Genomic DNA, 288,358 nt, shown 5'->3' on the forward strand with positions numbered 1-288,358 from the left:
AATGTGTTATCAGTAGCTATAAATCTGATGTAATCCCCATCCTTGGAGATTATATACATACAGCAAAAAATGTAACACAGTATGCAAAGTTATCATAATATAGATACTGGGACTAAAACAAACACTGTTCACAGCTGGCATGATTCAAAAATCAGTAGAAAACTTCCTTTGACTTTAAAGGTCTCTGGTCAGGTCCAATATGAGGCATAAGAGCCCCTAAGGATTTATCTGTAGGTGCAATTAACAGTTTGCTTATGCAAATGCTAAGTGTTTCTGGAGTAGCGTGAATGTTTGCATTTTGTAATGCTCACCTGCTCTTCTGGAGCTTCCCATGTTTGACTTAATTATTACAACACACTGCAGAGTAGATGAGAAAAGGCAGGAGACTAAATAAAGGGAGAAGTGAGTGGAAATGAAAGAGAGAAGGGGAAGTAGAAGTCAAGAAGCAGAATCCAAAGGAAGAGAATAGAAAGGGAGAGAAGGGAGACGTGAGAAGGAAGAGAAACAATATACTGGAGATGGCCCAATATAAACTTGATTTACCTATTAGTAAACTGCAAATGAAAGTAATGAAAGCAGAACAGAAAGATTAGCACAAAGATGGCAGCTCAAGTTCTGATGTATAGATTTCCAGGTACTTATCCCATGGTGTGTGCTGGGAAGGACAAGAAGAGGGGAAGCAGGGGTAGAGAAATCCTGAAACCACCTACAGAGAAAATGTGTCTCCCCTTCTTCCCTTCAGTTCCCCTTATACTGCCCCCCACACCCAGCCTTGTACACAGCTGCTTTTGTCTCTATTAATCACTAATGCATTCGATTCGTCTGTGCTGCTTGCTTGGTCACCTGGCTTTTTGGTTGCAGCTGTTGTGTGCTCTATGCAGGTTTCCTGCCCCATCTCCGACAGTGATGTAATAAAACTAAAGGGGTATATATATGGTGTGAAAATTATGACTGGTACTGTGATTTTCTGTCGGTGCTCTGCCACAAGCCATGTGGGCCAGTCAGGGACCAAATGCTTTGGGCCGCTTGCTAGAAATAAAGAAGCTGATGGGGCCACATGTTCTGCAGCAGAAGGGGACCTTGCTGCAAGGAGTTTCTTACAGCATATTTGAACAAATCTGGCTGTTAGAGGTTTTTTTACTGTGTTAGTTTAGTGAGTTGTTTAGGGATCTGGGGCAAACCAGTAAAACAGGCTGAGGAATCCATGCGGTAGGTGCCAATCTGGGTTGCTGCCCTTTTCAGAAGTAAACAACTAGGAGCCGTTGTTCATCTTCCCAACTCTCTGCAGGACACAAGCTGTAAATTACATCTGGGAACAAAAGGTTGATGGGAGTAGAACCGGGTGCCCAACTTCCCAAGGGAGTGCTCTGCCCTCCAGCCAAAAGAGTAGCTTTTCTGGCTCAAACTAGCACAGACTCTTCTTATGCTTTCCCATCAGCAATTAGAGCCCACAAAAAGTGCGCAGGACAGGATTTGCTACACTGAAGCATTTATGACCATTTCCATTACAAAATCTGGTTTCAGGGTTGATCATGAAAATTAAATCCGGTCTGAATTATAGCAAACAAGATTGCAGTCTAGGGACACAGGAGCAAATCTGATTAAAAATACCATATCTTACTGAGATTGCAGATATATGCGTATAAAATCCTCCTCCTTTCTTGAAACTGTCTTACAATCAGTCTCAGAGATCAGCTGTAGTCTACGCAGAACGCACACTGTAACTACCAGAATTGCCTAATGAAATCTGTGCTTTGTATATTCACTGAGATTATGTTCTACAACTCCCCATGAGCAACTTGAAATTTTCAAAAAAAGAGATGTTCTGAGAAGGAATTTTTTTATCATGTTTTTGTTTCTGCTGAAAAATAGAAAGAAAAGTTTTCAAACTAGGAACTTCATTCTTCCAAGCTTTTGTTTTTGCAAAAAAAACCCAAGCAATTTTGACAGAGACAGAATTCCATTCTTCCCCCCTAAAAATTGCTTATGTTTGATAGTGAAACCATTCTCCATTGGTGTATTTTTTCATCATAATTTTAGATACATTCACTTACTGGTCTGTACACATAATAAAATCCACACAAACATACATTATAGAGAGATGCTGCAGTATTGAAGTCAATAGAATTTTGGTCTTTGACTCAGCTAATCCAGAATTTCATCCTCTAAGGAAATCCCAGCAAAAATATCTTTTTATATTGCTTTAAGCCACGTAAGTTCCTTTTCCAGGGCTCCAACATGCGCACTCCCTAATAGGATTTTTATCAAAATTAATTGGTGCTGGCTAGAGTTCACATATGTGATAAAATCACAAATGAGATATTTTGGTGCTCCTGTACTACATTACACCATCACAGATTCTGTATCTGCTGTATCAGAGGCTTCATGAAAAAGCATTTTTAAAATGCTGGGTTTTTTACATTTTAGTTGTATTATTTCATTCTATTATGAAAATTAAATTATTTTAGTTCCATTTATTAATTTACAAGTTTACATTGCCACTAATTTAACTGCTATTGCCAAGGGAGTAAGCAAATTTCAAAAGCTCTAACATTTAAATATGCAGTCTGTGTTGATAACAATAATGCCATGGGAACAAATTCACAATGGGAATGAACTGATGGGCTCAACTTAAAATGATGCTCTGTTGCCTTTTCTCAACTGAAGATTTACTTTAGGATGTGTTCTTATACCCTAAGATTATCTTAAGCTAAAAGAAAAGTTACATACTTCTCACAAAGAAAACCTATGGTACCCCTTTCCCAGAGCTGTACACATCTTTTGACTAAATTTTCTGGGTAGCATCAGGCACTACACCCACACTAAATTTGTATTGCTGTCTGTCTCAGGCCATCATATTTTAGGGGAGAAATTCCATGTTTGGGTGGGAAAAGGAAATATTTTTGTGTCAGCTTTTGTATTTGTTTTTTTAATGGCAGCTCTTTGAAGGGCTCAGTAGGTTGCGTATGTCCTCGGCTAATGAATAACCAGGCAGATGGCACATGAAATGGGCAAACTTACATGTTACATACATACAGTTCATTACTTAGGTCTGTGGCTTATCACATGAAATGACATACTATGATGAATTGCTTTTCTTGTGTGCCTCTGTCTTTCTTGCATTAGGCACTAACCCATCCATGCACCTCATCTAAACGCACCTAATCTCTGTACAGCTTTCTAGAACAGCAAGCAATAGAAATATTTTCCAACCAGTCTCCACCCCAATATGGGATCCCTCCCAAACAGAAGTAGTGAAATGTCCAAGATGCATGTTAAATAATATTCACTATTGAGAAAACACCCTGTTCATAATCTGATGTCATAAGGGCTACAATACAGGAGCTTTAGACCATAGAGAGACTAGGAATTTCCGCTCCTGGTGAAATAAGACTTTTGCCTCTGTAACACTTGCCTACCTCCTTGAAATGATCATTATTCTCCATTTACCTATGGTAAAGAAAATAGACTTCCATTTTCATTCCATTTAATTGTGAATACAGGATTTTATGTTCATCAATCTTTTGTTCATCAAAAAAACCAATACTGAAAGTTATCTAAGTTTTAATTAAATATTCCATTCTTCTGTTTCATACATAGGAGTGAATTTTAAAAGTCATTTAGCAACTGAAGAAAAAGATATGCTTAGTAAACTCACAATATGTATTAACTGTGCACCAGCTTTTTTAAATCTAGCCTCTAGGCTTTATTCATATACTTAGACACCTAAATAGCTATTGCTCTGAAAGTACAGGAATACACTGAACTATTTCTTTTGCAGTACTGTAAACAGTAAGTCATATATATAGATCATTTTTTCTTTGCTCTTAAAGCCATTTGTTTCAAAAGAAAAACTAACGTATTCACTAAATAAAACATGTTTTATCTGTAACTTCAAAGTTGTAAGCTTCTTAATAAAAAGATCCCCTGTGTTTTAAGGAAAGATTTTCGCTTTAACTTTGTCCCATCAGATATTCTAACCTATAGGAAAAGCCTGTTGGAACCTGTTGCTAAAAATGTGGCTGATTGAGGAAAGGATAGACAGCCATCTTTAAGACAAAAGTCAAAGAAAAGTCCTGAAATCCTCAATTTGTAAAGTTCTTGTGTCTGTGGCTGGGAGGACCTGTCAGTACTTTTCCATTGTTTGTGTTAAAAGAGATTAAAAATTAATGAAAAAAATCTTTAAAGTGGGAGGATTGACACAATAGTAATATGATATAGCACTTTTCATTTCAAAGTTGCTGGGTGAAACTGGAAACAGGGCATTAATGACTGTCAGTCATTGCCACGTGTTGACTGTTAAAGGTGAGATGTAAAAAGTTTGGTGATCCCTGACCAACCCCTAATTCTACCTCACACAAACCACTGTCGTAATTCCATGGATCAGAAGAGAGGCTACTGTATGGAGCAATTATGAGAAATCACCTTAGGCACACAACAGACATACCTTTCCCTTATCTACATAGGCTTTGAGGTGTTCACCAGGGATTTCGTGTGGCATCTTTTGCTAACTCTAGACTCGCACAAAACATATGAACATATGGCCTTCAGGAACTTGTCTGAAAGCCACACTATTGTACGTTCTCCTCCTGTTTCTTCATTTTGGGAAGTAGGAATAGAGGAAATAATTCCTTCTGTACCTTGCACCATAAATACAAGAAATCAGAGACCTTAGTCCTCAGTATTACTGCTGGCACTGGCATTAGCTATCACTTTCACTGGAGCAGCCTGTGCAGAGAAGTCAAGGACTGAATGAGCTGTGGAGACTGAACTACCTTGATTTACCTACTGTATGAGGAGATCCTCCAGATTCAAAAAAAAAAAAAAAAAAAAAAAAAAAAATTTAGAAAGGTTAATTGCAGAGCAATGCTTTGCCCTGAATTGTACTGAAAAAAAAATGAGAAAAAGAGTGTTATGGGACAAAATAAGCAAAATATTTTGGGGAAGCATCTAGGCAGTTGTATATGCTTTGCTGAGGTTCAGAACCTGTAGTGCTTTATGTTTGCCTGTTTTGCAATACTAAGATTTTAAAATGTGGGAGGGGGAGCTGATCAGAAATAGTCCGTTTCTGAGTCTAACTCATGAGAGATTACACAAATTTTCCAGCAAGCACTTTTGATATAACTCTTGTGTAAGTAGAAGAGGTTTAGTACCTCTTTAAAACTCGCATGTGGCTGCTCAGTCAGGAGTAGTAGCCTCCCCCTTCCTTTCTTCCACTGCTCAGTCAGTTTTGTTGCAATATGGGTGTGACTTTTGATGGAGCTCCCCCTCCCAGTTATGTCATTACTTCAGTTCCTTTGAATCAGAATAAAAAGTGCAGCAAACTTCAGACTCATTGACTGCAGGCTTAACAAGCGTCGGGGCTTCCTTCTGTAGCTTGCAAGGATCTCTGGTTTTTGCAAAAACAATTCTGAGAAAAAAAATGGCCAACTTCTCCTTATGGGCAACTTTTGGATTATGTTTGCTGAAGCTTTGCCTAACAGAGACACGTAAGTTTTGTATGAATGAAAATTCGTATGATTGCTAATAAGCTTATGCTTCAGACAGCAGCAGCTATTCAGCCAGATAGCTAACAGCTTCCTTGCGTCTATCTTTGTATAAAGTTTTATTATTTGTTAAGTTATCAGAGATGCTTTAGAACTATAACCTTAGCTGTACAGTCAAGTAAAGCTGTGTATTGCCTGTAAAGGGCAATTCCAGATCTATAAAATGTGAACTGTAGATCATTAAAGCTAGGTTTAAACTAAGAACAGAAGTACATTAGGGAATTTAGAATAGCTCTGGTAAAGCTGAATTCAACAATGTGACTGCTATTATATATGTAGTTTGCTCTCCTGGCTCTGTTTAGAGAGTAGAGAAAAAGGGGGGTGGGGAAAGCCTCCCCCCTCGCTCCAGCATACAATAACTGTATTCTTGGGTTCACATGGGCTGAACTAACAGCTAATACATACCACGTTTGGACACAGCCACACTGAACAGAAACAAAACTGCAATGATCTAAGACTGAAATTTGGAGAGCTTTTATGCCAGGCATGCCTGTTACTGGCTTCTTAAAGTTTCTTTGGGGTTGACTGATAATATTTTGGACTAAAGGGGTTAGAAGTGACCACAGAATTCAGTTGTTTATCAATTAGCTTTCTGTAGTTCAGTTATCTACTTCAAATATTTGTATTTAAAAATCAAACATGTTAATATAGGGGGAAAAATAAAACCCGTATGTCCAAAATGACAAAATGCTCTTGAAATTTTACATGGTGCAGGCTCAACAGTGTTTGAGGGAAATAGCCACGCTTTTAACAGACTCTCATTGTGACAGCAACTCCCTTGAGGCGTTTGGTGGCTAGGGGTAACAATTATCCTTCTACATTATTTTTCCACTCATCAGTTCCAGGAGTCTAACAGAATACATTTTTCATTGCTATTGTCACCCAAGGCCTCTGTGCGTGTGTGTATGTGTACAATGCATATATATCTGGTTAGCTGGAGCAGCAGCAAGTACTTCGATAATGGTGCCAGTCCTGCCGAGCTGTGAATGGGTGTGTCAGGAGCAGCCGTCCCAAGCACATCTGTGATAGCTGAAGGGCTCTCCTTGCTTTTACTGCTAAAATAGTCTTCCAGTGATACCAAAAGTCTCTCGCTAAAATCAGCTTGATGGATAAAGCACTCAAAGAAAGGGTGGGGGTACTGTAGGCACATGAAGTATATCTGGGATGTGTTAAAAACTTTGACTTAGTCCAAGTCTGTATACTATATAAGGCTTATAATGATTTGGTTACCACTTGCTCAACTGATTTTTCCTTTTTTAAGCTGCCAGGAGTGTCCTAAAAAAGCAGGGTCTACACTTACTCTGGGAATAATACATTTTTACAGTAAAACATGAAAAAAAACCATAATCTAGTCCTCAACACAGTTACAAAAAGCATGTCAAGTTTATGCCCCACAGGGAAGTTTCTTTAATGGCTTAGCAAGGTATTAGATTATAGCTACAATATATTTTAGTTGGTATGTGGTGCATTCCAACGTGACTTTGTAGTCAGTAATGACTTCAAAACAGCAGTTGATGGTGGTTTTATTTTCTTTTTTAAATGAATAACTTCATTGTGCATCACAGCATACTGACCATTTCTTTTGGAACATACTTTACTTGAAGAGCAAAATTCAGATCTGTTCCTGAATTTTGATTCCTTTATAGCAGAATTTGGCAAAATTGGAAGGTCCTGGAACTATTGTTAATGTGACTGCTAAAGGAAAGACTAGATCTAGAGAGCCGCTGAAAAAAATGATTAATTTAGACTGTCCTGAGTTCTGTGCTGCTGTAACTGTACTGTCACTGATATCTGAGTGAGGTATACTCATGGTATTGACATAACTTTTGTTGTCTAAGGAGTCTGGACCACGTTTCAGAGCCCAGGAAAATATAGATGCTGACATTTTGCTCAATTGGGATTCTGGGGGAGATTTTCCCCTGGGGCATTATATATTTGTAAAAATATTCCTCTCAAAGTTTTCCTTGATTAACACAAAGCTGCTCTAAGAATTTTGGCCCCAAAACTGGAAGTAGTTGGAATGGACCTAGAAGAAAAGGTGAAATGAAAAAAAAGAGGGAGAATGGGACCACCAGTGAGAGAGAGAAGCTTGGCTATTAGCACTGGAGAGGTGGCCAGAGTTTCAGTTCAAGGTAAGACTGTGAGAAAGGCTACTACAGCTATCAGTCAGTCACAGAGGAAGGGACTTGTCTGCCTTTTAGCTTATATATCTGTCATGTAAATTTGTAAATAAAGCAGTTTGAAGAAGCTCTTTGTGTTAGTTTATTTTCACACAGTCCTTACAGTGTGTATCTTGGCTATTTTCCCAAAGCTGTAAAGTAACTCTACTTTAATAAAGTTCAGTTGAACTGCCATCATCATTTAATGGAAAGGTTATATATCTGTCCTTGGACTGCTCTCACAGACAGAGCCAACAAACCATGGCAGAAGATTACAGTCTTTGGAGAAATGTTTCCTGCTTCTTTAGTCACTGGTGTTCACCACAGAGCAGCAGCATTACCTTGAAAACAGAAAGGCCTCGGAGGCTTAAGTGAGGAAAAACATAGAAGTGAGGAAAAACTTTTTAAACTAAGTGCTTTTAAAACCACTGGTAGTTCCAGCCAAGACTAAATGAAATGTTTCCCCATACCTCGTGTGTCTTCTTCCAGAACTACTGTTCTATGACTTTTATAGGCCAGGACTGGAAGATAGCGTTGAAACTGCAGTTGTTTATCTACCACCTATACATGCACCAGGTTCTGCTGTAGTAAGAACGTGCCAGAAGGATGAGATGACCTGAGATGCTGGTAGACAAGTATAAACAACAAGTATAATAAGGAATAAAAAGAGGTAGCAGCAGTCAAGTTAATGGATAATAGGAGTGGAGCCTATAGATATGTGAAAAGTGAGAAAAAGAAAAAACTGCATGAGCACGGTGAACATGCTGGAGGAAAAAGAAGAGGTGAGCCCTGTGGTATATGGGTAGATTAAAAAGCAGAGGGCAAACAACGCAACGTGGCGATGTTGTTACCGAAAAGGAGATGGTATTCAGAGAGAGCGGCTAGATGGTAGCGGTAATTAGGTTTGGAAATAGGTTGCTAAGAGATGTTGTTTTTATTAGATAAATACCTTTAATGGACAGTTTGGGTATTGCCGACTGGGCTACTGGGTAACAAGATGGAGTAGAAGACCTCTGGTAACTATTTTTTCTTTGATAAAAGGATAATCTTAGTTCTGAATGTAGTTGACTGGTGGTGGAATACACTACAGAGAAGCAGGGAAAAACAGATGTAGTATTTCCTAAACAGTGATATAGGAAGAAGAGATGATAACTGAGCCCAAGAACTTGAAAGTTCTTGGGAATTGTAGAGATGCTGTAACAAGGCTTCTCCATTTGCTTTCTGTTCTTCCTGCCCTGCGTTTCTATTCTGGTGCTAATGGGTAAGAGTTTGAAAGTACAGTAAGGATAGGAGAAGGCAATTCGCAACTTCATATGTATTCCATTATTTATAAAAACATAGTTTTTTTAAGAAGGGAATCATAAGTGAGAAAGCTAGAAAAGGTGTTCCACCGAACTGTCCTCTGAAATTGTTTTTCCCAAGACCAAGACTAAATGTACATAATTGCCTGTGAATTGCAATTTCACAAAGAGGATAATTATGAAACAAAGAACCAACTGCACCAATCTTGCTGGCTTTAAAAAGAATACAACGTTGTACTGGCCTAATTCATGGTGTTCAAAACACATCATATTTTAGCATCAGCTGGTAACCAAGAGCATGCTTTAATCAAATTTCACTTTTCAGCACTAAGTAGAATTGTTAGACTACAGAAGTTTAAACTTCCAATTTAAGGTCGGCAAAGCGAGGGAAGCAAGAAGAGGTTGAGGAGTTTGTCATCAATACCCCTCTACTAACTACAGGTCACGGCTGATACTGAGTAAAACTCAGATCTCCAGCCCACTCATTTATTTTTGCCTTTACCTGCAAGGGATTTTTTGTGATAAATCTAGTGGTTTGGATCATTCTGCATGGATTATCGACAACTGATAGTAGCTGCTAGCCTTTTTCCAGCCTAGGCCAGAAGTTCGCTGGCTGTTAAAACACAGTTGTCTGTCACTCCCAGGGAGGTAATAATCATTTCAAAGCCAGGCTTACAGCTGTCAGACACTGTAATTATCAATGACCATTATGGCTGCTGTTAATACTGGTGGCAGAGAAGATTGTGTCAGTTCTGAATGTTTATCAATTTCCTACCCGTCAAATCACAGGCCTCTTTACAGTGGCATCAGCAGTAATATCAGTAGCAGCTGGCTGTGATTTTTTTCCTTGATGCTGCTGCTGGAGCTGACCCCACCCAAGGCAAGAAGGAGAAGTTCAGCGTATGAATGAATTTGCAGACAAGAACGTGAAATAACACATGACATAGAGAGGGGGTTTCCTCAGAGAATCTTTTCAATCAGCCTGAAAGTTCAGCTAATTGCAATTTAAAGTTTAAACTTCTGTGATTGTTTCCTGTCTAATGAAGCCTGCAATCCTTTTTGGAGTCTGTGCATACAATTAAGAATGTAATTGAACTCTCTTTTGTATGTGCTGGCTTTGGGACTTTCCAGTTCCTCTACATGACAACACTGATTGTGTTATATAATGCAGCAATCTTATTTTTGTGCAATAGTTTCAACCCCCATATCACAAAACAGAAAAAAAGAGTGAACGAAATTGAAGAGTAGTCTATAATTTTAACAGTTACATACATGGGAACTCAAGCGACCACACCAATTCAAAGAATCACAGGGAAGACCTGAATTTTACTTACATTTACAATTGGAAAATACATTACTTCACTTTTTTTTCTTTCCTTCTATTGCTGACTGAACTAGATGCAGTAGTTGGAAGCTCTGAGACACTGTGTTGTGTCTTTGCAAAAAAAATATATATATATCAGACATGCAGCAGCTGTGGTAAAACTTCCGTCTCTGTTTCTGCTAATGATACTGTTCCAAAAGCAACGTGAGATGGTTATAAAAGAGGTTGCCAGGGTACAAGCTGACAGCTGACTAGGAAGAGAATATTAACTAGTGATCATCAACTACACAGTTAATATCTGCTTTTGTAAATAAGAAGCTGCCCTTGTCAGAACATACAGTAGTAAAAAGCTGCTGTGACATAGGTTTTGTTGATTATGTATGTCTCTGTTGCAGTGAGTTAGAGAGGCCTGCAGCAAAACAGGTTCTCAGAAGTATATTTCCCTAGGGGGCTCTTTTATTCTTATTTTTGTTAATACATAGGTGTCTGTAAAGCAGCAAGGTGTGGCATATGTGGGTAGATGTGATGAATAGTTTCTTGCAACGTTCCCATGCAGATGTGAGACGGTAATGAGAGCTCAGTATATGAGCCATCCAGCACACTGTGGGCAGAGGTGAGCAGCTCTGTCCAGACTGCAAGCAAAATGCTATCCACATCAGATTCAAGCAGCAACCTTAGGGGGCAGCCACCCTGAAAGAATATATTATCCCCTTGCTGCCAGGAAGGCTTATCAGCTGGGGATTGGTATCATGCTTGCCACAGCAACATGACTTTTGATGTTTACAGAGAGCAGGCAGAGCTCACATGCCCATTCAAAACACAGGCGAAGTAAGCTTGCATCTGCTCTTTCTACAGCATGTAATTGTAGAAGTTCAACAGTGCCTTAAGAATTACTGTAATGGTAATGAGTAGTATTTACCTATCCTTCCTCATCTGCCAATGCATATCTTATAGACAGATAAGAATCGATATCCCTATCCTGGAGTGAAGAGACTAAAGAAGTGGTAGAGTAAGTCAGTATTAAAGCTGGAGGCAGCCAGGTCTTCCTGGCTCTGGGTGAAGCTACTGTGTGAGGAATACAAGTAGTAAACTGGGCAGGTTTACGGGAAAGTGCTTTTTGCCAATTATTAATGAATCATGTTTCTTTATAATGAAGACAGTGAGGGTGAGGCCTGAATTCATCTCCAGGTTTTGCTTTCACTAACTTCCCTATTCTTCTTCCTCCTGCTTGATTAGATGTCCTCCATTAATTTTCATATCCTTTCCCTTTTCTGTCATTTACCCAGCCACATAAGTGTAGAAAAAAGCTTCTTTTGCTAATGATTATTCAGATTTATAAATGCAGTTTTTCATCCTCACTCCTGAATATTGCTTATGCCTAAATTTGACATATAGGAACATTTTAAACACAGAAATGAAATAATATATATTCTGTTGAAATCAATTTATTCAGTAACAGTCTTATAAAAAACAGATAAAACTTTTCTCTGTCTCTCTGGCAATTCCGTCCTGTTTCATTGTGTGAATGATCTCTACAAAAATACTGAAGACTGGCAGCTATTTTCCATTCAATAGCACTTGGTTCCTGTTAGACAACTGTGGATGCAAAGTATAGTTTTCTGAAGAAGTTCTTATTCAGGACTGATCTTTTTATGATTAGGGAAGCTGTTTTGCAAATGAGAACTGACCAAAATCTTTAATCCTACTGTGATACTGAACACTTCTTTTGGTTCAAGAACTTTAAAATGGATTTTATAATCAACTGTAGAATGATGTGTTCATATTAGTCAGGTTTCTTTCCTGGTTTAAGCTAGATTTCTAGTGATAACCATTGTTTATCTACTTGAGATCAGTAGCTATTGGAGGTATTTGTACATAAATGTTTGATACTTAGGGAAAACTCGGTGCTAAGAGATGTAAAATGACTTGCTCAAGGTGACCCAATAAGTTGGAGGAGCTAAGAATAGAGCCAGGGCCTCTGGTTCTAGCCTGAAGGTTGGCCACCCAGCCACGCCGCCTTCTTCGCAGCTTGAAAGCCCAGAGAAGTTTTAGGGTGTCATTATGCAGCAGCTGCGTGTATCCAGCTGGTAGCCAGGTGTATCTTTTGAATGTCCATGACTTCTCTGGAACAGCTTTTGCTATTCTTTTTAACTGATTGATCAGTGCTAAAAGGAGTTTGGTACAATGAATTTATAGTCAGCTGTTATTTTTTCCATTTCCCTCACTTTTTTTCTGTTTTCAGCATTAGTCCATGGCCATCTATCTGTGGCATGTGGCTGAAGCAGGATAATACATTTGGTAGCCTCTTATCAGCCAGTGATCCCGATAGACAGTTAAAAACCAATGCATGCAGTAAAGTTTTTGCTCAGCACCTTAGTCATCTGTAAGCGAAATGAAATATAGAGACCAAGTTCTCCCAAGAGCCAGGCCTCAGAGAAAACTGGAAAGACAAGAAAATTCTCCTGATTATGTTTTTGTGATTTCTTTTGATTTCAGCCTCCTGTGCTGGCAAGTCTGACTTGCTGTCATTGTGTTCAACATTAAGCCAATAGGGCAGGAGCATCCAGTGACTTCAGAAGAGTAGCACTATAAAATATCACTCTTCTACTGCAATAGCAAGTGTCATTTTGCCTTCTTGGGTGGAGCAAAAACATAAAACTTCTCTAGCACAGAAAACACAAGTGTTTTGCTTGAAATTTCATATTGAGCTACCAAACTCTAAAACTGATCTTTTTGAGAATGTAACAAATCCATTTGATAGCCTACAGAGAATAAATACATCTTCCAAAGTTCAAACTGGGCAAAACGCAGTGTTCCCACCTCAATATATCCTATAGCACCTTAAACATTTTAACTGGACATCAACATATGTCTGAAATGTACTCCTTCTAATTGTCATCTGCTGGATCCTTCCTGGTGCCATAGAAGAAGAACTTAAGTTCTTCTTCTTGAAAAAGAACTTGAAGTCTTATGCTCTGTCAATGTATCACTCCAGAAACAGCTTGTGTCCCTGATGAAATTTCATTCTTTGTAGTCATTCTTTTTATTGCATTACATGAGGTTCATGTAAGTGTTACAGCATTTGGTCTGGAAGGGGTAACTGTCTCATCAGCACAGTTGGAATCAGACCGAATGTGTTTAAATTACCATAGAACTTGAAATCTCAAGTTTGAGTATAGTGTTATTTAACACAATGAAGATGAGCTTAGCTAGGGAGAAACAAGTGAACTGACAAATATGCTGACAGCAGACAATAATAACTAGCTTTTTTGTAGCTCTTCAGAAGTCAGTGATTTTACTCCCAGTTCACAGATAGGGAAGCAAAGAGAAAGTGGGGGAAGTAAGTCACCCAGCAAGTTAGACACAGTTAGAAAACATTAGAACAGTTAGAACATTTTCTCCGAAGTCCCACTCTGGTGCTCCATCAACAAGATCAGTGCTTCTTTTGCTTGAATTTCAGAGAACAGTTATGATTTCACACTCAGGGCTGTTTCAGCTGAAATAAGCATTATTATTACTCATAAGAAAAAAATTCTTCCACAAACATTCTTCTCCTGGTGCAGAAGTGAACAAAACCACAGAGGACCGGGGTCTTCTCTGGGATGCTGGTCCCTTAAAAACTCAGCTTAGCACAGAATCCCAGAAACTCTCCTCCGTTACTAGCTGTTAAGTAATCTGCCTTTGAACCTGGCTGTGCAACACTTACTTCAGTTGGGCAAGCCGTGTGAGAAAATACTCTTGCATGTGTTTCTCTATGAGCAACAGCTAAATATTTCCTTAATTTTTGAAACACCTGTGCAACCCACTTTTTGCAGACCAGCAATGAATTTATTAACAGTACCAGTCAGATACTTTACCTAACTTTATTACTCATAGTCTGAGTGCTCAGGTCAATATCATTTTATCAACATAACCAGTCACAATCATATTACTGTTGATTCACAGGAAATTCAGGCACAGCAACTGAAAGACAGCATATTAACACCTTTTTTTCCACCAAGAAAACCCTCATGTGATACAAATAAATCCACAAAGAAAGATTACCATAGCAACACATTCATATCCTAATGTGAGTTTGTCTTTTGCTCTTTATCTTACTAGTTAGGTATCTTGAGTTGGTTACTATGTGCTCAATGTCTCCCATCCTTTCAGAATATATAGATTTAAGAGTCAGGTGAATCAGCCGTTTTTCAGGCATTGATATAATAAGGTGTGTCTAAGACGCTTTCAGACTGTTCAGGGAAGACAAGTGGGATCTGTTTACAATGCCTGGTTGTAGATCCCCTGGACGAGTGGTTCCATTCTGCATCAGCTACTTCTGCAGCTCCGAAGAGAGATCTCTGCTTTCTGTAAAGAACTTCCCCCTTTTACTTTTTGCAAGTATGCGATAAGATCTTGTCACTTCTGTTTTCAGGGTCTTTTACTGGCTTCCTTTCCTTTTCAGCTCTGATGTAAGCTTTCTGGTCTCAATCCATTTCTGTAGTGTATATAGCTCACTGATAATATTTATCATCAGGTGGTAATAACTGGTCATGTGAGGTCAATTGTTTTGACTACTGTATTTACTGATACCTTCAGTGAATTTTGCTTCAAGAATGTAAGCAGTTTTCCCTGGAAAAAAAAATCTCTTGGTGCTTTATCAATAAGAAGTTACTGTATTTCTAGGAATTAATCTTTATGATAATGACTTATGCCTGATTTGCTATTTGATTTGGCTCTTCCTGACTGTGAATCTGACTTCATAATGCTTTCCGTTGTCAAAAAGCTCACAGTACCTGAACTGAGGTTTGTTATTGTATCGAGTCATTTATCATTCAAACACTGATTTAATTCTACATCTTTACAAAAGGTTCAGCTATATCTAATTCAAATAAAAGATTACTAGGGACAACAAGCATCACAGCAAAATCATTTGGCTCCACAATGATTCCAGCACTTCTGTGAGACAACAGTGCTTCACTGTTTGAGGGTTCTTACATTCAAGCAATAGTGCATTGGCCTTATGTATCTTCAATTCCTAAATGTGTTCATAGTTAAAACAATCTTCCTGTGCTGTGCTGGAGAGTCTAGTGCCTACTTACCTTATAGACAAGCATTTCCATTTCAGTTCAGATGGAACTGAAACTTTGAACGTTTGAAGAGAATTATTTCCACTGTAACCGTGATGCTAGCAGAAGTCAGGTGAAAATGCTGATTTATTTCTACATGTACTGCTACTTAATCTGTTTATGTTTTAGGAGAATATAAAATATCATCTGCTGCAATATAACTATTCTGTTTTTTTTCACTTTTGGATTACTTGAGAGTCTGGATGTGCTTTTTTTAATGCTTGTGTCTTTAATATAGGGATTTGAATTCACAGAATATTAAGACCAAATCATGCAATTATTCTTGCTGTATTTGTGATAGCAACAGCATTATGTATATACTAATGTTAATTACAAAACCTAGTTGCTAAAAATACTTTATTCCTAAAACAATTTTGAAAAAGATTCAAAATTAGGATTGTAGGATTTATTAAAGAAATATAACTCACCATCTAGCTTGGGACCTGCATGTATCTTAGGGAAATTTCTTGCTAGTCAGCATTTTCAGTATAAATCTTGAGAGTCTTGAAACTGTAGTGTACAGAGGCATGAATTCACAAAGAGGCCAGAGTCTGGAAACATTTTTGCCACCAAAAATTCCAGTAGAAACTGTCTGCTGGCGTAGGCATTCTGGTCATAGGTTGTGTGATCCTTGTCCTTCTGGTGTTGGGGAAAAACAAGAGGGAGTAGTGGGTGTGATAGTGTTTTCTGTCATCCTGACAAGCTTGCATTGATTTAAGGTAGCACAAGAGCTTTCCAATTGACTTATATAGACCTGAGATAAGATTTAATTAAGTAGCTTGTGTTAATCATTGCATGTTCTTACACAAAGCAGTTGTTCCAAAAGGTGACTTTTTGGTGGACCCATATGTACTGCAGATCCCAACCCAAATCTTTCTGCTGATGAAAATCTCAAGTTTGTTTGTTTTTCACTCATTCTGTCCTTAACATTTCCAGAATTAAATTTCAAGGTCTTCAGCAAGTGACACTGAAATGTGCATTTCATGAGTTTAATTTTCTTCAATAGTACGTAGTATGCTTCCCAGTGTTCCTAAAAGTCCCATGGTTGCCATCCCTCTATTGGGAATGTACCCGTGCCTTGGTGCTTTTTGGGTTATTATGGAAAAGAACAAGCTGGTATCAACCCAGTCTCCACCTCTGAAAATGCAGTAGCTTGTACACACAGCTGGATATGCAACTTGTTTTTTCTCTGGGACCTTTCATTACTGCCTGTGAATTAAGCTCTGTTGAGGCCTCGAACTTCTTCCATGATCTGTTCCTCAGGGAATGTTGTCTTGCTTCCAAGATTGTTTCTTTATTTTCTCTTTCATATCCAGCATTTCTGATCTCTTCAAGTCATACCATTTGGAAGGCCCTGTGAATAACAATAACCATACAGCACAGTTAGCAGAACTTTATTCAAAATCCCATAATGGCAAGAGGGCAACGTTTCAGTGTATCATCACAAAATGAGTCAGCTACTTTTTCTGACCAGTGAGGCTCGTAAGTAGTTCCCTTCGGTTTTCATTCATGATTTAGTTATCATTCAGCATATTCAGCTGAAATCTGCATGCCTCAATCACGCATTTGGGGGAGTCCTTACCATTAGAAGCCAGTGTGCAAGGTCAGGCTATCGTAAACAACCTCTAAATAATGAACTATCAACAGCTACAAGTCCGTGATCCAGTAGGAAACCAACAATAACAAACCACCATGCATAATCCACTGGCTGTAAGAAACCACATGAAAATAATATGATATGTGTAAGACAATGGTCAGAAATAAGTCAACAGATGTGGCAGCCTTGATTATGCTACTTGAAAAAAACACATGGATAAAAAAGAATGTACAGAAAAAATGCGCAAGAAGGAAAGGTGTTTAAGTGCTTCGGCAAGAAACCAGTTGGCAAATTTTTATCTTAAGCTTTTAAGGAGTGAAACAGTGAGGGGAAAATATTCTAGTGTCTTCCTTTTCTCCATTTTTAGGGCATAATATCCAGATGTCCATTCTTTCTTTCTTTTTTTTCCCTAGTTGGGTTATGTAAGTGGTTGGCCAAAAACTAATCCAATTTTTTTTTAGGACTGTGCTTATTCTAATGAACACAAACAGTGTTTATTCCTTTTGCCTATTCTCCAGACTTTGAGAATGCAGATGATGCTATACCTTATTCTGCTTTTTCTGTGTGAAAATCACAAATACTCAAAAGTAGTGTTTTATCCATATTTAAAACTGCAAAGTCATAAATATACACGGATTCTAGATTTAGATACACTTGAACTTCCAAAAAATCTCGATGATCCAAATTATATCTGCTTAAGTCCAACACATGCAAAGTTACATCTATATTTTTAATCTGAGAAATTCCTGCTGAATTTAGTATGAATCATTAAATCATGCATTAAATTGGAGATTTCAGTTCTGCAGTTTGATGCTCCAGTTGTTTTTTTGCCATATACAATGGATTACTGGACAATGTTTTAATGAACATACAGCTAAGAACTATATTCCCCGACTGAAGTGTTTAAAATTGTGCTACTCTGCAATGTTCTGTAATGTACTTCCTTGTAAATTCTAATAAGGAACTTCTGTAAAAAGGGTTGCGTTTTGTCTCAATTTTCCCTGGCACTTGAACAAAATGGAGAGAAGATGCAAAAAAAAGTGTGAAGGAGTTCACCTGCACTGTGAAGAAGCTGAGCTGGAATAAGCATGGCTCTCTGCTGTTTGGGCAGCGCTCTCCATCCTGCCATCACTCGTTACTAGGAAGTCAGCACTAGTCATTTGTCCTTTGACATGTCTTACTTTGTGAGACATATTCTAGGCAGCCTTGTTGTTTTTAGTATGTCTGCTAGGCTAATGTTATCGCTGTGTTAATGACTGGCTTTCAGAGCTTTTAAAAGGTTCTTGGGGTTCCTTTTTCTGTTGTTTTACTGTGAAATGGCATTGTTAGAGTCAATAGATATTCTACTTTTTATTCAATGTCTTTTTTCTTTCTTCAATTTTGGTCATTGCTTTCTTTTGTTTAATGAACTTATCGTACAAATAAGTTTAAAATGTTGAGAATACTTATTAGAGGTTCTCATGTATAACTTGGAAGAGCAGAGGATATAGAGCAAACAGTTATTCACCTATGCTTTCTTTCTTCTTTTTTTTAACTTTAGAATTTTTGTACCAAGATATCAAAACTTTTTTTAATGTCATCTGAAAAACTGTTTCAAACAGCACCTGGTGTTATTATTGAGTAGCACACTGCAAATAATTAGAATTCAAAATCTGTCATTTAATTGGACTTGTTGATTATATGTCTGATTTTGTATGAATTTATTATCTGATTCAGGTTTCCCATGACTTGACAAAGCTTAGATAGAGGCTGAATGCAAAAGTTGCAAGAGAGTGATAAAATAACAATATAATAGTTCTTTGGTCTTATAGCTTTTTTTATCAGTAGATCTTAAATCACTTTTATTAAGGAGGTTAGTTGCAAACTGAGGTAAAGAGATGAATCTTATCGAGGTTATATCAGCAGGTCAGTAACAGAGCAGGGGATAGACATCAGGCCCTCTGAGCTCCAGGTAGGGGATCTGCCTGCTGAGCAACACTGTCTCACCTGCTTTCATCCCAAATGACTAAATAATTTACTTTCACAGTCAATCATTGAAGATCAGACTCCAACTATTATTCACCACATGTTAGTGTCATGTACATTTCTTCACCTGGATTGCGTGGAACTGATCCCAACTGATTCTTTTTGCAATCCCTGTTAGTCAGTCTTTGGGGTTAGACGACTCATTATGCAGCCTGAAGCTTTCCTAGTATCGACAATGATGATTCTGCTTTCGTCATCTCTAGGGGGGCATGTCTGATATCTGTCTAATTCCAGGACTATGATTTCACTGCCTGCAATGTTTCCATTGAAGTGCGGCACAGCTGTACCATGTTCTGATGCAGTCTGAAAGCTCCCATCCCACTCTTGGGTGAAACTCTTACAAATAGAATAATATTAATGTCAGCAGTGAGGATGTTTATTGTAAGTGATGACACTGTATAGGCTCACTCAGGATGTTTACCAGAGCAATAGTTGCCAAGCAGATAAAGCATGTTTGGAAGATGCATTAGCAGATTTTTTTCTTCCTGCAGCAACTGCTGAGGAATGAAACGTATTTCTTGTACCTCCTTGCATTTTTAGTGACACTGTGCATGCTTGACTCAGTAATAGTGCCCCCTACCCTTTTTATAAAAGTAAATTAGTAGTCAGAAAAGCTTCTAATATTTCTGCCCGTCAGCAAACACATACAGAGACATTGACTTTGGTGGCCAGTGAACAGATTTGTTAAGAAAAACAATTTATAAGAAAGTTAACTGCTTAAACTTTGTTCCACATCCCTTTTCCAGTGTGCACTTACTTACAGAAGAAGAGAGTATATAGAGTCTAAAAATAACACAGAAATGTAAGGAATACCTATCTAATTAGGTGGAGAAAGGATATCCTCCAACTACAGTGTATCGCTTTCTGGCTACTATTTATATTCCCAGCTGCATCTCTTCTTTGTTTTTCTTTCTCTTCATTTCAGAGATCCGCCTGAGTCCACTTGGCTCGCTGGGTTAGCAAGGCTACCTCATCACTTTTTATGTAGGGAAGTGATGAAGCTACTATCTCTTTTGCCTTTTCAGCCCAAATAGGGCAAATTAGGTGCCCAAATATAACTGGGATGTGGGAACAGCCTTGGCACAACTACAGAGCAAGGCAGGATTTTATACCTGTGGATCTATGGAGCAATATCTTCACTTTCTTGTCACCACACCACAGTATTAAGAAAATGTTGCCTCTGTTTTTTGCAGGCACTCCTTGCAGTATGCAGGTAAGGTCACTTTAAAATGTTTTCTGTGACTTTATGGTCTTTAAAAAGCCAGGTGTGCAGAAACTTTTTTTTCTGTTGTTGTTGTTGATCGGCAATCTTTTGTAGATGTATCTATGATTTTTCTCTCCCATGCAAATTCTCAAAGTTTAGAAACATTTTACTATGCCAAATTGAAATGAGATATGAAACATAAAAGCTTTCTACAAGGAAATTTTGGACTAGGTTCCTTAAAGCCATCTACTTTTATTGTAACCCTGTAAACATTTTAATTTAACATTTTCTTTCATGCAAACTAATTAATTAAATTTCAAAATGAAAGGCAGTTTCAAAGTGAAAAGCAAAACTTTCGTTTTGTCTAAGTATCCACAAGGGATATTAGAAAACATGGGTTATTCCCACTGAATCTGGAAGTATATTTCCTATAAATCACTTTAGCTTTCACAATTTGGCACTAGTCCAAGGAAAGTATTTCATCTGACAACTCCCAAGAATTTGTAAGTAAAGACTTTCCCTGTAAGCCAGCCATTATCTGAAGAGACCTTGTTTATTGTGTAGGTGGCTGATTTCCAGGCTTGTTAAAGTCTCAGCTTTCTGTAGAGAATGGTGACTAGCAGAGCAAGAATATCATAGTTGGCAGAAAGGAAAGCATCACCCCGCTGCACTGAGTCGCTGTACACATTGCTTGATCATTGGTACTTTTTTGTTGAGATGGTAAAGGATTGCAGCCTCATAGACACATGCTTGCTCAACCCTCTTGGAGCCTGTAGAATTTGACTTCTAAATTTTGATCAGTACGTAGTCATCCCAGTTTAGACTCCGATTTTCCCAGCACGCCTTCCTTTCCCCATCAAGCCCTGAGGGATTCACGGTTAGGTGTGTTTTAATGATATTGACACGTTTCTGCTGCTGACTGGGATTGGGACTAATGAATCATTTTACGTAATGGAGCAAACGCTATCCAGTGGTTTTCATCACTACTGACCTGGGCTTTAGTCCAGCTTCTGACATAAAGGTGGAAGCCTCTGTATCCTATTACAGTTGGCTGAGCTGTGAATTCCTCTAGTGAATGGTTTTACTAATATACTTTAAAGAAAGAGTGGAATACTCAGGGAATAATAATGCCATCCAGGTCAGTGTGTACTGTAGTGTGTTAGCTAGTGACTGAATATTATTTTTTGTATATTCCAGTTCTCCCAGATGCCAAAATGGCAGTAATTGGACTTAGTATTTCTGCTGACAAAATGTTTTGGCATCTGAAATGTTTCATGAATCCATGTCATAGGAAGTTTTGTGTTCAGAGGACATTTCCACTACTCAGGAGTGAAATATGCATTCTTACTTAGCCGTGAAGTAGTTTTTCTAAGAATTCTTGAAAAATACAAACATCCACTGGAGATAGCATTGAACTGAGAGCCAAGACCTGAAATGTCCAAACCTCAGGAAAGGCTAGGAATCATACGGCCTGATTTCTAGATTTGGCAGGGGGTGAATCAAGGTTACCAGGGACTTTTTAAAAGAAATTTTAATCTGGTTCCAAAATGTCACTTTTCTCTCATTCATCACTAGCATGCATTAAAACAGGTGATAATATTAGAAAGCTAGATATCAATGCTAAGCCAGGATTATGAGGAAGCATATTATCCATGTGTACCTGTCCAGGACTTAAAATCTGTTTAATAAATTTGGAGCAAAGCACTTACAGTAAACTAGAAGGAAAATCTAAATTCTATTAAAGCAAACAGAGAATGAAAAATATCTGCACCTTCAAGACCCTAGTTCTGTTTCTGTTTTCAGCCCTCATTCATCACATCCTGGTTACCTATCAATCATCTTGAACCACAAACCAAAAAGGAAAATCCCCATGAGAACAGCACGCTAACACTTCCTGGTTTCCATGCAATGCACAGTGTGGTTTTACCAAGAAGTCTGTTAACAACCTTGTGTCTAAGTACTCTTTTAGCAGGCTTTCTGCAAAGTGGGGCAAGTTTTTGCAAATCTTCTTCCACTTCAGTTGCTTTGATGTATCTTTGCAGTTATTAAAATAACATATTTTTTGCACATAAGACAGTATCCCCTTGAAAATTAAACCACTAGGTGTTCTATCTTGAAGACAATGAAAAGCAGAGAGCAGTACATAACACACCCATGGAGTGGACCGAAAATCTTTATGGAAAAGTGACTCCAATGGGAAGAGTTTGCATGAGTCAGCAGTACTCATTATGAGTAAGGGTGGCAGAGCCATGGGGAAAAGGGAGATTGCACCTGGCTTCTTACTGTAACAGCACCTAACAAGCCTCTGCTACTAATAATCTGAGTGTAACTCATCCTTTCATGAAATTACAATGCTCTTTAGTCTATCTCTGCCAATTATATCACACTAGTGGGCTCTGGGGAGCAAAGTGTCTGTGGAACTGGAGGTGGCGATTTTGGCTGAAGAGCTTTGATCCAGAAGCTGAGTAGGCAAAAGCCTAACAGCTGTAGGTGCAAGGTATGAAGCTGAATCAAATGCAAGTTGTCTTCACAAGACGTCACAGATGACAGACTGGTTTAGATACAGGAAGAAGGGCGATAGCAGAGGAGGGCTTGCCAAAGAAGAACATGGAGCTGCTTTCTGAATACCTACGGATGACAGAAAGTGGAAGGGCTGGGAGAGAAACAGAGCACCAGAAATCCCTGGAAAGGCAGGGAGAAATGGCCTGTGTGAAAGTTAACGCCTTCCATGCTCATTAAGCTGAATGGTGGCCCAGGGGCATTCCATGGCTTTGGTTTGAGTCACCAAAGTCTCATGGTCTGGATGAGATTAATGATGATGACAGTTCAGGCATGCTTATTACTTCTTGCCTGTTTTAAGAACTATTATTAAACAATATTGCCTTTCAGCTATAGCAAATCACATGGATATTAGGGAACCATCATGGCACTGCCAACCCCCACAGCCTGCCAGCTATGAAAAGCATGGCAGAAGGAAGCATTTGGGTGCTGACTCTGACTCCACTGTGAGTCCACTTAGAATCAGACCCTTTGAAATGTCAGGCAGATTGAAAGGATCGGTAGTAGTTTAGCACACAGTTGTATGTTGCCCTGGCTGTTGAAATGGGGAAAAATAAGTATTTTACATAACTATATTGAAGCCAGCTGAGTTACACTAATAGAAAAATAGGCTCCAAAAGTAATGGGTTTGAACCTTCCTACACTACTGGAAAAGGTGGAATCTGTGTTTAGGTTTGGATTTGGCAATCCTGTTTCTTCCTTAGCTCCAAATTAGACTACAGCCCTCAGCATGGAAGAAAGAATTAGAGGTATCAATTTAGGTTAGACCCTGTCTTTTATTTGTAGTAGATTTTATATTGATATGACTAGCAACTTTTTCATTAAGTCAGTTTTTAAGGGTCCGTATCATCTGGAGGTTAAAATATGGGACCATAAATTATGAACTCTAAGTTCTGGTTTTGGGTTCTCTGACTGACTGGATAGCTTTAGGCAATGCACACTGCATCTGTGTTTTGCCGTTTTTTAAATGTAGTAGTTATTGCCTTCACAGAAGAGATGTTTGGTTATGTAGCTTTCAGAGACTGTAGAACATATGCGAGTTTTAGGTACTGCTGCAGTCATTCTTTCACACTCCCTGCTTTCTAAAGAGAGGTATCTATACTGCAAAAGTGTTACAAACACTTTTAATAGTAGGTGTAGAAGACCGTCAAAATAAGGACAAAGTACTCTGTCTCGACATTACTTAAGGGTGAAGTGCTAAACAATTGGGTAGCCTCAAAACCAGTTTTGCATAGGGTTGCTGCATTTCTCCCTGGTGTTTCCTGATGTGATCTTATGCGCTGTACCAGTGAGGCTACCTGGGAGCTTTGGCCCTTCTGTGCGTGCACAGTGCAGATGGCCAGCATGTGTGTAGTAAGCCCATAAGTGTCCCGGTGTATGTACACGGTAGGGCAAGGCTGAGCGTTTCCTGGGAAGATGTGCACATGTGTTGCTGTAGCCCACAAGTAGTTCCAGTAAGTTTATTTGTATAAATTAGTCTATTTATTCTGACAGTTGGAGTTTAAGGAATTAGTTACTTAACAAATGGGACTCCAGCTGCAACTGGATCTCTGGGTGGTACTAGAACATATAATAGTATTTTAAAACCATAAATGGGCTTAGATTTGATGACAGCTGAATTGAATTCACTCTGGTGAACTTCACTTAATATTTCAGTGCATATGGGATGAATTGCAAAATTAAAATGCAACCCAAAGCAAGTGGATATGGTATCTGCTTGCACAGTGAAATTTCTCCAGAAATGAACCTGTTATTGGAAGAAATATTGATATTCTAAGCAGACCTAGTTCCAAAATCAATGGGCTTGTTACTTTCAGTTACTCTAATAGATCTCTGTGACGTGACTCTTGAATTTAAGACTGTCTTGATTGTTTAATTATTAAGAAATTTAGGCCTGTCTTATTGTACAGGGGAGAGAAACAAGAAGGGAGAAAATAAAGAGAAGACAGCCTTTTCCTGTCTAGCTCATTTATGCTTAATACAGCTACTGGCTAGATAACTTCCAAAATAATATTGGGCTTTGAATCTGGAACATTCAGATCCAAACAGAAGTCACCTACACGACAGATGTGAGGGAAGCTCCATTCCATAGCAACAGTAGTGGGACACATTTTTTTGTGCAGAATAAGTTATTAGTTGCTTTGTCACAAGACACCAGCTAGGATCTAAAATGATGGATCTGAACATCTGTTGACTACATTTATGACTTGTATGTGCACATTTCAATGTTCTTTCGATCATGTTGTGCTATTCAGTGAGGGGTGCGGCAGCAGAACAGCTCTACTCCATCAGCTAGCCCCAGGCCAATGGTGCAAAAATCTGTCTTGCACTTGTGGAAGCTCTACAACTATTTCTGAATTGTGTGTGAAAGGACTTTCTGAGACTGGCATTGCTCTTCAGACTGCAACTCAGTCTTATTTCTAGACATTAAGTTCTCCAGGAAAGAAAAGTGTATTTGTTAGCATCCTCTTCCTTTTGTATCATGTACAGGCTCCTTATTCTTGCTTTTAAAGCCCCTTGTGATGTGACTGTCATCAGAAAAATTTTCATAGGACTATTTTCCCTGGAAGAAAGCAGTTGTGTCAAAATAAAGGCATTTTGAGAAAACATGATAGTCTTGCCAAAATGAAAAAAGAAAATACAGCCTCTTCATATTTTGATAACAGATGATAACAAGACTATTATGAACTGTAGTCAACAAAATTTATAAATAGCTACAGCAGTGTAAATCAGTTTTAACCAAATGAAATATTTTTGTCAGCCTAATTATGGGGGAAAAGAGGTATTTTCTGGCATCCTGTTTGTAGAAATGCAATGCAAGTAAGCATAAGGATTAGTTCTGTTGTCTATGATAAGAAGTGTTTAAGATTGGTTTTGAGCTCCTTTGGACAAATATTCATTAGCACTATTGGACTACTACCTATCCTATGAATAATGATTGTGTTGTCACACACCATACAGTCTGGGTCTAGTTTACTATTTTATCTCCTTGATTGTTTCCTGTTACTTGTGAAAAGAAACATTCCTTGCAGTTTACAACTATGGTGAAGGTATAGGAGCACCAAGCAGATACACTGTAGATACAATAACCTCAGTTTACCAGTGAACAAAAGCAGTTGAAGGAGGAATACACATCTTGATTACTATCATTTGCTTTGACATTTGTGCTATAGAAGAACATTGGTTGTCAAGCAAAAATGATGTTAAGAAAGGTTGATTGCTATTCACATAGAATGTGTCAATGCAAATGTTTGTGAATTGCATTCCAGGTCTTTTAAGAAAGCCATTATTATTTGTCACTTTTTGTTTCAAATAGATGGGCTAGACACCCCAGTATAATATTTGGAGCAGGCTGGTCTGTGTTTCCTCTTCTTGCACGTGGAACTAACTTTAAGATAAATATGAGTCATGCTCCTCTCTTCACTACAAATAACAGGCTACTCCAATTAAGTGTGCTTTGCAGTTGTCATTCTAGTCTGGAGTTGCAACCACGTTTTTCTCTGGAGGGAAAGGTGGGGCAGAAGCAAAGTTAATTTGCATTGCTTTGAAGTGGCCTGAATCTTTCCCGTTTTCTGTGCCCATATTATTGTTAAGTCTTTCTTAGCTGTTCTGTTAAAAAAAAGACAGTAAGCAGATGTGCATTTTTCCCCTTGTTTTTCTCAGTCACAGATTTTCCCCTCAAATTTCCCACTGTACCTGTTGTGCTGTGTAGTCAGTATCTTTCCAACATAAAGATGAATGGATTGTGATCTCCTCAGGGCCTCTAGCCTTATGCCTTTCATTCAGTGTCTATACTGAATAGTATGAGGTGCTCCTCTCCCACAGGCTTTGCATGTGCAACTTGTTTAGAGTTCCCAGGCTGAAGGCCAGAAAATGAATTGTGCAACCCTGGTCAAGACTTCACTGAAGCTGCAGTATAACTATTGCACCAAGTTTATTTTATTTTGTTCATTATTTTTGTCCTCATATTGCTTGCCATTTAAAAGTACTTCCATATGCCAACTTTTACAGTGTTATTAAATTAAAATCCATCTAAGACATCCTTTGACATTAAAGAAATCTATTGCAGTACATATCAAAATTCTGACACTGGTTGGCAGTGACATGTGTGTGAGAGTGAATTCAGAGTGCAGTGAGAGAAAGCCTTTCAAAATGGAGCAAAATACTGTCCAAAGTAGAGAACAGGAAGTAGGAAGTTCATTCATGTGTCCTCTTATATAATGTATATTCGATGCTTCTCTATCAGTCTAGCTGGCTGAGTAAGAAGAGCTTGGAGCATATATTTCGAGGAGTATTTAGCACCGTAATGTGGTTCTAGTTCACTATATTTGTGCAGCTCGCTTAGTTTTTGTATCAGGTAGGTTATATAATATCATACAGAATCACAGACTCACAGAATGGTTGAGGTTGGAAGGGACCTCTGGAGATCATCTAGTCCAACCCCCCTGCTCAAGCAGGCTCACCTAGAGCACATTGCACAGGATTGCATCCAGGCGCGTTTTGAATATCTCCAGAGAAGGAGACTCCGCAACCTCTCGGGGCAACCTGTGCCAGTGCACTGTCACCCTCACAGTGAAGAAGTTTTTCCTCATATTCAGATGGAAGTGTCTGTGTTTCAGTTTGTGCCCATTGCCTCGTGTCCTGTCGCTGGGCACCACTGAAAAGAGTCTGGCTCCATCCTCTTGACACCCTCCCTTCAGATATTTGTATACATTGATAAGATCCCCTCTCAGTCTTCTCTTCTCCAGGTTGAACAGGCCCAGCTCTCTCAGTTTTTCCTCATAAGAGAGATGCTCCAGTCCCCTAATCATCTTTGTGGCCCTTCGCTGGACTTGCTCCAGTAGTGCCACATCCCTCTTGTACTGGGGAGCCCAGAACTGGATGCAGTACTCCAGATGTGGCCTCACCAGGGCTGAGTAGAGGGGGAGGATCACCTCCCTCGACCTGCTGGCAATACTCTTCCTGATGCACCCCAGGATACCATTGGCCTTCTTGGCCACAAGGGCACATTGCTGCCTCATGCTTAACTTGGTGTCCACCAGCACTCCCAGGTCCTTCTCCGCAGAGCTGCTTTCCAGCAGCTCAACCCCCAACCTGTACTGGTGCAGGGGGTTATTCCTCCCTAGGTGCAGGACCCTGCACTTGCCTTTGTTGAACTTCATGAGGTTCAACAAAGGCAAGTGCAGAGTCCTGCACTTTGCACATACTAATGCAAGTATTCTGCTTTTGTCTGACTAATAGCAGGAACACATTCCTTGAGCTAGTTCTGAAACTGTGGACTGGCATGTATATTCATTTAAAAGGTTGAAATTGTGAAAGGATCACAGTGTGATAGTTAAGAAACCTTATAATCATAAAGGCTATCATTTTACAGCCATTTCATCTTTAAAACATTCTGTTATGAATGAAATATTTTATTTTCAAATGTATTTGAATATTGTTAGTTTTTCAGTAATGAGGCTTCAAAGACTTGCACAAGATATTCTTCACTGTTATTGCTGATGATATGTTAAAAGTGCTAGATACCTCAAAAAACCATACTGTATTGCATTTTTTTTGGAAAGGTTGAAGATCTGTGTTGTGTCTGAGCCCAAAGAAGGGAATTATGGAGAAGGTAATTTGAAGTGCTAGCTCTCTTTCTGAATGAATTGGTACCTGCTACTTGTTGCTGTCTTGCTTTAAAAACACTATACTTGAAAATGAATCACTGCCAAGTCTTCAGTGAATCAATAAGTCCAATCCTTTATAATCATTTCTTTTTTTCTCTTTTTTAAATAACAGAATTCAGTGTAAGTTGCAGATATGCAGGAGTTTTTCACGTTGAGAAAGATGGTCGCTACAGCCTGACACGAAGTGAAGCAGTCGAACTCTGCAAAGCTCTGAATAGTACCTTGCCAACACTAGAGCAGATGAGAAGAGCTCATAAACTTGGATTTGAAACTTGCAGGTAAAGAGGTTTTAGAAAAAATAATATCTAATGACAGGTCCATCCATGCATACTATAGTGTAATAATTATAATTGCTTTCACGCAGTTGTTAGTTAGATGGCCATATTGTTCCTTAAGTAAGTTTTATTACTTAGGTGATGAGTAAGAAATCTTTCTGCATATATGTGTTTGCTCTGGATCCTGTAATAAATAGGTCCTTGACTGCATATTCTTTTTATCAATTATCTTGAAGAAAACATAATCTCTTGCAGATAAAGTTGAAAGATAGCAACAGATAGAACAATAAACTAGTAAGGAAAGTTCAGATCATACTGTATCACTGACTAATTTGTAGAGACAAGTAGGTGCAAAGTATGTATAATTTTTAATGACCTGATGTAGGGTCAAAGACTGCAGATTGTACGTACAGTATAGGGAATTCCATCTTGTCAAGCAATACTAAAAAGCAGCAAGTGGGACTGTGAGAAATGACCTGCTGACTTCCCAGTGAAAAACTGGCCAGAGTGTTAATGCATCCCTGTAATATATGAATGGAGAAGTTTCAGAAGAGGGCCATAAAAATGATACAACATACAAAATACTTTTGTCAAGTGACTTAATCACCCTCTGTAATTTATGATTTATATGGAACCCAATATGGATAATATGAACTCTTCAGTGTAGCAAAATATAACTGGAGCAATTGACTGGAAGTTGAGCATAGACAGTTTGGGACTCAAAAAATTAAGTAAGCACTAGTGCAATAAAATATGCAAGGATAATAATTATTGGTTGAAACAACTTATAAGGGTTATAGTAGATTCTTTGCCACACTAAAATTTCATCAGGATTGAATATTTTTCCAAAGAATGCACTCTAGTTCAAACAGGAATCAAGCTGGGACAGTTCTATGGTCTGTAAGCAGGTCAGAGTAGATGAGAATGGGAGTTTGCTTTACAAAATGCATAATGCACATTTTATGCAAGTCATCCTAAACATTTAGATGCAGAAGAGAGACTGAATTCAGGAGCTGTAAACATGAATGGTTTTTTAATCAAATAAGAAAGATTCATATTGGTGAAATGTTTTTGAGGTGAATAAATTTCAGTAGATTTTCAACTTTAGTAAAAGCTAAAATAAACAGCAAATACGGGAAAAATGGAATTTGTCTTATAATTCACTGGAGTAGAAAAGTTCAGTGGACATTTCTCCAAATTTTGAGACTTTGATTCTTGAATTTGCATTCCATTGAAAACAGTCCTGGTATCAATACTACTTGTAATTATTTCACGTGAGGGTGACAGTAACCACTATCAATTTAGTCAGTGGTACTTTATAAATAAATGCATGAATGTTCTTTCCCATTGGTTTGCAAACTCATGAAAACTGGATAAAAGCTTTCAAATTAATAGCTGTATTTGTACTAAGCAGTTTGTTTTGATACTGTGGAAAGATCTGTGCAGTGCAGTTGAAAATATTGTTCTTATATGTATAAGTGCCATGCACTGTTATTGATGCCAGCATACGGCACATTCATTTTCAGCAATGTTATGCCTTGCACTGTTGAGAAAGAAGCTAACCGTAAATCAGGGAACAATGGACAGAAACCCCCTGGTGATGAGTTTTAGAAGATTCTTCCATGAGAACTGGTAGCATTGTTTAAAATACTGCCAAATAAAGACTAGAGGCAATTCTTCATGGTGAGGGGAAAGTCCTGAATGAAAGAGTATGCAAGTTCTTTCTCTCACATTGGCATGTGAACATACTGAGCCTTCTGAATTGTCCAATACTGCACTATATGTGGAGACTATGCATTGAATCCTAACTAAACACCGAGCAGTAGGAATTCTAGTGCTAGCAGTTATGAGAATTCTGCAATGTGGAAAGTCTTTCCTGAAGTTAAAATGAAAGAATAATTGAAAGGAGGAGTAGAGGGAAATATATTTCACAGTGGGGAGCTGTAGTTTGTCATTAGCAATAGAACTCTCTAATTTACAACTTAGCAGAGGACAGATATGGATATATAAGCCATGTAGAAAGGGTTCCTTCCTTCCCTCCACCCTCCCACCCTCTTATTTTTATTTGTTGATCCTGTGTTAGAAGTCCTTGTCAGTAAGGCCAGGCTGTCACCAAGCTTAGAGTAGGAGAGAAAAAATATACTGCATATAATACTCAGAATACATGTGGAATGGAGAGTGAGTGAGATGAATCAACTGACTGTAACACAAGCAAGCGATTAATAGATTATACGGTGTCAACATCATAGGCTCAGTTGGAAGTGTCAGTAAAGCAATTTATTATTCCACCTACAACAGAGATTTAGAATTGCAAGTATCTGCATGGTAGACATGTAACTGGAATGGGGCTCAAGGATAAAAAACTGCAAAACTATGAAATTTACTCCTCCCTGATAAGTTCTACATCTTAAAAAGCAAAACAAAAAACAACCAGACCCCAGTTCTTTTTACCATTGTATCACCCCTCCCAGCTAAATACGTTGGAATTAATCAGGTGCTCCAAAATTGCAAAATAGTAGTAATGCATTGCGCATTATGTAGCTCTGTTAACTACAGTCTTCACTGCAGTGTGTGAACTCTGTACGCAATGGCAGCATTGCTTGATTGAAAGAAACAGTAAGAATTCATGGATGGATGAGTGTTGCATCTGACCATTTTATTAAGCCTTCTGCTTTGCAAAAAGGAGTGTGACTTGCATCATTCTCTAAATTTGCTCACGTACTATAAACTGATCCCCAAATATTTCTCTGTAAAGTAACACTGAGCAATGTGTTATGCTCAAGGTAATGAAAATGTGACTTCCTGAAGAAGAAAGAAGCCAGTCTTTAGCGTCAGGTAATACAACTTCCCACAGAATAAGAAGTGCACTTAGCCTTCCAGTCCCTTACTTTCACTACCTTGCCCTGGAATCTGTCATCTTAGCTAATAAGATACTCAAAATAGGTTTAGCTCTAGACATTACGTACAAAATGGTGTTGAGTGGATGGAGACTGATGAGATTAGCTACATGTGAGAAAGGAGCAACCTTCATATGCAAAATTATGCATAATGCATGCACATTTTTTAAAATGATGTAAGATGAAAAGAATGGCTTCTTCATAGCTTCTTCATGTTTGAGATATGTACAACATTTGTGTCATCTGCTATAATATATAATATGGTGTGTTTTTCTCTATTCTTCACAGGTATGGTTTTATAGTGGGGCATATTGTTATCCCACGAATCAATCCCTATCATCTTTGTGCAGCAAATCATACTGGCATCTACAAACTTTCATCAAACACGACTGGCCGGTATGATGCATATTGTTACAATGCCACAGGTACGTATATGCTTTTATGATGTATTTTAGATATAAATTAACTAATAGTAATATGGGTGATCTAGTTAGGATACTGGAATGAGGGCTTCTATATTAAAATATCATCTGTTTTGCAGCAGAGAAAAAATGCATTTTGCCAGTCTCTAGAATTGTATCTATAATATCAGCAAATTTGACCCATTTTGTCATTACTGTATTTGGGACTAAACAATCTTCTGCCTTTGGGACTAACTTAGTAGCTTTAGAACTGTGTAATTCGAGTAGTGAAACACCACAGCCATGAATCTAAAAGACGTAACTGTGGCAAGTAATGGCATCCAGCTCTTCTGTTCATGCGCACAGTAACTTCTATAACTGATAATAGTTATTTGTGCAAATCCGTGAAGCTCGGGAGCCTGCAAGGATCTTGGCTTTCATTTTCAGTGTATGTGATGCCTCACACAAACCTACATTCAGACATTAGGCAGTTACATAGTGATGCAGGTCAGAAGCAGACCTCTTGTTTTAAGCTTGTTGAATGTCTTAAGAGTTTGGAAATATCTTGTTAAATTATTAGGAAACTGTAGATAATCTTGTGGCAGATGCTAAACACAGTATTTGAAGATAAAAACTGTACTAACTTCCAGTGTCTTGGATTTCAGTAGATTATTGCATTCAGAGTGGATATAAACAGATCCTAGAAGTTCTAGGCAAAATTCAGTGATGATTTGAATGGCAGTGGTATTTCTGGATTTTGTTCTTGGTGGTCGTATCATTAAAAATCATAGCATTACTGAGCTGTCAGTCTGCTCCAGAGAACTCAGGCAAAAACGATCCAGAGACGGTTTCGGGAAAGCAGTAAATCTTCTGTGAAGCAGGGGCGCCTCTTCCCTTGGGTGTAGCAGGGTCTGTCCCCCCCAGAGCTTTATAGCTCCTTCTGAATCTTATTTCCTTCCTGCTCTATGAGCAGATGGCATGCACGGTAGCACCAAGCCAGAGCAAGCAGTACTCACCAACCGGGAGCGCATGCTGCCTCTGCAGTAGCCCTCAGCTGAGGGCAGGGGGTCCCCCCAGCTGGAAAGGGGTCGAGCTGCCACTGCTGCTGTGACACTGGGGCTGTCTGCATCAAAACTGAATAATAAGGCTATTTTAACTCATGTTGACTGGAATGGTTTGCCAGAAGGGTTATGGAAAAGGAAGAATCTAGTTGTTAGCTGACAGAACAATCTTGAAGTGCCCCATCAGGGGAACAGCAAAAAGGGAATGTAGGTAGATCAGCAAATGAACTTTGATTTGGAAATTTGTTTTTAATTGTCCACATTTTAAGGTATTGTTTGGTGATTATGTAAATTCTGAAAGCTTTCTGGGAAGTTTTCTGGACTGCCATATGGGGTCGAACCAAACATTATCATCTCCAACTATAGCCAGAAGTTCTAAGCTCATGCTTAGAAAAGGACAAAGTGATTTTTAGGTGTATCAGGAAAATTTTCTAGCTAAGTCATACTGATAAATCTTTGAATCTGATTAATATGGTTATATAAATGATTTTTTTCTCCATTTTATGCTATTAAATTAATATTTTCTGTTTTCCTTCCTTTTCAGAAACAAGGGATAAGGCATGTGAGCCAATTGAAAGACTAGATACTTCTTTGCTCAATAATCACAGCAAAATAGGTATTGTATTGATTAGAAAGACCTACCATTTGCTTCATTCTCAGGATCTGGTTATCTTTTTTTTACATACACAATTATTATTTTTAAAAATCAAGTCAAACATAAGAAAAACAAGTTTAGAGATGTTGTACTGCAAGTAAAGCAATTAATCACTCATCTTCCCCTAGATTTATGGGGCTGAGTTTGCCTCAAGGTGCTACTAACAAAGCAGGTTTTTTGTAAAGGTATTTGACAATTTTAAACAGCATGGGGCTGCTGATGTTTCTTTGATATATAGGACTTTGCTTAAGATGGCAACCCTGCTACATCCTGTTTAAGTTGCTGGTTAGCAGAGCAACTGGAAGTGAAAGAAGGCTCTCATAATAAATGACTTGTCCCAGTTCTGAAAGCCTTATCAATTTTACAGAGGCCAAGATTTTATGTTTAAAATCAAACTTTTAGGTCAAAATATGAAAATATTTTGATTGTAAGCCATATGTATTTGACAAATATAAACATTGGAACTACTGGAGATACTTTGATGGTGTATGATCTGGACAGATTGGATAGAATGACAAAAATTTGGATGAGCTGATATTAATCCACAACTGTTTCTCTTTACTTTTATTTATTATAGGACTTAAGCCACCTATCACAACTGAAATATATCTATGTAGCTCCTAGATATTAACAGCTGTTTAATTTCTCCTTCCAACAGTCATTGATAATGCAGATGGCTCACGTTATAATGCAGATGGCACACGTCATAGTGGAGATTCCTCAACCTCAGGTGTAGATGATGAAAATGTAGGTAGTGGCTCAACACATGACACAACTGCAATGGATGCCTCCATCAGAAGATCCCCCAGTACCTCATATTTTGAAAATACTACTCCAGTCTTACAGCTGCCAGATCATTCTTCTGGAGGGGGCGAAAAGGAATTTCCTCCAATAAGTACTGGTAAGGATAGTAGATTGCAACCCTATTCTCTTTAAAATAACTGAGTGAAGAATTATATTGCTAGGTAAATGATTTCATGAAGCAATGAGAAGCACAGTCTCTGATTTGTACCCCTGAGAATTAAAGGGAAAAGTCTGTATCTTCGGAAAAACAGAAGCATTCCAAATTTCTAAGGATTTTTTATGATTGCATGAGAGTACAGGGCAACTGAGTATCAGCATAGTTTCCCACATAAACCTTCCCAGGATGTTGATAATAATTGGTTCTAAGCATTTGCTCTTGTTCTTAAAATATTGATAGATTTCATTAGAAAGATCAAAAACATACAAAACATACAAAACTTGTAGAGAACACAGGTTAGAGAGGCAGAGGGTGGAGATATCTAGAGATAAGGATAATATATCATCCGTTTTCTGGTAAGATGGATTGATGGATTCTGCATTTAAGTAATAAAAACAAAGAGTAGTTTTCTGTACAAGTAATTTTTTCTTTGTACAAATGCAGGGGGTTTTTTTAGAATATCTTCTTACTACAGCATATTACAGAATGCAGAGATAAAAATGTCAAATAAAAATGTTATTAATAGGTTCTTCCTCCAGGTGATAAAGCCAAATTCTATTCCCATGAAGCCCTACCAAATGCAAATTCCATACTCTTTCCTAGGGCATTTTGCAGGGTGTAACCAAATGTGGTATTAGAGTACCTTACCTATATTTTGCTTTCTTGTGGAGGTGACGAATTTTTTTTCATCTTTTAGGTTGCTTTTGTAGCTGAAATTATCAAAGGCATAAAAGACTAGCTCCCACTGAACCTAAGGGATACAAATGGAATTTGCTCTCTAAATATAGTTTATTTTGTGACCTCTTACCACAGGCTTTTTATCAGATCATTCATCAATCACTTACCAGTGAAGGATACTGATAGTTTACATCATTGTAAACTGCTGCATAACCATTGAAATTTATAACCTTCTTTTGAGCCAAGGCATTAGGATTATAAAATGACTTGTCACTGCTGGTGTATTCATGGCACTTTATGCTTGTTCTTCCATGTAATGAATACCATGACAGGTAAATGCTAGCATTTTCTTCCTGAGGAATTAGTATAAGAGCCATTCCCCAAAGTGTATGCCATGTACTTCAATTGCTTGCCATGACAGTTCTTATTAACTCTGCTTACATGCATAGCCTTTTTTTGGACTAGCTCAGGGTATATCTCGGTAAAGAAAAGAGTACAAATAACTTCATTCATTGCTCTAGATTCCATGTCCAGATGGTACACAAGTGCAATAAGAGCTTGGATCACATGAACATATTGTTGCCAGAATTTTCACTATCACTATAAAATATAATTTTCTTGAAATAATCTATTTTAGTGAAATATATACTCTGTTAGTAAAGCAAGGGTATTTGAAGTTGAACTTGTATGAAGAACCTACTCTGTATCTTTCTCAGTTGGACCAGTAAATGCAGAAATGGGGGCTTGCAATATAGAATAACAGTAGTTGTGAGTATACTGAGTTGTAGCTCAGCTAATGAAATAGTAACGATTCATCCACTTTCATACAGATGATGAATTTTCTACAGCACCAACTGACATCTCTTTGGTGCCAATAACTGGTGATTTCTCTGCAAAAGGAGATGGACAGCAGCCTGCAAGTACTAGTAAGATTTATGTGTTAATATAACTAACTCAAATAAATATTGTGTTAAAGCTGCTTTCTTTTTCCAGCAGGGCGTTCTGGTAAGTGGCGAGATATATATTATCTCCAATATTGCAAAAACATTGAAGGACACTGCTTCTGGAGTGGTTGAATCAGAAATAAACTCTACTTTCTGGTGACTGTCACTTATTTAAAGGGACAAGGGGAGCCAAAACATTTACTGTTTGGTTACTTCAATGCTTATACATGAGTTAAGAAAGTATTGTTGATTTACTTATTCTGTGTTTCCCACTGTCTTTTTATCACACCTCCGTGAGGCACCACAAATTAATGCAACCAATTATCACTCAAAGTGATAACTTCTACTACTTTCAGAAGTAGAAAGGACATTTTTGTCAGTTGTGATGAACGTATGTTTGTGTTTCTAATTTGTTTGTAGTTGTGAAGGTGGATAATTCCAGGTCAAAATTGCTCACGAAAGCTGTGCTTTAAATGGCAGTTCCAATTGCCAGCCCACTTGTGCACTGCAAAAATGAACTTTGTCCTTGTTGGTGGCAAGATGCACATGAAAATTCTGGGCTTGATGGCTCTGCAGGCTTTGAGACTTCAACATAGTCTCAAATAGTTAATGGTGTTTAACTATTAACTATTTTCTCTGCTTGTCCCTAAGAAGCTGTGCTGAGTGGGAAAACTCCTTATTTTTTATTCTTATTTTTTATCCAATATCTGGTGCACAGCAGCTACATCAAATAAAAAAACCTTTTAAAATCATCTTACACTTTTCAAAGTGGAACTGTACATGTATTCATCTGAGTTCTTAGGTTTAATGTGATAAAGATTTTTGTGCCAGAAAAGAAAGTGAGGCTAAAGGGATAATATTTGAATGTGATGGAGGAGATTTACAGAGGTATGATTGACAGTTGTTTGTAGTAAAGATTGAACTGATAGAAGTAAAAGTTTCTTCCTGCCAATTCTTTTTCCCTGAAATGGAAACCAGCGATAGTGAGGAATTTACTTAAGTGTTTGTTCAGTTCTGGTAGACAGTCAAATGGTCTACATAATTTGGAGGGACATGGCCATAATTACTGTATATAGACATCAGAGGATAGAGTAAAAGTGATTATAAATCTTACAGAGATAGCAAAAGCTTTACTAAAATACAGGAATCATGCCACCAAGCATCTTGTCTCAGAAGATGTGAAGGTTGATAACACTTTACAAATATATAGATATGTCCAGATGCAACCCATAATGGCAAGTGGAAGAGGCAGATTTCCATTGAACATATTCTACTAGCACAGGCCTATATATCCTGTCATAAATGTTTGTTGAAGAGGTGTGTTGCTATGTGTTTATATGGGAAAGCAAAAGTCGCCATGGATGATTTTTAACAGGACTGGCATTGTAAAAACCCTGCATTTGTTTTGTTTTGTTTTTTTTGTGATACTGCATTGATTTTGTCTTGCACTCTTTAATATTTCAAGGTGCCTCTGTCAAATTATTTCCTCCTACAAATCTGTGAGAATGAACAGATCAGGAAAGCAAATTAGATTTACAACTTCTCCATAACTATGGATATTTTACTATTTGAGAATTTTTGTATTACATTGCTTAATTCTTCATGGTGTAAGAGGAGCTTTTTCCTGAAGGTGATTGTATGCTTTGAAAGTGTTTTTGTTTGCTGAATATCACAAAAAAAGTCTATAATACTACAGTAATTTGTTTCTACATAGAGGCAGAGGTGATGTCAGATAAGCACTGCATTAATACTAAGATACATCCATCATATTTGACTTCAGTGCTCATCATGTCTTATTTAGTCTTCTTCAATAAGAGAAATGCACAAAAGAAATGTAAAGGGAATAACTCAATGTTAGATAGCCCAACAGGCTACACTTTCAAACTATATATATGTAATGGGTGCACGTGCATGCAATAATAAACCTTCTCATTAGTTAAACTCCAGGAAGTGTTTGTGATAAACTTATATCTTTTTCTTACTGAAAACTTAAGTTTTGGCAGAAGCATTGATAGAATTTTTTATGTAATTATGTGTAATTACATATCCATAAAATACAAATGTCTGTGTGTGTGCGCAAATGAAATGATGGAATTTATTAAGTCTCTTCTACTCATAATAGTGATACTCAACCAGAGCACATCTGTATGTCAAAAATGTGCATGTCATTGATATTTCTAAGAGTTTTCTTTTTTTAATACATTATCCATCTTCCTATTTTGCTTTTTGACATACACATCCTTTATTTCTGATACCAGAGTCAGACTAGTACTAAATCTAAGGAATAATAGGTGACCATGAGAAGATAGTATGCCTATTCAGTCAGAAAGGTTTTCAGAACGTCAAGATTTGTTAGGTTTTGCTGCAAAAGGGGCCACTCTTTGAAAAAATGCAATTCTGAGTTTAACTCCATGCACTTTACAGTTTACAGATAAGGAAAACGTAAGTACTGTAGACTGAAGAAAATCAATTTGTCCTGTTTGGTTATTTGAACTTTGATTTCTAGGTCTTGCACTTTCTAATGCTTTCATTTATTACACAAAAATGATAAAAACTAGCGTCGTAGACGTCAATCTTCAGGTTTTTTTCTGAATGAATTTTTGAAGACCATTCTTCTGAATTAAGAAAGAGTACATGATATCTCTTCCTCTTCAAAATATCAAACATGTATTTAAATGCTGATAAAAATATTGCTTTTGAAGAATTGCTCAGAATACAAATATTTCCAGAGAGACATTTTGAAGTAGATTTTGTTTGCCTTTTGGTGAATATGTGTATGACTTGCAACACAGCTCTTGTTGTAAGCTCTGCTTTTTAGTGTCATTGCTTCATAAGGTTCTTAGCAAAGAGAAAGGTTAAACTATCAAGGTGGCTTGCCTGAGGGATTTCATTTTCTATGGTGTGCATGCTTCTATTAGCTTTGTGTGCTATATGTTGAAAAAAGTGGGGGATATTTCATATTTAGGAAATGCTTCGTTCTGTTGCAGCTATAAAATCTGTGCAGTATTCATTGACTTCACTGGACTTTCAGAGCTGATAACACAATCTTATACTTTAGTAGGGTGTTTCAAACTTCATGGACACTAAAACCATTGGGTTTTTGTGTTCTTTGAGGAATGTACTGATACCATAGAGTTCATACATTCGCTTTGCACTCACTTCCATCTCAGTGGCATGAGCATGTTGAGGGTGCCGGTACTGGTGGACTTGACTTTGCTGGAGGAAAAGTGCCTCTCAAGAAATAACAAGTTCTTGGTTGAATGAACCATGTCCTAACAGCTCCGGGGCCTCATCGTGACAACCTGGAGAAAGCCACCACCCAGGCTCAGTGGAATCCGTTCTTACACCACTGGTGGTGGTCAAACCCTGGAGACAAGGCACAAGAACCGACGCGGGCAACAAGGGGTAACGAATGTCATGCTAAGAGGGGCGCTTTGTTTAGGGGCTGAGTATCCTTGCTGCAGGAAAGCAGCAAGTTTCAGAACCACTAAGTGGAGGGGCTTGGGTGTGTGGTATTTGTCGCTGCTTTTTGTTTTGATTTGTTTGACGTGGGAAAAGCAAAGGATTAGGCTCTCTCTCACTGACTGCACATTTGGTAGCCATGGAGCACATCATTTAGCCTGAGTATGAAACATATCCTGAGGAGATTCTCCACCTCTGAAAAAAAGATTGAATTTCAAAAATCAGTTGTTTAGATTCCACCTGTGACAGGGATGCAGAATATCTTTCCTCTGATTTAGAAAGCAGAGAAAAGGTGCTGTACTGACTACAAAGTGGAAAATGAATGAACAGCATTTCATAAACCATTTACCGTGTTATTTGCTTAGCTTAAATCAATCAGTGAGGGAGATCTGAAAAAAAAGGAAGTAGTAAGACATATCTCTGTCTTCTTCTTTCTGTTCTTTCCACTTAAAGAAGAAAGGTGTATAGTTGTACTGGAAATAGCATTAAATGTCCCATAAAGATGAAGGCTGTGAGGAAAAAAAAAGAAGGGATTACAAAAGTTTCATTTCATTCTACGTCACCCTAGATCTCCCCTATCATTTAAGGGTATGCAAATGACTTTAATTGTTTTTCCCTCACTCTGCTCTACTGGAGCAGGGTTTGGTCAGTGCTGTGGCCATGTGTAGGGCATTGAAATGTAGGTAACAGGCACCTTGGGGCAGCTTCAGCAGGGCCATGACAGTGTGGTGAATCCGTTGTGGGACGGAAGAGCCAGGAGGAGAAATGGAGTCATGGGAAGCAAGGTTCTGTTCACTTTTTTCTGTGACTTTGGGCTGCAGGCATTGTAGGGGAGACAGGAAAGCGTAGATGCTGTCAGCAGGAGGCCTTGCAGGTTAGGGCTTCATTGCCGATTTAACATCATCACAGCAGATGTGACTTCAAGTGGCAATGGTTCAGATGACGAAGACTCTTCAGAGGAGACGGTTTACCCAACAGTGTTTCCAGGCTGGGATGTGAGTGTGGCCAAGAAAGAGTATTCTCCAAGTACTAGTAAGGAATTTCCTTTCTTTTTTGATTTTTTTTTTCCCTTGCCCTACCTGACATTCCTCCTCCTTTGCCACACCTGTATTGTGGAAAGAGCGGTGGCTGTTCTGGTTTACTGTTCCTTCGGAAAGGTCTCCTATGCCACAGGAAAATAGCCTATTTAAATCTTGTGATGTTCCTATTCTTAGAATGAACAACTTCTACTGTTGTTAGAATTGATGTCCTGGTTCCATGTACATTGTTTTGTGGGCTTCCTAAGTGGGATATTGTGCCCCAAGTAACAAATCCTTTTTGGAGGGGTTTTCTGACCTGTATACATGTGGCATGGTTAAATCTGCATGCAAATACCTATTTGGCTTGCCTAGCACAATGGAGGGAAAGGGTGTCGTTTCTTGTAACTTCTCTAGATGAAAAGCTATTTCCATCCTTAAACATCTGTGACAAGCCTATGGAGCAGTACTACTTGAATTGCAATGTTATGAGAAAATGCTGTGCAGGGGGAGGGAATATGATAGAAGCACATATGATAAAAACCTAACTCGAAAGTGTTTCTGGTGTGGATTTTGCTGACAGCATCCAGTTGGGGAGTGCATGCGTCTTTCAAGCAGAATGGCCGTTGTTCTGAGCCCAGGTCTTTGGTAGCATTGGCTTCATGGCATTGTTGGTAGAGGAGAAGGCTAAACTAATGGGTGTGCTTGTCTCTGGGTGTCCTTTCTGCCTAGCGTGGATCCTTCTTTCACCTTTTGTATATGTTTTTATATCAAGACTTGTTGGATGTTCAACATTCTGGAGGCTATTTGAGGCTACCTACTCCCCTTCTTGCTGGCACAGTCTGTGTGGAATTCATTAACCCTCCTGAACTTCAAAGTCTTGCAAAGACCCATAGGGCTTTTTGACAACTCCTCCCAATGGATGATGCTTTTCTTGGCGTGGCCACTAGTGCTTTTGTCTGGCTAAGTATTTGAGGAATGTACTGATACCATAGAGTTCATACATTCGCTTTGCACTCACTTCCATCTCAGTGGCATGAGCATGTTGAGGGTGCCGGTACTGGTGGACTTGACTTTGCTGGAGGAAAAGTGCCTCTCAAGAAATAACAAGTTCTTGGTTGAATGAACCATGTCCTAACAGCTCCGGGGCCTCATCGTGACAACCTGGAGAAAGCCACCACCCAGGCTCAGTGGAATCCGTTCTTACACCACTGGTGGTGGTCAAACCCTGGAGACAAGGCACAAGAACCGACGCGGGCAACAAGGGGTAACGAATGTCATGCTAAGAGGGGCGCTTTGTTTAGGGGCTGAGTATCCTTGCTGCAGGAAAGCAGCAAGTTTCAGAACCACTAAGTGGAGGGGCTTGGGTGTGTGGTATTTGTCGCTGCTTTTTGTTTTGATTTGTTTGACGTGGGAAAAGCAAAGGATTAGGCTCTCTCTCACTGACTGCACATTTGGTAGCCATGGAGCACTTGTCTGCGTTCTTCCGTATACTGGGGAGGTATATATAAATATATATGTGTGTACATATACAGAAGGGATGAATATATGAGTCAAGTTTGTAAACAATCTAGTTGGGTTTTTCTTTTTTCCTCTTTGGAGGCACTTTAGAAGTAGATTATCCCAATGAAAAGGAATTACGGGAAAAAAGGAGAGCACATCTTCAAGGCTGTACCCTACCTTCACCTGCTATAAAGGAGCAGGGTTTGGTCAGTGCAATGTGTAGGGCATTGAAATGTAGGTAACAGGCACCTTGGGGCAGCTTCAGCAGGGCCATGACAGTGTGGTGAATCCGTTGTGGGACGGAAGAGCCAGGAGGAGAAATGGAGTCATGGGAAGCAAGGTTCTGTTCACTTTTTTCTGTGACTTTGGGCTGCAGGCATTGTAGGGGAGACAGGAAAGCATAGATGCTGTCAGCAGGAGGCCTTGCAGGTTAGGGCTTCATTGCCGATTTAACATCATCACAGCAGATGTGACTTCAAGTGGCAATGGTTCAGATGACGAAGACTCTTCAGAGGAGACGGTTTACCCAACAGTGTTTCCAGGCTGGGATGTGAGTGTGGCCAAGAAAGAGTATTCTCCAAGTACTAGTAAGGAATTTCCTTTCTTTTTTGATTTTTTTTTTCCCTTGCCCTACCTGACATTCCTCCTCCTTTGCCACACCTGTATTGTGGAAAGAGCGGTGGCTGTTCTGGTTTACTGTTCCTTCGGAAAGGTCTCCTATGCCACAGGAAAATAGCCTATTTAAATCTTGTGATGTTCCTATTCTTAGAATGAACAACTTCTATCACTGTTAAAATTAACATTTGTTTCCTCCCTGTTTACGTACATGAAGTCACCCATGATCTTCCAAGAAATAACCATTTATCCTGCTTTCTAAGTTTTACATTGTTGGGAAAGTAGCATTAATATGATGCTAGACTATGTTACATATAGTCTATGCCTATACCATTGCTCAAATGTTATCAGGTAAAGTACTTGAATGCTATTCTTTATATGTTTTCATAAGCAATTTCTTGGTCCTGTGCAATAAAATGTCTAGGCACAATTTGGTGGAAGCCAAACCCTATGAACCCCTTTCAGTGTGAACTGTTGGCAAGGCAGTCCCATATTTGCCCTCTTTCATGCTTTTCTCATACACTCTTCTAACATTATGCCATTTGTTTTGTTCCCTCAAATATTTTGGCATGATCCAAATCCACACTCCAGAGATTTTAGCACAAAGCTTTATTTTCATGATATGAATAATTCTCACTGATGATCTGATAGGTCCTTTTCAGGTAAAAAAAACCCTCCATACTTAAAAATCCCTTTGTCTTAAAATCAGAAGATCACCACTTATGAGCCTGAAAGCCAAGCGTTTGTGCCACTGAAGCATCCGGTCTGTGCTTCTTGGCCTCACAACCAGGGAATGGCCCCAGCCCTCAAACTTTTTTTTGCATTACAGTTGTCATCATTGATGGCAATATTCCATAGTTCTCATCTGCTCGAAGATAATAATCCTTTTTGTAATTTAATTTAATTCAATTTAAGCACATCTTTAAAGTGTCTTTTGTCTGTTTACCTGTGCACTCAGAAGTGCTTATAAATGAGTTTTTATAAACTTATAATATTTTGTTTCTGAATGTAGTGGAGTGTTTGGGAAAGATTTCAGTGTTTGTTGTTTCCAGCAGTGGTCTTAATTTTTACAGGAAAAAAAAGAATGAGAAATTCTGCTTGATTTGGGATTTTTTTCTTTTACATTTGCCTAAGTTTTCGGTGTTTCTGAAGTTAGTTTATTTAGCTTTGACTCTCTGCACTGGTGACTTATTCCACATGGTGCATCAAATTTCAGCTGCCTTCTATGACCTACATGTGTCTGCATGCTCCATGAGTGTGAATCTACACAGTCTCTTATCAGAGACTTTTGTGGACTTTTTTTTTTTTTATCTATTCAATTATATTATAACTTTATTAACTAATATTGACTTTCTGGTGGCAGTCATGGTGCTTTCAGGTTTTTCCTGACTATTGCTTTTGAGCTCAGTGGTGGATATTCTAGCATGAATCTGAATACTTATTGAGTACTTAGCAAGCATGTTTTACATGTACTCAGACACCTACCATATTCTTTAGGTCCAGCATTATTCTTCAGGCTTGAGTTGTAGTGTTTTGTATCAGCTGTAACTATTTTGCACTACTTCTGCTATACACTGTTCTTCTGTTGCTTGTTTTCCTCCGTATCCTTGGGAAACTTTGCATCAGACAGTTTTTCTTCTACTGGATATAAAGGGATCTGATAAGAAAATTAGTGAGACTAAGGTCAAGCTAGGCATGCATTTTTATTATCCTTCATCTTTATGGGCACACATTAACAGTGCAGTAATAGCAGTAGAAGTAGAACATGACCACCATTGAAACCTCCATTGTCCTAACAGCTGTGGACTCTCAACGTGAAACACTTCAGGAAATCTCCAAGCAAGATCATTGGAACCCATCCTATACGGATGAAGAGGAGCAGTATTCTAGCACTGCTGGCAGGGGTAAAGCAATTTAAATATTTCAGATAATATTCAGATTTGTTACAGAATTCAGTTAAGTACAACACTGTTATGGTGAAACTGACTGTAATTCCCATACCGTTAGCCTCAGTTCAATATGATACCTTTATCTTAGTTGTGCTAGAGCCCTCAGAGGTGTCACCTATAACATTCATCTGTCATTCCAAGTCTATCTTTTGTGTGTACCCTTCATTACTTGCCACTCTTCCCCATATCACTGGGATCTTTAAACCTGCATCTCCAGTAGTCTGATATAACTGAGCAGATTGCAATAGGTAACATGTTGGTGACCCAGCTTGGTGAGGAAAAAAAAATCCCCTTTTTTTTTCTACTACAAAATGTCTATTGTAAAATCTGGAGACAGAAAAGGGAGCTGGTGATTCAAAAACAAAAAAGGTTGTATTAATCATAATTTCTCAGTTAAACTGGGCCTCTGGAACAACAAGGTCTTGTTGCTTAGGGATATGACAAAACTGAATAGTAACCTACTCTTTCCATTACTTAGTACACTTGCAAAACGATAGGTCTACTTACAGAAACATTCAGGGCAATATTTGAAAATTAGGTAGTTGGCAAATCATCAGATACAAAGTCCATATTGATTTGGGCAGATTCTTTATTGTGGGAAAGGAAGACAACAGAGTCTCAATGAGGAGAAAATATCTAGAATCACAAAAAAGTACAGTGTTTGTGGTATTTTTTAAATTCCTTCATTTGACACTTTACCTGGTAAAATCTTGTTTGTTGCTTGTGTTTCTCTGGTGTGATTTTATATGACTTGCTCTTTTCTTTTCCTGGGTCTGATTCCTATTGCTTATGCAATTGGAGACCATTGTTAACATTATTATTATTATCAGCTCTCCAAAGTTATTTTCTTCTTCTAAAATTAACAAAATGACTTTATTTCAGTGAGTCTTGTCTTATCTTCTCAAATCTTATTGAACTTGCCTTTGCATTCCTGCTTGTTATGTTTTGGGTACTTAAGGACTTCTTAGCTCTTTCTCACTAGGAATTCAGAATGGCATGTTTAATAGAAAATAGGATGCTTTTTCTGGTGCCTTATTCATTGTGAGTTAATTAGTCTATAACATCAGCTACCAATAAGCAGAATATTGTAACTTGATGATTAAGACATAAGGCCTTTATCAGACAATAAAGATAACCTTACTCCCTTTCTGCACCATATATACAATTGGTTTAACAGACTATACTACAGAGACAAAAAGTGAAGTTAGTGATAATGATGATACTAGTAATTTGGCAGATGTTAGGTTAAAATGTATCCAACTAGTGTTAAACAGTTGTCTTCAAGACACAGAAGACTCGATCTAGGATCCCTTATTGCTTGGCGTTCATTTTGAATGGAATAGTAAACAAAATCTCAACTGTGCTACGAAGGACAATATGCTACCTCCGGATGAATGTGAACATTTGAACATTTTCCTACTGGTGTTAGTGTTGATATCCCAGTGAGATGTTGAAAATGTTTTCATGTTCTTCAAGCCAAAAAGCCTTTGAAGGAAAGGACGATGCATTCACCAGCTGTTTTTGCTATGTATGTAAATAATTTCCAGATAAAATTTGGTTAAAAACATAGCTGAATATGAGCTTTTTCTCGGATGTTTTAGCTATATTGCACCACTTTACCCTGTTAAAGAGAGGGGCAAAACAGAATAGCAGGAGGCACTGCTATGTGCAGCTAGATTTGGGGCCAGTCCGTTAATTGAATAAAATTAGATTACAGTGAAAAGAAATACATTTCAGTGGGACTTAAGCAAAGCTTTCTTATCCCTCTGTGAAAAAAAAAAATCCCATGGTAGTTTCTGGACTTTACGGGCTCTGCTTCCAACAGCTTGATAACTTTTTTTCATAGTTCTGAAATGGCTGGGAGCAGTGAAGTGCTATACAACTGGCATCAGACAGGAACAATAATACTCAGCAGGAATTACATGCACTCCTATTAGCTGCACAATTCAGGAGCAAATTTTACATGGTAACCTGTATATTTTAGATTTAAATAAAAAAATAATGAATTGCATTTGTGTGAGTGCCCTCCTTATGAACATTTCAGGGTTTGAAATGCGAAGATAAATACTCCTCCATTTCTGTGCTTTTTGGGAAATAGTGTAGGATTCCCTGACTGGCTGCTTATGGCCTATTTAACAGGTCCAGCCGATTCTTTACATCCTCTGATTAAGGATCTTTATTTTACCATTAATATATTACTCATGGAAATGTTTGCTACCCAATGCAGATATGTTTTAAATTGAGTTCTGATGCTCATAGTAGTATTACAGGCATTCTTTTTTTCCTGGTGTATCTTTTCAAAGCCTTTTAATGTTCATTTGGAAATCTCTTATGGTGGTGGTATTTCAAGTGATTTCTGACTGCATCTTCTGGTATGTAAACAACAGCAAATTAAACAGTGAGCAATGAATTTATTTTATCAGTGAGAGCTTTAATTATTACTGAATATCAAAACAAGTATGCATTTCAGCTTCTGATATATGAATCTATTTATTTCATTCATCCAACCAAATATTCAACCGTTACCAGAAGCAATGGCAATTTCCTTGGAACCAGCCTTGTAATTGTGCAAAGAGATATTATTTCAAAAGGGAAAGTTCATCGTCTCTTTTTCTTTTACAAATCCAGAAGCCACAGACTAAACACCTAAATTAGTATAATAAATATAATTAGAGATGCAAGCTGTTGTTCCTGTGTGTTCTTCCACTGCTTCTCCTGTAGCCTTTTTCTGCCATTGGTAACTGGGACACTTTCTAGCAAACCTGTATCTTCTTCTGATCCTGGTAATACTTTTGTGTGATAGAGTTTCCAGAGGAGCTTTGGCTTTGGCATCTTTCATTTCACACTAAATGCAACAATTAAAAGAAAAAACAAAACAAAACACAAAACCCCAACAACCCTTGTTGTGTAGACTGCAAATATGAAGAAGAGAATAATATGTCTAGGGTCAGATATTATGATCATTATTGATTCAATCATCATCTTATCAGCACTAGTCACAAGTGAAAATGAAAAACGTGAAGGACCAACCCAGCATCCATTATTACATAGTGTTCATCCTGGATGGATCAGTCAAGATCAAAGTCCCGCAAATACCGCTGGGAGTATGGAACAACATGAATTTACTGTTCCAGGTGAAAGTGATATTGAAAAGGAATCTTCTCATACAGGTAATATTAAAGGTCATGTTTTAGTTAGAGGGTTTTTTACTAACAGATTTGCACTTTGAGGCCATAATAGAGGTTCTATGAATAAACCTGAGCAATGCAGATCTGTAACTTGTATTATACATTTTACAAATTATTCTATTCATTAGGCTCAGTCCTGGAGGTTTGTTTTTTCTCCCATTTGTATTGTGTGCCAAGACCTATAGTGCATTAATTCCGTAACCACCTCTTACATATTCTGTTCTGTGTCATGCAGCCACCAGAGTTTATCAGGCTATATACCAGGTTATATCTGTAGGAAACAGTGAACATTTGAATTTTAATTTGAAAAATAATAATGTCTTTGTATTTTTCACATATTTAGGAGCTGTGATCACACCCCTGTTACAAATAAAGTCATTACTGCACCTGTTTTCTACAGCTTTTGTTAATATGACAATTTTAAGTAAAAATAAGATTCCAAAATATCTGTTCACCCCACTTCTGAACTATAGCAAGATGGTACTGGTGAAGAAGTGAAGAGAACAAAGCATAGTGTAGAATGAAAGAGAGACTTCTCCATCAGTCAAAGAAATTGAAATGTAAAAGATCAAATTTTACTATAAAAGCAACAACTGAAGATTAATATAAATTAGTTGCTGTTCCTGTGAGTGTATTATGTTTACCTATTAGTGACTGATGTGCTTTTCTAAGTGCTGCCAACAGTGAATTTAACACAGCCATCACCAGCTCTTGCTGATTATCAAACATAGGCCACTGAAGACAAGTATATCATATATGTTATTTGGGATGGCGTATTATGTGAATCTATTCTGTCAACTAAATGCGATCTTATTAGCAAAAATATTGGATAGCTCACTGCTTTAGAAGTTCCTAAGCCCACATTCCTCTGAGGTAGCAACCCCAGATGTTTCATCAACCCTTTAAACTCTGATAATACAGTACAGTGTATTCCTGATACATATAAATACTATACTATACTACAGTAGCTAGTTGCAATTACAATTTCAATATGCGGTGGTAATTTTCTTGGTGTTTTTTTTTTTGCTTGGGTTGGTGGGGATTTTTTAATTTATACCCAGAGAAGATGAAGAAATTTTACGGTTATATTACTCACAAGATTTGGTCACCCTTTTTCTGCTGTCTACTGAAAGCTACAGAATGGTTGATATGGACAACATTTTATCTTCCTAAATAATTGCAGTATCAAATATTCTCATTGAAGCGCTGTCTCACACATTGTGTGCACTGTTCACAAATCTGATGCATGTGCTAGCCCTCCCTTCTTCCAAACATCTTTGTTTGTTTTCCTGGAGAGGCTGTATCTAATAAGGCAGTGAAATTGTGAGGGGAAAAAATTGGATATAGTCAATATACTCAAATTCTGTGATTAAAATCTTACTGACAGGGCAGATTCTTGCAGTTATTTCTACCTTTGTTCTTATGTCTGCATCAGTGAATATTGGTGTGATATTCAACCAATACAAAGTCATGAAAAACAGCATGATTTGGGGAAATGCCTTTGAAAACCAATGGGATATTTTGATTCTGAAAAGCATATGCTCAGTTTGAGGAAGAATTCAGTCCTATTGGTGACAGTACACAGCTTTTCTAAATATAAACCAGAATGAGAAGCAAATCTGCTTTACTTCTCTTTGCCATTAAATGTAGTAGACATGTGAGCAAGCCCTGTCATAGAGACAAGAACCGAAGAGGAGAATAATATGAGAAATGGATCTTTATATACTGAGTTCATAATTGCTTCACCATCATCATAACAGCTATGGCCTCCGATTACGTGGCCAAACAGAATGACTCAACACAAGACCCATTGGTGTATCCAGGTTGGGACGAGGGAGATGATAATTCTGCACGACCCACTGTAATGGATAGAATTATTTCTTCCAGAGAGAATGATCATGAAAAACAGTCTTCCAGTACAGGTACTAGTAAAAATATCAATTACATCTATTTCATGACTTAAGTCTCTCAGGTGGTCTGTTCTGGAACAATACTGCATGACTTTGCACATGAACAAGTTTATACTTCTCATCTGTGAATATTCATCTGGTGAAAGAGCATTATTTTCATAGATTTTTTCAAACCACTAGGCCGTCTGGTTCAGGATCACTGTTAGAATGGTGAAAGAGAGGAATTTACAAAATTAATGTTATACAATTCTACCACGCATCCATGATGCAGTCTGGTATAGCACGTACCATTTATGCCAATGAAGTATGTTCTAAAATCATGATATGAGAAACGCATAACTTATTTGTGCTGAAATAAGAGAAGAGGGAACTATAATCCTTTATTATAGAGCTACTGCTCAGAAGGTCTGTTTGATTTTGGGACACAGTGTGTCAAATCTCTACCACATCAAATCTCTTGTATGGTTTTCATGTATTCCTTTGATGGTCTTTCTTCTGTCTTCATTGTTCCTACCATTATACAATATTAGCCAATTATTCTGAAAAAGCAAGAAAGCTTAGGTTTCCTCCTGAAGTTGATGAGCTGTGGTCAGCCTGTGATGCAGGTCGGGGAACTCCCCTGACTGCTGTCTTACTGTCCTTTCCCTGTGTCCACTGGCCTTGGGAATCTTGTGGACTAAGCCACAAAGCGGATGAAAATAGCAAGAGAAAACAGCTGATTAAAAAGTTGAGAGGACAGAAGGTCTCCCTTCTCTTCCCCTTTGGTGGAGTGAAAAGGGTAGCAGTGGAGGGGATCCTGGTTTAAAGGCGACAGGAGACCCAAAGGTGACAGGAATGGGAGGGTGCTGGTAGCATACGCATTGAATTCACAGCTGATTCAATCATCACTGTAACAGCTGTTACCTCTCCCGATGGTGCCCATCATGAAGACCCAACTCAGCCACCTCTGCCTTCAGATAATGAACAAGGACAGGGCACTGCAGGCGTCACTCATGCCACAAACACCCCCAGGGATGAGGTGCTCCATGGGCTGAATCCTGACGGTAGGAACAAACCTGATGACAAATCTCCACTGACGGGTACCAGTAAGAATAATGGGTCATACTCATTTCACTGCGCTGTGTGGAATGAGACATTATTTCTTCTGAATTCAGCTCCTCTCGCTGTCTTTCTTGTCTTGGGGGATACAACATTCTCGCTGTGGACTTGCATTGCAAAAATCTCTGGTGGGATCTGGACTGTTGTTAAAGTGAACCTCTGGACTGGGTGAAAGGGACTCCCTGCTGATACGTTTGGCAGTTTCTGTTCTTTGCCAAAGCATGTTTCTGGGTGGCCTCCTAACTGTTCTGCAAGGCATGCACTTTGGTGATTCTGAATCCCTAGTCCCATCCTTCTTTGTTGCGCGTAAGTGTGTTCAGGCCTGGAATGCTTCAAAGTGCCATGATCGGTGTGGTGGAGGTGCTCTGGTGGGGCTTATCTGATGGCCTGTCCCCGTGACTCAGCAGCAGCACCATCACCGGTGAGTGGTGTGCAGGTGGTGAGGGAAGGGCAATCACAGAAGAATTACGCCCCATAAATTCTGTGTTTGGTTCCTTTCTCCTCCTTGCCGGTGGAAAGCCAGGCTAGATCGTCATAGATTTGGCTGTGGTGTGGCTGATCCCTCCTGAGTTACAGGGTCCGGTTTTTGCTGCTGTGATCTCTTCTTCTGAAGGTCTTCCCCCTCCGTCTGTCACTGGGATATGCGTATATTAGCCAATGTCCCTCAAACATGGCAAGCGTGTGTTGGTTAAGAGTCTCAGAAGGCAGTGACAGTGGAGGAGGAAGGGAAGGCTTTCACGTCTTCTTTCCTTCTGTGCTTTAAATCAGGAAGAAGGAGGTGCTCTCTGGCTTGCTGTGGTACAGGAAAGGGGGAAATGATGTAGGTGGTGGTTCTGTGAGGGTTAAGTTTTAAAGCTGACTGAGCCATCATCATGGTAGTCACGGAGTCCACCACGGATGTTGTCCACCAAGAAGAAGCAACCAAAGAGCCACTGGCGCCTGGCACTCAACGTGGAAGTGAAAGTGAACAAGCAACTACTACGGATGGTTCCCATGTCAATTTCATACCTGGCCTTTTTCCAGACGCTGAGGATCATCTGAACCGACTACACACCCCTCCTCCTACCAGTAAGAACAACGAATTGCAGTAATTTTCTCCTATTTGCCACCATTCACGTAGTCTTGAGTAACAAAGGGGCATTAGTGGTTGTGGAAAGGATTATATACTGTCTGTAGTGATATCTGTAAAGCAGAGCACATTATTCTGAAAAAGCAAGAAAGCTTAGGTTTCCTCCTGAAGTTGATGAGCTGTGGTCAGCCTGTGATGCAGGTCGGGGAACTCCCCTGACTGCTGTCTTACTGTCCTTTCCCTGTGTCCACTGGCCTTGGGAATCTTGTGGACTAAGCCACAAAGCGGATGAAAATAGCAAGAGAAAACAGCTGATTAAAAAGTTGAGAGGACAGAAGGTCTCCCTTCTCTTCCCCTTTGGTGGAGTGAAAAGGGTAGCAGTGGAGGGGATCCTGGTTTAAAGGCGACAGGAGACCCAAAGGTGACAGGAATGGGAGGGTGCTGGTAGCATACGCATTGAATTCACAGCTGATTCAATCATCACTGTAACAGCTGTTACCTCTCCCGATGGTGCCCATCATGAAGACCCAACTCAGCCACCTCTGCCTTCAGATAATGAACAAGGACAGGGCACTGCAGGCGTCACTCATGCCACAAACACCCCCAGGGATGAGGTGCTCCATGGGCTGAATCCTGACGGTAGGAACAAACCTGATGACAAATCTCCACTGACGGGTACCAGTAAGAATAATGGGTCATACTCATTTCACTGCGCTGTGTGGAATGAGACATTATTTCTTCTGAATTCAGCTCCTCTCGCTGTCTTTCTTGTCTTGGGGGATACAACATTCTCGCTGTGGACTTGCGTTGCAAAAATCTCTGGTGGGATCTGGACTGTTGTTAAAGTGAACCTCTGGACTGGGTGAAAGGGACTCCCTGCTGATACGTTTGGCAGTTTCTGTTCTTTGCCAAAGCATGTTTCTGGGTGGCCTCCTAACTGTTCTGCAAGGCATGCACTTTGGTGATTCTGAATCCCTAGTCCCATCCTTCTTTGTTGCGCGTAAGTGTGTTCAGGCCTGGAATGCTTCAAAGTGCCATGATCGGTGTGGTGGAGGTGCTCTGGTGGGGCTTATCTGATGGCCTGTCCCCGTGACTCAGCAGCAGCACCATCACCGGTGAGTGGTGTGCAGGTGGTGAGGGAAGGGCAATCACAGAAGAATTACGCCCCATAAATTCTGTGTTTGGTTCCTTTCTCCTCCTTGCCGGTGGAAAGCCAGGCTAGATCGTCATAGATTTGGCTGTGGTGTGGCTGATCCCTCCTGAGTTACAGGGTCCGGTTTTTGCTGCTGTGATCTCTTCTTCTGAAGGTCTTCCCCCTCCGTCTGTCACTGGGATATGCGTATATTAGCCAATGTCCCTCAAACATGGCAAGCGTGTGTTGGTTAAGAGTCTCAGAAGGCAGTGACAGTGGAGGAGGAAGGGAAGGCTTTCACGTCTTCTTTCCTTCTGTGCTTTAAATCAGGAAGAAGGAGGTGCTCTCTGGCTTGCTGTGGTACAGGAAAGGGGGAAATGATGTAGGTGGTGGTTCTGTGAGGGTTAAGTTTTAAAGCTGACTGAGCCATCATCATGGTAGTCACGGAGTCCACCACGGATGTTGTCCACCAAGAAGAAGCAACCAAAGAGCCACTGGCGCCTGGCACTCAACGTGGAAGTGAAAGTGAACAAGCAACTACTACGGATGGTTCCCATGTCAATTTCATACCTGGCCTTTTTCCAGACGCTGAGGATCATCTGAACCGACTACACACCCCTCCTCCTACCAGTAAGAACAACGAATTGCAGTAATTTTCTCCTATTTGCCACCATTCACGTAGTCTTGAGTAACAAAGGGGCATTAGTGGTTGTGGAAAGGATTATATACTGTCTGTAGTGATATCTGTAAAGCAGAGCACATTATTCTGAAAAAGCAAGAAAGCTTAGGTTTCCTCCTGAAGTTGATGAGCTGTGGTCAGCCTGTGATGCAGGTCGGGGAACTCCCCTGACTGCTGTCTTACTGTCCTTTCCCTGTGTCCACTGGCCTTGGGAATCTTGTGGACTAAGCCACAAAGCGGATGAAAATAGCAAGAGAAAACAGCTGATTAAAAAGTTGAGAGGACAGAAGGTCTCCCTTCTCTTCCCCTTTGGTGGAGTGAAAAGGGTAGCAGTGGAGGGGATCCTGGTTTAAAGGCGACAGGAGACCCAAAGGTGACAGGAATGGGAGGGTGCTGGTAGCATACGCATTGAATTCACAGCTGATTCAATCATCACTGTAACAGCTGTTACCTCTCCCGATGGTGCCCATCATGAAGACCCAACTCAGCCACCTCTGCCTTCAGATAATGAACAAGGACAGGGCACTGCAGGCGTCACTCATGCCACAAACACCCCCAGGGATGAGGTGCTCCATGGGCTGAATCCTGACGGTAGGAACAAACCTGATGACAAATCTCCACTGACGGGTACCAGTAAGAATAATGGGTCATACTCATTTCACTGCGCTGTGTGGAATGAGACATTATTTCTTCTGAATTCAGCTCCTCTCGCTGTCTTTCTTGTCTTGGGGGATACAACATTCTCGCTGTGGACTTGCATTGCAAAAATCTCTGGTGGGATCTGGACTGTTGTTAAAGTGAACCTCTGGACTGGGTGAAAGGGACTCCCTGCTGATACGTTTGGCAGTTTCTGTTCTTTGCCAAAGCATGTTTCTGGGTGGCCTCCTAACTGTTCTGCAAGGCATGCACTTTGGTGATTCTGAATCCCTAGTCCCATCCTTCTTTGTTGCGCGTAAGTGTGTTCAGGCCTGGAATGCTTCAAAGTGCCATGATCGGTGTGGTGGAGGTGCTCTGGTGGGGCTTATCTGATGGCCTGTCCCCGTGACTCAGCAGCAGCACCATCACCGGTGAGTGGTGTGCAGGTGGTGAGGGAAGGGCAATCACAGAAGAATTACGCCCCATAAATTCTGTGTTTGGTTCCTTTCTCCTCCTTGCCGGTGGAAAGCCAGGCTAGATCGTCATAGATTTGGCTGTGGTGTGGCTGATCCCTCCTGAGTTACAGGGTCCGGTTTTTGCTGCTGTGATCTCTTCTTCTGAAGGTCTTCCCCCTCCGTCTGTCACTGGGATATGCGTATATTAGCCAATGTCCCTCAAACATGGCAAGCGTGTGTTGGTTAAGAGTCTCAGAAGGCAGTGACAGTGGAGGAGGAAGGGAAGGCTTTCACGTCTTCTTTCCTTCTGTGCTTTAAATCAGGAAGAAGGAGGTGCTCTCTGGCTTGCTGTGGTACAGGAAAGGGGGAAATGATGTAGGTGGTGGTTCTGTGAGGGTTAAGTTTTAAAGCTGACTGAGCCATCATCATGGTAGTCACGGAGTCCACCACGGATGTTGTCCACCAAGAAGAAGCAACCAAAGAGCCACTGGCGCCTGGCACTCAACGTGGAAGTGAAAGTGAACAAGCAACTACTACGGATGGTTCCCATGTCAATTTCATACCTGGCCTTTTTCCAGACGCTGAGGATCATCTGAACCGACTACACACCCCTCCTCCTACCAGTAAGAACAACGAATTACAATCAGTCTTTTATTGATCAATCAGTTATTTTTTTGGACTGTGATGATACTCTAAAAATATTATCATAAATGTTTTTGTAGATTGGCTTTTCTTACTGGCATTTCTAGATATGTTTATAATTTGTTTCTAAGATGCCTTTTGAGGGAAGCTTTTTCCTGTCCAAAGAGTGAACTTTGGTCAAGAGCCTGAAAAGTAGTGTTTTGCCAATAACCTCTTCTTAGATTATCTTTATGTGATTACACTACTGGAAACCTGAACAAGTGCTTCTAAACTTTTTCCTCGTGCCCATATGGAATGTTTTAGCATTTTGTCTTCCTGTTTGATGATTACAAATACCAGCTACAAATACCTCTCTGTCACTTTTTCCCCCATCCACATTTCTTCTGTATCAGGTGAACATATATCACAAAAGGTAATTCCCTGTGTGGCCATTTTTTCTAGGTATATTTGCTGTTGGTATCTTGCCAGTGATTAATGATAGCTATTTGTACTAGTCTGTAACTGACATTTGTGAACAACTTTTTTGTGAAGAGTAGGGTTTTTCTGATAGAGTTAGTACAGTTAACAGTAACAGTGTTTATTTATCACACTACAAATATCCTTTTTCCTTGTGGTCACATGCTAATAATATGTGAAATGAAGGGACTTTTCCTTATTCCCAAATGTACTTTTTGTACAAATCACCATCCTATCAGTAATTTTTTTTCCATATACTACTTCTCATACACACTAATCCAAATAATATTTTCATGCTCTTTCCTGGAAGTTAGTGGAACCATGCCAGGGTAGATTTTGGCCAATGCTCGGTGGTTTTTCTTCACACATAGGCAAGATTATGTACCTATGTATTTATAACATAATACACCAAACACTTTAAAGAATTCTTTTATTATTAATAGTTAGGAATTACAATTTGTATCCAGTGAACACATTGCTTTTGAAAGATTTGAATAAAAAGAGGGTTTTCATGATAGCCAAGAAATGTTTCTGTGTTTGTCTACTTTCTCTTTTCACTTTTATCTTGGCACAGCTCCACTAAATTTGATGGATTCTCTTTTAATTAACATTAATTAATATTAACTCATACATCATAAGGTAGAATTTGGCCTACTTTTTTTTTCAGAATTTTATATAAAGTCAGTAAAATAAACCCAATCTGGGTTTATTTACCCAAAACTGCCTGAGTTGCAGTATTTTAACATAGGCACAGCAATATAAATGCAATATATATATATGATACAGTTTTATTGGAAAGATCAATCTGTTTTTAATAACTGTTTCCTACTGCAACAAGCTCATTTCTTGACTTTCATTCCCCTATTCACTTAATGAGTCCAAGCGGTCTCCCTAACTTACTGTGCAGACATTACACACTATGAAAAAATGTTAGTTACCTTTCTCTTTTAAGCATATAAAACCTGTAAGAACTGGTTTGAAGATCATTTTCGAGGTGACTATCTGTGTAGAATCTCTGCATTGTCAGTGCCCTGGCAAAGGTTCGTAACTCTTCCATTTTTTTCATTATCTTCTGTTGGTGTTTTTTAAAAACACAATACAAGGAAATGACTAGGACAATGCCATCATCATAGAAAGTGTTTGTTTACTGAGGGATTCTTTCATTTGTGTTGTTGCCCTATATAGTTCTAATGTAATGTAAAAGATTCATTAGTGAATTAACAGACTATAGTTAAAGGCCTTCTCTGAACAGATGAATTACTCGATGTACTACACTTCTTTCTTTTGCTAGCTTTTTCTGTACAGCAGTGCTTAAGCTGTGGTCTGACAACATACTAATGACTGATCTTTTGTCCAAGTGTCGCAGTGGAATAATGAATCGATCCACTGAAGGAACCCAAAATGTAACTGACAAAAAGAAAAAAATACAACAACATATCTTCAAAATGAAATTTAGAGAGTTTCTTAGGAACCCTTTCTGCCTCCTGCAAGCATGTCCCCTGGCTGAGAACACAAGGGGCCATAACTGCATCCCGCGTGCTGTCCGGGCGTAGGGGAGGAGAGGGGGGAGACAGCCATTCTGTTCGCACGAGGATCGTTAATCAACGTCTATGTATCTATCTAAGGGGGCTTTGCGGTTGGAGAAGCTCTGCCATTTCTCAAGGATGATGTAAAGCACCTTAAAAAATCCACTGATGTGTGGGATAGACAAGTCAGTATTTTCGTCTTGGTCAGCTTTCTTAGATGCCAGCTCAGATCCCTTAGCTGCTGAAATTAGTGGTGAGATAGCACAAAACAACTCAACAGTCAATAAGTTTCTAGTTAATAAAAAAAATGAGAACATCTGGAAGATTCATGAACTACTTGTTGGCTAACTTTAGCAGCAGGAAAAATGTGCTTCTTAGTTCTGTATTTGCCAGCTGCTATTAGGAAATGAGATCAGAGGTGCTGACTGGAGTTGCAATGCGTGTTAAAGAACAAGAACAAGAACATTACTTTTGATTGAAGTAAGCACTTAATTTGCTCTATCAGAGTCTGGAAGAATTCAGAGAGATGGAGAACTGTAATATGGTTTGTGTAGTGGCAATAAAGATAATTTTAGTAGTTTCATTTGGGACCTGGGATATCCGTATGGGAACAGAGTGGGCCAGAAATATTACTGTAATCACATTAAAGTTCAAGGGGTATGGCCATCATAGCAGATAACTGAGACTGGAAGTGTGCATTTGGATTTAAGATTTTAGAACCAAATTACACAACATATTAAAAAAGGCAGAGGGATCCACATGCAAGTTTACAGAGAGTATTTTTTGCTGTTAGGAAAAAAATTTTGATTTTCCAAAGTCCTGTTCATGTACATAGCTATCAAATTTAAAAACATCCAAAGAACTACACTTCTTTTTTATGAACACATTAAAGTTTTAGAAATTCAGCTTTCTCCTGTGTAGGAATAAAAGTAAAAGTTTAAAAAATTCTCCAAATTGATCATTTTCAGTTTTTAAAAAAGTCGGGGGTTCTTTTCTCTCTCTCCCTGTTCTTTCTGTGTTTTTTCCCATGGAACAGCCAAGACATTTGACCATGTATATCAAAAACTTCTTCAAAAAAATCTGCCAAAATTCAAATGTCCTTACATTCTCCCTAGAAAATTTCTATAGGCAGTTCTAATCACATTTTGGTTCAGAGAAGTATATCATAGTTAAAAATGAAACATATGAGAGGGAAAAACCATGAATTTTGTTATTCAAAGTGCTAAAACTAACCATAGTTCACATGAGTATGATGAGTAGTCTATGCAAAAGTTTTCAGTAAAAATACCTTTTAATGACCTCAGTGTGAACTTCCTAGAAATATTTTTTGTTATTTAATAAATATTTTAAATTGTGAAAATTATACCCTAGGTACCTCACTGTTCAATACTCACCAGACATATTGGACCTAATGGATATTTTTGTTCTTTAGGATCTACATCCAGTATATATGGTAATAAAGGACCACATATGGGAGATCATGAATCCACTCCTTTCCCTGGACATACCACACCAACAATAATTTCACAACAAAGATCGTCCCACGTACCAGGTAAGTTTTCAAATTTTTCAGTTCTTTTCCAGTTTTTCATTTCTTTTTATGATTTAAGCACAGAATTATGTTAATACAAAGCACAGAATTATGTTAATATGAACTGAAGCAAGAGATGAAAATGTAGGTCAAGTTGTTCAGATTTTGTTTGGAATCAGATAATACTGAGCATTTTCACTAGTAGTCTCAAAAATGGAGCACATTGTAACTCATAAAACTTCCCAATTATATCAAGATGAGAGAAATCATATGCATTTTGGAGAAAAGGATTAAGAATTAAATAATTTTGATAAATCGATCTGAAATCAATTAGATGAAATTCAGTATAGATATATGCGAAGTATCATATCTGTGAAAATGGTCAGTGAAAATAATAGCTGAGACACCAGTATTACAGAACAAGACCTGCAGTTTAAAATGGAATAGAAGTAAGCCAACACCATGATACTATTGCAAAAAAATGCAAGTACATTCTGGGATATGTTAACAGTAACGTCATTTGTAAGACACAGAGGGTAATTATTCCACTTTACTTAGGCCTGGCAAGTCTGGAGCTGAAGTACTGTGTTCACTTCAAAACATTGCCTTTTATTAATCAAATAGGAAAAGCAGAGAAGGCCACAAAGATAATTTTCGGAAAGGTAACTTTTGAGGCAAGTTTAGAAGAACTCATTTTTAGAGAAGAATGAAAGGAGATATGAGATGAGTATGCTACAAAAAGAATGCTTATCAGTTTTTTACCATGGAGTAGTAGTAATTAACCAATTAAAATAAGTAATTTGTTTCATGTGAAACATGGGAGACTTGTGCAATGAGACTTATTTCAAATGAAAAAGAAAAGGGGGTTAACTATTAGGAGAGGATCTCTGTCTATCATGGTAGTAAAGCATAAAGAATAGACTACTGGGAAGGTTGTGAATTCTCCATTATTCAAAATCTTAAGAGCAAATGAAACATTTCTCAAGCATATTCTCATTGATCCTGTTTCACTGGAGTGAAATGTAAGTGATGTGACCTCTTAGGATCCCTTCCAGTTTTACCTCTTTATTATGATTTTGTAGTTCCTTTTTTTCAGGATTTGCTCTCAAAATGCCTACTAAAATAAGACTTTAAAGGAAAAAAATGAAGGTAGACATTTCACTCTACATTAAAGTCACCCTACTTTTGAATCCAGAATTACAGATGTCTCAGTACTAAGCCTGTCCTAGCTCTTGGAATAAATCAGTGATACAACTCTTTTTCACCTGTGCTGACCAAAGTACAGTGCTTGCAAGTGTTAGCAGTGATCAGGTCCTTCATCTGCATTGGCCTGCCTGTAGCTGAATGCATTTTCAATAGCATATTCAATGTGACTGATGATAATGTATTTGCTATGCACAGAAGCACTTTCTAACATGAACAAACATTCATGCAAACTGGGGGAAAAAATTGGCAGTATAAATGAACATAAAAGTGTTTGTGTTCTTGCAGTTCTGCGAAATGACAAAACTGTATGAGATATATTAACAGGTTGCCTTCCCCTCCCTCAATTTTACTCACAGAGTGGTTGATTATAGTTGCTGCTCTTGTGGCACTGGCATTGATTCTTGCAGTCTGCATCGCTGTTAACAGTCGGAGAAGGTAAGGAAGTCCTTTATTTTTTCAAAACACATTGCTCTGTTACTTTCCTCCTTGAGAGGCTTCAAAGCTTCATGCAAGGCTGGAGTAGTATAACACAGGAAAGAGCTTCCACTGCACAGATCTGTAACTTGAGGCTTGAGACAGTAGCTGTGTAAAGAAATATTTTGGTTTTTATTTGTAGATGGAAACTGAATGTGTACAGATCAGAGAGAATTAATTATTCTGTGTCTATTACTTATTAATAGACAGATCCTATTCACTGAGAATGAAAAATACGTTATATGGGATGAGCTGAATATAATCCTCTACCATTAACAGACTGCTGCCCACAGGGCCAGAGGTACTGGGTGAAAGGCTGTGTCAGAGCATTGCAGACGTAGGATTAATTTGTTCCTTCCAAACCAAAGGCAGTATCACAGCCGGCAGCCACAGGGGTAAGAACTGTGGGGCTGGGCGGCTGTGGGGAGTGAATTCGCCTGCAGGTGGTAAGGGGTTTTGCTGTCAGCAGTTACTTTAGTCTGCTGGAGAGACCTGAAGAATTGGAAGTTGCAGTGATTTGTGCAAGGTTAACCAGAGTCTGCAGAGAAGTAGCCTAAAGAATAGGCTGTAAGTTCGGGGCGCTCTTTCCCCTTTCTCGTGGCTGTTCTGATGTCACTCCTTGATTGTCAGAAACAGCTTATTGCTACTTGAATGTTAAACTTGAACTTTTTACCAGAGTAAATATATACTGTGTGGATAATTTTGTTCAAGAAGCCGTGAGCAAATTTATTGCTTGTCTGCTGGCTGCAGGAAAGCACACATTAATACTTCTGTGAGAGAGGGGCAGGGTGCTCCTGAGCCTGACTTGGGTGCTGGACTAAAGCATTCACTGTAGTAAGGGAGCACCCCAGCTAGTCCCAGCCTGCAACACGAAAAGCTTTTCTGAGGCAAGGAAGTCCAAGCTGAATGCAGCCTACAGGCCAAAGTGTCAGGTGGAGTAAACCGGTACAGCCTTGCTGAAGGAGGTAGTGAGATGCCACCTGGCATGTTGTCCCTGTGATTGTATCTATAACATCTATGCTTCTCTGACAGTGTTATTAGAGACATGCTAAAGTAAGGTATCAAGCACATGGTGAGACAGAATAAACTACAGCTTGCTTTCAGTTAAGTGATTCTGGAGTTACACAGTGTGAACAGCATGGCTTATTGATTTATGTGCTGCTCTGTTATGTCTATAAAAGTAGAGACTGCCATTGTTTCTGCCCCTCAACCCGGCGTTGCCATAGAAACAGCCAAACAGGGCTGGTATGACTGAGTGTAGATAGCATCTGATGAGAAATGAAGCAATCTCAAAGCAATAAATTATATACTAGATATTGTTAATGGAAAATCCATTTTTTACTTAGCGCTTACATGCAACTGGGAGCGAGACCAAAAGAGAGAAAGTGCACGTGGGTGTATGTATGTGTACAGATTTGGGGATTAGACCCTAGTAATATGGGCCTATTACTGTGAGGAGAATTTTTTGAAGTAGGGACATAATCTGATATACTTGAAACAAGTGGATTTTTTCATTTCACTTTAACAGGATCCGAATAATAACATGGATAAGTCAAGGATTCTGTGTTCATCTATTCTGCTTAGTGCTAATATGCTGAAAATTCATAGAGAGGTAGTTGCTGTGCAGTAAGCATACTGTGTGTGAACGTCAACTAATATGAAACTAACACTACAGCTGTGCTACAACAGAATTTGAAGTTTGAAAAAGGATGATTGAGCATTTCAGTGTTAGCTGAGCAGTAAATTGAGAATATTTTAAGCATTCATTTATTTAAAAAGTGAGAATTATCAATGTCTTTGTTTTTAGAATGATGTCAGTTATGCCATTTTTCCAAATGGATGTTAACTGCAGCTTTTTCAGTTTCATTCTCATTGTGCTTGTCTGAAAGCCAAGGCAGAGCAGGCTTTAGTTTCAAGGCTCTTAAGTACTTGATTCAGAACTCAGTAGATTTAGCCTTTCTTGTTACGAGGTCAGTATGTCACAGGAGATTTAAAGAATTTCAACCAAGCAATCAGCTCTTCTCAGTGAGTAGCAAATTACTTGGCTTTAATATTTCCTTTATTTTTTTTAATAGCCGCTGTTTTAAATTATCCTATAAAAATTAAAATGGCCCAAGGCTCAGTGTGCTGTGATCTATTTATTTATTTATTTATTTATCCCTTTTGTTGCAAAGATCTCCTCTCAGTCTGGTGCCAGTTGTAAAAGTAGTTAGGATCTCCTTGCAGAGTCCAACGTAAGGTGCTGCACGGCCTGACCTGCCTGTCAGGAAAGAAAACCTGAGCCGCTTTTCGGAAAGGCGGTGGAGTTTCACTGCCACTTGCTGTTCTCTCTTTTGGCATTTCACAGTTGCAGAACAGGAAATGTTCCCAAGTGTTTGTATAATATAAGCAGGGTGAATTGAGCTACTTTGGCTAAAATAACCGTCACATGTCAGTCTGTAGACATAAGAAAAAATACTTCAGAAGGATAATAGTATAACTAAACTGCTGAATTAGTCATTCAGACAAAATCAGTACAACTTCACAAAGACAGTGTCCCTCTGAAGAGAGCTGTGCTTTATATATTCAGTTTACACCAGGCTATTCAAAGACAACAATTTAAATATTCAGCATGATATAGCCAGAGAGCCATCTTAACAGTCTGAGGCATAGCTGACAGCTATACAAATACTACTTTTTTTAAAGTACTGCTATTTAAAGACTTCTTTCATATTCATCCATAGCTAAATATAGGGTTTATTGGGTAGCACTGGAGTGAGCGCAACTTTAAAAACACAGTAGCTGTTCTCTACCTTAATGTCTTCTTAATGATCTAAGCTGTTGATAATAACAAGTGTAGTCCTGCCTTGTTCCCTGGCTGTTGGCAGGATTCTAGGCCTGACATGCTAATACAAAGAAGGAAAAAGTTGCCTTTTATAACTAGGCGAGAGCTTGGTCCCTTGACCCAAATTTCCAGCCATCTCAAAAAAAAGAGAATTTCAGAGGTCTGGTTCCAAGTCTGATTTAGCGTGCCCTTGTCCTTATAGTGGCATATATATACAAAGCTCATAAATAGGAAGATGTTCAAATATTAGCAAATAATTTCTAGCTTTCAGTAGTGCATGCTAGTCTTATTTGTAATAGAGGTAGTTGGTGATCACATCAGTGGGCTTCTGCTAAAATCATGGTGACTGTGCATATAATGGTGGCTTCATCTGGAAATGAACTACACAGCCCAGAGAAACTTTACACCTGGCGTTGCCTAAGTCTGCACTAGCAGACTCAAGCCTTGTTTCTAAGCGTCTTTTCCTCGGTATTGACTAGAATTTTCATTTTTATTTCCCTTAGTCTCCATTTGTGGTGCTTATTTTCTTTTTATTTATTACTAGATGTGGGCAGAAGAAAAAGCTAGTGATTAACAATGGCAAAGGGGCAGTGGAAGACAGGAAGACGGGTGGATTAAATGGAGAAGCCAGCAAATCACAAGAAATGGTGCACTTGGTTCATAAAGAACAATCAAATGACCGAACAGGAGCATGTGATGAATTCCTGACCCTTGATGAAACACAAAATCATCAGGAGCTTGACATGAAGAGTGGAGTGTAATGGCACCAAGTCGCCAAGTAGATCAGAGCTGGGGAAATCAAAATCGCAAGGAACTTGGACAGGAGTTCACAGATGTACTGTGCTACTGATGTCTTTTGAACATAATTAAACATAAGTTTTCTTCATTTTTAATTATTTTTAAATGATGTCCAAGTTGCAAAATTGACATGTGCTTTCTGAAATAAGCCCCCAAGAGTTGCATAAATTTATCAGTTCCCAGTTCCTACATGGAGGACACTTACTGTGTCTTTGGTGTTAGGAAGAATGCAAGTTTATATCATTGTTCCCCAGATGCAGTATCTTCGCTGTGCGGAGCTACAGGAGTATCCAGTCACTCCACCTTACAGGCACTTAAGGTACTAAACTTGCCATGGTACAAGAATAAGCGAGGAACAAATGTCAAGAGCGAAAATGAAGCTAAAAGCATAAAGGCCTCCTATACAATGTCTAAAACTTCAGAATCCTTCAGAAATGCCTTCCAGCCAGGAAGAGTGGTAGATGCATTCAAAATAGGCAAAAAGTGACAAGTGACAATTTACGACTTAATCTGTAATGAGAGAAACCCAGAAGGACGAAGTTTATTTATCTCCATTTTTAAATGTCTGTGGGCAGACAGTAAGTCTTCTTGGAAGGGGGAATAAAGACATGAAAACATGAGCTGATACATAATAAACTTCCATACTTTATTATCTTAATCTGTACAGTTATCCTTGAGTTTTTGAGGTGTTCATTGCTGTTCCCCCTCCCTCCTTCACTGGTCACCATTTGTGTATGTTTTTAATGAGCCGGTTAGTTAGGCTAATGAATAAAATAGAATGACCCCAGCTTAATCACACATGTATAAATCAAGCAATTGGAAATCATCAAATGTGATGACAGTATTTTATTTTCTGAAGAATAGGGCTCCATCTTCCCCTGCTCCCAGGCTTCCTTATGTTGAGCCTAGCAAAGCTTGTTTCCCCTACAACCATTGTGTTACCCCAGTCTGCTAATACTTTAAAACTTACCTTTATATGGTCTTGTTCACTTTCTATGAATTCTATTTCATCCACTTTTTTTTCTTTACTTTTTAAACATACCAGAAGAAATATAGCTTGCTTATTGGTACCAGAAGTTGAAATTCTACAAAAAAGATCAAAGAAAATTAAAGAAAACTCTCCCAGCAATGTAATATAGTAAAATAGCTGCAGCTGCATTGTCATATGCTTTTATTGTGTCTTTATATGTCTGTTATGAAAAGTATTTGTATTAAGCTATGATGCTGTGCATTATAATGATATGAATTACCAGAAAAAAAATTATTTGCTACCAGTAGTCTGTGCCATTTTTAAGAAAGCATATTGGAATGGAGGGAGAATGACAACTTCTAATTGGGCTGCCTCAAAAAAATGTAAGAAAAACAATTTAAGGTAATTGCAAATAGTGAGGTTTCTATTAGTTGTGGGATGGGGAATATTCTGTAACTGGGTTATTGAGATATTCCTGTCCACTGCTCATTTCACCTTCGTTTAAAATTGTTCTACTAAAGCATGCTATTTTATGTTCTCCATTTAAGCTAATTGGATGATGAGTACTCAGCTGGCAAAATACTAACATTAGCCAGAACTGATCCTTTTTGGACCATAAAGCAGAAGATTGTTGTGATTATATTTCTCAGTTACAGCCCTTCAGCAGTTTTCCATGTGTTTGAGTTGCTCTGTGCCCTGGTACCAACAGGCAGATTTCCCCGGGGCAAATTTGTGCCTGGGCAATAGGACCCAAGACAAGCTGTGATGCTAAGGGACACATAGGATGCTTTCTGATTTGCTGTATGCCAGGATGTTTAGTCTATGAACAGCTACATAGCTCATGGTCTGTAGATGTCCAAACAAGTTGAAGGCAGTGTGGGTCATAGCTATTTACATTATCAGTACATGCGGTCCACTGTCAAACTTCTCAGCCCTATCATGAGCACATATTTTAATACTGAACTGTGCTGTGGGAAGTCTGTTGACTTTGTGCATTGATTTTTATTTCATTCTTGTAATATTTTTAAGCAAGCTTTTCTATTTGTCATTATAAATCAAAATGAACTGTTGAAGTCCGTGTTAAAACGGGCCTTATATACTCATTCTGCTAAGTATAGAGATCCAGAATATGGATTATTCCTCTCTTTAAATCCTAATTTAACTCTATCAAAAGGAGTTAACTCACTGTCTTGCAGGCTAAATCTTTCTAAAAGAAGACTGCAGCATGTTATTCATCTCCCTATTCAGATGTTTAATGGAGAAAACTATCTTCCTAATTTATTTTATGTGCAGTATCTATAAAAACATGGACAATATTGGGCTTCTTTTTATATTTTTAAATAGGGAGATGCTCAATTTCTCTTTACAGAGGCAGCGCCCTTATTTTATATATGCTGATTCCTTTTTGATTATGTCATGTGATTCATCTGTAATCAAGTTGCATTATAGTTTCAAAACTACATGGCCATTTCATACATGTAATATAGTAAGTATTTGTATTAAGCTTAGTTTTATTGTTTGAGGGGTTGTTTGTTGTGTGTGTGTATTTTTTTATAGAGAGCACTTGACATATTTGCATATTTATTTAACAAATTAATCAGAATGAAAGAAAATATTATCTCTAAATTGTAACTAGAAATAGTATTGCTTAAAAAAAATTGAATTGTAAAATGAGCTTCCAAAAATAAACTTGATCCCACATTGAGGATAAAAAGCAAGATTGGCATTACTAGTGGGAGAGAAGAGCTATTCAGCAGGATAGTCCTTTCTCGTGCTGGTGAGCCAGAGATCAGGTTTTCTGACTGCGAGCTCTACACCAGGCGTAGCTGGATGCGTGTGACCTCGTACGCTATGCCAGCCTGCATAGGCTTCCCAGCCCCTGACGGGGCAGCGACAAACTCGGCTCCTCCTCCGGGAGCCGATAACCTGGTCCAAGTTAAGCTCAGCCGAGGAAGACGTTGCCTTTTCCTGACTCGCTGAAACAGCATAGTCCAGACCATCTCTGGCAAGGAAGTCCTCTCTAAAGCACTGAGTATGTTTAATAGAGAGGAGGTCCATTTTATGAGAATGGAGTATTTTCCTCAAACAATCCGGGGTGATCGTTCCACCTGTGTTTTCCTGAAGACAGAGGAAGGAGATGCAGTCTTCATGTCTATACGAGTGGATGTTTTAAACCCTTTCCACAACAGCAGTTCCAAACTGATATTTCTGCACAACACTGCACATCATAGGGGTGTCTTTTGTGTGTCATTTCTCATTTCTGCACTAAATAGGCTGAAGCATATTGGCTGGGATACCATCAGGAGGTAACTCCCCTGTGTCCTTTCAGCGCATAGCAATGGTGCTGGGCAGAGACAAAGTCATCCTGGTTCAGGCTGGGCTTAATTACTCTTTCTCTAGACAAAGGAAAGAAATTATATCCTCTGAGAATCATGTTTTGCCTTGGCATACACAGAAGCCAGGACACTTAGAAAGCCAGCAGTTATTGGGGTTATTTTACGTTATATTTGGCCCTTAGGACAAAATATTCAATATTGCAGCCAGCAGTCATTTCTTAGCCTTATTAAACCTTTCAAGGCTCTGACTGCTTTAACTAACCAAGAAGTTTCGTTAGTTAAAGAATACAGACCCTGTGGACAACACTAGGTATTGACCAGTTTTCCTCTGGGGAGAGGAAAAAGACGAAAAGGTGGCGGAGAAGTGTTGTACTGTGCTGTTCCAGCTCCACAGGATTGGGGGACCAAGCGCGTTTCTTCATGTGGGGCAGGAGTTATGGAAGGGTGTTTTGAGGGTGGGAACCCCATGGGATTTGGGGAGAAGGGAGGGCACGGTCGCTGGGAGGGGAAGTGAAGGGAGAGTGAATTTTCTGTGCTGCTCAGTAGGAAAGTCCCGTCAACATCCCCAGGACGTTGGCACTTGAAAGTTTCACAGCTCTAAGACAGAAAGAAAAAAAAAAAAGCCTTTCCCTGTGAACCCCCCGCCTCCAGGTCACCCTGCACATGCACCACCCCATTTGCAAACTGATTTTGACCAATTTCCCCCCAGCAGCTGGCTTCTCGTTATTACTCTGCCATGGGGCCTGTGGCGCTCACCAGCACAACGTGGAGAGCAACTGGCTGTGACTATGAGAAATAAGTGGCAAAGTGCAAATTTGGCACAGATGAGTAACAGTGTCTTTTATACAGCACACAGCCTGTACTTTCCGCCTCCCCGGCTCACCCGTCGGTGCCGGGTTGGCCAAATGCCTTGGCTCTGACACGGTTTCTAGAGCGTTCCTATTCTTGCTCATCTTCCTGTTTTTGAAGTGCAGGACTTACGTGGACCTTCACCCAGGTCGACTGTGCTGCAGCACAGCTTTTTGAAAAATTGAAATTAAAGAAGTGAATGCATCAGCAGGGAAGATCTCCTACCCTCAAGGGAGCTGATTATTTTTAAGGTGTAAGTAAAGCAGAGACAGTGAAAGTTTCACATATGCTTTAAGCTCAGCCTTCTTTCCATTTTGTCTGGACAGTTCCAGCAAATATAGAGGTTTTGTCTAAACTAAGCGTTCTCCAACTATTTATTAAAACCTCTTTCTCTACAGGCAAGGGCTTTTCAGATGAATGAGTGGATGGGTGAAACCCATTTTCATAAATTCTCTCCCATGGAAATCTGCACATTGAATGCTGATGTGAATGTCATTGGGTTTGTGTTGTCTTTCAGAAAAAAGAAACACGTGAAAATGATGAGGATTTGGATCAAAGCAAATGCTCAAAGACTGTCAAATAAGAAGATGAGCAATTTTTGTTTCCAGAAAAAAGCATAGTTTAAATTAGTTTTAATATCTCAGACAAGAGATGTAATTGTGTAGAATTATGTTTTTTTGAAAAATTTATCATACCTAACACATAATATGGCTTTCCCTTCAGACTAAAATAAAATGCTTAGAAGTAATATATTGCCCATGGGAGAAAATTGCCTGTGTAAATTTGCAGGAAGGTAGGGTTTGTCAATTCAAACAGGATGTGACATAAATTAAAGTGTGTTTATCAGAAAACCCTAAAACTGTTTTCACAATGTTAAAAAAAATTTCCTACTCCAGAGCGCCCGCTTAACTTGGGTTTTAGCCCAGCAGTACCTTCTTCCTGGTGAGGCAGGAGGCTCTGCCAGGGCCGATGCCAAAGCCCGGAGCGCAGGGGCTGGCCGTGGGAAACTGGCACGTGGCTCGCAGGCAGCGGAGGGAGCAGTGAACCAGACCAGCTCCAGGTCTGCCAAGGGAGCTCGAACTCCCAGAGCAGCCCAGGGTAGAGGAGGAGCCAGTAAGGTATTTTCTGCCTATTCTCCATGGGCTATAAGTTTTGTCCTCGGTGCCTGAAAGCCTTCCCTCAGGCCATCGTGTTAGCGTGGTGCAAACTTTACTACCTGTATGTCAGTCCTGTGTTGCAATACATAAATGGTTTGGTTGCAGGCAGAGTTTTAGCCTTAGAGCTAAATTTACTTGCAGTCATTAGGGTACTTCTAGCTTCTGGCACCGCTATTTTTTTTTCCTGGCTTAATTTAAAAAAAAGCTTAGATCATTTTCAATGACCACATTTTCCTTGCATGAACCAAGCCTCCAAGCTTTCATTTTACCCAGAATACACAGTAATAAACCAAATATATTTTGCCTCGTGATCAGCTATTAAATCTGAGTTTACCCCTTTTTGTCTGCCTTCTCTTTTTGATAATAAGCATCTTGTTCAGGGCTGCTGCTGCTGATTTTTACCAGTGTCCTTACTGCAGCCGCTCCAGAGAGAGAGAGTTTTGTGCAGTAGGAGGATTTCACGCCTAGCCTCTAGGCTGAGTTTTTTTCTAAAACGAAGAACTTTAGGGCAGCCTCCCTGGAGGGGAAACAAGTCTCCACAGCTCAGCATAGCTGGGCCCAGCGATCCCAGCTGACAACTGCATGACTCCTCAGCTCCTTGGCACCGGAGAGAAAATACTTTCTGCAAATGCTTTGGATGAAAACCCTAAATAATACAACCCTCACAGCACATCTCTAGAACAGTATGTTGGGTTAATTTTACTTTTCAGAGCTGCGAACAATTTTGGCTTCATTCATGGAGGGGCAAGCTATGTCTAAATGCTGCCTGTTTATATGTATTGCAGTGTGGGGTTTGTTTTATTTATAAAACTGTTTTACAATCATCAGTTACAATTTTATTGTTCTACAATACATTTAAGCCTGTTTTATTTTGTAGCAGCAGGTCATCAGATTCACTAGTAGAAGCAAATTAAATTTATAGTTATCAGGAGCTTTCTTGCAGTTCTTCTCTTGTGGTTCATTTTCTAGTTAATGGTTCTTTCATGCATCCAAAGAAAGTTTGAAATGGACTCCAGGTAAGGATGTGTGTTTGTGAAGTTAATGATATAAAAACCCCAAATTATCCTTTGTTCAAAAAAGGTGAAGTTTGCCCCTGTGAGGGGGCCAGTAGAAAGCCTGCGGGTTAGTTAAATTCCATCTGAGTGGGGAAAATAAATAGAGTCCAGACAATGTTCAGAGGGGCAGCTTTGTGCTGATTTTCTGCAAACATGTGGGTCTTACTTGGTGAGTCTTTTCTAGAGCAGTGTTCGTTCACATGCAAGAGTGCCTTCAAAATCATTGGTAAAGAAGTAAGCTAACAAAGTTTATTTAATCCTGGCAATTTAGGTAATCCAGGTAATTTAGGTAAAACAGTGGAATGAATTTCTAGATGAATTTCCTAGATTGGTCTCTCTTCTTTTTCCCTTTCAAAGAGTTCAGGAGTCACTGCTCTTTGCTTTCTCGGAAGTCTCCAGAGCAGTCTTTCTCCGGGGTGTCTAAGGACCATGAGCAAGTGATCCATGAAGTACCTGCAGGCACACAAGTAAGAAAACAACCAAGCAAAGGTAGATCAATCTTACAAATGAATATGGGAAACGCAGCCATATTTTTGGTTTAGTGCTAAGTGAAAATGATTAGCACTACTGCACTGCGAAGACAGGCCCTTGATTTCTTTTGATCCTGCATTGAAGAAGCGCCACAAGCAGTGCCAGGCATGGCTCCCGCGGTGCCCTTGGCTGCAGGGCCCTGGGGCCGCCGCTGCGGCTGCGCTTTATCTGTCTGTGCGCACGTCTTGCGTATCACTGCAGCGCCTGCCTGCCTCGGGAGCAGCCCCACAACCGCAAGACCTAATCTCTCATGCAATCTGGTTTCCGTCCGGCTGCGTCTGCAGCAGAAGTTGTTGTTGGGCATCCTGCACACGAGGCTGCTGGCCCCAGTGCCCCCGACACCTCCTGCAATTTCTGTATTGGCTCTGCGGAGCTTCTCTAGCTCAGGGGAGCTAAATCCCATTGGGACATTTGCACATTCTGGTAGTATAAATGCTCACGGCAAACAATTCTGGCTAGCCTGACATTTTCAGTGGTGTTTTCTTCCTGAAGAACGTACGTCAGGGCCACCTGCTTCTTTCATATCCTTCTCCTGTTTTACATGTATAGTCTAATACAAAAGAGAAGATTGTCTCTAAGGTTTATTGACTCTGAAATGTTATCTCTGTTTTTCTTTCCCTGCCTAAAGGGGGAGGGGATATAGAAATATCTCTTAATATGGATCAGTGATTCATGACTTGCTGTTTTCTATACCACTGTGTTTTCTCACAGTGACGGACACATTCTAGCCATAAAGACAGTCCAGAAATAATTTTTTTCTAAAGCTGAAGACTAGGAGAAAGACAGGCTTAAGAGGAGCTTACAATGTCTTACAGAATCAGTCTGTGGGACTGTATTTTTGAAAGGGACAACTTTTATAATTGTAGAAGCGGCTCCTGCATGGCTTTTTTTTAGCTCATTCTCACATAAAGAGATTGAAAAAATAATCAATCAACATAGGTGATAGTATTGTGCCTTTAGTTTCAAATGTTTTGGCATGATGTTTGAGAAAAAGGGTGACGATCTTTTATGGAAGGAGTCTGAAAGTGCGCAATGCACCAAATATAAAACATGTGAGTGATGGGGATCCTGAATACAACAAGCTTCAAGGGGAACTTAAAGTCAGCAGCATGTGTTTATTACCACTGCCTGCTGATGTGGCCAGACCAGGATGTTTTAATATCCTGCCTCCAGCAGGAAGTGTTGACATGGTATAGAAATGGCAGCAAATAACCTGGACCTCAAGTTTATCTCTTGCCCCAAAATCTTCCTAACCCCGTGTTAGGACTTTGGTTCATTAGTGACTCAGAGGGAGGGATGCCAGCTGAAGAACTGCCAAAGCCACTTCCTGCCTTGCCTGGCTTTTCTTTGGAAATGTCTCAAGTGAAGGCTGACCTTGGTTAGGCTAGTAAGAAACAAGCCCAGGGTGTTGCAGGCTGTGAAACCTGGCAGACTGGGTTCGGGTTATGTGTGCTGATCACTTCACGGTGATTCTGCTGCTTCCCTAGTGTGTCCCACTGAGATCATAAATGTTGTAGCTTCCGCTTTGTACTTAGCCACCGCCAGTCCTTTGGCCCATGGCTCATTCCATGAGCATCTCTTAATCCATGTATTAAATATAGTACATTTCTCTGCAAAGTGGTCCAGAGGCTCAGCTAAAGGCATTTTATATATATATTTTTAGACAGACTAAGAGGAAAAGATTTATTTTTTAGCAGACGGGAGCAAAGTGAGGTTTCTAAAGCAATTGCAACTATTCCATTTTATTGTCCTACTCTTCTAACATTTCTTCCTACTTCCCTAGTATTAGTATTTCAGCCTACATATGAAATAGAGCATCATGCATAGCCCTAGATCTCAATGCCAAGACCTGTGGTTTTTGCATCCTGGACTTCATGACAAATGAGCTCAGATGCAGCCAGCACCCTGCAATATTTGCAGTATTCGGAGTACACCGCTGAAGGGTGAGATTTCTAGCACTTAGCAAATTCAGATCCATCACTTATGGTTGCTGCAGTTTTTCAGGGCAGAGAGCCTCTCAGGTCATTCTGTTTTATCTGAACTCCTATCTGAAACTTTTCAGTATTGAGCCCTGGCTTGCAGTAACACTCACACATATAATACATGAAAATTATGAACCAACATTTATTGATGATATGTACATAAGAGGTACAACATTTAGTGAAATATTATATTCACGATTATTTCCAGTACAGAAAGAATCTCCAGTTTGTTTTATACATGAAAGTTACAGAAATCAGTTCACACCATAGGAAAGCATTAGAAGGGAATAGCTACAGAAAGCTGTAAGGAGGAAAGGATCTGAACTACAAAAAAATAGGCTTAGTCTGCGAGGCTTTCCAACTCGAGTATACCAGAACAGAGCCCAGAGGGGAGAAATGTTATATCATCTGCATTCATTAGTTTTTAAACAAACTGTGCTATAGATATTGTACAGTATGTCATTTCAAAATCTGCAAAACTTTTTGAATGTAAGGAAAAGATAAACCTGATCGCTCTTGTTTTTTGATTCTTTTTTTACGTGAAATAGCTTAGAAGATTCCAGCTCATGACTGGTCACATTTGGGAGGCTGCATGGGATGGCGGCGGGGAGGACCGGGTAGGCTAGGGCACTGTGGCGTGCCACTCAAATTGAAACACCGTCCCCGGTCTCACCATGCTTCCCACATCCCGCACTTTGGGGCCGGGTTTTGATCTCTTTCCACTTACAGGGAGATGCTTGAGTTGGGAGGGGAACCAGGCCCCGGGGATCTAGGAATGACTCAGCTCCTGCCGTTCATCTCGCCCAAAGTCTCCCAAAACCCTTCAGCATCGGTGACGCTTCATAACACCTCCAGCTTTCGCCCCAGAAGCTGCTTATTTTCTCACAGCTCGGAATTATAGTCCAGATTTCAGCAGAACTTTGCTACTGAGTACAGAGCTCCTATGCATGTGCTCTGAACAGACACACTTTTCGTAAACAGCAGACGTCATGGACATCAGCCACAGTAGCTCGGGGGGCATTTAGCTTTGTATTTAACTTCCGATAACTACTAATATCTTTTTTTAACAATGGAAGTATCAGGGGAACCTTTGCTTGTGAGTCTATTATTAACGTTTCTCCGAGACCCTTGCTACAGCGGGACCGAAGCAGCGGCTCCTGCCGGGAGGGCTCCTCAACCGCACGCTCCTTGAAGGAGCCTGGAGTCAGCAAGGACCTGGACGGGATTCAGGGGGATCCTGTAAGTGCTGATCCTACAAGTCCTACGGACTGCCTGAACATTGCACAGTGCACACAGAGTCAAAAGGAAATAGGGTGTCCAAAGGGAGAGTGCTGTTAAGATGGATCTTCCCTCGTTCGTTGTGCTAATTTAAACTTACTAAACTTATGGTCATTGATAGCGTTCCAACGTGTCAAGCAAACAAGAAGAAAACAAGCCATAAACTAATTATTCTCTGTGTCCATTAATTCTTAATGTAATCACTAGTGCATTCGCAAGGCAGCAAATCTATCCTGGGATCACTGCCACTCACTGCCAGGGAATCACACACATGCAGGTACTAGCACGCACCATGCTGGTTAGATAGTTGTAAACTAAAAATAACCTATTTACAATAAGCTGGCTGCATATATGATTCTGAATATTATCAGAACAAGATACTCCATAATAGACAGATAAAGCAGTTATTAAGCTATGGAACTTAGTCAGTTAAATGGCCAAAAGGAAAATAAACCCCAATAAAAACAAAAATCCAAAAAGTAGAACAAAATTTTAAAAGACATTCTGATTTTCTACTATAGCTCAATGCACAGCAATCAATTAAATTAAAGTAAAGCACCTCTATCCATACTGTATACACCATTTCACTGAAATTACACATTGATAGCTACATTATCTACACTAAGTGCAGAGAGGCACTGGACATCATGCTTCAACAAAATGTCACAATTGGTATCAGGAAGGATCTATCGCTATTAGTAACTCATGTAGCACTATTCTACCCGCAGTCCCAATTAAGATAATACCTGGTACATCTGATTTAAAATACAAGAAAGATTAAAATACAAGGGTACATCAACACACTTCCTATATCTACCAGATATTTAGTCTCCAAAACCTCAGGAGAATATAATGGCCCTGTAGATTTCTGAATAGGTGGAGAGATATCCAGTGTCAGTCACGCTGGGACAGCAATATTTGCCATTCAATATTTTCTTTGTTTTGAATCATGCTCATGGAGCTAATTGGCTATAAAAGGAATTTTCTCTGATATAACTGTTTGTTATTAATATTTTTATTCCTTTAAAAACAGTTCCTTGTTAATTAAATACAATTTATTATAGCCATGGCCTTAATGCCAAGAGGTATTTGCCTGGGAACAGATGACCATAAAAGAGAAGCAACGCTCACTCGTCTTGGTCAAAAAATATAGCGTCTGTGTTCTTTAAAATACGTAAGAAAGAAGGAGGTATTTGTACAGATGCTACCTGGTTTAATTGGTCCCATGGTTGTTCTATTGGTTGCTTTTCAAGGAGGCAAAAATGAGGCCAAGCCATGAAGTCTTTCTGCAGGCTGAACTCATGCACATTTTATCCTAGCAAGATGGACTAGGTACCTGCTAATGTGTTTTTTGCCTACCCAAATCTCCAATTTTCTTTATTCAGCATTCTGAGTCAGTCAATCATACATGATCAGATCCTAAGAAAGAGTTGCAGGATTTGGCACAGGTAACACCAGGAAAAATGAGGGACAACTGCCCAAGACGGTCAATCTAGAAGATTGTTCAGGTTATAATAACACTGTTCTATAATGAACTGCAGCATTTAAGGACATCTTGAAATTCCTATTCGCTTCCTGCATTTTGTGCTTCATTTATAATTCATCACTAAATGTATGTTCTTAGTTCATTAAACATAACACAGAAACATTCAATTGATTCTAAATGTTATAAGAAAGCTGCTTTTGTTCTAAGGTACAGATCACCTTTAAAGGATTATTTTCCTATCTTATACGGTCATATAGAAAATATTATAAGAAAATATTTGTGTGTCTGTAAATTACAGATACTAGGTAATTTAGTTCAGTCTACACTGTAGTTTCCAGAGAATAAGTAAAAACCCATAAAACCTGTATTAATAACTAAATTGGTATCGAGTATATCATATTTAACAATATAAATACATATGCAACTTTTTCTCATGCATTCTACAAACTACAGTTCACACCAGATCATGCGAAATGGGATCTATTTAAGAAAGGAGCAGGGTATGTTGGATGGAAGTGTGTGCAACCATCTTTAAGAAGGCAGGACAACCTGTAGTACACCAGAACTCACAAGCACGTACAAAACAGCAAAATGGAAATGCTACAATCTACAATTTTTACTGCAAAATCAATTTGTAAACACAGTTTGCGTACAGTCTTTGAAAAACTGTAGAAAAAAATAGAAAAGAATGATACAAAAAATCCCTGCAAACTATTCTATTTATGTACAAAGCAATATACAGACACCAGACAATCCAGGTTGCGTGATGCTGCCTACAACAGTCTCCCTTTGCGCCATGGCACTTGCCACAGAGCATCATTAAAAACACTTGCAAAATTCTTGTATTTTGGAAATCAGACTAGAAGGACTGGGTATTCCAGCATCGATCCGTAACGGGTCTGCAGCAGAATGTACTTAGAAATGAAAGGGGAAGTACATCAAAAAGTTGGGCAATGTGAGGAATCTCACAAGGCTTCCTGCCTCCCCAAGTCATTCCTCAGCTTGTGGGTTAGTTCCCTCTCAGACTATAGAGACCTACTCGGTGGCTCAGTAAAATGCTCTAGGTTTTTTTAATGTTTGGAGCCTGTGTTTTACATAAGACTCATAGATTCGAATGCACAACCACCGTATCTGCTTGGATTTGTACGACCTGGTAGCAGGAAGTTACCAGGTCTCCACTGAGGGGAAGGTATCCCTGGGACAGTGGGAAAACCTGAGGAACGGGTCTCCAGCGCCTTTTGCCAGTGAACCCATTTGCACAAGAAGTAAAGGAATTCACAGCACCTGGCCTTTAGCGGCGATTTGGCTCATTCATAGCAGCAGATTTCAATTTAATATCCAACACGATCAGGAGGAAAAAATGAGGGAGGGACCATTGCGCAGTCCAACCCAGGCACACTTGCTAGGGACATTCAAGTCCTGCCTTGGGTGGGCAGAACCGCAGCGTCTGCTTGTGCTTTGAGGATTATGGATAGACACAGCCTAGTGTCCGCAGGGGAAGAAAGATCCATGACTTTGGAAGGAATATATATTTAACACATTGTTTCAGGTAACTTGTGAGCAAGGATATGTAACACTTAAAAAAATAACATGGCGTAGTTGATCAACTTGTTTACAGCTGTATTGTCTTCTCTGACACTTCAGTATTGCGATTGCTTCCCCCCCCCCCCAATACTTGAAGTTATTCTCTCTGTATAGTTATTCAGACAATAGAAATCAGATAAATATTTTTCCCTTGAAGTCATTAGTGTGATTGGAGAAAAGAAAATGACTCTTCTTCCACAGGGTGCTTTCTGCTGGGAGCAGGAGTTTCCACATGACCTTTTGTGTTGAAGCAAACAGAGTTGTACCAGAGGCAAATGGCCCCAGGGACTATAAGCCTATTATAATAGCTAACATGAAAAATATCCTATTCATGGCCTTAGAAGTCACAGTAGTAAAATCAAGGATAGTTTTCTGGCTCATAACAGAATAAAATTACAGTACATTTTTATAAAGTGCCCTTATTTACTCTTCTGTAAATTAATTCAAATGCAGTAATAAAAATGGGAAAATGGAACTTAATGACATGAGAAACAGTTACACCTTTAAATGTCTACAAAAGGGTTTTCTGAGCCTGGTACTAAAGCTCAGAGCCTTTTTAAAGGCATTTACAGAAATGAAGGTCAGAGGTGAGGTTTAATACTGGTTATGTTTTCAGGGAATTATGTGACTGCTGCTGTGTTGCTACAACAAGCCCACAACAACACAAGCGAAGTGGAGAGAGTAAAGAAAATCCAGGCAGTTGCCAGAACAAATTTGTTCAAACCCTGTTGCTGTAGCTTCCTAGATGAACAGTCTGCTCTTCTGAATATCTACTACCAGAAAAGTAATGACCCTGGGAGTGATGGAAAACAAATCCAAAATCTGTATTACTCATGCGCTTTAAAGTGACATAAAGCTCTGAATTCCCTGTGTGCTGAGAAAGAAATGGAGATTAGCTGAATCTCGGGGAAGAAACAGATCAAAACCGTAATGACAGTGATCCTAATTTCTATGCAGAGTTTTAAACTCCTTGCTGGACTTGTGGCATAGAAGTGATTTGCTTTTACAGCATCTTGGCAAAAACATTTCGGGTGTGAGAATCACTTTCATCTTAAATACCAGACAGTGACTCTTCCCTAGGACTGGATTGTGAAACCTCTTATTACTTAAAGGAGACAGGAAGAGACTCGGCCTTTCTGGGAAGCCTGTGACTCCCACAGGTTTCAGTGGGACTTCAGGTGGTCAGAACATTGCAGGCACAGGTTCTACTACAGCAAAAAGTAGTTTTTTGAAGAAGCAAAGAGTTTCTCACTGGTTCAAATGGAAGGAGCACATACCATAAGATAGTTCAAATGGCTTAGCCCCACCTATTTGAAGCATTTCCCTGTGTCAGTCCCACACTTGTCTCCTAGAGTGCTGGTGCAGCCTTTGCTTTCTAAAGGAAGTAAGGAAGAAAATTCAGTAGCAAAGTGCTCCTTCTCTTCTTTACTTTTAACGTACAGTGCTCCTTAGTTTTAATTAATAGATAGTAAGAGAATGCTGACCCAGCTTCAGCAATAAATGCATAAAGCAAATGCGTAAATATGTACTTCATTAAGCATACTTAATTAAGCATTGAGTCTTTGCCTGGGTTAGACTTTTCCACGTGCCAGTGATGCAGCAATCCAAAGGGCAAAGGGTATCGCAGTTGCAAAGACAAGGGGAGGAACAGACAGAATAACAAACAAGATGAAAGTAGAAAGAAATATTAATTCCTTCTGGAACTACACAGAAAGCAAATCACTTTCTTCTGTACTTTAACTTTGCTACCCAAGCACTGGAAACAAATACAAAACCTTTGCCAGAAGCAAATTAATACATTTAATTAACACTTCTGGTGAAACTAAAAAGCAAGTGGTCAGTAACCAGCGTCGTCTACTCAAATGTGAACCATGTATTAGCTTGAGTGGCCGGCTCCTGGGTTATTTTGTGTTTATTTAGTTAAGTAGCAACCCAGTCTCATGTGGAATGAGCAAATCGAGAAATGCAAGCCAAGAATGAGTTACATTTTCCCAGAGAAACGGAAAGCTTTTTGATGGTTAAATACAGTGCTGTGTTGGAGTAACACTATATTAAGAATTCAGCCAGGGTAAAAGCAGAGGAGTTTACCAAAAACAACACTTCTCCTTCATCCACATCCACATTTAAGTAGAGAAATGCCATTGTAATTATCTTTTGAAACTTCCCTGAGTTACTGTATCTACAGAATTGCTATTTTAAATCACAGTCTGCTATTCTCGTCCTATCAAATGACCCAAATTTATTTTCTCTTATGTGGGTGGAGTTTCTGTAGCATCTCATTCCTTCCTCCCTTAGTCTCCATGTGAAGAATCACTCTTCAAAGGACAGTATGTCCCAAGCGGATAAGCGTAAGCATATTCTGAGCGTTTTTCAACATGTAATTTTGCGGCGCTGCCTAGTCGCATGTTGCTGGCAGTCCTATTTGCTTCCAGCTATTAAACAGCTTCAAAAGGCAGCTAGACTTATACGGACCAGTTTTCTAAAGCTACTTTCAGGACAAGCAATTGATGTAGTTGCTCCTAAGAAACTGCTAGATGAACAGGCTGGACAGTTGTGTATTAATTGACAGGCTGTGCTACAACATGGTTTGAGAAGCCAGGCTATATGCTGCAGTAAATTCTGCATGTTACTCTTGGATACAGCTGCTACTCAAGTGGCAGTAAATTTCACTTGATGTGAGCCAGCACCCTCAGAAGAGACAACATTGTAGAGTACCAATGCTCCCTCACAGGCACACTGCTGGCACATAACCCAGAAGAAAGAATTTCTTCAGATGCAGACTAGGTCCCTGATCCTGAGATGCTCTTAACACCTATGCTTTCAATTCAATACCTAACGTGCAAAAATTTGTGACATATTGTTTCCTTTTTTTCCTATTACAAATGCACTTAAAGAAGAAAATACATGGGTTTGTTCCCTTGTGTTTTGGGAGAAGAAGAAGATGGGACTTGGTTAATTCTGGATATTCTAATACCAATGATTGAAGAGAAGACCACCTGTCTATCACTTCTCCAAATATCCTACAGTTCCAGCCTTCATAAAAAATTCTTTAAGGTGAGGCCTTCACCTTGAAAAAGGTCTCCACCTCTAATGCATGTGAGAGACCTACAGAATTCACAGTGGTTCAATATTTATTAAATTATGTAGGCCATTTTGCTTAGGATGGTAGCAATGGCATGTGAGAACAAAAATAGGAAGGCAAGAAAAATATTCCATGCCAACAAATGCTTGAATGAGGAATACTCTGACAATGGACTCGATCTTGCACATCATTTATTCGTGCAAGTAACCTTCACTGGCTCAAGTCCGTGTGCATTGCTGGAGATCTTTGTATGAATGCAGATGAGCAAGAGCAGGTTATAGTTACATTTTACTAGCTTCTGCAGAGCCAAGTACCACTCTACAGTTAAACACATTATTCCTGTTTACTCCCACGACAGCTCTGAGCACAGACACTGGCTAGCCTATGTCCATAAATATTTCAGCTCTGTTTTCGGCCATTTTAAAGTTCATCATATGCTCCTATTCTAGTTCATTCTGGGAAGCTCTGAAAGCTTCCCACATGTTGCCCAGGGCTGGTTCTGTGGGTAGAGCTTCCCAAGGCCACTCGGCTCAGCTTTGCTACAGAACATTGCCAATATTATAACAGCATTCACCAGTGTCTTAGAATTGCTGAGTTTTAACAAGCACCTTTAAAAACATTTAACAGGATGATTATCGTGACTCTAATCTCTTCTGGCAGGATGAGCCAGCTATACTATGTTGACAAAACACCATCTTGTTAATTCAGATGCCATGTGCTCTAGGAATCATTTCTCTGACATTAGAGATTTTTATGAATTGTTACTCTGCAAGAGACAGAAAGAGAGATGTATATTCAATGTATTGGTCTAAATCCTGAAATTCTGGTTTATTCTTCATTCAGTCCTAACTCTGGCCCAATTCTATTAACTTTAATATGGAATTTAGCTTAGTAATGAGTTCAGATTTTAGCCATTGTTTGAAATACGACACATATTTGAAAGAGGCTTTCACTTCAAATTAAATGTTACTAATGATTACATTCAGAAACTCTCAATTATTTAGCGTAATAGGTTCAGGATTTGTTTGCAAACAATTATCATGCACCCAACCATGACATCCTTGCTCACACCTAGTAGTACCTTACTTGTGTAGTCCCTTCCACATGAGGAATCCCACTGAAATCATTGCAGCAGGGTGAATAGTAAGGTGCTACCTACTTTGATTAAGGATGGCATAACTGAGGCCATGGCATCCTGTAGTTTCTAAATCAGGCATAGATTTAGTGAGGGAACTAGCAGCCCACCCCTGCATTAATACTGCCTTGTATTGTACAATGCACTGTGGTCACAGAGCAGCACAGCCCCAGAATAAGATGAAGGCTGCATCTGCCCTGTGACAGCTGAAAAAATACAACACGTGCACTCAAACGTAAGATCTTGTCTTGATATCAAATGTTAGTTGCACTGATGCAACAAAATGTCTGGGGTAATTTATTGACTTCCGTACGTTAATCTTGCCCCTGGCTCTAAGTTCAGTTTGAAGTGCAACTAGGCACAACATTTCTGTGCTTCCCATGCCAGGTGCTTATTATTATTAAAACAAACAGAAATCTTTATAGACATTTTCAAAAGATATTTCAGCCACACAGTGCCAACTAGATCAAATGTACACCGTGGAAGTGACTCACAGGTCACAGGTATGCCACAAGAGTCACCGAAACACTTGAGGGCTGATAGGATGTTATGTTTATCTGGCACTATGTCTTTGTGACCCTGAGTCCCTGCAGAGCGCCACACTGGCACTTGGATCTTTCCGTTTTGCAGCACCTACATTCGCTGTGTCTTGAATGAGAGGGGAGGCGGGTGAGAGCACATCTCGGCACACGGAGGAGTCTCCAGCTGCATCCACTCAGACAGCAACACAAGGGAGCCAGATGGTGAGGGATTGTTATTTGGCAAAGACACTACAATGACTTTGCGAGCTCTTTGCTAAGTTTCAGTTAACAAATTAAGTAAGCACAAACTGTAGATGTTAAATAAAAAAAAAAGAGAAATCTTCTTTAATCGTGATAACTTTTACCAGAGGAGAGCTTCAGGGCTTATTAAAGATGGAGCTGGGAATCTCTTCCCTTAGTTCTCACGTTTCCAAGGCTCTTCTTCAACAACACTGAAGTCTGCGGATTTGCCATTGGTTGCCAGCGTAACCTGCAAGTAATTATCACCAATAACTGATTTAAAGGCCAAGGCACTTTGATAAGCAAGGTCATGAGTTTTATATGGAAGATCATGATATTTACAGGAATTACATACACCATGTGTTAATATCTACGTAAAAGATATTTATTCAGAATTCACAACACTCCCAAATAGTGAAATTCTGTTCATTTTTAATATTGACTAGAAAACATTAGCAGTAGAAAAAAAGTTCCATATTTATTTTCTTAGCCTTTGCTGCAGTTCTGTTTTTAATAACTATTTCAGAATTCTATTCCTATCCTATCCCCTATAGATTTCTCTGGCTTATTTCAAAACCAGATTTTTTTTTTTAATATAGAAAATCTATTTTATCAGTAGAATTCCTTGGCAAAGCAAGATAGCTGATGCCAGGACATGAAAAATGTGCAAGGTCAGAATAATATTTTATATATATATATATATTTATATACACACACTCAAAAACTTACTTGCTTTACTTACAACAGCTTTAAAGAAATAGAGGTAAAGATATGTTGCAAAAACATTGTTCATTGTATCACTAGTTCTTATCATGTAGTGAAAGATTTTGGCTATTTTCAGGCCAAAATTCATAGTAATGCTCTGTTTGTCTCACACAGAGTATAGCAACAAAATGTCACTGTTCCACATAAAAATTTGTGCTGCAATTTTTAGTTTATAAGTATGGTAGAAGACCTCTAGTGATCTACCAACCTATGGTAAATACTGGCCAGCATATTGCATCCTAAAAGTCAGTATAAATAAAGCCATGCGTCAAAGGAAATATTTCTAGCCAAATGAGTTAAATTTTTTTTAAAAAGATAAGACGTTAATTTACCTTTACAAAAATGATCTAGATCTTTATAATAGCAAGGGCACCTTTCATTTAATTCTAAAAGAATGGCTCACTTTCCTAACTTACCTTATAAGTTAACATCCTTAGCTTCAAATGAAAACTTAGAGACAGAACTGAAATTCCCCATGCTGGATAAACTGGATGCATGGAAGCATCAGGACATGGAAAAATGACAAAATGCACTGATTTTTTAAATAAAGTCAAGCTTTTTCTTGGAGAATTAAAATGGGAAAACATGCAATTACAGGAATGAACAGCTTATTTGGAAATGAAAATCACATAAAGTCATGTGAAATGTGATAATAAAAAAATACAAAAATATCATGCAGTAACAACCACTCTACCCCAATATAAAGTGAGAGTACCTATTAAAAATATACATTGACCATGCAAAATTATAAACAACTAGCCCTATACATGGAATGTATTACACAAAGTAATAGAAAGGACACGCTAGTAGATTAGCTTTTCAAAATTTTGACCAGAGTTGCAGCGAGCTTTTCACCCCACCAGTGCACTTTACAAGATGAAGAGACATCTCTTCAGATTTCACATCTAGCTATTTTAAATGTCAAAATCCTACACTGTGGTGCTACTCTAACACTTAGGAGATGACGACCACTTCGACATGATCCAAGTGCTTTGCAAATATCAGCATACACTCATGGCTTATAAGGTAGATAGACAGTAATATTACATCCTTTTGGCAGCTTGCAGACAGACAAGTCACTTGCTCAAAATCAGGCTTGTGTTCAATCCAGGTAAATCCTGGCTCCTTCTGTAAGCTCAAATGTACAAAGTGGGACCCAAAGCAGAGCAAACCGAAAACAATGAAAAAGGTCAAACACTGCTAGCTCATACATTTTTGGTCCTAAATTTTAACTAAAGGGTATGCTTAGGATGACATAATACATCATTATTCCATGTTTTTGAGGTAAACTAATGACTTAGCTGATAGGAACAACTTGAGAAACTGAAGAAAAGGAAGTACAGTAAGTATAGTATCAAAGGGCTGCTTTCTAGCTCGGCTTGGATCTCTGTGCAAGTCTGAGAGACTAGAAGGAGAGAAAATTTTGAGCATTCAGTTCCATGAACCTGACTCAGACTCATATGGAGCTGAATTTGTCCTGAACCCACTAGAATTATAACATTCCATTTCACTGAAAAATAGGTTTCCAAAAGAAGTATAAAGTTAATCAAAAAGTACGGGGGGGGGGGGGAGAGGGGTGCTCATCTTTAGTGAAAAAAATCTTCTATCAAAGGAGATATTTCTTTTCAGGGAATTTCTTTTTTCCTTACAATTTTTATCTATTTACTTTTCCTTTTTTTTAAAGAAATATAAACTAATGGCTTTTTAAAAGATTTTGTGTAAAAATGAATTCTGTTTCAATTTCCAAATGCTTGTTTCTTTCATTTTTCTCATGGAAAAAGAGTAAGTCAGAAGAGGAAGGGGAGGGCCATATCAGAACAAAATGCCTATTTTTATTTTAAAAAAGTCACTTTATCAAAAACTTGAAAGATTCAATGAAAAATTAGTAAGATGAAAGCCTTTCTTTCTCAAATTCGGCATTTTTTTCCCCTGGAAATTCAGGTCTGGCCTGACATTAGCTAGAACAAAGCATTAGAAAAAAAGATATTCTAAAGAACAGTTCCAGCCAGGTTGGGAATATGTGAAAGCAATAATATATAACTTATATTTCCAATATATGTGCTGATTTGCTAACGGAAGGAAAGTATGCATTTGGTTAGATACTACCTCATCTGCGGCAATTGAAAGGGCGAGAGAAGCTATGCTCTGTTTGGATAAATGGCTCAGGTCGGCACACTGGCAAATCCACTCTGTCAAAGGTAACATGTACAGGAGCAGATCAGAGAATTAATTTAAAAAAAAGACTCTGAAATGAAAGTTTCCAGCTGGTTGTTTCAGTCTCTCTTTCTCCTCCTTTTCAGTTAAAACTTTTCTCCTGATTTTAGACAGCCCTGTCCTAACTGTGGGTGCATAGCAAACTTTTAACCACCAACCACCCCAACTGTTTTCTCATTCAGCTGGTGGGGTTTCACAAGCTCACTTTGCTCTGATGAAGACATTATTATTACTATAAATAACTCAAGTTAGTTATAGCAAGGATTAGAGAGAAAAGACAAAGTTTGTGTCTTAACGATGCAGGAGTGACGATGGAAGCGAAGCATAAGCATGCTGTGTGAGCGCAGAAGCATTCAGATGGTAAAGTGCATTCAGCATGTGCATCTCTGAACAGCATATCATGGAAGGCAGTCAGCAAATGACAACACCAGTACGCGGTTTGCAGCTATCCTTCATCTGAGTTGTCAATTAAGTTCTCTGTTGCCAAAGAAAATTAGGTAAATGTCCACAGAAGGTGATGCCATATTCTCTGTGTCTTGGCATATTCCATAACACACTGCATCTTGCCTTTTGATATGTAAACAATGTACATGATTTTTCACATCAAATGACAACTTTTAAGAAGAGTGCAAAGAAACATCTTTTGAACTGCTCAAACTCATTCAAAATGTCTGGGGTTCATAGAGCTTGTTCTCACATTGCTATTTGTGGAACAATTTGTAAAACACATGCACGTTAAAAATAAAAATAAAACAAAACATACAGTGCTATATACACGTCTCAATATCCATAAATGTGAAAGGTACCTTGCACTCATCTATTATGACTGAATTGTGAGCTGCATAAACGCACTGGTTTGAGTTGTTTTCCCTATGATTTTTGATGTCGTCGTAGATTGACTGAGTCTTGGTCATTTCAATGTCTTCGTGCCTTTTATGATGAGAGTCGATGCTGTCGAGCTCGGCCTTGGAAAGGTGGTAGACAATGCCAGCACCGAAAGAATCCCCCACTACATTGACTGAAGTTCTCATCCGGTCCCTACAAAAGAAGCAAAAGGCAGAGGTTGAATGCCATGAGAGGAAGAAAAAGTAGCACCTGAAAGGATGATTTAGTGTTACAACTACTGCATTTATTTCAGAAAGGTTAAGGCATCTCTATAACAGAAAGGATCATAGCTTTCAAGTGAAATTGAAACAGTTTGGTTTCCCAGGGGACTTGCCCAGACAGGAAGGATGTGCAAACTCCCATGTCACAGCTGCTCATACTCATTGGTCTTGGCAAAGAACTTGCCCTAGAAACACAGCCAAACTACAGAGCTGTGCTTCACTGAGACCTCCCTGGTGCCTGCTTCTGGAGCTGGAGGTTTCATCCCAAGGTGCCAGGCCCACCTCATCTGCCCTGGGTTAATCTGAATTCATGGAGGCACTGAACTTACTTAATGCAGCCAGGGAAAATGGTTTTGGATCTGTTGAGGTGTTCTCATTCCTGAGACGGACTAACAGAGGGCCTCTCCCGTTAGTCTAAGTGAGAAAACTATGAGAAAAAAAATGCCCAAAGTGTCTCCATAAGGCTCAGGCCTTCAAAGTTCCTACTAGATTCCCCTCTGTTGGCACTATCTTTACGGATGGTCATCTGTTAGCGTGGCAGCATGCCCACTCACTTACATTATGCCAGAACTCAGCATATGAGCCTGCCAAATACAGGTCATGGCCTACAAAATGATGAGCCCATGACAACAGTTCAGTAACAAGAGCCCCCAGTTGCAAGAAGGTGCCAGCTGAGGTCCACATGCTTCCCTACAAACAAACATGCTTGTTGGCACTTCCTGGACGTGATGCCATCGGACAGACACGCTGCCTTTCACTTGCCTTGCTTTTACAGTGTGACTCAATCTGTCAGCACTCAGCTCATAGCTGTGGATTGTCCCTCATCCTGCCCCAAAACCTAGCAAAAGGGGAGATGGTCGTAGAGACAACTGCGGGACTGTGAGTTCACACCGTCTTTCCTATGGCAGATAAGCTGTATTAAATACTATGAAATCATTTGCACCTGCCAAATAGGTGTGAAGAGCTAACAGTCTCATTTGCCTCTACATATATGAGCTGAACATAAGTCTCCTGAAAAACTTCTGACTGCTAGTTGCAATTTAAAGCTACTGAGGCAACCTTGAGTTTAGCTTTGTCAAAGAGGTCAGAGAAGCGATTACAGTGATTAACTCTCTGAGGTACATCCACCTCACTTTAACTCTCTGAGGGACACCTGAGGAACATCCACAAAGACTCATTAACACCTAATGGGCAGGCCAAACAATGTGGACTTTTGCTGACTGACAGAAAAGCCAGTGTGTAGGACCTCTCTTTCCCACGATGGTGATTAATTTGAAAACACTTTTTCTAGTATTGCTGGTATTAGATTTATGTGATATCTCTGTTTCCTGTACAACACTGAGCAAAAAACAAAACAAAACAAAACAACACAACCCCCCCCCTCAAATGACAGACATTGATTATTCATGCCTATTTATGGCCATACAAACTTTTGAGCTCTTTTTAACATCTTTGCTCTAAACATCTGTAAATTTGCCTTTTCCAGCTGTGGAACTGTATTCCCTTTCAAGTTTCCGCTTTCCCTCCCTTCATTATCTTGCCTACATGTTTGGAGTTTGTAGTGCAATTTCTTTTCTGAATCAGCCCATTTCTACCATCAAAAGAACACCCAGAAGGAAAAAAAAGCCTCCAATAATCCCGCCAAAACCCAAACAAACCAGCAACCCATAGGCAAAAAAGGATCTTCCAGTTCTGCTTCACTTGAATGAAATGTTTTACATAGTTATCATCCTATGCCTACAAAGATTGTTTTAAACATGGCTAGAGCAGCACAATAGGAAAATACAACTTGCTGAGGTTAATTCTTAATGAAGACTATCAAACATACTGAACCCTGCACTATAGCTCCATAAGAACATTAAAGAACACCTGCTTAATTTTTATTTGCATAAGTAGAATTAAATTTTGAAAGGATTCATTGATGCCAGACTAGGGAGGGACAGTATATGGTGCCAAAAAAGGAGGCAGAGAGAAGAATACATAAATAAAATTCAGGCATGCTTCATATTTTGAAAGGGTCATTTGAGGAGATGCTTCAGCCCATATTCATGTACTAGTAGCCAAGAGATTCAGCGATACAAACTGCACAGTGGTGCATGGCACACTATACTGAGTGAACTGAAGTGAACAAGGAATTTCCTTAACAAAAAGGCCAAAATCTTGTCTGGGAGGAATAAAGGGAAGGAAAGTCAAAGTTCTGTCTCAAAAGCCAATTCAACATTTGGTGAGAATGTGCTTTGGAATCACTGGGAGGTAAATCCTTTAAATCCTGTTAAGATTATGCATTATTTCCTCAAACTGACATAAATCAGAAGACCTGGAAGCTTAACAATGTTGAGGAGAGGAAAAGAAAAGAGAGGAACTGAATCAGGCCCTTAGAGTCTTATTATCATCAGTATTATTATTATAACAGTACCTATAGTATGCTAGTATGCAAAAAAAGCATTCTTGCTTCCTGGGAACTTCAAAACCTGGGAAATAAGCTTACTAGATTTTAGAAAGGAGATTAAAATCTTAATATCCCATGCTAAGTCAAAAGGCAAGGGACATGTTTAACTCGCCTTACCTCATTGCCATTCTAGGAAAGATCTCCTGTTTCCTATAGTTTAATTCAAGTTATATGTAGCCCTGTCTGTAATATTCAGATGTTGCCTAGGTCTGAATGTTCTGAATTTCAATCTAAGCCAAGGAAAAGGAGTCAGAAGTCAAGCACTCTTTTTCTAACTGAGTTTCTGAATGAAGGTAGGTGCTCTAAATATTGGATCAGCTGCCCAAGCGCATTTTCTCTAATTCTTCTTTCCTTGCTGCAAAATACCACTGCACTTGAGGCTGTGCTATGATATTTGCTAAGCTTGTCAGCCTCACATTTGGAAAGCAGCCAGCTCCTGGCTAGTGCAAAAGAAGCTGGATTCACTCCAGCTGTTGGCATATAATTACTGTCCTATTAAATGTCACTGCTGTGTTGTGCTTAATTTTAAACTGAGAAACTGTGAAAGTTGTGAAAGCTTGGGAAACTTGCCTGGTGAAAGCTCAGTCTGTGTATGTGTATGGGGGTGGGGGAAAGGTCTAGCCACCTAATCTCTAGATTTTGGAGCGGCTTAAGAAGATATTGATATAGAAACCTTTTGGCTCCAGTTTGAAGGAGAGAGTGTCAAGCTCACGGCCAATAAAAACTCAGCTTTGTGTTAAACCACGTTCAAACCATGCAAAGCTGGTTTTAGTCAGAATGCAGTTCCAAATGATGATGGTATTGTAAAACCAGTTGAGGTTCCGATACTTTCTTTCATTGAGAATACTGAAAAAAGCACGGAATAGGTCATTTTTGTAAAGCTTTCATTATCTGGGATTGAAATGCCATAAAAAGAGATATTCCAGAATAATTCTACACTGCTGGTTGCACTTACACACTTGTTCCAGAAAAGTGGCTGGAATTGGCCTTAAATAGTTTGCTAACGTTCTCTTCTACGTTCTATTAGAAATACTGCTGTAATTTTGTTTGATGATCTAAAGCAATGAAAAAACCCACCAAAGTTTGTAAGTAGAGAAAATACCTTTTTATGACCTTTTGTTTCAAACCCAAAAGCTTGCTCAAAAGTTGGTTTGTGTGCCCTTTTCTAACATCAGCAACGCCAGCCACAACCTTTTGCATATCTCCTTAGACCATCACGGCTACCACAACACAACCGCAAGAAGGTAGAAAATAAAGCCATTAGCTATTGGCATAGGTTAATTAGCATGCCACCTCCATCTACAAACTTTGTCTTACTTACCAGCACTACTGGCATGACACAGAACTTGTCATCTCCTTTTTTATCATTTTCTTTCGTCTTATCCCTCTCTCTTTCAATTTTAAATCACTCTGGAATTGCACTGCTGATTGTCAGGCCAAAAGGATCCAAAGCCAACCAAGTGTGCTGAAAGGTTCTTTTGCCTGGCATTGATTTGGGAAAGATACCTTGAAATATTTCTTTCAGAAGTACTATCTCTGAATCTATCCTTTCTGTACTTACATTCATTGCTGCTACAGCTCCACAGTACAGACATTTCTATTTCTCTAAGCCTGGTTGGATGACCCAGAGGTAAAAATGCTCAAGCCGAGACTGAAATACAGCATCTACTAGTGGATTGGGACTGCTGGTAAATTTACAGCTCTGAGGTTTGCTAGTGTGGGCAGAGCTTCTCAGTCCACAGGAATATTTTTAAATGACATTTCCCTAAAAAAACAAACAAACCACAGCCTCCGTTTGCACATCCTCCTACCAGCTGCAGAAACCTACCTATTTGCCTTCACTTCGAGAGCCAGTAAAAACATATATTTAAAATGAGCGTGCACCTCCCTTCTTCTCTCCTCCTCCCAGCTGCAGATTCCTACACTGCTTTCCTGTTTTGAACCATGATTTCATAAATATAATAAACCCAGAGAATGTCATATTTTTCCCTATGCTGTACTCTGACTGCTGAACTCTGCCTTATTTCACCATTCTGAGTCATGATATGATATTCAGTTATATATAAAATATGTAAGTCATCTTTTCCTCTGCTTCCCCAAGCTGTAAATTTCTCTTTCATTTTTTCCTGAAGCAGAAATCAGAGCTGGGAGCTATTCTTCAAGACTCTTAGTGACATGACAGGTCATAACAGATACAGTATAGCAGTAGGCCCAAAGAACATGTCAGAGGATTGACCAAGATCTTGAATTCTTCTCAATAAGCCAAAAGATAAGTGACAGAAAATCATTTCCTATTTTATCTTGACATTCTTATCACTGCTATTCCTTCTTGCATAATTTTAGTAGTATATCTGGGACTGAAAGCTGCCACCAGCAGGCAGCTGAGGCCACTAGCGGCAGGAGGAAATGCACAAACAGTCCAGAGTGGCCCAACTGCCCTCACATCTCCCCTGCCAGGTGTCACAGCCAGCACAACAAAAGCACACTACGTAAAAGAATATTAGGGCAAAAGATGACGGTTGGCCAGAATACACTGTGCCACAGCAGGAAAGGACAATATAAAAGCCTGTGGAGGCCAGTGCAACTTAGAGGAGTAAGGAGGCCCCATCAGCTCCTGTGAAGGTGACAGAAAGATGTCAACACTGCCAAATGGCAACATAAGAAAGGATCTGACTTGGCATATACAATATTTTGTCTATATTCACAGCTTCTGCATCCAGGTGTTGAGGAACAAAGGCCTTGGAAAACTATCTATGAGTTTGCTGTTTCTTGTTTGTGGACACTTGCAGTGGCACTGAAGGACTTTGATCTCAAGTCCTTGAAAATGAAAGTGGGTCCTTCAGGTTTTGTCGATCTGTCACGAAAATCTGGCTAGGGAATAGCCTTCTATCTTGCAGTTTGTTTTCTCATTTTTCTTTCGTTTATATCCTGCTCTGGGACAGTCCTCCTACAGTTTGTTTCTTAAAAGCATTTTACTTCCTTATGTACAAAAAGAAACAGATTTTCCTCACTACAAGTGTAAAACATTTTATACTACAAATGCCCAAACCCCACTGTAACTGGCTGACAGCATTTTGACCCACATATTCAACATCCGTCCTTAATTTTAGACCAGAACAATAAGAAACAGAAATACGAAAGTAGAAACGAGACAAACTGCTGTTTAGCTAAGTCTGTGATGGGGAGGCATCACAGAGCAGAGCACAACTTACAAAAGCCAGTCAACAGCAACAAGCAAACTGATGTCCTGGGTGGGGAGACCCACTGCAGTCAGGATCAGGAGCATAGTGACAAGTCCCGCGCTGGGTATACTGGCAGCTCCAACACTTGCAAGGGTGGCGGTCAAACTGCAAAAACCAAAACCAAATGGGAGTAGCAGGAAGGGGAACATAATTTCATTGCATATTCATGTGATCATTTGGAAGGTCTTACTTCTAATGAGTTCTTCCCCCAAAAAACAAGGATTATATGATAAACCATGGCAAGTTCAGGCCAAGACCTTCATGCTTGTGTTCCCCCAAAGATATTTATTTAAGGGTGGCCAGATCTACAGGGTTTGTTCTGAGAGGTGTGAGACTAAGATTGGTTATAGCATTAAAATCTTTGGGCTAGTAGTGTTTTCTGAGCTCTACCAATACATTCAGGGTGTTGAATATAGAGTTTTCATCATCCAGACTTGCTGAAGTTTGGTGGCCATGGGTTGAATTTCCAGGATGGTCTATTTCTGTTTATTTATGGGACTTGAAGACTGAACTGGGAGTTAATGGTTTAGAGAAAATGGTTATTATCAAGGAGAGAAGGGTAAAAGGCTTGGTATCCAAAACTCATTGTTCAAACTGGCAGTGTACCAAGCCTAGATACAAATCACCCTAGATGCAAAACCAATATTCATCTGATTGTGTCACAAATCCAAACTTATCTTTGTTTTTGCCTCTCCTTTTTTTTGCTTAAGACCACTAGAGTGAACGTCTGTGCTCCAGATGCTGAAGTCTGTAAAAATACGCCACAGACCACAACAAACATTAGCATCACTGGGCAATCCTATGCAGAATGGAAAATAAATTTGTCCAAGAATAAGCCAAGGGAGGGGGTAAAAAAGCAAGGGAAGGGAGAGGGAGTGAACGGAGGGGGAGACAAAGCCTCTGCCTTTTTGAAGCAGAGCACAGAGTTGACTAATAAGGTTGCAATTCTGTGGGTGTAACCAACAAATCCAAAAGTGCTTCCAGCATGGAAGTAGGGGAAGGGGGAAATCCTCGGCTGTTAGCCACAGAACTAATCTGTGGGGATGTTAGCCTGATTTCGACCTGCCACATGGCAGGTTTGACCCAGACAATCCAGGCTGCCAAGTTCGCCAGGTGTCTGAGTTAGAGTGCAGCCCGGCCTCCTAAACCTCCAGCTACGTCCAGCAGGTACACGGGCAGGATGCTCGGCTCCACTGCCAGGCTCTGAGCGTTGTGCCAGTTCCTCGGGCACTTCCAGCCTGAACTGGTGAGGGATCATTTCCAAGGTCTGTGAGGAAATGATCCTGCCAGCCTTCCCACTGCAATGCTTACAGGGCTGGAGGGGAAAGAAGCTGTTCAGGTCCAAACAGAGCCTGGCTTGGCCACCATTTCCGAGATCACCCTCTCCTGAAGAAGACAGGAAATCAGTGTATCTACGTGACCAATAAGAAGTAACTAGGGCTAGTTAAAGACTAATCTTAACTAGACAAAAGTCTTTGTGAGTTCATATTTGGGTCATTTGAATATCCCCGGCGCCACAAGCTGGGTTTGGCAGACATGAAATAATATCCTTCCATTCATTTGTACTGCTACCTCAAGGGATAGCTGTCGTCATATTGTTGCAGCAAAAATGCCATATTGGATGAAGAGGAGAACCAATGGTTTTCCTACAGATAGCCTGAAGGTGCCCACTGCTTAGTAACTGCGAGTTATAAAGTTGCCTACACTGGCCTTAACATGGTGAGACCAGACAGCACTAATGAGTCAATCCCTCAGAGGGGGTGCAAGAGGAGTAACGCGGGTTCAAGCTTACCAAACCTCTTGACCAACTGCTGATCCCTGACTTGAATTTCCCTGATCTCAATTTAGTCTAAAATATGCCTTCTCTGAAATGACTGTTCTCATTTCTAGCAACAAAATTACACCACTCAGGTTCAGCATCTGTCTTCGTTAGAAGCAGCCTGAACCCTTTTCTTTTTTTTTAACTATTTTAGGGGTTAGGGCAGGAGACAAAGAAATGGAAAATGTGCTGGTAAGAAAGCTGGGCAACAAACACAGAATTAGACATTGCTATGCAGGTGTTTCTTTAGTGTTAAAAGGGTTTAATAAAAGAGAGGTGGGTGGGTGAAAACTACAGGAAGAAGGCAAACTTGGCAGCTTTCACTTGTGGTTTACATTGTAACTATTCAAAATGTTAGGCCTGGTGTCTTCATCAAGTTTTCCATTGTAAATTAACTTTAGCTGCAGCAGTCATAACTCTGTCATTCTTTTTTATTAGTCACCATATCTAATGACTCTTAAAACTGGATTACAGTAAACAGTCTTGAATTACTTTTACCCATTTTGAATGTGCACTTTCCTCTGACTTTCCAGATATTCAGCTGAGCACTAATTATGGCTACTTGATATGAAAAAAGTAGAGCTAATATTTTCTAGGTTAGAGATAAAAAGTCTGAGAATACCTAGACCATGCTGCAGGTAACCTCACCCTCAGGATGCTTTACGTACAGTCCACTGTTTTTGCTGTTAACCGTAGTCACAGAAAAAGTACAAACAAACATGAAGACACAAATACAGTTGATGGGTACATTTCTTTTTTATTCCAATGAATATAAACAGGTATATTCTACAAAGTTAATGCCCCACATACCACTTTTAGCATCCCTCTATACTCAGGAAGTGAATTATTGCATTGGACAGAGAACACTGTTGACTTTCACCTTGTATTGTTAACTACAGACCTGTAAAAAACACTACCAGCATGCACTAAAGTTGTGAATACTGATAGAAAGTACAAGTCACTAGAGAACCAGGAACAACATATATGGCATTCTTTTGCATATCATTATTAAAAATCCATGAATTTTTCAGTGGATCCCACAGCCGCTGAGAAGACATCCAACCCAAAGCCTCATATTTTACAGTCTTCAAAAACAAAGCCCAAAAATACTTTGAACTTACCTCACAGTAACTATCTGTCCTCCATCCAGCTCAATGCCATTCATTTGTGCAATGAAGATGGCAGCCACAGCTTCATAAAGGGCCGTTCCATCCATGTTAATAGTTGCTCCAACAGGAAGAACAAACCTTGTTACGCGCTTATCAATGCCTAGATTTTCTTCGAGACATCGGAACGTAACAGGTAATGTTCCAGCACTGAAGGAGAGAAAGCAAATAAGTACAAGAGACATAATTAGAATATAATATACATACATGAGGGAGAAAAGTCAGAAATTCCGCTATCATTGTTTACATTTTCTATTTCCACTTTCTGCTGTGATTCAAGCCTTTTTGGTCAATTTTTCAATTAAGACTACATTTAGCTGGAGGACGAACTGTGGCCAAGAAAAGAATATGACTTAGAATTAAGGGATAAGAGCTCAAAGGATTATAAATGAAGCTTTCAAACTCATATATGAATTATTTCTTGCAATTTTTTCAAAGCAAATATTCCAGATGTTTTCTGATTTGTTAGAACTTCAAGGAAAGGGGCATATCCTAAATTTTGATTGTGATTTGCTCTGAAGAGAGAAATCAGTGCTGCTCTATGGAATGAATAAGCCAGGGGAAAGATATATAACACATGCAATTCTCAGAGCTTGGAGGACAGAAAAGGATATGAAACATGGTTGCAGGATAGGAAAGGATGTGAAACATGGATGGAGGAAGGACTCCTTGCCCACAGTGCCTTGCATTTGTGGGAACAGTTCAGGTGATTGCATTCACTTGTTCAAAACAAAACACCTTCATCTAAAAATACAACTGATAACAGACCATACTCTTCTCCCCTGTGGATGCAAGTATCTTCTACTTCTCCGTTCCCTGGTAGGTCTGCCTGCCTCAGGCAAAGGACTTGCCGCTACAGAAACAAAACCCACACAGAAGCATGTTTTGGTTCCTTAATTTTTTGTGGTATCTCTGAGGTCAGGTCCACCACTAAATGAAGTTTATTGCTGCCTGAGAAGTTGCTCTGAAAAGAGAAAGCTGACCTGGGGAAATTCCTTTAAATCAGTGTTTCAGTACTGAATCAGCTCTAGCTTATTCGCTTTTCTCCAACTGAGCTGGCGGATATTCTCAATGACCTTGACTATTGCACCACTGCTAATGCTGGTGTCATTGCCCCCTACAAAAATACTGATTTGCTTATAATGAAAAGAGTAAAGGACTAAACTCACCAAATGTTCTCAAATAAATACTTACAGCATATTGTTTCTAGTGCCTTGCAACTTCAGAGTCTTTCCAGCTCATTCATTCATTCATTACCACAGAGACACCACTGGGTAAAAAAAAATGTAATCCTTCCATCTTACAGATAATCAAAGCAAGGAAAAGGGAGATTAAGGAATGATTGAAGTACCTAACCATTAGAATATAGTACCATATTAAATGTCCTAGGTTATCTCAGACAACCACATGAGGCTGACATTTATCACACATGATCTATGGGTAATCCAAACCCTTCCGGACTAGTTGACACCTGAGTCACTTCCTAAATGACTCCTCCGATCCCACATCTACGGAAACTTGACTTGGAAACCAGGAGCTCCTAGATCTGCACCTTGTGCTCGAATGTCCAGGCCATTCTTTTGTTCACTGAGGTGTTTTTTTTAATAGATCTCAATAAATCAGATGCATAGTACCAATCATTTGTGTTCTGGCACCTTTACAAATATATTTGCAATTACAATTTGTTTTGTTATGTTTTTAATCAAAGGTAATCAAATTTATATTATTCTGTGTTTTTAGTCAAAAGAGAGACAATTCCCACCTTGTAAAAACAATGTAGTATTCTCTCATAAGTTACTCTAGTGGTTATATTTATAGCAGGTAGCTGGAAAGATTTGGTGAGTCATTAACCAATAATTACTAGTTAGTTTTTAAGTCAATGTCTGGATCACCTTGCCTTCTATGGTAAAGATATTCCTATATCTTATTAGAAGAACAACAAAATAGAAAATGTAGTTCACTGACGCACATTGAAACCCAGTCAGATAAGGTTCTTTTTCTTTTGAACAGATAAATCCCACCTAATATTTGTTTTCACAAATCAGGTCATCAGCACAAGGTGCGTATGAGCCAGGGTGTAAGAGCATTGCAATGGATCCTGCCTGGCTCAGGAGGCAAGGGCTAGTCAAACATTTTCCGCCTTCAGTTGTGTCCCTGTGAGTAAGGACAGGTGGGCAGACGAGGTTTCTTTGTTAAAAGGGTGCAGTAAATAGATGCCTTACTCAGTTTGACCAAGCAAAGAGCCTTAAGAGGAAGCATTTGCACTGCCCAGAGGCTCCAGATTAGATTGTATGATGGTGACTATTGCAACTTGTTTATGGAGCTACAGACTAGTCCAGTTCTGTCCATCTGGTTACTCAGATCCGAAGAGCAGTCAGGTGGTAAAGGCAGAACCCATGCAAAGCTGTAAGCTGGAACCACTTAGGAATTCCCTACCTCTTTCAACTTTGATCCTCCATCAGAAAAATGTGACTTTGTGCTAAAAAAAAAACCCGGCAAATGTTGTATATGGACACTGGAAATTTTTAATTTAAAACCTAGGTGGAAACGTGAACATTTCAGTGCAGAAAAGCCTTAAGGAAATTGTGTTTTATTCAAGCTCCTGGCCAAGCTCTATCTTCCATAGTCCCCCATTATTTATCCTCTTGTTCATCAGGGGAGAAGTTGTCCAGCAGACTGGTTTTGCCCAAGAGAGGGGCATGTAAAATTTGGTTCTCTTCAGGCACTCCTGAAATCAAGAATGCTCAGTTTTCTGATGGTCAGTTTTGAATTAGGCTTTTTTGTTTTTCCTTTTTAATTAAAAAAAGGAAGACTAAATTTTCTTCAGAAATAAAGCATTTCTTGGAGAAAAACACTTATTATAAAGTACAGATTTCCACAGAAAAATAGTTTCAACCCAAATCTTCTGACTGCCCCCTGGTGAAGCATCACAACTTATTACTGAGACCTGAGTCATTCAGTCTCCTACACACTTTGCTGAGTCTGTTTTGTGCATCAGCTCCATGTCTAAAATGCTCTGCTCTATACTGAAGTCCCCTTAGTCTGCCAAATTGAATGAAAGAAGAAAAGCAAGGCTTTTTAGTAACTCTTTGCTGCTGTTTGTGAAGCAGATTGTATCTAAGTCTAATTTGCAGAGAGCTCCCTGGATACCTTTTGTGTCCTTCACAGAAGAGTAGAGAAAGGGCTTGAGTATACTGAAATCCTCAGTGAGAGCAGTGGATACGGACAAATCCCGGAGCGCTCTAGCTCTCAGTTTACAACAGCCTCCACTGCCTATTACCATCATACTTAAAGGGAGGAAGTGACTGGCAGCCACAGGAGATTTTCTTACATCTCCTTCATTTCTCTCTTGAAGCCTAGCACAATTCTTTCCTTCTGAAGCAGCAAGGTGAATACCTGTCAAGACTCTGATTAAAATTCTTATTCCTTATAGTTTGCTGTATTAATAATGACTTTAAAGTACTCATACCACTTTCTTGCTAGCATGCTTTCAAAAGGTGAGCAAATAGAATTATCACTGTTTCCTAGCTGAGGAGACAGGCCCGGAGGTAACATGGTTTGCACAAGTCACTGGGCCAATACCAGAGAGGAAAACAGGAACTGGGTCTCCCAGTTCCCTTCAGTTGGCTGTATGACCTCTCTTAAAAAATCACCAGGGCGTATGGTAATTTTTTTTTCCCGGCAAAACTAGGTAACAAAAAGCTTTTATTCAACGGCGTAAAATGATTTTGTAGTGAAGGTCCGAACAGCAGATGTATTATCTCTAAACAGCAGCTAATGATCTGCTAAAAAATAAATAAAGCTGTTATTTCTCAAGTGTACCTGGAAGCTGTGCCTAGGGCTGTGATCCATGCCTGGAAAATCCCAGCGAGGAATGAAAAGGGGCTTTTCCTCGTTATCACAAAGTAGAGCAGAGGCAAGAAGATCCCTCCATGTATGATGAGGCCCACGATCACAGTTACCATGTACATGCCAAGTTGCCTGGCAACTACTTCTAAGTCCTTGATTGCAATGATTTTTCCACAGATGAGGCAAGCGATGCCCAAAGGGGAATACCTAGAGAAAGAGAACAAGCAGAGGCAGAACTGGTCCGTAGAGCATGCAGTCACAAACTTTGCACTTAATACAATACAGACTAGTGGAAGAGGTAGGGCGCTCTCAGGATCAGCGCTGAGATGCAGATCAGGAAGTGATCATGGAAATTCAATGGAAATTCAATGGATAGCTTTCACACCTCTTTTAAAAATAAAGGCCATCTCCAGCGAATTCCACATTTACTTCATTTTATTCCATCTCACCAAATGGAATATGCATTTCCTGAATGGTCTTTAATTCTGGAATAACATCCTACAAGAATATAATAATGTTATACATGCAACTGCTTAGGATCGTTATAAAGAATAGTGTAGTATTTGTTCTTAATATGCAACTCTTACAACTCAAACAGCTCATCTGGTTTCAGGGAGTTGTATTATTTGCTTCAGGTAAATTATTTGTTGAATTAAATTGCCTTTCTTTTATCTTGAATGATGCAAATGTCTCTATTATGTTCTTCCAATAATTTGGACAAATGCTTTTTAGTCTATGGACTCCTCATTTCTGTACTTCAGTTATGTGCTTTTGTTATTTATGATAGGTTATTGGTTACCTCAGTCATGTGCTCCCCTGATGGCATAACTGGAACTTTTAACAGGAAGATAACTGTGCCACCCCATAAACAGATTTGAAATGAATGGATATTTTTAATAATCAGCAATAGTGAAAATGCCTGAATGTGCATGGATAGAAGATAATGTTTATTCCTCCACTGGTAAAGGTTAGTATATCATATCATTTTCAGTGGCATTCACTTTCTCTATATCTGTTTTATAAGACTTCAGCTGAGAGAAAGTACTGTGTGTAATGCACACAGAAGAATAGTAAGCAATAAAACGTTGCTCTGAGAAAGCATGGTTATTTAAGTTTTCAAAAATGATTAGTGATTTGGGTGCTTAATTAAAGACAATACAAAGGAAACTGAGTTCTAGAATGAAAAAGTGCTTCATGCTTTCTGGAAGACAGTCCTCATGGTCTCTCAAGCAGCGTGCCCAAAAACTGGGAAGCCCTCAGTCATCAGTCACTTAAAATGCAAGGCCAAATATTTTACCAGTTATCATAGAGTCTGTTTTTCAATAAGCATGACCAAGCATATTCCTTATAAAGAATTATATGACATCACAGTCAGATGTCAGATTTGTTTTATGTTCCTGTAGCTATGCTGTGCTCCTGAGAGTCTTCTAAACTATTGGAGCTGCCACAGGAGTTACAGCCTTCTCTGCAGAGAAATCGTAAACCAAACAGAATGTAATTCTGCATAGAGAAGAAATGCATTTGTCTTTATAAACACACACACACAAAATACTGCTCTGGCCACAACAATTCTTTAACTGTTCTAGACAGTGATGAATAAGTTGAACTCCCAGCATCACTTAATCTCCTTTCTCAAGGAAAGAGAAACAAAAAGCACATAAGTGAATATAAACATTTGCAGTGGATATGTTGAAACTGGAATGGTTTCCTGTCATTGCAACACTGACTACTAGAGAAACCTTGTAACTTCAGTCACATATTATGTCTTGGGTGAAATAAGAGTAAATTCTAGCTCTTGGAGTGTTTTGAGAGCATAGTCACTGTCTCTCTCTCTATCTATAGTCAAGAGCAGCAGATTACAATGGTGAAAACAACAGGGCTTTATGAATAAAAACAATTATGTTTTTATGTGGCAAGATCCCCTACTGAAAAGCAGAAGCATAATAGGAATGCACGGTCATTCTTTAACTTTTGTTCTATACATTTCCACATAGCTGTTGTTATCTGCATCACTCTTGCTTAACACATCTTCCTTTGAAATGCTGAGGGCTCGTGCTTCAGGCACCTTGCTCCTGTTTCTATTAAACTGTCCATCTAGAACCTCAGAGGGGAGGCAGTGTAGCCCTGTGACTCAGGAAATTGCATTTCCAGGGACATCTGGCAATCGTGGGAGCAATGGGCCATAATAGATGTGTTGCATTGGAGTGGCTATTTCTGCTCTTGGAATTCATTGCTAACAGTAGTCAGTTCATTAAAGACCTGGGACTAATCCTAATTCAAACACATGCAATGCAGACACACCAGTCTGAGACACTAAGTGTTGGCAGAAACAATGGAATACTATCAGTTTTCTTAGTTTGTGCTAGCAAAAAAAATGGCATTGCCTTTAGCTGATTGAATGAGTTGACTAGTGTAGGACCTAGGAGATACCCAAATTAGCAGCACTATGCCAAATATAGCAATGTATTTTTATGTTCTGAAAAACTGGTTTTATATGATATAGCCACGTTTGACACTGCATGCAAACAGCTCTCAGGAAGCACTCGTAAGAATCCTCTCAAAGAAAGAGCGCATCGCCTTCCAGAAGTGCAAACAAGGGCTCAGTCCTGACTGCGTGAAGTCACTCTGGTGAAGGCAAGCCAAGCCCTGGTGTTGTGAATGGGCACACTTCAAAAGCCGGTGTCTAAGCTCCAGTGCCCTGACTGTGATGAACTTCTAGGATACAGATTCTGCAGAAACTAAGTGGGGGGAAGGGTATACATCACTGATGACCACTGAAATTTTATTTAGTGGTAAGCCAATTTTGCTACAGAAGACAGTTAACAAAGTCTGCCTCCAGGCTTCTTTATAACTATGCCTCCTGGCTAATACCCTGGGATTATGCTAACCTCCCAGGAAGATTTGGATGTTCTTACGTGGGGCTTGCTAGCCTGCTTAGGTGTCCTTCTAGGTAATGAACTTCCACAATAAATGTGGCACTTAAAGGTCCTTCCTAGTAGCTGCATGTCTTGGATTTTAGTAAACAGAAAATGGAACCTATCATCTTCAGAAATATTTCAAAATTGGTCCTAAATAATCCTCACCAAATAGAAACAGTGCAGTTCTGGTTCTAACACCCCTGTTAAGGCTTTAAAAACTGAGCTACTTCATTATATAGACTACTAATAAAGCGAATTCACTATACGCAATGTTAGAGTTTTGTGAGATTTTAAAAATCTGTTTGTGTTCTAGAAGTTAGGACTTCAAACTTACCACATGATCATAGTTACTAGCTTCATCACAATCTCATTCAGGATATTGAAGAAATCCACCATCATCTTGGCCTGCTCTCCCATCTTTCCCATAGCAATGCCAAAAGCAATAAAGAATCCTATCAAACCTATTTGGAAAAAAATCACAATACAAAGAAAAGCGAGTGAAACCATGTTTTTTAGTAAGTTCTTGCACCTAGTCAACCTCTTGATATTACCTGCTTTATCCAGTTTTCAAGATGACTATACTGTATTACTCATCTCTTGGGATTTTATAACGTGAACTCACCCTCAACTTTCATAAGCATATTCAGAAGAATATTCTTTATTCTTTATTATTTTACTACATTCCAATTTCACAGTCCAACTATGTTTTTTCTTTTCTCTGAATTGATCCAATCATCAGGAAAAATACCTGTATTATAATCTTCTCAGCACCACACAATTGATAGAAACCTCCTAGCCCCTGGCAAATGGGAAAGGCAACACAGCACCATACCATGACTGCTCCTTGTTGCTAAAACGGTCACTAGAGACCAGGACTGTTTTTGGAAAGCTTCAAGAAAACCTCTTGACAGATTCAATCTACTGACTAGTCAGCCCCAGAATACAGGGAAAGACAAAAGCAGCCCCAGAAAACACCATTCGCAGGCCAGGAATATCCCAGTTAGATAAAGAACATGGGAGTGGGAGGACAAGGTGGGTATTGTCCTTTAAGCTAAAGTAGGGAACTCACATTAAACAGATTAACCTCACTGAAACTGGTTATCAGGGGATATATAGTCATAGAATTCAATACAAGTAAGACCAGACTCCTAAATTTAAATTACTAAAGTATGAACCTCTTGAGTATTGAGACTACCAGTGCGATAGACCAACTGAGTGCACCCGCTAAGTATTACTTTGGAGCTGTGTTCCCAATGCTAAGCTTTACTATCCAGTAATTTTCAGTGTCCAGAGTGGGATTATTAACTGATACTGATAGATGGTCTGAAGCAGCTCTTTGAGGTTAAACTTTGAGATGCAATATGAGTTCAGTATTTAACAAATGTGTGAACTCAGCTTGGAAATTCCCCAAGAAAAACCCATCAGGATATAAAAGCAGCAAAAGAAGGGAATTTCAGCTACCAGTACCCTGGGAAAAGACAGGCTATTCCATATCCTCACACTGAGTTCAACAACAGACATTCTTTTTATATACTCTTGGATATAAAATCATTCTATAGCACCAAGCCATCATTGTTGAGTCACTTAAATAGGGAAGGGAAGTATATGTATGTGTGCTGCAGAGCATGGAGAAATGATGAAAAGCTTTTCAGTCAAAGATCAACTTCCTGGAATTCAGACTGTGCATCAGAAAATGTTAGTAGGTGGTTTTGTTTCGTTAATTCCAAACTAGCTGCTACATTAGTCATAGCAGTCAAGTTGGTTCATATTTGCAGGAATTTGCTTGGCTTCTACAGTTTATGCAAGCTGGATGGCAATTCCCCAACATTTTCACTTCTTCATTCAAACAACATTTGAGAGTCATCGGTCAAAACACTGCAGCAATTCTCTCACCTAAACTATACTTTTAACACTGTATATTTTCTTCCTCTAGGAATTTTATCCAGTCTTCTAGCTCTTTTCTTATCCATGACAGGGCCAGCACAATACAATTCCAGCACTAAGTGTAATGCATCTCTCACATTAGAAATACTGTTTCATTTTAACACATAAGCAGAGCTCCAACTGAGAAAAAACAGGTGAGGGTAACAGTATGAGCAATAAGCTGCTGCCTCAGACAGAGTGCAAAATGCCAATTTGCACCTTTGCAAGAAAGTGGCTCCTCTGCCCACTGATGTTAAGTGGAATGAAAAGTCATCAAGTTAGGCAAAATACAGTGGCTCCCAGCTCTTGTAGAGCAAGCTGCTTCAAAGAGAAACAAATTATCTCTGATCAGCTTATTGATGGTATCTTCCCCATGCCTAGGCAGAGCAGCCACTGCCAACCGACTCACCAACACCTGGAGAAGCTCTGCAGGCACAGCAGCCACTGCATCCATGGGAGCAGCTGTAAGCAGTCTGTAAGGGGCTACTTGCCCATAAGAAGTGATGGCTTGATGATGTTCACTGAGCTAAAGCAGTGGTTTAGGTATTGCCACACACTGTCCCACTCTGAAGACAGCATCTATAAATAAACACCAGTGTGAGCCTCAGCCCTGTGTCAGAGCACGTGTGTGTCAAATGTAAGTGTGCAGATGAATGCTACAAATTGAGGGCTAATTTGTGACCAACTTCACCCACGTCCAGAAAGTGAGAAGGTGAAGGAGGAGCGTGCTTTTCTGGGCTGACAAAACTGTGATTTTAGGTTTGCAGGAGAAAATAGGAGAGGTGTGGTGGCCCTTCATTCCCCCCCTCCCAGTCTTCCCTGGTTAGAACAGGTGCTTTGGGAAGGGGTGAGAGATAGGCAAAACCTCCTTTCTACCACCCCCATGTGCTGGCTTGTACAGACAAGATGGCATGATGGTGGTTGTTCATAATTTGCAGCTGGTAAAGGTCAGCCGCCAAGATGAAACAGGGAGGGAGCTGTGACTCAGAGATGTGTCAAGCCTCTCTGGGATTTTTCTTGGGTGGTGCGGTTCACACCCCACCTATACCACTTCAGGCTGTGCCTCAAGCCAAATTCTAGTCAGCATGCCCAAGAAAACTACTGGAAACAACTGAGCTCAAATTCAACAGGGGTTGGTAAAGCACTGACTCTTGAAGTTTTACCCCCTACTGTTTTGCCAGTATGCATTAGTATTAGTCTAGGTAGGCTACTTCAAGAATGAAAGGATATTTTGGTTGCCTCCTACACGCTTCCCTATTATACTCCAAAAAATACCTGCAGAGTTGCCAATCCAAGATAATTTGCTTGATTGTTTCTCTGATCTAGTCATATTTCTTCTAAGACCATAAGGTTTTCATCTCTGAGACCAATGGGCAGCTAGTAGGTGGTAACATTTGATGATTATTTGTGGGTGCTAAACTTGCATGGAAGAGCAGGTGAGACAACACTGGCTACCCACTAGCTACCTAGTCACAGCCAAGAGCTATATCATACATATGATGTACATATTTGACAGGCAAAAAGTTTCCCTACCCAAGACATTCATGCCATCCTTAAATTCAAGTCCTTTCTTAATGATCAGCTGGGCTTCTGGTGGTGCTTCCCGCACTGTCTCATTCATCATAGCAAAAGCAGAGTCAGTGACATTAGGTGTTTCTTCAATTGGTGGTGGCACCAGCACTTTCTTGGTGACAGTTTGGATCTGAAGGCAATAGAAAGGGAGGATGAGAATGGAATCAGACCGAATGTAATCCATATGGGAGATCAGGAAATAGTAAGAATAAGTCTTCACTTGAAATTCCAGGGAAAGATCTTTTTAAAGGATTAGGCATGCATTCCACAACCTCTTATCCCCTCTTCCAAAAATAAATGTTTTTCAATAGTTCCAAGTGTCACAAAGTCCTGGGAGTCTTCCTCACAACACTGGTGTGAAAAGGATGTCAAATACTTGTTTTTTACCACTACCATGTAACATTTTAAAGATAGTTAGCCCCTTTGTCCAAATGTTTCACAAATGGTGTTTCACAGACTGTACTTTACACATAGATATCATTTATTTATCAGCAAAAGGCAGGCACTCCTAAGATCAGTCACAGCAGCAACTCTATTGCAAGGCTTGTTATTCAGGCTGGTCTGTCTGGCTCAAGCTATCATAGTTTGATGGTTAACTTCATTCAGAAACTTATGACATTTTCAATGCTTCATTCAGTGATTGTTTGTGAGAGCTCAAAATGGAAACCACATAGGTCCCTGAGCTCTCCACTTAAAATATTTTGAGTGACAGGTAACAGAAGACCTAGCTAAGCTGCCAGACACTTACTAAATCAAATTTTGCCACCTCAGTAAAGGGGAGATCAACATCTGAATAGATCTGGACCACTCCTGACACAAGAAAGGCAGGGAAAGCTGGGAAGGAATGGTAGTGGGAGAAATGGGCTTGATTTTACTGCTGGGGGGGTGGGGGGGAAAGAGGAGGGGGGAAAGAAAGAGATCTGTGACCTGCTGTTTTGAGAAGGGACCACCTCTTCCACCCACTTTGCCACCTGGAGCCTTTCCTGCCTCTTCATGACTCTGAGACAGGCAAAATAGCGGGGAAGCTATGACCGTTTCGCCACTGTGGCCCATCTGCTCCCTGCTTTCTGTGTTCCTAGAAACATGTCTGAGCAAGACATCAGAACCAGTGTGTTAACCTTTCAAAGAACATTTGCATCTCCTTCTTGTTGGGATGGCACGTTGTACTACAGTTGATTATTTATCCACATTCACACACGATTTTAAAATATCTTATTTCTCTCCTTTCAAAACCTGCTGTCTGAATCTACAGAATGAAAGGGATGTAGACAGAAAACCAGCATAGACACTGTATGAGAAACTCTTCAGTTGTCTTGAAACCAGCCAACGTTCCTGCACCTTTACATTTTCCTGAGTTAAATTTTATCTGGGGAATGTTGTCAGCACATTATTTTTTATGTGAGGTGTCCAGCCACAGCAATAAAATGTAAAGCATTAGATTCTGAGCACTCACAAACGCCGCTACAGACAGTTAAGTCAGAGGTCCCCAGCCCTTCTTTGCCTAAGGCCCATAGTCACTACAAATGCTGAGCCTAACATAAAGTCTAGATTCTGATAACAACATCTGAGGCCAGAAAAGCATCCGAATGTCGCAGTCATTATCCTGTATCACATATTTAGACATAAGAGTCTAATTCTCTTTCATGGCATAAAAGATCACAAGTCTCTGCTGGAATAGCAGTTTTTATTACATATTAAGCATTTTTTGTGCACCACAGAAAATTTCAAGAGATACTGAAACCCCATGAAGTTCTGAGTTCAGTTTCCAAATGAGCTGTATCTAACTTGCAGCTGAATCCCTTCATCGCTCTCTGCCTGATAGCAAGGGAAGGTATGTAAGCCACCCACGTAGATCGCTGCTGCACAGTACCACTGCCGGGCACACTTCAAAGTCATTCCTGGCAGGAATTCTGCAAAAATTGCCTCCTTCTAAGGCAACCTGGAAACACTTAATGCTCATGGGAGACTCTGTATGAATGTAGGAAGAGAAACTACACCATGAAAAGAAGGTAAATTTCCCTGTAAATAAAGGGAGAGATAAGTAAAACCTAACTCTTTTACTGAGGAGTAAGTGATAATAGGAGGCACAAGTTCTATTGGGAAAGGAGTATGACTTACTACACAAATGAAAGGTGGTTTTGTGGCAGAGGCTTTCTCTGGCAATTACTTTGGAATCTGATAAGATGAAATATAGGAAAGCCAAACAGCTCACTAGGGACTGTTCACACACCACTGAAATCAGAATTGTATCCACTGACTTCTATGGGCTTTGAAATAGGCCTGGGCAGATAAGTCTAAAAAGACTATCAGTGAAACTGGTGATCCATCCCTAGTGAAGTGCACTAAACATTAGTATTACACACACTGAAAAAACGGTATAAAGCTTCCGAGAAAACTATTAGACATTTGTAGCTTAATTCTTCCTTCCTCCCACGTTTTGTCTCTCTGTCTATATATTCAACCACTTTCAACAGACCAAAAATGTAATTCTTCTCGCTTCCATAATTTAAACTAGGGGAAGGAAACAAAAACAAAAGTGCCCTGTTCTCCCCCCACTCAGTTTTGTGAAAACACATTTCACATTACAAGTGGTGTTTAGCCAACCACAGTCTGACCACATGACTGCCATTCCCATGATGATTTGGAAATATTGAGAATGTTCTCTCTTTAAACCCCCAAGGACCATGTGTTTTTATGTGAAAATTTGGGGAAGAAGTGAAGCAATCCAAGTCCTTTTGGCAGCTTAGGTTGCCCTCTATTCCTCCACCCCTCATTGTACCCCCCACTTCTCTTCATCCTATTCTCCGGCCTAAACCACAGCTCCAGCTATCATGCCATTTCATTTAGGAACACTTAAGAACAGGTTTGGCAACAAACCTTGTTTGATTTAACAAAAAAAAGGCTGCATTATTGCCAAACAACTTAGTTGTTGGAAAAAGCATCTCACATACAAGAAGTAGGCTAAAACAGAGACCAGAGAACACGTATTTTTTGTTGCTTTTACCCCTCAAAGTAAAGCCATTTTGATTAAGCGTTGGTGAAAAGTGTTTAGACAAAATTATTTACCTACGCAGCAAGCAACACATGGTGTCAGCCACCTGCTCTCCCAGCAAGCCTCAAACCTGGCCTGCTGGAGCCACCTGTAGGTGGGTCAGCCACTTAACTGTATCACCCCCACGTAGTCTGGACTCTAATGCAGCAAATCGAAGTTATGAGAGGTTGGGTTTTGCGGTACATTTCCACTGGCACCCAGCCTGAATGAAGACCACTCATACATTACACACAGGGCACTGCAGAGCCATCAGCTCAGTAACCAATGACTGAGACCAAATTCAACCAACGTGAAAGATGCCATAGCTCATCCACCATTCAGCCCCAAGCCAGCACTCATGACTGTATATATTGTATACAAAGTGAGGAAGTATTTTTAAGTAATCTTAAAATACTAACTAACAGACTAAAAATAATCTTCCTTAAAAAGTCTAGTAAATAAAAAAACAACTACAACATAAACCAATTAGCTATAAACAATGTTCTTTCATTTACCTGCTCAAGACCTAAGACCAGTATTTCTCTTTTCATCATCATTTCTGTTGTTCACCTACACAAAGACATTAACTCTACGGACATCCCTAGTAAATAAAAGATGTTTGAAAAAATATTGCCATGGAATAGAAGGATTTACCTGCTGAAAGCATGCTTGGACTAAATTTTCAGGGAACAGATTTCGGATCAGATCCAAGAAAGCATCCAGACTAGATACTTCATCATTCTTCTTCCCTGGACCCAGCTGTTTCTTGAGCTTTGGATTCCCTGGGTGGATGGCTAAAACCAGAATCACACCCAGCACGGCAGCAATAATAGTGGTTGACATGTAGTAGACCATGGCTCTTGTACCCAATCGGCCACTTGCTTTAGCATCCAAACCAGACAGTCCTGCAGGTGTTTTATTTCAAGAAAAAAACAATTAAATTGAGAATCAATATCCAATCCAATGATCATCACAGAAAATCCTGTATAATTTGCCAAGTTTAATGACCACCTGCAGATATTTTTTTCTTCTATTGAAATTTTCACCACTAGATAGAGTACTGAAGCTTCACCCTCCCTCCCGTTCTTATGTGAACACTGCCTGCTGTTGCTAATCTGAGGACAAGCATTGGAGATTCCATCTAACTGCAAAGGAGACACTGAAAACAGAGAAGGTACCATACCATCTTTTGCCCTTCATTGCTGAAAATTGGTCATGTTCTGGCTGACACTGCAGCTTTAAGGAGGCTAGGCTTTCTAGTGCCATGCCATCATATTTACAAGGTCCAGTCCAGGAATTAGGTGAAACAGCATATTAAGAGAATTCTGATGTTCAAGATGGTAGTATGTGAGCATATGTTTGTAAAGAAATTCACTGGAGCATCTACACACTAAAGCAAATAAAGTTAATCAGAAATGAACCCTGAAATGTACATTGCAGCTGCAAAATCCTTGACAGGATCACACTATTCTTCTTCTTCTTCCTACGTCTCAAAAAGCAAACCAGGTGATATCTGTAGCAAGCATCTTAATGTACTTATGGCTAATAGATCTTACCTGTGATTAAACTGGAGATAATTAAAGGGAGGATCAACATTTTTAGCATCCTCATAAGTATATCCCCTGGGAAGGCTATTAACATGACTATGTCAGGGTCAATAGGTGTTGCTAGACGAAGAAGACCCCCACATAGCGCACCCAGGATGACACCTAGAAGGGGGAATAAAAGAGAACAGGTAGGCAAGGTAAATATATCTGAATGGACATTGATTACCCAGCAGAACAGCCTGGAAGAAAAACGGTTACAGAAGATAGGTGATTTTTTGGTACAGAGACAGATTTCTTTCTTCTTCATAAGGCTTAGCCTTCTGATTAATACTGGGCAGTATCATGCTTATTATATATCTCATGATTAAAGAGAAGTGGTCCTGATACCCAGTCTTCTGTCAGTTAGGCATATACCTAATGCACTATTTTGCTTCTGCATAATATTTGCTGATAATATTATTGAGATTTTCCAGTGCTGTGTAGGTCTTGTAATATGCTGAGGTGTAATCAAACATAATTCATATTGTTGCCCTAAAGCTGGCAAAATTGAAATATCAAGAGGTGATGTGGTTTATACACGGCCTTTCAGAACTGGTAGCAGAGCCAGGGTTAGGACCCAGCTCTTCAGAGTTGACACTGAGCTCTTAACAAAAGACTGGTTACCACTTGAAAACAAGGATGGCTTGAATACCTATTTTACAGCCTAGGAAAAACCCTACAGGAAAGCTAGAATAGTCTTGTGAGGAAAATAGATTCAAGTGTTGTTTGGGAGTTTTTGGAAGGGAGTGTCAGTCATTTGTTAGCAACAGGGCTATCTCTGATTTTATCACTATCAGCATACAATTGAATGAAATAAAAAATTAAACCAAAGAAGACCTAGCAGGTTGCAGCCTCAAATCCACCCACCCAACCCCCAGCTCTGATGAATCCTTTCAGGGAATTGGACACAGCTTCTCCAGTCTAACCTGAAATAACTGATACAGGGCTGTCATTCATCCCAAAGTGCCTGAACTGAAATATAGTGCATATCATTGAAAAAAAACCTGATTCTTGGTACTAATTTATTACTCTTTGCCTTCGATAGACTGCATCCTACTGTTGTCATTGGGCTAATGTTTTCATATAGTCATTACCATAAACAATCCCCTCATCACTTATTTAGATTTGTACAATGATAGTACCTAAGACTCTCTCTCAGGACTGAAGCTGTTAAAGAAAAGGCTGTGTTTACTTCTTTAAAATACTCTCTGTGAAAGGATATATAATGTTTACACCAAAGATGCCTGTCTTCTTGATCCCAAGCCCATTATAAAGTCTCAAGTGTGATAAAACTTGACAACGAAGCCTGAGTCATGCTTTGAAGCAACTATGGGATTAACTTTTTTTTTTTTTGAAGTATCAGTTTGATACAATGGAAAATATACTTGTCTTTAAAATTTCTTGTGGAACTGCATAAGCCACCTTCTAAAGATGATTCAAAGCAAACACTCTATCTAAACACTTCAGCAGCATGCATTTTAAAGGCTGAAAAATATGGAGATGAAATTCACAGCTCAAGACTAGCTGCCGTTGGTCTTTCAAACAATAACGAAATAGAGTATGTCTATGAATTTGCTGCATTTGGCTGTTAGGCTTTCAGTGAAAAAGAACCAGGCAAAGAGCCAGTGAACCACAATAAAATGTCAAACCTTTCCATATTTGGAAGCTGCTTAAGCCAGAGGCAATATTCAGGATGAGATCACTGAGCTCTGGCTTGTAGCTGTCCCCCTCCTTGTGGAGGGGGGGGACAAACCTTAAAAAGCAGTGGAGGAGAAAAGCATGAGCTGAGAGAAAAGATGAGGGAAAGGAAGTTTTGGAGAGTGTGGGTTTTGGTCCCCCCCCCTTCCCCTTACATTATTGAGAGAAAATGTGTGGTGCATTTAGTTCTACTGAATGACATCGATCTGACTAGCCTGGGGACTTGGATTGTATTTCAGTCAAAAACAGATATAATATGTAGCTAGCTCAGTGGTGCGGACTTGCTCCATGTTGCGTTGATAATATCCTGCACACCTGAACAAAAGGGACAAAGCCCGAAGGTGTCCTATTTACTCTCTGGCTGTTCAGCTAGAACAGCTGATAACCACAGAAAGACGGAAAGAGTTTGTGGTACTATATGAACAAACACAGACAGACACAGTGTCCGGACAAGCAGGATGTAGCTTACCGAATACAGTAAGAGTCAGGAGCAGATTTCTGCGGAGTGACTGGCAAAATTGCACACATATGTTCCTGGATCTGGGCTCCACTGGACTCAAATGACTTTCATGCATCCGCACTTCTACTTGCTTAGGCATATTGTTGGCACTGGAATAAAAAATGAAAATCAAGTAAAAGTTATAGCACAAGATGCCAAAAGTGAGAGGAAAGTCTGGATTACTTCCATCAAACATAAGTGGTGAATCTGATGCATATTCCAGTGCTTCCCACATCTCGCAAACCCTGTATCTTTACTGCCCTGAAATGGCAATGGTTTGTTCTGTAAAAGGTCTTATCTTTCAAACAGTGGAGATGTACCCAGAATGAATTCACTGGCCACATTATCCCAACTGTTTTATGGAGTAAATTATTTGTCTTGATCTGGAAAACTCAATTTCCCTAAAGGTCATGGTTCTCTGCTGAAATAGGAGAAATGGTTGAAGAACAAAGTTTCTACTATCAGGAAAACACAGATTTTAATACCTGATTTAATTCCAATTTGGGAAAAGTTTATAAAACAGGATTTATTTGTGAAACAAAGCATTCCAGAATATTTTGGCTTAATCTTCCCAAAATATTTCATTTCAACATTAACATTTTATTTTAATATAACCAAAACGCTGAGGTCAAAAGAATCTTTTTCAACCTGGTTCTAATGAGATTTGATCCACTGCTGGTGAAAAATAGTCAGAAAAATATACATTCCCCATAAGAACTTCTGGCTTCATTGAACTGGCAGAGTTTAGTGGAAGAAGTTTTTGACTAACTCTGTTTTAAATCCAAATAAGTGATATGCACATGAGTGCAGGACATTGAAGGCCATGCCTCCTAACTTTCTCAATGCATGAGAAATCTTTAGCAATAGACTCCTTTCTTACATACAAAGTCTTAAACTGAACTTGAAAAAATACTACTACAAATAAAGCATACAGCTTCCCTAAAGTTTAAGGGTGTCTAGTTAAAGAAAAGAATTGGCTGAAAACCAAAATTTTTATTATCAAGAAAATAAACATCTTGAAATCTGGTCTTATGCCAGCTTAGAACAAGAGTTTAGAAAAAGGAGATCAAATTTGCCTCTATAATAGTAGATTGAGGTCTACAGACCTAAAATAGGCTTAAAAGACAGATAAAACTTGACACCCATCAATCCACCCTCTGAGTACTTTCTCAGATGAGGCTATGCTGTCCCGCAGTGAGTCTGTCTGGGGCATACCATTGACTGCCACAAAACTAACAACAAGCTAAAGCATTTCTAGGAAAACAAAACATTTCTTAATTATATATATACATCTCATCATCTTTGTAACATTTCCCAAAGAGAGTTACAATTAAACCTCTAATAAGAATTCAGTCACTTTGATGCAAATAGTTTCATGATTAACTCATGATGTTCCCATTCAAAGTGAAAAGGAATTCCTTCCCAATACACCCTGCTGTGGAAAAGGTAGCATCAGCAGTAATACATCAGGGGATGCATTTAAAAAAAAGGAAGAAACCTAAGTGTTGCAATTTTGATATTATACTTACTTAAATATTTTGCAATGGTGGCTACAATAAAATGTACTGCTGATGGTGGAATAACAAACAACATTGGTGCACATTCTCACCATTTAAATGATAGGCATGCCTTTTTCTTGAATAATTATGAATGTGCATATGAGAGATAAATAAGGATTAGCGAGGGGAAAAATGTTATTAGCAGTTATTTGAGAAGCTATAAGACAGATGAGACTGTGACTGCAGTATTCACGCACATGAGCCACAAAGCCACTAAACCACAGATAGAAGTGTGCTATAAAATGAAGGAATTTGAGATCCAAACTTTGCAACTGGGGAGTCTGCCTTGTTTCACTTGCACTCTAACATCAGTGTATCATTTATTTGGATTTATGTTCACCACAGATATGTTATATATCCCTCTGAAACTGTGAAATATGGGCAGCTGAAAATAATTCAGAAGAAAAACTCAGAGGCTCTTCTATTACTAAATAATTAGGCAGAACTGGAATGGATCATTAGACAGAAGCACTTGATGTTATATGTCTTTCTAGGATTTTACTTTGGGCTAGGTTTAGTCTGGTTTCCTAGACTGAATGCTGTCCCTTTCCCATCTGACCTCACACATACAGTTTCAAACTGTCCAAAGAAAAGCCACCTTGCAAGTATCTGCTTTCTCAGCTGTGGGCTACTCTAAGAAGTGCCACACGTCCTTTTCCCTAATTTGCAGACAACAGGAGCATGTCATTCCCCTGCCACCATTGCTCAAATAAGTCCTCCCACATAGAAACAAGCCTCTGATCCTGCTCAGATTCAAGCCTTATTTCTATTCTTACTCCTCTCTAAGCGGCAGCAGGTGCTTGCTGCCCAGATGCCCTTTCTGTGCCAAGTCCACTCAGCACCCAAAGGTTCACCAAGTGAGGGGATGGTGGACCTACTCCACGGCTGCAGTGACTACTTCAGGATCATACCCCAGGTGAACTGAAGCCAGCTCTGCTTGAGGTAATCAACACAGAGCTTTTACACTGTAGCAACCACCTTCTTCAAAAGTTCAGTCATGTCAACTGTAGATATCCAAACACTCACTGAGAAGAAACTGAAAACACAGAATTCTTTAAGGGCATTCCTAAATTTCCAGAAATCTAATACCATGCTGTGTGCTTCCCTCATGTGCAAAAAATAGGCTTTATGCTCTTCAGGATTGCATGTGAACTTCCAGCATGGACTGAAATTCTGAATGGTATTTTTTTTCTTATTTTTTAAAGAGAAAAGACCAATGCTAAAAATATGTTAATTGCATCTGTTACAAACAGTGATGACAGATGAATATCATCAAATGAAAAATTGGACCACAAATGATAATTATCGGAACATTTGCACTGTTAACACTGGTATTAGCAATGAGATTTTTATCACCAGCCAGAGACAGTATTGTTCAGGCTTTTCAGTATGTTGCAAGGTATTCTGAGGAGGGGAAAAAAAACCCAAACAATACCAAAATAAAAATCTTGAGCGAGTGATAAAATAAGCTTCTTGTATAACACATGACGAGATCAATACTTGGCTCCAGAAATTTTCTATGCAATTACTAGGAGATAAAAATCTGCTTGATCTGTGAATCACAGAACCTCTATAGAAATGGGCTTGTGACTTATGAACTGAGTCATCTATCTGGTGCTCTTCCTGTGCCTCTATTTCTATCTTGTAAATGGTGTTTAGCTCCCAAAAGAATGCAAAACTTCTTTGCTTCTTAAGTCTGCTGTCACGTAATCACCTAACAGCAAGAAGTTCCTGCTGAAGTCAATGAAAGATGCAAAGGTGTAAATTAGGGCAGAATTTGGCCCATTACGGACCTCAGTCCAGCCATGTGGCAATTTTGCATGTGAGAGTATCCTATGCGTGTCCAGGCAGAAACATTCTTGTCCTCTGGCCACTGAGGCAGCAGTGTGGAGCTGAAGCTTTCTCCTGGCCAGGTGTTTGGGAAGAACACATCCCTTGCACACCACATAGCAACAGACAAAGCAAGAGGAAACTTGTGCTGCAGATTACTGTAAATTCAGTAAATATTTTTCTCTAGCAAGCCCCTGGGATCTGCCCTACCCCTCTGCTGACAGTCACCAACAACACCGCACCCCCAAATGCCCCACGTTCTCCACACCGTGAAAGCCACAGCACCATGGTAAAGCATGGCACTAAATCTATGCTGCGTGTAGTAAAGGGGCTTAAATACTTCAGATTTTCATGCCGAAGGAATGAGTTAAAGCATGACAGGGCGGAGCTCGATTGCACACAAACTCACAGGCAGTGCCAGGTCTCTAGTGCAAAGTCAGAATGTGCACCAGCAACGTAGGCCCCTGCTATGCAGCTAAACACCACTAATACGGTCTCCGCAATAATGATATTAATGGTACCTCTGTCCATCGGTGAGTATCATAAAACAGCACAGAACCCATTTTAGCAGCTGTGATCTTTCAAACATGTAAATGATTACCTTGGTTAAATAAATTACTGTTCCACTGTGTTGAGCTTCCATGGTTATTCTATTTTCAGGAAACAAGTGAAGCAGTCTAAATGCTTGTCTGAAACCCATCAGACCAAAACCTCTTTTAGTCTAACTTCACTGAAGCCAGAACACTATAATATAAATTAATTCTGCTCATTATTTTCATATGTCATTAGTGACGAGCAGCCAAACAGGCAAGCTCTGAAATAGGCCCACAAGAGAACTGTAAGGACTGAGACCTTCAAAGAAAAGAGAGTATTTTCTGTCAACTACAGGCACTTGAAAACATTGACAGGACTTGTAATTAAAAAAAAAAACAACAAACAAGTAATGGAAAGTGTGCAGTCACATGAAACAGCACATACCAAGAGCCCAGTGCCACCTATTCTCCTCTCTTTTAAGGTGGCGCTTACCCCTAGAAAAGAAGGAAAGGAACCCCTTTGAGTCCAGATTTGACTTTTACTCACCTTAAGAAAGCAGAGAAGTGTCTTAAGGTGAACACAATCTGTATTTTCGCCTACTCCACACACTCTCTACTCTGCGAGAGTGGTATATAGGTGCATTAATAGAAATGAAAATCAGAAGCAAACTATGCAATTTTCCTGGCTTTTATACTGCCTGAATAAGCAAGAGGTTAGCCATTTGCTCTTTCCAGTGTCCCTCATCTCCACAGTATGCACAAGGTATAAGAAAAATCTGTCCTGAAATACGTGTTCGATTTTAGAATCGATTTTAGGTTATCTAAATATTTACAGTTATTTTTGCCTGTGAGATATACAGTTCTACATGAGATAGAACAATCTATTTATCTGCAAATTTCAAGTTGCAGCTTGTTTCTCCTACTGGTTTTTAGACATAATGGTGACAAAATGCAGGAAAACAATTTATCAAAACACCAAGCTCCCTTGGGTTTTTTTGTTCCTATTTCCTCCAAGCTTTTTTTCCTAGATTTTATTTTACCTCCCTCTGGGAAAGTCTGCTGTTCTATTTCACTTCCACTGCCTCTTTCTTTCTTGTACTCCCATTGAAAGTCATAGACCTAAAAGCATGGAAAAGCTGTTTGGTTTTTTTCTTGGTTACCAAATATAACTCATTTTTTCATGAATGTTAAGGGTTAATAATTTCAATTTACATACTGCTTGAGTGACAATTCCCTTTTATTTTCAGTCAGTCATGGGGAAAGAACTCTGCATCACAAAACACTACCCCAGCTTGGCAGAAATCTAGGAAAGAGACTAGAAGGAAAGAATAATCTAGGATCTAAATGAAACATGTAGGCAAAGATTGTAATGAGGCTAGTGAAAACAGATGCTGAAAACAGGGTAAATTAACAGAGACCATGTTTAATCTGAATAAGGCATTTCAGTTGTGTCAATCAGGCAGGTAATTTGCACTATAAAACCCAGTTTTGGTAGCACTGCTAATTCAGTTTTTGGGGACAGGGAGGAATGGTGGGCTGTTGTGGGGGATGTTGTTGGTATGGCAAGTGGTTATTCTAGCATAAGAAAAATGAATGAGTATAGTCATGTATTAGGGGCCCGGTAAAAATAGCTCTTGGAGGTTTGGTAGGGGTTGCTTAATAGAATTACTCAAGGTTTTAGCAAAAATTTTTGGTAAACATTTAGAGAAGTATTATGCTCTTCCTGGAATACCATGAATAAAGCACTAGTCCAGGTTTTGTAGCTACCACTTCAAACAGGGCAGCTAGAGTTAGTCTTGAGAAAATGACCCTGTTCAGGCTGGCTTACATTTCGTTTCAGGCACTTGGACTGCCTCTCAAGCTGGATGTTAGCTATTAAACCAAGCACTGCTCTCCTCTGAAGCAATGAGTAAACAGCAAGCATAAATGTCAGTACTTGTTCAGTCGTGCTCCTGGTAGGACTAGCCTTTAAAAGATGAAGAGGGGAAAAAAAAAATTGGAATCAGCTTTCTTGACCCCAAAATGAAAGTAGGAGAGCTTGCAAATATTTCCTTTGCCAACTATCTACCACTCTGGCAGGTGGTTCAAAGGTGCTCATAGCCTCAAAAGTCATACTAAAAATGGTGCTATGAAGTTTGGCATATATTAATCTTGGTGAATCCTCACTGACTCAGCTCAGCCTAGCAATCAGGGGAATTGCACAGGAGTAAGTGGGAACTTAACCCGGCCTGAAGGATGCTTGTTAGCAGCATGACTTAGATCGGGTTTGTATCTCCTCCCCTCTCCCTGGAGCACAGGAGGGGAGATGCAACTGTGTCTGATGATACAGGATCATGAGCTGTACCCATGGCAGGGAGAGAGGGCACGGATCTGCTCCACCCCTTGCAGTCTGCTCACTCCTATCGCAGACGTAGGAAAGGGTCTGCTTTGGCTACTAGATAAAAGAAGCGTAACTAGAAAAGCTTGTGGAACATCACCAAGGCAAGTGATTTCACTCGCTGGATGTGAGGAGTCAAGGTCATCTTCCACAAGTCTTGTGAAACCAGGGTTCAGACATAAGCTTTGGTGAGACTTCTAGTTGAGCTGAAACAGAGCTGTCAGCTGCTTAAATGACTAATACCAAGATAACAGCTGTTCAACTTCTTTTAGGACAGATTCTGTGATTATTTATTGTTCCGCTGCCCCATGGCACGTGCTGCAATGTTTGTGTTTTTTTACATTAGATATATTTTTCAGACCGCTGTGGAGCTGGAAAATCTCTTCAGATAGAGCCACAATATAAGAGGCTGTGCAGGTGAAACGGCTGAAATACTTCTATTGCACAAAATATACCTTGGCTTTGGCATTGCTCTTGCTATGCAACAGCCAGTTGTTAAATGGTGGATTTTGCACCGCTAAAACCCTCTGGTCCTGTCTCAGCCATACAGACTCTTCACAAACATAAAAAATGCAAAAACAAACACACAAAACTACTACAAACAAAAGTAACATAAGCATTAGTCTGCATTAAGGATGGGTTTATTTTAAACATCTTGCTGTCACTAAGCCCTTCTATTGAATTTTAACAGCATTATGTAGTTTTTTCCTTGTTATCTGTAGGACAGTAATGAATTCTGAGTGGAGATGTAGCTATTTACCAGGGAGCCTGATTTGGCCTCAGGAGTGGTGTTACGAGCAATACAAAAAGCATGACTTGCTTTCCATAGTGGAGAAGAACTTTACTCCCTGGCTCATTTTGCAGACATGTTCTTTCTTCTGAGTTAGTGTTTAGCATATATTGTGCAAGTTTAACACATCACGTTTAAACAGCTGACCCACAGTGAGCCTGCAGGGAAGGCTGGTCTGCATGAAACCACTCTTGTCTCCAAATTAGTTAGCACTCTCTCTCTCTTTCTTCTGATCAGTTTTTAATATTGTTCTGGGGGGTCATACAGGAAGGCAACTCTTCATGATCTACCTGAGTTAGCAAACTTTGATCTCAAGCTCAATTTGTTTACTTTTTTAAAACCCTGTTAGAATTGGCAGGAGGTTTCTGCTGACTAATACTTCTTTTGATAGTTTCTCCACCTTTAGAATTTGGCTCAAGAAGCTTAATGCACAATGGGCAAAGAGGCCATTTGAAAGCAGGGGTAAAGGAAAATGAAGTATAACACAACTGCCTGATTGCTAGTGCAGCCTAAGCTCTTCAACCGAAGGATAGATGCACTGGGAGCCTGAAGGAGGAAACCCTCTGCCATGAGAAGAAGCCAGCAATAGGAACAAGTACCCTGCCCAGAGCGCAGTGCAGAGCCTGGCAGCTAGAAAAGCCCACAATTCATTTACAAGCATATGGTCTTGAAGTAAAGGTCATAAATCTGCCAGGCAGGAAGGAATTATCTTTTCTACTCACGAACAGTCATGCGCACTATGTTTATGTCCATGTACATGACACTGACTAATCTCTTTAGATATATGGTAGAGCACGAAGTCTCTTCTTGTTCAATATTCTTCCTATCAACTGGCACCTTAGTTTTTATATAGTATTTTATGGCACATTATATGGAAATCAAAATGAGTCCCTGTGGAGAGGTTGTGAACTACATGCACCACATGTAGTGGTGCACCACATGCACCTGCACCACAAACCACTTGACACCAACAGATCACATTGAATCAAACTGTTTTTGTTAGAAAGAAGATAATTGTATTTTACAGAAATAGTTATGTAACTGCATACCTAGAAACGCAAAGGCAAGTGAAATCCTGACTTTTGCCTTACCTTTGGGAGTGTCAGGTAGCTAAAAGAGAATGAAATCAACATAATCTCAAGGTCATTTTTTTAAAGGAAGAGAGATGGAAACTTCTCAGGAAATTGCAGAAAGGAAATTGTGACACAAGTCTCAATGCTTAGTCACAGGGTGAGTCTGAGGAGCAGGAGCCGCCACAAGCTTTACAGGTATCCTTGCACCAGGCCACCACAGGAGTCCACCAGCCACAGCCTGCAGCGCTCAGCCTCTTTGTGTGCATCCTACCTAGCCATGGGAAAACCTGCTGTTAACTCCTCAAAGAGAGTGTGGGTTGGGGTGTCTCTGCCTGTGCACATTAGAAAGTTAAGTGGCTTTCTAATTTAGTGGCATGGCAAAGCCTGATAGAATGACAGAATGTAGCAGTTCCTAAGAATTAGGCCAAGGTAGCTATTCAGAAATAATGGAAGACAGGCATCGAAAGAACTTCCAAGGGCCTTGGCAAAGAAGATCCCCCATCCTTTACTACAACACAAGTTTTAGTGACGGGAAATTCAGTTGTTGCAGGACTACCTGAGAGACCCAGAGGTGCCTGCTGTGTCTGCGCATTGACCAGTCTGCATGCAGGCAGGAGCGAACAAAAACTTACTGCACACGCCTTGCCTTGTGAGCATCTCTAGGATGAAATAACACCACCTCAGCAGAGATTAACTGTTGCTTTTAGGAAGACAGAGCTTGTACTATATTTCACACTTTAGTAGAAACAGAAAAAGCTTCCAAAATTCTTCATATTGGCCAGGTCCTCTGATTCACACCAGCTGAGGATCTGGCTATACATATTTTTTTTAACAAGTCTTTAAACTTGGCACTGACATATTTATATGAAACTCTGGCTCTGTCAATTTATTATCTCTGCTTTCTTGAATCTAAATCTTAGACCAAAGCAACCTAAAAAAGAAAATCCTAATATAACATAGCAAAGATTCAGATCTTAAAGGGAATATCAGTTCTTAGTGGAAGGAGGGTTGCTGGTTTGTATATGTATATGTTTGGTATAAGGTGATCTACAGGGATTGTATTCTATCCATCATCTGGAGTCAGAAGAAAGAAAGTGTATTTCAAGTTATACAGTCTAATAACTACCATAAAGATGATCATGTATTTATTTAGTGATGCACATGTGGAGTATCTTTTTAAGTGACAAATTTCTGATAGGGCTTTATAATGGTGTAACAACCTGGGAACACTCTGCCATGCATGCTTCACTACTCCAGAATTATGTACTGTGGCGGAGATGGAGAGTAATAGAATTAAGGATGAATCATATTGTTATTATGGCAAAGGACATAATAATGATGTGCTTTGTGCAAAATTATCTACTTATGTGCTCAGAAACTCAGAGACAAGTAAAATCATGATCTTGCATTTGTTTCTACCTAGGGTGTGCCAGGTAGCACAAAGAAAAAGGCTATGAAATGTTTTGGGATTAACATAGTTTTCAAGGGCACTGAGCAAAGATTATTAAGCCAGTTAGAATGTGAGAAGTTCAGAAAAGAGGCAGCTCCTAGACATGCTGGCTCAGGACAAAAAGAGGTAGAAGTGTGGGTTATTTTTATAGAATTCAGAATAGCTCACAGAGAGGCAGGCTCAACAAGGAGCTCTGATGGTGACTGGTAGTAAGAAATAATTTTGTCATGAAATAGGAATGAATAGAAAACCAAATGAGAGCTCCTCAGTGATGGCTCTTGAACCACTTTTTCCTGTGGCAAATTCTCAGAGTGAAAGCAATTATATCAGTGATTTTGGGAGGCACCACTGGCACAGAACAAGTTTCTCATGGCCCTGTAAACCCCCATGGCTGAACTAGTGTGTTAATGCTCTACAATTAAGAAAGCTCTAACTAAATCTGAACAGAATTATTAGCATTCATCTAGACACTTTTAGGGATAAAAGGACCCAATCTGAGTTGCTCATTTTTTTCTCATCAAATCTATGGGTTAACAATTTATTGCCAAAAGTATGACACATATCAATGGGCAGAAAAACTACGAAACATCAGGAAAACTCTCCTTGCTTCTACACAAATGACTATTGTTCTTGGTACCCATATTAAAAGTTCCCTACAGCCTTCACAGCAGCACAGAAGTACCAATAAGATGCATTGGCAGTCTCCATAATGCTGAAGTGCTGTAATCTTGCAGGTGATTTCACTAGCCATGGAAAAGAAATAGCTCCAAATATCTTTCAACTAAAAACACTGTCCACAGATGATACTGCTTTAACCAGCAAACAGAAGTTCCCTCTCTTACTAAAGCTTCACCTTTCTTTTCCATTGTGCTCTGAGAAGCCACATAATGAGCCAGTTACTTCTCAAAGTACTAAAAAAACTTTCTGTTTGTCAAAGGTATTCTGAGATGTGACTAGATAATGCTGGGTTTGCTATATACAGCTGACTAGGAAAGACAGAAAAATCAAGCAGGAAAAAAAATCAAAGCTCCTCTCTGACTTCCCGTTGGTAAAGTCTGAGAGAGCTGACCTTTCATTTTTTCAGTATTTTGCTTTAAGCCCTGCAAAGGTCACAAATAGATTCAAGTTTGGCTAGACTTCAGATAGATTTAATAAAAAGAAACTAGTTCATTAAAAAATGCATTCTATTCCATGGGATGTTTGTCAAGGAGCCAGCACATAACATTGAATCCAGCACTAATTCAACTCACAGTCTTGTATATTCTGTTATAAAACATTTCTCAATGCTTCCTGTGTGGGAAATCTCTCTCCCAGAAAGTACTGTGGATAGAGTCAGAAACTGTTTGTACAAAGAGCAACTACTAAGGAGACTACAAAAAAACAGCTGAACTTCTATGGAGAAAATCTCAGAATTTGGATTAGAGTATGGAAACTGAAAGTCCCGATTTGCTTCTGTGTACCCTAACAGATGTTAATTCTGCTTAGACTGTAGATAATGGTGTTTCTCAACTGTTCTCCAAAATTTCTCTTAAAGGAAATTTTAAACAAATATAGAGCTAATTTATTACTGCAATTGCTGAGTGCCAAAAAACTCCATTCAAGTGCAGAGGTCTTGGAGCATAATATTATAGACAGACCATATCTGTTCATCAGTACAATGTAATTATTTATTTCACAAGCAGAAAAATAAAAAAGACATTTTAAGCTTTTGCTGTCATCATGTGGCATATTCTATCTTAAGATGTGTCCTGTTCAGGAAACTTCTAGTCTTTCTTTTCTCTTACTCATTTTGTTGTTGGTTTTTTTCCAGTCTCTGCTTTTCTTGTTATGCCAATGCACTTTTATTATAGCCAGATATTCAGATTGCTTTAATCACAGCTATTGCTCCAACAATTTGGCTTTGGCCAAACTCCGCTCATGTTCCTTATTGAGAAAATTCTCAACAAAAATTACTTGGGCTGGGCCTGAAAAAGCAAAGAAACTTCGTTTTGAAGAAACACTAACTTCCTACAGTATGTTAAAGAAATTATAGAAATCAAGTGTAGTGTAATAGAATCTCTTGTAACAAATTATTTTAGCTCCTAAAGCTCAGCATGTGCTGTTTTATCCTTTTTGACAGCTGTTCCTTAGAGCAGTATTTATGATCACACACAGCAAGCTTTGATGAGTGCATGCCATCTGCTGGAACCAAAAAGGCTTTTTACAGAGGAAATGCTAAAATCCAACAATAATTTTCACCCAGTGTAATGCATCTTCTTTATTGTCTCATTTCCTTAATTAGGGTTTGGAGGCTTTTTTTTTTCATATTGTACCTTTAAAAAAATGAACATGGTAGTACACACATTGTGACCACATTCTTGAAAGAGGAGAGAAAAGTTTCCTGTTCACACAGACTAGGAATTTTATTCAAGTAACTGTATGAAACGGATTGAATATTCAGATAAATAAGTTGTTCAGGTGATCTATTTATATTCTTCCTTATCAACATGTCAGAAACATGCCTGCAAGGAAACTGCAGGCTGTACCCAGAAAAACAACAGTTTTTAAGATGGGAGTCCATGAATACAAAATAGCTTTCACAACGAAGTGTAAATTTAGGATTAGGGGCCTGAAGATGGATGATTGGTTTGTTTTCTACCTTATGTATTATACATGTGATGCCCTAAGGGCACATGGCACTTTGTCAAAGGATCGGGTTGAGGAGCAGCATGCAAGATTCAGCCGCCTTTGTCTCCCCAAGGTCTGCTTACACTCATTTTACAGATGCAAAAGAATTGAGAGAATTTCAGTACTGGCAGGAACAAGATTATTTTTGGCATTCCCTAAGTCTTCAGCCTAGCAAGATACCTTCCTCAACCTTTTGCTTTTGCTGCTTATTTAGTATTGTCCACTTGACTGTAGTGTAACACTTTGGGCAACCTCAGCTGAACTATTTTAGTTGAGGCTGGCAGTGCCTTGCTAGGCAGATGCCGCACTCTGAGATGGAGCAGGACAGTGGCTATGCCTGTGCCGAGGAGAGATCCCTATATACAGGAGTGCTGAGACTCAGTCACAGGACGCACAACTCTGCACTGCAGCAGTAGGCTTTATGCATTGCACAGACAGTATTTGCACGATGCATCTCCCGGCACTGTCCTGGATGAGCATAGAGTAGTTTCTGTGAAAACTAGGCTGGATTTTCTAATCTTAGCCAAATTTAATTGGCAAAACTTGAATTTTTCAAAGTCCTGAGGGGAAATCTAAAAAGGGTAATTTACCAAATTATTCTGTGGTCTTCACCCTAATGGCTTTTAATATGAGGACTGAAGCAGGTCAGACTAGAGGGCCCATTTAACCCAGTTTGAATCCCAGTGACCAGCTGTAGATACCCAGAGAAGAACATAGCAGCAAGGCAAGCTTGTAGCACGGCATTTTACAAAGGACCATCCTGGCTTTCACGGGATTGTGGGGTGGGGGTTCCATGTGTTATATCCCCGCAGGAGCTGTAAGACTCGACTCCTTCAGTACCAAGTTAGAAAAAGAAAGTACAAGCACATATCACAAGTAATTTTCTCCCTTCTTCCTTGTGATACTTGTAATCCAGTTTGCTTAAGAGGAGACCAAGCCAGAGCTGGCACTGGGAACCTTTGCAGAATGTGTCATACAAGCAAAAAGCTTGCAGAGAGTTTTAGCTTCAGTTATGCTCAGCTATGTATCAAAGCATAAACTACATAACGATCTTAACACCAGCCATGTTTTCTATGGCAATACGTTTTCCATGGCAAATTGCAAAGCATGTTATGCAAACATAATCTACAACAAAATGGTGACATACTGTAGGGCGCTTTAGTCCAAGCAATTAAAAAGTCAAAGCCCAATAATAAACTCCCATGAGCTAAATCCTAAGGCCTTTATTCAGTTTTTTACTGACATTTTTACCAAAGTCACTGGATGTTTACCATAAGCTAGAGCTATGGAAAAGTCTTCACCTGCAGAAGAAATTATTGCCAAGAAATAAAAAAACACACCACTAAGTGGCTAAGCAACAGATGTCTTTAAGTGAGCTTGAAAAGGGCTAGTAAAACTGTGTGAAGCATTTAACTCCTCGGTGTAATGACTATTATAAATTGCCTCTCGATATAATGAGAATGACTGGCCTGCCCCTAAGCCAGAGTCCAAGTAAATGCACAGAGCTTAGGGCTCACTTACAGCACACATCACACCCGCACACAATTTTCTGGTCTTGTGATCAAAAGAACAGTGATCTCTGGGGACACAGCTGTGTGTTAACTCGGCAGCTCTTACACACGTCCTTAAAGTTAAGTATATGTTTATCTGGTTGACTGAACCATAACCAATGAACCACAGGAAGATATAATCCTAGTATTTGTATATGTCTTCGAAAAAAGCCTTATAATAAAATGGCAAGCCTGAAAGCAATCATTATCTAAATAATGATCAAGGGAAACAGAGATTTTTGACTAATAGCTGTATATATAATAGCTTATTTCTTAATAATAACTAAATATTGGTTCTATATAATAATAATTAAATATTGGCTTCTAAATACTTAGGGATTTTGAAGCCAATACTAGTTTAAAATACCCTAATGTTTTCTTCATTATATGCCAATCATCTAGACAGTCCTGACTTTTAGGAGTATGGGAGGCTTTAGCTGACATTGCTTTTATTTACTGCATTTTTATTTTTTTGCCTGAAAACTTTAACAGCCAAGGACACTTCAAACAACAGTTCAGTGCTGCAGCATTGCTGTTTGTGGCCAGGAGTAAGGAGAACTCTAGCTGCACACGCTGTTCAGATGCCTGCACTCTGCTGAACGCTCTGGTTTCAAGACAGCGTGCTAGGGACATCCTCAGCAAGAGCCAGTAGAGCTTTTATCATTTACATTTATAGTTTAATCCTTGCCAACAGAGATTATTCTGTCAAAAACTACCAAGTGGGGAAACAGCCATGGTGGATACATTAAAATTATGATGGACTAGATAATATTGCGGTTATGGCCACATTCTGGGGCAAGAAAACACTCAGGTTAGGTTGAATTTGCACGTAGTCATAGATCAAGAATTTTCCACGCTGAAGTTATGAGGCTGAGTTTAATAGCACCTTACGGCACTTGCGTGTTGCTTTCCAATGAATGAAGAAATCTACATTAAAAACCCACAGACTACATGACTTAGCTCTGTCTCACTGCAAACAATACAGTACGTGCTGGCTTAATTGCTTATCTTCAGCTGAGTGCTCAGCCTACAACCTAAAGTGGGAAAAAATGATCCTTTTCTTCTTTTGCTCAATAAACCTAACTGAAGAAGCATATTCTTCAAATGCTCTTTAAAACATCATTGTCCTTTTTACATATCCTGCAGTTAACAATGAGTCAGTTTAAGCTCTGGTGCTTTTCTGCCTGAGTAATCAGCAAGTGACACCAATCAGAGGACAAAATACTTCAAAAGCTCTAGAGAGAAAAATCTGGGATCATACATTTATGTATCTATCTTCAGGCATAGTCACTGACTTGAAGTCATATCTTCAGTGAAGTCACTGACTGGAAATTAGCACATATTTTTGTTTAGATCTCTTTCCCTCTCTCTTTCTGCCCAGCTCAAGTCTCATACACCCACATCACTCCTTCCTGACTATTAAAGCTGTAGTTTTTCATGGATTGTATCTGCAGTAACACCATTAAACAAGCTGATCTTTTTTGGTGGTGTTGCCATTCTTGAAATATTTAACTCAGCCTCTTCTGCCCTTAATGTGCCTTCAGCAGTCTAAATGTCACAACGTCTCAGTGTGAGTGGACAGAAGGTCATTACCCAGGGAATTGTCTCCTGCGATCATATGCCTTTCAGTCACTGTATTGTCCGTATGACACCGGGCACAGCTTTGCCGTATGTTGCAAAACACACAAGCGTCCTTGAGGACTCTTGCAAGAGCACGGCGGCTGTCACCAAATGTGATGAGCAAGCTCCTTCAGCTGGTCAAAAGGAGTAGATTCATCAAAATCAAAATGTTTGCCTCAGAGGGATTACTGAAAGACTAACTCCTTGGAAAGATGCATTCAGCATTTCCTCCAACCAACAGACTGCTCTCTCTCGCCCCTCCCCTTTGTCCCCGGTTTCGGTTCCTGTCCTGGGGAGCGGGAGGCAGCCGCTCTTCCCCTTTCCCACTGCCCCAGCTGCTTGTCACCGGGGAAGCATCCAGCTGTGCTGTGCTGTATGTCCACACAGGCTTCCCAGCACTTACCTAAAAGTCTCTTTCTAGGAGTGTATGAGACCAACGTTTGGGAAATTCCACGGCAGAATCAATGCATCTCTTCTCTTACAAAAATCATTGAATTTATTACATTTCTTGACAGGTTTACTTGACCTTTTAAGGGGCAAAAGTACGGTTTGTTTCAACTGATTTCAGTGAGCCTTCTTTAGCAGCAGCAGTAAGTGTGAAATCCACTGGTCACAGTACTGCCTTCAGCTGTCCTGGCATGCCATGAAGTTCTACTTCTAGCACTCCTCCGTGAGATTTTGCATGGCAAGCATCTACAAACAGAAACAGTTTCTCCTCCTTTTGCTATCGAGTAGAAATCTGTTGGAGATAAATAGTCATGCCTTTTGCTTGTAAAGAATTATGTGTTTCTCCTAAAATGAGCATCCTTCCAATTGATATATCACTCCAGAAGTGACTCTTGGCTAAACTGAAATCCAGCTTCCCACAAGGACTGCAGGGAGCTCAAATTTTAGATCAGACTATTATATTTGGGGATGCTGAGAACTTCATCTATTCCTTTCAGTTTAGGGATTTAATTGTCAGGTAATAATTAAATCATTCTATAATACAATTCACTTTATTTTAAGCTTGAATTTATTCCAATTCTGCCTCCTAATTCCTTACTATGCTTTCAGCTCTCCAGCAACTGGGGCTTAAGATATCTAATGCAAAAAGATATTTTCAACTGAGCAGGAGGAAATCATTCTTTCTAGTGAATTGAGGAGTGCAAGGGCTGCATTTCAGAGGGAAGACAACTGATCTGAAATGGTCAAGGTAACCTGAAGTGCCCACTTTTAGAGTGATATGGACAGAGTACACGGTTTGTGGTGAAGTTCCATTCCTTGCAGGTTTCTTGCCATCCGTGCACATTTGGTGACCCCCCCCCGCTGGTTTGAGAGCTGACTCAGGCTTCCACAGAACCCGGCAGAGCCTTGGGCAGTGGCACTTGCATATCTGAATAGTGCATCACACTGCAATACTTGTTGGTGTCATCTGAGTACCAGTCAACTAATAGGCCTTGCCTTCCACAAACCAGATGGGAAAAGAAAGGACTGGAGCTAGTGAGAAAGTTAATTAATGATCTCTGCACTTTTGCCTGTGGTTCTCAGTTTTAGTAATAATTTGATCACTTTCAGGGCAAAGACTAATAAAATTTTCCGTGCATCCCAATACTGCCCTGTGTGCAAATTTATTACTAGCACAAATAATGACTCACAGGTATTTTGCAAGTGACTGTTTTTAGCAGGAAGCACAGGTGTTAAACAAGAAAATGCAATCATTCTTCACCTGAGCTTAAAAATAAACATGCAATGTGAACAGTACGGGTGAACACTTATATTTTAGGGAAACAAGTGGGAAAGTATACAACTATGGTGCAAAGTTAAGAGACATTGCATTTACAGTTTCATTCATGAATGAAATCCCACCTTTGAATGGTGATATAGAACCCTTGCATTTTAAATTTATATCAAATAAAATGCTTCTCAGCTGCACCTTCTTTTAGATATTCATCTCTGGAAATATGGAGCATGACTATCTGCTATACAAGAATAGCTTAGGACTAATGATGGAAAAGTCAAAAGCCACAGGATTGCCACCGGCAACCTGCTTCATTTACATCGGGCCTCGTCCCTACCACAGACATAGCCCTGGGATTCCCCAGGCTCTCTCTGATCTCTCTTTGGGCTGCTGACTGAGAGCCTCTAAGGTCATCCGAGGATGTGCACTGATATGTTGAGGGCACATGCAAGCCCAAAGCCAGACAAGGATCAACCATGCTCAGATCTGCCAGGAGACTCCTCAGAGGTCTTCTTAAAGCAGCTGTTGTTGAAGGTCTGGCCATACTATGCCTAATCAGATATCAGGAACTCCTTGTGAATAAGTTATAGGCCAAAAACTACTCAGGGAAACTATATAATAAATATTCCTGAATTAGAAATACATTAAGAAGAAAAAATTGCTCTCTCCATGACTGATTCCCTCTATCTCTGTAGTCAAATATTTGCATCTTGCTCACCACCATATTATGCAAGAAGTTCGTTAGCTAAAGCATTCATGTGGATTCACTGGGCATGTTCTAGTGAGATACTACAACACTCTGCAACCCAAACCTGGCCTTGAACTTATCTGGGAAAACAAAGCTCTAGCCCTCCTCCAAACTGATCCTCTTTCCCAGAACAACCTTCCCACTCTGACAATTCTCTCCTTACTCCTGAACACTTTTACATTTCCAGGTTCCAGAAGACAAGACTTGAGAGCAACAGGAATCTTTTGGCAATGCCTGAGGAATCGGTTTGGACTAAGCAGGCTCAGCAAACATCCCCCCAGTTTCCATCTACCAAAACCCTCAGCTCAGCTCATGCATCCCAAAGCTAGACACACCAGAGGTATGGATTTTCCTGCCCTTGCCTATTTTGGCCTTACCTGTATCATGCAGAACTTGGAGTCTGAGTGCTAACTGAGTTACACTGCCTACTGCAAGCCTCTGCATACAATAACAATGCTACCAGTTCATGTCAGAGCCTGTTGTAAATACAGTTTCCTGTATTGTCTGTACAAAGAAGAAAAAACACTATTTTGACTACTCTTCCTCCTCTTGCACATCACTTGGGTTGAAAACAATTTGGCTTGTTATCACATTTGCAGGAAGTATGTTATAGATCGTCTGGGATGATGAAATGAACACCTGCAGTAGCAGCCAATCTACTTTTAAACCCATTAAAAGGGAAGTTGGTTTGTTTGGCAGTATTTCTCTAGCGCAGACACATCTTTGTTGAACATATTAAGTCCAGACTTGCTTTTACATACTATTAGGGTTTATCTGCATGCAGCCTAAAACAAGGGGAGGGTTGGGAGCATTCAATAGAATCTGACATATATTTTTAAATGGTAAAACAATAAAATTGAAATCCATTGCTCTCCCATTAGGCACATGGGAAATATTGTAAAGACTTTACAGACCTTAGGGCTACTGAGATATTCATATCTGACTTGTCTGTTGCTAAAATTATTCTCAGAGTGGACACAGTCTGTTCAGCCCATCCTCTGCTAGCTAATGTGCCACCATTACTCCTGGAAACCTTAGATCCTTCACTCTGATTACACCGGGAAAGATACAAATCGATAAACGATAAGCCTACATCCTAAAGATATAGGCCAAATACTCTTTATCAGGAATAAGGATGAATCAAATGTTCTTACAGCACTCCATAATTGTCCAACAGATGATATTACACCTTTCTCAGAACTGCTCCTGGTATGGGCTGACATCAAACATTTTTTCCTAAAATTAAAGGAATTATAGGCTATAAAATTTTCCTTCTATTATTTCTCAGAACTAAGAGCAAATGGAATATTTTACAGTTCACCTTTGTACTTTGGGATTACTAAAGTCTGTATGAAGCCATCCAACAGTATTTTGGGTACTTTTCTGTAAGTATGACTGAGGCCTACACTAGATTTCCTGTCTTTGAGGAAGTTTTAATGGTAATGCTTACACCTGAGCTGTTGCTGAGTCTTGCACTTCTGATCTTCCTGACAAGCAAAGTTTTCCAGTGCAGTTTCCCTCTCTCTCTCTCCTCTCCTAGGTCCCTTTCATTATGATACCAGTAGTCCAGATTTCAGCGTTTGCTGGTTTTGCTAACAGCCACTGTAGCGACCGGCACAACCTGCTGTGCTTTAAGCAGGTGCTGTTGTTCTGAATGAAGAGAGCACAGACAGATCACATAGTGCTTACGTCGGGAAGGCCACCTGGACATCTTCCTTGATGTGTGTTTATACACTCCATGGTCCATCTGGCACCAAAAGAGTTTAGCTAAATTCTAATATTTCATGGGATCAGAGTGTGCTCTGAATGCAGTTTTAAGTACTCTAGCCTCAGAGAATCTCTTTGGCGTTAAGTACGTTTGAAACTGTCTTTGGTCATTTCCTAAATCCTTTCTTTCCTCTCTGTTACGGGTGATATGGCTACATGTAGTCTTGTAATGAGCCAGAAGGCTCTTCACTGACAGCACAAAGGATTCTTGAATGGTAATAGAGCTGGAAGATTTCGTATACAAAAGAAAGCACCTGCCTTAGCAGAAAAAGGAAAGCAGGACTACACAGAGCCACCTTTTGTTTGGTATGTTAATGGCCACTGTGTGTAATTCGATTACTTTGGGTACACCAGCATTACAAGAGATTGCACCAGTAACAGAGTTTATCAACAGGAAAAATAAGAAAACCCAACCATTAAATAGCAGAGGGTGATGTCTGTGTAGAAAGACTTTAAGTCCAGCATGCATTCATATTCAATAGGAACCCAACATACTTCCCTGTTTCCCAAAAGTCAAGCTGATAGTGACTTTTCAATTCCTACATACCCTGTGGCCTGAGCGCTTGTTCTCTAGCCATTTTCCCCAGATGACTACTGAGTCTTGTTACAAGTTGTTTATACTAGTTTTATATCAGTTGAAGAGAAAATGAAGTTCTTCATTTAAGTACAAGGAAAATGTGCAACAGAAGAGCCATTGGAGCTCATCTTAAACAAAGTGCTTCAATGATCCTTCAGAATAAAAGCCAAGTCTCTTTTTAGAAATTATGTAACCCAGAGACATTAGGCCATGATCATCAATTCTTCTACAGATCAGCTATTCCACCAACATTTTCTATTAGCCCACTCTGCCAGTACTATATGTGAATAAGTGCCCTAAAGATGGAAGATTATTCTATGGTAGCAAATTGACCACAGTGACTATTTTATGGTGCAACCTCATCTTCTCTGTTTAAACCAGTCCCTTGTATCCCATTACAATATCCCTGGTAACACCTACCTGCTTCTTCTATCTTCTTATTTCCAGTTCTGTATTTAAGAGAAAGAAGTGGTATCCTCATTATGACTGTACACGATGGGCACTGCCTAATTAAAAGGGGGAAGTCCCTTATTTCATTCATGTGCCAATCAAAGATTGCATCCCAACTCCCTTTGCTCTTACACTGGCGTATAAAAGGTTGCCCCTCCACACTTCCCAATGAGCAGTTTTCTGCTTAACAGAGAGGTCCAGGGACATATTTATTCACAGGCATTTCTACACAGTCACTGGACTGACCTGTCACAGTGTAGACCCACTTGCTTATTCCAGAAATAATAACTTCTTGGACTAATATTGTGTAAGGTAATCCCCCAGACTGTTTATAAGCACCACATTAAAGAAAGTTCAGTTTGAATTCTGAACCATGCTTTTCCTCTTTATTAATAAAGCTTTTCCAAGCTAAACAAGTCAGTACACGTCTTTTTGTCTCTCACTTGCCTGCCCCTTTAATCTCCTTATGTTTCATTCCTTTTCTCAGCTGCCACTGCTCACATACTGACAGAGACATACAGTTTATATTAATTTTTTTTAGGCTTCAGCCCACTGCTGTACCATATTGGCTTTTTGCTGTCACTTCTATAGAACAAGTGATGATTTCCTTCTCTCAGTTGCACAGCTGTGTATGAGATGGGAAGACTTGGCTCTACAACTGACCAAAATTAGGCGTGCACAAGGCTTGCAAATGATCACCTTCCAACAATGGAAAGGAATGATTAGGTGGGACTTGATGACTCCTCTCAATTATGTGCCTATTTACTCCTCATTTAGGGTTCAGTTGAAATTCAGGGTTTGAGGAAAATGCGGGAAGAGAAAGTTCAGAGCAAGACTATATACCCTCTGGCCAAAGTATTTCTGTTCAGATATGCTGATGTGAAGGTGTCTAGTTATCTCAGGTCCATATATTTTTCTCTGTGTAATGGCCATTAACCCCACCATGCTCCATTCTTCTCATTGTAAGACATATTTTGACCTCTAACCCAGCCTATAAAGAAGAATGGGAAACTGTTTGGGTGCTCAAATTACAGCCGCTACAGTAAGACAATAGCATCCCACATCGCAACAGTTTGATAGTTCTGCCAAGGTAGTTCTGATTTGAATTCACTTCAAAATGATCAAATTTTCATAGGAGAAAAAACAAACAAAAAACGTACCTCAGCATTTCTGTCTACAAATTCTTTCCTCACACAAACTCTCCAGGGAGTTCAAATATCTGTTATAAAATCATACTCACAGTATTAACCCAAGCTTCTTAAACATTCTTCAGCTCTGGACCATATCTCTATGACAAAAGAAATTATTACAGAAAATCTATGTTTTAGTTTAGTTGTGATTTACAACATTATTGATGTAATGTTATGCTTTTCTCTTTGAATCATAACCACATGAATTGTCCAACATAAATGAAGCAATACACGTGTTCTGCATGTGTGCTTTTAATAAAACATAAGTAATAAAAATCCCAGGAGATCTATCAAATGCAAACATGTAAAAACAAAGCAAACATGTCATCACAACTTGCCAGGAGGTACGCTAACCTCCTTCATAATGCTACTCCTCAGTGTATATACTCAGTGAGAAATTAAATTAGCGATACATTTACATTTTTTACTCTTTAGACTCCTGACTAGAGGTTGCATGAATTATGATGAAGATCAAAGTATAGGCGATCTTCACACTCAAGCAAAAAAAAAAAAATTACAGCTCTATTGCTTTTGTTGATTCTTGCTAAAATATATTTATATATATATATTTGGTTAAACATTAAATCTAGGGAAGATTTTTCCCTCAAAAGTGAAATCTATAAGCAATTAAGAATAAAGTTATAGTAGAAAAGTTTTAGCAGCCTTAAGAGTTACTGTCACTAGTGCTTCAGGAAAAATATCAGAGTTCCTAAGCCCCAAAATAGTTATATTAATAATGAAAATGTTAGAAGTTTTTAGACCAGGTTAAACCAAGACAGTAGACATAAAAATGCATATTGATATTTTTAAAGTCTGTCAATAAGGATGTCTATCATCTCTAACAAACCAAGGCAAATAGGATAATTCAAATTATATACTACAATACAATAAACAATGTCACATGTCCACAGTACCTTCCAGTATGCTGTGTGAAGCTTTCATTGTGGAGGAATATTAAAGCAGCATATGTTAGAACTGATTCTGCAATGCAAAAAAATGCTTTCAGTTCCTATAGGACCTCAAAGGGCTTTTGAAACATATATATGAATTAGCTAGAAATTATAGACAGCATCTGTCAGCTTCTCCACTGAAGTCTATTATTTGGTTTTGTCTAGTTAACAACTTCTTGCTGGGAAACATAAAGTTCCTCCATTCTACATCAAGGAAAATTAAAAACTGAATCAAACTCAGGTAAAAATAAAGAAACAATTCCAGAGAAACGTGAGCAGATGACTGACTTTGCCACTTACCTATACTCAAAGACCGCCGACATGACTTAAAGTTGGGAAGGTCTCATTTTTTCTTTTGTATTCTGATTTGCAGAAGTCTATTAATGGGCTCTTATCAAACCCCTAAAAGCTACTCAGTCTGCAGGTTGATATGAAAGAATAGTGATCAGTGATGTCTATTGATTACTTTTCTGGTTCTGGATCTCAAGGTTGGTAAGGAATTTTTTGAGCAGTTTACAAATCTGGAAAACTGAAACACTCAATTTTTTTTTTCTTTCCAGTTTTCCTTTCTAAATTGTTGATTCAGGAATCTGAACCTACATGTCCACATCTATTTTACATGCAAGATTAGCAGCTTGACTGTGAAAATCTGGCCGGCATGGTCTTGATTTTTTCATGGAAGCTATTTTTATCTCAGAAATGTACAACTGTACTCTATGCATGTATCACAGAGCACACAGACGTGTAACAAACTGAATGTGATATCATCACGTCTTCCCTGACCTCTTAACTTCTTGGAGAAGAAGCTTTCAGAAAGCTGGCCTGCTCCCAACTCACTAGGTGGTAACTTTTCTCTTACCCAGCTGTTGTATTGCTGCCTGCCTAGAGTCATCAAAACAGATCGGAAGAAGGGTGGAACTGATGCCCTTTCTCATGCAAGCAATCTGGAGCCTGGAGTACTAGATCAAATTAGCCACTGAATTTAATTACAGAAACTGGACTGTCCCTCTTGAGATTTCCCCTGTGTTTTCCTGTTAATTCTCCTTTTGTATCCTAAAGCATGCAAGGGCTGCTGGGCTGGGGAGTTAGCTGGGGGGTGATGGGGGCGGGAAGGCTGTTGCAAGCTACTCTTGGAGCTGCTTCCTCCTGTAATGGTTCACCCTGGTGTGTGTGCACAGGGGGACTGGGAGAGCCTGAAGCTCGGAGGGGCTCATCTTCCACCAACCCACGTCACTCCAGGAGATGAGGTCCTTGGAGCGGTCTGTGCAACTTTCATGGTGCAGAAGTGCAAGAAAGGGAAAATCTCCCCAGGAAAGGTGCCTGCTACTTCTGAAAGGTCAAAACAAGACATGTGAAGGACAAAAAGAGAAAACAAGACAAGGGTTTCTTTTATCAAAGAGGTTTTTTGAGCCCTTAGGCAACACCCTGCCTATTACTACTCTAACTACTCTGCCTGGGTAAGTCACAGCACAGTTTGCATACCCACTGAACGTGACACTGTAAATGACAAGATCACATCCATTACGTCCAAGTGACCTCTCCAAAAAGAGGAGAAAACTACATCTAGCCAAGGTCATAGCGCAAGCCATGGGAAAAGTTTACGTAATAGTTTATTTATCTGTAACACAGAGGAAAGAGCTGAACAATCAAAGCTTTCCATCTTCTGGTATTTCCACACTGAGTTTATTAGTTCAGATCAATGAATGCTATGTCGTCTTTCTGGCTTGATTTTTACATCAAGGTTTCTGGTTCACATTATACAAGAGTTTAATCCTAGGCCTGAAACTTGCAGGTGTTCTTGGTTACAACTCTTTCCACCACAAAAGCTACACAGACCTCAGACTGGCTGCATCTGGCACCCAATACAAACACTTAAACATACGGTATTACCTGTACTACATTAATATAAGAGCTATTTCATTGTCCTTGTTTCACTGCTTTGCTCTGAATACTTCCATATCCTACTGTTTACCTCAGGTTGGGAAGTGCACGGTCCTAACAACATGCATTAAATCTAAAGCAAACCTTGAACAACCATCCAAGCTCATAAGTCCTTGCCTATGAAACGCTGACAGCTCCCCACTGACCCAGTTGGAGTAGCTGGGATGGCAAGAGGTCTGTGAGAAACCAAAGCATGTTCACGCTATTGTTATATGCTTTCTTAAAGTCTCTTATTTGGCAGTCTTCAGATCCCTTTATAAACATGATAGAATGACGGTATCAGAGACTCCATTTTAGAGATGGAGAAAAAGATGCCTGGAAAAGTCAAAAGGTTAGTTCAGTGCCATATAGCATCTCTGTGGTAGGCATGGCACTAAATCTATTGTCTCAGTCATGTGCTCAAGCCACAAGGCCATACAGCTTGAAATAAATATGTTTGTATTGCTCTGGTATACACCCTTTTCACAACAAACTTAAGGTATGCCATATAAATGTAAAGCATCATTAGAATTTTCTCATACAAGCTAGAGATGGAAAGCAACACATAACAGAGGTGTATTTAAGTGACATTTGACTATGTATGGGAAAGCTGGAAATTCATTTGCAAGAAAATTGGACAACACCAAGCTGCACTCTCATATTCAAACTCTATCACCTCTCCTACAATTTGTACTTGACCTTGGTTTTCTGTAAACAGTCCCTTTCACACGTACCTCTTACCGAGAGTTGAATCAAAATAATGAATTCATAAGCAACTGAATGAGAGGGTACTGAAAACACACTGTGGCATAACATAATAGTAAATTGGATTCTTTAATTCTTTCTCCATGTAGAAATTGCCAAGAGGAGAGGAAGGTGATGAAATGAAAACCAAAGCTTTGTTTTTTGCTGACCCTCACTACATGGCAGAAACAGACAACAGAAGAATATGACCCAGGCACCTGTTCTATTTCATTGTCACTAAGTGGGATTGTATAGTTTTTCCCTGTACAAAATTCTGCATCTGTTTCATGTTCTTTCATAGGTTTAACCCATAGGATAGTTATGAACTTAAAAACAAAACAAAAAAAGCCAACAGCTGGTGCAATTAAGATTAAATATATATATATATAAAATATTATACAATAAATTTATTATGTTTTATCCAGTATAAGTCCAGCAACTTGAAATTCATACAAGAAACTGTGTAAAATGTAAAACAATCTGGTCTTTCAAAAACAAATATCTTTTCACTGTTTCATTTTATCCCTCTCCTTATTTCCAGCAGTCTAACCCATAGGCTGTGTTTTATTTTTACAAATACAAAATGCTTTTCTCTTACTTCCCTTTAATGAACAAGGAGAAAAAACTTCCAAAGAGGAACCTTTACCATAGGAACATCCACACTTTAAATGTTTTTCCTCTTTGTAGTGTGAATGGTGCTGTGAAAATGGACCTTAAGGCACTGCTGAAAGTGGAACTTGTCGAGAACATCACCTGTGTATCTCTCTCATCTGCTAGTTGAATGTGGCTGCAATAAGCATCTCTCAGTCATACAGAGCTTCTAACGCAGTGATATGAAGAAAAAGTGTCGTGGATATGCTAAGGAAAGGATGTGTCAAGGATAACTAAAAACCAGACATTTCTTGTCTGTTGCCATTTTCACCCAGCGAATGTTCAGCCTTTGCACGTCACCTTGATGCCGCTGTGTGAGGTATTACTGGGGCATGAGAGCTTAGTCCTAAGATTCTTTGCTAGAAGAAGATTTAGAGTGACACCACAACACATAGATAAGATGAAGTGTTTAGGGCGCTGCAGTGATGAGAAAGGCCTGTGGAAGCAGTGCAGCTGCCTTACTCCAGAGAGATGCAGAGTCTGTTTTCACCTCCCCGTTTGTCTCCCCCGGAGAGGGCTGTCGGACACCCCTGCACCACACAGGAGAGCAGTGGGCAGCAGCAGCCCCCCTGCCTTTCCTCTTCCCTCTCCATGCACCCAGAAGCAGACATAATGGGGCTTTTAAAATTAACCTTCTTACTAGGGCTTGATCCTGAAACCATTACTAATGTCCAGTGAAGCTCTTTCAGTTGAGTAGTTTTAGTGCACTGAGTGGTATTTGAAGCAGAAAAAGGGCTATGTCTGGTTAGCAAGGGCTGCAGCATTAGTATAGTACTGAAGAAAGATGGGACTCTGATTTGGTTTTATACTGTCCATAGGCTTTAGAAGAAGGGCTGTTCAGTGAATCTTACCGTGCGTGTGTATATATTTAATTCTTCCCGCTCCCTGCTGGTGATTTTCAACCTTAATCCCCCTTCAGCCTAAATAAACACTTTTTTATCTTAGTGCAACTTGTAATAAAAATGGTGGAGGAGGGATTTGGTTTTTTAAACAGTTGAATTTGCTGTATATACGCCAAGCAACCTGCAGCCACAGAGAAGTATGAAATGCGGGATAAAGCCTCAAAATGAGAGATTAATAAAGAAGAAAGTAAATAACGTGAACAGCTTGAATGAATGCCACCTTTGTTCTTTTTAAATGCACACGAACGTGAAATCCTAACTCCAGTTTCACAACTTAGCAGTCTGACGTAAATGGTCATTTACACATGGAAAACAGAGAGAGGAAAATTTTAATGGGATCTATTAACTTCTAAAGATAAGGACAGGACCTCATGAAGAAGGACACTTTCTCTTACTTGACTTTAACGAACATGGAAAAAAACTCCCAGAGAGAAAACCTTGCCATGGGAACACCCAAATATTTGAGGGGCATAAAGCTTGTTCTGTTGTGCAATTAAAAGTGCTGGAGTGAACAGAACATTATTTATTATTGAGTAGCTTTGGTTGAGATCATGTCCTAAAAAAGTTTCAGGAGGTGTGTCCATGCCTGGCACTTGGGATAAAGGTTAGCAGACAGCAAACAACACGCACTTGCTGTGGTCATTCTCTCTGTTTAGTTGCTCTGCTTTTGGCAGATTTCTCCTGTGATTGGTTACGTATGGAGAAATAGGTACAACCTTGATTCACACTTCAAAACAAACAGGGAAAAACAAACAAGGGGTGGGGGGGAAATAACTGCTATTTCAAAAGAATTTACTAGAACTGTGTAACTTCTGAGCTGAGGCAAATTACTGCAAGTCTGGGTCTGCCCTAATCCAGACCTGGTGAGCTCTGAGACTGTCCTACCTTGCTCTTACAGAGACTTCTGTGGGCTCATTCGGAGGATAAGAAAGGATAAGACGGATGGTCTTTACAAGGATGCTTTCGCTCTATGATCTACTTCATGTACTGCTGCTTACACTCGTGACACAGGTTCACCTCTGATTTCAAAGGAGCAAGACACTAGTCTGGAAGATTTTCCTTATGCTGAAGCATCACAGATTGAACTCAGCAAGTGCTCATAAGCCACCTGACATGTGCAACTTCTTAGTGCTAGGTTAAGTACACAACAGACTGTGTCATGATCTCATGGGCTTGTCTGAGATGATACTGCTAAAGGTTTCAGAGAAAGAGCCCATCTGGCTACTCAGCCTGACTCAAACTGTCTTAAATCTCACTCAGCCATCACTGGATGGATCTCCCTTGAGCAGATGCCACAGGTGCCCTTTTCCATAGCCAGCACAGAGGCTGTAGACAGGAGAAGTAACTGGACATCCCTACAATCAGAACTGATGATTGCCACGATGATTGCTTGGGGCTACAATCGGCAGTATCATTTAAAGCATTCCTCAGGCAGATTCAAATTATGCCATCCTGGACTAACACTATGGTCCTGTCTTCCAGAGCACATCACAACAGTGAAAGACCCAATCAGTGGGTTGATTTCTTTTCTGAGTCAGCCACATGCTAATTATCATATTATATTTTAATGAAAAATCCAAGCCTGAAGTTATACAAGGTTCTTTGCAAGCAATAGCTTCTCCAAAGGAGTAGAAATGGACTTGCATGAAGTCCCCCATTTTTCCACACCAACCAACAGAACTGAGCAGGTGCAGAAGGGAGCACACCATGCATCCTCCTACACATGTGAGCAATGCAGCACCCTGTTTTCCTTGAGTACAGCTCTCCAGAGCAGCACTATTTCCCAGAGCCTCAGGGCTCTAACATGAGTGACTTGCTAAAGGTTAGGCAAGTCAAGACAAAACCCAGATCTCCTCTCTTCTTCTATGACTCTTTCTGCTTTTGAACCTGAACTGAACCATACTAACGTTAATGGAAGATTCCTATTTCTTTTAGCTATTTTCAGAGAAGGTCCTCCAACCTCAGGGCTGCCTAGTAGGAAGATGTAGACTCCTTGCTCCCTGAAAACCTTGAGCTGCATGCTACGAAAGAGATTCACCTGAGCAGGAAGAAGGAACTCTCCCATTCTTGCTTTTGTAGATATAAATCTCACTCACTCATTGCCAGTTTTATGCACAAGCTCTCCTCAGTTGCTCAAGCAGAACAGCGCAGCTGGCAAAAGATTTCATTTTATACTTTGCTTGGAAAAAAACTGATGAAAACACATGTGGAGAGCACGCCATTCTCCCTCTGGACATAAAGCCTGACAGCGATGGTGGAAGCTCAGCAGTTATGCTGGAGGTTCAGCAGCGCCCACAGAACAGAGGATACACAACACAGAGGCAGAATAAGGAGCCTCCACGTCACCTCTTGCACTCATCTTAAAGACTGTGTAACAGTTGCAGTCAGTGGACTTCTGTCCCTTAACATTCCCTTAAACACAACCAAGAATAAGAAAGTGGAAAAAAATCTAATTTCTTCATCCCCTCCACATGTTACTGGCCTGATTACATAAAGCTCTGTCCAAAAGGCAGACTAACTACAAATTGTTAGGAGTCCAGCAGTGATTCTGTTTTCATCTAGTATGGCAGTTGTGCCCTCCAATCTCATAGCTTCTCAAAGCCGGCCTCTACTAATCCGTCCCTTCCCTCTCTATGACACCGCTTCCACAGAATTCCACTATATTCCCTAGCTCAGTTATAAAGTTTTCAAGGGACAAAAAAATCATTCTGTTCTGACATACTGCACACTGGAGATTCAAACCCTTTCCTCAGATACTAAAGCCTGCAACGGCATCAAAGAATCCGCCCATCTCCAGACTTGTGTTACTGGAGCATGGAAATAATTGGCTACAAACGTTCCTCTTGGGGATACCGAATGCAGTTGTGCAATGTCTTGAAAAGAGGAAAGTTCCATACAATACCATCAAATAAATATCTACTTCTTTAAGCAGAACAACCTCTGACTTCTGGGGAGTGTATAGCTTAGTTTCAAATGAAAGAACAGATTTATTTTTAAAGCTCATAATACTAGCATGAGCTGAAATCAGCTCACAAGAACAATTAGACCCCTTGTTTCAGGGCACACTCTTGCAAATGGAACAAGATATGGTGCCCACATGGTGTACTGCCAGGCTACATGCACTGAAAGGATCCCATTTAGATTTGCACATGCAGTATACACTAAGGAGCAGCTTATTCAAAGTAGTTGGTCAACATTTGCCTTTAGAAATGTTTTTCACCACAGCTTTTTGGCTGATACATTCTTTCGTTCTGGATTTCCCAGTCTGGGTATGAAAAACAAGCAAGATCACCACATTCGTTTATTTCTATTATTTCATTGAAAAAAATATGAAGTTCACGTGAAACTGAAAATCTTATTATAATATATATATATTTGTCAGTTTGAAAAAGACATTAAAAGAACCTGTCCAAAAAAAAGCTAAGTTCTGTGTCCTTACACTTAAGTACATATTGACATTTTTTTAAATGCAGAACTAAAACAGCTATTGAAAAATGCAGATGAGTTATTCATGATCATATCCTTTTTTCCTTTAAAGTCATTGGAAGCTTTGCCTATAGACCCAGCCTTTTTAAATTTTGCCAAGAAAAAAATTGATAACGAGCACTGGGAAAAAAGTGTCAACCAGTCAGAAGGAAGTTGCTTGGCAGACTTGATAGAAAGACTGATCTTTGGACCAGAAATATACACAGGAATTTTTATGATATCTGGCAACTATTTCAAAGGCCTAACTGAAGACAATTCATAGTAAGAATCAACAAATGCTTTACAGGAGACAAGAAAGCTGCTGAAAGACAAGGATAAACACTCCAGTCTTTTTTCAATCTGTTTTTCTTCCACTGTGAATTTGAACCAGGATAGGAATTTGAATCAGGATGGAAATTAGAATTATTAGGACAATCTGGCATTTCTAAAGGAAAATTTACAGTGGAGTAAGCCATCTCAGTTTTATTGATTTTAGTGGAGATAAGCTAGTTAATGATGAATTAGCTCACTAGCATTTTTAGATTTACAACTCCCTTAGACTTGTCCTTGACTCTGTCATTGTGTCACGGCTACTTAGGTGATCTGCTGAACTCTCGGTACCTCAGTTTACCCTCCAGTAAAGTAAATGTAATATTGTCTCCAGCAGTGTTGTCAAGATGCAGAAACATGTTTAAAGGCCATTATAGAAATATAGTGTTATTATCGCTGTTTCATTATAACTTCAAAAAGAAATCTCATTTGAAGGGTGTGGGCGGGAAACGACTTCTCTGGCACACGAGATAAGCAGCGCCCACGCCAAGGGAGAACTCCAGAGACCCAGAAACAGTTACTCAAACCACCTAATAAGGCACAGGGCTGCTACAAAACTCGCTGCTCAGCCTCGGGGCTTCTCTCATTTTCTACTCATAGTCTCCTGAGCCTGGAAATCTTACAAATAACTGCCACAAAATAGAAATCTAGAAGAAAGCCTCAGGCCTCAGTAGCATATTCTTTATCCTCCGCTGGTGGTTGTGGACCAGCTACATCTTTTGGTAGTCCTTACATAGCCCAGAACTTTCTGCAGACTGTTTTCAAATGAAAGCAAAAACCATCCATTACCATTCATGTAGGTGCAGAGCATCCCTTAATTATTCTAGCTGTATAAGCAAAAATCCTGTGCTTATTTTTCTGTCTCCAATACCTCCCAGCAGTCTCCTGGGCAGCAAATCAGTCTGTAGTTGATGTTCCTCATCTCAAGCACAGATGTGACCTCTGCAAAATTGTATCAAAATCCTTTTAAGCTATTCACCTTTCATCTTGAGAGGGAAAACAGGATTTTTAAAACTTGTACGGAAAATTCTATGGCATCATTACATACTGTTGAGAATTTCTGATGTTTCTTAAGACCAGTTTTTCCCTATTGTATGACCCTCCTCAGTCTCAGCCTACTGCCCTGGATTTGACACGGGCATGACCTCTACATTATGTAGCATTTATTTTACAAACTAAATGTTAGCACTCACATTCCTTATTTATCTTAAAGGTCATCAACATAGGAAGGTCATGCAAGGTAAATAAGTGTGTGAATATTCATATACCATTACTTTGCATAATCGTATGTGTGGCTGCAGCTTACTCTAGGTGTGCTCTTCCAAAGCAGAGTCCCAAACATAGGATGGAGAAGCTAGTGCAAACTTCAGTGTACTTCTTGGTAACCTGATTTAGTAAGAAGCCCTTCTGTGTTTCCTGTTGCAAAATGCTAGGTCTCAATTACCCCAATAAAAATCAGAAATGATTCCTAGGAACTGTGTTACAGTGGTAGTAATACAGAGGTATTCACCATAGAATAGCTATCTAAATCTCACCGTATGTTTACATTTAAAAATATAGTCCTTAGAAAAAATATATATATGACCTGATCCTCAGGTGCATTATGCTAGTGTTAGAGAGGTCTGACTTTGCTGAGTCTAATTCTCCTTAATGTTTGCATCGCACAACTCTTACTTGAGTCAATGAGAACTATGGATCCACTCCTGGTGGTGTATCACTGTGTATGAAATGAAAACTAAGGCAGAGCCCTGGAGCACTCTTGGGCCAGGTTCACCACAGGATTTATTCCTGTTTTTTAATTCTGTTATACAATTCAACTTAAGAGGGTTACAACAGCATAAAGCTAAACTGACTAACAATGCAGCATTTTGCTGTCTGTTCCATTCATTTACTTAGTTGCTGCTGGATAATCTTCTAAACATTTTCCTCTCTTACTTTGCCGCTGAGTCAATAAACCTTTGTGCTTTTGTTGTCAGATTCCAGGACAAATCTCATCAAAAATCAGGGTGTTTTAATCCAGACAATGTACTAAATTCTTATTCTGTTCTAATCACACTTCCCAAATGGTGTCTTTAGAGAGAGAAAACAAAGAGGAAGCTAATATAGCCTAGCAAATTAAATCCCATTTATGGCTAAGAAGAATAAGGAAAATGAAATATATAATTAGAAAAGCAGAATATGCCACCTAAATTTACAACAAGCTTATATTGAGCTGACATCCTTATTCACAATGAGGACCATCAGGTTTCACTTCAAGACTCTTCTCAAAATGTGGCCAGTATTTTATGTAGAAGAACATATAAAATAAGATATTCTAGAAGGAAAACAAATAGTGAAAAATAAGATAGACCTCATTAGCCTTACTGTCGTAATGGTAACCCTCTCTCATGTGTGGATGTGTGGGTGTGTGGGACATTTCATGACCCACTGATCATGTGATTGCTTCCATTCTGCAAAGCTCTTTTTTGCTTTTTGTCTTTCTACACGTGAATGAAAAGCCCAGTCTGGCATCCAGAGAGCATGTCACGAGGTGCAGACTACAAACTATCACCACATTTGGCTCAAAGTGCCAGACACACAGATACAATACAATACAGCAAATGAGGCTAGGCCCCAGGAACCTCTTCCTCACATTCTTCAGTAAAAGGCAAATTAACTTCCAATTATGAGCTGGGAGTTGAAATAGGCTCTCTGAACTGATGTAAAAATGTAGGGTTTTTTACAAAACAAGGCTTCTTTACGCAAGGTGTTTGTAAGAGATGCACCGAATCTTCCCAGCTCATGAAATGGAAACAGCTGAACATAACAAACCACCATTAAAATACCACATTATAAAACTAAGTGACCAATAGTTTTACTACGGCAGGAGCAAATGGGGAATTTTACTCTGTGCTTGTACAGTGGAAACTCCCTTGTAAACTTTAATATAACAAATACAACTCTTCATATAAAAAGTTAGTTAGTTAAATTGAGATGTAATACCAAGCAGAGACAAGAAGTCTTCCATTATGAAAGAGGCTGCTGCATAGGACAGGAATTATTTTTCATCTGTGGTGGTAGCGGATAAGAGGAAAAGCACTTAATGTTTAGCAAGGATACTGAGGTTAGATATTATGAAAGCTTTTCTGATGATGCAGACGGTCAAACTCTGAAGCAGTGCTGGGGGATATCCTTCACTGAGCCTCTAGTTTGAACAAAGACCTGTCAGAGATGAGACCGCAGCAACTGATCCTGTCTCAGATGCAGGATGGAAAACCTCCTTAGGTCCCTTGCAGCATTATTTCCTATGAAACTATCATGGTTTGCTCTGCTGTGTTGTTTTGGTCTTCAATAATATGTAATAAGCATCAATAAAAATGAAATGAAAGCAAAGGGCTCTGTTTGTTTGATTGCTTTTAATCTCTTCCTAATTATCACACAGTGAATGTGTTTTACGGTTTGTGCTGGCTTGAGGAGTCACTGCTCTCTGTGAACCAGGCTTGATGCGCTAAATCCCTAACTGTGATGCTAGGGTTGTCTGGGATGTAAAAGACTCTGTCCCTTTTCAAATAACAAGGAATTATGGCAGAACAAAGATATCAGTGGTGTTCATTAGTGGGAAAATACCCACTAACAAGTGTATGCATAATAATGCTTGTTTAATAGCATGATGCCATTTAACCATTAAAAATAACCTAGAATTTCTGTCTCCCTTAAAAACCCAGGGCACCATCACACCCCATTTAGTACAGAGGTACTAACATTCAGATTTTACACTTCTCAGAGCAAGCCAGGTGTTTATTCATTCTTGCATTGTGATGCCTTGTTGTCTTAAGCACTGCTGTCCATTCATAGTCCTTGTACCTCTTCCTGGATAAAAGCATGATGGTTTATTTTTAGTGAACTTTTCCAAAGAGTTTTATTTTAAAGCCTGACTAATCTTTGATGCACCAAGACTGATCTCTTGATAAGTCTTAGCTTAGATTTGTGGTGAGCTGCAAGAAGACACCCAATGCTATTTCAATTAATCCTCTTTTATATCCATCTTTGGAAGAGGAGGCCTACAGTAAAGAAGCCACGGAAAAGAGCCAGAAGGCATCCAGTGCTTCCCTAGGATTCAAGTGCAGCCTGAGAAATGTGGGGGAGCTACATGCACTGAGTTGCGTTCTGTTTCCCATGGTATTTTTAGCAGCTCTACAACACATGAATTTATCTGCTCTGCCTATAATTATTCACTGCATCTCAAAGAAACAGGAAAAGCAGACATCTGATTTGCTTGCTTAGATTTTCTTACTATTGTCTTAGCCTCTCTAACTAAGCTGCTGGAGAGAAGAAGGGCTGAGAGAGAAATGTATTTCAGTTTATGAACCAGTGCACTGTTAGATAAATACTATCGTTAAACTTTAATAAATGACAATAACAGTGCCAAAGCCATCACCATTCTTTGATGCTTTTTACCTGACTGCGATGAGCAATTCCACAGGCTGAACTCACGCAGCAGACAAAGCAAGAGGGGGAGACCAAGGCTGTGCTCAGCATTGCTGCTGCTACTTCTGCATGCCCCCTTCCCTTGCACTAGGAAATACAGAGAGATGTTTTTTGCAGGCACTGTGGAAAAGCCGATGTAACAGTAAGGGTCACTTGGCCATCAGTCAGTAACTGGGTGGGATCTCTCCAGAGTGAGGGGGATCCCAAAGGCAGAAATCCCCCCCCCAGGAGCCCCATCGCAGAGGGCGTATCAGTACAGGAAAGGCCACTGCACAGCCAAAGAGGTGTGAGGGGACGAGCAGCCAACTCGTACTGTCCTGAAGTGACAGCCAGACCTCGGATTACAGTCAGCTGGGTAAAGCTGGAAAAGCAAATATGTTTTCCTAATCTGTGCTGCAGTTACAGCCACTTGGATGCTGGGGAAGCTCTGACAGGTACCTCCCCATGTCATCAAGTCCCAGGCAGAGGCCTTAGTCTGATTTTCTTCAGAAAGAAAGAAAATCTTAGCTCTAGCTCCCTGATGGGTTCAGCTCTGCAGACATGAATGCAGTCTTTATTTTTCCAAGTCACTGTACAGGGTCTGCTTATGAGAGCAGGCATTGCAAAATCAGGCTTGACCTCTTCTGCCCCATGCTTAAATAATACCCCTTTCCTTTCCATTTTGGGAAGGGAATGAAGAAGATACATGTACAAGAAAACCCTGGAGAATTCACATTTTTTTGTAAAATGACACCTAGATGTACTATTCAGCTTAAGATGTTTATTAAATTCCTGGGCAGTGGAACGCCTTGTAAATGCAAGTAAATATCTCTAGAAATATTTGACTAAATATCATAAATAAGACTCTAGCTGTAACATTTTGTCCTATTTTGGTCATGAATTTCAGGTCTTAAATCCCTAGCCGATCTTCGTACCACCTCTGCAGGGCAAATCAGCTGAGTGGGGTAGGGCTTAACATTTGGCAACCTGCAGAGAGCCCTGGGGCCATCAGCTGTTAGTGAGGGATGACCAGACTGTCTGCAGGCTAGAGGGAAAGACAGGAATGCTAGGGATGGGTGGAAAACAGCAAAAAGCAGCTTTGCTTTTGTTACAATCAGAACCCCTGGGGTTTGTGGTAATTCAATATTTTTATGTCATTCATGAAGCAATGACTGTGTGCAAAACAGTGCATTAAGCACATCAGAGACTTGGGCCATTCCCATTCATCAATACATGGTTGCATTAGCCAGCCATCCTACAGAAGGTCCATTATATCTAGCCCATGGGGCTTGAGTAATCAACACAGAGCAGACAACAAATATATATTTTCCCCAAGCTCTGAGGAATTTCCAGAGGCTTTACTGCTTTTTTTTCCCTTTTTTTTTTTTGCCATCTGATTTGTAATGTTTCCCTTTTCAGTCACAAGGAAAAGGGAGTTGCCCTGAATATGCTTGAATCATGATTCTATCTGACTTTACTGAGTAGCTAAAATATCTGCTAAGGACAACTCCACTGCTAGTGTTATAGCCCCACATATGCCCCATAGGCCAGCTCTCTTCATCTCCACTTTCAGGTTTTCAGTGGATTATACTTCAGGATCACTCCTTGGCCTTAGTAAAAAGATCATTTCCTACCACTGACTGCACCCTACATGGGGAAGGAATATTTTCTTTACTACCAAAAATGTGTTTTTTGGAAGATGGTGCAGATACCACAGTGATGAATAAACCGAAGACTAACTAATTCTCTTCTTGCTATTATGCACACTGAATATGTCCAGAAAGAAGCTGGTGGAAGCTCTCAAAACTCCAGAGGACAATAGGATTCCACTGTAGGAAAAGGAGGGCTGGATTCTTTTATTTTCCATTAGTGACTTTGGACCTCTCTCCTCTCAAAGAAAGAAAATCTAAACCAGATATCCTGTAGGTCATCTGGGTTCTTCCTAAGTAATTCAGACTGTGTGCCTTGTGCCATATTAGAGTGATCTGTCCAGTCTGCTCATTAAAGTTTCAAGGAATTTATCTTCCATTACTTCCCCTGAGAATCTATGCCACAGCCTTGTGAATCTTGTCACTAATGCATAAACGTATGCATACGTTTGGATTTTTTCAGTAAATTCAGGCTCATTCTTCCCTTCTTTCTTTCCACTTGACTATTTCTAATTATATCTCATGGGGACCAACCTAATTAATTTCTTGCCTTTCTTGATGGTACAAACACTTGTCTCAACCTGCAGCACTGCATCTCAGCTCAGAGCCCAGTGGAAGGTCCTGAAATGCAATTCACTTAAAATTTCAGCTCAAATCATTGTCCCTCCTTCCCATGGCAATAAAGGTAAAGGTTAGCTCTGCTTTTCCCTCTAATTTCAATGGCAGAAAATACAGAAAAGTAACAGAAAACTTACTTCTAATGAAAAACAGACAAAAAGCAAGAATCCTGTGCTTTGAACTTTCAGTTTCTCCTAGAAGCCTGCTGCGCTGCCACTCATTTGAGGTCAGTTGTTTGGTCTGACCTGCTCATAGCTTTTCTGAATGATTGAAGTCTACCATTTCCAAGGAAATGGGATCACACATTTACTTCTGTCAAGCTGCAGTGAGGCATGATCTGGCTTGAACAGTTGGCAAACAAGCTGCCTAACCTTCAGTTTATTGCTTTTCCTAGAAACGATCAATGCACCTGCCAGGTGTCTTGGCAAAGCAAGAAATCTTACAGCTCTGATTTCCTGGTTTTATCTTTTTCCCAAAGGACTCATTAAAGGCCTGTGATGGACAGCCAGGCAGATACAGCTCATGTCTGTTTGCCTGATGAGGTTATAATATTTGCCCTAGACCATCAGCTTTGTATTTCAAACTATCCACATAAAACCTGTCTTTGGTGTCATTCCTGCATCTCAAAGCCTAGCTGGAGTGTGAAGAGAGGAGGAGAAGAGCTGCAGAAAAATCTGCTTTAATAAAAATAACAACAGTAATTATCAACATACAATGACATTGTGTATCAGCCACCACAATAGGAAAAGGTGGGGTTGGAAGAAGACGACATCCATTGACTTTGATCAAGCTGCACAGCCCTACAGGAGCTCTGAATTTGACCCAAAGATGCAAGTCCCGATCCACAAGGAGTAAAGGTGGAGCTGCACACTGCACCACACTTAATTAGCAATTCCTGAAAGAAAAGACTCTCTCCACCCAAAAGTACCATCACAGACAAACACCCACATACAACCCTTTCCATATTTAACATGATAATTCACCGGTCTGGGACAGACCGTTTGGAAGACATACTAGTTCTAGGTACAAAAACACCTATGTGTTTCTTAAATCAAATTTTAAAGACTTTCTGCCATTCTCTTAACAAACATTCAACACTATCAGAAATTTAATTCTTATCTGGAGTCACCAATCAAATCTCTTAGTGAGAAAAAATTATGAATAAAGACAATCTAAATAACTAAAGAAAACGGATTGTACATACATGAGAAAATTTGATAAGCAGGATCATATTTTTAAGTAGTTTTAAAGCAGTAATGTAAAACCCTACAATAGCAATTCCTCAGGAACCTTTGGAAAAGCAAATATTCTGTTAACCAGTTTTGTAAGCTTATAGGAGTTGTCTGACCCTTCAAAGAACAGCTGCTGTCTTTGCCAATAATAGAACACAGAAATATACATTACTGCTGATATTAAAGATGGAAAATATTCTACCCCCAAATTATGCTACTGGCATGTTTCATTTTAATGGGACTTGCCCTCTTATCCACATGATGCTTTTCACACTAAATGCTGGAAAGAGCTTTCAGGAAATTCTACGAAGTAAAATGTTTGAAATATGTTTCTGGGGGGATCTGAGCAAGGAAAATCCACTTGTTAAATTCTTAATAAATAGTCCAGAACCAGAACTTCAGAGATCATCAATTTAGCTTAATTTTCTTAGAAAACAAGAACACTGCAGTTTTTCCCTACCTATTTATTGGTCTGAAAAAAATTATGGATCACTGAATGTATAAAAAAAATTCAGTTATCTTCTGCAATATTTTTACTACCAGGCTATTTCTGCACAGAAAAGCTTTATCAAAACTAGGAGGACTAAGATGCCATTTTTTCCTAAATCGTGATTTTTATAGTTACCACCCCAATTCTCATTTAAAAAAAATAGTTTAACCAATGTCAGGAGGTCTTTTCTATATAAAATTTACAAGTGAGTTTTGCATTTGAATTTTGAAGCTCAGGGGAAGAAATCTCCTTTTAAACATGACCCACTCTGCCTGTCAGTTAATGGTAAAATAAACCGCTAGAGCTGCTTAAAGCTTGAGAGTAATGACAAAGAGCCTGCAAAAATATATAAAGAAAAGAAAAAATCTTATGGCTTACATACTGTACTCTGAACTCCCAGTGCTACAGAAGGCCTGTAGTATTTTCACAATAAAACACACAATACCATAGTGCACAGCTATAAGGAACAGGATTTTGAATTTTCTACTGATGAAAACCATTAATAATTTACTCCTGAATAATCATAACAGTGTCAGGTTGCCATGGTAATGTCTAAGCTCTATTCATAAAAATGTATTTGGGCGGCTTTGAACATGAATGTTGCATGTCTTGACAAGGAGTAGATGTGTATACACTAAAGCTGAACTTTCCTCATAAAACCTAGAGTCAGCAATTGATTGAATGATTTATTGTCTCTGTAAATCTCAGGCAAGCAGAGGGTCAAATCTCTGCTGATGTAAATCGTCAGAGCAGTACTGGAGTCAGCGAGTGACGATCAGTGAACCCTAGCAGAAAATATAACTCATGGTCTCCTGTATGAGGGAAAGTAAGAATAAATACTCTGTGTTTCCATTCTCTTTCTCACTGCACTCCCTAGAGAATATTTGCTAGGTAGCATGTTCACATTATGATAGGACCTATTTGTCCTAATGGACCACTGAATTGTGTGTGTGTGTGTGTGTGTGTGTATACACATACATACGCACATACAACTACCCCCAACGCAGAGTTAGAACAGCTCCATTCTGCATCCTTTGGCCATAAAAATCTGTGGCACATTTTTGCACGGCTCCTGCAGTTCCCTGGAGCATGAAAATAAGTCAGGAAGAAGGGCGGTGGATACATGGGGCAGTCTGCGATGCTGCCCATGATTTCAGAAGGAAGGTCTCGCAGCTTAGGCCGTTATTACCAGCATGCAGTAGCTATTGGTAACAAAACATAACTCAGCACTGCGTGAGCCGCACGGATGTACTCAGCCCTGCTTCTCCAGCAGGGCCCCTCCTTGGCGATGGATGTAGCAACAGCACTGCCTAATAGCAAGAGGGGTTTTGTTCCTGGAGAGGCCGAGATCCAGGGAGAGCGGGATGACTAAGGGAGGGCGGCTGGGCCGACCTCGGGACCCTGGGCAGCCCATCTTGGTCGTGACCCGAACCTGTAACCACCTAATGGCAGTTTTGTGCCGGATGTGCAGCGCGTCATTGCAGTTCCTAGGGAGCCACCAAAACACCACAGACCACCAAAACATGGCTTGCGGTAGACTCGGCAGCGAGAAGCCAAAGGCTAAACCTCCTGTCGGGACGAATTTGCTCCCTGTGAGAGAGGCAGGATGTGATTTTTCGAACATATGCAGGCCGGATGTTGGAGCCCTCCCGGGGCAGCAGGGAGGCTCCCTGCTCGGCCCCCGAGGGCTGGAGTCCTTCCTCCAGGCTGCTCGCTCAGCACCGCTCACCGGCACTGAACTCACTCCGAGCTGGAGCAGGCAGAAAGTGTGAAGTAAAACCATCCGGTAATTACAGTTTGGATTCAAAACAAAGGCTAGAAAAGAAAAAAGGTTCGGGGAAGCGGCACGTGACCAAGCTCTGGCAGGCAGGTGAGGCGGCCGAGAGCGGGCTGGCACGCTCAGCCTGGGGCCGGCTGCGAGCGAGGCAGCCGCGAGGAGAAGCCAACGGCGCAGAGGAAGTCAACCCACCACTGGCGCACCCCAGTGCGGACGTCTCCCCGCTCGTGCTGACCAGAGGGTCACCGGACGCGTGGTGGCCACCAGGACACCAGACACCTGCTGCTACACCCCGCTGGCAGCCAGGCACCCAGCTGCGCCGCAGCCTGCGCTAGTGCAGCCACGCAGACCACTTTGGCTGCAGCTGCCTCCCACCAGATACAGCAGCATTAAGCGACTGCTCAGTGAGGAGCAGAAACTGATCCTTCCCCTCTTCTTGGAAAAATGTGCTTAGCTGGGTATGCGATTCCGTATCCCTGTTCCCTTTCCCTTCCACACAAGGGAGCCCCAGAAGAAAATCACAGGTGTCGTTTTAAAAATACATTGTATTAGGAATCAGATTTAGGAATCAGATTTAAATATTATGAATTCTATTCTTTAAATATGGTGAGCTGACTTTGCTGTACATCTGCCAGGAGAACTGGATTTGGGATTTGTATTTTTTCAGTGCAGGAACAAATGTGACCCAACAACTGCTATTTGGAAATGGCAGCGTCAGTGTATTCCTTAATTGAGTTTCATTAGCCTATTTATGGTATTTCATTTTTAAAAATGTCCACTTAACATCTGTGACCACTTTTCTCACAGCCTCAAGAGGGAAGCGTTTACTTGGCTTGCTTTGGTTTTCGCAAGTCATCGTTCCTTAGTGCTAACGACACCCTCCCCTACAGCTCTCTTGTGTCCTTACAGTAACATGCCACAGTATGGCCGCATTCGCTGCTAACAAAAGCCTCTGTGAGGGGAGAACGGGGAACTTTAGCTTTTTACCCTCCATTTCTGCATATCACATAAATGTTTCTGAGCTGTATGTGCTACTCTCTCTAAAAGACCCACATGCAATTGCATGCTACCTGTTTTCGTGACTGTGCTGTGACTAGAGAGAAACGTCACTCCGAGATCGCGGTCGTGCTCCTTTTACACCCACAACCCGAGGTGTGAAGCGAGCACAGCACAGAACGAACATGGCAAAGTCTGCAACAAGCAAAGGCCTGTTGCTCTGACACAGCTGAATTACATTTCTAAGATAAGTAGGTGTGAGTCAAATCCATTTTGTGCATAAAACCCTTTGGTTTTATTAGCTGCCAGGCTCAAACTTGCAGGTTGTCATATGTACTACTAACCGGTAGTCAGAAACCAGCAGAGGCAAAATCAAATCTGTAACCCCATCTCCCGGCCTCATCTGGGCAGTCAAATTCAGAAGTGAGCCAAAGAAAACCAAGCTGGTAAAACCTGCAGGGAATTGAAAGACAACGTGGTTTTTAGGATGGCAAGACCTTTACGCCTGCAAGGCCTGCCTGCACTGGTGCAGGCAACGGTATGAATACGGACCATGCTGGCTATCGCATGCTTTCAGGGTATAGTCAGTCACTTCACATGTGCTTTGGGACAAGTGCAGCTGCGTGAGGAACTAGTGCAGCGTAGCCAGCGCGCTGCCCGGCTGCCCAGCAGCTTGCTTCGCCGCGAGCGGGCAAGCCCGTGCATCTCCAGGCAGAGTACTAGTGAGCCAGGGAGTAGCTGTGAAGTGCTCCCAGTGAGTGGAGAGACTTTCAGATCCACAGAAAATCCCGCAATGCATCCGAATTTGTTGCGTGTGACATCTACCACGTATTCTGTGGAAGTCCTGACCTAAGCAAAGACGAGCCTATTTCACCGACAACACCTTCTCCCTGTCAGCCACATAGGTAACAGTCTCACTGAAACAGGAACAGTAGGCCTGAAACACAATTTTCCTCTATTTTAACTGACAGGAAGTGACTGCCAGAATATGGGCAAACATTCAGGACAGTCTGTACTGGCAAACCCAAACCAGCTATGCACTGTTGGCCAGGAGAGCTACAATTAAATGTGTACCACCTTTCTCACATTCTTCTGTAAATATTTTTTCCTCATTCTTGCAATAAGTAAATGTTAAAAAGTAACAAACTGGCTGAATAATTATCTTTTGGCTATTAAAATAAGTATTTGGCAAGCACTGTGAAAATCCTACACCTTTTTTCCCCACTTATTTTTAAACAAAAACCTGCACTGATATTTGTATCACGAACTAACTCTAACAACTATCAGGTCTATTTCTAGTTCAGCTGATTAAATATTGCCACCAGGCTGAAGAAAAGAAGAGACTAAGCATCCATAAAACATAAATATGATGGGAAAATACATATTATTTTTATCGTATATTAACAGAGCCTAATAATGTAAACAGAACAGAGTGGGCAGCCAGAACTGATAAACCTACTTTGTTTTTTTTCCAGGAGATCACTATCTGGTCTGTACAAAAAGTTGAGAGGGAAAGCTTTTCAGGTCTAAGGTGCTCTAGCATGCATGTGAAATTTCTGCATGGACAAACTTGTAGGACACTGTGTATAAACACAGATGTCCATATGAACGTGGATATTTGTACTCACAAACCACTGCCAATACACACTCACACAGTCAAGTCTGCTTATTGAGCCTGTCAGGAGACATCATGGAACAGCGCATCTAGAAACTTTGGTACCAGCATATCCATAGGCACTAAACAAGCTGTGGAAAATTTCCACCTTGGGTGTGGACAAGCCAGTAGGGGAAAAAAATTAACATATGTGTTACTTAGATAAATAACAAGTAGATGGTGAAGTATAACTTTTCATTTTTCATTTTCCCATATGAGAATATATAATGAAATATTCCTCTGATCTCAAAGGATTCATTTTAAACAAAATTTACAAATTGCTCTGAGATCTTCATAGAGAATGTATACTTGTGCATTCATTTGAAACCCATTGACATATATCTGAGTGGTGTCACTGATCTGGAATCTATAGATCAGGGTGGAAGCAAGCATTGCTGTTACCAGTGCTGTACAGTAAGATAAAGGCAGTCTCTCCCTCTCTGCTGGGGAGCTCATTGATCATGGTCCTTTGCTGGCTTGTAAGTTGATTTTCTGAGGTGTATTTTTTGTTATAATAGATTCAGTATTATCCAACCAAGCAGATACGCCAACTCACCCTATTTTCTTTTACAGACAATAATTACAGTAATTTTCTTAACTCTACACTGTTGGCCCGCATGGGATCTGATGAGCCTTTTTGTCTGTCTTATTACTGTTTTCTGACTCGGTTTCAGCTAGTCCAGCTAATCTGTGCAATACCTCATGGAACTTGAAAACAAACACACACATGAATCACTTCAGCAAGTTAACACTGATAGTTTGAAAACACTTATAATTAGTGGGATAACTTGTCAGGGAAGACTGTTAGCTACATTAAAGGATTTTAGAAGACTAGATTTAAAGCCAAAATCTGGAGACCATTCTGTTCTATGCACACCATTCAGGTATTACCAAAGGAATTAAGAGTGCAGTTCCTCCTCTGAGAAGACACTGAAAGGTATAAACAGAGCTTAGTCAACTCCTGTACCACCTGCTCCAGAGACCATGGACAAAGGATTTGTCGAAGAGGAAATGAAAGATAAGAATGTCTAGTATACTAGCTAACCATTATAAATGGGCCTGAAAGCTGCAAATTAGAGCACTCGCTAGAATATTCTAATTTATACTGGGATGGGACTGTGCATATGACTTCCATAGAACGCCAAACACTTTTCTTCCACTGAACTCAGGACATGGTGAAGCACAGAAGAGAATCTGGCCATAAATCTTTAAGAAATGTGTTTTGAGAGCAGTAATAGCCAGGCAACTGGACTAAATGATGGCTGTGCCATCTCTACTTTAGTGTAAGCATTGCAGTATATCAAATGGGGCATTTTAAAATTTTGCTGTGTTTGTCAGTTATGTCCTAGCGATATCTGGCAACTTGGTGGCAGGTCACCACTTGGACATCATGGTGAGTGCATGTTAGTGTATGTTTCTTTTAGTATGTGTCCATATGTAAAAACATCTTCCATGGCTCATTAGACATGTATCTTCTTTAAACAAGGAACATCTTCAAGTCAATAGCTATTTATGGTCAATTTCACAAAAACACACCATTTTGCATCTTTTTCACACTTTTGTCATGAAAAAGTGGACAGCTGGGGTGTTATCTTGCTTTCGCAATTGATTACACAACTGATAGGATAACTTTTTCCTGTCTCCTGCTATTCTGTTCTGCTAGGCAGAATTTGAAGTTCTGTCACAAACCATAAGTCATGAGAAAGAATCTACCTGTTGAAACATGACACATTACACCAAAAACTTGAATAAACCACAGGCTTCAGATGGGTTTTAACTTTCCATTCCCTGAATACTTTTCTGTTAGTCCACAAAAGAAACAGAAACTGAAAGATTTGTGAAATGCGATAAGCTGGTGATCTGCCCATAAGGATCTTTCCATTCTGGCTTTCTGTGTACGTTTGACACTAGCGTATTTCCAGTCACTGGGCAATTTCCAATCTGTCCTTCAGGTATGTATTGTTTGATGTCTAAAAGCCTAGTTTTACTCGACAGCCACTGTTAATAAACACAGCAGTGGCGGAAGAGTGTTAGAAACAGCAGTTCTGAGAAATGCAGACAGACTCTAAAAATAAAAAGTTGCTGTCAGGTTTTAAGATATTCTAAGTTTCAGGGGGAAAAAAAAGCTTGGAGAAAGCAAAAGGAGAACCGAAGCATTCCAGAGCAATTTGACTAATTTGAAGACAAGCTGATATTTTCTTTTCACAAGAACAGAGAAGCCACTGTAAGTCCATACGAAGAAGTAAATTCAGCCCTTCTTTTGGCCTCCCTCTATTCTAGTCAGGCAGCAAAGGGGCAACCAACATTATCCGGAGTGCAAAGTGTGGAAAACAGATAGTTTTGTGTTACCTGACTGGCCATGGAGACAGAGCAACTAAATGCAGTTCTAGCCACAGTTGCAGATTCCTGCATGATATTGAACAAACCTTACACCTTAGTTCTCCCTCTGTAATGACAATAATACAGTACTTCTAAGCCTTCTCCGATTTCTCTGCTTAGACAAGAAAATAAATTAGGAGACACTAATCTTTTAGTACATATCGTTTTAGCCGCAAAGAAGCACCTCTTAAGCATTCTGGTAATCCTGTGATACCAGGATTGGAAAAACAACACCTCCATGTGGCCACTCTTGTTATGCCACGGATGAGAAAGGCAGGTTGCCAAAACTATCATCTTACGATGAGCAGGAGGAGTATAAATAGCAAGAAAACTGGCTGGAATTTAAAATCCTCTTTCCCCTTCCTTTCTCTCCTTCTTCGAAATAATGAAGAAACAATATATAACAGCTACTGTGGTTTTCTTATGGTGTGTAAAATTATGGAAATACTTTACTCAGAGGATGATGCACAGTCACTGTGTACTCCAGGGTAATTACAAGGCATTAACACACCGGTACAAGGTGGTAATCAATTTGTCATTCCCACCTTTTCAGCTCTCATCCTCAAGGCTAAGTCTGAGCTCAAGGCACCAACTGGTTTTTCAGTTAAGGTGCAATGTGCCTGTTCAATTTGTGTCCCTTTCTGACAGGTTCACATCCTCAGCCCCTGGCAGCTTTCAAATGATGACTTTCAGTGGTCCCTCTGCAGATGCAGACCTGGTGGCTTTTAGGTGAGATGCTCCACCTCTCTTTCCCAGTCACCTGCAGCATTCAGCAGCCAATGGCTCTCTGCAATATCCCAGTGGTCTTGGACAGGCAATGACCACTGTAATTCCCCTCAAATTTGTCCGAGGAGGAGTGATAAAACAGTTGCTATAATGATTCAGAAATCACAATGACTTTCTACCCCCAATGCAGAGTCTGAATAGAAAAATGGATTATGAACTGTATCAAGTGGTACAGACACAGGGAAAAAGCTCGCTAATGAAATATTATTGTTCTTGATGTTTTTATTGTTATGGGCTACACATATTAGCTCCACAAAATGCCTTGGTGGCAGCTTGAAGCTCAAAATGGATAGGAATAAAGATACTGGCATTCGATCTGTTTTATGACTAAACCTTAACTATTCCCTTAAGATAGGAAAATGCATTCTTGTGATTTAGCCAATATATCCAGATTAACTAACACCATTGTTATTTTGAATGAGAAACACTTCTCTGTAGGTTAGTGAATAAATCAATCCTACAGACTGAACTGGTTTCAGGCTCCACCTTATTCCTGTTCTCACTGGGATGTCAAAGGGCCATAACAGGAGATGGTGTCTTTTTTTAGCTAGGAAAAGGTCTTGGAGCAGGAACAAGTCCTGCTAATAAACACTGGCACATTCTCGCTCTAGGGCTTTGCTGAATCTCTCTAAGAGAGTGCAAACTGTGTGAAGCAGGTAACTGTCTATCTTTCTACTGTAAAGGTATGTAATACTCAATGAGCAGTTGGGCTCTGATCCCCAGGCCAGAGTTTTGGACACTGCCACCACTGACACCTGCAGTTACTGGCACTCAGAAGATTTCAGTTTTGAAACTGAGGTATCTAAACTCAACAACTTACCTCATTTGTGGACAGGCAAAATCTAACTGTTGAAGATGGCTCGGTAATGCAATTGCACAGTTTAAGCTGGCTAGAATCCAGTGGACCAGAATTAAGTCCTTCAGTCTGAATTTCGCGATGCACATTATCACTTTATGTTCCACACACTCCTTAACTGCTACTAATAGTAATATTGTCTCATGGTAAAATATTATTGCAAAAAAGAACAGCATCCTGGCAAAACAGCATTAATCTCAATGTATGGGTATTTTTACTCTTTGTGCTAGAATTTGGTGTCGAAGGCCAGGTTATCTAAGAAAAAGGTGCTTATACAGTCAAATCATCCTTGTGGGTTGTACCTGTTCCCCGCTGCCCTGTAAGTCTTTGAAACTATTCACTGATTTCAGCCAGACACAATCGGGGAACCAGCACCTCAAAGGTATTCAAGCGCAGCTGGAGGGGGGACGGAGAGCCCAGGCAGTGCCCTGGCCAGGGAGAGGGGTGCCACGGCGGGGCTGCGAGGCTCCCATGGCTGTGGGGCTGCCCCCGTGTGCCACGGCCCCGTCGCACGAAGGGCAAACAGGAAGGTACTTCCCTCCAGGAACTTGCTTAAAAAGAAAGCCCCCGTTAGAAATTGTAAAGACTCACCCAGCTAAGGTAAACAAGGAACATGTAAACTCTTTTTAGCTTAAACCTTAATTCAACTGGGATGCCATAAAGCGCACTGAGGGCTGCGGCCGCCCCCACCTGCCAGGCAGTAAGCACTGCAGAGGCTTTACTAAGCACAGTGCAGAGGCTTTATTTGAGATTCCCCCTAGAAAGAGTTATCGCAGACCCCATTCAACAGAGCATCACAATGAAGAAGGAAAGAAAACAAGAAAAGGCCATTGCTAATCCTGGCAATGAGGTGCTCTGGTATTGCAGTGAGCTGGGTTTCACAACAGTTTTGGTCTAGGTAGCTGTGAAGGTTCCTCCAGCACTTTCTGTATCAATAGGAATAAAATCTCCGGGCAGTTTTTAACGCAGGACATTACCATCTGCCTACTTTATATCCTCCTAAAAACGTCAGTTGAGGGATTCTGATATGTTCTGCACTTTGCGTCCTAGATTGGTTTGACATAAATAGCAGCCAGGTGTTAATTAATTCTCCTATGCATGTGTGCATATGCCACGTGCTGCTTATACACATGTGCACTCTTAAGGCCAAATTTTTTCTAAGTTACTACAGCAAGAGTAGTATACAGATAAGGAGCCAGATGCTTAATTAATGAGATAGCTTTGTGTCTCAAAGGAAGTGAATTATGATCACTGTAAACACAGTACGCTCTGCTTCTGTCATTGTATGGGGCAAAGAGCCCCCTGCACTTCTGGCATGACTTTGCAATGTAAGGCTGTATACTCTACATGACTGGAGACCAGGGTTTACCACGCTTTGCCTCAGTCTATCTTCCTCCTGATGAGCAGCTAGGTCTTGCTCACCAGTGCCTGACAAACACGTACGTCGGCCATGGCAGCACCTAGGCTCTACAGCCACGCCGGCTGCAGTGCTGCCTGGGCGCGTGTGTAACAAGCAGGTCGCACGACTCCGCGCGGAAACTGCCCACAGTGAGCACTTGCCTGAGGAGTCTCAGTAACACACTGCTGTGTGAGCAATTTGGTCCAGCTCGGGAGGGAGCTTCTAGAGCAAATCTCCTGATCATCCCCACCGACTGCGCTCTGGTTTGCATTGCAGAGCTGTGCTGTGCACATGCACATGCACTGAATTATTTTTGGATGCAGCTAAACCAGAAAAGGCACTCCAGGAGCACACCTGAGGCACTCCACTTACTCATGGGCACACGGGCCACAGACCAGAGCAGAACTTAGTACCTAGTGCAACTCCCTGAGACGAACATAGTGTGAACTTACAGATCTCTGCAGATCTGCCCCTGTTGGGCTACACTGTTTGTTCATGTAGACACAGCCTGAAGTCAAGCTCAGGAAAATTCAGGCACATGGACATAGTACAGTATGGTAGAGTATGCCAGCAGTCGGGCACTGATATCACAGCCATATCCGAGACCATTGTCTTAAGATATGAAGCTATTACACAGACAGCTGTGTATCTGTAATTGTGGGCTCGCAGAATAGCTGAGGTTGGAAGAAGCCTCTAGAGATCGTCTAGTCAATTCCCTCCTCCCCCCTATTAAATGTTATATATACGCACTGGTATTTTCTTTAGATTCCTAAGGAAGCCATGGTCCTAGACGGCTAGTACTTAATAAAAACCACAGCTGCTGGCCACAGTTCTCACACTTCAGAAGAAATAACATTGACCTTTTTTCTTTGGACTGAGAAGTCTGTTGAGAAAAGGGTTCTCAGGCTCTGCATGGGCCTGGCCTAGGATATGATGGGTATCTATGTCTCCATCTGTGCTAGCTCAGGACATCCATACTAGCACCCTGCTAATTAGCCCAGCTAAGAGGCAATCATTAGCCTGAATACAGTGCTGGGCTGATAGGGTCACACCACCTTCAGGATCTAAATGGGTCTCTGCTCATGGGACTCCCCCAGGTTGGAAAGCTGTACCAGAGGCATCAGTGCTCTCCCCAACACCTCTAACAGGGTGCTACATCAGACGCACTTGCCCAAAGACTCTCACACAAAGCCAGGAACTGACAGGTTTACACACGGCACCTCCCAGACAACCTCCGTGAATGATACGCAACGCCGCAGCAGCCTAGCAGTGCATGTGGTTTGTTTACGGGTGATCTCTGTCACTGTCCCCGCGAGAGAACAAATCTCCAGGATCCAAACTTAACTCAGCTGCCAGTGTAATCACTGTAAATTACAGGAGGAAAGTACAGTGAACGGTTGGAAAGGCAAAGACCATGGGTCCTGCCTCAAGGAAGATGAAGGCAACAGGCCTGGAAACCACATGGCATGCGTGGAGGAGGCCACAAGTAAATCAGAGGTGCAGTTATTCTCTCAGGTTTAAAGCACAAATCTGACAGTGGGGCCAAGTGAGACTAACTTGATTCACACAGAGAGGTTAACTCGAAGGTGATGTATTTATAACTCCCCTTAGACCTGCTTTCCCGTATTCCCTGGGGTGGATGTACAGGTGGCGCGTGAAAGGGAGGGACGGAAGGCCCTTCCTTATCTTTATAATTTACGTTTGCCTGCCAGAGCCCCCCGTTTGAGGACTTTCCCTGGGTCAGTTTCGCAAAGTAAAAAGAATAAGATTTTATTAAAGCGACAGATACAACAGGTTCAGAATTGCCGTTGATAAATGCACTTGCTGCTACAAATTTTCTTTCTATGAGCTCAAACTAACAATTAAGCGCTTTCAATAACAATATATTTTCCCGGGTAATGTCCAACGTTTGTCGGAGGCGCAAGTCTTACCAAAGAGGCGTCCCTGTTTGGGGGAGGGAGAAAATTGAACCGCCGACCTGTTCACTGGAGATTGCTGACGAGCGAGCCTCCTTCTCCCCTCCCCCAAACAGGGACGCCTCTTTGGGAAGACTTGCACCTCCGACAAACGTTGGACGTTACCCAGGAAAATATATTGTTATTGAAAGCGCTTAATTGTTAGTTTGAGCTCATAGAAAGAAAATTTGTAGCAGCAAGTGCATTTATCAACGGCAATTCTGAACCTGTTGTATCTGTCGCTTTAATAAAATCTTATCCTTTTTACTTTGCGAAACTGACCCAGAGAAAGTCCTCAAACGGGGGGCTCTGGCAGGCAAACGTAAATTATAAAGATAAGGAAGGGCCTTCCGCCCCTCCCTTTCACGCGACAACAGGGATCAGTTAATGCATTTACACCTTTCATCAAGGATCCAGTTTGAAGGCAGATCTTACAGTTACCCTCTCTAAACCTTCTGGAACTGACCATCTTCTCACTTACACAGATTTTACATTTGGATACATCACTGATTATTCTTGATAGGATGCGCATGACCAAGGGATGATCGGTTGCATTCAAACTTGCCTCAAAAATACCTATTTCAGAGGTGTCATCCATTACCTTCTTACTGGGGACAGATTTGATAATCTATTACAGAACAAGAAAAAGCTAAATTCTTGGACAAACCTCAGGGACCTTGACTTTGGTAATGACATTTGCCTCCTGCCCACCCAGCAGAGACAGGCAAGTCAAAGCAGACAGCCTCTGTGCCTATATATGGTTACCAGGATTGAAAATCAACACTGCAAACCTGCAGTTGCGAAAATCAGCACAGCAAACTACACCAACGGTTTCTAACATTAACACAGAAAAAGTTCAAAACATCCTGGCAATTTTGGAAGCAAAACCAGTGAATCAGCTGAAGACAAAACCAGATATGCCTTTGTATGCAGCCAGAGAAAAAGAAATATTTTACTCCAAACTAAACAAAATAGTAAGGAAGCACAGCAACTTGGCAAGACTTTGCTTCTCAACTGGCTGTCTCCACAGAGACCTTAGGTGAATCTTCAGTGTCTAGTGACCAGGAAAGAGAAGTAGCATTAGAAAAGATAAAACAGAGGCCACAAAGGACTAGAAATAACAAAAGGACAACAGAGATGGCTGAAACGCATACAGTGTAACAAAACAGGAATTAAACCAAATTCTAATGATAAGAGAGAAACCAAAAGATGTTGTAGAAATATACAACAGGGCGGAATCAAAGGGCACCAAGACAACACAAGCAAAAGCAAAGTCTATTAAGTAAAAGTACTGAAGAAAGGAGAGAATATTTGAAAGTTTCATATCTGAAATGGAGTAATGAAGTGTGTGTATGTGTGTGTGTGTGTGTGTATAGACAAACACATACACATACAAATATATAGATATAAATTTAAATGTCTAAAGGAACAGACCAGGGTTTAACTCACGTGTTGAGAAAATGGGGAACAAAAAGGGAACCCAGGGAAGAAAAGGGAACAAAGCAGAAAGGGGACTGGAAAATTACTGATTTTTGACTTGGTGGTCATATTTTAAAAAAAATCAAGAAAAAGATTGGCTCAGGTCATACTCAAAAAGATATGTTTTGCGTTTCCCAGTAACACTAAAAAAAAAAATCCACAAAACTTATTGTTTTGGTCAACACTAAATGTTTCCTTAATCCAGTGTTTTGTTTTGTATTGGGAGTCACCTACCATTTCGATTTAATCTTTCTTTTAGTCATTCACCTTCTTTTAAATTGAAAAATAGTTCTTTGAAATGCAAAATCTGAAAGCCCAAATATTTCAAATGATGAAACAAAGCATTTATTTTGGATGTTTTTCCTTTTTATATTCCTCTTCCCCCTTCTTTTCTTTGAAGCACTTTGCTGAATCTGACTTGATTTCTCAGATATTTCTGGTGAACCTGAAACACCACATTTTTGTGCATTTCACGCTGTTCTCCTAGGGAGGCCTGTAATGAGCACGGGTGTTCCTTAAGCCTCTTATGTCCTGGTTCTTGTCTGTCCTTCCTTGTAAGGATCCCCAATTTGGAATTACTTATACAGGATCAATTGTGTATACAAGTCAGAAAATGTATGTAGTTAGAAAGTCAGAAAATATGATGATCTTTGAGCCTAGTCTGTTTTCTTTCCAAGCACTGAGACATGTACTGTAGCTAATTGCCTTAAAGTTCTAAGTACACTGAGAGGCTTTGAAATTAATATAGAGGTAGGATTAAATATATAAAAGCACAATTATATTTTTATTCTTATACACCTCTGAAAATAGCATTTTAAACTAATGAGCTGGATGCTAAAAGTGTCAAATATTGTACTGACTTGGCAAAAGAAGAGTTTTCATTAGCAGATGGCCAGTAGCAGAGATGATGGATTTGACAGATCTGTCCAGTGTTTTCAAGCACTCATATATTTCAAGCACTTACAATTAACTGTTCTAAATAGCAGGTACCAACGCACATGGGGCTGGGGAAGGGAATTAAATCACATGGAAAATGGAAAGTTACTAAACGAGAAGGGATCAAAGGTTAAGGCCCCTTGTTCACTCCCCCCTCCCCCCCCCCCCCGCACCTTCTCCCCATACAGCTCCCGGGCACCCGGCTTGCTGCTGAACGAAGATGCCCCTTTGCAGAGGGCACCTGGGAGCTGCCAGCTGGAAGTTAGCTAGCGCGTCCCCCGCGGGGACCACAGAGCGCCCCGGTGCTCCCGCCGCCACAAATGCCGAGAGGGACCTGCATGCCAAGCAGAGGTCGAAACTCGTTTTTTCCCCAAAGCTGGGGGGGCACATCCAAACTCTTGGCCAGGGCCTAGCTAGGGTCTGTGCTCTGCACCATCAGGGTCCCGCTCAGCAGAATGAGCTGCGGGGAACACCAGGCAGTACTACACTTTGCTTGCCCCCATCACAGCAGTTTCAAAGACACCAAGGATGCAACCGGAAAAAGGGAAGAGAGAAAATAAAAGCAGTCATTCAGATGGAAGAACAGAAATAACACACCAGCTCCCCACCCAGACACTGCCCTGTTTCACAAAACATCCCAGACTGAAGGCCAAGGACTCCTGTTTAGCTTCAGCCCTCCTTCTGCCACCAGTAGCACCCTGCACAAAGGGAAAGGCTTGTTTATACCTGAAGAAGCTGCACCACTGGAACAGAGAGCAGTCCTGGAGCTTCCACCAAATTGTTGCACTGAAGCTACAGATTGTGTAAATGCAACAAGAGTTTGAAGACCCATAAACCTACCCCTCAGGCATGCACGCACCTGTAACCTGACCTGAATAACGTGGTAAATTCTGACAGGTTCACACATAAACACACATAAGGTCCCCATGGAAAGATTAGCCACACCCAGTTAATTGCACATTTGGTACGGTGGTTTAAAAGCCACATTTGAGCTTTTGAGGGAATAGCATTTGCTCATCATGTCTCTGCATCTATTTTCTCTAGACCTCACCACCTATAAAAACACTCTTTCAGTTGACCAACTTCATATTACCATTTCCTTCTGCTCAGTAAAACTAAGTTGTCCAAACCTGAATGCCAGTGTATGACAGAAGAAAAAAAGAGAAGCAGTACTAGCCATTTTAAGGTTTCTAAAAATGATGTGTATTGTCTATGTCATGAGGTGTACGCTATAAAATCTACATCACAACTTAAGCAAAGAAATGGATGATTTAGATCAAAATTAGTCCTATGAATGGAAAGTTGGGAGAGTAGCAGTTGAAAAAACTGAGGTCTGTAATGTGAACTTGAAATCTCTGATTTCTAGGAATAGCACAAAATATCAGACTTCAGGGGTGAGATTTCACTACCTAAATGTAAGCATTCAGTGACTATTGGTTTAAGGGAAAGAATGGATATCTACACATTTGAAACAGAATAAAAGAGATTTTATGACAGTCTTTCAACTGAAAAACTGTGGCTTTTAAAACACTGCTCACAAGCTTACAGTTAGTATCGATCTTGGTTAGGATAGATCGTAGGTCAAGGGGAAATGGAAAGATGAAGGAAGATAATTAAACACAGCGAATTACAGAAATACAGTACTGCCTTGTGGCTATCACAAAAACCTATGGAGAGTTCTTAGTACGCTTGTACATACACACACGCATGTATGTTCACAGGATGTATGCGTATACACATATTTATATCTGTCTCATGGAAGACTATAATAAGGCAAGACTTTTGAAAACTCTAGCCATTTTTTAAGGGCCAGCTATCTGATCTTAGCCTTTATGCATCTAATCTCATTCTAGAATATGTTTTTCCAAAAAGCTCAGATAAATAAGCCCCTACAGACTTTTTTAGAAGCATTTTAATGTAGAGGATTTTATTTGTGCCTCTACACAAGGATCTTGATAGTTAGAAAACATTTAGGTATACGTGACAACTTTTTGAAAGCGTAGCTCAAGGTCAAACTGAAGGTTGGGGTCATGAGAACTATCGTGCCACTGGATGAGTTTTAAGTAACCTGTCTTATCTTTTACAGGGCCTAATTCTATTTTATTGAAATCCGCGAGAGACTTGCGATTGACAACAGTGAAAGGAGGTCAGAGCCACAGCTGATATGTCTAATTAATAGGCTACATCCACTCCATCTGTCCCACAACATGTCTGAGAAAGTGTGCGGGGAAAACATCTCCATCATGGGTTGGTGCTATTAAAATCCTGAATAAAAATAACAGAGGAGTGCTCATGGAGGATTTCATCCTCTGAAATATCTAAACATTCTCACCAGCACATTTCATCAAGTTTCCATTTAGAGGAGTTCTGCGGGTAAAATACTCAGTGAAAACTCAGATGACAAGAAACCTGTGAGTGTGCTTGTGTACATATTGTGGCAGATCCTAAAAACCTACTCTCCTATGTAGGTATTTGAACCTTATAATGAAATGCAGAGCTAGTCTTATTGACTCAGACAGGCATATTCCATTGTCTCCAGGCTAGTGTTTGCTGGGAATCTCCCTTTTAGGCTGTCTTGACAATACAGTAAATGGCTTTAGGGCTCCTACTACAAGATCCAAAACCAATGCAGACACGTAACTAAAACACTAATCCAGTAGAAGAAATACATTATTATGGTTCAGATTTGTTCAAAAAATATTGACAGCTTAACACAGGGCTTTATGCTGGGTAAGGTATTTATTATATGTGCCTGCCATGTTAAATTTATGTTGAATTGACTAATATTTGTCTTTTCACAGCTAGTATAAAACCCATGTAAGTTCCACACTATATGCTGTGGCTAATTTTAGAGAAATCCAGTCATATGCCCTTCCCTGATCTGGACCAAACTCATATTGTTGGATAACCAGGTCATGTAGAGAATATTCACGATCGTGGAACTGCAGCTTCAGAGACAGTGAAACTTAGGATACAGATAGTTTCTGTAGATGAACGTAGAAACAGTCAAGCTCAGAGAGAAGGAATGGACCACAGCTGTTTTTGTTTTTCTGTTAACTGAGATATTGATAAAGTCAAACATCAGGAAAGGAGTCTCTGTAGCTTACATGCAGTATATTCTCCATTCAGAACAGCATGGGAAATCCACCTCTGTGCCATTTGATATTACATAAAGACCATTTATATTCAATGCATATAAAATTGTGAAGCATGTTCAACTATGTCACTAATCAAACCACTACACTAAACAAGTACCCTGAAACTTCTGTATTTTCAAGCAAAAGGATGTTTCAGCATACTTTTTCACTTTCGCTAGATTTATTTTGCAGCAGTGTGTGTACACACACACACACGCACACGCTGCCAGTTAACTGTGTGCCACATACCCATAAAGGTAACGTCTTTATTAAGTAAACATGCCCTGGGACTGTTCTCTAGCACTCAGGCCAACTGAAATGGAACAGCCCTTATCCGTACTATTAAACTCTCCAAAATATGCTGATTTCATCCAGACTGACGCCTGGGAATGACCACTGGCCCATGCCAACTCCCCAACCAGGCCTGGGAACCGGGGGAGTGCTAGCTGGCCAAAGCCATGGTGGGACTGCTCTGCTGCCTGGCCAGCACAGAGAGCTCCTGTGTGCTCCCTCAGGAACCTGCCCTGCCTCTCCTTAATTTACTACCATAAATGTTGTGATAGTGTCTCCTACTGGCTGTATTCTTAAAGGAACAGGCACAAACACAAACTTCATGCCCGAAACTCCAGTCTTCGAAAGTATACAAAACACAAATGCATCTCTGGATTTTTAGAGTATCTAAAAGAGTGTCACTCAAATGGGGGAAAAAATGAAATAAATAATTAAAACACCCATAGTTTAACATCTGAATTACAAAGTCCCATCCAAAACCTATCTCTAGATTATACAAATGTGTTTTTATAAAAAGGTAGCAACCTATTGCATTATTTCCCTTTTGAAACAGTAAGGCTAACAAGAGATCCCAGAGCTACAACAAAATCACAGCAAGCAAGGTGTTCAGGACTTTGCTCAACTGCCCGAAGACAAGCATGGGCATCAAATGGATCAGAGTCAATCTCATTTACCCTTTGGGTCCTTTCAGACCCTATAAAAGTAAAGGAAATGCTTAAACGCACTGCCTTAAGGCAGAAACGGTTAGTCTCCATAGGTTCAACCTACTAGATACTCAAGACTTTGCCAGATGCCACAATGAGAGGATTTCTGTGAATATGAACTAACGACGATGGATCTCTGAACCACGCTAAGGACTCAGGAAAGGCGATGCTAGCACAGATCAATGGGCCGCTTCACCCAGTATCCTGCCTGCTCTCATGGCCAGTAGAGGATGTTTAGACAGAGAATGTAACAACGAGCAACCCAGCGCAATATCAGTAATTGGTTCTAGCCTTTCCTCCCCGAACTACTAACTTATTTTCAGTATCCAGCTCCAGCTACGCCCCAAAAATACATCTTGGCACTGAGATCAGTATCAGGGGATTTTGTGAAAGGAAGACTTAGCAGTCAAGGTACCAGTCAGTGCATACTGCAGTAAGCCAAAGCTCCAGTAGCTGGAACTATAGCAAGGTAGACCCAAAAGCCCACATGGGCTTGATTTTGCTATGTTTGGAAATATTTCCTTTTTCATTTTCAGCTGATCGTAGTTTCTTGTTGTCCACCAACCTCTTGGAACAGAACATTTTGGACAACAAATGTCTATTCATGGATAAGCCTAACTAAGACACTGAAAAAAAAATAATGACTGGAAAGGAGCAGACAAGGAAATCTCCTTTCCTAGCAAATCCTGGCTCTAAGTGGCCACTGCTTCCTGAGAATGGAATACAGACTTGCCTTCTTCTGTGGATATATCGGCGCTTTCTGTTGTTGGTCAAATATCCTGTGATACTCCTGACATCCTGACATTTATGTAAGCTCCCCTGTGAAAGGAGAAATAACCCAACATGAAAATGACTGTGGTTGGAATAGTTCTACCACAACAAAATAATGACTTTCAATACAAGCACAGCACACATCCTGACTAATGTGTCTATTTGAACATCACAAGAGCCACCAGGCATAAAACCAGAGCACATACAGTCAGATTACCCTAGGTCTCACCTCTCCTTTCCCCTGTCCCCATCTCCAGCAGGTCTTTCTCCGCGTACCTGTGTGTGCCTGAGATACGCTGCTCTGCTTGCAGCAGTGGACGCTCCCTGCTACCTGTCTTTTTTCCACTGTGCCGGTGCCAGTAGAAAAACTTTCTTGAGCCAGGTCCAGTTGCTCCAGAATTCACTTTCCCTGATGATCCTTATGGTGCCCGAGTTTGCTGAGCTTTAGGCTGGAGTGTAAGGCTTATCTCTATCCTCAGCTTTTTACCTGAGGAGAGGGAAGGATGGCAATTCAGTTCTGGAAGAGGTTGTCACTGGTAAAAAGGGACTGACAAGTGAAATGCATCCCACTCAACTGGTTTTCCACACCTCCTTCAGCTATCACCAAGCATCAGCTGAAACACACCAAGTAAGCAGTTTCCGCTTGGTGAATTTCCTAAAAGGTTTGACAGCAAAGGCTAAAGTTTTTTCTGTTATTACACTGACAATTTAGCTCTGTCCAATAAGGAAAGTAAAAACAAGCATCTACTTTTCCTCTCTCTCTCATCTTTCTTCATCCACTTGTTCAGACAACTTCTTTTAAAACCATCTCTCTCTCTGCACACATTTCAAACCTTCTTTTCACCTGAGGTTGACAAATCCCTCTAACACAGCCACCTCTCTTGTCACATCTCTCCTTATTAAACCCTTGCACAACACATCCCATATTCCCCCACCAGTCCAAAACAAGCCTGAAACAACCTCCTTTATTTGGGAACAGAAACAGCAGGTAACCAGAGCTCTCAGAGGACAGTGGAAGTTGGGGTAGTCCAAGGAAAGAGAAGGGGCAGAGACCAGAGCGCTGCAACCAGAGAAATGCAGGTGGTTTCCTCAGTTTCGGAGCCTCTTCCTCCTGGCTCCGTTTATTTGTTGACAACATCTAGTTAAGTGGTTTCATTGCCAGAGGAAATGCTAAAGGGCGGATTAAACCGCTGGGCTGCTACTGAACCAGGAACGTGCAAATCTGGAGTAGCAATTCCCGGAGAAGGCAGGGCAGTAGGGACAGGACGGGTGAGCGGGCTGGGCTGCCTTTGCCACAGTCGCGTGACAGCTCTTGCACGGCCGCGGAGCCCCACAGATCCGCCCTCTGTCAGGCCTGGGGGATCGTCCTTTGCCCAAAGCAAGCTAAGCTAATGCATCCTAACCTTCCCCCTCCTGAGCCAGCAGTGTGCGGGCCACTCCATGGAGAGTGAGGCCCTTTCCTCGCCCAGGTGAGGGGAAACCTGCGTGCACGCGCGCCCCAGACATGTGTCGGGTTACTTAAAGCAGCTCAGCAAGCCTTCCAGCCGGAGCGGCACAAAAGCAATACAAACAGAGCTTCCTTTGGCGCTGTACTCAGAGAGTCCCATCCAGAGCAGATCATACTGATCCAACCTGACAGCATCCAAGGGATAAAGGGGCGGCTCACACCGGACGCAGCCTAATGCTAGCTAGTATTATAAGAGGGCAACCACAGACCAAAGAAACCTTTTCTTCTCTTTTTCTTCTTACTACCAGCTATTCCTCTGTAAACCAAATGAGCCCCCAGCCCCATCGGACTGATCCTCGCAATCCTTTCACAGGTAGGGAGAGAGGTTTCCTTCACAGGGGCTGAGCTGTGTTTGCTTTTCTTTAAACCTCTTGTATAACCCTTCGCCCTTCCCAGCATTTCTTTTGCTAGCACTGTAACACATTTGGCAGAAATATGCAATATTGCAAAACTCCTCAAGAAGTTGGATTTGTCCGTTGCCTTTTTCTGGGGGGTGAAGAGGGAAAGCTGCTCGGTTCTCTTTAAGCTATATAAAATGATTGTTTTAAGAGGCGGCTCCCGTCTCCATCCTCTGGGTTAGCCACGCACTCAGACGCTTCAGCGCTCAGGCAGGTGGTGAGAGCCTGGCCTGCCCTCCAGGGGTTAAATAAAGAAGGGACGGCAGGGAAAGGGAAACCTTTTTCCAGGGATTCATGCTTGAAATTCCTTCTTTTCTCCTCTCCCGACCGCGCTTCGCCGGCCGCTCCCGCACTGTGCACCCGGGGGGCGGCAGGGATTAGCGAGCAGACGGCAGCCCCGCGGCAGCCCCGCGCCCCCGCCCGCCCTGCCCGGCCTCACCCGTCCGCCGATGCCATGGTGCCGGCGGCCGCCGTGGGCCGGGGCGGGCTCGCTCCCGGCGCCGCTGCACCGCGCCGGCTGTGCGGCGTGTCCGCCCGTCCGTCTGTCCGTCCGTGCGTGCGTGCGTGCGTGTGTGTGTATGTATGTGTGAGCGCCAGCCAGGGAAGGAGGGAGGGAGGGAGGGAGATGGGGGCGACTTCACACCGACACGGCGCTGGCTGCGGCGGGATTGGAAGACTTTAGCACTGGATTTGCAGTCTATCCCTCGCTATTTCAGGCGAGGGCTGACATCACCGCCCGTCGCTACTCCTATAAATCCCCCCAACCGCGCATTTAAAGCGGGCGAGGAGGCCGGGGGGAGGGGAGGGAAGGGAGAAGCCCCCTCGCGGGGGAAGGGCCGCCGCGGGCACCGGAGCCACCGCCACCGCCACCGCCACCTCCTCCTCCTTGGTGCCGGGCGCGGGGCGCCGCCCCGGGGCGCTCAGCCCGCGGCAGCAGCGGCGACCACCGGGACACCTGCCGCCGCGGCGCTGCCGCGGGGCCGCTCCGGGCACCGGGGCTCGGCGCTGCCCTCGGAGGGCCGCGGGGGGCCGGGCCGGGCCGGGGCCGCTCTCGGCGGCGGCGGCGGCGGCGGCGCGGGGCGGTGCTGCCCCCTTTCGGGCGGGCGGCGGCGGCGCGGGCGGCCGCTCCCGCCGCGGCCAGGGGGCGCCGCCGCCGCCGCCGCCGGCGCGGAGCTGCGGGCGCGGGGAGCCCCGCGGCGGGGGGCGGCACAGGGGCCCCGCGGCGGGGGGCGGCCCGGCCCGGCCCGGCCCGCTGCGGCACTGCCTGCGGCTCGGTGCTTAGATTGCAGGGTGCAGCTCCCGCTGCATTTTCTAATCCCAACCGGATGCGCGTTTTCCTGCGCTCGCCGGGGTAATCCCCCCGCCGGGGTAATCCCCCGGAGTGAGCTGCGGCAGGCCGCCGGTAACAGGTGCGCCAGACTTGTGCGTGCTGATTGCTGCTGTTCGCGCTGCACAGTGCTATTTTTCGTCTACACACCCCTTCTTTTAGAAGTAATTCAACCCACGTACAGCCCCCAAAACATACAAAGGGAGAGACACACATCCATTGGAGTGAGGAAGAAAGCAGGGATTGTTTTTTCTTTCATAGCAATCTCTCTTTACGGCCTTTTCAGCATGCCTAGCTCTGCTCCTCAGGGGGAAGATGCATTGCTATCCCTGTTGCGCTATTTCACACCCTTTCCTCAACAGATGGCATAGATCCTCACCTGTTTAAAAAGAGATGTTCAAAATAGTTTTGCATCTTAAAAATAGATCCTGGCTATCGAAAGGATTAGTGATTCCAGCTCGGTTTGTTTGGCTTTTTTTTTTTTTTTTTTTAACATTCATATGCTATTTTTCCTCATCAGTGGAGTTGCATCTCAGCCCTTGTTCTGCTCAGGCTGTAGGTATGGAGCTACTGTGAATCAGCCTGCCAGACAGGATGGAGAAGCTGACCTCAGAGGCTGTTTCTATCTATAACTCCTACACATACTAGGCAACAGGTGTTTGTGCATGGCCGTCTGTGTGTATGTGTGAATATACATGTCATATGAAAATAGAAATACATTATATTTGCATTTAAAGATAAGTCAGAACTGAATCTAGGATTCAAACATCATCAAAGTTAAGGTCCAGAAGCAGACCCAAATGCTACAGTTAATTTCTTTTTCTGTAAAGAACTACGCTAAGATTTTAAGCTGGGACTCAGTGAAACCTGACCTTTTTCTTGCTTCTGTTTTCTCTGAGTAGAATCTCTAAATAGAATAGAAGTTTCTCTGCAAGAATATACTTCTGTGCGCTATACAGCTGGATTGTTGCTGCCCGAGCCCAGCAGTCTCCAGCTATCCGTTGCCAGATCTATGAGTGGTTGAAACTAAATGGGGAAGGGATTTAACACGAAGAAGTCAGAGGACCAGTGAGTACCAGGCCCAACTGATCTTTTGAAAAAGGAGATGAATCAGAGCTGGAATTAACATGGACTTTTTGCTGATCTGTGTGGACTGCAAAGCTCTCAACTGGACAAATCCTAGAGCAGAAAAAAAATTAAAGCCTATTCTTTTCTTATCTCAGTTGTAGCAGTGGAGAGCAATAGTAATGCTATGTAAAGCAATGCAGTTACGTTGCTGTAACTGAGAAAAGAACCAGGTCCTTTATGGTTTCTGCTTCGGAAGAGAATTTCTCTTACCAGGAGAGCAGAGACTCTCCTTTCATTTACTCATGGAAGAGCTCTCACTGAGCAAGCCATGCTCCAATAAACAATCATATTTCTTTCTGATTCTTTCATTTCATTCTTCATATTAGTGTTAGGAAGGAGCACTTGTTGACCTGCAAGCTTACCCCCCTCCAAAACTGTCACCTAATTACCTCTAACCCCTTCTGTCAGAGTGGGAGTACCAAACATTCCTTGGCACATGTTCTTCCCAGCAGAGGAATGAAACAGATCTGATTTTTCACATTTAATTCAGAGTTTTTGTTGCTGTGGTTGCCATGCAGTTTGTCAGCCAAGCATAATCTCCTGGCAGGAGGAGATAGACAAACAACATAAGCAGCGAAGTAATTCACTGTGGTTATAGCCCTTAAACTTTTGGACTCGAGCAACAGATCATCTTGTCCTATTGCCAGTGAAAATAAGCGAAGTGCAAAAGCATAACACATTAAGTCCTTCTGCCCATGAAAACAAAATAAACTACGTGGAGCTACCTCCAATATTAATTGCCCTTTTAGCAGTAATTTTCAGATTCATAAGTAGGTGGAAACTACTGAGTGCTAAGAAACCTAAAGAAGATTTTCACAGTATCAGAGAAATCAGAACTGAAAACAGACTTCTTAGCTTGTAATAGCAATAGTCATGCAATAGTCTAGGCAGAACACGACTTCAGGAAATCCGAGTCTTTCCTGGTGGGAGGACTAAGTCCTTTCATCAGATCCTCAGCCTTCACATCTGACTGTTGTCTGTAGGCTTGGTTTAGGCACTGTAATAATTTTGAGGTCCTACAAATTCCAGGGTGTCATAGATGATCTATTGAGGCGTCATTACTGGTGGGAGACATTCCCCTGCTCCCCCTCCCCAACCTTATCTAGGTTTTATCTCCAGTTTTTAGCCTGTACTGAACAGAGGAGAATGATTTAGTGAGACAGCGGTAATAAGGAACATGAGGAGACTAAAGTCGCTCCACCAGACAACATGCCCAGTGGAGAATCTTATGCTTTGATGCCAAACTATCCGGTCAAGAAAAACCTCTGCCAAGAATGAGAACTAAACATTATTTTTCATGCTGAAAGGCTACAGGGGAGTTACTTTGCCACAAATGTATGTGACCTGATGGAAACCAGAACTTCTCATGGCTTAAGAAGAGCCTCTCCCAAGGCATTCATAAGTCTTTGAAATACTCTACATGGAAAAAGCTTTTAAAAGGCATGTTTCAGGTTTTCATCTGTTCAGAGCACAAGGTGGAAGAGAACTCCCCAGATACATTTCATTGCAATGGCTCATGTACAACAAAAGCAGCACTGGATGTATTAAGAAAAAAAAAAAAGATGCTGGTTATTTATGCAGTAATTGAATTTTGTGCTAATTCTGCCTCTCAGTGTGCCTGAAGAGTCCAAGTGAGAGAGTCACATGCAAACAGGCAAGGGCAGTAAATAGCCCCTAGAGTGTGACACAGATAAAGCAACATGGAATCTAAATAATGTCAGACGTGTATGTAGGTTAAAAAAAAACAAACCTTAGTTTATTTAAATGTTTAAAGTACTTGGGAGGGAAAAAGATTACATTGTACTATGGCAATACAGACAGCACATACCATAACAAGCTCATCCATCGTAATGAATTCAGGCTACTCTTCCAGCCTCCTGATCCTCTCAGTCACACAGATCTTTGGGAAAGGCTCACTCTCGATTTCTCTAGGGGACTCCGCACTACAGAATAATGTTAGTGAGAACTTGCTGTCCTGTTTCTGTATGTCAGACTCAGGAGCAGAGCATCATCCTCCCACCAGGGCAGAAAGCCGAAATATGTCAAAATGCTCCATGCACTGAGACCCTCTGTCATGGGTTGAGTAGCCTGATGGAACAGCTGATCCTAGGACAAATTACCAGGGTGTCTGCCTTAACCTTATCCCAGATGTGGCTCATCACTGGGATGAGAAGCCTAACGGAGCAGAGACTGTAAGAGATATTATGATAGTTATAAAATGCCATTTCCAGACACAGCTTTTTATTTCAGGTTCTTCTCAATCCAGTCTTTGAAAGGAAGCGCTTTGGTGTAGCCACTGTAGAGTTCGAGGCTGCAAGTTTTATCATAACCCCAGCTCACTAATCCCATCAGGTGCCACCTTAGCTCAGGAGATGCTTTTCCTGGCAAAGGTATGGCTGCAATCCCACCAGTCTCAGCAGGGCAGATATTAGAAAAGGCTGTGTGGTCCTGTTTGGCACAGAACATGCTGTCAGTGATGCTGACCTGCATCCCATTATCTTCATACTGCTGCTCACACAACAGTGAGTCCACCATCTGAACAAGTCCCATGCGGATTGTGTCATTCTTGTATCCGGGATCTTTAACGTCAGCCAATACCTTCCAGCCGGTAACCATTATTTTTAAATCCTCTGTGGATGAAGTCAAATCATGAGAAGATGCCAAGCAAACAGGTTGAACATGACTGCTGATTCTGGCTTTGTCCAAGAGTTTTATGATAGCTATGTCAGAATCAAGTAATATAGGGTCATAATTGGGATGCACTATGATGGCAGAAATCTGGGGAGGAATCAGAATAGGAAGAATTGTAGGGTTAATAGCAGCGGAAAAATCAGCAACACTCTTTCCATATTTCTACAATTTATTTTAGCTTATTTTGCATTCTTCTCCTCCCCCCTTTACTCCCAAAATATTCTCTCATCATAGAGCTCACTCAAATGACTGCTTCCAAATCAAAAACATGCAAAGAGATCAAGCATCTTCTCTTAAGGGCTTTTTTTTTTGGCTTGGGTTTCAGGCCAGTTTTTATTGCGTGAAACTCCTCTTAATGAAATGCAATCAAAGACATCTTCACCAAAGTGGGGAGTTAATATGCAGTTCAAGATCTCCCACCATTTACTGAAAAGATTTTGCCTGCCATGTCATCTTCAGTCTGTAAAATTAGAATTTGGGGGGCGGGGGGAGGACTTTGAATTAAAATGTCTTCTTCTTTTTGTAATTCACCTATCTTCCATCCCCCAAAAGAATAGTAGCAATACATAACATAATGCTGGGGCCAAACCTTACCATTCTTATAAGGAAATATTGTCAAAAAATAATATATCTAAGAAGATCTGAAAAAGTTGCAATTACGGAAAGAAAACAAAAAACTGCATGTAAAATAATAATCAAATTAACAATAACTCACTGGTAAAACGCATTCATGAACTCACATATCCCCCACTCCAAAAAAAGAGACAAAGCTGAAATTCCTGTATTTCTCTTCATTTTGACTTCAGCCTTTCTAGTTTTAAGTCAAGCAAACCATTCTGGTGAGCCTGAGGTGCTATTTTTGGAGCTGGAGTCAGCTACAAACTTCTTTAGAGTTTGGGAGTCTCTTTAGAGTCTGCTCAGTGTTGGGACTGAGATATGAAATGTATTCACGGTGTCAAACCAGGATCTAGAGCACAGGTGTCTCCCTATAAATAATGCTAATCGCTATTGACAGTGGCTGGCACCTCTTCTCCTTTTTTTCTGGCAATATCAGTCAAGATCTAATGGCCCATGGAATCTGGACTATTTTCTTAGTCATCAGTGTTAGGGGGAACCATGTGAGCTGGGCAGTGTAAGGGAAATTTAATGCACTGCAGCATGTGCCCTCCTTGTGCCATGACAGTTCTGACAGTTGAGTCTCTAGGTACGCATTTCAAAGAACAGTGTGTAAAACAGTATTTTGTCTAAAGGATAATCTCTTTCTCCCCATACAGGATGAATCTGATCAACATGTGTCTGTGCTAATCATTTTCCGCTCCCACTAGACTCACCCGCAGGTTCTGGATGGTCTTTTCATCTCTGTCATCATCTCTGTAGAATTTCCCCAGAACCACCTTGAGTTCGGCTGTCTTGAGTACAATGGTCTTGCCCAGGTCCGTGACGCAGTGGGCTGCCACCACCACAGTGCGCTCGTTCACCAAGGCCCCACTGCAGATAAGAATCCAGGTCCCTTTCCGGAGGCTGCTCTCCTTCACCCCATTGGCTGTCCGATATATCGCTGCTTGCCAGGGCCACCTGGTAGAGGTCACTGTCTTTTGAAGAGTGATGTTTTCTGCTTTTCCACAGACTGAGGAAACATGAACCAAGAGTGAGGTAATGTCTTTTCCTCTTTGAAGAATCCGAGTGTCCCTCTTTCTTGATTCCTGCTTAGGATGTGCCTCAAGGAACCAAACTGCAATGGTTAGCAGGAGGCACAGATTTCCTATTAACCTTTAGCTTTTACCTGCAAAATTCTAGTATGAGTATATTTTATATAGCTGTAAAAGACATTCATTTTTTCCATTATTAACTGAATCCCTGGCTAACGTATGAATGTGGGTTTAGCACTTGAGCAGGTGAATTTTCATGACAACCTTTTCAAGCTGCAACTATAATGAGATAACTACATAAGAAACTGGAAAGAACACCACTGATTCTTGCCTTTACTAAATCACCATAAAAACAGCAGTGTACTAAAACCCATCCTAGGCAGTCACAGAGTAACTGTGGGGTCATCTCCTAGAACTGACCTTGGCACATCTGCATTCATTCCTATAAGGACAGACTTCTCTTGCAGCAAAACCTTGAAGCAAATACACATAAATCAACAGCCGTCTCGAGGAAAATAAAAACAGAAAGCCATGCCTTGCCCTAGGAATATATTACCCTGGTTTAGGTCTGGGGTAAAATCTTCCATAGTAGAAAAGGTTTACTTCAGTTCAAAGGATTGCATCATGTGCTCACATTTTTTTAATTTCCCTTAGGACAAATGGGTTTTTCTGGGATGCAGTGTTTACATGCCCATAGCCAAAAGGAGTAAGTGAAATACTTCTCAATATCTGGGATGATCTCAAAGCAAAACCACAGATAAGAACTCTGAGAATCTGTATGATGTTAGGATCTACCTTCCACAGTTTGCTTGATATCAGTAGTGAGTCATACCAAATCCTGTGATGTTATTATCCTGACTTACTATGTGCACTAGCTCTGGATAAGATTTCATCTGATCTTACATTTTGCAATGTGAGCCCTTCCTTAGCAGGGTATATTAAAGGAAGGGCCTCTTTAAAATGCGGACTCTCCATTCTATTGCTTAAACCTTGATGTTTTCTTAAGCTGTGTGACAAAGTATAGAGATGAAAGAAAAATCACATTTGCAGTAAATAAAACAGGAAAACATGAGGTGATAATTGGAAAACATTTTCAAATCATGAGAGAACCCCATTATGCCTTTTGCTCAATGAAAGAGTATAAAAAAAATGATGGCAAATTATAGTGCTGAAAGCTTGATCCCTTTACCATCACCTACAGAAGTTCTACTGGTGGGTAAAAAGAGCCATGCATCTTGCAAGCTTTACTGCTCCTATTTCCCATCTGGAAGCATAGATGGCCTACAGTGTTAGGACTCCCTAATTATCTAAGATGAATACACATCCTGTTCCCCCCTCCACCAGGAGATGTGCACATTTTTTACCCGTAGAGACTCACTTGGAATACACACAGGGGCCCTCCCGCTCCATTTTCCTGTCTTCAGACAAGTCCTCCTGCTGCTACCCAGGCGGCGGTAGAAAGGAGAAATGCATTCATATTGCAGCTGAGTGTGCAGATGCTGGTACCCCAGGGGCAGGTCTCCAAATGGCAGTACCGGTTTCTTGGTTGGATAGATTTCAAGCTTTTGCTTGCTGAATGCAGATGAGTAAAGTTGATGCAAAGGTGTTTCCCTGTTTCAACACAAAAAGAACACAGGGTAATAATGATAATACGACAAAAACAATCCTTACTGTAGATTTATCACCAGCTGTGTTAAATAGCATTTAAAAACATAAGCAGTTAGCTTGCTTGTGAAAGAATAAGGCAAAAAACTCTTCCAACATAGTTTAGCAATATTCCTATTTACATCTCTGATATTTTGTTTATTTTTATGTATATATATATCTTTGTCTATAACATATCTATTTGTGTGTCTTTTTGTTTTTCATTTTACAGTTCCTGGATTGTATCCAGTTGCTTCTGAACGTGGAATGGTTCTTGCCATTCACAAAAGGACTGGGATATCATGTTTTTAATAGAGAAATTACACTGGAAGTTGGCATTGCCATACTTACTTCTCCCTGGAGAGGAGTTAGTCACATCTTTTCTCTGGTGAACATTTTAATAGGCAGTATTAGAAATCAATTCAGATTAAATCAGGTTGATAAAGTTCCTTGATTTAGCAATTAACAGAGATAATTACTTCACCACAGAGACTTCATAATTGCACTAAGCACTAAGCTTCCATTTAGAAATTGTACTGATTAGCTGAAACATGGCACATAATTAAAAAAATAAATACATGCATCAGCCTGGTATGGACCATGAGCTTGACTATAGTCATACTTAACTCTTCACCACTTAGTACATGCCCCTTGCACTAATGCTTAAAAACTCCTGTCTCCAGAAAAAGCTATTTACATCTGCAAAATTCATCAGGAAATTAATTTCCCTTGAGATTTCTGGTACTGCCTGCATCCAGAAAAGCCCTAAAAATGGATTTTTCATGTGGCAATTCCATTTCTGGTCACAGAGAGACACAGACTGTCTCCATCACATAGAATCTGTGACATGATATATGACAGCACTCAAGGAAGGCAAAGTTATTAAGAATGAGAGCAATGGCAAGTTTCTCTGATTTTGGAAGAGGGATGAGAGGTGCTGTGTGTTTGTGCTCAGACTGCTTGGGTCCAATTCCCTACTTACATGTCACCTTGCATTATCGCATAATCCATACTTTGCCTCACTATTATTCTATAAAATTGAACTACTTCAAGAGATAAAAACAGTTCACAAATATGAGATGCCATCATGGTGCTATAGAGGTGGGGACATATATTTGCTCTCATGCAGCAGGTTTAAGCAAACCGAAACATTTAGCATAAGAAGACCTGTATTCAAAAATGAATGGAGAAATTTAAGGAAAAATAAATCTCCTGATGGCTACTAAAATCTTCTGATGGCTTTCTAGGGCCATCTCTAAGATCCTAAGTCACAGACAGCTGGAGGGTGGGAAAGTATTTGGGGGAAGTATGTGCTTGCCTTGTTCCTAAAGTCTTCTCTAGGCATCTGCTACTGGCCATTGCCAGAGACAGGACAGGGCTTGAGCTGGACCTTTATTCTGACCTGGTATGGCTGTTCTTAAGACCAAAGATGAGGACAGTTCTTGCACTGCATCTAAAAATAAATGAATCCTGCACTGCAAAAAGACACTGAAATGAGAAATAATTACTTGGACAAAAATGAACCTGAACATTGCAGCATAACTAGATTCAGATTGGGCTCATTTCAAGAAATCAGCAAAAGGGCACAGCCAGACAACTGTCTGATTTTTCATTTCTTCCCCCTCTCCTACTCTCCTTCCTCCTCTCCCCCATCCCCATCCCAAACCCAACTTTATATCAATTGTACTGCATTGCTTTGGACAGTGAAACCTAATCAGAGCAGATTACATTAGTATGCTCCCTTCTCTCCTTGTGCTGTCCCCACTCATTTCTTCACTAAGACGTCATGTTTCCACATTTTAAAACACATCACTAGCCCCAAGGAATTTTTATGAGCTAATTCTTGTTGTCTGTCACAGTCTTGCAAGCCTAATTCCAGCATCATGCAGTGCTTTGCACATCTCCAGCTGTGCATAACTTCTTGGCTGCTTCCAGCAGCTTGCAAACCCGTGCTTAATCAGACCTCCCCTCCCAGCAGCTGTCATTGCTCCGTTACCAGGGGAGCTCACACCAACCATTTTGCAGGAATGGCTGCTCAGTCGGGCTAAGGCACACAGGGCGGAAAGGAGAGGATGGAAAAAGCAATCACGTTTTTCTTAAAACTGTAGTTGAGGTATTGCATTCTCACCTTGACTGAACCTGCATTGGAAGCACTTTCTGTCTCACCAGGTCAGAGATCTTTGGCTCTCTGCAGGCTAGAAAAAATACAATGTTGCACAGTCCTTTTCCACATTCAGAGCTCAAATGTTATGGTTCGTATACCTTTCCACTCTTTCCTGTTGCTAACAATAGTGGATTGGATTAAGGAAAGAGGCAGTAAATTATATGCATTAAAATAAAGATAGGCCATAAAGCCTAAAACTTTAGAAAAATACTTCCCTGCAGATTTCCAGATCTATCCCAACCCTGGAAGCAACTGAGCATCTTCTGTATTGGGCACTTTCAGCCATGGAGGAAGATTTCACTGTCAGCATTTGAACACCAGATTTATACCAGATTTATACCACTACAACTGACAGTTTGGAATCTGAGCAAACTTTTGCAAAAACATAATTATACCTAAAATATTTAATGTCCATCTCTCTAGCAACACAAAGCTAATCCCAGGCATACAGAGAAAGGCAGCACAGTATTACAGACTTTTGCAAGCCTATTTGCTTGTGGACCCTTTGGGAGGAGCTGGGGAGTCTGATTTAAAGGAACACCACAGAGTTACCTGAATATACACAAAATAACAGAAGGGAGATCCAGGATTTTTAATTTTGCATATTAAATTTATTTTAAGAGGAGGATAAAATATCCAGCTGTATCAGTTCAAATGATTTTGCCAGGATCTCTTTCCTGCTGCACACAGTGGAAGAAAAAGAATCTTGCAGGATGTATTTCATCTGTATGCCTGAGCACTCGTGTTCTGTGGGATTTAACAATATCTAGCTCTTTGTGATTACTGTATATGTTAACCTTTATGTCACTATCAAAGTTAACATCAATAAAGATGCTTTCCACAAATGGAGATGATTACATGCTTCAGGGAGAGAGTACTTCCATCTAAAATAACAGAATTAAGCAAATTCCCCAGGGGACAGATATATTTCCTTTTATTATCATTACTTTGGTTAACAACAAAATCTATCAAAATATGTTTTGAAAAAACTGCTCCGGGAAAACAGATTTGGCAGTTCCCCAGCCCAAATTCCTTTATCCATTCAGGGCTCCAGACATGCTTTCAGTAGCCCCAGGTCAACAGCATAATTCTCTTTCTAGCAAAGCACTTAAAGATGTGTTTCAGTGTTTTGATCAATAAAGATAGCTTAAGCATCTCCGCAAGTGATTTTTTCAATCATACCTTCGAGGATGCAATCTGCAAGCCTGGCCTTACAAACCTTTACACTTGCGACTGGGCCCATTGACTTAAAGGGACTGTTAGAGGAGAACTGGGCCCTACGACAGCAAGTCTGATGAGACAATTATTTCCTTCTATTTCAGTTCCCTGCTGATCTTCTTTGATTTTGATCTTACGCACTTTTGATCCTAACATGAGGGTAATTAAGGTCTAGGGAAAAATTCCTCTCTGCGTTTAAAGATGAAAACAACTGCTGGAATCGGGCTGAGTTTAGCAGCCAGTAAGAGCCAGCAAACTACCAGCCTCAGTATCAGCTGTCAATCAGAGGGTTTACTCTTAGGAAAACTGATTGTTTGGCCAGTGTAAATTATATAAAACAAACTCCAGTAAAAACACAGCAGTTTTTATGAGTTCTTGGAAAAAAAGATTGTAAACTACCTTTTATGCAGATTGGCTGTTTCCCTGACCATTCTCCATTGTCTTGGCAGGTCCGCTGTTCATTCCCACTAAGAACATACGAGTTGTTACAAAAGAAAGCAATGACTGTGCCAATTTTTGCATAGCGTCCATTCAAAAGCCCAGTGTCTTCTACCACTCTTCTGTAGCCATTGAGTGGGCCACCAGGATCTGAGCAGTTTTTTTCATCTAGAACTAATGATAGGGGGAGAAAAAATAGTAACCATTTTATCAAGTTCACAGCATTATTTTCACCTGTCAGATTGCTTGACATTACATGCAGATGTTACTACACAATCTATACTTCATTAAAGATGCCTTTTCAAGACCCATCTGGGAGCCCAGTCTTAGAAAAGATCAAATGTTAAAGGAGCAATAGTAATACAGATGTCTGCCTATAATAAGCGCTTTCATCTTTGCTGAAAGTGTAAGATTCTCAAACTGTTAAAAAGTCCCTCCAACTTTGCTGATAACCCTGAAAAGGAAGCTTGACTTTACATGATGTTATGTTCCATTAACTTATACAGGGCTACTTCACGTGCCTAAAAGGATGCACTTGTAAAATATGCAAGGAACTGGCCCTTGGCATCCTTTTACCATTTCTGTTCTTTCAATACTTCACCGGACTTGGACAATAAAACTAGATACTTAATTTTACTTTTATGTTTGGTTGTATTTTGACTTCTTAGCACGGAGAGAGAGATCTCAATAATCCAGGGAAATAGAGGAATTTAAAGAGAACATATATATATTTTTACTGATACTAAAATTTTAATATGGAAAGCTTATTCACATGAGGTTCTGCCTATAAAACCTCTTTTACTTCTTCCTTCCCAATATATATTTTTTTTGTTTGTTTCTTCCTCAGTAAACTTAAATTTGTGCCCTAAATCTAGAGGACAATTTCACTAAGTAATGCTAATAAATGCTTTTCCCTATATTTTTCCACTCTCTGCTCTTTACATTTAAAAGCTGAAAAAGGTGCATTTGTTTTTCCTTTGGATTTCATCTCTTAGTTTTCTTGTCAGGCTGACAGTAACATGCAATTCTATTTAATTTCTCTGTCTGATGTCTCATTGCATGATACCCCATGAACATCCAGTTTAGACAGTTAGTGTTGGTGCTGCTCTGCATATAGAGGCCTGAGAAGACTGAGAGATGTATCAGTTGTCCAGAAACCCAGAAATTACCTCTTTATGTCATTGATTCAGACTTGCCTGCCCCCTGAGCCTCAGTTCACAAAAGCACCGACATACAACAAACCACTTAAACAGTTATTTAAAGGCCTGTGAAAGCAGCACAGCACCAGTGCATCAGGATGGCCCTCAACTGGTACCTATACTCTCATGTCCCCAGACAGAGTCCAGCTCAACACAGCATGTAAGCACATAGCTAACCACAACAGCACATGTTTAAATGAAGAGCACGTGCTCTTAAAACTGAGTACATAATTTGAGTAAGCACATAAACACTGCTTTCCTTAACAGCATTGAATTTTAGCACATGCGGAAGGTTATATATGTACTTACATACTTTTGCATGTAATATTCATAATCAGTAAACAAGGAGAGCTGAAGCTCCTTGCTACCAGGAGAAAGGGAGAAGCAAAGCCCTGTCTTCCTTTCATTGAGCTCCCTCTTTCTCCCCCTTACCTCACAGGCTCTCACTTGTGAACCACAGGTGACATAACTTATCCAGCTCAAGAATACAGGGAATCACCCACCATATAATGCTTTATTTGCATGTTGCTTTCTGTACCGATATCTAGCTTAGATATATCATCTGATGAGTGGAATGCATGTTTTCAAATGTACCTAAGCTTGACCAAGTAAGTCTACATACTAAACCTTCAAAAGGCATTCTCTTATTTCATCCTGTGCATATCAGTAACTTCAGTAATAATTATCTTTTTCCTAAGTTCAGTGTTATGACTTCTCTGGTGGATTAAACATAAAAAGAAGCCATCTGGGAAGGAGAGACCCAAATTACACCACATAGCATTTCAGTAATAGCCAAGTCTAGTTATAGATCTTTAGCCAATCTTTAGCCAATGACATCATGCAGCAGGGATTTTAACACAAACCTGTATTACATTTATTGCAACTGGAGACTTTCTCTCTAGACAGAAGAACGCCTTGTGCTTGCTCTTTCAGATGAACCTATATACAGCTGTTTCATGACACTCCCCTAAAAATTTGCATTCCTTGCCATAACACCCTTGTGAAAGCACTTTTCCAATTGATACAAAGGATTTTGGAATCTGGAAATAAAATTGTGCAATACAAAACAACTAAAGAAAAATTAAAAGTCTCTTTGGAGGGAAGAAGGAGTTTGCAATTTCACAGCTGAATCTATGTGAATCTATGTGAATCCATGTGATCCACTGTAGGCATGCGAACTTGCACAGCAAGAATAGATAGAAGCATTTTGCTTTTAAAAATTTTGCTCTAGGATGGGAATCCTGTTGTAATAACTCTTCACACAGTAAGCCCCTTAATCACCTCCACAGAATGCCCCAGACTTCTGCAGAGAAGGTATCAGAGATACAGTATTAACGGAAGCAGCTATTCACTGATGCATGAAGGCCCTCTTTTGGTTTTGGTCCTAGAAATTTTCAGTCTGTGTGTAAGGAGGATGTACGCCTACAGTCTTTGAGGAAATTATTCTTCAGTTGCTTGATGTTTCAGCCAGACCTTTAAATAAGCAAGTCCTGCAGGCTTGGACTCCAGGAAAGTAAAATTAGAATCGCTACTGCTTCTTAAAGACAGGAAGACAAAAGAACATCATGCTAAGCCATGGATCTACCAAATTTCAAGTGAGATTTGGATACTCCTGGTTTAATGTGAATACAATGGCTGCAACATTTGATAAGAATCAAAACTTAAAGTGACCTTACCACATTCAGGATGATGTGTTGACCAACTCCCATCAAGCTGACAGTAGGCAACACGGCTGCCTTTTAAGCTGTAACCTGCGTTGCACTTGAAGTAAACCTGGGCCCCGTATTTAAAGTCATCTCCTTCCACAATACCATGAGCGGGAGCACCTGGAGTCCTACACATCACCACTGACAGTTCAGATATTTCAAAAAAATCCACTTTATTACAAAAACAGGACTGTGTTAGGATGATTCTTTATTTAGAACATTGAAAAATCGATTAAAATGGGCATAGGAGTCAAAAGTACAAGATGCCATTCTTTAGAAAATTGTTTAGACTTCAATTTTACACACACATATACACTCACTACAACACATAACTAGATCCATTCAATTCCATGTGATTGCTCAGATGTGTGAAGTGATCAAGTGCATAAGTATTTGTAGCATTAGGACTCTCATTTCCCCAGAATATTAAAATTGGAAGCACTCTCCACCTTAACAGGGGTTTTGAATGAACTACCATGCTTGGTCAACAAAAAAAAATAGATCCTTAAAACCTTTATATTGAAATTCTTTCCAATTCTTGCTTCCATTTGCATACACATTTTCAGATAACCTCCCTGAAATATTAAAGCATCATTATTTATGTAGATCAAACATTATCATAACACCATTAAAAAGGAACCTTGATATTTACCGAACTGTGATATTTACTCTTTCCACAGGATTTGCACTACTGGGAAAATACTGAAAGAGAATGGTGTATTTAACTTCTGCAAGTAGTAAATATTAGATTAAACATGGTAAGTAAGACTTCTCTGACAACATCAAACCAGCCATATTAAATCAGACAAAAGATCCATCCAGCACAGAATCCTGTCTTCAACAGCTGCAAACAGCAGATGTTTAGGAAAGAATATAAAAATAGAGCAAGCATATGGAATACTTTCCTGGTGTATTCTGCCATCATTCAGCAGTCTGGGGCTCAAGCACTTCCTGAACTACAATGCTATCTTTGGGTAAAACATACTTTGGTGAATTTTTTTTACACGAATTTGTCTACATACTTGGTGTCCACAATATCCTGTGGCAATGAGTTCCACAGACAAAGTGTTGTGCAAAAAATACACTGCCTTCTTTGGTTTGTTTTTTAGCCTTCCATCTGACAATTTCATTTGATGCCCTACTTTCTGTGTTATGAGAGACACAGAACACTCATGCCATACTCACCTTCTCCAGGTCACTCTTAGAACAAAGTCTGGTAGGTAGAAACTGCATCAGTGCAAGAGATTACAGCTTTTAGTACCTACACAGTCACCCATCTCCCGGTCTGTCTGTGGCTTTGACTTTCCATTCATTGTGGACAAATGCACAGGAAGGGCTTCAGTGCGACATTTATCTATGCATGTGTTTTTTCACTTGGGAGCTGTGTTACTCTGTCAAAGACAGATGAATATTACAGAGATCATCCCCGCCGTATGCTTTCCTAATGTGACTGTTTTTTCTCTTTTGCCTTGTAGCTACTGGATCTGGATACACAAAGAAGGTTGCTTACTAACCTACAGCCAAATTTTGATCCTTTCACTACCGGAAGCAAAACTTTTCTAAGGCCCCAGCTCCGCAATCCTTACTCAGAGCACACATGAATGCATCTATTTACACAGAGCACAGACCATCCAATTATTCACATAAGGAAGAGATTCTTGAGTAACAGGCCTAAAGTAGAAGCATTCACAAGAACAAGGCTCCACAGAAATTCCTCTCATTTTGCAGATTACTACAGACATCAAACAATGAGTTGGCAGAATCATTTGTGCACTGGTAAGCCCAAGCCTTGAAAAGGAAAACTGCCTAACATTTGAGAATTAGAGAGGGGCCCAGACTTACTACTACAAATCAAAACACATCCAGTTACGGGAGCTCAACATTTCCTTTTGGCTGCAAGCATTCTGCATCAGCAAAAGAATAATTCATTCCTAGAACATGATGTTTTTTCATGTGAAACATACCCATACATCTATGTACATATATACATATCTGCATATGTATATACACACATATACAAATGAAAAGGAAATAATGGGAGCACAGATTTTTAAGGTATTTTAAATTCTCAACATACTTGTCTCCCCAGTCATGATCTCTGCATTCTCAGTCACTCCCTTCACATCTTTCTTTGAACATCAATTTATTTCACTTTGATTTCTCTCTTTCAATGCAAGTCAAATTTGATTTGCTCAAAATGACAAAAAAAAAAAGACTCATCTTGTCAAATTAAAAAAAGAAGATGAGAAACATCTGCAGACCACTCAGAGTCCTTCTTTTTCTCCTAAATACAGGTTTCTGTATTGCTTGTGGTCCAGCTCTGCAGTACAAATGTTCTGGTGCTTTTGTGTTCCAGGTCCATCCTGGGAAAATCTTCACCTAGCTACACTTATTCTCTTCCCACAAACTATAAGCATTTGATCTTGTCCAATCTCCTAAATGCTTAAGATAGGTAGTTTCTAGTCCTTTTGATCTGCACTGGTTGCCGGACTTTCTTTAGATTCTCTGTGCCAGTGCAACCTAGCTGGAACAACTCTGTTTTGATTTATTAGGTAAATTCAGCATTTTGTGCACAGATTCATTTAGTAATGGAACAATGGACTGGAGCAGAGATCATGAGATCTCATCAAAGAGATCAACTGTACAACTGTGGCCATGGGTCAGTTACTTCATTTGCTGTATCTATGAGATGAGAACGCCCCTTTGCTCACAAGGATGTTATAAGCATCAGCTCATATCCACTCACATCACAGAGCCACTGTAGGGTTTCTCTTGTTGCAAAACAGTTAAGTAGTATTAATAGACGGGTCCCTTCTATTACCTGTGCCTTTATCTGCTGGTTGTCTGTTCTCTTGTAACACAGGATCTTCCCTCATGGTGCGCCCTGTTCTCTAAACCGTGCCATTGGAGGCACAGCCACTCACTTTATCTTGTCTTTGGATCATTTTGTAAGTTCATTTTTTCTCTCAACAGATTAAACCAGTTTTGAATCTTGAGGCATTCCCTGGATTTCACTACCACAGCTGAGCTCTCCATTTTCACCTGTATTATCTAGCCTGAAAGTCACATTAAGTTACTCCAGTACCCTCCTCTACTGCTTTGAGTTTGAGTTACTCTATAGCTGCTCTTCCTTCAGTCTGACTTGCCTTTTATCCCTTTTACCTATTGTGTTTCAGGCAGCTCTTTTGCACCCCTTCCCTTCACTTGCGAACACTTCATGCAATGAAGTTTTGAATGCTTATTGTGAAGGGAATCCTAGCCTCTTGTGTGCCTCATCCAATTCCCTCTTTTCTTTTTGTGGATGGCTTCCCATCAAGACTATGAATTTGACAGATTCTCACATCTTTCAGGTTGTGCAGTATATTCCAATGAATTTTAGGGCAGCCTCCTTTGTTTGAGACATTTTATTGAAATCTTTCAACATTCTCTCCTGGTGTAAGATTATACCCAACTCTCCAACAGACATTTCTCAAAATTCAAAAAGAAAGAAAAAAATGAAACATTTTGTACCTGTCATTCATACCTAGCTCTGCCCTTACCCTTTAGTTACACAAACTAGCCATAAAATTCAACCATCGGAGCTGACCCAATTCTGTTCAGTTTCTAAGCTCTGTTAGAGATTTGCTATAATGTCAGATTCACTTGCTTAAGCAGGATGGTCTCGATCCTGGCTCTACTGAATATCTCTGAATATCAGTCTTCTGCTTGGTCCAGCTCCCACAGCTCACATCTGCCATCTCTCCTCCGGCCCCCACCACAACCAGCCATCCCCATCCCACCTGGTATCAGCCCGCAACTGTATCTGTGCCTGGTCCAACTCATCGTTCCTGGGCCACTGGTGAGACTGCTCTGTTCCACGTGAAATTAGTGATTCCTACTGCTCTGCCTGCAGCTCTAGCTTCCTACCTTAAAGGTGTCCTAAATGCTTGCAGTTTGTGCTGTGTTTGGCCATAGCATTACTTGTCAATAGCAAAACAAGAGAGGAGAGAAAAGGAAAATCTGTCTTGATAAGCCAGAGGAGAACTTTCTCACTGACTCAGCAGTGGTTAAAGAAGGAACTGGAATCTATAGGTCTTATCCTACTTAAAGGCCTGATAAGCACTGCTCTAGTGTCAGTGCAATGTCCTCTGAACAGCAGTCACTGCCCAGCTTTTCACAAGGTTAATACCTTACCTTTCCTCTCAGTGCACTTTGCAAGGCAGACAGAGGCAGAAGCAAGCAACACAGCAGAGAGCTTCAAACAAAATTATCTGAATAATATCTATGAAATGTGCCATGAAGTCAATAAGACTCACTCCAAACCATAAGGTTTGAGACAACTCTGCCAAATTGGAACTAGGAGAGTGTCAGGGATTTCAGGCCGCAGTGTTCAGTCTCTGCACCTTTCTCTCTACAAACAGCAAACCAAAGCCACTGGGAAGCCGGAAAATGGACCATGTGGCTGCAAAATTCTACTATGAGAAATCTGAGCAAAAAACATCTGAGCAACCTAGGGCTGTGCCAACCCAGAAAGTCTGTGTTTGAGGCCGAGGCTGAGCCCATTGCTCATGCTATGGGTGTCAGCACACCTATAAAGTCTGCACTGACTCTGGGGACTTTGTATCTAGATAACTATAGAAAAACTGGAGAGAATTCAGTGACATGTAAAACTAATGACAGAGAAATATAAGTTTGAGGAAAGACTAAGAGCTAGGAATGCCCACCCTGGCTAAGCAAAAGCCAAAAAGTACAGTACAATAATATGAAAGCTAAAACCAGGAAGGATACAGCAAAATAATTAAAGAAAGACAAAGAGATATGTCCAGACAGGATAAAATTAAGAATGGGAGAATTCTTACCGAAAAGGTCTAGAAAAGTCTCCTTGACAAATATTTGAAGTGCAAAGAGGAATGCAAGTGGAAAAGATATAAGCCTCAGAATTCGAAAACTGCAAATCCAACTCGAAAAAACACTGGAACACATTTTGGAGAGAACAGGCGTGCACTAGTAAGCCCCCTGTGCGCTAAACAATTTTTTTCAGTTTTAATTTTTCCATATTTTGCTACATAATGTTGTTCCTGGGAAGCTGCACAATTAATGCACATAGGCATGTAGGTAACCCTTGCCACTTTAGTGTCTGAGCCAAGTATTGGCCTGATGTAGCTCTGTATAGTTCATAAGAGAGGAAAGGAGGAAGGAATAAAACTAGGTGGCTACAGGCACCTCTAGCAGAAACGCTGAGTTGTGACAGCCCTGTTATTAGAGAGAGAATAAAAAAACAGAGCTGCCTCAAGTGTCTGTTAAACAAACTCACAGATTCCCAGTAAAACTTATTACTCTTCTTGCCTCATACCTTGCTGTCTTGGAAAATGAAAAAATATTTCTGTCCCATATGAAACATAAAAATGGCTCCTCATTTCACATATAACTTTCTGCAATGAGAGAAAAACTAGAATAGATGAACAGTAAGTTCCTGAATTTTTAAGAAAAATGTTCCATTATTAATAAAACAGTGCAGATTCCTCTCCTTTTTCAATTATATGTAGGAGACATTCCTCAGATCTGAATTATCTGCCATTTAGAAATAGTTTTCATGCTCATTTTATCACCAGTGAGATAAATCAGATGATCTCCTGAGCTGCACTTTTCTCTCTTCAACGTCCTTCAAATCCTACCTGATAGAATTATCATTTGCTCTTGTCCCAGGTCCCTTCATTAAATGAATACCATTTTTTTCTGCTGTCTTCCTCTCACCCACTTCCTTATTAAATAATATATATCCCCTCACACATATCATACATAATCTCTAAATTCTGCATATCCTGTTCAATAATATATTGCATGCCTGAAATAAATCTCATTTCTCATTGGTGGTACTAAGGCAAGGTTTGCACTTCCATTTTGTCCCCCTGAAATATTAGATGCAAGAGCTTGTAATTGTATTTTTATTTGTTCTTAATTAGCTTGCAGGATTTTTTATGCTGTTCCTGCTAAAGAAATTGATCTTGTTGCACAGTCCCAAGTCAGAGTTTGGCTTTCAGGCTGACCTGGGCTAATGTATATAGAACATTTTGACTATCTAGTGGCTTTGGGGAAAATTTTTCTATTCACTTGTAATATTGCTTTCACATAAGGCATGCTGGCAGGCTCAGTGGAGGCCAAACACCGAAAATGGCCACAGAAACTGCACTTGGTAATGAGCAGGGGAGCAGAGAAGCTTCTGCTGTTATGGCTCCTACTATACAGGTTCTGCAGTGAAAGAGAGCTACAAACTCGCTCTGGGACCCAGGATGCCAGCATCCTAGTCAAAACTGGTCTAACATGTCAGAGAGAGCCTGACTGAGATTTGATAGAAATTTAAATGAATATCCTCAGAAACAAAAGCCTGAAACACTGTCACCAAGCAGAATTCAGACACTTTGTTAGAAGAAAGCCTAAACAATATTCTTTTTTCCCAGAAATGGTACCATGACCCAACACGCTGCTAAAAGCCACAGCAGCCCCGGAGCCAGAGCAAGGCTGCTCAGGGAACCTCGGCACCGGGGTTTTGGATCCGGAGCTTTTGGGACTCCTGGCTCCACGGCAGTCTGCCTGGCAAGGTGCAAGGTGCTCTGGAGCCAGCAAACCTGGAAGCCCCAGGAATCACAGCTCCAAGACACTGCTGCCAGAGGGAGCATGACAGGCAGACTCTGTAGAATTGGAAGTGATTCTTTTTCCTGATTAAAAAAACAAATTAAAGAAAATTAATTTCCAGCAGAAAACATCAAATTTTCTGAAAAGTGAATTTACCACTAGGAAACCATTCTAACAGAAAACTCCCAGGCAGCGGTAGCTGCACGCACTTCATGCAGCTCAGTGATACTTGCAATCGCTGCCTATGGCCAACCCTGCTATAGTCAACAGTGGTAAATCCCGTCAGGTTTGACTTCTGGCCTCTAAGTCTCTGAATTGATCAAACTTTTTTTCTTGGTTTAACTTGCTTCGAGGGCACGACTGATTAGGTGACTACCTGAATATCATTCTATAACAGTTCTTAAAGTTTATAATCTCCGTATTTCCAAGGTCTTTATTAAATGAGTCTCTATCTGCATTTTACTGCTGCAGAAGCTACAGCACTGAGACATTAAGTGATTTACCTGAAGTCAGGCAGGGAGTCAGTGGCAGAGCTAGGAACAGAGCTGTTATCTCCTGTTATTCTTAGTAAGTAAGTTTACACCTAGCTACCCTAGCTTTGCTCAGAAACAAGCATTAAATAATTATACCATCATGCAATCCTACACAACATTCACAGCAACAGAGTTTAGTACTAAGGTGATAAAGCCATATGGGAGGAGATAGTTCAGTGTCCCTGAATGCAAAACACAGGAGCTAAGGGAGGAACCAACTGTGGACAGCTTGGCAGTTACTGGTGGGTATTGCAATGCCCTTTCCAAAGTCCCATGGTCAAAAGCTTTTCAGAATTCAGACTTACAGAATTTGTCATCTTCATTCTTAACAGAGCTTATTCTCTAATCTTGCCCCATGAGCTCTGCGAGTCCATGCAAATCTTTGACACCATTTTCTCCCGCACTTATCCCCCTCTCCCCAGCGTGCATCCTCAGGGTGAGGACATTCCAGGTTCTCACTTGGTTTGCTGGCAGAACAGAACTGATGTGGGGGAGGACTCAGATGGCTCCCCTGAGGCATAATCCCGCTGCAGCTTGGTGTAGCAGCCCAGAGACGGTTAATGCCTAACGCATAAACCCACAGAGACTAACTTTAGCCAAAAGCATAACATTTTGCTGTCAAAATGTTTTCAGAACAGCTCTGTCCTCAATGAGGGAATGAGGTGAGGGATTTCTGCAGGCCATGGCTCAGAGTGCTCCAGAGAATTGCTTTGTTATCACTTCCCTTAAGCATTGAGCAGGGCTTTCAAGCAAGTATATGACTACGGCAAAGGATCTGATGAAAAAGCCCACCATCATCTGCCATCCGGAGGCATTGTGGCTCTGCCCTCTCCTCGGCACAAAGCAGTACCCCCTCTCTGAGCCTGTCAGACCTTGATGCAACAGCTCTTATGACCAAGGAGGAGCTCCAACTCCAGATTGATGCTTTAGGAGTCCCTGCGTGCTAGTGAGGCTCCTCTCTGCCTAGAACCCTTCAAACCTCTCTCCATGCTGGGACTGTGGGCACATCATAAGTCTGCTACCAGCCACATGGGGTAAATGAGGTCCTGCAGCAGGGAGCAGGGAGCAGGGCAGAGGTCTCAGGGTCCCAGGGTCCCAGGGTAGGTAGGTGCCATGCTGGGTTGATGATCCTAAGGCAGTGTCCCTCCCAGCAGTTGACACGTGAGAAATCTGCTTTGTCTAACACCTAATCGAAAAATTGCGTCAGTTGTGGTGGGAATGTTCTCCTCCCCATGACACTGCTGACAGTCACCTTGAGCCTGTGGTGAGTTCAGCACAGGTTTTTTTCCTACAAGGAGCTCACTACAGGGTGGTGACCATAGTTACGCTTAGGAAAGAGCCTGGCATCTCAGGATGCTGCTCTCAAGATCAACTCCCAGCTCAAGCACTCGTTAATAAACAGTAGCAATCACTACAGGGATGGCACCATAAGGACATTAACCTTCTTGCTGTCACCTTCCTGAACTACCTGACTTTCCTATGCTGGAGAGTGTTGCTGACTAGGAAGCTGCACTTGACAACAAGCCCAGCTGTCCTCATCCAGATCCTGGCAAGAGCTGGATGTGAATGACAGTCAGCAGGCAAGGCTAGATGGCTTCAGCTTTGCAACATGATAGTCATTTTTCCTTGCAGCAGGAACAGCCTGCTGGGAGCTGAACCACTTTGGAGGACAGGCGGTCTCGGCCCATGTGCACAGGCCATGTCTGAGGGGACCTGGTGATGTCTAGCTTGCTTGTTTGTCTTCTTGGTTGCACTTCAGAGCTTTTACTTTTTGGAGCTGGCAGGCTCTGGGTTTTAGGTGAAAAAAGAGTGTGATTGCAATTTTTACAACCAGAAATTAGAAGGGAATGAACAAGGAAAGCCAAGAATGCTAAAGATTTGGGCTGAAAATGATTTTTTTAAAGCAAGACTCTCAAAGCAGGGAAAAAATAATACACTGAGGCAGATCCTGTACAGGAAAAGGCAAGGAAACTACTGTGATAGAGAGCTGTTCATAGTGATGGCAGTTTCTGGAATAAGAAGTACTCTTGGACCTCCAAGAACAGGAGGACTCTGAACAGCTACAGCTGCACACCCACACTGAACTGCTCTGCCTGTACCAGGCCTGTCACCAAGATGCAGCACCAAGCGGGTGAGGCTTCACGCAGGGCCTCAGAGATAAAGCCAGTCTCTACCCCACCACAGGCACTGTGACAGGCAAGGCTGAGATACAGCCAGCTTCACAAAAGTGCCTACATCATGGTGATTTCAGTTGCTAAAAGAGCAAATAAGTGCTTACATGCCTTTGAGGATCTTTTGTATCAAATGCAAGCCCTGGAGAAGTCCCAAGAGGATTACTCCTCAAAAGTGCTGCAGACGTTGCAGTGGCTTCCATTCAGGTTGCCAATCAGTGAGGATTTTGGATCAACTCTCTGCCCTCATTCACCTGTTTCAAAGGACCTGGGTTTCCCCCCTCCAGCATGCACCTCGGGATGTCCCAGGACACATTCTCCCATCTCTATGTCCAGCTCCAGCCACATTTCATGCAGAAATGCTGGGACAGACAATTCACCACACAGATTTCTGGCCTTACTTTATTCCTCTGAAAGAGTTCTAGAAGCTCAAAAGCTCCTCTCATGGTTGAACTTTGCCAGTCTTCACATTAATCCTGGAAATATCAAAGGAAATCATAACAACCACAGCTGATCAGCTAACCCCAAGTACTACAGATAGTAGCTTTCCAGTTCTGCTTTCTGGGCCTCTTTGCTTTTGCAGCAGTTCCACCAGCTAGGAATAACTACACAAAACTATGATGTAATCCCTACTGAAACCAAAATCTTTTCATTCCTCTCCAGCCAATTGGAATTCACCCCTGATGTTTTCCAGCTCCCTGCTTCTGTGAATGAGAGTATCCATGTGAAAATATGCTTGGATCACCCACTGTGATTTATTCATCTGGAGGCAATTTGGAGGTTGTTGCTTACAATTAGCCACTTGATCTTTATCAGCATTGTTCTTAGCCCTTAGAAAGCTGTGTCTCTGGATACAACCTTTCCGGTATTTGGATGGCCTATTTAATTATACAACTGGACCTGTTTGTGCATGGGATATTTGGCTGAGTGAAATCCCAACAATCCTCAGCATTCTCTCTCTCTATCAGCAGCAAGAACTAGTATTTAGAACAAGTCCTCCCTGAAAAACATTACAGTGTCACACTGTAGAGGAGACCGCCATCTGCTCAGGGGGAAGACTGTAGGGGAACAGAGAAGCTGATATGCTCATTATTATATCAAAGTACAAAGGAGAGTAAATCACTTTGAGGTGTTTCGTTTTGGAGATGTCAGCTTTCCAGCTAAGCAGGGACCAGCCTAGACAATGCCAGATGAGAGACACTCTAAAGAAAGGCATGCTGCTTTGAGACCATGTTTGTGAATGTGCATTAAATATAACAGGAAAACATCTTTTAATGATACAGATTCACTCTAGTGTAGCTGACAGAATGGTTTATTCAGCCTTTTGCAGTCTTCTAAACTGGATTTGAGATAGAAAGGAAGATTTGGCATTGCCTGTTTAAGAAGAAGAGATCAAAATTACCAAGTGCTGAGATGAGAGCATAGGGAAAAAGAAAATGAAAGGAACTAAAAAGCAGGAGAGTACTAAGGAAGTGGCAGGGCAATTTGGTTGGCTGTGAAAAGCAGTTGCTTAGCTCTTGAAGAAATCAAAGAGGAGTATGGGAGCCATAAGAAAGAGCAACTGGGATACTGCCTGATCATTTGTGTCATCGTTTCTACCGCCTGTGGCCATTCTGCTTTGATAGTGTTTTGTATCAGCTGCAAGACAGTGTGCAAGACAGTGAAATCCTGTCCCACCAGCAAAACAAGGGAAAGTGTGTAAGATACCTGGCCTCAGAGATGTGCGAGTGCAAAATCCTCAGGGAGGAACAAAGCCTTGGAAGGAACTTTGGAGAAAAAACAGGAGAAAGCTGTCAGCATTTAAGCATGATGGTTGTTCCAGAAAACTTTCCAAGTAGTTTTAAGGCTACCCCAAAGCATTACAACAACCTGCAGTCTGTACACTTGCACCTGAGAAGCTATGAAGCGTTTATCAGCAGTCTTAAGAGAAGACAAGGATTAGGTAGAGGCGGAGACCTCAAATCAATAACCTACTCTGAGCCTTTATCTTATTTCTTCTAGCTCCAAAGAAATCAGAATATACACCTCCTCCTCCTCAGCTAGGAGGCAGAAAACATCTCCATCAGCAGCTTATAACTGTACCAGCCCTCCTTAGTGTGCAGCCTTTGCACAGGGTCAGGGTGACCGCAAAGTGTGCCAACGATGCTGACTCTTACTTGTGGCCTGCTATGCAGTTATGCTGCGCTGAAGAGCTGACTTGTGCCATAAACTAAAGCAGCCCTGTGGGGAGGACTTAGTCTCAGAATTCAGTGACAAAATGATGGGGAAAACTATCTTTGTGCTGTTCAGTGTGGGAGGGGCTACCTGGAATACAGCCTGGACTGAACTGTCCTCCTGCAACACTGATTCATCTTTCCACATGGCAAGTCACACCAGCGAGAAGCCCATGGATGGTTTTATTTCTCAGGCATGTGATCAGATGGAAGAAAATGCCCAGGTTTGTTTTGGGGTGGGGAAAGTGGAGATTTCCTGTGAATTAATTTAATGTGCTTTAGAAATACATCTCCTTTCCTAGGACAGGCCCATCCTTGAATGGATTATATTAAGGGAAAGACAACATCTGATTTAGATGATAGCAATACCTGGGGCTGTGCTCTGGGAAGAATACATTTTTTACCAGACATTTTTCTTTTCTGAGAAACTAAAAATCTGGCTAGTTAATAGACATTGAGAAAACCAACAAAGGGATAAGAGTAAACAATAAAGGGGTTGTGCTGTCTTTCAGCCTTGCTATAAGCAACACTTACTCGCTACAGTTTCAAATCACTATAGAAACATTATGAGATTAATCCACTACTAAATGGTATTCTTGCCCAACCCAACAGTTGTACTGACAGAGCAGAAGAAAACAGCGGTCCTAGGGACCAGTTTTCTGCAATCTGATACACAAGCAGCAGTGGTTTAGTGATTGCTTCAGATAAAATACAGATAGCAATTTCCATCCTCAGCCATCAACCTCATCCTTCTCCTAGCTGTTCCTGCCCTCCAATAGGGACATCTTGGCTGTTTGTGTAGCAGATGCTGAACAGCTTTAATTGATAGCTCTGTGAATTAAGATAACGCAAAATTGGTATTAGATTACCTTAAAACACCAGACATAGATTACCTTAAAACATCAGACATAATGTTTGGTGGTTCAGCAGCGTTATGTAAACAGCTATGGCATCCTTCTAACCAAGGGAGAAACCCCCAAGAAAGGTACTGAATGGAAAACTGGGAGCAGAAATCTCTACTGCCATCTCAAGCTAAGCCTTTTGAATTCAGGAACTAGGAGCTAAATACAGGTCTTTCCTTTTAAACACACGATTCTCCTGAAAAGGAACATACTGCATTATGGGGCAACATGCATAACGCAGTACCAGTGTCTAGCCAACACCACAAGTTTCTGATCAGCTCAGAAGAACAAGAGAGAACAATTATCCCACCAGAACTAAACGCTGAAGGTGACTTTTTAAATACATCTCTTGAGGCCTGCAGCACTATCATCTTAGGCAGCTCAGCAGAGACATATGGGCCAATAAAGCTTCCTCTACGACTGCATTGGCCATGACTTCATTGCAGGATTATCTCAACCTATCTATAACTAATTGTCCTCCTCAATAGCCTAGCCCATAAAGAGCAACTTAACTGAGTAATAGTGCTCGAAACAAGCAACTAGGCTACGTTTCCTCTGAGGGATTCCTAGGAATGTTTTAGAGAGCAAGCAACCCCTGAGTGCATCTCGCCTTTAGCGGTTTAGGCTTTAGCCTGTAACCTCTAATGGGTCTGCAAAACCTGAGAACTGCCCCACTCCACTTAAAGGTTTTTGCTGGTGTATGGATCTCAAGGCAGGGGAACTTTGTACTGTGACAGGCCTTTACCAGCCTTTACTTCTTAGCAGCTCCAGGTGTGTGTGTGTTTCAGCAGTAGGAGTTGGGTTCTTCTTGTTTCCCATCTTAAACAGGCAAGCCTGGAGGGAGGGCAGCAGAAATGTGACAGAGAAAGTGTAGTCTTGATCTCACCTCCTTGACATACGCACCAAAAAAGCCAGCCTGCCACAATCAGGGAAGAAGTCTGTCCTTTTAAAAAGGCTGTAATAAGTTATTTTCCACTGGGAAAGAAAGAAGGCAGGGCTAAGAGTAGGAAAACCAAGAGTTGCATCTTTTTTCAGAACATTTTCCATAATGGCATAGGGCTGAATTCTGAGTCAGAGCGGTGAGAAAGGCCTCAGGGGCATTTTGTTACACCTCAGCTTCCCCGCTGTAACTCTGTAGCATACACACAGCCTTGACACAGCCTGCAAATGGCAGAATACATACCAGTGACTACAGACAGCAAGGTAATGGCACTCCGTGAAATCTATTAGTGAGAATCTTTTTTAACAGAAGAAAAAAGATTAAGCATTCCCTTTGAAGGCTCTGCATTACATGCCCATGGTTGGGTGGAAAAAAAAATGGCTTATGTCCAGAAACTCTCCCCAGTGCCTAGCCCTACACTCAGCTGAGGTTAAAACTCTGTCTAGCCTATGCCAAGCACTGACAGTTGGGCTCACTTCTCCCATAGCAGGAACAAGGCAGGGTGTGGGGGAGTGTTAATGCTTTCTCCCCATCTAAACGTCAGTCAGTCAGCTAAGGGGGAGGGCATCCCTAAGAACCAGCCCCAGCCCCAGTCGTATGGGGCAGAGGAGAATGGAAGGGAATTAGACCTGCAGTGGAGAAGAGCCTGGAAACTATTTTCAGAGGCCTCCTGGAACATGGTAAGGCCAGCACCAACAACATCAAAGGCTACAGCAAGGAGTTAGTCTACACAGCTCAGTCACCCGAATTAGTCCCTTCATTAGGATGCAGAACAAACCTTTTTTTCTTGGCAAACAGGAGTGAGAAAGAGAATGAAAATGGAAATCGGATCTGAGCCCTGAATTCCCCATTCAGCACGAGATCTCCTTATTTGCATAGGAACTCTAGTTTGTCCAGCTTTGTTTGAAATAAAGGTAACAGGAAATTTCAGGGCAGGGGGAGGTCAAGGTCCCTCGCCCTGGGGCCAGCAGGCCCTGGGAGGACTCCTGAGTGAGAATGGCCCGTCCCAGAGGAGAACGATCGCAGGGCAAGGGTTTGCCATGGGGCACCAGGAGCACCATCTTGCTCCAGCTGCTTCTCCAGCAGGCAAACTCAGCACTGGGACTTCAGAAAAGACCTTTCTGAGATTGAGATGAAGAAGCAGTTGCCATGCTGTAAAGCACCATTAACAGTCTGATATTCAAGTGGATGCAGTTCAGCATGCCTAGCACCGGGGTCAGGCCACTAGTTAGCTCGTTACTCTTTCTCTAACACATAGCATTTGAGAAAGTTGCTGCTCTGTTTCAGGGTATTGCAGGATAAGAGAACAAGATGATCTGATTTTTGTTATTTCTTATGCCTCTGCTTGCAGGATTATTTGCACTGAAATCCATAGAAGTCACACAGAAAAGCCTGAGTTTGATCTCAATCATGCCAGCATGGCTCAGGGGTCACGGGAAGGCGCATGCAGGTATCCTGCAAATCCATTCAGATCAGAATGAAATCAAGTTACTTTAACTAGAAATTAGGTTTCTCTGCTTACTGTATCATCATAACAAAGCATGCTTATATGTAAGAAGGTATTTGTTACTGATCTATGGGATTTGTCTTTACTGTGTTTTACAAGAGAAGAAAGAAGGAAAAATCTCACTATATTGGTTAGCAATTGTTTTATGATTTCATACATAAAAATCTTTTAAAACAATCACTAGAGTAAAATCAGACATATCTAGATTAAGCAGTTCTCACCTTTAAGCATAACTGACTTAAATATTAACAGCTGTTAGAAAGACACATGCCCGCATTTCACTTCATGCTATTGAAGCCTTTAGATCACTGTATCAGCCCCTCAAATTGTAAACAAAAAGGCAATTTCTTGGCTGCCATAGCAGAAGAGAAAAGAGAACAGTAGTTATAAGCAATCTGTGCCTTTAATCATTTTATTAATAGTGCAAATTGCAACTGACAGAGCAATTAGTGTTGAATATTGCTCCAGCAAAGCAGCTTGACCAGTGTTGATCATCCTGTTAAAGAGATAGGATTTAGTTTAACAGAGGAAAAAATAGGTTCCTTGAGGTTTATCCCATTAAGGCGATTTCCATAATTCCCACTGTGATTCCCACAGTTAAACATTGTTAAAACTAGACTTGGCAACAGACAAAAAGACACAGCTGCACTAGGATGGTGAGGAACATAAAGTTTTCTGATTCTGTCCTGAAGTGTCTATAGCTGAATTTGTTTTATTTGGCCTCAGCTTATTCCTCACTGAGACAATCCCATAGTCTCCATCCTTCCCAAATATGCCCTTTTGATTTCTTTAACCAAAGCCATTCCATCTCTCCGAGTACCTTCTGTTGCACCACCTCAAATCTTTTATATCCACTTAACATTGAAGGGCTCTAATTTTCTTCTCTCTGATACCTATTTTTCACCAACATAAATCCATTGATTTTAATGGGATTGCACCTGACTTGCTCCAAGAAAACCAGCTTGAATGAATCAGCCCCACAGTGTGCAAAGTCATATTCAATATTCCAAAAGTGACTACTTTGCGAATGTCTTACAAAGAAATTAACTTATTTCCCTTGGCTCCCCGCACCAAGTTACAGGAAAGACAGCACTGTTGCTGCAAGACCTGACAGACAGAAAGCTTCTGAGTATGACATGATCTCTCTCTAACATTTAAATTGCAATTCTGTTCAGGAAACTACATGACTAATTTTTAAAGCATTTCAGCCACAGATATTTTTCCAGTTCTTCCTTTTGCTCTTAAAAAATAAATCAAACTTTAATTTTCTGCCTTTTTTCCCTTAAACACTTTCCTGGAAAATACTTAGGATATGTTTTGGCAACACTGCAGGAAATTTCTTAAAAATACTTCTCTGAAGTCAAAGAGAACAGAGGTTTTCATGATATTTTCCCACTGTGATGTTTGCTATTCACACACAAGAAAAAAAAATCAAGCTTTCTCTATATTATAAAAGGGAGCAATTTAAGTGCTGAAAGATAAATGTCCTAACCTAAACAAAAGGCCAGCATAAAACCCTAAACATCATAAAGTATTTTATCCACCTGCACTGTTCTTTCAAAAATCAAAGTAAAGGATTCCTGTCAAGTTAAAAATCTTACTGCATATATTTTGAAGTATCTTCTCCCTTTGTTCTGTTATTAAGTACAGCTTTCATCATTTATACTAAGACAGAAGTCTCATCCTTTTATTTTTTCACTACCTCCTCCATTATTTGCTTTGCGTGTTGCACGTATGAAGTTTCTATACTGGAATTGCAAAAGAAAGGTAGCAAAAGAAGGCAAGCTTCATTTCGTGCCTTGACTGTAGTGTGGAGCCTACCAAAACTAGGATTTGAGGTTTGCTGGAAATTTAATTAATTTGAAATTTAGGTTTGTTCTGAATCAGACAGAAATATTTTATTTTCTCTTTTTTAATTCTCTCCTGAAGACAGAAACATCAACTTCACTGAGCAGTTGCAAAGGGCTCATGAGTTTCCAGTCCCTAAACAACCTGTTAAACAACTACCCTGAATAAAGAGGCTGTTAGCAAAATAGCCAGCCATGTGAGCCCTGAGGTCAGGAACCCGCAATTTTCAGCAACCCCTTCCTTCCCTAGAAAAAACGCACCAGGAATCTGTGCAATCTGGCAAAGATGGATTGAACCTAAGCTGTTTCAGGCTTACAGAAAATGTACACCAACCTCCTCTCCTCTGGTCTGTTGGGAGAAAAAGCCAAGTCTTATCAGCTAGTTCTGGATCTGTAGAAACCTAGAGGTCTTTTATCCCACAGTAATACAGTTAGTAATGTAAGGAAGAATCATGTCACTGTGATTTAACTCCCTGATGAAGTAAAAGCAATTCCAGGAGAAAAATCCATTCCTGAGGATTTCACAACAGGGGCAGAGATTTTGAACTGGTGCGGGTTGGTATATATTGTATACACTGACTCAGAATTGAAAACTCTGGAAGCAGACAGGGCATTATGTGCCTTACAGCCACAGCGGTGCCACAGTAAGCCATGCTTTCTGTCTTGGCCAAATATGATCCCAGCTGGACTTCACCAGTTATCACTGAAATCCTCCAGGGTCAGCTGGAGGTCTAGCTCAGTGACTACAAATATTGTACACTGTTCCTTTCAGCTAGTAGAGAAGATAAAGCCTTTATCGTAGCATATATTGCACAATTCTTGTTCCTCCTTGCTCTTGCAAGCTCTGTTAGAGGAAGACATTTGCTCAAGCATGAAGGATGAAATTGCTAGAACAGACAATTGGTTTGATCTCACTTGAATCCAGCTATTTTACAATTGGCTTGGCAGGACAAAAACAGGTGTATGACTACACATACCGTGAGGACCAACACAGATTAGGACAGAATCTGCCCTTTTTTTGTTTGTCCTGACCTCAATATCTCTGTCATTCGTGAGTGCCAGCGGTCTACCTTTCAGCTGGCTGTGAGGGAAGACAAACTTCCTAAGACTGACTCTGGCTCAAGCATCAAACACAGGGCTCAGCTGAGGTATGTGCTGTTAGAAGAGGAGGGCTGATCCACGAAATGGAAAACAGCAGAGAGGTATATCCCTCTCCTGATAAGGCTAGCTAGTTACAAGATTTCCTGTGTGCTGCTTCCCAGCTCCAGTTCTTTTTCCAATTCTTTTGCACATAGATACAAAGCCCCAGAGCTCTTTAGTTGCAACCTTCATAAACTGCAAGCACTGTGTCTGTAAAAATGCCACAAGAATCTCTGGTACTGTGATTGACCTAACCTACATATAGATGATACTCCTAACACTTAACAGCCTGAATCAGTGACAACACTGGAGGCAGGCCATACGCACAGTGCCTGTACTCACAGTTTTCACAGCGATTCCCTGTATAGCCAGCCAAACAGGCACATTTGTAGGCTCCACTTTTGTCTAGAATGCACGTTCCATCATGAAGACAAGGAGATGAAGAACAAGCTACAAAAGAAAAACAAGAACATTCATGATCTCTCATCGGATGAGTTCTTACTGATTTTTCTTAATGACAGTTGTGTCTTGGGGTAAATCAAATATTCTGGTTAAAAGTTAGAAACACACCATAAAGGGTCTAATGCATGTCAAGAAGCCTTCAGCTCTTCTCTACTGGCTGGAGAGACAATTTTCTCTGGATAGGCAATTCTTTCCTCTGCATTCATCACTTACCCTTACCATTTTGCTTTAGCTATAGTCAGGTAGTGAGAAAGGTTTATGGAAGAAAAGTAATTTATAGCAAGCTCTACCAGTGTTCAGGTCTTAGCCTAAATTAAAGTTTAGTATTTACCTACATTTCTCCTGAAGTTCATCCCAGAGTTCAGCTCCTGACCCAGGATTGCCTGCTTTTTTTTTTTTTGGTCTTGGACATATGTCATCCCAAACTTTGTGAGCTGTTCTGCCTCTGAGGACCACTGCTTCGGTGTTGGGCTCAGGAAGCTCTGAATGATCACGATGACCCTGAACTATCTGGGGAAGTTCTGGCACACCACAAAATCTAGCAGTAATATGAATCAACCTGGACATATTAGCATAAAGGAGTAGCAGAATGTGTAATTGCTCTGTTTAATATGAGCAAATTCCATTGTACAACAATACATATATTTTTGTGCCAGTTCTAACAAGGGAATAGAACATTAGTTTATACTCAGAAGGATAAATAAATAATCTTAACCTAGATTACTTTCCAAACTAAATGTGGGTCTTAGCAGACAGAAAGGAGGCCAAAACACAAAATTTAAACCCAATTTAAGATTTGAATAAGTCAAGCATCTGAGGAATTCTGGATCTGATGCCCTGCTTCAAGTCCATCTTAACAAAAACATAATCCTCAATGCCAAGAATTATCCAAACATGCCTGATAATTTACTGCTTAAACTTTGCAATCATCATTTTTACAAAAGACATCATTCAAATTCATTTATCAAAGATTCATTCATCTTTGTCCTTCCACAGGAAATACCTTCCACATGACAGGAACAGGAATCTTTCCACCAACCATTGAGTTTTCCACACAGGAACAACCAGTCCCTGGGGCCCTACACTGAGGTTCTGTACTATTATATTTCAAACATTCTCTCCAGAATGACAGATCTCAGAATGAGCAGTTTTCTTTGCAAAGACTTTACCTGAAGCATGATCTTTCAGCCTCTTATATCAAGATGGCAAGAGAGAAGAAATGTATAGGAGCCACATATGAACTTCTCTGGAGGTTTCATGTGATGTTGTAACAGAAATTCATATCTAGCTGGGCAATGAAAATCTTCCAGGTCTCTTTCAGGACTAACTAAGGACAGTAATTCCTTCCTGAAAAGTACTGCACTACTTCCTGAAAAGGAATATCTATGTGGCAATTGTATTGTGTCCCTCTAACTTAAAATATCACTGAAAAAGTGAAGGAGAAGCAAAAGAGCCTATACAGACTGACATTTTGTAGTCACTGGTTTGAAGCCAGTGAATGTTCAGCTTTGTCCTCACCCCAGCTTTGTCTCATGACTCTGTAGAACCAAGCATGTCAAGGGGATGAGGGGAAGTGCCAGACACGTTCCTTGAAAAAGCCTAATACTAAATGTTTTTCTTCTTAAAGGAGTCTTGACTGCTTAGCTTCAGGCAAACAATATGGGACAGTACTACAAAAGGTTAAAGCCCCTATGTTAGGTGAAAGATCACTAGCTTGGGGTACAGAGAATAAACTGTTATTGGAATTCAACAGCAGGCTTTCGTCTAACCATATCCAACATATGTCTAATTCCTAGGAGTTCCTGGTGCCTCCTCATCTGGCCACTCCTCATTCTCATCTGAAGTCTGCTGTGAATTGCTCCCAGTCACTCATGCCAACCACTGGGCTCCATTTCACGCTTGGCACAGGACGGGTGGAAGAGCTCACGGGCCTAACACCTGCTTCCAGAACAGGCAGCCCAGCAGGCTGGGTGGTTTCTTCCTTTGGCTAGGCATGCAGTGGCCTTTCACAAAGGGAATATAGGCTTTGCAGCTGATTTTTTATTAATTTAACTCTTCCTGTCACTTGAACCAGTCACCTCTGCACAGTCAGTGTCACTGCTTCAGCAGGCTGTGACCTGTAAGCCACTGCAGAGCTCCAAGGAAGGGAAGACCGAAAGGGAAGGAATTCAGCTGACAGCACAAGCCACTTTTCCAGTCCTCTCCATTATACTGGCAAGGCGCTGGGGACATCAGAGCATCTCCATGGCCTAGTCCACATCCTGTGAGCACATGCGCTGCTGCTGCTCTCACCTGCACCACAGGGGACTGCTCTAGCAAGCCTCATTCGACCTGTTCCAGAGACCTCAGCTTTTCACAGGGCTCTACAGAGAGGGGAATTTCAGAGAAAATACTTCAGTTTGCAATGTGCTGCCAGCGCTTTCAATCCTGTGCTGCCCCCGCTTTCAATTCTACATTGCCTCATGCATGCTGTATTCTTCCCCTAAACTGTCCTGCTGGCCAGGTTAATGCTTCACATAAAGAGACACTGGGAGTGCTTTAAAAGCCTTTCACTGCAGCGACACATCAGGCCAGAACAGCTCCATAATAAAGCACACAATGAGACCTCCTCACGGACTCTAAGCCCTTTGCAGCATGCTCTGTGTGGATTACCACACTTGCAACCACCCAGCCTCAAAATAATTACCACTAAAAATGGGGCAGAAATAAAGTGCTCAACAGTATTCGAATACCAAGATTCCCCTGCTGGGCAGAGAAAACAGAATCAGTTCAGCTTGCGCCATATGGAAAACGTAAGTTCCCTGAGTGTAGGCAGTCCTTATGTAACATAGCCCACACCACGTTCGTTTGTTCTGTATCACCTCTCTTGCTGGAAGCCCAGGCAAGCTATCAATAGCTAACTGCTCCTGCTATGCTGCTAACTGGTATTAAAAGTAACAGCTGAGTTACTAGAAGGCAGGCTAAGGAACGGCATAGGCACTGCACACAGTTATGTGCGTTTCAGATTGCTAGTTACATTCCCAAACACTAGTAACAGTTGATCCAATGTAGGTTTGTATATTTATACAAAGATTACATAAACTAACTAAACTTCCTTGAGCCAGATATACCTTGGATGACCTCATGAAATGTGGGTCACCAGGGTGTACGTAAGGCGAGTAATGTTGAGGTACAGATCCAGCAGGGTTTATCAATGGCAAAGCAGCATGCTCTGATTAGCCTTCTGTGCCAGAAGTAATGTGGATAGATTTGACCAAAATTCCCTATATTCCCTACATATTCTCTATATACTTCAAGCAAGGAAAATCCAGGAAAAGCATAGAGGCTGCTTCAAAAGCAATGGCAAAATGAGGAGCCAACTACATTTTAAGTGTTACTTTACAGGCAGAAAGAAAAGACAGAAAGCAATGGGGGGGACCAAGCACTGAGTACTAACAAACACACAGGAATTCCAGAGCCCTGTTTCTGTCATTCATAATATCAAGTTCATCACAGAATGGGAAATGCCTCTTTTTCTTAAAGAAAAGAATCTGTCCTTTGTACCCTTTTTTTTTTTTTTGAAAGTCCTAATGGTATGAAACAACAAGCATGTCGGGGCATTTTCACTGGGCTAATCATGAGGCCGTGCATCAGGTTTCTGCTAATTGAGACAGTGACTCTGGTCCTGCACACAGCATTGAGCAGTTCACAACTGCAAAGATATACATGTCCCCTCCTCTACTTTCTTCTGTGCTCTTAGTTCTCGGATTCAAACAGAAAGGTCTCACAAAACAGCAGCCTTTCTGTGCCAGCCAATGTGCTTGCTCTTCACACAGGTAGTGGGAGTTTAGTCTTTGTTAAAGAGCTTCACTTTCACAACCCATCTGATGGCTTTCGGACCTTCCCTGCACTGACTTTGTGTAAGTTGCTGTTGGCAACACAGCATGAAAGTTTTTAATGAAGCAAAACAGAGAGAGAGATTAGTGAGGCTGAATTAACAACAATGAGTGGCATGTTCCATTTTTGGATTATTTTACCTGTAACTTCTTCAAAGACAGCATGAAATCCATCAAAGTTCTTGGAACCATCAGACTGGAAAAGGACATGGAGTGAAGACCCAGTGCTTCGGATGGGAAGTGGTCTCTCATTTCCACAGAATTTCTTAATTATCCTGCTGTCCAAGTTGTCCCCATCACGGACCTCCACATAATCATACTGGCACATGTAGTCAAACTCTAGGCTCAGCATGGAAAACCTTGGGGAAGAAGGAAACACAGTCAAAGTGCACACCTTCACCTATGCACTCTGTCTCTTATTTGGCTGTTTAGTTATGTTAGTGCCCCTGCCTCAGTGAATCAACAAGCCCCTGATTATACGAAGTCCCCCTCAGTTCATCTCAATTTTTGCATCATGATCCTGGGAAGCCAGCTCAGCTCTGCAGAGTTGCTCCCTGGGAACATTCAAGTGGCATGATGCAGTCTGCTCACATGCATCAGGATGCTAACCACCTCACAATGATAAAATTTTCATTTGCGGTCAGATGCTACAGGGGGCATATCTCTATTCTAGCTATTTGCTAAAAATCAGTGTTTCCCCCTAAATAAAGTCCTAAGTGCTGAAAGTAACACTATCAAAGACCAATGATCAAAACCTATTTACACTGTTATGTTCAGAAGCCAGCAATTAGAGGTACAAGGAAAGCTCAGAGACCCGACAGTAAGAGAAAGATGCAGAAAAAGGGAACCTGAAAGAGTACAGCACATTTCACATTAGAAACAAAGTGGTAGTAAATCTCCAATGGCTGGCTCTTGCCTTTCTTTTGGGGCAGGAATAAGGGACAGGAGTTAATCCAGAAATGAAATATTTAAAGCCTTTTCCCAGAATGTCTGTCTTTCGTTGCTTTTATCCAGCCACTGCACAAGGCTCTTGTTCGTTAACAACGTTATTTGCTGCTGTTTGAATTCAGAGGCACAGAGCCAAAACATTCCACCAGAATATGAACGAAAAAGAGAGAATGAGAAACACCAAGTGCATTTGGGGAGTAAGCAATGGCTGGGGAGCCTGGCCCAGCCTTGGTGCAGAGGATAAGAATTAAAAGATCAGGGCCTGGGAGACAGCCATAATACTAACGGTTCAACAGAACATTTTATAAATGAAACTTGTAATTTACTCAATCTTCCTGACAACTCCTAGTTCCATAGGCTATGTGCCTTTAGGATCAGGCTAAATCTTCCACATTGCCTACACAATGTGGGCAATTTCAGTGTGGGCCTAGTGATTTGGAAAGACTGCATTTTCACACCAAAGAGAAGAGCCAAATTTTGGATCTGCCACCAGATCTCACAATCTGAAGAAGCGAAAGAGTACAGGAGCTCATTTCCTGCCCTTCTCTTCTTGGGACTCAGGTCATAAAGGAAGGCCCATGTTATGTGAAATGATCTCCTTTTCCCACTCATGAATTGTCCCAAGCGGTCTGCTCACTCAGTCATCTTCGTTCAGGTCAGTTTTAGAGCATCACATGAAGTGAAACAAATGAGCAGTTGTAGAGATCTACACCAAAGGAGCAGAGCCCCTGATTTTCCAAATCATCCGGCGGAAGGTAGAGTAATAACAAATGACATCTGCTTTTAATATGCATAAGAGATTAATTCAACTTAGCTTTAAATAAAATGCATAAATCAGGGAGACTGAATTCTAGTTCTGTCAGGTTTCCCAGAGATGTCCTCATAGGCATCATTTTATACACTACATCTTCAAAACATTCCTTCACTGGCAGATTAAACCCCAGGGATCTACCCTTGTGGAAGTTATAGAGCTATACATATTAACCCATTCATCTTTGTCACACTTATCAGGCTATAGTTTATGCTAGTTAAATCCTAAAAATATTTACTGGTATTCTGAACTATTATATTTCTGGTTAAAATTAAGTATGTGTGTAAGTACACTGGGAATGTTTCTGGGAAGCAAATCATGCAATGGAGGGCAGAATTGGGCTACTGTCAAATAGTATTATTGGCAAATGTAGAGGCAAACTCTCTGGCCAACAATGTGTTCCTGAATAAAGAATATTGAGAGGTATTAGACAAAGACAAGATAGAACGAAAGATCAGTATACAGAATACTGCTCTTAATTGTTTTGTTTTCTCTGCTTTAAAAATAGTGAAACCATAGCAGAACTTGTGAAAGCCATGGGGGGGGGGTCTGATTTGCATTTTATTTAACTTGGGATAGAAGCAAATATGCTGTACAGATGACAGAGGATCCCATGATTGAGACTCTGAAGTGGCAGGTCAGGAAACCTGCCAAAGGCTTTTCAAATCCTCTCGTCTTTGGCCTAGTTCAGTGGACCCTTTACAGACCGCAAGGTCTATTGCTGTTTAAATCACAGTTACAAGAAATATATTGAACCTCAGTTCCCTCACCTATGAAATTGTGACTACTTCCTAACTCTCTTGGATATTATGAAATTAAGCGTGTTAATTTAGTGCTTTAGGTCATCAGATACAAAAAGGAGCATAAAGTATTGTCTGGATTTCATTTGGTTAGTGTCCACGGCGTGAATACACACACCAACCCCTCTGAGGAAAGTTTCTAACCAAAGGAAAAAATTGAAAAACTGCCTCTCTCCTGAAGCATTACAGAAAATGATTGTAAGTTGTGTGCTACTTCTACTGTGGTATGACACCCCTGACATGGCTCGGGCTGAGGGAGCCTATGCATCACTACCTAAAGAAAAACAAGACTGGAAAACAAGCAGTGAAAACAAACTACCACTGTAATCAGGGCACCATTTATCAAAACAGCTCGGCTTAGCCAACCCCCAAAGGACAGTGTGGCACAGCTCAAGGCAAGGGAAGATTTATCTATGTTCCTGAGAGTTTCATTCTTCCTGCCCCGTGTAAGTAGAGAAGTATACAAAGCGCTCTGTCCCCCTTCTGTTTTGCACTGTCCCCATCCCCGGCCCTCACGAGCCATCAGAATGGCTGCGCACAGGATGTGTGGGGGACGCCCAGAAAGAAGGAAGAAAGGAGCTCTTTTGTTAGCAGTCACGCTGATTCAGCACAACATTGGCTATGCACTGCAGCTCTAAGCAGAGCTAGCACCGCCGAGGGAATTGGTGTGTTTATACAGAAATGCAGTCAAGGCAAAGATTTGGCCATGGAAGGCAGGCCCAGGAGGAAGATTCTGGTGGACTCCTTTGTTGTACCTGCCTTTCTGTGTAGGAATGGCCTGAAGGACAGGCTTCAAGTTAAATGCACCAGCTGCCACAGGACCTACCTGCTGGACTATCTCACATAAGCATCCTTATGTAAGGGAGATAAAGGTCCTCATGCTCTCTGTTTTGCCTTGAGTTTCCTCCTATGCCTTCTGCCCTGGGGCAGGGTGGCAGGATTAACTGTGGGCAGCCAGGATGGCTCCTGGTCTTTCCCTAGAAGCGCCCTGGCATCTGCAGGCACCCAGTAGTCAGGCTCAGTTCAGGCTGTGCACAGGGCTTTACGCTTCTCCTACCCTATGCTTCTGACTACCCAGCTCAGATAAATGTAGTAACAGACAACAGAAGATTGGTACCTCTTGGAGATTTCCACAGTTAAGAGTGTAACACTATGTCACAACAAGCAGATGCCTAGTACTGAGTTTAACTTTAGGAAAGAAGGCCACAGGGAGAAAGAGAAAGGCATTCTCATTGGGGTAACCTTCATGTTAAATATAAAGCTTTGCATCTTCTGGTAACAGCAAAGGTAAATGGAGTGAAGTGCACAGATTTCATATGATGCTAACATCTTCCTGGCATGCATGTGGGTGGCCTTCCAGCCCTAGAATGGAGGTCTATTGGTCTTATTTCTCCAAAGAGTGAGTACATCTGTTAGCTTACTTTACAGCACTCCATCTTCTTCTGCCTTAAAATCAGATGAGTGTCTCCTTGGTGCAGCCATGAAGGATATCATGGAAATTACTTTTGCTTGTTTTAGTGTTCTTTGTTAAAATAGCCTTTCCTTCCATTCTTGTACCTTGTGCCCTGTGTCAGCCAGATGCCATCTCTTTACCCCAGAGATGGGTGCATTTTACTAGTGATGTGCATACACAGGATCCATTTCCACTCTAACTCCCATCCTCTTAAGAGTGAAGACATGGTGACACCTGCAACTCCTGAAGCACTTTTATAGCCTTTCAACTGACAGAGCCTTGTATAGAAATGTAAAAAACTACAGGTTATCACCTCTCTGAGCTTGTGCTGTATACTGCTAATCAACCATACTTTTTGAAACAGGATAGGTACAGCTCACATCCAGCAAGTGATGCAAAGTAGTGTCATGAGAACACCAAACACCCCCTCACAGCATTGCTCCCCTGTGTCTCTGACTCCGTACACAATTCTCCAGAGTCCAGAGGCTACCGTGCTATCCAGGCAGTAACTACAGCTGCTTATAACTACACAATAGGCTTGTTTTTGCAAGTCTGAGAAAAGGGCTAGTATGTTCATGGGAACACCACAAGCTTTTTTTTTCTCTTCCTCTTATTAAATATTAAGTCTCTCTTTAAATATATAGGAAGAAATATGTTTGTGTATTTAGCATCGTTCCTTTGCCTGGGCTCCAAAGCTGGTGAAATATTGATGTGAAGACTTTAGCTCTTGTTCTTATTATACTACCTAGTGGGTTTTGAATCTGATCCCCTGCCAAGCTTCCTGCTGCATGTGTGAGCTCCCTGCCACACGCATGCAGACACAATATTAATTACCCCAAGTAGCGGCTCTTCTGCACTGGCAAAGAAACCTATTCAAGAACTGCGAGGTTGAGTCAGCAGGGGAGGGCTAATAGGACTAAATATTCACAGCTCAGTCAAGCAGTGACTTGAAGGAGAGATGGTCACATCCTCCAGGCATAGGAATAGATTGAAGAGGAATAACAGACTGGTAAAGGACAGGGCTAGTAAACTGAGTGAAAAGTAATGAAGACAGAAAATGTAGGCTAAATGTAAGGCAGGTCCCAAAGGCAATCCTTTCCTGGCATAAGACATTACATCAAAATGTTCCTATAGGTTGTCTTCAGAGATTCTGTCTTAGTTAAGCCTGGTACAGTCTTGAGAAAGCTGGATGCTTTAGAAAGCTTGAGAAACTGAATGCTTTAGTGGTCTTGAAGAGATCTAGAGAGATACATTGTGCCCAGTATCTGAGAAACCTCTCCTTAGCACCTAGCTGCGTCCTAAATGAGAATCGAAGGCAGAGCGTTGATGATTTCTACAGTAGTTGCTCATCACAAGCCAAGCCAGAGGAAAGAGCTGAGTTGCCAAATGCAAAGTGGTGGCAGTACTTTCACTGCTACCGAGACCTCAGCATCTTACCCTTCTTGAGACTCTTCGGTTATCCACATGCCCCACTGTCAACCAGAAAACAGTGTTGGCTAAAAGCCACTGCAACCTACCTTAACTCAACATTAAATCCAGCTTGAACATGAATAATCCATTCACATCGTGCATTCAGTGGGTAACTCTCCAGCAAAATCTGGCCCCTAGAAGCCCGAAGAACCTGTCCACACCCTAGGGAGGAAAAGAAGGAAAAAAAGATCTGTGAAGGACCTTCACAATGCATCTGAAGAAAACACACGTAAAAGTAATATTGGAATGAGAGGACAGGGTGGCTCAGGAGGAAACACACTTTTTCACCAGATGGTATATAAAACAATGGGACAGTTGCACAATGGATAGCTGAGTACAGGAGTGCCCCAAGAAAAGCTTTAGTTTCTTGCTTCTCTCCACTTTGCAAAGGGGGCAGCCCCACAAATCCCACTCTGAATTAGCCCATCCTTCCATCTGTCTGATGTTCCAGCTCAGAACAGTTTTGATGGATCTCATGTGGATCTGAGTAATTACTGAAGCCTAGGAAGCTGGTGGGACAGTACCAACAGTGCAATGAACACTCCAGTTAGTCCAAGTGAATGAAACAATGAGAGGATGAACTGTTCCACACAAAACCATAGTTTCAAATCCTTCCCAAGGAGACTCTGGGAAGAAAAAACAGTTGATGAATTCCTAGAGGTGGAAGGCACTTTCAGTTCATTGCAGAGGATCTGTTCATCCTCAAGATTCAACACATCAACCTTACATGTTAATGTCAGCATGCCAATGGGGACATATAACCACCATGGCTCCTCCACCAATGACTCAGTGTAACATATGTATAATATACAGTCCTCATCCCTTCTCTCAGGTTCATTCCTTTTCTTCTTCTCTTCCTGTCCTACTCTGTCTGCATCTCTCTCTGTTTTTCGCCATACCACGAAACCTACTTCCATGCCCAGCATCAACAGCATAAGATGAAGGGCTGTTGTCAGTTCTGCCTAGCCTGAGAAAATCACTAAAGAAGGACTTGAACAACCAGGCAGATCAGGTCACACACTGAGAAAGCAGCATCTTTTCATGGCTGGCCTGCAGCTGTCCCTAGGCAGCTGTCCAGGGATAGTTGTCCTAATGCCTCATCTTGGATGCTGAACATATTTAGCTCAGAGATTTCTCTCACCTTCTGTAACCCCTCCCTTTCCCCCATTTATAAAATATGGCTAACAGTATTTTCCTCTACGGAAGAAGAAAAGTTGTTTGTAGAGCCTTCAGTGACTTGCAAATGAAAGTGCTAGCAAAATGCACAATTAAATCATTAGACACCAAATAAGAACTCATTTCTCAGTTTGTACTTTCCTGACTACATCTTTTCTTATGGAGTCTTACACATGGCTACATTCCCTAGTAAACCTTCTGTTGCTTCACTGAGGGATGAGGCTGTATCCCTAAGCCAGAAACTGCAATAGAGTGTAACAGCACAACTGAACCAGGGGCTTCCGATAGGCTGCACACCACAAATAACTAGGATAAGTAAAAAGACAAATGACCCAACAGACCTCCACAGCAAGTCTCTCTCTTCTTTTTAAACTCTTTAGCCCATCAGAAAACCCCATTCCTCCCCACCTGTTTCCAAAGAGGGACCCTAAACTTTTAACCACTAATGCAGGATGAACTTTCCCTACTAGAATGGTGGGTTTTAACATTCGCCACAGGGGTCTTGTTTCCTTTGGGGGGAAAGGGTGACAGTGACCTGATTTGGAGAAGTATCAAGCATCAGCAGTTCCCACTGATGTTAGCATCTGGAAATCAGTCCTGCTGTGTCTGGTCTATGGGGAGACGTGAAAACCGAGGGTCAATTACTCCTCTTTCTTCTTAAGAAAGAGTTGATCAAATGAAATACCCTTTGTTCATTTACCCTCAGTTACCCTTAATTAAGCAGGACCCAAGGAAACAGAAATCCTGCACAGAGGAGCTCCTCACAAGTGTTTCATCCTCCTCAGTGGCTCGCTTAGTTCCCTGTGTAAAAGGAAAGGATTAATGACTGTGCCCTGCAGCCACATTAGGATTCAGTGAGGACAGCAGGATCTGCTGTGGTGCACATGATAATGCTCCTTCCCACAGCAAGGAACAGGACCTTGTGCTGCCGCTGGCTCCTGCCTCAAAAACAACCTGAGACAAAGCCGCTAGAAATCTTCAGATAGCTTGACAGGAGGCTTGGATCACCTCAGAGAAAGTTTCCCTTTCGCCCCGAAGGGCTTTTGAGTTTCCTATGCCTTTAACAAAGGAAAGCCAAAGAACTGGTGCAAAGAGATACTTGTGTGCAAGGCATACTAAATACGCTTTTCTGTTTGCAGTGGTACAGCCTGAACTTTCTGAACACTGATGCCAAGGAAGTAGGTTTGGCCAGGCAAGCAGGTGGTCCAAAGGCTAAAGAGGAGCCACTCAACAAACGCCTCCAAAAGAACATTCTCAGATTTGCTACCACCCTTCTCTGCATGAAGCACCTTTGCAGTCAGATCAGATCTGCACTCTTGTATCTCCAGCCCTTCTAGCAGAGGTTAGGCTGACTCCCCAGACCAACAGTTCAATCATCTGTCAATCAGAAGGAATCTCTTGTCTTCCCATTGTGAATCTGCAGGAGACCTGGAAAGTTCTCAAGAATAATTTACATCCCAAACACATATGCTGGCAAATCCTGCCTCATTTACAAAAAAATAACCCACTTGGGCAAAGTTTCAACATCCTTGTTCCGTTCCTGCTTGAAAAAAGGCAGCTTTCAGGGCCACACTAAGATTTCCTCTAAGGCTTGTTGCTAAAAGAAAAGAAAACAATCCAGGAGACCTCTGGGTTTTAGCCCACTGAGACCCCTGGGTCTGTGAAGGGAGAGGTCCTGAGGAGACCTCTGGTAAGAATTCACTATCTCTTGTTTGAGTGCTATGGCATCAATGTGCAGCACCTTCAGAGGTCAAGCAGACTCAACACAGGAGCATGAGAGCAGAAGTGTTGATGGTATTCAGAAACAGGCCAATATGGGAAGAGGAGGTAGATGTGACTTCTCACATGACTTTTCTCAATGTATATATTATCTCCTAGTAACATCCCTTTGGACTACTGCATACCATTTCTTTTCCTGCCAAATGATCCGGCGTCCTTTCGGCTGGTTTTCAACCACACGTACAAATCTGGCCACGCCAGCAGATGCCAGGAACGGCGCAGCTCCCCTGGCCGGGCCCACGGGACTTCTCCCTCGCCAGGTCCCCCCAGCCACGCGAGCGCCGCGGCGCCCCTTCCCGGCGCGGGCCCGGGGGCGCCCGCCCTGCCCTGCCCTGCCCTGCCCTGCCTTCGCCGCCCCCTCTGCCTGCAGGGCGCTGCCGCCGCGCGCCCCGGGGCCGCCCTCCTCCTCTTCCTCCTCCTCCTCTTCCTCCCTGCCGGGGCCGGAGCCGGAGCCGGAGCCGGAGCCGGGGCCGGGGCTGCGGCGCGGGGGAGCCGGCAGCGCCGGGCGGGGGAGCGCGGCCCCCAGGCCCCGCCGCGCCCGGCCGGAGCCCTGCCCCAGGCCGCGGCGCGGCCCCACGCCGCCCCGCGCTTCCCGCCGCGCTCGCAGGCGGCGGCCATTTCCCAGCGGCCGGGCCGGGCCGGGCCGGGCCGGGCCGTTGCGGCGCTGCGGGGCCCCCGGGCGCCCCCCGGCGGCCGCGCGGCGGTACTGCAGCGCCGCGGCGGGCGGGCGCGGGGGCCGCGGCGGGGCCGGGGCCGGGGCCGGGCAGGGCGGCGGGCTGCCGCGGGCCCGGCCCTGTGCGGGGCTGTTTGCTAGCGGGCGGCGGCGGGGCGGGCGCCGCAGGGGCGGGCGGGGTTCAGGGCTGTGTCGGAGCGGCGGCCAGGGCGCCCGTCTCTTCACAAAACCCCCGCGAGCGCCGTCCCAAGCAACTGCCCGGGCCGCCAACAACGGCGTGAGGCCAGGACGGGCGACCCCCGAGCAGGAGCTGGGTGTCCCTGCCGGGACCGGCCGGCCCTCGGGCCGCCCGCCTGGCCCCGCAAGAGGGAGACAAAGCCCTGCGATCCCCAGGGCTGGGGGAAGGTCTCCCCCGGGAGGCCGGGACACCCCGATCCACCACAGCACTTAACGCGCCCAGCCCGTGCTCCATTTAACTGCTTCGAAGTGCTCAGGGCCAGAAGGCGAAGCGGAGGCCTCCGAGGAGGCAGACTGGCCCCAGTGCAGGCGCGAGGGCTGTGGGCTGCGCTAGGTGCGAGGAGGTGAAAAATTATGAACAAATTTCGCCCAAGGAAACCTTGCAAGGGCCAGAAGGGCCTGCCAGAAAGCCCTACTGTCTGGCTGAGGCAGCCATGTTACTTCCCGCAGCAGTAAACCCAATTCGAAGTGAAGCTGTGTATGCAGACGGTGCACGACCAGCCCGGCCAGTGCCGGTCCTGCGGGCTGGCTATGTGCTTGCTAGCAGAGGGCACTAGCGTTTGCCAGACAGGATGAAGCAGACAGATTACATCCCCCGATTACTTTCGTTGCGCTCCCTTGAATTCCCTCGATTTATTGGCATCCTGCCACTGGCGAGGCGCCCGGAAGAGGCTGCAAAGTTCCAGATGTGATCGTATGGGTACCGAAAAGAGCTATCTCCTTCTCCTTCTCCTCTCTCCAAAAAGTATCGTGCCAGCGTGCCTGCTGCTCTGCAGCCAGCGCACACGGTCACTCAGGGGCTCCGCACTGGCCAAGCTCCACATAGCCATGAGCCTGCGAGTGCGGCACCTGGCTTGGCTGGAGGCTGCTTTCTGCACATCCAGTCCCTGTGTGCCTGCGCCTACCCTCCAGGCTGTCTGTGGGATAGCCCTGAGAGCCAGAGAAGGGGAACCCAGGGGTGTGCTGTGACCGTGACCACCCTCTGCACTCCTCTTGAAGAGTGGAAACAACGATAGCAATCTCTGCCCATCCTAGCCTGTCTTTAGTCTCTGAAGTACTGCAGAACCATCCAGAAAAGCCCATTTTCCCACTGCTTCATTTAAAGGAGCAAGTAGCAGGAAAAACACTAGCCCTGTGTTGGGCCAGTATTACAAGAACCTCCTAACAGGCTGCAGTGTGAGGTTGCATTTGCTTTAAAACACAAGCAGGCAGAGTAGGCTGAAATATACTGTAGGCAACCGGTCTGCTCAGGCAGAGGGAGGAAGGATTAGATGAGCTAATGATTCTTTCTTGGCTCTGCTTTTGTAAAAAGTGCCAGGGGAGCTGTAGCATCAACCCAGAGCAAACAGGCCTTTAAAGCGCTATCAGAAATCACACTGTAAATTGCAAGGAACTCAGTTTATCAATTTCCAAAGAACCAAAGTTGAGTTAACCCTGTTGCTGAAACATGCTGATCCCCCACATTCTGCTGTTTAAAGCAATGATTTTATTTTGTTTGCTTTCACCTCCTGAATGGTCATGGACCATGTTAGATAGGAAAGCAGATTAAATTGTTGCCTTAAAATCTGTGACTAAAAGAAGATAAGACTAAGGTGTGCAGAATAGTGAACAGAACAGAGAAGGAAAGGCAGGTTCTGCTTTCACCCCTTTCCATGAAACATGAACAAAAAGGCAGTCAAGAAAAATTGAAGGAGGGTTGGTGAAAGGCTGTACTTTCATCAGTGGGAAATTGGTAAATGAAATACTTGTCTTAAACTGTATCCAATTAGTTTATGGAATACATTAATAGAAGATAGCACTGGGACCAACGGCTTAGCAAAATCCAAGAAAGGATGGGCTGTGTACACTGTCTGGAACAAAACCCTGAGGAAGCACTAGCAGAGCCTGAAACACTCCTGGTCCATCAGGACACAGTTAGCAGTTGCCAGATGCTGTATTTTCCTGGGCTGTCTTGGGGTGTGTCAGAGAAAATGAAGGGGAGAGCACTGGGGCTTTTGTGGGGCTGGTTCTGCTGCCCGGAGGTTGGGGGAGGATGGAGGAGAAGCACTTTAACACAGATGCTGTCTTTGTAAATGTTTATGCTTCTCTGAAGGTCTCTAGGGATCAGTTATGCTAACATATGCCGGAAGAAATGCAGAGAACAGAAGATATCCAGACTCACAGTAGTTAAAGTTTTTAAATAAAAATAAAAATAACGGAAGTTTAGCAGTGTTGTAAACTCCCATGCCTTGGGGCCCAGGCCAATCTCTAGCAGATGAGCTTTAGGAGGAAACTATTCCCTGCTATAGATCTCCTTACTGCCTGGTTGCTTTTGTCCTCTTCTGCTCATGCCCCTTGGAAGAGCCACCATACAGGAGTAGCTGGTATGGCACAGCATGGCTCTACTGGCAGCCCCCGCTCCCTGTACCCCATTGCTCTGCCCGCGTAGGACACTTACTCATGCAGTCCCCTCCGTACCAGCCGGCTCTGCACTCGGCGCAGTAGATCCCCTTGATGTAGAAGTCATCAAGCGTTCCTCCCCAGGAGCCGTTGTGGCAGGACTTGCAGTTCTCAAAAATGGTGCAGCCTGAAAGGAGAGCCAGCATGTTAAAGGAGAGCCAGGGTGGGTTGTCCTGAGGAGAGAGGAGCACCTCTGTCTGTTTTTCACAATAAATAGCGACAAAACTTTTGTGACTCTTCTGGTGCTGACAGCTTCCCCTCTGTGAACTGTACCCAACCTTCACCCTTAAATCCTAGGAGATCTCATATTCTGAGGTCTGGGGCCAAACTCCCTCTCTGACTGTTCAGAAGCCTGAACCACTAAATCTCATTGCTTCCGGTAGAAATGCTTCTCTCAGCAGTCTGAACATGGATACTGATGCAGCTCTTGCCCAGGAAATACAAATCATCCCTGAGTACCCATGAAACACTCCTGGTCTAAAGCCAGCTGCGACATCACCCTTTGGCAGCTCCAAAGCTTGCCCAAGAAATCCTGAGGACACTTCTGGTGGAAAGTCTTGTTTCTAGCTACATGGTGCTAACATGCCTTGTCCAGTGTCTTCTGCTGCCAGCAGGGTGGCAAAGAGAGTTCCCAAGGAGACACCAGGCAATCCCTCATCCAGGCAGATGCGCGTGCCCTCCTTGCCTCCCTGCCCAGCAACTACCTGTACAGCCAAAGGTCTGGTGGGGACACAGCATGACTGTAAACATACCTGGGTGGATTAAGCAGGAATCACACTCATTTTCCTCATTCCTGCAGCAGGGAATGGTGTAGCCCACTCTTTCTTTTCGTCCTGGACAGACGCACTCGATCTGGTCATATTCACAGCATTCCCGACACATGATATTCCACTCTGCTCCAGGGCAGTTTTCATTGATCACCGTGTACTCTGCAAGCAGGGAACAGAGAGGTGCGAGTGGAGATGGAGAATGGAAAAAATACACTGTCTATCCTTACACAGTGATTTGTCAGATCATATATGGCATGAGGTTGTCCCAAGTTTTCAGCATAGGAAATGCCAAACTATGCGGTAACACACAGCCGAAGTATAAGGTCAGTTTGGGTGTCTAAAGTACACACAGAGAGTTTTGCAGTGCCAGCCAGAGGAGGCAGACAGACCAGACTTAAGGAATATGTTCAGTTCTTTCCTTTCTCTGTAAGGCCTTCCCCCTTTTGTGTTGAGAAAAGTGATTAAAAAAAAATACAGGGAATGCAGTCACATGAGAAACTCTTTTTAAAACCTCAAGCCTGATTTATAGCCTCATATATAGCATAGATTATTTAAACTGTAGTAGCTTTTTTTTCATGTTTCTGTTTGTGAATTTGCTACTCCCAAAGACCAGGGTGTCCAACAGGAAAGGCCAATTTCATGGCTGGGGTTTAGCCAGTATCACTCCCTATTTTCACTCAGAAGCACACAGTGTTACACTTGGTTTCATTTCCAAAGGAAACAAGATTTTTTCATTATTTTTAAAGGTTCATTTCATCTGAGCATTTCTTATAAGATAACATTATTAATATCTTTTATTATTTAGGAGAACTTTATATGATGATGTTTAAGCTATCCTGGAAGTGCTCTTTTAAGAAACCACGTTTGATGCCTCAGAGTGTGACTCCAGACTGCTACAGTAACTGCAGATCCCATCTTCCTTCCACCAGCGTGCTGTCTAAATTCTACAAATTGAAACCTAATGAGTGCACGATGCTGTCAGCATGTCCCTTAGCCAGCTGAGAGACCTGACAGCTGGTTTCATGGAGTCTGATGACAAAAAGTGTGAGAGCAGACTAGAAAGATGAGACGTGAAAGAAACATAATGAGACTCTTTCTTTCTTTCTTTCTTCTTCCCTCTCCCCTCCCCTTTTTTCTTTTTTTGTTTTGGCTAGATAATATCCTTTTTTCCTTTGTTTTAAACTCTGAGTGACAGAGCTGCATTGTCATTGCAACAAGCCATACACATCTATAAAGGAGAGCTGCGCGCCTGTACCTGGCTCCCTTTGCACACAAGTTCCTTTTTCGTTCCGTTGTGCCTAATAATCTAATTACAATGTCTGCTTTAGCTCCCCGCTGCTGAACCTTGCTGCTCTGTCTCACTTGATTCTCCATGGCCTAATGAAGCCTGATTCCTGGAAGCTTATCTTTTTCCTTAATGATATTTACCTGGTTCATCAAAAAGGGACCACCAACAGTTTCTTCATTTTTTTCAGTTTGGCTGGGAAATGAAATTTACCCCTTCATACTCCTCAGAATGGATCCTTTCCCTTGTGCCTGATATACAGACAACTGGAAATGCTATCACAGTTCTGACTTCAGAAATAAGGTTGCTGTTTATTCTAAAACCTTTCTACTCCCCTCTGCTCCTTCTCCTCGCAACCATTCCAAAAAAAGAAGAAAGCTGCTTCTGGCATTTGGTCAGATTCTGTAATATTTTTATTCCAATAATAAATTCTTGCATCAAAATAATCTTAGTGCTTAGCACTTATAGAGTGTTTTTGCCTGTAGGTCTCAACATGCTTCACAAAGTCCTTTTTCCAGATGGGAAACTGAAGCACAGAGAGGCAAAGTGACTTTGCTCAAGATTCCAGAGAAAAACAATAGCAGAGCCAGGAATTAGACTCCAGCCTTCTCATTCCCAGAACAGCAGTCCATCAACTTGACCATGCTGGGACTTCTTAACCTATGCCTATTACTCTCTTTTAATGAAGCCATTTATCTATGAACTGTATCTGGTTCAGATTCCAGAGCAAATTGATTACACATGTCTAATTATCTTATTAAAACTGACACTCAGTTTGATACATCTCACTATACATCATTGAAAATAGCTGTTTCTGTGGTGTATTGGGGGTAGAAGGTCTCACTGCTAGTCGAAGGAGGACTCCCCAAAGTTTGAGTAATAAATAACTACCCAACACTCAGAAGCTCTTGCAGAGCTTCCTTTAAATTCTTGGGTCTCCCAACGCAAGTCAGAAATCTAATTTCCCTGAAGATTGCTAATGTCTATTAAATAAAACGGCTATTTCCATTTGGGCTATATCTGTAAATTTCCCAAGACAAAGTGCTATCTTTAAATTGATCCAAATGTCCACAGGCAAAGTTGCACTGGGTTGACTAAGGCATGTCTCCATCCCTGGAGAAATTCAAAACTTGGCTAGATAAAGTCGTGAGCAACTTAATGTAACTTCAAAGTTAGCACTGCTCTGAGAGAGGGGCAGGACCAGATGACCTCCAGAGGCCCCTTCCAACCTAAATTTGTCTGTGATTCTATAAAATATTATGCATGTATTTATATGTGTGTAGAGTGTGTGTGTGTATGTTTATTTATGTATTTATATGTGTGTAGAGTGTGTGTGTGTATGTTTATTTTTATATGTACAGCTTGTGTATGCAACAGGGCCAAGGAGCAGATACCACACTTACTCGTGTTGAATTCAATGGGTCTATTTGCAGTGTAAGATGAGTTTAAGGTAATGCTTTGTGTTAAGATGGGAGCAGCAGATCTTGGCCCTTGAAGAATTGTAAAATAAATTTGCTGTCACCTAGAAATGCTGTTTGCTCACTTCTTGCCCTTGTCTCAACTGAGACAATAAAAATAGCTTGTCTTTTGATTTATTGCCAATTCAATTCCCTTTCAAGTTCTCAGGTACTGCAGTCTGGGCAACATATATAGCCACGACAAGGAAATTTGTGGGTCTGAGCTTTTTCTGAAGTGATCCTCTCTGGGATTTTCTTAACAAAAGCCACGAAATCTATTATTCTGAAGTTCAGGAGAAGCTATTTGTTAAATAGATTTGTGTGAAGACTTGACAGCACCTCTTTAAAACAGTAGGCTCCCATTTGTTTTGCATAAGTGTCTCCTGCTGCTAAACAAAAGGCAAGGGAAGGCTTGGCCTGGGGAGGCAGGAGGAGCATCACCGAGCCCCAGGGCCCCAGCAGGGGTCGCGACCATGTGCCTGGTGGTCCTGCTCAGCCCGTCACCCCAGGAGGATAAGACATAACCCGGCTGCCCCATGTGCGTTTCAGGGCAGGTCACCACTTCCCCGCTGGGGACTCGCTCTTATTCCCCCCCACCTGCGCTTGGCCGTTACGACCCCAAAACAGGAGAGAACAAGGCCAGAAGAGCGCGGGAGTTACTGAGTGAGCAAGACGCTGCAAAGGAGGCCCGGGCCAGCCGCGGCAGAGGCGAGTGCGGGGTGGTTGGGGACGGACTGTGCTCATCCCTGCAAGGCGGTGGCGGCGGCTGCGTTGTCAGTCGCACGGGACCCAGCAGTGCCTTGACCTGCTTCTGGAAGAGGCTGGAAGAAGCTGCTTGACAACCCGTGCGAAATATTTAGCTGAAAGGAACAAACAAGCCTCAGGACAGGCAAATAAACAGCGGATTAATTTATGGGATTTTAACGACGGAAGAAAAGCCCCTTAAACCCAGGTGTACCTACAGGGCGCATCAGGTCCCTGCAGCGCAGGGAAGCATTTCAGATCCCAAAGGCTTTCACCGGCAGCCCGCAGCCACGTTTCCATGGGCTCACAGCGCCTCCCTGCCAGCAGCGTCGGCAGGGGGGCCGAGGGCTGACCAGGGTGTTTTGCGGCTGAGCTGCAGCGAAGGGAGTTGGGCAGGGTGCCGCCACCACTGCCCCTCCCCGGAGGGGAGCCAGAGGCGACAGGCTTCCTCCGTGAAAGCAGCATGAGGAGCAGCAGAGCCAGCACCGAAGGGAAAGCACGCGAGTTTGCTGCACAGTTTAACGCCCACAGACCAGGCCTTGTTTTCTCCACCGAGCCCCAAGACTGCAAAGGCAAAACTTTGGGCCCTTGTTCTTAGTTTTGGTGTGGCTCAGTGTTTGCCTCCATAAAAGTGGTGCTCATCTGTCTGCCTCTGGAGACTACACCCCCCAAGCCAGCGAAGGGAGGGAGCGGGAGCAGGTTACTGAGGTGCTATAAAAGCTTCAGGGCAAATAGGGTTTTAATCTGCTGGGCTATTGCGTTTCTACTGTCACCCACTCCCCTGACGAAGCTGCAGCAAATCCCACTGTGATTTGCTTTGCTAGGCTTGCCCGCGTCCTTCGCGTGCTGGGGCACACAATTCTCTCATTCGCTTCTTATTTCATCTTCACCTTTCCAAAAAGGTGCTGACTTCCTCGGCCAAGAGATGTGCTTGGGCTAGCCAGCCTGGCATGCAGCAGAGGAGCTCAAGCAGTCTGTAATGTAGTAATCCTCTCCCTGACACAAATGTGTCTGTTTTTCCTATCACCCGTATGGTCTGGGCGCACACATGACTCAGACATCTCTCTCCTTGCCAGACCTCAAATACGATCCTATTCCAAACTGCAGGACCTCGGAAAATGAGGTGATAAAAACCCTACAAGAAATTCTTTTATTAGTACTTGGAAAGGGTCACGATGGAGGGTTGACAGAAATATCATTAGCAATTGAATAGAAATGCCACCTTCCAGAAGGGTAGTTTTTACTGCACCCTTCTGAAAAGCCAGAAGTCTCCTTGGAAGATAAGTGAAGGCTCCATTAGCACTCATCCTGAAGACTGGAGATATGTTACTTATGCTTAGGCCAGGGAGTTCAAAGAGGATGGCCAAGTAATAAAAAATAGCTGCAAGGATAAGGCCATCTTAAAGCACTAGTTCTATTCAATACGAGCTCTGCCGGAAAGGATAGCAATGAGTCCTATGTGATATACAACAAGCCTGGTCAAATCTCTCATTCAAGGGAAAAGCAGAGACCTGTGAGGGATGAAAAAAGGTCTGATCATCAAAGAAAGCTGTGTCTTAGAGCTCAGGGATAAAGGGAGAACTGCCAAAAGCCAAACTGAATTTGACCTTGCAAAGGAAATTAAAATAAAAACAAAATGTTCTTCAGCCATATAAAGAAAAAAAAGAAGGAAGGAAAGAAGAAGAGAGACTCCTGTGGGATGGGGTGCAGATGAAATGTAAGACAGTGGTCAAAACTGTAGTGAGTTATTAGTTTTCATCTCCAGGGAGGCTGTTGTTGGGGAACCTGAGAGCAAGGCAGGCAGATTAATGGGTTTGAGGGCATGGAAACAAATAAGGTATGATCCACATACGAGTGAGCTCCTAATCCACTGCAGTTTGCAGCTCAGGATGTTCAAGTAAAGCAGCTTCAGGTTTGGTTTATCTTACTAGATCAGGCTTTAAACTTTGGCAATTCAGGAATTGAGGCACAAGCACAGCACTGCCTCGGGGAGGGTCAAGCAGCTGATCATGGTAAAACTTGAGCTTCAGCACACGGTTTTTTTGCCGTGGTGAATTTAGCAGAGTCTCAGATACCTTACTGGATAGGAAGGGTTCATAGCTGGGAAAATTATATGTCTAAGAACTGAGGTGAATTGAAACAAGCCTGATTACACCAATTAACTCCTGTGTCTTTCAATTCTTTGGAAGAATGACTTTTTAGCCATTTTGCAGTTCTGTAGTGATTTTAAGCTGATAAACACATGTTGCTGGTGAAATGGGACACTTTCCACTGCACTGTCTCCCCGACTTCCCATCCCCACTCCCCATCTTTGTGCTGGCATTAGCTGCTGTGTAGAGGGGTCAGAGAACTGATCCATCAGAAAACTAGTCTGCAGCCTCCATCCTTCCTTGCCAAAAAAAAAAAAAGATAAGTTTAAAACTTAAATGTGTTCCACATTCCTTCAAAAGACAAAGTACCTTAGCAACCTGCTTCCTATATCTATCAGGAGAAAGTGCTTTGTAAAGACATCCATATCTTGGTCTGAACTGATGAAACTTCCCATCCTACAAGTCTATTCTGTTCTCTTGCGAAGGTGAGTTCTCCTCCCATGCCTCAATTTAACCATTAGCATACTGGTATAACACTACTGAGGCTCAAAGAGGTATCATTTCAAATTGCTTTGAAAAGTGCTCTACGAATTAGAAGCGTATTGTAAATAAGAGCAGATACAAACAGACATGTCTCTAAAAGAGTCCACAGATGATGACTCTATCAAAGTGATTGTTCAACCAGTTCGTGTTTCACAGATTAGAATATGCCCCTTTTTATTTGCTTGCATTTGAATTTTTCAGCATGATGCTCAGTAACAATGACTGCCTTGTACAGAAGAAGGTAGCATTTGAATCTGAAGGAGCAGTTTCTTAAGGTTCTTGTTAGGGAATGTTCTCCCATTTAATAAATCTGAAATGAAGTTTTTTCATTTCAATGAAAAATAGCTCTGATTGAGGTGAAACCTAGTGAGAGCAAACACATTTACTTTCTCTGTAGGTCTGTCTCATTTTTATTATTATTTTATCCTGCTCTTTTCTTATTCAACTCTACTTTCACTGCACCAGTATGCAAGCTGGGCCCCATCCCATAGGTGCTGTGTGTGTAGACCTGACATGAATGGCAACAAGAGCTCTGAGCACGCAGCTGCTGTGGCATTTGTCACCTGGAAATGAGAAACATTTTGGGTGAAACTGTGGCTCCACTGTGATGAATAGCAAAGCTCTCCCTTTAACTTCAGTAGGGCCAAGATTTTATTCATTGGCCAGATGAACAGACCTGGGGAAGGAAGAGAGATGTTCCCTTTAACAGGCTTTTAATGGGCCATTGGGAAATGCTACACCCTGAATCAATAATAATGATGGAAAATGTAGGGCTTTATTCTTAACCTCTTTTTGCCTCAGATATCCCATTGTGCAAATGATGCCTGTTTTCCTACTAGATGGGTTAAGAGGTTGAAGAGGCTAATGCTTTCTCTAAAAACACTTGCTTCTCTTTGGAAATTATGTCCCTATTATTCTTTTTAGCAGCCAGGCTAATTAGAAGAGCAGCTAAAATCCATCCCTGTTTTAGTTTTACTCAGCCTGCTTACTTTATGGATTGGAGACCTTTCTTGAATAATTGAACTGCTTCTCCTGGTGAGTCAGTTAGCATCCTTTCCTGGTTATCAGTGTGTGTTTTCACATAGCAGTAAGAGTGGAAAGAAAAGAAATGAAAGTGTTTCTGTAAAAAAATGCAAAGCCAGCTTGTGAACATAGGGGGAAATCTACTATACTGACTCTGGCCACTTAGTAAATGTGCATTAATTCCACTGCCTTTTTAAAGTCCCAAATGCAGGATTGTGTTGAAAGCAGGCTGAATTACTACAGAATGTATATTCTATTTAAGAAATGCATTGAAACTGTCCGGTGTAAGTACAACTGTGTTCTGCTGGATGAGACCACCTTTGTCTTCAGCTCTGCCTTTTTAACAATTCAGGTCACGGTTCTTATAGATAAAAAGGCTGATGCAAATTCTCCTTTGACTCAGGAAGTGGGATCTGCCTGATGTTTACAAATATAAGGGTCTCTTGCAGATTTTCTGTTGTCATATAGTGTTCAGTAGCTACAATTTTCAGAAGTAAATAGCTATGAAGTTCATCATAGGCTATAGATTTCCTTTAGCGTGCTCCTACATTGAGCCAAATCGGCTAATAGCAGTGCCCTTTTTACAGTTGTAAGCTTCCACTCTCAGCTCACCTATGATAAGCAAATCATAAACTCCCAACAGTTCTGCTCCAAGAAGAGCAGAATTATTGGTTCAATAAAAAATCATTTTTGAGGTCTCTGTTGGGTCATTAACAGGATTTCCGGTATGACTTCCAAAGCTTGTATCTGTCTCCACATTGCCTCGTTTTGCTTTGCCCATGATAAAAATCAAGAATCTCAGTGTAACTGAAAGAAAAACCAAGTAAAAATTCTGCTTCCTGTTTGTGGGGTCTAGAAGTTGCCCATCTACAAGGTATACTGTTGGGTGAATGCACAAACTGCATTAACACAGATAGCTTCAGGTTTTTCTGGTTTCCAGTGTTGACTCTACAGGAGTCTCCATTCATCCTTTCTGTGTGTTGAAGCCTCAGTGATCCCACTGCCCCCAGCCAATATTGCCTCTGCTCTGATGCCCACCCAGTTATGCCGGTGCCACCTGTTTTCCTCTTACAGTAAATTTGCAGGCCCTGCATCTCCTCATCTTGCCTCTCTACCCACTACTGCAGAGATGAAGGTGAGTTGACATGGAGCTATGGCAGGTAGCTCTAGGAGAGGGTGCTTGTTCCTATTAGAAACTTATTTCCTTTCTCCTGTGTTTCAGCAGCACTTTTTTGCTGGTGGTAAAAGGTATTATGTAAAATAGATCCATACTCCACACGTGCCCCAAGTAGAAACTCTGCTCCTTTCCCCATTTTCTTATACCGAGCTCTTTCGTTTCCCTGCTTTCCCTTCAGAGGCAGACTGGTTGGGCCCCAGGCCCAGAAAGCTGCATAAAGTGTCTGCGTCTCCACCACATCTCAGATCTCGTTCCAGTTCAAACATCGTTCTCTGCAGCATGCATCTTTCCCTTGCCCTCAAAACGCCACACAGCTTCCTCTTACTGTATCTTTTTGTCATAGCTGGATTTAAATTACAGGCCATCCATGCCACTAAGCAAGATGTTTTTAGCATCGAAAGCAACCTGAGTAAGCCTGCCCTAAACCTTCCCCTCCTCAGTTTCTTCTCTGTGATTGTGAAATGGCATTTGTGATCTTATTATTGGCACTGTGGCATCGTGTGTTCGTCTCAGAAGGGCTGTGACAGGGTAAAACAGCCAGGATTAGGCCAAAACTCAGAGGTCATTACATTACCCATCAGGTCTTGATTTCTTTCTGGGACAGAGAAGTTTATTCTGGCCAGGAAAATTATACTAACATGGTCAGGAAGAAATTTTGTTTTTTCTGTGCTGCAGGACAAGGCATTGGAACAGACACAGATGTGGCACTTGGGAGATAGCAAGAGCATCAATGAGATTAGAGAGCCCGATGAGATGAGAGCTCTGTAACAGGATTGGGGGGACAAAGCTGGACTTCTGAGGCATGCGAGAATATCTGGGAATCCATGGAAAAGAAGCAGCTGCGACATTTAAACCCATGACCACACAGCGCGAGAATGCGCTGCTGCTAAACACAGAGGCCCAGTGCCGGACCTGTCCTGGATGCTTTTTGAACGCGGCTCCCGCGGCGGGCGCAGTGCAACCCTAACCGAGGACAGTGGGGTGCCCCCCGTCTCCCTGCGTCACTCCCACATGGCGAGGCACCGCGCCTGGGGGCCCCGAGGGCGTCTCCGTCCCAGGGCAGAGCGTCCTGCCGCCTGGGCTCGCGGGGATCCTGGGAGCCCTCCGCTGCCGGAGGCGGCCTCAGGGCCCAGCGCAAGGACCCCTGGGTCTCCCTCGCAGTCAGGGGCCGGTCCCGTGGGTTTTGTCCGTGCGGGGAACCTGAACACGTGAACTGGAGTAACCCGCTTGCTGGGATTGAACGCATCTGGATGTGTCTGAGTGCATCTGGGCTCTGCTCCTCCAGACAGAGGATGGAGGGGGAGGGGGAGAGGGGTTGGGAAGGGTTTAGATAGGCAGAGACACACATAAACACACATATATTTTTTAAGGAAATATGAGTCACTTGCACTGGAAGTTTATTCCAAAAATCAACTCCCAGACCTCCCCCGACTCCTGCCCCCAACTCTTGAGGCAAGCCCTGTGCAACTGGGTGTGATAAACACTGACAAAAATTGGACACATCTGTGGGGAGGAGGCAAAATGCGATTTTCCAACCTGCCCTGACACGCTAAGGCCACCACACTTCAAAATTGTTCCCCTGCCCCCGGGTGTCCCCCTGCAGCCACTGGAGGGGGAGCTCCTCGCCCCTCGGGGGCGCGTGGGGCGAGGGCCGGGCTGCCGGCAGGAGGACAGGGAGGCAGAGGAGGAGAGGAAGGGCAGGAGCGGGGCTCGCTGCCCTGGACGTGGGTCCTGCAGGCTCTGCAGACTGTTTCTCACGCTGCTGCCCAGCTGCTGTCGGGGAAGGGGTTTGCTGCCCACCTGGCCTAGCCCGAGCCCGTGCCCAGGACTTGCTCTGTGCCAGCCGCGGCCCCTCTGAGGCGGGCTGTGACGCCCTGCCATCGGCACCAAGTTATTTATGGCCGTTTGGGGCGATTTGGAGGGTGGGCCATCTCATGGCACCTCATCTCCGCGTCCCCGCGGCTGCAGCCCGCAGCGATGCTGAGTGCCGACGGTGGCAGGTAGCTTCAGCCACCTCCAGGTGTGAGCAATGTGCGTCTGCGGGCATCCTGACAGCAAGCCTGCGTTCGCCAGCGCCTGCTTTTTGTTTAACCTTATCAAGGAGAAACTGTGCGTGCTGGTTCAGCAGAAACCGGAGCAAGACTTGACTACAAAAAAGATCATTCAGCTTTAACAAGGCTTCCCCTTTGAAAGAGTAATATTGGCAGGACCAAAGCCCAGTTCGGAAACAATGTGTGGCTTTTGTTTTCCTTCTTTCCTTCACTTTTTTTCCTCCCTTCCCTTCATTCTTGGTGTTGGGGCTGGAGACAAAAGTCTTTGTGGTGCCAAACTAAATAAACTACGCTTTACAATTCGAAGGCTTAAATGCCTCTTTTTATCATTTCCTTAGCATTGAGTGTTGAGAAAATAGAGCAGTAGTAAGTGAAGTGATTGCATACCCGTTTCTTGATGGCCATTGGCAAACAAATCCAGCCAGTTGTTTCTCTTTAAGGCTATTAAGTCTGTCTGAAAGTTATCCCTGGACAAACCTCCCCCCCCCACGCTCCGTGCCGGCAAGAAAGAAAGAAATAAAGCAAAGCCCCTTCTTTCTAGTACTAACATCCCTCCGGACCTCTCCGCTTCCCATGACAGCGCGCGAGATCAAACCCCTCGGAGCACGCCGCGGGAAAGGCACCCGCTCGGCCGTGCGGAGCGCAGCGCGCACACGCTCACTTACGGTACCTCTTGGCAAGCAGGCGACAAGCAGGAGCTGGAGGAGGGTGAGCCCAACGTGTGTCCAGGGGGCTCGCTCCATGCTGCCCGGGCCGGCGCGGCGGAGCGACTGCTCAGGAGGGGAAAGCAGGCGAACAGCTTTTAGAGGGACCTCACCAGCTCCCGGCTGTGAGGGATCTCGGATTTCAGACCTCGGCTCGCTCCCATCCTCACCAGAGGGGAACTACCTTCAAGAGACTTCTCAGGCGTCCAGAAGCACGACGTCACCCCAAACCTCTCCAACTGTTGCCTTAACCCTTTCTGGACTCTGGCAGCTGATCCCTTCTGAGATGGGCTTATTGGCTGGCTATGCTCTGCTCCGAGATAGTGGTTTTCATCTCAGAAAGAAAGAAAGCATAAAGGGGGAAAAAATGCCTGTGAGTCATCCCGGGTGAGCTGAAGTTACCTACGTCTCCAGAAGGAGGCACTCGGTGGGTGGTGCCTTTGGGCACGCGGGAGGCTTTGTCCCCCTGGGAGCGGGGCCAGCCATGGGGTGGGTGCCAAGAGGGCATTCCCGTCCCATGCGCCCGGCAGCCCGGCTAAGGGCAGTGTGTCACTCACGGTGCGCTTAAAATAGCTGTGCGTTTTCGTGGAGGGACAGATGAATGAATGAGGCTCGCTCAATGTTCACTCCACTGTGGATGAAAACCAGAAAACACAAAAGGAATCACTTGGACACACGCTCCCGAGCTCATCAAAAGCGTTTCCGCAGAGTCAGTTTCTGCCAGAAAGCACAGTTTTGGCAAAATTGAAGTGTTTTGTCGGAGCATGTTGATATTGAGGAAATGTTCAATCCAAACAAAGGAGACCATTTCATGTGGATTTTATATTTGTGCCTTACTGTGATTTGGCTTTTCTATTAGCACATGCTACTGATTTTATCTGGTCTACAGCTCTTGTATAATAGCGGTATACTTTATTCTTTCTAATATTTTTCCAGTACAATTTTTCAATCCTATCCAAAGGAAATATTTTGCAGTTCTAAATCAGACTTTCTCAGACATTCTGTAGCAAATTTTCAAAGTTTACATATATTGTGAGAGAAAAAAAATTGAAATATTGGAATTTTCTGTGGAATAGAAACTCAAGAGCCTCAAAGGCTTTACCAAATACCTACAGCTCTTTGTAAAGTTCTCAGGCATGTTGAGCAACCTCAAAAATTTGCGAGCAGTAGCCAATGGAAATCTTGGGCAGTTTACTGCAGTGGAAAATCCATTATGCGTTCAGGTGGTCTTTCACAGGTCGAATTCCTTTATCCAGACGTCTCTCATGGTTATGCCTGTCTGTCTATCAGCCTGTTGACTTTAACCGTGAGCAGTCTCTCTATTGTTTGTGCACCTTCCATATAAAACAATACCAAAGTGTTTACGGCTGCCTTCTTTCTCTAAAACTCTCAACACTCCTGCGAACCCACCAGTGAGAGTGCTAATGTGAGAAGGACTTCAGATAGATGCCAAGATTTTAACCTTTATGGCACACAACGCTACTCAGAACTTGACACCATAACACGGTGCTTAAAGGACATTTGGTTGCTTAGCTGCCATTTGACTTGGGCTCCCAACAGTGAATCAGATGGTAACTACAGATACAGGAACATTTGATCAATAAATATATAGCTTCTACTTCTCCAACACGATCTTCTAACTACCTCAGTATGATCTATAGATACTAACTAAGTTTCCACACATCCCTATGAATTAGTAGCTCCTGTTCTCTACCTCTGAAGTCACTGGCAAAATATTCACAGCTCTTGTGAAAAATGAAGAAATGGAAGCTTACAATTGAAAAGATCTCTTTGGTCATGGGAATAATTGCAGTCAAAGTCCATACCAAGCTGTAACCAGGAGTCCTAACATAAGCTGAACAAAGCTTACTGCACTATTGCCATTCCCAATACTCAAAAACCTTAAAAAGCTCATAATACCAGTGAAATACACTTGTGAAAATATCAAATTTGAGGTGTGAATACTTTTGCTTTGGTCTGAGAGCAGCGTCATGTGTGTATTTCAGTTAATTGTGTTTAGCATTTTCTTTTTAAATTTAAGGTGAGTCTCCTGCATTACCTCTACTTGTAGTGTCTGGCAAATTATAAGTCTCACCTATTTTTGAGGTGTGGCATGACTGCATTCACTTTTACTCTGCAATGGCCCAGGCTAATATTTTCTACTTTTTCCCCAACTTTTGTGGGCTTGTAGTTTCTGCCCATGCTGGGTTTCACCCAAAACTCAGAATGAATTCAAAGATGTCTAGTGGGAATTCATTTGACAACCCTAACTTTTATTTTCTGTCACAACTGACCTATAGGAAATCAAAAACTGCACAGAATGTGGATGCAAAACTATAAAAAGCTCCAGATTTACAAGCCCCAGAGAACAGCTTATTGACTGATCTGATTTTATAACATAATGTACCAAGCAGGATTGTAGCCTTCATTGCAAATGTTCATTACTTTCAATGCTAGTTCCTCCTGCACCTCCTAAATAATGCTGCCTCTCGGAGCTGGTGTCAGCGTCGCCTCCTCCTGCTACCAGCCCTCCTTTCTGAATCAGTCCCTGGCTGGCGCCCCAGGTAGACAGTGCCTCAGGAGAAACTACCAAGGCTCCAGAAGGCCCATTGGGCCCTATAAAGGGTTCAAATATCCCATGTGCCCAGGGCCCTGGCACTCTGCCTCTGTGACCTACTGCTCCTTTCTGATCTCTCTCAGTCAAGCAACTCTGCAGAGGCGCTGCCAACACTTCTTGTTTGGGCAGAGGAATTGCTCTCCAGAGGTCTGAGTTGTGTCCTCTCTCTCTGGGATGAATGCATTGGTTGATGCTGTTCCTATAGGAATTCCTGAGGATTTCAAGAAAAAGGCTCACAGTCACATGCCTGTGATGGATAACAAGGCAGGAACAGAAAAACTCACAAGAGCTAGTGACATAATAATTCATACTGATGCCAGTTTGTGTTGAAGAAATGTTAAGCTCAAAATTTTCTTAATTCCAGCTTTGGGTTCCTCTAACAAGCCATCACTGGTTAATGTCAGGAAGAAAAAAAGCTAACTCCTTTTTACTCTTTTTTACTTCTTTCCATCCCACCCAAACCACTGGAACTAGCCATTCTCCTTTGTGTGTAAGAAAAAAAACGAAGACCCCCTAAATAGCTGCACATGATGAAAATGGGATGTCCTGACTTCTTTGCAAAGAAACACAAAACTGTTCTAGTGTCTATGGAATTGTGACTAGTTTATTTCATAGCCCAAACTCCTGGTACACAAACAAAGCATTTCACATTTCTTGTTGGGCCTGAAAGCTGGCTTGCAGATATCTGAGTCTTAGAGATATCTGAGGGGGAGTCACATGAGAACCTAAATCGAAATTGGTTCATGTTGTGTGAAGAGAAGGGAAATTCCACAGCATAAAATAAGGCCGGACACTAGGAATCAGAGAGTTAAGACCTAATACGTAGGTTTTTCATAAAGGCCAGTACTCTTGGGGAAAAATACCCACAAGGGCCATAAGTATTTGTTTATTTGAGCCAGTTCCTGTGGCAAGACTTTCAACACGGTAGGAAAGGACTAGCTGAAGTTGCACATTTGTTCTGTTTAAGGAACAGGTCTGGAGGGACACCTTCTGTTTTAAGATGAAAAAGTGGCCTTTCTATTTTATGGAGGAGTGGGCTAAAAAGGAGGAAAGCTGAAAGAACTTTGTCATCTTTTATTTTTCTTGTCTCCAAGGGAAAGAAGTTATAAGGTAATCAGGGAATATAATTGTACTCAGCATTACTCTAGAGTGCTTAAGTTAGCTTAGCACTGTGCAAAATCAAGCTTAGTAAGTGTATCCACTGCCTCCTTAGAGAATGGCTCAGCAGCCAAAGAAGTGACTTCAGCCTGATCCCATTGCTTTGCCAGCACATGGCTTCTTTACCCAGGCTGGCCGGTGGGATGCAGCTCTGGCCTTGTGAATGGCTCTGCACAGCTTACACAGTGCTCCTGAAGGCACTCCTTGCCTTCCTGCAGAGAGGCAGCAACCGAACCAGGCACAGCCCACCAGCCACATATTTCAAGCTGTGTGTAATTCTCAGTGAAAGAGAGCAAAAAGCTCTTAGCCATGTGTCTGGGCTGCTGAGGAATCTCACTGTAGCATTTGGCTGCAGTATTCATGTCTGCCCTTTTGCTGAACATGCTTAAGTGCAGGTCTGAAAACTGCATTACACTGAAACTGAATTGTAAAACAGAGTGGTGCAAAAATTGATAGAGTTAATATATTTTACTAGTTATTATAAAGTAGCTAGCAATCCATTTCAACCTGGAGCAAAACAAGCCCTTTGATAATTAATAATTGACCACTGAGTGAATAATTAGTATGTAATTAATACCACTAACTTGTACATCTATAACTCAGCCATAAAAAATCTGAGACATGAAAACACTGTGTGTTCCAGTCTGCAAGAAGGGAAAGGATACCACCATTTTATCATGGGGAAAATGAGATGCAGGGAGAGGAACAGAGGTTCATGTCCTGCAGCAGCAGAAGAACAAGAAGGGAACACAGTAGCTTCACCCTCATTTGGTAGTTGAAGCTCTGGACTCTCCTACTTGAGAGGACTCAGTGAGGAATAATTAGGGATGACAGCATAGTTCTGAATAAAATCAATTTGGACTTGAAGTAAAATCATTGTCTCAGAGCCAGACTGACTTCTGGGTTGCTGGATTTTTTTCAGTCTTTGAAAGTTTAGTGAGCTTTCTATTTCCTTCCATTTTCAGGAACTTCTGAAATTTCTTGTTTCTGTTACTGGAACAATACCTGAAAACTCTTCTTTTGTGACTTCTACCCAGATGATTCCATCCCAAATGGCCCTGATGGTCTTTCAAGCTCCTGAGGTCCTGCTGGAAAGAAATCTGTGATTTTCAAGGTTACTCATTTGTGCTACTGCAGATTGGATGCCTTCACAGGACATCCTTCTTACAAGCAGATTTGGATCCAATTTCTCTCGCTTCTCACAGGCAAGATTCCCACTGAAACTAGTGGAGTCTTCTGCTAAAAGAAGAGTTTGAATCCTCTGAGACCAAACCTGCTCCCAGTGGATTTGGTGTAGGTATGTCTTGGACTCTGGTGACTGCCTGGTAATGCCCATCACACCCAAACAAAATCCAAAGAAAGTTTTTGAAAGAGAATATGAAAGAAAACAGACCAGTTGAAAGCCTGGAAAGGGCTTATATCTCCGAGGGGAAATTAAGTTCAAATGAAACTCAACCTGGAGCTTTAAGAGTAGCAGCAACAGCAGTTAATGAAAGATTAGCACTAAGGTTTTATTCCTCCCCTCAAATCTTTATTGTTGAATGAGGGGGCCCTTTCAGAGGAGAGATTACAAAGTGTTTGCCTTTAAAACATAGCTTTTAAAAGAAAACCCAGACCTTCCTATAACAGCAGAGGAAAGTTTTATAAGTTTCTAGGAGTGTTAGGGCTATACTTTGCCCTTTGAGCTTCAAGTCCTACCACATGTGCGTGCCGCAACATCCAGCATTTATGAACCACAGTAGGATTACAGCAGCCTCCCTTCGAAGGCTCTCCAGGCATGGGCAAGCTGTGGGGCTCTTGCTGACCTGAGCCCCACAAGCGATCCCCAGCTCCGCACGGGATGTTAATCCTCAGTGGCTGAAGCATCGCAATTCAGGAAAGCAAAACAGGTCGGGATGGAAGAAGCCAAAAGAACTGGCAGCTGTAACACCAGCACACATCGCAGCCCCAGACCTAGCGGGACTTGTAATGGTAATGGTAATGCTTGTACTTGTTAAATAGATCTTGTCGGGAAAATCGAGGTAGTTTAAAGTTTATGATTCCAATTACATTTCTGGGCAGGTGATCAGCAAAACATGGCCAGAAAAATGGGAGTGCTTAATGGAACCTAAGAAGCGATACAGTTTTTTCAGTTGTTATTTTATACCTTAATCTGTCTGGATGTCTTTTCTCAGTGTTTCTTTCTGTGTTTCACGTTTGTATACAGAGTATGATGATCTTCACCACAGCAACACGTAAGAAAAGACACAGGTGGAAGATTTGGTTTGCAGTTAAAACTAGCTAGTAGTCAAGGCTACTTATCAGTCGGTCAGACACTGACATTACACTTGGAGGAGGTAACAGAGAAGGGCTGCAATTAAGTATTTCTTTGAGCATAAGTTTTTGAAGATGAAGAACCTATATATTCAATCATTCTTATGAAGTACATTTTCCTTCATAGGTAGACTCAAACTGATCACCAAAACAACAGAGACACAGAAAATTAGCAACTGTTTGGTTTTTTTTAAGTTGGTCACATGTTCAGTGGTCATAGTTACACGTGAGTCAACGTGAAGGTCAAGAAGAGTATATAAACATGAGACAGAAACCTAACGATGATCCCTCTAGAAAGCCAGCCTAGAGCTGCAGCATGAAGTCCAGCCAGACGAATGTGCACATGACGTAACATTCAGACAAATGTAGGGTGGAGGCAATTGGTGGAAGGCCAGATTTTCAGAGGTGCTGAATGTCTACATTTCCAAACTGGAAATATGGGTGTGTAGCACTTCTGGAAATATGATACCTGAAGAGCTGTAACTGTAAAATGTCCTTACAGGTTGTAAGAAGTCCACTGCAGTTAGATACTGGAGTGATGTAAGACTTGAGCAGTGCTGTCTAACGAATTAAGCGCTTAGTCTGAAGTGCTGTTTTTTTGTGATTTCCTGTTCTCCTTTCATTGATCCCCATAAAAACTGAAATTAAAGCTCATTTTCTCTCTCCCTTTAGGTAGATATAGTCTGTGTTTCAAATTCACCAGAGCATCCTTATGAGAGTTCTGTAAGGAAGAAGTCTAGCTAGGAACAATTGTAAAATTCTAATTACAAGGAGTAATAAAATCATTCACCCTTTATACAATTGTCTTACATGTATTGCAAGTAAATAATCAACAAATGTTCAGTAACACACCATTATCTGCCACTTCCCCATGCATCTTTTGGGAGTTCTGTCATCAATCATTTAATACCCTGTTCTGCTAATTGTTACACAGTTTTACACCCCTCTCCTCTGATTGACTTGATTGACCTTGACGATCAGTGGGCATCTGAAGAAGATGACAAAGACAATAAAAATTTAATGATTCAGAAAGAGACAGCAAGATTGCACAAATTAAAAGACAAAGCAGCTGAGATCTTTCAGAGCAGTATCCCCTTCTGAGAACAATTGGACAAGGTCCAATTGGCATTGCAAAACTTGATATATGATATAAAGAGATATACGGAGCGAAATCTCAAGCCAGCATGCAATCATCTCTTGAATTCTATTTAAAAAGCCATCAGCATCTCCAACTACTGCAAAACCAGGTAGTGAAAAGCCAGTTGCTGAAAAGGAGCATCTCTTCCACTTCTTTTTTTCCCTGTCAGATGTTGCAGTGGCAGTTGACCGTTCTGATGATCCTGTTATTTTTCTCCATGTCATCCTTGTCACCTTCCAACTCTGGCATATCAAGCTACTATTGATGTTGCATTTAAAAATTTGAAAAAAGATCATGAAAAATGTTTCCTAATATTTTTTCTTTCATTATATTTGGGGCAGTGATATTGGGAGATGAATGAGAAAGATCTTATATTGCAATATATAGTCCCTGGCTATTTAAACTGTGTGCAATTCTTAAGCAAGCATCTACTCCCTCCCCCACACTGTTACATTAATTCTTATGCAAAAAATTGTTTTGCTGTCTATCAAGCCACTAACTGTCACACTTCTCAGGAGTGCATACTCAGCAGGTAGCAGGATGTGTTTGTGTCAGGAAATCCCCCTCTGAATATCTAACTCCACAAAAAATGCAACTTAGTATAATGCTGTTATTTATAGCTGTATAAATGAATGCAGGGGAGATTTAGGAGACTTATGAGCTGTTAATCAAGGAAGAAACTCTGTGTACAAAACCCAGGAGCTAAAAAGTTCCTTCAAGTTAATGAAAGACTTTATATAGCTCGTAAGACCTCTGCTTAAAATATCCATGAAGATATTTATACAGTACTGATCACAGTGGTATTTTAAGCTCTGACCCAGCAAAGACTTTAGCATATTCTTAGCTGTGGGTAAATCAGTAATCCCGCTGAATTCAGCGAGGCTAAATGACGCACATTGAAGTCTTTGAAGCCTAAAGACCCGAGTGTGTAACCATAGTGAAATTTGGGGAAGCAGAGTCAGCTGACGGCGCGCTGCTGGAGCCCAGGGCCGGGCTGCCAGTGCCTCTGCCCCAGTGCAGCGGTACCCGACCACCACGGGTGCTGCCCCAGCAGCAAGCAGGCATCTGGCTCTTGTTCAGCAAGGTGCTGCCAGCTTTGTACATCTATGGAAAGGGAAATATCCCACCAGGCCAGCAGTCACCAATAGACTGCCACCGAATCATTCATTGCTTTGGAGATAATGAAAGAGGGACAGCAGTTTCTAAATAAGACAGCTTTCAACAGGCATTGCTAATAGGTGTATCAGGGTTTTTTAGTAAATATTTATGTAGCCACCTACAGGATTAGAAATCATCACTGCTTCCCTTTAAAGATTGAAAAACTCAACTGAAGCAAAGTGAAAGAGCTTACCACACTGTTGTCACTCCCCTGATTGCTGGCATTCAGCAGTGTGCAAGCCAACAGAGAGGGTATTGATTTTTATTATTTTGAAAGTTTCTTCGTGGAAGAGAAGGAAAAAAAAGGTGTAGAAAAGGAATAATAGTGATTCTTGTTTTCTCCAGCAGGACTTCAATCTTACAAGTATAAGCCATCCAAAGAAAGGAATAGTCTATTCCAATCCACTCTGTCCCACTAAAGACTCCACATTTCTCCAGCCTTGTTATTATTTCTCCATCTTGAAACCACAGCGTGAGCATGTGCCTAGTGACAGCAGAGCTTGAAACTGCTGACATCTCTTCATGGCAGCTTGGGACCATCCCAGCCTCTCATTGCCCTCTGACACACAACTTCACGTGCGGACGGAAGAATCTGCACAGAAAAGTCTGCTTTGAGTAGTCCAAACCACTTCAGGAAGGACCTCAGGAAAACTAGTCTTGGATACAGTATAGAATTTTCAGTTTGCCCTAAAAGTGTATTTACTGTTGGTTTTTTTTCCTGATTGTTATTGTCTGTCCATAATTCCATCATGTCTGTATGAAGTCAATGTCTTCTGTTTGAAGAATCTCTTGGACATTGACATATGTTTTGGATTTCTTTTCATTTATTTTTAATCCAAAACAGCTCAATCTAAAGCCACTGAGTGAATGGAAAGGCTATCATTTAGTTCAGTGGCCTTCAGAGCAGGCCCATAAGGATCCTGATCATCAGCTGATGTAAATTTGCCTGAAGTGAATGGCTGCATCAATACAGCATTGAACAAGAAGCCCCCGGCGCGTCCAAGAGCCGGGGTTGCTTCCTCTCCTGCCTGTTTCTGCCCACTTGCCTCTGGGCCTGCCTGGGCCAGCCAGGTCCTCCCAATGCTGGAGATGGTGCTCCAGGGGCATCTGTGGCCAGGTCTGGAAGGTCCCCCTGTGGCAGATCAGCAATTCATGTCCTGGGACAGTTGTGGAGCTGCCCTTTGCCAGCAATATAGGCAAGTTAATACGAGTGCACCGCTTTTTAAATGACTTGATCATCTGGATCCAAGTGACTACACACAAAACTGTAAATTAAAGATAATACTTTCCCCTGTGCTGAATGTGCTAATGAAGAAGGATTTTCCCAACCACTAGCAAAACAGGCAGCCTATGTGGACTGTGTATGTCGTAACGATCCAAAATTGGTTTTTATGTGCCTTCAGAAGCAGCCACTGTCAAAGACAGGAACACAGCTGCACACATCCGCTATTTGATTCTGAGGGAAATTAGTCTCTCACTGATGTCCTTGGTTGTGCTTTCCACAGATCTTTTCAAAATGTTTTGGTTTTGTTAAAGTATGTAAACTATGCATCTTTCCTGAGTCCCCTAGAAAGCACTGTCTTTCAGACAATTAGCTTCTGACAGTAGTATCTCGATGCCCAAGCCAATATCAGCACCTTGAAATAGATAATTAGTTTTCACTTACAGCTTGTATCTGTCTGCTCTAAACGCACGACTGGCAAGCACGTCATTATGAGTACGAGTTCTTATACACAAGCCTACGTACTTTAGCAACTCAACGGTTCACTTCACCACAATTGTTGCATAATGGTAGATGTGAGTGACTTAGTGAGTGACTAAGGTAGACAACAATCACTTTCCTTTTCATAAAACATGGCATTTCTGCTCCTTCAACAGGAGCCAGTCAGTCAAAATCAGTTCTCCTGCCTCGTCTCCTATTCCTGATCTAAGTCTCAGTGACCAACACGTCTCAGTCCTGGCATGTAACATTTCATGCTCTTCCACTGGTCTTCCATTTCAGACACAAGGATGGCACTGTCTCACCAAATGTTAGGTGGTTGTATGTAGATACCTGAGTTAGTGCTTTCAATGCTCTCTATTATAAATGGAGAGAACTAAAAACTTCTCAGGCTGTGATTTACCCACCCCCTTTTAAAAGTCACCACTGGAATGAGCTGTCTGTTCTTCTCCATGCACTCTGATGGGATTTTAGATGACTGCCTCAAACATAAACACTGGCATTTGGGATGTCTGATGTTGGATAAGGCGAATCCCCACCAACCTGCTGAACTTGTGTGAGGACAGCATGCCATATCAAAAAGTAAAATGCAGTATTGGTTTGTTCTCCCACATTTGAATCCACATTTCATGGGATAGGTAATTATCTGGCCTTCAGTGCCTGGGATTTGCCAGCCCTTCTCTGCCATTTAGCAGAGTAAAGCCAGAGTAAACACAGAGGCCGGCACAGATGAGCTATTTCAAATGCTTTATGATTCTCTCTGAACCGAAGTAAGCCACAAGGGCCACAGTGTAAACAAATAAATGGAAACAATAAAATGCAGACCACAGAGTTCTGCATATTCTTGGATATCTGGAGTGTATTTAGTGCTATATCATCCTGTTCCTTCAGCTAAGAGGAAACCAGTGCTTTCTTTTACAGCCTCTCCCTTTGAAGTATGACATATCACCTGCAGAAAAGGAAGAAAACATAAATTAGAACTCCTCAGTATATTGTACTCCAAAATAAGCTGGTGAAACATTTTTTTCCTCTGTTGAGGGGTACAGAGTAAACAGGTTAATCAGTTTAAGATTCTTTTATAAGGTCACAGTACTCAGTATGATTTACTGAAGATGAAATTTGGCAGGCAGTAAGTTCATATTATGATCTAATCATGTTTGGTAGTTTGGGGAGGGAAATAAAGAAATTGGCTGAGAGAGGTTTGCTTAAAACTTGGCAACCTTGCAAATACTGTAACTTCTCTATGGAAATCTCATCAGAAAGACGAGCCAGCCAGCTTTTCAGAACCTGTCCAGAATTTTTCCTTTCAAAATATGTGCACATGAGTGATAATGGATGACTTAAATTACTGGATAGCTCTTCCAGTGCACTTCAGGCTGACCTGAAGTATCCTCTGCTATTTCAGTACTGGACTCCAAACTGCTCTGCTGAAGAGCCTTTCTCCTCAATCCCTCTTTTTCTTTCAGGGTTCATAAATCTTTTGCAGTATCGTCACACAAACACAGTCAGGCCAGATGACATTGAGTATCTGCTTCAGGTAGTGTCCTGCCTCCAAAAATGATCAGGACCATATGTTTCATCGGATGTAAACAGTGAACTCATTTGGGATAACCTGCTGCAGCCCACAGTCCCATCCTGATCTCCACTAATAAAGACTGGCTCAAATCCTAAAGTGTTTATGGTTTAGCAGTTATATTCCTGGCCTCTTGCTATCTACAGCTATGTCTAATCCCCCTTTTAAACTCACTAAGATTTTGCTCCCAGAGATATGCCATGGGAAGGATCCATTATCTAGCTGCATGTTGCACCAAGAATCATTTCTCTAGTCAGTTTTGAACAGGCCACGTTTCATTTCATGGAATTACGCCTTGATTCATAAAATCCAAGGCAGACACTTAAACCATACCTCTCTAATGTTTTCATGATTCAGCAGATTGCTGTTATTTTTTGATAAGACAGTCTTCAGTTTCTTGAATATCTACCAAGTGATCAATGTCACTCATTTACTCTGCCTTTCCCCCTTTCCTCTCTGCCCTCCAGTCCCCCAACATCCATTTGAAATGAGGTGATTTGGATGAGGTGAGCATCCCACAGGGGCCCATCCTGCTTCTCCAGATCCTTGCTTAGACTATGCGTGGAAGTTTCTCATGGTCCTTCCTTGGTCTTGACTGCTCAGATTAACTTTTTGCTGTCTGCAATGGTTGCTAGCTCTCAGCTCACCTCTCTTTGGTGTGAGCCATGTGTCATTGCCTAATTTTACATAGGACTCATGATTTCTTTTATCTCTTCATGCACATTTTTCCCCTATGCTCAGATACACAGGCACTAGATCCCATGGCATGACCACTGTGAGGTGTCTGAAATTTTTGCACCAAAAAATTGCTCTTGTAACAAATGAGAAGTAGTAGCATCACTGTCACAAAACAGTGATTCATCATTCTGTAAAGCTCTGGCAACATGACAAAGGGCAAATGTTCAGGAAAAGAGAATATTTTCCCAGTGTCAGTAAAATGTTCAAAAAAATAAATATGAATTCCCCAGAGATCACTGGCAATGGACATCTAATTTCAGCCTTCCCAGAAATGCATCATTGCTTCTGTTATTCCTTTATAGTTCCTCAGAATAAGGAATGTATCTATGGAAGATTAATGCCTAGATAATGGATTTCCCATGAAAGGCATTTACCTTTTCTGTACTTCCCTTTTTAACTCTTCAGAAACTAATACATGGATGTCCTGAGTATTACTTGCTGGACAGGTGTTTGGTCCGGGGCTGCAGCCTTGGGTATCCGCTAATGGAGAGATGCTTTTAGCATTGCAAATCACCTTTGATTTATTCACCTCACCTGCCATGAGACATGGTAAGAATAACTCTTAATTTGTAATAACACAACTAAATCAGTCCTGGGCCATGGTGACAGCAGGCTTTATAGCAGACTCTGGAAGTACTTTTCCTAGAGGTGGAAACCCAGGTTCGGAGCAGTTGCCGCTGTCCCGGGCAGGAGCCCTGGTTTGCAGAACTGCTCTGCTACAGCAAGGGACTCTGCCGGGCCCTGCTGGCCTCTCGCCCAGTGCCTGCCAGGAAGGGATGGTGGTGGGGGTTAAACATCCCTGATAGCCTGCCTAAGGGAAGCACTTCAGGAGGGTGAGCTGGCTTCAGGTCTTCATTAGGTCCTCCAGCTTCTCTGCCAGAAGAGAAAAAGGAGAAGTGGAAAGTGGAAGATGCCTAACATCAAAGCCAAAGGAGCAGATGTTGGTGATGGGCTATATAAAACTAAGGAATTCAAAGGGAAATCTTAGCAGATGAGAGGATCAAATAAACGTGTTTTCTGAGCAGAAGAACTTTTCTCAATGTGTGGGAATAGCCAACCTCGGGGGAAACTTTCTGTAGCAAGGAAGAAAGAGTGAGAGAGAAACACCACAACCAAAGACCAAAGTCATTTTCACTGGTTGTCTAAGTCAAAGAACTCTCAGGGAAAACTAAGACAGGCATTTGTACAGGCATGGCCACTGCTTTGTCCAGCTTTCCTGTACTTTTGCTTTTATTTAAATAAATCATTATATTCTACAAGGTTTTACATCCTGAGTGCTTATTTCCCTGCCATGGGAGTTAAAACATTGCCCCAAACACCCTGCGGGCTGAACTGCCAGGAAGCGATACGCTCATATTCCTGTAGCCTGTGGGACAGCAGCAGCGAGGACACCAGGGCGACACAGCCACAGAGGCGCTTTGGGCACAGCAGCGGCTTGCTGAAGAGGGTGACCCAGCGTCTCAATGGATGGTGTTCCCCAAGACCCCCCAAAACAACCCAGTGACTGGCTGGTGCAGGATCTGCACCAGGAACGGGCAGCCCATCGCAGGGTGAAGCACACACGGCCGGAGAAGCTCTCACATCAGTGCTCTTCTTCACAAGGATAATGTTTGCAGTCAAATGGGTCCTCAAATGCTTTCTTGAATGAAGATGGACTGAAACATGTGCACGAGTCAAACTGTTGCAGGTTCCTGGCGGAAGAAGTGCCATATCAAGATCACAATCTGGTTTAAATTGGTCTATCAAATGTGAGGGTTACAAAGTTTTCAGATGTCTGTGTAAGTGTAATTGCCTTATATTTCTGGCATAAGGGAATAGCAGCTGTTTTTCCTTATCCTTTGTGGGGGGGGTTTTCTGTCCCAGCTAGCTCAGCCTCTTTAAACATTTTACCCTTATGTAATGTAGGGAAAAGGCATGATTAAAATCACATGACTAATAATATGGCATAGTTTGCAGGAAGAGAAAAATTATTGATTAGACCAAGTGTTACAGCTGGAAAAAACAGACCAGCTTTCAAGCACACAAGTGTGAGTGAGCCCAGAAGCTTGTCAGTTTTTCCCAGCTCTATCATTTGGTATGATAAAAGCTATTTCCTCTCTCTGTGAACTGGCTTGTGTGGATTTACAGGGGCACAGGCTGGAGGCTGCCCTGGGAGCAAGGCAACCTGTTGAAGTCCTGGACACCTGTCCCTGGTGTCCCCAGAAGTGTCCCCAGAAGCTCACTTTATAAATTGGCATATCCTTGGGTGAAGGATGCCTTGTTATTATGCAGTTAGCTTGAAATCACTTCTAATTCAAACCAAGATGAGATAAATTACATATAACAGTATTTGTTTGCAAGATCCAAAAAAGACAGTACTGTCACAAAGTTTATAAAAGACGAAGGTAAAGAAATGGAAGGGAAAAACACCTGAGATGAAGTGGGAAAGGTCCCTCTTGTCCAGCCCCCCTCCCTTCTTCGCTGTTTCTCGCAGTGATTTGTAGCCGTCCCTCACACTTACCCGTCGGGGATCACATCCATCCATGCACTGTGGCTGCGGCCTCGCCCCAGGGAGCGACCCCGTCTCGCTAGAGCACAGTGGCCTTTAAAACCAATCTGAAGCCTTCCAGGGGATCCAGACAGCTGTGTTCTTCCTCTCTTGGAAACCAGTTAATTTGTTTCTCATCCAGGCAGCAGTCTGACCATTCTTCTTCATTAAAATATGGGCTGTTCGATGTTCTCGGAGACACGAGTCCCCTTGTGATGGACCAGGTGTTACTGTGTGTTTTCATCCGAGCGCTCGCCCGTTCCTTAGCCACCCTTCCCCTTCCCCCTGCTGTGCCCACGCAACTCGGGTTTGTGAGCCGGCGCCAAACCCCGCAGCTCACAGTGATCGGTACCTTAGCAAGGGCGCTTGGTGCAGTGGGATAGCTGTGTATAGCTCCTCTCTGGTGTTTGCCTGAGAGCAGGCACGAAGGTAATTAACCTCTTTATGGCAACAGTGGATTTAGGGTGTTTGACCGCTAACATCTTTCTTCTAAACAAACTGGAGTAAGTAGCTTTGCCGCCCACCCGCCTGAGAAAGACAAATGAACGCTGGCTCACCGCTCTGGGCAAGCGGCAATGGCTTGGTCTCACTTGACACTTGAGCTGAGACACAGCAAGATTATGCTCAGGAGTGCATTTGTTTTCATGGCCCCAAATGAAGTGCTTAGACTGCTTTTTAATTCTGTAGTTTCTTCTAACACTATCAGAGCAGATCCCCTTGGCTTCTGTAACTGCTGTCAGTGCCCACCTTCCTACAGGTCAAATCTTGGGGTGGCAAGTGGGGACCCTAGATACGTCAAATGCCAAATAACTGAAAAACTCAGTTTAAGGAACCCAGAGGAGGCGCTGGGGTCCTCAGTGTCATGCTGTGACACAATTATGGACACAACCTGCAGTATTCTGCTTCTTCGAGCAGGAGGCGTCCTTCCTTTTCTTGGATTCCCTTATTTAAGTCTCCACACCACTGCTAATTTCCACAAGATATGAAGCAGAGATCTGACTGCTTCCCACCTTAGATAAAACACCATAAAAAACTACACTAGCAAAAGATTTCACTTAATGTCATTTCATGCAAGAAATGCAAAGCAATTGGTGGAAACAGTTGTTTTGATGATTTGCGTTTGTTCAGGATTGTCAGTGGTCCCCAAAAACTCCACTCTCTGATTAATTGCTCAGTTTGTTTTGTTTTTATTTTGCTACTTTAAACATCCAAGGATGTTTCAAGCCCACGACGAGCTACAAAGCCTTTTTGACACCAAGAGGGAGACACTCGGCTGGGCCTTGGTGACCCCCCCAGCCAGAAACTGCCCTGCCCCAGTTGCAGCTGGTTCCTGAGCTGGAAGGAGAAGCAGAAAGGTGGAAGGGCAAAAGGAAGCACACAATGCACCTGTGCTCTCCTTGTTTCTTTTTGAGACAGGTAAAAAAGGCCTGATAAGTGGGACTTTTTCTGCCCCTGAAAATGGCTCCATTATCTCCTTGGCTTTTTAACCTTTGAAGTATCAGAAAAGTCAAGACTCATCTTCCCTGTTTTTTTGTCTAAAACTGCACAGCTATCTCTGGTATCAGCTCTACAGAGCAGATTGAGCCGAATCTTTAGCAGACTGATGGGTTTTTTCCTCCAGCTGTCATTGGAGTTTTGCATTAAGAATAGGCTTTTTAAATAGCCTAGATAAAATACACTCCCTTTCTCAGCTGATCATGGTATACCTTTATCACTGATATCATATTCCTATTGGTTCTCAAGCTGTCCATAGAGTCTACCAGGAAAAACAGTGGAGACAAGATCTGCTTTTTTCTTGTACAAAGCATCCAAAGAATTATCTCAAAATACTTATAAAACAAAAAAAACTCTTTCAGGCCTTCTCTATAGGTAGGAAAGGAAAGAAAAATGATGGACCCATTTATTCCCCTCTTGAGATTGTCTCAAGAAGCAGGTAGAAGAACTAATTTCAATTGGAATAAGCTCAGCTCAGCTCTTACCAGGATGCCATGGCCAAGGTTGGCCAGGGCGGCCGCAGGCACCAGCTTTCAGCCCTGACACCGATGCTAGCACACTCGTTGCAACGCAGGACTTTGCTGATTTCCTCTGCTGTGTGTCTGTGGACTGGTTTCCAGATACAAGAGGCACACAGCTGACACAGTGGAAAATAAAAGCCTTTCGATCTTCAAAGATGTTCATCTGGAGTATAAAGACTCTCATCCCACCGACTATTATTGCAAAAATATTGTATTCTACCTCCATGCAAAATGTTGGTTTCGTTGTATCAGGATACAGTGTCACAGAGATTTTCATTCCAGCTAGAGCAGTGCTCTAACACTGTTTAATACAGGTGCTAATTCACGGTCAGACTGAGTGTATGGCATAGGTAGGAGAGCAGGGCTTACAGCACTGGCACCACATTGTGCTTTAGGAGCTGGCATAGCAGACAAGAGCCCTGGTGCTGAACGGAGCTGTGTGACGTGTTCTCAGCTGAAACACAAAATTGCATGGAATGAATGTTACGCACTGGAAACCAGGCAGTTTGGTCAGAAAGGATCCCTTCATCTGGAATGTACCTGGCTCCAGTTCTGAGGAAACTTGGATGAAATTGTGAAAACCATAAACTACTTTTTTTTTTTTACTTGGAAATTGCTGAAACTCAAGGAACACAAATGCACTGAGACAGAAGCAAAAGAAAAAAGTTGTCATTTTTCTCATTTAGCCTTGTACCCACTTCTTCATGAAGCCCTGCCAGGACACACATTGAGAAGTTTAACAAGTCCTCGAATGAAGGAACACAACTCTCTTTCTCTACAATGAAAGTAGATATATTTCTGTGTGATACCAGACAGGGTTATTCAACAATGCTGTTCTTTGTAAAAATGAGAGATTTTGTGCAAGAGGAAGATGGCTCTGATGCTGATAAAGCTAATAATCTGTAGCTTCTGTGTGATGTTTTCCCTCCTCGGATATCAAAGGACATCACAAAGGATGGTATTCTTATCCTGTCATTACAGGAAAGGGGAACAAATACCACAAGGAATAAAGAAACCAGCCCAAGATCAAATGGTAAATCAAGGGGAGAGAAAGAGCCACTGTCCTGCTCCTGGCCCCCACGATTAGGCTGCCCTGCGACAGGCACTGAAGGCGAGAGCTGGTTCCTCAGCCTGGTCTTCAGAGGCAGGAATTCACACTGCCAAAATTTCCTTTTCTCCCTCCAGTGCTGCAGCTCCTCTTTATCACTTCTTGCCCACTTGGCATGTTTTCTCAGACCGTGAGCCACTGGGATGCAGAAGTGACATCCCCAAGAGAGAGGGCAGGTTAATGGTGACCTTTCTGGCTTCGCGGTGCGGTGGTCAGCACTCTGAGGAGCGTGCTATGTGTACGCTGAGCATCATGTACGTGTAGAGACAATTCACGTCACGCACACTGAGACCCACAGCAGCCTCTGCCTATTGCAGGAGCCTCTCCTGCCCCCGGAGCAGCAGGCATTGGGGCCAGACGCCTCCTGCACGCTCTGCTCTGCAATTGCTCACAGCCAGGGGTGAGGGGTAAGGGCCAGGACACAGAGCAAAACTGTATCACCTTACAAGAGAAGAAAATTGGCCAGTCCAGGGAAGCAATACTCAGAGCAGCTGAATGAGAAAAGGAGATGGATTCACTTGCCTGAGATTCAGATGTCATTCCCACCGGATGCTGAGGAGCAGAAGTTTGTGATGACATTTTGTTAAATTAAGAAAACAAGCATACAGTGGAGAATCGCTCCATTTTTTAGGAGGAATTATTTCTGTTTCACAAAGAGAGCTTACAATTTTTTGCACACAGGTCATTAGGAAATAGCAGTTCCAGGAGCCCAGAAATCCAGACGCTGAGCTTTGCGCTGCAACATGCTGCAAAGGAACAGCCTGTCAATAGATTGTCAATGTACATTTTTACCTGGTGGTTGCATGGAAGCAGCTTTGCCAGGTCTCAGCTTAGATTGAAGCCTCGTTATGGCAGATACTATACATGCACATAAGAAAGATTCCTTGCCCAAACATGTTATGGCCTCTCTAACACAGACAAGGGCTCTTATGACCATTTTAGAGATTGAAGGCATAATGAAATGAGATGACGTGCCAAAGATCTCAAAAGCAGTTTGTGGCAGAAGTACAAACATTAAATTCAGACCTGCTTAGCAGTAGCCTGTGTTCTGACTTCAATAGCCTCCGTCTTCAGCTGAGCACTTTCAGGCTACTACTCTTACCTGTCTCTCCTCTCCAGACAGTTGCCAGAAACTACTGTGCCATGATGGTTAGAAGTTCAGATGCAATAAGAAAATAAGAGAAACAAGAGAAAAGCCTCCTTTGGGCTACTCTGAGCAGGAGTCAGAGGTTTATGCAGGGAAATCATCTGCTTGCCAGGGGTTCTGGGGCTGAAAGGAGACCTGCAAAGTGTTGCAACTAGGGCCAGTATAAACCGGGGCAAATCCCAGCATATCCTGAACACTTGCATTATTTGCAACAGGGAGCTATCAATTAGCCCGGAATCGATCGGATGTCACCGAGGGAAAATCTCCTGCTATTCAGGGAAAGGTGGGATGACTCAAGAGTGGGTGGTTTGGCAGCTGCGGCTCAGCCAGCTCCTATTGCTGGATTAACAAATTACACAGATATGCTCCCTACTTTGTATTTACAGCACATGACTGGAAAAAGGAAGGCACAGTCAAGAGGGATAATGTGAGATGAGTTCAGTTTCCACATGTAATGTCAGGTTAGTGGCCAGGAGGGACTCTGATGAAAGCCAGCTTGCTGGAGCAGGATGCTGCCTGTCTGTCTGCCTTGAGCGCATACACCTCACTGTTTAAGGGCATATTACTCCAGCTCCTCATCCCAGATAAAACATAGCACTGAAAACTACTGACGTTTCCCTCTGCCTAATTCCCAAAGCTTAAACTAAGGCTGAGCCTGTGTCTTTAAGCCTTGTTTGTTGTTCCCCTTGTTGCCATAGTATTTCATGTTTCCATGTTGGAGATTTCCTTTTTTTTTCCAGACATTACCCCATCAGCACAGCTCCAGACCTGGGATTCCAGCCACTTTTGGCTAAGAGGAAATACATTTTTGTTGCTATAAAAATACCACGGCATATAAATGCCTGTGGCTCGGATCTAGGTCCCCGTGTCTAGGAATAGCAGCACAGCTGAGCACGCGCGAGAGCAGAGAGGAAGGAGCCCAGACTTTGGCGCATCTCCTCTCGTCCCTCTGAGACAACCTGTCCCGTCAAGGCCGGGAAGAGAAACCGGCGTTTTCAGTGCTCTGGCACAAGAGCAAACCCTACAGCTTTTTTTGGTGGGAAGGGTGCTCAGCTCCCAGTTCCTCTGCGAGGAGAGGGCCCCACTGCGAAGCGCCGACCCCGCATAAGGACCTGGCTGAAAGGACGTGCCGCTGCCTCGAGAACACGATGGCTTGAAGATGAAAGAAACCACTCAGCTGGGGCCTCCTCCAAAGTCCAAGGTGGTAGAAACTCGTCCAGCCCCCTCGCAGGTGCTGGTCAGCCCCAGGGTGTCCCCAAGGACTTCTGAAAACAGAAGTAATGAACGGATATTTAACCACCTTGGGAAAGTGTCTGCAGATACAAGGATGGAAAACAAGCCAAGCACAAAGCACCCCGAACATTAAGCTATTTCTTACAGCATTGTTAAAACTGCTGCCTGCAAATCGTTGCTATTGACTCACCCCGGCACTCAAATTATTTATGCTGTGCAAAGTGTCAATCTGTTACATTGCAGCACAGACTGAAAGAATAAGATAAAATGCTCTAGGGAATATGGCATGAAGTTTTAACTAGCTCTGAGTAGCAGCTACCGCTAATTATTAACATTATGCATTCTATTAAATTACGTTAAAATAATAAAGCATTTCAACTACTATAGTATGTCATATTGTAATATATCTGAAGCATTAGTACATGCTATTAATGTATCAGCAAATTATGTAAAAAGATATGAATAATTTAAAAAGTGGGGAAACAAAAATAAAACGAAGTAAAACTCTGATGGAGAAACACTTTCTACAGTGCTTTTTTATAATATCCTATTTCATGTGAAATTTTGAACACTTTTTTCATTCAAGCTCTTTTTGTGAGCCTCGTGGATTTTGAAGAGAAACAAATCCAAGATCATTCCTGGAACTTTTCACAAGATTAAAATGGGAAGTCTGGTGCCAAATTCAGATAATTTTCCTGGTGTCTACCCACTTGTGTTTTCTTGTGGTTTTGGATGAATACCTCCTGTCTTATGCTCATGGGTTATGTTGCTGTGCAGGGAAAACCCTTGAAAGAAAGGAATTTCAATAAAGATCTTGTTGGCCCTGCTAACTGCGGTTATTTTTATTACTAGTAGTAGTATCCTTTGTTTTCTTACTCTGCACATGAAAGGAAAAAATGGTCCTGGCAAAGAGGAAACTGATAAAATTCAGGGGGGTGAAAGTCTCCCATTTGAACTTTCCTGCAAGTCCAGGAGAAAAGAGGGCTATTGGCAGCAAGACTGAAGGAGCTGGATAAATCACGATTAGGGAAGCGGGAGACGTTGACACGCAATCCCGTTTGGCAGGGAGACCGAGGGCCCGAGCCTCACTGCCTGGCAGTGTAACCCCACAGAGACCCTCCACGGAAGGGTCCGGGTGCCCCGGCTGCCCCGTGGGACCTGCGCGGTGGAGGCCAACAAGCCCTGTCCCTGTCCCAGCAGCTCTCCCTGGCCTCCCCGGCAGCTTCCCGGCTGGGGTTTCTGCATCCCACCCTTCTCCACGCTCCCAGACTCTTAGCAAACCTGCCCATTTCTGGGCACATCACATCAGAGCCAGTGGTAAATACTCAGGGGGGATAAAAGCATTTGGAAAATCCAGGTGCACGCTGCAGCAGCGCTTGATTCCCGAGCTCTGACGCTGCACAGCAGAAATGCAACTGTGAAAATCAAATCAGTGTTTGACAGGGGAAAAGCTTTAGTTAACAGTGGATATAAGGATCTGCAACAGAGTGTCACAGAGACTGGAGACGTATAACCATGTGGTTAAACGGCACGTGGGAAATCCCTGGCTCAGGTTTCTGGTTGCTGCAGGGTGCCTGCAGTGCCGGTGGGGAGGTCAGAGCAGGGCAGCGCAGGATGCACCCACCGTTCCCGAGCTCCCCTCTGCCCGTGCCAGGGCTCCAGTGATTTCTGCTCCTGCCCCACCACCGGCCAGGCTAAATGCAATGTTCTCCTCTTCACTAACAGAAACATCTGGAGATGTGAATAACAAAACTTGCTGTTACCAGGGCTGCCTGAAGGGGAACTGCTACAGGCAAGCAGCTTTCCTAGAGCACAGATTGATTTTGTATGCTGTTGTTTTATTTGAAAGATGCAGCCCCCAGATGATGTCATCTTTTTGCCACTTACAGCCTCATCAGCACATTCAGCTGCATCCAAGAATACAGGGTGTCAAAGGCGTCGAGCTCCACGAGACATCTCAGCTGGCTCTCAGCTCCTCCGGACTCCCGGACACAGCACACGTGCACCAAGGGCAGTCCCCGTCCCGCGTCAGAGCTGCCTTCCCCATCTGCACCGCTCTCATCACCAGCGTTGATTCTGACTGCTTGGTTTTGGCTTTCCCGCGCACAGCTCTAGCCCCATGCGCCTCAAACACCATTACAAGTTGCACATGGAGGAGCTGAGAGCCAGACTCTCGTCCTGCTTGGGTCCAGGGGAACCCGGCCTCCCTTGTGCACTTGACTCCTTTCGGCTTATTTCACTAATTAAACACTTCGTTTTCATGTGTCTCTGCATCCTTGACCTCACTGGATCCAGAAGGGGAAGAAGGCTCGCAGATGCAAGCCTTGAGAGAGATGGGCTGTTCACGTCTGTGTTGATATTCCAGCCATTGAGCCCTACTGCAAACAATAAATCACAAAACAACTTACGTTTAACTAGAGGCTCTTAATAGTACATTGACGGCATTTTAACTACCCCTGAGTATTTCAGAGCGTTTGACCGTAAGCAGAAACAGTTAGATTCAACCTTGACATTTTAGCATAATAAAAGAATTAAGATGGGTGTTGCACATTAAATATTATTTTGTTTCCTGAGCAGAATTCATAATACGAGCCCATCTCAGTGTGTCACAGCTGTGGTCTTAAATGCAGCCCAAGCACCTTCCTCACACCGCATATTTAACCTGGTGACTTGTGTGCCCTCCCTGGTTGCAGTGCTGAGAGAGGGGACATTCCCGGGGTCCTGGGGTAGATCCAGAGCGTGGCTGCAATACGACGAGCCCCATCTCTGGCCCCGTCTCCTGCGGCCCCTCACCATGCCTGCAGCTGTGGTGGGACTCAGTCCCCCAGGCCAGAGCTGCTCTCAGGAGGAAGTCAAAGGCTGGGATGCAGGCAGGCACTGTAGCTCACGCGGCTGCTCTGTTTTTGCAGGAGGAGCATTTTTAAAGTTTGCTTTCATTTCTCTGTAGACCTTGATGCAGAGGGCAAAGCAGTGGGCCTCCCCTCTCCAGCCCTCCCCATCACTGATCCCGTTGTGCATTCATGGCCACTTCAGCTACCTGCGAAGTCACACAGAGACTGGACTTGGTAATTGCAGTCTCTGATTGCACCTTTCCAGTTTGCACCAGGACAGGAGGTCTTTGCCACATGGGAAGAAAAGGCCAAGTGAGCTTCAGTTTTGCTTCTCTGTCTTGCAATCCCCCGTCCGGCCGTGCCAGGCCTCCTCCTGACCTGAGTACGTGCCTGCACGCAGCACCGTGCAACCAAGGAGCAACAAACCTGCCCTGGGATTTCTTTCTCTGTAACACCTTTTGATAGGCAGAGTCTTCATGTCGCCTTTGTCCTCGTTGTCCTTCCTCCTTGCAGCAGCGTGTGGCCAGGCCACTCGGGCAGCCCATCTTAGGCAGAGCGGAGACCAGAGGAGGAAGCACCACAGAGTGATTTCAGGTACTTGCTCCAGGTTTCCCAGCGGCACAATACAGCAATACAGAGTGCTCAGAGGGTTCATGGTGATCCAAGCCCTACAGAGCTGAATTCCTCTGTGGTGAGGCTCAATCTGTGCAACTGTGTAAAATGATGGTTAGAAAGTGCAAGGTATTATCTACGTTCTTAGTTCTGCCCCAGCATAACATATATCTTGTATAGAGCTTGCGAAGGGACCCTTAATGGTTGTATCTGCCTCAGTGACTCCAAAATCCTGATAGTGACCTTAAAGAGGGTCTTTCAACCAGAGACGGGGAGACCGCGAGGGGACAGGCGGGTCCTGGTGACCCGAGCGGGAGGCCTGGCGCAGCGCGAGGGCTGGTGCAGCCACTTTCCCAGCCCAGAGACCCCCAGCAGCAGCTGAGCTCCCGCGCAGCTGCCCGCCACAGCAGATTGCATGAGGCCGCTGCCTTGGTACCATCCCGTCTGAGGAAGTTCAGCTGTCTGAACGAAAGCATTTCAAAGCTTAAAAAATAAACATGTCTGTTTTCTCCACGAGGCCTTTGCTTGTTTGTGCTGTCTCCTGTTATCTCCTTGGTCTGTTTTTTGTGACTCAGAGGAAAACCAGCTCCTGTGATGGCTAACAAAGAGCAGGAGGAAGAGAGCTGGCTGCAGTAACTCATGATTATGTTTGTTTTTCTCTTCTTTGGGGGATTTATTTTATGGCTCTCACTAAAGTGTTTACAGAAAGTTCAACAGCTCGGCAGAAAGTCATTTGCAAGGAAACTGGGATAAATCAAAACAAAAATGTTGGTGGGTTTCCCAGAGGAAAAAGAGCTCTTTTTTGCAGTGCTCGGGCTGCCCTTTCTCTCCACCCTCCGACTGGGGGAGTTCAGCTGCACTAAGGGGGCGCAGAACAGGGCTGACAACCGAAGGAACCATACCTGGTCTGCAGGATGGAGGCTTTGGGGAAGTTCGGTCATTCCCCAAAATGTTTTGCTTTCCTTTAATTAGTTTGAGGTCTGTAAGAACAACACAGTCATATGCAAATTGGGAGTGAATTGAAATGACAGTGAATAGCAGCAGCAAAAGTAGTGAATACTGACTTCCTAGAGTGTCCACCAACTGTTCCCTGCTCTCAAGGAAAACCTGAAGATCTCTTCAGACATCATTAAATAACTTATCTTTGCACCATCCCTTTCTGCAAGCGGAGCAACTGAGGCACAGGCAAGCTAAGTGACTCACCTGCAGTTGCAGAGGGGAAACACAGCAGGGCCGGCTGTAGAAACGAAGACCTACATGATCTTTCTCTCCAAGCTGTGCTGCCTGCAAGAAGGGCTGAGGGAGATACTCACTCATGTGCTTTTGTATTTTGTCACTTGTAATGGAAGACGCACTTTGTGCAGCATGTGGTAAATATAACATGGAGCTTCTTATACTACTTGTACACCAGTTGCCAGGAGTCTAAAACCAGTCTGAGACTTTGGGAGAAGATGAGCAAACATCTCTTTCCTCAGTTAAGCAAAGCAGACTGTATCCTAGTGGAGCACATAGGAGAATGTACTAGCCCAGCTACTATAGACCTGTAAATCATATATTTATTTTGTAGTTTTATGGTCCTGAGCTTCAGCTGCTAGCCACAGTTATTCCTTAATGCTGCTTAGCTTAGTGGCCAGTGTAGGCTTTGCAGGCAGGGGAACGAATCATTGCTTTGGGCCGCTTAAGCTATGCAATGACTGAAATGCTTTCCTGTGTGCAGATAAAGTCTTTGGATTTCATTTAGAGTTAAAATACATTTTGATTTAATAAAAGCATTATGATATTTTTAATAAAGTCCATTGAATATAAAAATGTTTATGGCATTTCAGATATTGGGCAGATTCAGTTCCTGAATGCAGTCCTTAGCCTCTGAAGGGTACTTTCCTACTTCCATTTAAATCATGCACAGTAACTATCTCTTGCCTTTGACTCTTTATTCATTCCTTAAGAGACTGCTAGTTAAATACCAGATAACTAAATACGTAATCAATGAGACATTTATTGAATGTTAATGCTATGTTTAATAAGGCTTGAAAATTTAAATGGGTAACATTAAGATGTAGAGTGAGCAGCAGGGAAACTTCTCAATGTCACCAATCCCAATCACACAAAAATCATGAGCCGGGACCTTCAAAACTGGGACATCTTTGTGACTCAGAAGTGGAGGGTTTCTTTCATTTCATGCCTCTCACCCACTCAGCGGGTGAGCGTGTCTCCACCACAAAATGGACCACGATGCAGAGATCGCTGCGGCTGCAGAGACCTGAGCTGATAAGTCCACTTGAGTCTTAGCTTAGTCTAGTCATGCAAGGCTTGCTGCACTCCCATGCCAATAACCCGAAACCAGGCTTCTGCGCTCGGACGCGGAGCCGAGGTAATGCAGCTAGATCACATCCAGGCTCGGCTGGCTTACAGCCAGGCAGTTTGGCTGTCCTTACACGCGTCAGGGAAGATCCTATTTATTTTCTTCAGTGAAGGCTGAGGGTGTCAGTCAACAGCTTGATCTCGACAGCTGGAATGTGTAGAAAAGCTATTACCAGCAGAGCTGCAGCGGCAGTCGGTGCTCCCAGCAGAGACGTCTGCTGGACTGGAGCAAGGACGGGTGGAAATCCCATCATTTGAGTCACATAAAGTCAGACAAAACAAAGCCCTAGGGAACGTGGAGAAGGAAGAGTCTCCACAAGAGAGGGAAGAGCCTCAGTGTGGCCGTCTGAGCTGCTCCCGCTCCTGCCCTCAGGAGTGGACTTTGTCCCCAGGTCTGCCCGGAGGTCGCCTTCAGGAGTCCCCGGGGTGCCACGTGTCCTGCTGTGACCCTCACGGCTCGGTGCGCTGTCAGTGCAGCCCTGAGCGGCCGAGCGCCAGGCCAGCCCCGGCGTGCCTGGGTGGCCAAGCTGGGGGCTCCTGACCACGTGGCGCAGGTGAGAGACGGGCTGGCCTGAGAAACGCCTCTCCGGGGGGGCGTCGCGCAGAGCAGAGTGGGGACAGGACCCCCCTGGGACCCACCGGCTGAAGGAGAGGGACCAGGACACGCTCCACGTTTCTCACCGCTGCCTCTCGCGGCTTCATGTGGGGGCAGAGGATCCCTCCAAGGAGGGGAAAGCAGAGGGCCAAGAGCTCACACATTGCTTTCTCCTGTGTCTTCCCCCTCCGGCCGGCGCTCTCGGCAGCAGGAGGGGCTCCTCCATCCTTGGGAGGGATCCAGCTGCCTCTCCAGGCAACACGACACGGAGAAAAGATATTAAGGGCCTGGAGACCGGGCTTGCTGCTTAAGCTGGTCCTTTTCAGCTTCACTTAGAAATGAGCAAACAGTTGGCTTTCCACTGACAAAGCTGGTGTTTTCACCTTAAGACTAATTACAACACTTTTACCAGCAGTGCAAAAGCTGCACCTTTTTAGGACTTGCTGAAAAGTTTAAGATGTGTCCTGGGTGTATTTTTGCAGCAGAAGCTAAATTTTATGAGCATTTTTTTTCTTTCTTGTAATAGTAGTAACCCTACCTTTTACCCTGGCCTCATTTTTCTAGTCAAGTCTAGTCCATCTCAGTCTTTGACTGGGCCCATCACAGGGCTACCTAAGTGTCTGGAGAAAACATTGAAGTGAGGAGGTTATTTTTAACGGTGAAAGTATTTAATCCCTGGCCCAACTTACCAGAAGATGATGGAGAGTGTCTACCTGAAGGCAGTATCTTTCTAAATCATACATACTTCTTCAAGTATGATTTCATGGGCCAGGTGTACGGATCAGGAACAAGGAAGGTCTAAGGGCTGTAACTGAGGTGGTCTGGACTTCTCAGCTCTGGGAAGACCCTGGAACTGGGTTTCCCCTCTCTCTCCTGTTATGATACATCTGGGCAGATGTCTGGAATTACTGTGCAAACAGTATTGAGTAATATTCTTCACTCACATGCTTTGGTAGCCGGAAAAAGGAGGGGACATGTTATCAATATGTATGACATGAACATTACAGGCAACAGGATCTGACCCTTTAGAAAACACTTGAAAGCAGGGGCTAATACTCAATGCACTAGTTAGCCTTTCATGCAGTAATTACCTTTTGTCTCCCTAAATTTCTGCAGCAGCTTCACTTGAAGAGGCTCCTCGAAGAGGTTCTTCACTTCCAAGCCTAAAAGACTGAATTTTGCATAAGGGACACAAATGGCTGCTGCGTTTCTCTCTAGGAAAGACTGCATTTCAGGGTGGGCAGGGAGCAGAGACCGCCCAGAGCTGCTGCAACATAAATGCTGCAAGTCTGAGTGAGCCTCTCACCACAGCGCAGCTCTGCCTGCTCGAATTGCTGAGGATCTCACCCCACACCATGGAAAGCAAGGCCACAGCGCCTGCTGTTGGTCACTTACATGGAAAATCCTCCCACCTGAATCACCAGCCGTCTGGACACCCTGGGTCACGTTTGTGTAATGGGCGCTGCAGACACCCACCATTTCAACGTATTTCTGTCATGACCGTTCTGCACAGCCTCCTTCTTGGAGACCCCGAGGACATCAGTGTGAGCGTCGCACTAATTTCATCCTAGCTTTGCAGTTCACCTTTAACAGGGTTGAGAATAAATCCCCTAACTGAGTAAACATCATCAGGCACCTGACAAGTCTTATGAACACTTTCAAGAGCCAGGCACAAGAGCTCAAGCACTTACTCATTTATTGCTTTGATATTAAAAACAGAGTCATAGATATTAAAAACAGAGAGACTGGGAGTCCAGGGGTGATAGGATCTGTTGTGTACACAGAAATTGCCTAGATTCATGTTCTACATGGTGCTTCAGATTACAAAAAAAAAAAAAGAAAAAATCTGTTAGAGTACCATTTGCCTAGGAGCTTTTTTGAGAAACCAAAAAATGAAGTCAAAGCAATAAAAAAACTTCCAAGTTCCAGACTGAGTTAAGGTTGTAAAGACTTCCAGAAACCACCAACATACTTGGAGGGCAAGGTCTCTAAGCGGTTCACTTCTCTGCCATGAAATGCAGTGCACCACAGCTTCTTCACCCCACCCCTCAGCCACAACCAGTTATAAATCCTCCCTCCCAGTCTAATCTATGGTCTCCGACTTTGCCCTTCAGTTGCTGGAATATCTCATTGTGAGGGATGTTTTTAGGTTGAAAAGTACAAATTCACCATGACAAAGCCATAGTCAGGCATATGCACATACCACTTTGCTGATACAATTGTACAAAGCACTTCTTGGATGGGAATAACTTAAAGTGGTGCTAAGCACATAACACTTCTACATACTAAGTTTTTGCCAGTACAGTTTAGTCCAGAATTCCCACCCTCCCCCAAGAGAAATAAGTCGTATGAGCAATAGTGTTGCTTTGTTGATAACCCTGCATCTGTACTAGACGCTTTTGCAGGCTCATCTCCTCTCCCCCAACCAGCCAGTCTCAGCAACGTGTTTTCAAAGGGAAGAGCTGAAGCAAGCACGTGGTGGGGCCAAGGGGCGCTGCACATCCTCTGCGGGGCTGCAGCACCAGGGAGGCTTTCTGCAGCAGAAAGGAGCACTGCAAATCAGCTCATAGGGGTTACCGGGAAGTGGGGAGCTAATAGCAGTCTGGTGGAGGGCTCCACAAACCCAAATTTCACAGATCCAGTGGCCCAAAACACAACGGGAGGAAGCGTGGAAGGATGGGAATATGCAGCACCGAGGAAGCAGGGGCATTGCTTCTCTGCAGCATATTTGTAGGAGCTTTCGCATCCCGATTGCTCCCCGGGGCAGAGCCAACTCCATAGGCACAGAGCATGTCACGCCATGGGCCTAATGCTGCTCACCGGCACCTCTCCTCACAGCGACCTGAGTCGTTCTCTTTGGAAATGGATGTCACGAGTTTGCGAGTTCGTCAGCACCAGCTGACTGACAGGAGCCAGAGCTTGCTAAATAGGGGTAGGGATAAGCTGTTCAGCAATGATTGTGAGGGAATGGCAGATAGAAATAGGGCTGCATTTGGGGAGGGGGGGTGATAATCTGATGGATAAAGAAAAAAAAAGAGTGCTGATTGAGTGGGAGAGGTATTCAAGGTGGGAAGGGGAGAGAAATGATGTAGGACTGGAGTAAAATGCCCCTATTCCCACCCCACCCAGGATCCCAAATCAGAGTTCAGAGTAAAGAAAGGACTTTGGGGTGTCGTGTTGTGCTCCATGTGGTGCGACATGGCAGTGAAGTGCTTGGCCTCGCCCCAGTGCAGTCTCCAGGGAAGGAGTTAACAGTCCTGCTTAGGTTCATGTGCCAGTCACTGGACTCAGTAACTTGGCACTGAGGTGAGTCAGGGAGGTTTGGCATTAGATATATGCCAAAAGTATATGTAGATATAGGCAGGCTGAAGTGTGATGGAGGCTCCACCTGCTTGTCCTCCACCAGCCTCCCTTGCTCGGTGGAGCTTGCTAGCAGAGGCAGGGCCGCTCAAGTCCAGCATTGGCGAGCTGTGCCCAGAAAAATCAAGCACCCATTTGCTTCCGCATGATCCCAATCCTGGAAAAGCCCATTAGAGTTTGGCCTTTGACTTGAGTATGAGATAATTTCCACTGAAGGGGAGAGCTCCTGAAGTCTCTGTCCAGTCCCTGGTTCCTCCGTCGCTGATAGGACAAATCGCTGCGGTCTGTGGTGACTCCTACCCCCACATCACTAAGAAGGTGCTGGGGTCAGGGAGGGGAATGAGGAAGAAAAACCCTTGCTGCTAAGATCAGTGCTATGCACTAGCAACAAGGTATTCTGTGAGCCTAGCTTTGTAACACCACTAAAATCAAGTTAATATAAGAAGCAACAGAGGAAAGTGAGGAATTATTTTGTTATCTTTATACTTGCTAGGATTCTGGGTCTGGACAGTGGCCAACACTCCCTTCCCTAATATAGGTCTGAGAAGCCTGGAGACTGTTCTAATTCATCTTCAAGCTGCTCATTGCAACGTCTGCAAAGCAGTAAGAAGACATCTGATTGACCCAAATATATCAGTGATCACAGTTTCAGGAATGCTTAACATGCTGTAAATCAAACAGCACTTCAGCTCGGCTGATGTTTAACCCTGTACCAATTGTCTGGTTTTAAAATATTCCAGCTTGCCATGTCCATAAATTAGCCAGCAGGATGGCTCATCAAAACTCGGGCCTGTTCTCCTTTCAAATAGGGTAGTGCAGAAGCTGAGTATTTGGGGGAGATGCTGTATTCCCAGCTATTGATTTAAGGGTGCAGTCATAGCATAGCCTGTTGATTAACTGCTTAGCTTACAAGAGGCAAGCTGTAATTGAAACAAATGTCATGCATAACTCGAGGTTTATTTTCATCTTAATAACAGGAAATGTAGTATCCTTATCCATGGCAAAGGTACTTCTCCAGTGGGACCTTCCACCACAGGAATTGACAACTGGATGCTCATTATAAGCATAATTCACGCTGAAAGAAATGCAAACAATTCACTTAAATGGAAATAAATGTCCAGCGTATGTCTGGAATAAAATTCATATTTTCAGCTTTCAGTCCTTTTCCAACAAGCTTTGAGTTTTCTTAAAGCCAATTCAAGCTGAAAAGTTACACAGAACAGAGACTATTCTGTGTCATTACTTTGGTAAAAATATTCAGCCTACCACTGGATAAAAGCCTCCTGCTCAGTGTAATGGTACTGTTCATATTGGCCACTGTGAATTGTAGCAATCACCAGCTGCAAATCATACACCTGGTGTTTGCTGTGCAGCACGTACGACTTCAAAGGGTGAAAGTGTAAAGCATCATCTGGTAATAAGGATTCAGGGTCAGGAATAGCATGAGACTTGAATTCACAGATAACAAGAGGAATGATTACATTTTGCATTGCATTTGAGGGAAGCCAGGAGGGTAACTATGTCTCATTATTTCAGTAAGTCCGTATGCACATGAGGAACCCAACTGCACTAACGCTCCCAGTTACAGTGGTCACAATTAGATGTGGGGTCCTGTTGCTAGAAAAGGCATCGGGCACAGCTGGCAATAATACACGCAGGCTGCTTTGCTGTGCCTGGCGCTCCTATGCTGGGTTGGGTCTTTTTCCCCCCAAAGTGCTTACGACCAAGGCGAGAGCCCTTGCCCTCCCGGCGGCTCCCCCGCAGTCAGTCCCCGGGGCCGGTCGCGCCGGGGCTGGGCGGCTGCAGCGCCGCGCCGCGCCCTGCGGGCGGAGCTGCTGCACCGCGGCGGCTCGGGGCGCTCGCCGCGGGCTGCTGCTGGCGCTTGAAGCGGGTTCGGCTGCTTCGCTCGTGCCGGAGCCTCCGCGGGGGCTCGGAGCGGGCGGGCACCCGCCTGAGCACGAAGGCGTTGCTGCCTGCAGCCTCTCCGCCGTCACAGGGCTCACCCGAGGCAGGGAGCAATAAGGCATTCGTGTTACCTTTGAAAGCCCGGGCTTCCCTAGCAACGCTGGGGAGGGTCGATTTACAGGTGAATTTGAAGCAAAAGACAGAGAATTGGGCTTCTGCTTTTTTGAACGTTTTAAGATGGATTAAGAGAATGTTTTTAATAACATCACGGGAGAGAGAGGGAATTCCTCTTTTCTTACATTAAAAATTCGCATCTTGTTCTGCCTGTTTGGAAAACCAGGAATTATTGTGATATCTGTGCTATCTCAAGAAAACAGAAAAAGTTGAGTACGTGAGAAGGAGCAAATGATTTTTCTTTTGCAGTGTTTAAAATTCTGTATGTGGTGGCTTTGCTTCGCCGATCCAACTCCAATAACTACTTCGGAGGATCGCCACGGCGGCGATGGAAGAAGGGAGAGGTGTTTAATCAAACTCCGCTCACAAACATGCTGTTCCCAGGAGAGGTCTCCAGCAGAATGCAGAAAGAGCAGAGCTAAGTTTCCTTACCTGAGGAAGGCATTGAACTGGAAAAGGCCGGGCAGGGGGACACCGCTCTGCCCATCTTCCGTGCACGCCCCAGGACCTCGGAAGGACGCAGCTCTTGAGAGAGAGGCCGCGCTGGCGGCGGGAACCCCCCAGGCAGGAAATCCCGTTTCCCCCCGAGGGGCGACCCCCGCCCGGCGCGGCCGCCCCCCAGGAGCCCGCGGGAGGCGCGGAGCGAGCGGCCGGGGGGGCGGCGCGGCGGCACCGGAGCTCCGCGGCCGCCGCTGCTGCCTGACAAGCGACGGGGCGGTATCGGGCGCGCTTCCCGGCGGGCGCTCGCGGGGCCGGGGCGGGGGAGGCGACGCGCCCCGCGCGGGCACCGCGCCCCGAGCGCAGCGGGCTCCGCGGGCCGCCCCCCGCACCGCCCCGGAGGTGGGCCCCCTCCGGAGCGGGCATCGCCGCTTTAAGCGGAGGGCCACGCTGGGAGGCGGGGCGGGCCGGGCGCGCCCCCCCGGCTCCCCCACGTGGTCTGGGTGCCCGTGCCTCCCGGCCGCTGGCGGGGCTGGGCGCACACGGCGCGGGGCTGCCGGGGGGCTGGCCGCGTCGGGGCTCGCTTGCTCCCGCGCCCGCGCCCCGAGCGGCCGCCCTGCCCGCCGCGCGGCCATGCGCGAGTGCCGCGCCGAGCAGCCGAGCGGGGCTGCACCGCCGCCGCGTCCCGCAGCAGCGGCGTGAAGCGGCGGCAGGATGAAGCGGGCGAGCCGGGCCGCGCCGGGCTCCCTGGCCGTGCTCGGGCTCTTGCTGCTGGGCTCCCTGCTGGGGCTCTGGACGGTGCTTCTGCAGCGGAAGGCGGCGGCGCAGCGGGCGCCGGAGCCGCCCGGCCGGCGGCCGCCCCCGAGGCCGTGGGGCTGGGGGCGCTCCCCGCCGGCGCCGGGCGAGTCCCGCGGCGGACAGAAAACTTTCCGGGCGCTGCTGGCGGTGCCGGGCCGGGAGGAGCGGGCGGCCGAAGGGCGGACCCCTCCTCCCGGCCCGCCGCCGGCGGGAGCCGCCTCTCCGGTGCAGCGGGGCATCTTCTGGAGCCGGGAGCTGGAGGAGCAGGTGCCGTCGGGCTTCGCGGCGGAGGAGGCGGCGGCGTGGCTGTCGGCGGCCCGCGCCGCCCGCGTGGCCTCGCTGGAGCGGGGCGGCTGCGGGCGCAGCTCCAACCGGCTGGCGCGGCTGTCGGACGGGAGCCGCGCCTGCGTCCGCTACGGCATCAACCCGGAGCAGATCCAGGGCGAGGCGCTCTCCTACCACCTGGCCGGGGTGCTGGGCATGCAGGAGCGCCTGCCGCCCATGGCGCTGTCCCTCGTGGAGGCCCGCGGGCGGCAGTGGGAGCCGGTGCGGGAGGAGCTGCGCGGCTCGCACTGGGCCGAGGGCGCCGTGGTCAGCCTCACCCGCTGGGTGGACAACCTCACCGACGTGGTGGCCCCCGCGCCCTGGGGCGCCGAGGCGGGCGCCGGCCGGCGGCTGCAGCCGCTCTCGGCGGGGGAGCTGGGCGCCCTGCCGCCCTCGCAGCTGGTGGAGCTGGTGCAGTGGAGCGACCTCATCCTCTTCGACTACCTGACGGCCAACTTCGACCGCCTGGTGAGCAACCTCTTCAGCCTGCAGTGGGACCCGCGCGTCATGCGCCGCGCCACGAGCAACCTGCTCCGCGCCCCCGACGGCGGGCTCGTCTTCATGGACAACGAGGCGGGGCTGGTGCACGGCTACCGCCTCCTCGCCATGTGGGACCCCTACAACGAGCCGCTGCTCCGCTCCGTCTGCGTCTTCCGCGAGGGCACGGCGCAGCGCGTCGCCGAGCTCCACCGCCGCCGCAGCGCCGCCGCCGAGCTGCGCCGGCGCTACCGGGCGCGGGAGCCGCTCTGGGCGCGCCTCGGCTTCCTCTCCGAGCGGCAGGCGGAGCTGCTGCAGGCCCGCGTCGACTTCGTGCACCGCCACATCGCCCACTGCCGCGCCCAGGCCGCCGCGCTCTGAGGGGCCGCCGCGCACCGGCCCCCAGCCTGGCCCGGCCCGGCGAGCGGCCAGCTCGGGAGCGGCGCCGGCCGTTACGGAGCGGCCGTTGCGGGGGAGGGGAGGGGCAGACGCGCCCGTTGCGGGGGGGGGGGAGAAGTGCGCGCGACCGTTACGGAGCGGCCGTTGGCGGTCGAGCCCGCGCGCGAAGGGCCGGCGCCGTCGCTGGGTGAGACGGCGGAGGGAGTAGCGGGAGCCGGCTGCCCGCCTTCATTTGCGGTTTTTTTTTTTTTTTTTTTTTGTTTTTCTTTTTTTTTTCCTTTTTTCTTTTCACGTGGGGCGGCGTAGCTGGGCCCCGGGACCAAGCTGTGAGGAGCTGGAGCCGCCTGCGCGCGCGCGCGCTCCCGGGCCGTGACCTGCGAGGGAACTGAATGTAGTTTGCAGAGTGCCTCTTCTAGGTAGCGACCGAAAGGCTCGGACCCCCGTACGCGGCCTTTGGTGCCTCAGAGTCGTCTAAATACTTTGGCCTCGGGGTCTGAGCCTGCTAGGTGGGGAGTGCTCCCGTTCTGGTTGGCCCCCGAGAGCAGACTTTTTCCTCATTGCATCTGTGAAGTGTGGATAACAACTGCCTACCTGCCTCCCAGGGCTTTTCTGAGGAGCCATTAATTAAAGTTTGTCAAGATCTCTGAAGATGCAAAGTGCTGTCAGTATTATAGCCGTCTTAGTTCCACACTGGGTCTCTGTTTCCAGAGTTTAAAAAAAAAAAACAAAAAACTGTATCTTAAGTATTTTCCTTAACTCTTGGTGCACTTGCCCACAGAAAGAGACCCTGTAGGAAAGCTACTTTCTTTATCTGGATTGGGGTCGACTACCTTTTCCTTCCAAAGGAGGCAGACAGATACATTTTTATATATTCTTCCTTTTGCAACAATTATTTAAAAATGAATATTGATATTCATAGACCAAGAACTGATTGCACAATAGGGGAGCCCTTGACTGGTGAAACTGCCCTATTTATGAAGCTTGTTTCCTATTGATTTTCTTTAACCGGAGTGAACCTTTCTGCTGGTTGTTAAGTTTTGTCAATGAAAAGTGTATAGAAAGCCCATATTCCCGTAGTTCTTAGTCTTTGTTGTGGACACATCTGGTTAAACTGTTTTGATTCTTAAGTGTTTGTAATCATCATCATTTGATTTGACCAGTAAAATAACTGACTAAGGGGTGACAGAAGAAAATCTCCCAGGTTTTAGAGATATTGCTATGTACTAAGACTTTGACACGATAGTTAAAGTGGAGAAAAAACTGTTTCATGCACTTTACTTTGACTTTTTAATTTTTTTATAAAAAAAGACCTTTTTATTTTACAAAGTCTGCCTTTTATGTACATTATATATGTTCATAAGCTTTTCTGTAACATACTAAAGAAACTGATATTTCAGTAAAGTGTGTTAATGTTTTACCTCCTTTGTCCTGGATATTTGCCTGAGCTTTGAAAGGGAAATGCACACATCTTCGGTGTTCCCTGATGAGTGATAGAGACCATTTTTTTCCAGCTTACTCCACTGAACTGGATGAGGCTTTTCTCATTTCATCCTAAGCAAGAAGGACCATAATTAAGCCTTCAAACTCTGCTTTTCCTTCTGTCTTTTTCCTAACAATTGTGGCACTGAAATGGCAAAAGCTCTTCAAGTGGCTAAAGCAATATGACTGTTGTCTGCTTTAGCTAAACAGACTTTAGTCTATTTTTAAACTTTAAAATGAGCCACTTCTGACTAGCATTGAGGTAGATGGTGTGGGCTTAGCTGCACTCAGTCTCTTCAGGTGTTCAGATAGCGTACCAACCTGTTAATGCAAGTTACTTCAAGTGTTACTGTAAGAAAAACATCCTCAGAGGTGTCAGTCGCTTTCAATATGTATTATTTTGTACTGTTTCTCAGTCCTCTGTTTCCATTGTGTTTGTCTCTGCAATGGGGGGTTCAGGCAGAACTGAAGAACAGGGAAGTTTTCCAGTCTTGTTAAAGTACTTTTAACAAGAGCTTTGTTCTAGGTGTGGCAGGGTGTACAAAATGAAGTATTTGTATCTCTTGTTTGCTTTTTGAACATGTACCAGTATTCATAGAAGAGGTAATCGTATGGCTCAAAATACAGCCAAATTAGGGACAGACAAAAGGACAAAACAATCCTCTTTAAGCCCCAGATGCAAGTATGTATCCTGCTATATCAAACAGCAGCATAATCTCTTCTACACCTGGGCAGGCACTTCTCTTGATGAAGGCAATGGTGTGCTCAGTGGATGCTAGGCAAGTAGGTGCTTTTCTCAGTATGTCAGGCACTAACCTTCCCCCAGACTTTGAGTGCTGTGCACTCATATGTACTGGCAGGAGATCTCTGGTCTGTTAATATTCATTTATTTAGATTAAACTTCACAAATGGATAATTTTCTCCAGCAGTTAGGGTGGGGGTTCTTTTTTCTTTTTTCTTGGTAGGACAAGATGACAGTTCTACAAGCAACTTAAAATTAATGGTCAGTTGGTTACCTATATTAGATATTCCAAGTGTGTACATGTATTTATTTTAAAATGTTACAACAGCCTCCAAGACTAGCTTTCATTCAATTGCTTAATTGACAAGGCTCTTTACTGAACTTGTATTTATAGTTCACAGCATTTATCTCTCCGAACAATGCACAGAATCCCATGTGACATTCCTCTGCCATTTAAATGATAATACACAATTTAACTATGTAATTCTTAATTCTTCTTTAGTGCTGTTTGTCAGCATTACTTTCTAACTCAGATGCAGAAGGTCTGTCGCATTCACCTAATGAAAATACATTTAAATAATAAATTGCTGGCATAAATTTTAAACCACCATGAAGAGCAAACCACTGTGCCACAAGCATCTAAGGTTTCATTTTGGTTTAAATGTTTCGGTAGGTATCAGCACAACTGTGGTTTTGATGGCTAATGGGCAATAAATCTCTTTTGCAAAGTCTTTAAAGCCAGACCCTAGGTAATTACACCTTTCAAGAAGAAACACAGTTTTCTATTTGATGATTGGTAACTACCTCAAGTTATATATAGGTTGTGTGTTCAAAAATGGCATAGTTAGGTTAATGAAACTAGAGATTTTGTGTTAGAGAATCTGTGTGCTACTGTTTGTAAGTAAGTGTGCTTATTCAAAGAGGATGTAGAAAACTAGCTTGATTGGATTGTGATACTTTTCTGTGAAACTTGCTGCATTTTATTCTTCTGGTGCAGATCATCTGCTTCTGTGCTAGAGAAAGCTTTGAATTACCATCACATTAAGGAAGACTAACTTTCTCTCTTCTGTGTGATTTCTTTAAGGCAAACAGTGCCTTGTAAATTCTTGGTCTGGTACATTCTTTGCATGCCTTTTTAGCTTTATGTGCTGTCTGATGTTTGACTATCTTTCAGCAGAACAAAGGCATGAAATTCTATAAAACTTTCTTTTGTATGATAATCTCATTTGTACCAGTCTAATGCTGCTTTCTTCCAGTGAGGTTTCTTTTGACTTGGAGTAATAGGAAAGGCAAATCAGACCATTGCTTATTTGAGGACTAGAAGACTTTAATACCTGGAAGGTTTAAGTAGAAATTAATCTGTGATAGGAGGAGTTATCAGTTCCCTTTGTGCATTGCTGGCAGCTGAGCAGTAGTATACCTGAAGTTAAAGGAATCAAGCTGTATAACTTTTACGAGAATCAGGCTGTAGGGTTTTAGGCCTCACTTCAGCAGAGCAATTAAGGTCGCACTTAACTTCCCACCGCTGCTCACTCAGGGGCTTTCAGTTGAGTATGGGCTTACGTGCTCACTGCACTGGGGCCTTAATGGGATGTGGGTTGTTGCACTGAACAGAGAAGAGGCTGGGTGGGGGTTGCAGCACGCTGGCTATCCTGGATCCAGGGCAGAGTTTTGTGTTTTTCAGCTCTGTGGAGACTCATGTGCTTAACTGATAACACTAGCTTTAGAAAAGAAAATCTCTAGAGGATTTTGTAATGTGAATGCACTTCATTAAGTCCCATATTTCAGCATGTTTCCTCCCCAATTTTTCCTTTTATTGGAATCTAAGGGATGGGGGGGGGAGGGGGTTGTTACTACTCACAGCTTGATTTCATTGTCACTGAGACATTATGTCCAACTCGTACTAGTGTGAAAAGAGGGCTGAGTTCAAGGTTTCTGAGACCTACATAAAGGGTGTCAAAAATGTGGTTGCGTGGGGAGTGAGTTACTGCTGAATCTTTGGGGTGTGACGAACAGCAGAGGCTCTGTGAATTCAGTAGGCTTTCCACTTACCGAACAAAGCAAGACTGGCCTTTGCAGGACAAAGATCCCCTGCTTTTGTTTGTCTGTGTCTCAAGTAATTTCAAATCTGGATTTATTTGCATTGTGGATTTCCCTCACCATTGGCAAGTTCTTTCCAGGGCCGGAATTCCCTGGCCTCACACACAAAAGCTGCTGCCCCAGGCAGAGAGCAGAGTTCATTGCTGATGCCCTGCTTCACTGGCCAGCTGAGGTCAGGTCAATCTGTTTAAAGATTCTGGAAATAACTGAGAGCCAGTGGAAGAATGTAAAAATAAAGTTAGTTACACTTTGATTTACTTGGCTTACAGCATGCCTTTAATATCATCAGCAGAGTTTTTGTGGTTTGATTTTCCTTTGAAGTTTGGTGCATTTTTTTTTTAATGTTAATAATACTCAGAATTTTCTCACTGACATACTAGGTGGTCCAGGACTAGCTTGGATGTGAGATCATATTAAAACTTAATCCCATTTTGCATGTTATTACTACTTTGCAACCACAGCATAAAATTTAATCAGTCCTTCAGAGCAGCGCTCCCTGGATTGCATGCTGCAAAGCTCTCGCACCACCAGGCCAGGCTGCGCAGTAACAGCGCCTGCCGGGGCCCGCATGGCTCCCGCGACTGTCGATGGCCTGGAAAACCTTTCACCTCGCCCTCTCGGGTGCTAATGTGGCTCACCACTGAAGTCAATGGACACAGCTCTGAGCAGAGGTTATTTCAAAGGATAGTGACTTGCATCCACAAATAATATTTCATTGTGAATCAACTGGCATTTTAACAAACTTTATCAGTCACGCCTTCAGGAATCGTTTAACCTAACTTGTTGTACTTTGCACACAGGCCAGGCATGAAGGGGAAACAGCTACCATGTTACACCTGTAATTTCTCAACCCTTTTGCGGGCTGTGGCTTTCTGTCACCCGACCTGGGCAGAGGCGCAGCGTGAGCTCACCAGAACAAAGTAGGGCAGCAGCATCCACAGATAACTGCTTCCATGTTTGCTCACTAGTATTTCACAGTACTTCAGTACTGCTTACCTGTGTGTCCTGTAGGGTCTACCTGAGCAAATATCTTCCTCTTCTCCTCACTTAAAGTCAGATATACAACCTCTGCTGCCCCTCTGTGTCATCAAGATTTCACATGCCTGTGTCAGACTCCTGACAGTCCACAATGGTGGTTTGGAAGGTTCCTGCACAGCTTCTGGACTTCTCAGTCCCTTCAGGAGGAGCACATGTGCAGGCCTGCTTGAATCAGAGCCACGACTGTGCACAGGTGTGAAAGGAGCTGTGCAAACAAAGAAGGAGAATTAGTACAGCTGAAACCAAGCCAGCAACGTGCTAAAGGAAAAGAGCTCTGGCTGGATTATCAGAGGATGAAAGACAACAATAAGCAATGAAGAGGGGCAATGCTGTTATCAGACTGTATGTTTCTGAGTGATCCTGCTATTCAACTGCTTCTTTTTGTGTTTTTTGTTGGTGGCACTCTGACTGTTTCTACAAGGAAGCAAACCTATGGGAAGACCGGTTGTGCAAAATGCAGATATCACTGACTCAGGGAAAACAGAGCAGACATCCTGAAAACCCAGGAGCCTCCAGTTCCCATCCCAGGGAGGGAAATGCAGGCAGGAAGATTTCATGTCAGATACAAGCACAGCACCAGCTGGGAAGAGTAAGTTACAGTATACTGTAATACAATTATACAGGCATATTTAAATTGCACAGTTATTGGTACTGCCAGGATATTCTTATGCTTGTCTAAGCTCTGCCTACCACCTCTACATAGTGCAAGATGGTAACAATCCAGGCTTTTTTCCCCAGTGATTATGTATACATGCAACCAAGCCTCAGCTTTGCTAGATTGTACCATGCATCCATCAAGGCTGGTGTCTTTTTTTTCTTTCCTGCTTGGCTGATTCCTCTAGCCCAGCCAAAATGAAAGTACTGTGCATATTAACAAGGAAAACCAGTTGAAGGAATGCCACGTTAACTGTAGTAGTTAAAGTAACAGATACTTTAGAGAGAGAGGGAAAAAAGCCCGCTGAATAACTCTTTGCTTACACAGTTTTGTCACTGCCCTCAGTGATAAGCCAGCGCAAGGTATTCTGAAAGAAATAGTCAATTGCATGGAAGTTTGTAAAAAGGAATAGATTGTAAAGCATGGAAAAGCAAGTGAATCCCATCCAATATATATCTGTGGCAAAGGACTTGAGAGATGTCTTTAAAGAACTCATCCACAGCCCAGTGTGGACAAGAGATATGCAGGAATGGGAGGAAAAGTGCTATAGAGAGACAGTTAAATCCTTAGAGAAACTGGGAATGGTAAACAGCAAACATCCTTTGAGGCAATCATACGGGTTCATAGCTTGCTAATCTCTCACAGCCCTATTTCTCCACCTTCCATGACAGTTTTACTGCAACAAGTTCTGGAATAGGTCTTTTTCTAGACAGTTTGTGCCGAGCAACAAAATAAAATGGACATGCAGGGCAGCCCTCAGCTCTGGAGCACAAGGGACTGGCCATTTTGCAGGGCTGACCAAAGAAAACTTGAAATCTTGAAAGCCCAGCCTTGTTTTCAAAAGTTATCAGTAAATGTTTGTATGTTTAATGGATTTCACTTTGCATAATATTAGGTATAGCCAATAACTTTTTACTGCCCTCAGTATTTAATTCAACATATTTGATATTATTTACCAAAAATCATAGAAAATGTCTTTACTTCCCTAGTTTTGAGTTGTGAGCAGTTCATTAAAAAAGCTCACTTTCAGTATCATAAAATTGGCGTATAACATTTAATGTCCAAATACATAATAGTCCATGGTTTCCCAAACTATTTGGAGTGGCTGATACTGCGAGCCTTGAGGCACTCTCAAAGGTCATCGCTGTAGCTACGCAGCGCTGAGCAATTCACAGAGGGTTTCAGCTCAGTATGGTTTCACAAGTGGGCTGCAGAGCAGGCTGGCAGCCAGGTCCTCGTGGGCTGGTGTTACAGGGCGCTAGCAGAGCCTGCCTGCTGGCGATGGCTGCTCCTGATGCTCTCGGGTATCCTCCAAAACACGTGCAAGAGTTAAAATTACTGTTTGTCTGTATGGAGTGAGTTGCAATTGCTTTCCTCTTTTAATTGAAACATAGCTAAAGAGTTTTGTTCCCAAAGATGTCTTGCTTTACTAAAAGGCAAAGACATCTGTTAAAGTGTCCCCATGCGCACACAACCCCTCCCTTCAACTCCCCCATCCGCCAAAAGCCTTTTCACTTCATGGCTGAGATCTCACAAATTCCCTCGCAGTGAAGACAGACAGCCATTTACCTAAAGTGGCATTAACACACTAATGCAGCACGTAATGAGGTAAGGACTGAATACATTTTATACCAGTATCTCAAATAAGAGCACAAAAGAAGGGTGGTTTATTTCTGCCTATCCGTAAATTTTAGTCAGAGGAGTCATAATTTTTTAATGTGCCTGTCTTGCTAGCTTCCTTTTTGTGTTCTGCTGTGGGGGAAAGTGCATTAATAAACTATGGTTTAAAGCTGCCATTGTGACTTTTCTTTTCTTTTTTTCCTGTGTATGATTTCTTGGAGAGGAACTAGGATCTGTTCCCTCTAGTTATTTGTTTAAGTGACTGCAGTTAGTTGATTTCCTTTGGTTTAGCTAGGTCACCTTCATAATCCCCAAAGCTGTCAATGCCACTTAATGTTTTCAGACTAAGGAAAGGTGATTATTTCCTTTGTCTTGTTAAGAATATATGGGATTTGCTCATCTGGCAAAGTGTTCTATTTCTTTTCTTTAAACTCAGTGCAGTGCAAAATCAGGTGACATACATTATGGATGAGCCTGGATGCAAGGATCTGGAAGATATTAATGGTATTATTTCGTTTCACACCAGCTACACAGCAAGGCAACTGCTCAGTGGAGATATTTCTAATTTTATAGCCACCAGAGATCAAAACCAGGCCCTCTGTTTGTGATTTGTGGGATAAAAGTAACAGGCTAAATACTTCTCTGATTTACAGCCCTGCAGGGGTAAAGGCATGAATTTGTCTGCAATTTGGATGCAAAAGCTGATGATGAGTATATCCATGATGAGTATTATTTATGATATGGTTTTATCCTACTTGCTTTTAGAATTGACAAGGGAGACTGACAGCTGTGGCTAGCAGACTGCCAGGAGCCCAGCTAAACGGAGACTGCTGTAAGAATCAGGACTATAGGACATCTTATGAGCTCCTCTATCAAGGAATATTTCAGACTGTGCCAAAAATGAGGCAATCATCTCCAGGCTCATAAAAACAATTACCTGTGTAGAATTTTATCAAAAGTAGCTGCAAAGAAGAAAAAATGTTCAAACAGGGAATGTCACACTGAGTCCAGTTATATTACTTTCAAGGCTCATTAAAGAGGTTGGTAGGTCGCATTGAGTCATTCCCTTCCCAGAAACACGGTACAGCGTGGAGGGGGACAGAAGCGGCCCGGGGACTTGCACAGCTCATTACGTGGGATGCTGCCCAGCAACAAACAGGGGATCCTGAAATCACTAATGAAAGAGCCCACTGCAGTCATTTATCCCTCCATCCAAGCCAGTTCGGTGGAGGATCTCTTTGCTCAGTGTGTATTTTGCAGGATTTCGCCCAGACTAACCTTAAGTGACTCACAGAACCAGGATTTCTACCTATTTTCTTGGAGACTATTCTACATTCTCACAGGCCTTACAAATCGTGCTTTTCCTTGTGATATTTAAGCTATGTTTTTGTTTTTAAGAAGTGTCCTTTGGAGGAAGATAAAATGTTCTTAAACAGGAAGGACTTTCAAAGTGTTGATAAAGTGAGAAGGAGAAGGGTCATCTTAGCTGACATGAAATCCTCAAGATGAAAGTGAGCTGTGCTAATGTGGGATATTACTATCTCAGATGATAACTAGGGAGAATAGTTTCTCGTTGTATTCACGTGTAGGAACGGCAAACCTGAGAGACTTGACAGGTGTGATAAGGCTGAGGGCTTCCATTAGGGCTGTTAACAAGGCTCTTCAAGCGACTGTCAGCCATAGAACAAAGGAAGTCACTGATGACTGACAGTTGTCTTACCACTTTGTGATTTATTACGGAGCTGATGAAACGTCAAACTTTCTAAAGACAGGTAGTTGGAGCTGATACAGAAAGGTTACACAGATGATCCTGGGCTGAGTCGCGTGTTTTTCTTCAAAAAACAAACAAACAACTTCCCTTGTTTCTAATAATGCTTCAGATGATTAGAAGTAAATTATAAATGTAATTTACTTGTCAGTATCCCGTCTGATAGTTATTTTACTTGCTGTATTTAGTTCATCTTAGTCAAAGCAAACGAATGAGGCACTTTGTGCTAATAGTCTCCAAACAGTTTCATTTTCTAGACCTCTTTTACACAAGCAGGACACTGTAGAAGCTGTACTGTAGACGCTACAGTTGGTATTCCTTGAAATTAAACTATTCCCATTAAAATAAAAATCATTAAAATTATCTCTTGATATATTTCGTGAAAGACTATTTAGGGTGGCTTTTCTATGAATCTTAACAGGCCAGGCTACACATTTTTTTCTCTCTTTCAAGCTTTCAGCTTTAGCTCCTTCATACTGAAAGGGAAGTCGAGAACTGTCTCCTACACCATGTATTTCCTATAAAACAGCATGGCAATGCTGACAAACCCATCTCCCTTAACAGTGCTTTTAGTGACATTAGGAAAGCTGCCTCTGACCAAGAGACATGGGATAGAGAAATTAAATACCAAATTATAGATCTAAGGCTTGGTTGCTGCATGGTGATGTACTGATGCTTTCTAAGATATGAACAATCTGGGTTAGTACATAGATCTCCGATTCATGCACAGCGTCAACACTTAATATGAATCAGGATGCTTGTGAATACAAATGTTAGGAAGATTTTGTCTGGCTCTGGGAGGAAAAAAAAACTCAGGATCAGTATTAGCGCAACCATCTCTCTCCCTTCTCCTCCCACCTGCTTTGGCTAAGATAGTTTAAGCCAAGGAGCAACCATAAGCACATTCAGACAGGATCGAAACAGGTGGCCTGGGAAGCTGCAGGATCCACGATAAGGCTGCTGATGCAAGTGTCGTCCATTGTGGGAAGAGTGGCAGCTGGCGCAGGTTATGCGCAGGGCTTTTCCTCGAGCAGCCAGTCTGTTGCCCGCCAGCACTGCACCGTCGCTCTGCCGGTCTGGCAGTCACCAGCCGCAGCCAGCGACATGACACACTTTCTTCTGAGTCAGAATAGTCACAGCTCTTGTTCCACACAAGTGGGAAATTTGACAGATGTTTTCTGTACTGAGTGGCAAAAAACCTGAAGTTTCTGTATATTTTTTATGATAGGTCGTTTCTTTCTCCAGACTTAATACTTCTCCCTATGAGTATCATCCTCACCATCTCAGCAGCTAAGGGTGATCTTGAGAAACAGGATTGGATCTCAAAGTTGGGGAGCAAAAGCAGATGGATACGTCAGAAAAGACAGCCAGAGAGAGGAGCTTTGCAAGCCGAGCGCAAAGAGGCTGTAGCTACATACCACCACCTAAGGTATGCAGGTTCCATTGGTGAAAGGGCCAGAACGGGGGCACAGCGGAAATGTGGGGGTGGGACAGCTGTTTTCTCAAGAAACTCAGCAGATTCCAGCCAACAGGAAGGAACGTGCTCTAATAAAGTCTTCTGCTGTGATGTCAGTTCAGATGCTTGTGCCTTATTTATGATGCCCCAGCAGTTAAGTAACTCGCCACAGGCTATGGGGTAATGACCAAATACCACATCTGAAAGAAGGGCTCGAGAATTTTGACCCCTCACCATGTTCAAACTGTTCAGCACCTTTTCCTTACCCTATAGATCACTTTGCTGCCATCCACACTTTGCTATGAGTTCTCAGACACAATTAATATTTGCACATGCTCATACATGTTGTATCTTACGCAGACAAGTCTGGCAGCCCTGTGCTGTCTGTTAGCTTCCCTTTGCTAAACTGGGCTAAGAGGACATACCCACTCTTACACATAGTACCCCAGAAACATCAGCTAGAATGATAAGGAACACATGATGTGTTATTTTATGATAAAATGAAAATTAATGTTTCCTTCAATTGTATTTTTTCAATGTGCTGTCAATTTAATGATATCAATTGGTTCCTTTCAATTACAGCAACTATCAGCATGTTCACAATTATCAAGAGAGTTTCTTTTCAGACAGGGAAAGTGTACTCATTGAACAACTTTAAAAAATACCCTGCCTGAAACAAATTACTCACAAAGCTCATCAACATTTCAGTTCTCAGTTTGCATAATAGCATGAAAAATAGAGGTATGTCAGATGGAACCCTTTATGCATTAGAAATGACAAAATTTTGACTTCTAACATTTCAGATGTGTGTACATCTTACTGAAATTGTTGGGAAAGAACAAATATAAGAAAACCATTTCCAGCATCTCTGTGCCAACTGCCAGGAGCTGAGATATAGCATGGCTATATAATAAATAATGTTTAATGATAATGACATGTAACATTCAGAGACAGTAATACAATAAATACTGTGGTAATACCGATGATGTAACCCTAGTGCTTTGAAGTTTTCTCATTACGGATTCAAAGTGCTTTACAAAGATGAGTTAGGCATCCCCACACCCTTGCAGACAGTCTGTTATTGCCCTCATACCACAGGGAGGAAAGCAAAGGAAGGGAGAAGCTTAGGCCATGTTACATGCCACTGATAAAGCCAGAGCACCAAATGTAGCAGCAGGGCTTGGGCGTTGATCGATGAGCTCTGGCAAATAGTGCTCTTACCAATGAAGTGGAGTTAAGCTAAGGTGAAGCTGCCAAGATTCGGGCATGTATCTTTTTCTACTAGTAGTGCTGTGTGGGCAGTAAGCTGTGATAGTGGGATGGAGAGGACAGCTGGGGCAGTAACTCCTCAGACCACTGCAGGAAGATCTGCAAGAGCAATATCCTGCAGGTGGCTAGGAATTTTAGATGGAATTAATGTACTCAGCCTTGCAGGCACTGTTATTCAAGCCCTTTACCCATAAGCTGTTCACACCTTGGTCTGGGTGACTGCTGCAGCTGGAGGAGGACACCTGCTTTTAACGTCACAGTGGCAAAGAGCACTGTCCCTGGCAGACCTGGCTTCTCTCAGGGAACTAGTTGCAGGGCCTCAGCGCAAAGCTCTGTTTTGCCTGCTGAGCTGTACCGTAGTAGATGCACATGGTGAGGCACTCTTGGTTTAGAGGTGCTTTCGATGCTGAGGAGCTGGCGGGATCCTTTACCATCTGCCGCGTGCAGGAAGGGCCTTTGTTCGCGCCTCCTCGAGGGACCTGCCTCCTCCACGCTGGCAGCTGGCAGCTCAGCCTGCCCACGCTGCTGCCGGGCGCTTGGCAGAAAGCTCGCTCCTGCTGCTCGGCTTCCTCTGCACACACCAGTGCGTAGGGCCCTCCACGCCTCTGCCGTATACATTTTGCTGCCTTTGTAGGAGCAACACGGCTACTTCACTAATTTCACCTTGGTTCCCCTTGTATCCCAACACCAGGCAGAAAAGACAATGCAGTTCTAAGATTATAGCTACAAGCCTCAGAATCATAATGACAAGTAAAATAAAGCTGTAACAGGGTTATAGCCTATGTTTAACATGACATCTTCCTAGTTCTTCTCATACTTCACCCTGGAGCCCTTGTGCGATGCATCTCAAAGGGCAACAATGTGCATGTAATGGAGTAAGTCTACTGCAGGCACTTAATATCCATACGAATTATTTCTTTTTTCCCCATGGTTACACTAGACCTTTCCTTCTGTTCCTATCTAGCATAAATGTAGCATCGATAGCTCATGTATTTATGCTTTTGGGATCCCTCCCTTTCCATCCCCTTCCCAGGGAGACAGCTTAATCCACAACCTTCTACCCAACAGCACTGTATTAACCGTAAACATTTTCTGTTAAGACTATGGACTTTGTGCCTTCCTACCCTTGCTAGAGATCAGGTAGGGCATCTTTGGGTACATCATTAACACTGATGAGAGAGCAGGAACAAGCACTGTGCTAGAGGAGCCCTTCAGGCCCCGCTCCTGCTCCTCATGTACTGTTGGCTTCCGAGTTTCAGGCTTGCAATGCGCTGATACGAGTTTGCACAGTGCAAAGGCTGAGGCGATGGGCCGAGCCCCTCCGGCCTCGCTGCCTGATCCAGGGCTGTCTCTGGAGCTGCTCACAGCCAACAGCAGGTAGACGGTGATGCGGGCCCAGGAGTAGACGCTGCCACCGGCCGGGCCAGGCTGTTGCTCGCTATCAGCCCTCAGGCCGCCTGGCTTCACGTTTGGGCTCCTCTGTCCTGTGGCATGAACAGCTTTGCAGCACACTTCATTCAAAGCCATTCCTGAAAGAGAAGAACTTTAAAAACTGAAACTTGAAACTGCTTGGTTGGAGGAGTCAATGTAGCACTATATATTAACATAGGTATGCATACTTAATGAGGATGGAGTGATGACTTAGAAAGATTTTGGATTTCAGTGCTCTTTTTTTTCCATGTGGACAGACACACAACTAGGAAACGATTTTTTTTTCACTGCGTTGCTGTTGGTGTGGTAATTTGCACTTTTAAAAGTATGGAACAAAATGATCGTAAAATTAAGCCCAACAAGAAATGCAGAGTTGTAAGCATTGTACTTATTCTATTGTTGTGCAAATGAAACCCTAGGGACAGAGAAGAAAATCAGGCCATTTTATGCTGCTAACTACCTAATTTAACTAATGTACAATCCAGCTTCAGAATAACTGGGTTTGAAAAAAGAAAACAGATAAGAAAATAAAACCTTTATTAAGATATAAAGGTAATGAACTTAAATCATTACAAGTGGGTGAGGCTTCTGTAGATCATCAGATATTAAACACAATGTAATCACAAATGTCACCTAGTATTAGTAGCCCTTCTAATCTTCCAGGGTTCAGGAACACAGGAAGGACTTTATTTTGATTTAATTCACCCTCAGCTTGAAAACTGATTTTCTAGCTTTCTGCCAGTAGAAGTCAGATCAGAATCAGTTTTAGTATGTTATTAGACCAAAACATAAAGTTTTGATCTTAGGCTGTTTTGAGGGAAAGGTGTCTTTTATTATTATTATTATTACTTTCAGAGAATATCTTGTTTGCTTATTTGTTTGTTGAGGTGTAAGTGATGGCTCTGGGAGTTTGTACTAAACTGCTAGTAACAACAGCGGAAATAGGTATGGCATTCATATGCTCCTCACAGAGCCTCACATTTTGCTCTATCAACACTTTTCTTAAGTGCATTGCATTAAGGATTCTGTAAGACAAGTTTCCACCTGGAGACAAAGCCTGCTCCCTTCCTCCCCCTCTTTACTTGAAACCTGAAGTCTTTTCGCATCAAGTATTTAATTTTCCTTTGTTCAGGATAAAATGATATGTAAAGTATGTGTTGCCATGGATGCAGAACTGAAAGCCTATTGATCCCTCCCTTATCCAGGTAGATTTCAACCAGGATATTTAACATCACACAGCACTACAGCATGGATGGGAAGACAGACACCACTGGAAAGGTGTGGGGAGAAGCAACTTCAGCACTGGAGTTCACACAGCTTGAAAGTGACTTGGTGAAAAAAAAGTAAGTCCTGTGCCTCTAAGAGGGCTGCTGTACTTGGTCTAAATGCGTCCGAGGGCAGCATCCCTTTGTCAGCCGTTGATCTTCTTCTTCCCTTCCTCTGCTTCGGTCACTAGGTATTTGGGCAGGTAAGTCTCGACTCAGAAAAGACGCTGCAGAAGGCCAGGAGCATCCCAGGAGCAGGAACAAAAGACGACGATGCCCCTGCGCCACCTGCAGCCCTGCCTGGCAAAGAAGGTGTCAAGGCCAAGGCGAGGGCCGAGGAGGCGACCAAGGCGAGCCCCGTGCCGTGACGGAGTCGTCGGCAGGGGCTGAGCTGGGGCAGAGCCGGTGACTGAAACCCATGCTAATCCCCAAATCAATGCAACGTATATGGTGTAAAGTACATTTCGCCAACTCCGTTCCAAAAAGCAGTGCTGTCTCTGCGCTTCACTGCCAAACCCAAACCTGCAGCTGTGCTCCCAGCTAAGGGCGGTTGTCCTGCTGAGCTTGATAGCACCTCTTCTCGGTTTGCCTCCTCTTATCTCCCGCCCCCACTTTCCTCTCATTTTCCAAAAGGCCATAGCTGTGATATTTAAGCATCTCAGTCCACAACTAAAAGCTTGGATTGTTCCCATTTCCCATCCAAACCCACTCAGATTTGAGCTGTGGCCCAGATAAGTCATTTTAATGTGTATACCACAGATGCAGAATAAGGAATAATGGCATTTTAAATACTGTGCAAGGGTGGTGTGAAGATTAATGTTTGAGTGCGCTGTGGGAGTACCACGAAAGCCAAATGACCCAGCTGGGTCAAGCTATTCATCCATCTAGGGCAAGAATATAAGAACAGGGTAAGTATACAGCAGCTCATGGCTCAGGGACTTCCTGAGCCAACACTTTATCTCTGTGTTTTCCTCTTAGTGGCAGATGAGACCATGTGCTCAGTTCTCATGAATGACACACTGGGTAGAGTCAAGCTACCAGAGAGGTAATCATCTCGTAGGAACCCTCCTTGGTTCCAGAGGGGGACAGATAGGGCATATGTAATAAATATACACGTTTCAAGAGTGTTTTACAGTGTTCCCCTAACTTAATTCCAACAGTATTTTTTGTACACATTATATTTTCTGTGGCTTCATATCCTTTCATTTCAGCGGTAGCATACATATATAAAAACATCAGTTTACTGTCGTAATTACATTGGACTGTGGCATCCACAGAATTGCACTAAAATTGTTTAATTTTGTCTAAAGAGTGTAGCATTACCTCCATAGACTTGCATCAAAATTGGCTCATTTTGCTTCAGATTATCTTTTCCCCACAGGATTGCATTATTATGGCTTGCACTCGCTCCTTGCTGCTGAGAGCGCAAACTTTAAGCCAGCTCAGGTCATGAGTTAAATGCTTTTTTTTTTTTCTGCTCACTGCCCTCTCCATGCTTAAATACAGAGCACCTTAGCCACATTTGATCGACAGTTCATGCAGTTTAGCAGATGGGACTGCTGTATCTGCTCCAGAGGAACTTGGAATCAAGCAAGCATAAAGCCTAAATTAGCTTCTCATTCAAACAGCTTGATATCTCTGTTACTGGGGTGGGGAAAGCGTGAGGGGGGTCTGCAGAAGAAACAGTGGCCATTGCTTTCCTCATTGCGTGCAATAATGCTGTTCTCTTGTAGGGCCGTCAGTCCCTCATCGCTCATAAGAGCTACCGTAGCAGAAAGATGCATTTTTTTTCTAACTGAATTGGGCTTTAATAAAGCTATTGTATTTGATCACTGGCTTAGGAAACAATAATTTAGCATAATAGGAAAAGATCATTAATGCTCAGTGAAACTAACGCTCTGCTCCAGTTTCTGTTGCCCTAGAGAGATGGAGCAAATCCCTTCTCCTTACCGAAGGCTAAGCACGGTGCCCTGCACTTCCCCTTCCCAGCCGCCGCCGCCGCCGCCGCCGCCGCCGCCGCCGCCGCCGCCGCCGCCGCCGCCGCCGCCGCCGCCGCCGCCGCCGCCGCCGCCGCCGCCGCCGCCGCCGCCGCCGCCGCCGCCGCCGCCGCCGCCGCCGCCGCCGCCCTCCCACCGCGCCGCTGCCGCGCGGGCGTGGGCCCCTCCGCCGCCATCGCCGCTTTAAGGAGCTTGGGGAGCGCGGGGCGGTGACGGCGCCGTGCCCGCCCCGCCTCCCCGCCGGCCCGCGCGGGGGACGCCGGGACGGCGGCGCTGGAGAGCTGCGGTTGCGGCTGCCGACGGCAGGCGCGAGGCGCGGGCCGGGCCGGGCCGGGCCGGGCGCTGCTGCCGCCGCCGCCGCCGCGAGGGCTCCAACGGCCCCGATGCCGGCCTTTCCCGGGCGCCTGGTGGCCGCTGCCCGCGGGGGTTCGCCTCTGGTGTGTCCTGGGGCTGCCGGTGGGAAGGCTTCGATTTGCTGGTCTCGTGATTTTTCACGGTTGGAAGCAGGGTGGTTCCTGATGCCTTTGGAAAAGCTGTATATTTGAGGAAACTTCCGTAGGTCGTGTAGCACTGCCACTGTGCTGCTGCTATCCTGATTCTGGCAGCTCTCGCTTCTTGATCCTAAGCTAAAAATCCTGCAGCTCTAGGCTTTTCAAACTCGGTGATATCTCACAAGGAGCCCTCACAAGCATCACTTAGAAGTCTGTTATTGCTTTCAGCAGATGCACCATGTCTTTCCTTTGTTAAGCCTGCTAACTGATATTTGAAGCCTCCCAACTTGCATGGGGATGGCTGATTCATGTCATTAGTTTTGCTTTGCTTCAGTGCAAAGCAGTTCCTTGTAGATAACCACAAATTTCATGTTGTAGTGAAAATCACTACCTCATAACCAGTGGTATTGGTCATTAGGTTAAGCTTTGCCTCCAGTCAGGAAGCTTTTGCTCACAGTTGTTTCTGGCTCAGTTTCGTGAGCTACGCTGCCTTTGCGAGCCTGGGGCTCCAATGCTGCAGTGCCAGTCGGCTGTTGTTCTCCCAAGTGGGGCTTGCAGAGTGGTTTGGATGGTGCGATGGCAGGAATCTCTCTGGGCTTTTGCCTGTGTTATGATCTTGATGGGGAGCCTGTGCTGACAGTAACAACAGTGGGGAAAACCTAAGCAATCAAATTCTAGGGAAACAGCAGTCAAGCTGAGCCACCTTTCCTCTGTTGGCAGGCATTTGGAGTAGCTGCAGGGAGGTATGCAGGTTAACTCTAGAGAGTCAGCAGCATGGGACTTCTTTGTCTGTTACAGTTGCAGAGTACTTGCTTTTGTATATAGCTTCAAGATGCTGTGAGAAAAGGAAGGATGGGGACAAAAATAAAGAGGGGTGGGATGGTCAAAGGCAGCATTGGCATGTGAGGGTAGGGGAAAGGTGCCACCAATCAATTGCAATCAGTGTTTTCTGTGAGGGGGGAAGGAACTAGGAGCTGTTGGTATAAGATCTAGTTGGGCACACGGCTCTTCAACACAGCAGTTGTGGATTTGATAGCTCTCATCCTGCTGTCCTTTCTGAACACCCCTCCCCTCTTACCCTCGTCTTCTGCTGTTTTGCTTGAGGAGGTGATTGAAATGTTCAGTCCTCTGGCCCTGTGAATTGGGAGCTTCAGGTCTGTTTTGGTAACTGGCTGGTGCAAGGTGCCCTGACAACCCTGGTAGGTCTAATTTTAGATCTCCCTAAAATGGCTTGATGTCTGTTTTCCTGAGACCCCATGAAAAGTGCTACTCTGTCTGCAGAACTGTGGGAGGCTTTTAAATCATAGTGTTAATTTTCTAACAACTAAAATAGGCATTAGGGGAAAAAAAATACTCAGATGAAGTTCCAGGAATTTGGGAGTGCATTACTCACTTGACAGTAAGGTTGTTGTTCATTAACAGACAAAATGATCAGTGGAAGAAATGCACATTCCTCATACTCTCCTGCATTCCTTCACTGCTGTGTGTATTGGGAAGTTTCTTCTCAACCCCCATGCTAGTGAGGGAGGGCAACAGACTGGTTCGGGGTGTGTGTTGGTAAAATGTTAATCCTTCAGCCTCCAGGTTGTTTCCAACAATGATGGAAGGCTGTTGCCCTGTGATAGCTATAGTAGCTATTTGTTAGTGCATATAGTACAAGTGTCATGCCAGCTGGCAGTTTCAGCAAAAAGGCTACCAGTGAAGGTTTTCTTTCAATTGCTAGATTAAGGCATGATGAGAAAAGCTGACATACTCTTCTGACTTGGCATTTTCTGTACGTGAAGTTGGTATTTCGGTCTCTAGGGCTGATTAAAAACAGCTCCTGCTTTGCACATGAGGCCGGCTCTGACTTTAGTGGAAATTAGGCACATTAAAGTGTCTGAGAAAAGAGGCCTGTTAGGGGAATGGATGAGATGTGACTTAAAAGAAGTCTTTTTCTAGAGATTAAGCTGTGGTCCTACCTTAATGTTTGGGGTTGTCCCTGAAGGTCATGGCTTTCCATTTATTTATTCTTCTCTAAAAGAAGTATCATACCGTGGACCCACTCACACAGATAGCTGTGGATGTTCTTCCTGCTTCTTCATGTCTGTCTTCAGACATTAAACAAGTTAAACTAAACCCAGAAAATCAGGAAGAAGCGTGGCCAGATGAGTTTAGTTCAGTTCTCAAATGTCACTGCTGTTGGAGGCGGCAAGGAGCTGTTACCTTTTGTGCTTTGGTTCAAGCTGCTGTTAAAAGAAAGTACAGATGCCCGAGCCCTTGAAACAACTTCACCTTCTTATGGTCTTCCCTGGAACCTGGTTTGGAGCAAATGGTCTCTGGCTTGGTGTTGCAGTGAGATTAGTGAAAGGCCTTTCTGCCACCATGCAACTCCCCTATTCCCTGCGAGCTGTGCAGAATCTGCCCTTGGTCCATGCTTCCTCAGCTGAATCT

General features: G+C 42.2%; 4 protein-coding genes across 11 annotated transcripts; 2 read left to right on the forward strand and 2 right to left on the reverse strand.

Moving 5' to 3' along the window:
• Positions 1-5,253: 5,253 nt before the first annotated feature.
• CD44 (CD44 molecule (IN blood group)) lies at positions 5,254-65,807 on the forward strand. 6 transcript variants are annotated; one of them, XM_067296294.1, is made up of 18 exons: positions 5,254-5,489; positions 28,605-28,770; positions 31,953-32,089; positions 33,671-33,742; positions 34,440-34,682; positions 36,251-36,346; positions 44,760-44,864; positions 47,900-48,079; positions 49,858-50,019; positions 50,904-51,092; positions 51,985-52,173; positions 52,667-52,813; positions 53,748-53,936; positions 54,430-54,576; positions 55,511-55,699; positions 59,133-59,252; positions 60,794-60,872; positions 64,280-65,807. In XM_067296294.1, exons 1-18 carry the CDS (start codon positions 5,423-5,425, stop codon positions 64,494-64,496), a joined length of 2,694 nt encoding a protein of 897 aa, XP_067152395.1. In that variant the 5' UTR covers positions 5,254-5,422; the 3' UTR covers positions 64,497-65,807. The 6 variants fall into 6 exon arrangements, with proteins under 6 accessions (XP_067152395.1, XP_067152398.1, XP_067152399.1 ...); XM_067296297.1 differs by having other exon boundaries at positions 5,255-5,489; positions 55,655-55,699; XM_067296298.1 differs by having other exon boundaries at positions 5,255-5,489; positions 53,892-53,936.
• A 17,014-nt stretch (positions 65,808-82,821) lies between these two features.
• SLC1A2 (solute carrier family 1 member 2) lies at positions 82,822-173,395 on the reverse strand. Of its 2 annotated transcripts, XM_067296300.1 has the most exons (11): positions 173,339-173,395; positions 112,547-112,686; positions 110,350-110,502; positions 109,448-109,698; positions 105,724-105,892; positions 102,602-102,728; positions 99,323-99,556; positions 95,456-95,650; positions 92,486-92,620; positions 86,525-86,756; positions 82,822-82,989 (listed from the first exon to the last, which is right to left on the reverse strand). In XM_067296300.1, exons 1-11 carry the CDS (start codon positions 173,353-173,355, stop codon positions 82,915-82,917), a joined length of 1,728 nt encoding a protein of 575 aa, XP_067152401.1. In that variant the 5' UTR covers positions 173,356-173,395; the 3' UTR covers positions 82,822-82,914. The 2 variants fall into 2 exon arrangements, with proteins under 2 accessions (XP_067152401.1, XP_013814948.1); XM_013959494.1 differs by lacking the exon at positions 173,339-173,395 and having other exon boundaries at positions 112,547-112,833.
• A 3,689-nt stretch (positions 173,396-177,084) lies between these two features.
• On the reverse strand, positions 177,085-234,086 carry PAMR1 (peptidase domain containing associated with muscle regeneration 1). 2 transcript variants are annotated; one of them, XM_013959426.2, is made up of 12 exons: positions 233,862-234,086; positions 222,804-222,980; positions 222,050-222,178; positions 215,795-215,909; positions 210,407-210,624; positions 206,271-206,378; positions 188,034-188,204; positions 185,120-185,332; positions 183,467-183,533; positions 181,073-181,305; positions 179,377-179,672; positions 177,085-178,132 (listed from the first exon to the last, which is right to left on the reverse strand). In XM_013959426.2, exons 1-12 carry the CDS (start codon positions 233,932-233,934, stop codon positions 177,596-177,598), a joined length of 2,337 nt encoding a protein of 778 aa, XP_013814880.1. In that variant the 5' UTR covers positions 233,935-234,086; the 3' UTR covers positions 177,085-177,595. The 2 variants fall into 2 exon arrangements, with proteins under 2 accessions (XP_013814880.1, XP_013814881.1); XM_013959427.2 differs by lacking the exon at positions 188,034-188,204 and having other exon boundaries at positions 233,862-234,085.
• Positions 234,087-267,170: 33,084 nt separating this feature from the next.
• On the forward strand, positions 267,171-268,688 carry FJX1 (four-jointed box kinase 1). The gene has a single exon (XM_067295547.1). The coding sequence runs from the start codon at positions 267,331-267,333 to the stop codon at positions 268,594-268,596; it is 1,266 nt and encodes a 421-aa protein (XP_067151648.1). The 5' UTR covers positions 267,171-267,330; the 3' UTR covers positions 268,597-268,688.
• Positions 268,689-288,358: the final 19,670 nt, after the last annotated feature.

The sequence above is a fragment of the Apteryx mantelli genome, chromosome 4, assembly GCF_036417845.1.
Source record: "Apteryx mantelli isolate bAptMan1 chromosome 4, bAptMan1.hap1, whole genome shotgun sequence".
In the NCBI taxonomy this organism is placed as follows: Eukaryota; Metazoa; Chordata; class Aves; order Apterygiformes; family Apterygidae; genus Apteryx; species Apteryx mantelli.

What these genes read in the sequence shown, in the direction of transcription:
- FJX1 (XM_067295547.1), top strand. Translation starts at nt 267,331, where the DNA reads ATGAAGCGGGCGAGCCGGGCCGCGCCGGGCTCCCTGGCCGTGCTCGGG.
- CD44 (XM_067296294.1), top strand. Translation starts at nt 5,423, where the DNA reads ATGGCCAACTTCTCCTTATGGGCAACTTTTGGATTATGTTTGCTGAAG. An exon ending in ACAGCAGCCTGCAAGTACTA is followed by an intron (nt 36,347 to 44,759) that starts GTAAGATTTATG and finishes TTGTCCTAACAG; the next exon opens with CTGTGGACTCTCAACGTGAA. An exon ending in ATCTCCACTGACGGGTACCA is followed by an intron (nt 51,093 to 51,984) that starts GTAAGAATAATG and finishes TCATCATGGTAG; the next exon opens with TCACGGAGTCCACCACGGAT.
- PAMR1 (XM_013959426.2), bottom strand. Translation starts at nt 233,934, where the DNA reads ATGGAGCGAGCCCCCTGGACACACGTTGGGCTCACCCTCCTCCAGCTC. An exon ending in TGTCTTTGAAGAAGTTACAG is followed by an intron (nt 206,379 to 210,406) that starts GTAAAATAATCC and finishes TTTCTTTTGTAG; the next exon opens with CTTGTTCTTCATCTCCTTGT. An exon ending in AGGGAATCGCTGTGAAAACT is followed by an intron (nt 188,205 to 206,270) that starts GTGAGTACAGGC and finishes CTGAACTGTCAG; the next exon opens with TGGTGATGTGTAGGACTCCA.
- SLC1A2 (XM_013959494.1), bottom strand. Translation starts at nt 112,811, where the DNA reads ATGTGGGAAGCACTGGAATATGCATCAGATTCACCACTTATGTTTGAT. An exon ending in CCTGACTCTTACTGTATTCG is followed by an intron (nt 110,503 to 112,546) that starts GTAAGCTACATC and finishes TCCCCCTTCTAG; the next exon opens with GTGTCATCCTGGGTGCGCTA. An exon ending in TATCTCCAGTTTAATCACAG is followed by an intron (nt 109,699 to 110,349) that starts GTAAGATCTATT and finishes AAACACCTGCAG; the next exon opens with GACTGTCTGGTTTGGATGCT.